General features: G+C 53.7%; 9 protein-coding genes, 4 long non-coding RNA genes and 3 pseudogenes across 36 annotated transcripts, besides 57 other annotated features; 8 read left to right on the forward strand and 8 right to left on the reverse strand.

The window, feature by feature from the left end:
• The first annotated feature begins 4,620 nt into the window (after positions 1 to 4,620).
• On the forward strand, positions 4,621 to 29,573 carry LOC124904628 (uncharacterized). Its single transcript, XR_007067118.1, has 2 exons — positions 4,621 to 4,710; positions 27,405 to 29,573. It is a non-coding gene; the product is annotated as an uncharacterized LOC124904628 (long non-coding RNA).
• On the reverse strand, positions 20,739 to 22,450 carry EXOSC3P2 (exosome component 3 pseudogene 2; annotated as a pseudogene).
• Positions 23,637 to 23,686: an enhancer, noted in NCBI's record as "active region_13901". NCBI's record gives its function as "activates an Ori minimal core promoter by ATAC-STARR-seq in GM12878 lymphoblastoid cells {active_cell/tissue: GM12878}" and the evidence as "EXISTENCE:reporter gene assay evidence [ECO:0000049][PMID:35858748]".
• Positions 27,405 to 27,644: an enhancer, noted in NCBI's record as "active region_13902". NCBI's record gives its function as "activates an Ori minimal core promoter by ATAC-STARR-seq in GM12878 lymphoblastoid cells {active_cell/tissue: GM12878}" and the evidence as "EXISTENCE:reporter gene assay evidence [ECO:0000049][PMID:35858748]".
• Positions 38,097 to 38,336: a silencer, noted in NCBI's record as "silent region_9991". NCBI's record gives its function as "represses an Ori minimal core promoter by ATAC-STARR-seq in GM12878 lymphoblastoid cells {active_cell/tissue: GM12878}" and the evidence as "EXISTENCE:reporter gene assay evidence [ECO:0000049][PMID:35858748]".
• Positions 38,240 to 72,998, forward strand: EVI5L (ecotropic viral integration site 5 like). Of its 2 annotated transcripts, NM_001159944.3 has the most exons (20): positions 38,240 to 38,403; positions 54,518 to 54,701; positions 55,754 to 55,943; positions 56,943 to 57,167; positions 57,278 to 57,352; positions 58,019 to 58,144; positions 59,456 to 59,599; positions 59,703 to 59,792; positions 61,108 to 61,205; positions 61,295 to 61,355; positions 64,037 to 64,090; positions 65,114 to 65,146; positions 66,213 to 66,353; positions 68,583 to 68,711; positions 69,900 to 70,040; positions 70,144 to 70,299; positions 70,410 to 70,556; positions 70,994 to 71,089; positions 71,207 to 71,302; positions 71,446 to 72,998. In NM_001159944.3, the coding sequence occupies exons 2-20, from the start codon at positions 54,565 to 54,567 to the stop codon at positions 71,722 to 71,724; spliced, it is 2,418 nt and encodes an 805-aa protein (NP_001153416.1). In that variant the 5' UTR covers positions 38,240 to 38,403; positions 54,518 to 54,564; the 3' UTR covers positions 71,725 to 72,998. The 2 variants fall into 2 exon arrangements, with proteins under 2 accessions (NP_001153416.1, NP_660288.1); NM_145245.5 differs by lacking the exon at positions 65,114 to 65,146.
• Positions 55,491 to 55,992: an enhancer, noted in NCBI's record as "H3K27ac-H3K4me1 hESC enhancer chr19:7912355-7912856 (GRCh37/hg19 assembly coordinates)". NCBI's record gives its function as "activates a minimal SCP1, AML or CMV promoter by ChIP-STARR-seq in primed H9 embryonic stem cells {active_cell/tissue: H9 hESC(primed)}" and the evidence as "EXISTENCE:reporter gene assay evidence [ECO:0000049][PMID:30033119]".
• Positions 65,339 to 66,124: an enhancer, noted in NCBI's record as "H3K4me1 hESC enhancer chr19:7922203-7922988 (GRCh37/hg19 assembly coordinates)". NCBI's record gives its function as "activates a minimal SCP1, AML or CMV promoter by ChIP-STARR-seq in naive H9 embryonic stem cells {active_cell/tissue: H9 hESC(naive)}" and the evidence as "EXISTENCE:reporter gene assay evidence [ECO:0000049][PMID:30033119]".
• Positions 69,407 to 70,046: an enhancer, noted in NCBI's record as "H3K4me1 hESC enhancer chr19:7926271-7926910 (GRCh37/hg19 assembly coordinates)". NCBI's record gives its function as "activates a minimal SCP1, AML or CMV promoter by ChIP-STARR-seq in naive H9 embryonic stem cells {active_cell/tissue: H9 hESC(naive)}" and the evidence as "EXISTENCE:reporter gene assay evidence [ECO:0000049][PMID:30033119]".
• Positions 70,047 to 70,684: an enhancer, noted in NCBI's record as "H3K4me1 hESC enhancer chr19:7926911-7927548 (GRCh37/hg19 assembly coordinates)". NCBI's record gives its function as "activates a minimal SCP1, AML or CMV promoter by ChIP-STARR-seq in naive H9 embryonic stem cells {active_cell/tissue: H9 hESC(naive)}" and the evidence as "EXISTENCE:reporter gene assay evidence [ECO:0000049][PMID:30033119]".
• Positions 70,047 to 70,776: a biological region, named in NCBI's record as "H3K4me1 hESC enhancer GRCh37_chr19:7926911-7927548".
• Positions 70,507 to 70,776: a silencer, noted in NCBI's record as "silent region_9992". NCBI's record gives its function as "represses an Ori minimal core promoter by ATAC-STARR-seq in GM12878 lymphoblastoid cells {active_cell/tissue: GM12878}" and the evidence as "EXISTENCE:reporter gene assay evidence [ECO:0000049][PMID:35858748]".
• Positions 71,779 to 72,487: an enhancer, noted in NCBI's record as "H3K27ac-H3K4me1 hESC enhancer chr19:7928643-7929351 (GRCh37/hg19 assembly coordinates)". NCBI's record gives its function as "activates a minimal SCP1, AML or CMV promoter by ChIP-STARR-seq in naive H9 embryonic stem cells {active_cell/tissue: H9 hESC(naive)}" and the evidence as "EXISTENCE:reporter gene assay evidence [ECO:0000049][PMID:30033119]".
• Positions 74,485 to 74,779: a silencer, noted in NCBI's record as "tiled region #2174; K562 Repressive non-DNase unmatched - State 7:EnhWF". NCBI's record gives its function as "represses a minimal TATA promoter and a strong SV40 promoter by Sharpr-MPRA in K562 cells {active_cell/tissue: K562}" and the evidence as "EXISTENCE:reporter gene assay evidence [ECO:0000049][PMID:27701403]".
• Positions 76,741 to 82,412, reverse strand: PRR36 (proline rich 36). Of its 2 annotated transcripts, NR_104345.2 has the most exons (7): positions 82,308 to 82,412; positions 81,441 to 81,718; positions 81,219 to 81,321; positions 80,871 to 80,983; positions 80,327 to 80,508; positions 77,737 to 77,939; positions 76,741 to 77,566 (listed from the first exon to the last, which is right to left on the reverse strand). NR_104345.2 is itself a non-coding variant. In NM_001190467.2 (6 exons), exons 2-6 carry the CDS (start codon positions 81,709 to 81,711, stop codon positions 77,055 to 77,057), a joined length of 4,041 nt encoding a protein of 1,346 aa, NP_001177396.1. In that variant the 5' UTR covers positions 81,712 to 81,718; positions 82,308 to 82,412; the 3' UTR covers positions 76,741 to 77,054. The 2 variants fall into 2 exon arrangements, 1 of the variants encoding a protein (NP_001177396.1); NM_001190467.2 differs by having other exon boundaries at positions 77,737 to 80,778.
• Positions 76,864 to 77,625: an enhancer, noted in NCBI's record as "H3K4me1 hESC enhancer chr19:7933728-7934489 (GRCh37/hg19 assembly coordinates)". NCBI's record gives its function as "activates a minimal SCP1, AML or CMV promoter by ChIP-STARR-seq in primed H9 embryonic stem cells {active_cell/tissue: H9 hESC(primed)}" and the evidence as "EXISTENCE:reporter gene assay evidence [ECO:0000049][PMID:30033119]".
• Positions 76,864 to 77,979: a biological region, named in NCBI's record as "H3K4me1 hESC enhancer GRCh37_chr19:7933728-7934489".
• Positions 77,040 to 77,979: a silencer, noted in NCBI's record as "silent region_9993". NCBI's record gives its function as "represses an Ori minimal core promoter by ATAC-STARR-seq in GM12878 lymphoblastoid cells {active_cell/tissue: GM12878}" and the evidence as "EXISTENCE:reporter gene assay evidence [ECO:0000049][PMID:35858748]".
• Positions 78,125 to 78,419: an enhancer, noted in NCBI's record as "tiled region #8899; K562 Activating DNase unmatched - State 4:PromP". NCBI's record gives its function as "activates a minimal TATA promoter and a strong SV40 promoter by Sharpr-MPRA in K562 cells {active_cell/tissue: K562}" and the evidence as "EXISTENCE:reporter gene assay evidence [ECO:0000049][PMID:27701403]".
• Positions 81,614 to 82,130: an enhancer, noted in NCBI's record as "H3K4me1 hESC enhancer chr19:7938477-7938993 (GRCh37/hg19 assembly coordinates)". NCBI's record gives its function as "activates a minimal SCP1, AML or CMV promoter by ChIP-STARR-seq in primed H9 embryonic stem cells {active_cell/tissue: H9 hESC(primed)}" and the evidence as "EXISTENCE:reporter gene assay evidence [ECO:0000049][PMID:30033119]".
• On the reverse strand, positions 86,641 to 88,254 carry LYPLA2P2 (LYPLA2 pseudogene 2; annotated as a pseudogene). The gene has a single exon (NR_033250.1). The product of NR_033250.1 is annotated as an LYPLA2 pseudogene 2 (transcript).
• On the reverse strand, positions 94,999 to 95,118 carry RNA5SP463 (RNA, 5S ribosomal pseudogene 463; annotated as a pseudogene).
• Positions 96,289 to 96,987: an enhancer, noted in NCBI's record as "H3K4me1 hESC enhancer chr19:7953152-7953850 (GRCh37/hg19 assembly coordinates)". NCBI's record gives its function as "activates a minimal SCP1, AML or CMV promoter by ChIP-STARR-seq in primed H9 embryonic stem cells {active_cell/tissue: H9 hESC(primed)}" and the evidence as "EXISTENCE:reporter gene assay evidence [ECO:0000049][PMID:30033119]".
• Positions 96,411 to 96,540: a silencer, noted in NCBI's record as "silent region_9994". NCBI's record gives its function as "represses an Ori minimal core promoter by ATAC-STARR-seq in GM12878 lymphoblastoid cells {active_cell/tissue: GM12878}" and the evidence as "EXISTENCE:reporter gene assay evidence [ECO:0000049][PMID:35858748]".
• Positions 96,532 to 110,038, forward strand: LRRC8E (leucine rich repeat containing 8 VRAC subunit E). Of its 5 annotated transcripts, none has more exons than XM_047439461.1 (4): positions 96,532 to 96,622; positions 101,595 to 101,881; positions 103,621 to 103,763; positions 106,683 to 110,038. In XM_047439461.1, the coding sequence occupies exons 3-4, from the start codon at positions 103,626 to 103,628 to the stop codon at positions 108,933 to 108,935; spliced, it is 2,391 nt and encodes a 796-aa protein (XP_047295417.1). In that variant the 5' UTR covers positions 96,532 to 96,622; positions 101,595 to 101,881; positions 103,621 to 103,625; the 3' UTR covers positions 108,936 to 110,038. The 5 variants fall into 5 exon arrangements, with proteins under 5 accessions (XP_047295417.1, NP_001255213.1, NP_079337.2 ...); NM_001268284.3 differs by having other exon boundaries at positions 101,739 to 101,881; NM_025061.6 differs by lacking the exon at positions 101,595 to 101,881.
• Positions 97,877 to 98,377: an enhancer, noted in NCBI's record as "H3K4me1 hESC enhancer chr19:7954740-7955240 (GRCh37/hg19 assembly coordinates)". NCBI's record gives its function as "activates a minimal SCP1, AML or CMV promoter by ChIP-STARR-seq in primed H9 embryonic stem cells {active_cell/tissue: H9 hESC(primed)}" and the evidence as "EXISTENCE:reporter gene assay evidence [ECO:0000049][PMID:30033119]".
• Positions 110,011 to 111,536, reverse strand: LOC124904630 (uncharacterized). The gene is made up of 2 exons (XR_007067121.1): positions 111,443 to 111,536; positions 110,011 to 110,771 (listed from the first exon to the last, which is right to left on the reverse strand). It is a non-coding gene; the product is annotated as an uncharacterized LOC124904630 (long non-coding RNA).
• Positions 111,176 to 111,753: an enhancer, noted in NCBI's record as "H3K27ac-H3K4me1 hESC enhancer chr19:7968039-7968616 (GRCh37/hg19 assembly coordinates)". NCBI's record gives its function as "activates a minimal SCP1, AML or CMV promoter by ChIP-STARR-seq in naive H9 embryonic stem cells {active_cell/tissue: H9 hESC(naive)}" and the evidence as "EXISTENCE:reporter gene assay evidence [ECO:0000049][PMID:30033119]".
• MAP2K7 (mitogen-activated protein kinase kinase 7) lies at positions 111,899 to 122,500 on the forward strand. Of its 4 annotated transcripts, none has more exons than XM_006722800.3 (12): positions 111,899 to 112,090; positions 113,830 to 113,877; positions 117,777 to 117,918; positions 118,085 to 118,151; positions 118,282 to 118,395; positions 118,475 to 118,594; positions 118,718 to 118,825; positions 119,002 to 119,181; positions 119,272 to 119,352; positions 119,437 to 119,600; positions 120,171 to 120,216; positions 120,319 to 122,500. In XM_006722800.3, the coding sequence occupies exons 1-12, from the start codon at positions 111,967 to 111,969 to the stop codon at positions 120,451 to 120,453; spliced, it is 1,329 nt and encodes a 442-aa protein (XP_006722863.1). In that variant the 5' UTR covers positions 111,899 to 111,966; the 3' UTR covers positions 120,454 to 122,500. The 4 variants fall into 4 exon arrangements, with proteins under 4 accessions (XP_006722863.1, NP_001284484.1, NP_001284485.1 ...); NM_001297555.2 differs by having other exon boundaries at positions 119,458 to 119,600; NM_001297556.2 differs by lacking the exon at positions 113,830 to 113,877.
• Positions 112,111 to 112,460: a silencer, noted in NCBI's record as "silent region_9995". NCBI's record gives its function as "represses an Ori minimal core promoter by ATAC-STARR-seq in GM12878 lymphoblastoid cells {active_cell/tissue: GM12878}" and the evidence as "EXISTENCE:reporter gene assay evidence [ECO:0000049][PMID:35858748]".
• Positions 112,111 to 112,941: a biological region, named in NCBI's record as "H3K27ac-H3K4me1 hESC enhancer GRCh37_chr19:7969265-7969804".
• Positions 112,402 to 112,941: an enhancer, noted in NCBI's record as "H3K27ac-H3K4me1 hESC enhancer chr19:7969265-7969804 (GRCh37/hg19 assembly coordinates)". NCBI's record gives its function as "activates a minimal SCP1, AML or CMV promoter by ChIP-STARR-seq in naive H9 embryonic stem cells {active_cell/tissue: H9 hESC(naive)}" and the evidence as "EXISTENCE:reporter gene assay evidence [ECO:0000049][PMID:30033119]".
• On the forward strand, positions 122,852 to 127,119 carry TGFBR3L (transforming growth factor beta receptor 3 like). Of its 4 annotated transcripts, NM_001419781.1 has the most exons (7): positions 122,852 to 122,945; positions 124,429 to 124,565; positions 124,644 to 124,964; positions 125,495 to 125,621; positions 125,723 to 125,881; positions 126,079 to 126,151; positions 126,939 to 127,119. In NM_001419781.1, the coding sequence occupies exons 1-6, from the start codon at positions 122,879 to 122,881 to the stop codon at positions 126,144 to 126,146; spliced, it is 879 nt and encodes a 292-aa protein (NP_001406710.1). In that variant the 5' UTR covers positions 122,852 to 122,878; the 3' UTR covers positions 126,147 to 126,151; positions 126,939 to 127,119. The 4 variants fall into 4 exon arrangements, with proteins under 4 accessions (NP_001406710.1, NP_001182188.1, XP_011525915.1 ...); NM_001195259.2 differs by having other exon boundaries at positions 122,852 to 124,565; XM_011527613.3 differs by having other exon boundaries at positions 122,852 to 124,964; positions 126,851 to 127,119.
• Positions 123,839 to 124,339: an enhancer, noted in NCBI's record as "H3K4me1 hESC enhancer chr19:7980702-7981202 (GRCh37/hg19 assembly coordinates)". NCBI's record gives its function as "activates a minimal SCP1, AML or CMV promoter by ChIP-STARR-seq in primed H9 embryonic stem cells {active_cell/tissue: H9 hESC(primed)}" and the evidence as "EXISTENCE:reporter gene assay evidence [ECO:0000049][PMID:30033119]".
• Positions 124,754 to 124,803: a silencer, noted in NCBI's record as "silent region_9996". NCBI's record gives its function as "represses an Ori minimal core promoter by ATAC-STARR-seq in GM12878 lymphoblastoid cells {active_cell/tissue: GM12878}" and the evidence as "EXISTENCE:reporter gene assay evidence [ECO:0000049][PMID:35858748]".
• Positions 124,960 to 125,836: an enhancer, noted in NCBI's record as "H3K27ac-H3K4me1 hESC enhancer chr19:7981823-7982699 (GRCh37/hg19 assembly coordinates)". NCBI's record gives its function as "activates a minimal SCP1, AML or CMV promoter by ChIP-STARR-seq in primed H9 embryonic stem cells {active_cell/tissue: H9 hESC(primed)}" and the evidence as "EXISTENCE:reporter gene assay evidence [ECO:0000049][PMID:30033119]".
• Positions 125,708 to 125,807: a silencer, noted in NCBI's record as "silent region_9997". NCBI's record gives its function as "represses an Ori minimal core promoter by ATAC-STARR-seq in GM12878 lymphoblastoid cells {active_cell/tissue: GM12878}" and the evidence as "EXISTENCE:reporter gene assay evidence [ECO:0000049][PMID:35858748]".
• Positions 125,837 to 126,712: an enhancer, noted in NCBI's record as "H3K27ac-H3K4me1 hESC enhancer chr19:7982700-7983575 (GRCh37/hg19 assembly coordinates)". NCBI's record gives its function as "activates a minimal SCP1, AML or CMV promoter by ChIP-STARR-seq in primed H9 embryonic stem cells {active_cell/tissue: H9 hESC(primed)}" and the evidence as "EXISTENCE:reporter gene assay evidence [ECO:0000049][PMID:30033119]".
• Positions 125,868 to 125,957: a silencer, noted in NCBI's record as "silent region_9998". NCBI's record gives its function as "represses an Ori minimal core promoter by ATAC-STARR-seq in GM12878 lymphoblastoid cells {active_cell/tissue: GM12878}" and the evidence as "EXISTENCE:reporter gene assay evidence [ECO:0000049][PMID:35858748]".
• Positions 126,078 to 126,147: a silencer, noted in NCBI's record as "silent region_9999". NCBI's record gives its function as "represses an Ori minimal core promoter by ATAC-STARR-seq in GM12878 lymphoblastoid cells {active_cell/tissue: GM12878}" and the evidence as "EXISTENCE:reporter gene assay evidence [ECO:0000049][PMID:35858748]".
• Positions 127,388 to 127,887: an enhancer, noted in NCBI's record as "H3K4me1 hESC enhancer chr19:7984251-7984750 (GRCh37/hg19 assembly coordinates)". NCBI's record gives its function as "activates a minimal SCP1, AML or CMV promoter by ChIP-STARR-seq in naive H9 embryonic stem cells {active_cell/tissue: H9 hESC(naive)}" and the evidence as "EXISTENCE:reporter gene assay evidence [ECO:0000049][PMID:30033119]".
• Positions 128,360 to 131,272, forward strand: SNAPC2 (small nuclear RNA activating complex polypeptide 2). Of its 2 annotated transcripts, none has more exons than NM_003083.4 (5): positions 128,360 to 128,571; positions 129,445 to 129,564; positions 129,727 to 129,795; positions 130,057 to 130,369; positions 130,467 to 131,272. In NM_003083.4, the coding sequence occupies exons 1-5, from the start codon at positions 128,389 to 128,391 to the stop codon at positions 130,784 to 130,786; spliced, it is 1,005 nt and encodes a 334-aa protein (NP_003074.1). In that variant the 5' UTR covers positions 128,360 to 128,388; the 3' UTR covers positions 130,787 to 131,272. The 2 variants fall into 2 exon arrangements, 1 of the variants encoding a protein (NP_003074.1); NR_030717.2 differs by lacking the exon at positions 128,360 to 128,571 and adding an exon at positions 129,037 to 129,141.
• Positions 128,410 to 128,639: a silencer, noted in NCBI's record as "silent region_10000". NCBI's record gives its function as "represses an Ori minimal core promoter by ATAC-STARR-seq in GM12878 lymphoblastoid cells {active_cell/tissue: GM12878}" and the evidence as "EXISTENCE:reporter gene assay evidence [ECO:0000049][PMID:35858748]".
• Positions 128,720 to 128,919: a silencer, noted in NCBI's record as "silent region_10001". NCBI's record gives its function as "represses an Ori minimal core promoter by ATAC-STARR-seq in GM12878 lymphoblastoid cells {active_cell/tissue: GM12878}" and the evidence as "EXISTENCE:reporter gene assay evidence [ECO:0000049][PMID:35858748]".
• Positions 129,588 to 130,190: an enhancer, noted in NCBI's record as "H3K4me1 hESC enhancer chr19:7986451-7987053 (GRCh37/hg19 assembly coordinates)". NCBI's record gives its function as "activates a minimal SCP1, AML or CMV promoter by ChIP-STARR-seq in naive H9 embryonic stem cells {active_cell/tissue: H9 hESC(naive)}" and the evidence as "EXISTENCE:reporter gene assay evidence [ECO:0000049][PMID:30033119]".
• A 1,240-nt stretch (positions 131,273 to 132,512) lies between the features above and the next one.
• On the reverse strand, positions 132,513 to 134,157 carry CTXN1 (cortexin 1). Its single transcript, NM_206833.4, has 2 exons — positions 133,989 to 134,157; positions 132,513 to 133,580 (listed from the first exon to the last, which is right to left on the reverse strand). Exon 2 carries the CDS (start codon positions 133,558 to 133,560, stop codon positions 133,312 to 133,314), a length of 249 nt encoding a protein of 82 aa, NP_996664.1. The 5' UTR covers positions 133,561 to 133,580; positions 133,989 to 134,157; the 3' UTR covers positions 132,513 to 133,311.
• Positions 133,427 to 134,832, forward strand: LOC124904629 (uncharacterized). The gene is made up of 2 exons (XR_007067120.1): positions 133,427 to 133,858; positions 134,595 to 134,832. It is a non-coding gene; the product is annotated as an uncharacterized LOC124904629 (long non-coding RNA).
• Positions 133,452 to 133,541: a silencer, noted in NCBI's record as "silent region_10002". NCBI's record gives its function as "represses an Ori minimal core promoter by ATAC-STARR-seq in GM12878 lymphoblastoid cells {active_cell/tissue: GM12878}" and the evidence as "EXISTENCE:reporter gene assay evidence [ECO:0000049][PMID:35858748]".
• Positions 134,072 to 134,341: a silencer, noted in NCBI's record as "silent region_10003". NCBI's record gives its function as "represses an Ori minimal core promoter by ATAC-STARR-seq in GM12878 lymphoblastoid cells {active_cell/tissue: GM12878}" and the evidence as "EXISTENCE:reporter gene assay evidence [ECO:0000049][PMID:35858748]".
• Positions 134,740 to 151,688, reverse strand: TIMM44 (translocase of inner mitochondrial membrane 44). Its single transcript, NM_006351.4, has 13 exons — positions 151,629 to 151,688; positions 149,124 to 149,219; positions 146,049 to 146,219; positions 143,087 to 143,167; positions 142,111 to 142,260; positions 141,886 to 142,025; positions 141,507 to 141,592; positions 140,862 to 140,954; positions 140,649 to 140,773; positions 139,160 to 139,210; positions 136,099 to 136,188; positions 135,679 to 135,789; positions 134,740 to 135,328 (listed from the first exon to the last, which is right to left on the reverse strand). Exons 1-13 carry the CDS (start codon positions 151,671 to 151,673, stop codon positions 135,209 to 135,211), a joined length of 1,359 nt encoding a protein of 452 aa, NP_006342.2. The 5' UTR covers positions 151,674 to 151,688; the 3' UTR covers positions 134,740 to 135,208.
• Positions 134,838 to 135,587: an enhancer, noted in NCBI's record as "H3K27ac-H3K4me1 hESC enhancer chr19:7991701-7992450 (GRCh37/hg19 assembly coordinates)". NCBI's record gives its function as "activates a minimal SCP1, AML or CMV promoter by ChIP-STARR-seq in primed H9 embryonic stem cells {active_cell/tissue: H9 hESC(primed)}" and the evidence as "EXISTENCE:reporter gene assay evidence [ECO:0000049][PMID:30033119]".
• Positions 137,366 to 137,660: a silencer, noted in NCBI's record as "tiled region #3551; HepG2 Repressive DNase matched - State 12:CtcfO". NCBI's record gives its function as "represses a minimal TATA promoter and a strong SV40 promoter by Sharpr-MPRA in HepG2 cells {active_cell/tissue: HepG2}" and the evidence as "EXISTENCE:reporter gene assay evidence [ECO:0000049][PMID:27701403]".
• Positions 150,709 to 151,252: an enhancer, noted in NCBI's record as "NANOG-H3K27ac-H3K4me1 hESC enhancer chr19:8007572-8008115 (GRCh37/hg19 assembly coordinates)". NCBI's record gives its function as "activates a minimal SCP1, AML or CMV promoter by ChIP-STARR-seq in naive H9 embryonic stem cells {active_cell/tissue: H9 hESC(naive)}" and the evidence as "EXISTENCE:reporter gene assay evidence [ECO:0000049][PMID:30033119]".
• Positions 151,253 to 151,795: an enhancer, noted in NCBI's record as "NANOG-H3K27ac-H3K4me1 hESC enhancer chr19:8008116-8008658 (GRCh37/hg19 assembly coordinates)". NCBI's record gives its function as "activates a minimal SCP1, AML or CMV promoter by ChIP-STARR-seq in naive H9 embryonic stem cells {active_cell/tissue: H9 hESC(naive)}" and the evidence as "EXISTENCE:reporter gene assay evidence [ECO:0000049][PMID:30033119]".
• Positions 151,422 to 151,791: an enhancer, noted in NCBI's record as "active region_13903". NCBI's record gives its function as "activates an Ori minimal core promoter by ATAC-STARR-seq in GM12878 lymphoblastoid cells {active_cell/tissue: GM12878}" and the evidence as "EXISTENCE:reporter gene assay evidence [ECO:0000049][PMID:35858748]".
• Positions 151,796 to 152,339: an enhancer, noted in NCBI's record as "NANOG-H3K27ac-H3K4me1 hESC enhancer chr19:8008659-8009202 (GRCh37/hg19 assembly coordinates)". NCBI's record gives its function as "activates a minimal SCP1, AML or CMV promoter by ChIP-STARR-seq in naive H9 embryonic stem cells {active_cell/tissue: H9 hESC(naive)}" and the evidence as "EXISTENCE:reporter gene assay evidence [ECO:0000049][PMID:30033119]".
• Positions 151,822 to 151,891: a silencer, noted in NCBI's record as "silent region_10004". NCBI's record gives its function as "represses an Ori minimal core promoter by ATAC-STARR-seq in GM12878 lymphoblastoid cells {active_cell/tissue: GM12878}" and the evidence as "EXISTENCE:reporter gene assay evidence [ECO:0000049][PMID:35858748]".
• Positions 152,340 to 152,882: an enhancer, noted in NCBI's record as "H3K27ac hESC enhancer chr19:8009203-8009745 (GRCh37/hg19 assembly coordinates)". NCBI's record gives its function as "activates a minimal SCP1, AML or CMV promoter by ChIP-STARR-seq in naive H9 embryonic stem cells {active_cell/tissue: H9 hESC(naive)}" and the evidence as "EXISTENCE:reporter gene assay evidence [ECO:0000049][PMID:30033119]".
• ELAVL1 (ELAV like RNA binding protein 1) lies at positions 166,595 to 213,663 on the reverse strand. 3 transcript variants are annotated; one of them, NM_001419.3, is made up of 6 exons: positions 213,517 to 213,663; positions 199,666 to 199,853; positions 189,105 to 189,208; positions 181,747 to 181,900; positions 175,587 to 175,812; positions 166,595 to 171,829 (listed from the first exon to the last, which is right to left on the reverse strand). In NM_001419.3, the coding sequence occupies exons 2-6, from the start codon at positions 199,835 to 199,837 to the stop codon at positions 171,505 to 171,507; spliced, it is 981 nt and encodes a 326-aa protein (NP_001410.2). In that variant the 5' UTR covers positions 199,838 to 199,853; positions 213,517 to 213,663; the 3' UTR covers positions 166,595 to 171,504. The 3 variants fall into 3 exon arrangements, with proteins under 3 accessions (NP_001410.2, XP_047294339.1, XP_047294340.1); XM_047438383.1 differs by lacking the exon at positions 213,517 to 213,663 and adding an exon at positions 210,074 to 210,226; XM_047438384.1 differs by lacking the exons at positions 175,587 to 175,812; positions 213,517 to 213,663 and adding an exon at positions 210,074 to 210,226.
• Positions 173,574 to 173,774: a silencer, noted in NCBI's record as "peak3325 fragment used in MPRA reporter construct". NCBI's record gives its function as "represses an SCP1 promoter by STARR-seq MPRAs in K562 erythroleukemia cells {active_cell/tissue: K562}" and the evidence as "EXISTENCE:reporter gene assay evidence [ECO:0000049][PMID:32103011]".
• Positions 176,710 to 177,322: an enhancer, noted in NCBI's record as "H3K27ac-H3K4me1 hESC enhancer chr19:8033572-8034184 (GRCh37/hg19 assembly coordinates)". NCBI's record gives its function as "activates a minimal SCP1, AML or CMV promoter by ChIP-STARR-seq in primed H9 embryonic stem cells {active_cell/tissue: H9 hESC(primed)}" and the evidence as "EXISTENCE:reporter gene assay evidence [ECO:0000049][PMID:30033119]".
• Positions 177,323 to 177,936: an enhancer, noted in NCBI's record as "NANOG-H3K27ac-H3K4me1 hESC enhancer chr19:8034185-8034798 (GRCh37/hg19 assembly coordinates)". NCBI's record gives its function as "activates a minimal SCP1, AML or CMV promoter by ChIP-STARR-seq in naive H9 embryonic stem cells {active_cell/tissue: H9 hESC(naive)}" and the evidence as "EXISTENCE:reporter gene assay evidence [ECO:0000049][PMID:30033119]".
• Positions 179,158 to 179,267: an enhancer, noted in NCBI's record as "active region_13904". NCBI's record gives its function as "activates an Ori minimal core promoter by ATAC-STARR-seq in GM12878 lymphoblastoid cells {active_cell/tissue: GM12878}" and the evidence as "EXISTENCE:reporter gene assay evidence [ECO:0000049][PMID:35858748]".
• Positions 179,318 to 179,367: an enhancer, noted in NCBI's record as "active region_13905". NCBI's record gives its function as "activates an Ori minimal core promoter by ATAC-STARR-seq in GM12878 lymphoblastoid cells {active_cell/tissue: GM12878}" and the evidence as "EXISTENCE:reporter gene assay evidence [ECO:0000049][PMID:35858748]".
• Positions 185,807 to 186,307: an enhancer, noted in NCBI's record as "H3K4me1 hESC enhancer chr19:8042669-8043169 (GRCh37/hg19 assembly coordinates)". NCBI's record gives its function as "activates a minimal SCP1, AML or CMV promoter by ChIP-STARR-seq in primed H9 embryonic stem cells {active_cell/tissue: H9 hESC(primed)}" and the evidence as "EXISTENCE:reporter gene assay evidence [ECO:0000049][PMID:30033119]".
• Positions 209,742 to 210,353: an enhancer, noted in NCBI's record as "H3K27ac-H3K4me1 hESC enhancer chr19:8066604-8067215 (GRCh37/hg19 assembly coordinates)". NCBI's record gives its function as "activates a minimal SCP1, AML or CMV promoter by ChIP-STARR-seq in primed H9 embryonic stem cells {active_cell/tissue: H9 hESC(primed)}" and the evidence as "EXISTENCE:reporter gene assay evidence [ECO:0000049][PMID:30033119]".
• Positions 209,937 to 209,986: a silencer, noted in NCBI's record as "silent region_10005". NCBI's record gives its function as "represses an Ori minimal core promoter by ATAC-STARR-seq in GM12878 lymphoblastoid cells {active_cell/tissue: GM12878}" and the evidence as "EXISTENCE:reporter gene assay evidence [ECO:0000049][PMID:35858748]".
• Positions 210,354 to 210,964: an enhancer, noted in NCBI's record as "H3K27ac-H3K4me1 hESC enhancer chr19:8067216-8067826 (GRCh37/hg19 assembly coordinates)". NCBI's record gives its function as "activates a minimal SCP1, AML or CMV promoter by ChIP-STARR-seq in primed H9 embryonic stem cells {active_cell/tissue: H9 hESC(primed)}" and the evidence as "EXISTENCE:reporter gene assay evidence [ECO:0000049][PMID:30033119]".
• Positions 213,039 to 213,088: a silencer, noted in NCBI's record as "silent region_10006". NCBI's record gives its function as "represses an Ori minimal core promoter by ATAC-STARR-seq in GM12878 lymphoblastoid cells {active_cell/tissue: GM12878}" and the evidence as "EXISTENCE:reporter gene assay evidence [ECO:0000049][PMID:35858748]".
• Positions 213,119 to 213,318: a silencer, noted in NCBI's record as "silent region_10007". NCBI's record gives its function as "represses an Ori minimal core promoter by ATAC-STARR-seq in GM12878 lymphoblastoid cells {active_cell/tissue: GM12878}" and the evidence as "EXISTENCE:reporter gene assay evidence [ECO:0000049][PMID:35858748]".
• Positions 213,549 to 214,038: a silencer, noted in NCBI's record as "silent region_10008". NCBI's record gives its function as "represses an Ori minimal core promoter by ATAC-STARR-seq in GM12878 lymphoblastoid cells {active_cell/tissue: GM12878}" and the evidence as "EXISTENCE:reporter gene assay evidence [ECO:0000049][PMID:35858748]".
• Positions 213,835 to 224,047, forward strand: LOC105372266 (uncharacterized). 8 transcript variants are annotated; one of them, XR_007067126.1, is made up of 4 exons: positions 213,835 to 213,985; positions 216,315 to 216,452; positions 216,634 to 216,898; positions 223,485 to 224,047. It is a non-coding gene; the product is annotated as an uncharacterized LOC105372266 (long non-coding RNA). The 8 variants fall into 8 exon arrangements; XR_936301.2 differs by having other exon boundaries at positions 213,835 to 213,980; XR_936302.2 differs by having other exon boundaries at positions 213,835 to 213,980; positions 223,564 to 224,047.
• Positions 237,191 to 238,166: an enhancer, noted in NCBI's record as "H3K27ac-H3K4me1 hESC enhancer chr19:8094053-8095028 (GRCh37/hg19 assembly coordinates)". NCBI's record gives its function as "activates a minimal SCP1, AML or CMV promoter by ChIP-STARR-seq in naive H9 embryonic stem cells {active_cell/tissue: H9 hESC(naive)}" and the evidence as "EXISTENCE:reporter gene assay evidence [ECO:0000049][PMID:30033119]".

A 255,075-nucleotide genomic window follows, 5' to 3' on the forward strand; every position in this document is an offset into this window, starting at 1 on the left:
GATCACGAGGTCAGAAGATTGAGACCATCCTGGCTAACACGGTGAAACCCCGTCTCTACTAAAAATACAAAAAATTAGCCAGGTGTGGTGGCGGGTGCCTGTAGTCCCAGCTACTCAGGAGGCTGAGGCAGGAGAATGGCGTGAACTCGGGAGGCGGAGCTTGCAGTGAGCCGAGATTGTGCCACTGCACTCCAGCCGGGGCAACAGAGTGAGACTCTGTCTCCAAAAAAAAAATAAAGATTTTAAAGCTGGTCCAGGGGGCCATTTGCCAGAGTGAAGGCTGCAAAACACCCAGAGCTCTGGTTGCCTGACAATTTATTGAGAACGGTCTTTTGATCTAAGAAGCGGCTGGTATGGGATGAAACGGTGAAGGAGGGGGAGTGTACGTCATTGGAAAGATCTGTAGCAGTAGCAGTTATATGAATTTCCTTTAAGCTAAAAGCATATGTCTAACTACGAAGATAATCTTCAACTTATCAGGCTGCAGCTGGTGGGGACTGGTTTTACAAGGAGCCAGGATGTCTGGTCACATTCCAATGCTTCAAGGGAGTTTTTCAGCCCAGAGCATTCTGTGTAAAGCCGCAGAGCAGGTCATGCTCTCTGGCCAGGGAACTTAATGGCTTGGGGAGATGATTCTCCTCAAGGGCCCCCTACTGTAGGGACCAGCCCCACAGGGTCGGTGGGTTTTTCTCCCAATGTGTGAAGATGAGAGATTGTAAAAATAAAGACACAAGACAAAGAGATAAAAGAAAAGACAGCTGGGCCCAGGGGACCACTACCACCAAGACACGGAGACCGGTAGTGGCCCCAAATGCCAGGCTGTGCTATTATTTATTGGATACAAGACAAGGGGGCAGGGTAAGGAGTGTGAGCCATCTCCAATGATAGGTAATGTCATGCGAGTCACATGTCCACTGGACAGGTGGCCCTTCCCTGTTTGGCAGCCGAGGTGGAGGGAGGGAGAGAGAGAGAGAGAGGAGACAGCTTACGCCATTATTTCTGCATATCGGAGACTTTTAGTACTTTCACTAATTTTGCTACTGCTATCTAGAAGGCAGAGCCAGGTGTATAGGATGGAACATGGAAGCTGACTAGGAGTGTGACCGCTGAAGCACAGCATCACAGGGAGACGGTTAGGCCTCTGGATAACTGCAGGCAAGCCTGACTGATGTCAGACCCTCCACAAGAGGTGGTGGAGTAGAGTCTTCTCTAAACTCCCCTGGGGAAAGGGAGACTCCCTTTCCCGGTCTGCTCAGTAGCAGGTGCTTTTTCCTTGGCACTGACGCTACCAGTAGACCACAGTCTGCTTGGCAACGGGGCATCTTCCCAGATGCTGGCATTACTGCTAGACCAAGGAGCCCTCTGGTAGCCCTGTCTGGGCATAACAGAAGGCTCATGCTCTTGTCTTCTGGTCACTTCTCACCATGTCCCTTCAGCTCCTATCTCTGTATGGCCTGGTTTTTCCTAGGTTATGATTGTAGAGTGAAGATTATTATAATATTGGAATAAAGAGTAATTACTACAAACTAATGATTAGTGATACTTATATACATATCTATGATCTGTATCTAGTATAACTCTTGATATTTTATATATTTTATTACACTGAAACAGCTCGTGCCCTCGGTCTCTTGCCTTGGCACCTGGGTGGCTTGCTGCCCACACCCTACATTTTTCCATAGGTGTCCTACACAGGGACGACTGACTAAACTGGCACCCCATAAACCTTTCCACCAGCACTTGCCCCCTTTTCTTTTTATTAATAACTGCCATTGCTATCATGGCTTGCTCACAGTGTCTGGCTTCTCTCCCAAGGTGTCTTCTTCACCTGTAGACTAAACATAAACAGCATAGACAAACAAAAATTAAAGCAAAGTTTGCAGCAGTTGATCCCCCAATGGTTTTAATCCATTTCAGAGGATTCAGGTCAGAGAACCCATCAATGGTTCCATTAAAGACATCAGCACCAGGTAAGAAAGTTAAGTGGGCTTGAGATGCCTCAAAAACTTGTTCCTTTAATTTTGCTATATCCAGTGTGGGTTCACGCCATTCTCCTGCCTCAGCCTCCCAACTAGCTGGGACTACAGGCGCCCGCCACCACACCTGGCTAATTTTTTGTATTTTTAGTACAGACTGGGTTTCACCATGTTAGCCAGGATGGTCTCAATCTCCTGACCTAGTGATCCGCCCGCCTCGGCCTCCCAAAGTGCTGGGATTACAGGCGTGAGCCACCTTTCCCTCTAAATGGTGTTTAACCTTATCCCAATGAGGCACAGAGGCATTATAAGATTGAGGAGTAATGCAAAAATCAGAAGTATTCCAATCACCCTGCATTTGTATTCTATGCTCCAAGTTCATAATTCGATCCCCCATCCACCGTACTGTTTGACAAAGATCGTTAATTTGATTAGTTAATTTTTGATCAATTTGCGTCTGTGTATTCCAAAGCTTGGAAGAATTCTTTTGCTACTGGTTAACATAATCAGCAGTTTGAACAGAAGAATGTAAAGCAACACCTGCGGCTGCGGCCGTGGCGGTAACAGCAATAATGCCCATGATTATTGCTATAAGAGTAAAAATAAATCTCTTTGTTCTGTTTAACATTCCCTTTAGAATTTCAGTTACTATGTGTATAGAAGGAGAGGCTTCCCAAGGTCTATTAAGGGAAACAGGTATCCCAACTCCCTCTCGGGCTCTGACAAGCAAGATACTGTTATTCTTATCAATTGTAGAATCAATGCAAGTGAAAAGACAACAGTCAAGACATGATAGAGTTTGAGAATCAGGTAGAATATTGATTTGTCCTACTACTAACATAAAAGGAGGTTTAACACAACCCTGTAATGGGGTTGTCCGATTGGAGGTCAAAGCTACAATATATTGAAGTTTTTTACTATGGGTTTATTTTTTTTTTAATTTATTTACTTATTTTTGAGAGAGTCTCGCTCTGTCGCCCAGGCTGGAGTGCAGTGGCGTGATCTCAGCTCACTGCAAGCTCCACCTCCCGGGTTCACGCCATTCTCCTGCCTCAGCCTCCCGAGTAGCTGGGACTACAGGCACCTGCCACCATGCCCGGCTAATTTTTTTTTTTTTTTGTATATTTAGAAGAGATGGGGTTTCACCGTGTCAGCCAGGATGGTCTCGATCTCCTGACCTCGTGATCCGCCCGCCTTGGCCTCCCAAAGTGCTGGGATTACAGGCGTGAGCCACTGCGCCTGGCCGGGTTTATGTTTTATATTCTCCTTTCCAAATCTGTACGGGGTTTGGACCATCATTAATTTCCACAGTTCTGGGTGTTCTGGGCTTACTGTTGGATCAATCATTTTAGGGCGTGGAGGAGCCATACTGCTGCCTTCCCAGAAGATAGGAAAGTCGCCTTTTATTCTGTACTTTTGGGTAGGTGCCTCTTCGGAATAGTCAACTGGGAAGCCGCGCTCTTGACATCCCTTGGGCCGTCCAGTACAATTTACTGCAAATCGCCCCTTAGGGGTCCAGTCAATGACGATTCCATAGGAGTTATTTTCCATCACCACGGCACTATTTGCAATGCAATCTTCCCAGGCCAGCTCCTCAGCTTCCTTAGACCATACTGTCAATTGTTCTGGGCATTTTTTCTTTCTTGGTCTAAATTGATTAGTAAGAATATTAGCTACACGATAGGAATTTCCTGAGGATATGACTTTAGTTTTAGATTGAAAGCTCCTTCCACTAACTATATGAATAGAGGCCTCTGACCCATTATGCGCAGGGACATAAACCATCCAGCTTTGTTTGTCATAATCTAAACATCCTGCTGCAGGCCCCAGACATACAGGAGGAGAGCGATAACCAATGGATGCATTTATTAACATTCCTTCCTCCTCTGGATGAATAGGGCCTTGGTTATCAGTTGGTCCAGGTGTCCAAACACTATCATTAACGTAAACCTCAACCGGGGGTTCCAACCAAGTGACAGGCCTAATTAAAGGCGGGAATGGGCCATATGCCCAACAGGTATAATTTTGTGCTGCTGTAGCCCCATGGAGACTTACCACCATAGCAATTACTGCAATTATAGCCACCATCATGAGTGAATCCCAACTTCTCCCCCTTTTTTGTTTTCTGTGTTAGGGTTTTTTGGTTGCAGGGCGTAGATATATGCAGCCACAGGTTTGTCAGGCGAGGAGGTCACTGCTCTTATTCCAGCTTTGCATCCCAGGATTAGTAAATAACAGAAGACAAACCTGAGTATAATTAGCAACATTTTTTTTTCCAGTCAAAGAGTGACCTGTAGTGTTACTTGGCATCTTAGTTTACTATACAGTATTAATGAGGAACCCCACTGGGGGTATGTTAATTTATTTTAGCTAAGCAGTTATGTTATTAGAAGCTGAGGGGTGGGGGGTTGTTAAAGTAACAGGGAAGAAGAAAGGCGGATTTAAGATATGAGCTTAATAGAGTGTAGTAGGTATAGGTAGTAGGCAAAGTGAGAGAATTAAAAATGAATGAATTATTTGGCTTAGTCTTCGCTTCTTCAGCACAATGTCTGGGGCCTATGTTGTTTGCGGAAGCCGCATTTTTGAGGCTACAGTTCCTGTAGGATCTTTCTTAGGCTGGCTCGAATTTTTTCTTCTTTCCGTCATTTGATGAGGACGTAGTCTTCAGGCTGGTACTGGAAATTCTAGGAGTGGTGCCTGTGCTGAGAGACTTTTTACCATCTTTAAAGAGCAGGTTAGTGTTTTAAGAAAAACTTGTGCTTTATTTTAATGTTTAGTTTATAGAAAAACTGGATGATACCTTTTTAACTTTAGCAAATGTTTACACACAATTTTTTACAATTATCATTTTAAAACTTGCTTAGACCTTCAAAACAAAAATTATACAACCTTTCTTGCACAAATTCCTTTTTATAACATTTTTCATGACTTTCACAGACAATCTTCAACATGCCTTAACTTTCTTCTTTTTTTTTTTTTTCTTTTTGAGACGGAGTCTTGCTCTGTCACCCAGACCGGAGTGCAGTGGCAAGAACTCGGCTCACTGCAAACTCCGCCTCCCGGGTTCACGCCATTCTCCTGCCTCAGCCTCCCGAGTAGCTGGGACTGCAAGCGCCAGCCACCACGCCCAGCTAATTTTGTGTAGTTTTAGTAGAGACGGGGTTTCACCATGTTAGCCAGGATGGTCTCGATCTCCTGACCTTGTGATCCGCCTATCTCGGCCTCCCAAAGTGCTGGGACTACAGGCGTGAGCCACCACACCCAGCCAACATGCCTTAACTTTGTATGTTTTATAACTTTCCTTACTAAAGGTACATTTTTATAACTTTCTTAATATTTCCTTTCCCTTCTTCCTACTTCATTTCTTTCCTTAGTCTTTCTTTTTGCATCTTTTTCTGATTTCTGTCTCTTCTAGTCTCTCTCTTATTTTTTTCTATTTCTCTTTCTAATGTACAATAATTAGATGAGTGTTGGTAACAATGGATATATGTACATATCTTAGTTTCCAAAATTTAGGGATGTGTTTAACATCTGTTTGCCACAACTGATTAGGTTCCAATCCTCTAGGGTTAACACCTGTTTAAGGAGGAAACGTGCCTGTCAGCTGGTAATCTGGGCATTGTAGGATAATTTGTTTAGCCAGTCTCTGGGCTAGTTGAAATTGTTTAGATAAGTTTCTCCAATTTTGGTGGAAAAATTGATGTGATTGGGTGGCTTGGTCAAGCAGTGATGTCATAACCTGAAGGTCTGCTTGATCTTGCCACAAGCCAATGGGCCAGGCAGAGATCTGTGGGCTCAAACGTGTGTAATAAAAATAGGATGTGTACCTTGGTCCGGCAATTGCTGAAGTTGAAGAAAAAGAGGCACACAGAGTGGGCTCCAGAGCGAACTTAAGGCTGTAAAAGTAATTTAATAAATAAACAGAACAGCCTCAGCTCTCCGAATGCTAGTAAATTTAGATCCAGTGATTGGATTACGTGGTCTCCACCAGACTGCCGCTTTTCCATCTTTACCAGACCCATTAGTAAAACCAGTCACAGCTCCCGCCGGGCGCGGTGGCTCATGCAGGTAATCCCAGCACTTTGGGAGGCCGAGGCGGGCGGATAACGAGGTCAGGAGATTGAGAACACGGTGAAACCCCGTCTCTACTAAAAATACAAAAAAATTAGCAGGGCGTGGTGGCAGGCGCCTGTAGTCCCAGCTACTGGGGAGGCTGAGGCAGGAGAATGGCGTGAACCGGGAAGGCGGAGCTTGCAGTGAGCCGAGATAGCGCCACTGCACTCCAGTCTGGGCGACACAGCGAGACTCCGTTTCAAAAAACAAAAACAAAACAAAAAAACCAGTCACAGCTCCTTCCAAAGGGGCATCACGAGTAATTTTCGGAGGAACCCATGTAGTTAATTTTAAGAACTGGAAAGTTTTATTTTTAGGATAATGATTATCAATACATCCAACAAATTCTGCTAAATAAACTTGCCATGTAACTGAATTAATAAATGCCTGTTTAACCTGATTTTTATTTATAGGAACTATAATCTTATTAGGTTCAGTGCCACAAAGTTTAACAACTCGCATACGAGCCTGTCCAATTAAAATTGCCATCTGATCTAAATATACTGTAAGTGTTTTTATGGTATTACGTGGCAAAAAGGACTATTCAACTAAATCATTATTTTGAACAATAATCCCCGTTGGGGAGTGTGAAGTAGGGAAAACAATGAATTGTAAAGGCAAGTCTGGGTCAATCCTACTGACCTGGGCTTGCGGAATTTTTTCTTCAATTACTCTTAACTCTTTCATGGCCTCGGGTGTTAGTTCTCTTTTACTGTGTAAACTGGAGTCTCCCCTCAGTATTGAGAAGAGATTAGACATAGCATAAGTAGGAATTCCTAAGGTGGGCCGAATCCAATTAATATCGCCTAACAATTTTTGAAAATCATTTAAGGTTTATTTGGTTTTTGTTTTTGTTTTTGAGACGGAATCTTGCTCTGTCCCCCAGGCTGGAGGGCAGTGGCTTGATCTCGGCTCACTGCAAGCTCCGCCTCCCGGGTTCACGCCATTCTCCCGCCTCAGCCTCCCGAGTAGCTGGGACTACAGGCGCGCAGCCACCACGCCCGGCTAATTTTTTGTATTTTTAGTAGAGGCGGGGTTTCACTGTGTTAGCCAGGATGGTCTCGATCTCCTGACCTTGTGATCCGCCCGCCTCAGCCTCCCAAAGTGCTGGGATTACAGGCGTGAGCCACTGCCCCCCCGCCCATTTAAGGTTTTTAAAGAAGCTTTTCTAATTTGAACCTTTTGAGGCTTAATGCTCTATCCTGTACTTGCATTCCCAAATACTGAAAAGGAGTGGTTGTTTGAATTTTGTCAGATGCTTTAAGCAATCCAGCGTTTGTAATTGCCTTTTGCAAAGATGAATAACATTGAATAAGTTGGCCTCTATTTTTTGCTGCACACATCTGGAAATTGATCTCTAACAGGCTGGATAGTTCTGCCTACAAAAGTCTGACAAATTGTGAGACTGTTTAACATACCCCGAGGTAAAACCTTCCAATGATATCTGGCTGCAGGTTCTTTATTATTAACTGCAGGGATGGTAAAGCCAAATTTTTCGAAATCTGCCTCTGCTAAAGGAATTGTAAAAAAAAAAAAAAAAAAAAAAAAAAAAAAAAAGCAATCTTTTAAATCTATAATAACAAGCGGCCAGTCTTTAGGGATTATAATGGGGGATGGGAGCCCTGGTTGTAAAGCTCCCATCGGTTGAATTACAGCGTTGACCGCTAGTAAATCGGTCGGCATGCGCCATCTGCCGGACTTTTTCTTAATTACAAATACTGGGGAATTCCAAGGAGAAAAAGTGGGTGTGAAACATGTCCTTTTTCTAGTAATTCTTTAACTATTTCATAAAGCGCCCCCAATTTTTCCTTAGGGATCGGCCACTGTTCGACCCAGACAGGGCGCTGGGTCATCCATTTTTAAGGGAAATTGCTCCTTCCCCGTAATGAACGGCAGGGCGAGCCTGAATTTTAATTAACTGGTGGCTGAGCCTGAATCATCCCTTTACCGTAATTAACGGCAGGTTTTGCAACAATGGGCGCGGCGAACCGCGTCTCAGGCTTCCATGCCCGCAATTCACAAGGCTTAGGCGCGGGTGGCCATTCCGGAGCTTCCCCTGAGGGTGCGGTAGGTTGGACGGTCTCTTTCATATGTGTTTGGTTAGCATATATAACCTCCTGATTCTCCGCCTTTTTTAAACTGGAGCTAGATGGTGCACTCTCCTGACCGTCAAACTCGTCTCCTTCATTTCCAAATGCTGGTTCCTCCTCAGTCTGCAAAGGCTCACGTGCTGTTTTCACTGCCGCCCACACAGACCAAGCGGAGAAAGGAATTTCTTGACCCTCTTTTTGTGCCTGTTTGAAGTCAGCCCTTATTTTTTCCCAGTCTTTCAAATCCATGGAGCTGTGTTCCGGGAACCAAGGAGAATATTGTTCTATTAGCTGAAACAGGGACAGAAGATTTTGGGTGCTCACGTTTAACCACAGTGGCACAATAACTGCCGCACCAAACTCAAATAATTATTATGTCTACTCTCAGCCTGACCCACAATTTCCTGTTGTTACCCTGGAATTCTCCGAGCGCCCCGCTTACCTGCAGAGCTTAAAAGTCTTTTCGTTGGCCGGCGCGGTGGCTCACGCCTGTAATCCCAGCACTTTGGGAGGCCGAGGCGGGCGGATCACGAGGTCAGGAGATCAAGACCATCATAGCTAACATGGTGAAACCCCGTCTCTACTAAAAATACAAAAAGTTAGCCGGGCGTGGAGGCGGGCGCCTGTAGTCCCAGCTACTTGGGAGCTGAGGCAGGAGAAGGGCGTGAACCCGGGAGGCGGAGCTTGCAGTGAGCCGACATCGAGCCACTGCACTCCAGCCTGGGTGACAGAGCGAGACTCCGTCTCAAAAATAAATAAATAAATAAATAAGTAAAAATTAAAAAAAAACTTTTCGTCCTTGGGAGTTCTCCATCTGTCGGTCCTTCATTTTCGACGCTCCTGCATTCCTTCACCCGGTTGTTTTGGAGATACCACGTTGGGCGCCAGATGGTGGGGTCCAGCCTCAACACTACCCGTGGGTACCTGAAGTCCGGTGGCGACAAAGGAATGAGAAAAGACAAGTTAAGATTTTAAAGCAGGCCCAGGGGGCCAGTTGCTAGAGTGAAGGCTGCAAAACGCCCAGAGTTCTGGTTGCCTGACGATTTATTGAGCACAATCTTTTGATCTAAGAAGCAGCTGGGATGAAACGGTGAAGGAGCGGGAGCGTACGTCATTGGAAAGATGTAGAGCAGTGGCGGTTATATGAATTTCCTTTAAGCTAAAAGCATATGTCTAACTGCTAAGACAGTCTTTAACTTATCGGGCTGCAGCTGGTGGGGGCCGGTTTTACAAGGAGCTAGGATGTCTGGTCACGTTCCAACACTTCAAGGGAGTGTGTCAGCCCAGAGCATTCTGTGTAAAGCCGCAGAGCAGGTCATGCCCTCTGGCCTGGGAACTTAATGGCTTGCGGAGATGATTCTCCTAAGGGCCCCCTACAGTTTTCCATAGGTGTCCTACACAGGGGTGACTGACTAAACTGGCACCCCATAAACCTTTCCACCAGCACTTTTGTTTCAGGCTGCTGGCTCTGGTGAGCTCTTCTTTTTTGTTTTGTTTTATTTATTTATTTATTTATTTATTTACTTTATTTTTTTTGAGACACAGTCTCGCTGTCTCCCAGGCTGGAGTGCAGTGGCGTGATCTCAGCTCACTGCAAGCTCCACCTCCCAGGTTCAGGCCATTCTCCTGCCTCAGCCTCCGGAACAGCTGGGACTACAGGTGCCCACCAGCACGCCCAGCTAATTTTTTGTATTTTTAGTAGAGACGGGGTTTCACCATGTTAGCCAGGATGGTCTTGATCTCCTGACCTCGTGATCCACCCGCCTCAGCCTCCCAAAGTGCTGGGATTACAGGTGTGAGCCACCGCGCCTGGCCTCATTTATTTGTTTTTTAGATGGAGTCTCACTCTGTCACCCAGGCTGGAGTGCAGTGGCACAATCTCAGCTCACTGCATCCTCCACCTCCCAGGTTCAAGGGATTCTCGTGCCTCAGCCTCCCTGGTAGCTGGGATTATAGGTGTGTGTCACCATGCCCGGCTAGTTTTGTATTTAAAAATAGGCAGGATTAAAAAGTAGGTGGGGTTGATCCAACCATTATCTACATGATTGAACCCCACCTTCAGCCCCTTCCCCTTCCTGGAGGTCAGGTGGCTAAAAATCCCAACCTTGGTGGTTGGTGTTTCTGGCATGACCAGCCCCCATCCTGAGTCACCTCCTTGGTATAAGCTCAGTTATGGTCCAGGGCCCCCATGAATAATAAAGACGCTTCTTTTTTTTTTTTATTTCCATAGGTTTGGGGGAACATGTATTTGGTTACATGATTAAATTCCTTAGTGGTGATTCATGAGAGTTTGGTGCACCCATCTCCCAAGCAGTATACACTGCACCTAATTTGTAGTATTCTATCCGTCAGCTTTCCACCCTTTCCCCTTGAGCCCCCAAAATCCACTGTGTCATTCTTATGCCTTTGCATCCTCATAGCTTAGCTCCCACTTATGAGTGAGAGTATACAATGTTTGGTTTTCCATTCCTGAGTTCCTTCACTTAGAATAATGGTCTCCAGTCCCATCCAGGTTGCTGCAAATCCCATTAATTCATTCCGTTTCATGGCTGAGTAGTATTCCATTTTATATGTATGCCACAGTTTCTTCACCCATTCGTTGACTGATGGAAATTTAGGTTTGTTCCACGTTTTTGCACTTGCGAATTGTGCTGCTATAAACATGTGTGAACAAGTATCTTTTTTGTATCATGACTTCTTTTCCTCTGGATAGATACCCAGTAGTGGGATTGCTGGCTCAAATGGTAGTTTTACTTTTAGTTCTTTAAGGAATCTCCACGCTGTTTTCCATAGTGGTTGTACTAGTTTACATTCCCACCAGCAGTGTAAAAGTGTTCCCTGTTTGCCACATCCACACCAACATCTATTATTTTTTGAGTCTTTGATTATGGCCATTCTTGCAGGAGTAAGGTGGTATCACATTGTGGTTTTGATTTGCATCTCCCTGATCATTAGTGATGTTGAGCATTTTTCCATATGTTTGTTGGCCATTAAGACACTTCTATTACTTGGAAAATTCCAAGAGTTTAGACGCCCCCTGCCAGGAACCAGAGGTAGTGACTAGACAGATTATTTAGCACACAATATCTTTCTATCTTAAAATCGCAATCATATCTGCAAAGTCTCTTTTTGCCATATAAGGTGACATTCATAGGATCCAGGGATTAGGACTTGGATATCTTTTTTTTTTTTTTTTTTGAGAAGGAGTTTCACTCTTGTTGCCCAGGTTGGAGTGCAATGGCATGATCTCAACTCACTGCAACCTCCACCTCCCAGGTTCAAGTGATTCTCCTGTCTCAGCCTCCTGAGTAGCTGGGATTACAGACATGCACCACCACACCTGGCTAACTTTGTATTTTTAGTAGAGACAGAGTTTCACCATCTTGGTCAGGCCGGTCTCGAACTCCCGACCTCAGGTGATCCGCCCGCCTCAGCCTCCCAAACTGCTGGGATTACACATGTGAGCCACCATGCCTGGCCAGGACTTGGATATCTTTGCAGGCCATCATGCATCCTAGCTCAAAGAGTAACTAGCTGAGAAAGACTCCCAGGTGGGGGATGGAAGTCGAAATGCGTACCTGGTGGCCTAACTGCTTGCTGAGCTGGGTTAAGTGGCAATTTGGAAGATCCACAGACAGATCTAGTCTAACTTACTGATGATCAAGTGGAGATCTCTGACTCACTGAACAGCAACAGAGACGAACTGACAGGATTGACTTCCAGGCTGACTGACAACCTCAACGGCAGAGCCTCTTCCAGGTTGTAGTGACAAATGTACAATGGAAGCACAGGTGGACAGGAGAAGCCCAGGAGTCTCTTCCTGGGGGTGGAGCTGAGTAAGTACCGGCTGTGGCTGGGGCAGAAGGAAGAGGCCCCCAGGTTAAGCTGGAACTTCCCCAGGATCCTGTCCATGGCTCACGCATGCCCTCGAGCCCCTGGTACTCCAGGCTTAGATGCTGGGGCAGCAGGGCTGGAGGGAACCTCAGGGCAGGAGCCCAGAGAGCCAAATAACTGGATTCAAAGGGTCCATCCTCCCTTCACCATTGGCCTCAGGCATACCTGATCAATGCACAGGTCCCAGCTTGCAGTCTCCTGGCTCTAACTGGCTGGTGTTAGAGCAGATCCATAAAGACCCCAAATAAGAGAGTCAGGACCAAATTGTCCTCCCTGGCCCTTGGCCCCAGCCCACCCCCCTGCCCCACTCCCCAACACACAAGAGTCAACCTTCCAGGGAAGAAAGGAATCCCTGGAGCCTATCCCTCATCCTAGAACAGATATTCAGTCAGCTTTTATGGTCCTGGAATATTGGTCTTGCTAGAAAGACTATTCTAAATGCCAACAGCTGGCCGAGTGTGATGGCTCATGCCTGTAATCCCAACACTTTGGAAAGCTAAAGTCAGTGGATCACTTGAGCCCAGGGGCTCAAGCTCAGCCTGGGCAACATAGTGAGACCCTGTCACTATAAAAATAGTTTTTTTTGAGGTGGAGTCTCGCTCTGTCGCCCAGGCTGGAGTGCAATGGCGTGATCTCGGCTTACTGCAACCTCTGCCTCCTGGGTTCAAGCGATTCTCCTGCCTCAGCCTCTTGAGTAGCTGGGATTACAGGCACACCCCACCACACCTGGCTAATTTTTGTATTTTTAGTAGAGACAGGGTTTCACCATGTTGGTCAGGCTGGTTTCGAACTCCTGACCTCAGGTGATCCACCTGTCTCAGCCTCCCAAAGTGCTGGGATTACAGGCATGAGCCACTGTGCCAGGCCTGTTAAATGACTTTTCTAAACTACTTCTGTAAAGTCTATATTCTCTGTCATGGCTACTGAAGTCTTTGCTCAGTTAGCTTCATGGTTAGCTAGTGGTTGGACAGAGATTTCCTTGAATGTCTGGAATCGGAAGTCTGCCAGTCTTTGCCAGGGAGCTCTGTGTACTTATTAGGGACACACCTTCAACATTCACCCAGGAAATTTACAACTGTGCTTTAGCTCTCACTTCCTGCTTACACAGAGCCTCGAAGTCGGCCAGCGGTGTGAGCTTAGGGCTGTCTCAGGTCTTTCCTAAGCATGTGGCCTTCCATATCCCCAGAAATATGTCAGAATTTTTCAAAAGTCCCTCCGAACATCTAATGTCTTCATTTTTCCTTCTAAGATTTTTTTTTTTTTTTTTTTTGAGACGGAGTCTCGCTCTGTGGCTCAGGCTGGAGTGCAGTGGCGCGATCTCGGCTCACTGCCAGCTCCGCCTCCTGGGTTCACACCATTCTCCTGGCTTGGACTACAGGCGCCCGCCACCACACCCGGCTAATTTTTTGTATTTTCAGTAGAGACGGGGTTTCACCGTGTTAGCCAGGATGGTCTCGATCTCCTGACCTCAAGTGATCCTCCCGCCTCGACCTCCCAAAGTGCTGGGATTACAGGCGTGAACCACCGCGCCTGGCGCTTTTCCTTCTAAGATTTTTAGTTAGGCTATTATTTCCCCAACTGTTAAGTATTGCCACAGGCAGCTGCAATGTTAAAACATTTAACAAATAGCCCCTGGGGAGAAATGTTTAGCATCCGGCAAGTTCAAGTGAGGTCAGGTCTTTCAGAGCAGGGTCTTCCAGAGTACCAATAAATAGGTCAATAAATGACTCTTCTTGGCTGGGTGCGGCGGCTCACGCTTGTAATCCCGGCACTTTGGGAGGCCGAGGTGGGTGGATCACTTGAGGTAAGCAGTTTGAGACTAGCCTGGTCAACATGGTGAAACCCTGTCCCTGCTGAAAACACAAAAATGAGTCAGGCATGGTGGCGGGCACCTGTAATCGCAGCTACTCCGGAGGCTGAGGCAGGAGAATCGCTTGAACCCAGGAGAAGGAGGTTGCAGTGAGCCGAGATCACGCCACTGCACTCCAGCCTGGGCGACAGAGCGAGACTCTGTCTCAAACACACACACACACACACACACACACACACACACACACACACACACACACCTCTTCTTGAATGATCCTGAATGAGGTTTTGAAGGAGCCGCACCTCTGTTCTTTTCCGTATGGTATCAAGATTGTGGGCTGTTATTTTTCAAGGCTACCCTCTGAGCTGGAGAGCCAGGAATAAGACTAGAGTGAGTTAAAATTCTACAGAGCTTGCTGTTTTTTTATGTGTTTTTTTTTTTAATTAAATGCTCTGCAAATTACTGTAAGCTTTTGGTTAATTTCCAGAGTTGTGAAAATGTTGATTCTGTCAAATTTTGCCAGTTTTTTTCATTGCTTTTGTAGAAAGGCAAATTTTACTCTGCCATTTTGCTGACGTTCTTTTTTTTCCCCTTCGATGCTTAAATTATCTTTAATTTGGCCAGTGAAAGCTTTTCTCTCTGGCTTCTGGGTCCTTTTGACATATTCCTATTGGTTTTTTGCTGATCGTTTTTTCTTCCTTCCTGGCCTAACTAGATGTTCTAGGCTTTTGTCCCCCCCAACCCTGCCTCAGCCTCCCAAGTAACTAGGACTACAGGAGCACGCCACCACGCCTGGCTAATTTTTAAATTTTTTGTAGAAATGGGTCTTGCTATGTTGCCCAGGCTGCTCTCATTTTTCCAAAAAGCCCTGGGCTAGGTGGAGATTGGCAGTTAGAAATGATCTGGGTGTTAAGTGTGCCCATTGTTACTGGGGTATGTGGCTCCCAGGTCCTCTTAGTAGATAAATGGGAACACACACACACACACACACACACACACACACACACAAACTTATTTCTATATTTATCTTTATATTTTGAAAACCATGAATTCACCTCAGTACCTCCAATTCAATAGGGTTTATTCTTGTTTTTTTTTGTATCTTTTCTTTTTTTTTTTTCTTGAGACCGAGTCTCGCTTTGTCACCTGGGCTGGAGTGCAGTGGCGCAATCTTTGGCAGTCTCAGCTCACTGCAGCCTCAACCTGCTGGGCTTGAGGGATTCTCCTGCCTCAGGCTCCTGAGCAGCTGGGACCACAGGCTCACGGCACCACACCCAGCTAATTTTTTGTCTGTAAAGACAGGGTCTCACTATGTTTCCTGGGCTGGTCTGGAACTCCTGGACTCAAGCGATCCTCCCACCTTGGCCTCCCAACGTGCTGGGATTACAGTGGCCGGGTGCAGCGGCTCACGCCTGTAATCCCAGCACATTGGGAGGCCGAGGCAGGTGGATCACCCGAGGTCAGGAGTTCGAGACCAGCCTGGCCAACATGGCAAAATCCCATCTCTACTAAAAATACAAAAATTAGCCGGGCTTGGTGGCGGGAGCCCGTAATCCCAGCTACTTGGGAGCCTGAGGCAGCAGAATCGCTTGAACCTGGGAGGTGGAGTTTGCAGTGAGCCGAGATCTTGCCACTGCACCCAGCCTGGGTGACAGAGCAAGACTCTGTCTCAAAACAAAACAAACAGAAAAACAAAGTGCTGGGATCACAGGCATAAGCCACCACACCTGGCCTCTGCATCTCATGAGCATTTATTTTGTGCTATGTGTTTTTTGGATATGACCTCAAAGAATCCGGTAACACAGCCGCCCTCATTCTCATTTTACCTATGAGCATAGTGGCTCAGAGATGAGTCACCTGCCCACAGCCCATCAGCTGATAAACACTGGAGTTGGGTTTGAAACTGTGAAAGCAATGAGGACCACATCATTTTCACTTCCCTTCGTGGCCCCAACTCAAACCAACCCAAAACCCAAGAAAGAAGATGTGGAGATTGTGTTGCCTTTCATAACTGGGAAGCGCGGGTGAGTGGAGGGGACCAGATTCAGGATCTGCTTTTCTTTCTTTCTTTTTTTTTTTTTTTTTTTTTGAGACGGAGTCTTGCTCTATCGCCCAGTGGAGTGCAGTAGCGCGATCTCGGCTCACTGCAACCTCCACCTCCCGGGTTCACACCATTCTCCTGCCTCAGCCTCCCGAGTAGCTGGGGCTACAGGTGCCTGCCACCACGCCCGGCTGATTTTAGCATCTGCCTTTCTTTATCTGTCTATGATCTGTTTGCTCCAGAATGTAACCTTCTAGACCAAAGGTTGGCAAACATTTGAAAAGGGCCAAATAGTAAATATTTTTGGGCCTCGAGGGCTCTCTGCTGCAACTCTGCTATTCTAGCACAAATGCGTCACATACAATACATAAATGCATGGGCAGAAAACAATTTGTTAGCCGGGCACAGTGGCTCACGTCTGTAATCCCAGCACTTTGGGAGGCCAAAACAGATTAGGGTTTTCCAAGGCTGCAGGAAGGCAGGAATGTGGAGTGACTGCTTAGTAAGTATGGGGGGCTGGGCATGGTGGCTCACGTCTGTAATCCCAGTACCTTGGGAGGCCAGGGGAGGAAGATTACTTGAGGCCAGGAGTCTGAGACCAGCCTAGGCAACATAGCAAGGCCCCATCTCTACAAAACATTTGAAAATTAGCTGACCACGGTGGCACATGCCCACGTCCCCAGCTACTCAGGAGGCAGAGGTGGGAAGATTGCTTGAGCCCAGGAGGCTGAGGCTGCACTCAACCATGATTGTGCCACTGCAGTCACCCTGGGTGACAGAAGAAGACCCTCTCTCAACAAAAACAAAAATAAATAAATAGGCCGGGCGCAGTGGCTCATGCCTGTAATCCCAGCACTTTGGGAGGCCGAGGCGGGTGGATCATGAGGTCAGGAGATCAAGACCTTCCTGGCTAACACGGTGAAACCCCGTCTCTACCAAAAATACAAAAAATTAGCCAGGCATGGTGGCAGGCACCTGTAGTCCCAGCTACTCAGGAGGCTGAGGCAGGAGAATGGCATGAACCCGGGAGGCGGAGCTTGCAGTGAGCCGAGATTGCACCACTGCCCTCCAGCCTGGGCGACAGAGTGAGACTCCGTCTCAAAATAAATAAATAAATAAATAAATAAATAAATAAATAAATAAATAACTATGGGGTGTCCTTTTGGGGAGATGAGAATGTTCTGGAACTAGGTAGTAGGGATGGTTGCACAACATTGTAAATGTACTAAATGTCACTGAATTGTATACTTTAAATGGTATGCTTTAAATGGTAAAGTTTATGTTATGTGTATTTTACTACAATAGAGGAAATGAAGGGAATCCTTCAGGATGAAATGAAAGAACACTAGACAGTAACTCAAATCCATATGAAAGGCCAGGCGTGATGACTCTTGCCTGTAATCCCAGCACTTTGAGAGGCCAAGGCCCACCTGAGGTCAGGAGCTTGAGACCAGCCTGGCTAAACATGATGAAACCCCGTCTCTACCAAAAAATACAAAATTAGCTGGGTGTGGTGTCGTGTGCCTGTAGTCCCAGCTACTTGGGAGGCTGAGGTAGGAGAATCACTTGAACCCCGTTGACGTGAGCTGAGATCACACCACTGCCCTCCAGTCTGGGCGACAAAGTGAGACCCTGTCTCAAAAAAAAAAAAAGTCCACATGAAGAAATAAAGAACCCCTTCCCACCACTGGCATTTTCCGCAACTGCCTCCCATATAAATTCCTCTTGTCCTCAAATTTGGGTCTGCTTAGTGTACTGATTAAGCATGGACTTGTGTCAACTTGCCTAGGTTCGAATCCCAGCCCTACCACTTACAAGCTGTATGACCATGGTCAATTGTTAACCTCTCTGTGTCTCAATTTTCTCCTCTGTAAAGCAGGATAATAACTGTGCTTTTCTTGTAGTGTTATTGTGAAGACTGTTAGTGTCTCCCTCACCCACCCAGTCAAAAAACACCAGAATCACACATGTGGTTGAACAAATGTCTTTGCCTCCCCTCCCCTCCCCTCCCATCCTCTCCCCTCCCCTCTCTTTTCCTTTTTCTTTGAGACGGAGTCTCGCTCTGTTGCCCAGGCTGGAGTGCAGTGGTGCAATCCGGCTCACTGCAACCTCCACCTGCCAGGTTCAAGCAATTCTCCTGCCTCAGCCTCCTGAGTAGCTGGGACTACAGATGCGTGCCACCATGCCCGGCTAGTTTTTGTATTTTTAGTAAAAACAGCGTTTCACCATGTTGGCCAGGCTGGTCTTGAACTCCTGACCTCAAGTGATATGCCTGCCTCGGCCTCCCAAAGTGCTGGAATTACAGGCATGAGCCACCATGCCCAGCCAGTTGAAAAAATTTCAATGTATTACTTGTCACAGCGAAGGAGAATACACACCACGGGTAGCTGTTACTGAAACACCAGTTCAGTCGGCTGCTTGCCACACAGAAAGCCAATCACTGAGACACTAGTATTGCCCATGAAGAAGGCTTTAATTAGGTGCCAACCAAGGAGATGGGAGATCAGTCTCAGATCTATCTCCCTGACTGATTGAAATTAGGAGTTTAGGCTGGACGTGGTGACTTACGCCTGTAATCCCAGCACTTTGAGAGGCCGAGGCAGGCGGATCACCTGAGGTCGGGAGTTCGAGACCAGCCTGACCAACATGGAGAAACCCCATCTCTACTAAGAATACAAAATTAGCCTAGGGGTGGTGGCACATGCCTGTAATCCCAACTACTCAGGAGGCTGAGGCAGGAGAATTGCTTGAACCTGGGAGGCAGAGGTTGCGATGAGCTGATGTCGTGCCATTACACTCCAGCCTGGGCAACAAGAGCGAAACTCCATCTCAAAAATAAATTAGTTAATTAAAAATTAGGGGTTTATATAGCAGGGAAGAAATGTGACAATATGTGAGAAAACAACAGTTAGGTAGGGGTAAGGAAGAGAAGTTGGTCAACAGGAAGCAGATCGTCAATTGGGCAATCATGATGGGTGAGGGGTCTGACATCTCATTGTCCAGGTGTGATCTGCTAAGTTTCAGCTCCTTGATACTATCTGGGAGTCCTGATGGTTCGTTTCCTGGGAAAGGAACTCAGATAAGACAAATGTAACTTTCTCAAGTCAATTCTATGTTTATTGAAAGAAACTATTAATATAAGTTCTATGGGATGATGGGGCTAGTTTCATAACCATGGGGTATCTCAGTAGGAGAGTGTAATAAATGACTTATTATATGATTGGGGCTTGTGTTAAGTTCTTTAGGGGAGGATTCTAGGTTGGATGCTATCAGGAAGAGGGGGTAATCTTATGACTAGGCATTCTAATAAGTCTTTTAATTTAATTTTTTTTTTGAGACAGAGTCTTGCTCTCTTGCCGAGGATGGAGTTCAGTGAGGCAATCTCAGCTCATGGCAACCTCCTCCCCCCAAGTAGCTGGGATTACAGGCTCCTGCCACCACGGCCAGGTAATTTTTTGTATTTTTGTAGAGACAGGGTTTCACCATGTTGGCCAGGCTGGTCTCAAACTCCTGACCTTAAGTGATCCACCCACCTCGGCCTTCTGAAGTGCTGGGATTACACGCATGAGCCACTGAAGAACAAATAAATCTTATATGCAAGGAGTAAAGACTAGACTGAGGCTAAAGCCATGATTGATAAAAGAGAGTGCTATGAGCTGAGTGTTTACCTCTGAAATTCATATGTTGAAATCCTAACCCCTAAGATGATGTTATTAGGAGGTGGTAATTTGGGGTTAGTAATTAGGTCATGAGGTCAGAGCCTTCATTAGTGTCCTCATAAAAGAAACCCTAGAAAGCTTCCTTCACCCTTTCCACCATGTGAGAACACAGCAAGAAGGCACCATCTATGAATCAGGAAGCAGGCTCTCACCAGCCACCAAATGTACCAGCACCTTGATAGCTGGAAGTGCTGGGCAAAGTTCTAGCAATGCTATGATCAGCTGCAGGACCAGACCAGCTCCTAGAACACCATGGTCACCTAGGAAGGCCAGGGCAGCTCCTAACAACACCAAAGCCAGCTGTGAGCTTCAGGCCTGCTCTTGACCACTCTTCTTCTCTCGGGATTAAACTAGCTATGTTATGTAGAGCATGTAGAACAATGTCTGATAAATCTTTTATCGAGACTTGCTCTTTCTAGCCTCCAGAAGTGTGAGCAATAAATTTCTACTGTTTATAATCCACCCAGCCTATGATGTTTTATTAGAGCAGCCCCAACAGACTAAGAGAGAAAGGTTGTTCCAATTAGCCAGAATATAGGAATGTTTGGTTATGTCTGGTTTGGACAGTGCTCACATTTTGTCTGTGTTCAGACATGCTTACAGAGTGATCTCACTTTTGTCTTGCTATGTACACATTTACAGCTACAAACGTTTTTGCTTGATGTTGATGTTCTGTGAAATTGTTTATATTCAAGAGGACAACATCATAACCTAGGTGGAAGTGCTGGGTAAAGTTCTAGCCATGCCATGATCAGCTGGAAGACCAGACCAGCTCCTAGAACACTCTGGCCACCTAGGAAGCCCAGGGCAGCTCCTAGCAACACCAAAGCCAGCTGTGAGCTTCAGGCCTGCTCTTGACCACTCTTCTCCTCTCAGGATTAAACTAGCTATGTTATGTAGAGCATGTAGAACAATGTCTGATAAATCTTTTTTCGAGATGGAGTCTCACTCACTCTATCACCCAGGCTGTTTGCTCACTGCAACCTCTGACTCCTGGGTTCAAGCAATTCTCCTGCCTCAGCCTCCCCAGTAGCTGAGATTACAGGCATGCATCACCATGCCCAGATAGTTTTTGTATTTTTTATTTTTTTAATGTTTTAGCAAACTTTGTTGTACAGAACAAAAAAAAATACATCATGATTCTGCATGATTTTCTCTCCCACAAAAGCATGGGTGAAAACCAGTAACTTACTTATAAAAATATTTTATTTAGGACTCTAATAAGATAATATGTACATTCATACCTTGTCTCCTGAGTATTTAAATGGGGAAAGGTTCACCTGAAAAAAGTTTTCCCCAGGAAACCCATAGTTTCTTGGCTCAACTGACCCATTAAAAAAGTCCACCTAGAGCCAGGTGCGGTGGCTCACACCTGTAATCCCAGCACTTTGGGAGGCCAAGGCGGGCAGATCACGAGGTCAAGAGATTAAGACCATCCTGGCCAACATGGTGAAACCCCGTCTCTACTAAAAATACAAAAATTAGCTGGGCGTGGTGGCATAAACCTGTAGCCCCAGCTAATCAGGAGGCTGAGGCAGAAGAATCGCTTGAACCCAGGAAGTGGAGATTGTAGTGAGCCAAAATCATGCCACTGCACTCCAGCCTGGTGGCAGAGCAAGACTGTCTCAAAAAAAAAAAAAAAAAAAAAAAAAAAAAAAGTCCACCTAGGCGGGGCTCAGTGGCTCATGCCTGTAATCCCAACACTTTGGAAGGCCAAGGCAGGTGGATCACCTGAGGTCAGGAGTTCAAGACCAGCCTGGCCAACATGGTGAAACCCCATTTCTACTAAAAATGCAACATTTAGCCAGGCATGGTGGCACACACCTGTAATCCCAGCTACTCAGGAGGCAGAGACAGGAGAATTGCTTGAACCCGGAGGCAGAGGTTGCAGTGAGCCGAGATCAAACCATTGCACTTCAGCCTGGGCGACAAGAGCAAAACTCTGTCTCAAAAAAAAAAAAAAAAAAAAAAAAAAAAATCCACCTGTATCAACTTTCTGCCAGTCTGGAGAAGATTTGTTTTCTTTGATCTGACATCATGTGTTCACAAGCTTCCAAAATGTTTGCCAAAATTAAAGTTTGATGGATGGTTTTTGTTTTGACCCATATTCTTCCATTCATTCCAAATACTATCTCCAGGGAATAAAGTTTTCCCACTTCCTGTATGATTCCACAACCTGGAGTTAATAGCTTTCTAACTAAGCCCAAAGTCACTTTAAAAAGCAGACCATCAGGGCCAGGCACGGTGGCTCACGCCTGTAATCCCAGCACTTTGGGAGGCAGAGGCACGCAGATCATCTGAGGTCGGGAGTTCGAGACCAGCCTGACCAACATGGAGAAACCCCGTCTCTACTAAAAATACAAAATTAGCTGGGTGCAGTGGCGCATGCCTGTAATCCCAGTTACTCAGGAGGCTGAGGCAAGATAATTGCTTGAATCTGGGAGGCGGAGGTTGCGGTGAGCCAAGATCACACCATTGCACTCCAGCCTGGGCAACAAGAGCAAAACTTCATCTCAAAAAAAAAAAAAAAAAAAAGCAGACCATCCTGTCCAATGACACCCATTCCATTGGCTCGTCCTCAGCTGTCAATACACACCATCTCTAGTTCCATGTCTTTATTAGCAACCACAAAGTGGCCATAGATGAGATCTCCAACCTACACATATGGTCTGTTTCTTTTAGTTGCACCTTCAAACGCCAAGTAAAACAAAGAAGCTGGCTCACTCCCTCCAACATCAGCTCTGAATGTATCTCCAGATTTAGCTGTCACTATGCCAATCACATGGTCTCCTTTCACTCGAACATACTCATTCCCGGGGCTGCAGCACTTCCAACCCGGCGGTGTCTCAGCTTTCCCAGTCCTCGTTCTTGTGTTTTTTAGTAGAGACAGGGTTTCACCATTTTGGCCAGTCTGGTCTCGAACTCCTGACTTCAAGTGGTCTGCCCACCTCAGCCTCCCAAAGTGCTGGGATTACAGGCATGAGCCACCGGGCCCAGCGTGATAAATCTTAAGTGCTGTAATTACTGAGTATCCATCATTCAAATAGGCAATTTATACCTATTACTAGTGCACTGTATTAAAACTCATAGTAACATGGCCAGGCATGGTGGCTCACACCTGTAATCCCAGCACTGTGGGAGGCCAAAACAGGTGGACCCACCTGAGGTCAGGAGTTCAAGGCCATCCTGGTCAACATGGTGAGACCCCGTCTCTACTAAAAATACAAGAATTAGCCAGGCATAGTGGTGCGTGCCTTTAATCCCAGCTACTCTGGAGGCTGAGGCAGGAGAATCACTTGAACCCGAGAGGCAGATGTTGCCGTGAGCTGAGATCACACCACTGCACTCCAGCCTGGGAGACAGAGCGAGACTCCATCTCAATAAATAAACAAATAATAAAAAATAAATAAAACTCACAATAACAGTGTGAGGCAGTGTAGTTGTCTCATTTCACAGCTGAGGAAACTGAGACTCCCAAAAAGTGAGGCTCAAGGTGTCAGCGTTGTATATGGGTTCAGATAGAGTCTTTTGGCACTGGAATTTACTGGATAGTTTCTGCCTGCCCTCTAAATGACTCTCCTCTGTGTCAGGTGCTTCATCTCTCACCCCACTTTTCAGGAAGGGTGTGTCTCCATCCTGTTCCTTATTCTTCTTCCTGGCTTGGAGAGATGTGATTCTGAGGGGCTGCAATGCATGGGGTTATAAAAACCCACAGTCCAGAGAGGGGATGGAGAGAGAAGGGAGTAGAGAGGAGAAGATGGAGGAAGTGTGCGAGCCCAAGGGGCCAGGCAACCCTGGTGAGGCTGCCCCACCCCTTCCGTGGGATGTTGGTAGTGAAACAGAAAAGGTTCCCTTGTCCCCCTTGCAGGGCGTGTGACGGGGGGTGTGGCTCACATCTTCTGTGCCCCGCTGCTCAAACCTCCAGGGGAAGCATGCAGACAGGCAGGTTGTGGGGCTCCAACCCCATGGCAGCGTCTAGGGGTGAATGCTTTACAGCTCATGAGGGCCCCGTGGGAATGTGTTACAGCGTGCTCTTTCAGTTTTGCCGTCCGCAATTGGCTGATGTTCATCAGCTCAGTTAGATGCTCTGCCTTATTGCAAGGACAGACGACTTTCTCTCTCCCAGGGTTCTTGCCTTAGTGAACTGGAAAAATTGGATCCCATGTGATCCAATTGGGTGATCCGATTGGAGGGTGGGTGAAAGTTTTTTTATGGAGTGGTGGTAGCCCTCAGTGAGGTGCTTTTCTGTTTCACTGTCAACATCCCACAGAAGGGGTGGGGCAGCCTCACCAGGGTTGCCTGGCCCCTTGGGCTCACACACTTCCTCCATCTTCTGAACCCATATACAACGCTGGGAGTGGTGGCTGTAGTCCCAGCTACTTGGGAGGCTGAGGTGGGAGGATCACTTGAGCCCAAGAGTTTGAGGCTGCAGTGAGCTATGATCACACCACTGCACTCCAGCCTGGGTGACAAAGTGAGACCTCGGTCTCTACAAAAGGAAAGAAATAAAAGAAAAAGGGCTGTCTAGCAAAGACATGGAATCAACCCATCAATGATAGACTGGATAAAGAAAATGTGGTACATATATACAATGGAGTACTATGCAGCCATAAAAAAGAACAAGATCATGTCCTTTGCAGGGACATGGATAAAGCTGGAGGCCATTATCCTTAGCAAACTGATGCAGGAACAGAAAACCAAATACCGCATGTTCTCACTTATAAGTGGGAGTTAAATGATGAGAACACATGGACACATAACGGGGAACAACACACACTGGGGCCTATTGCAGGGTGGAGAGTGAGGAGGGAGAGGATCAGGAAAAGTAACTAATAATCTGTACATGTCATATGTTCACCTGTATAACAAATCTGCACATCCCACACATATACCCCTGAACTTAAAGTTTAAAAAAAATCACATCATTACTCTTTAAAAAAAAAAAAAGAAAGAAAGAAAGAAAAAGAAAAAGGGTTGTCACTTCTGCCTTCATCTGCTCCCTCTAACCCTCTGATGGCTGCCCCACCTGCCACCACTTTCCTGAAATGACCAAGGAGAGTAACTACCGTTCCTTTGTGAAAGCCAACCAGACTTGTTTCTATCTTGTTTCCACTCATTAATGGGGTGGCCACTCCCTCCCTCCTCCTTGAAACTCCTCTCTCCCAAGACTTCCCTGATGGCCTCACCTCCTGGTTCTCCTCCTGTCTGCCTGACCGCTCCTTCTCCATCTCCTTCATGGGCTCCTCTTCTGCCTGCCCTCAAAATGTCCCTGTCATTTACAAGTCTTTACTATCCAAATTCACTCCTGCTACTGGGAAGGCAAGAAGGAAAGACAGTCACAGCTGGACTGTCTTTCAAGTTTCTCCAGAGCTGGAGCCAGTGAGGTTACACTGGGTAGCAAAGTCAGAGGAAGGAGCCAAGGCAGGAACTAAGTGAGAAACCAACCAAGTTCCAATCAGCCAAGAGTGAAAGTCCAAACTGGTTGTAGAAACTAAATGGCCATGGCTGGGTGCAGCGGCTCATGCCTGTAATCCCAGCACTTTGGGAGGCCAAGGCGAGTGGATCTCTTGAGTTTAGGAGTTTGAGACCAGCCTGGGGAACATGGTGAAACCTCATCTCTACTAAAAATACAAAAATTAGCTAGGCATGGTGGTGCATGCCTGTAGTTCCAGCTACTCAGGAGGCTGAGGTGGAAGGATGGCTTGAGCCTGGGAGGTGGAGGTTGCAGCAAGCTAAGATTGTGCCACTGTACTCCAGCCTGTGTGACACCATGAGGCCCTGTCTCAAAAAAAAAAGAAAAAAGAAAGAAACTAAATGGCCACAAGGTAGGGTATGGAGACAACCAGGGTGAGCCCATAAAACTATCTGGGCCTGGTGCCTTTCTTCTTATTAGATCTCTAATTACCTTCTTTTCAGCTGTTTTCAAATTGCCAAAGCATCCACAAAGTTGCCAGATCTAGTCAGCCTGCAAGCTGACCACAGATGGGCTCCTATAATATCTAATCTGTTCAGGTTTCCTATTTCAGATGATTTGTATCACTCTGTGATTAATTTCCAAATTATTACTATGTTTGTTTCAACTCCGCCTCCCCCCACCCCACACCTAATAGTTATTGATTGCCACAAACAAATTGCCACAAATGGCCCAGCTTAAACAACATACATTTATTATTTTATAGTTTTTATGGGTCAGGAATCTGGGCATGACTTGCCTGGATCCTTTGCCTGGGGTCTCTCATAAGACGGCAATCAAGGAGATGGCCAGGATTAAGGTTTCATCTGAAGGCTCAACTGGGGAAGGATTCACTTCCTAGCTCACTCATGTGACTGTTGGCAGAATCAGTTCCTTTTGTGCTGTTGGGCAAATTATCTCAGTTCCTAGCTGGCTGTTGGCCAGAGGACACCCTCAGCTTATTGCCACATGGGTTTCTCCAACATAGCAACTTGCTTCATCAAAGCCATCAAGGGGAAAAGTCTGCTAGCAAGATAGAAGTCAGAATATTTTGGAATATAATCTCAGAAGTGACAGTTTCTCAATGATGAAGTATTCTATTGGTTAGAAGCAAGATAATCACCAGTAGAGGATCACAGAAGGCCATGAATACTAGGAGGTGGGGACCATTTCAGAAGCTACTTACTACACCCCACCAGCATATAAATATATAAGTCTATTAGAGCAGGAACACTTTGGTTCATGTTAACCATCACTTCTCCAGTGTTTTAATGAGTGAATGGAGGCTGGGCATAGTGGCTCACACCTGTAATCCCAGCACTTTGGGAGGCTGAGGCAGGTGGATCACCTGAGGTCAGGAGTTCAAGACCAGCCTGGGCAACATGGTGAAACCCTGTCTCTATTAAAAATACAAAAATTAGCCAGACATGGTGGCGTGCACCTGTAATCCCAGCTACTCAGGAGGCTGAGACACAAGAATCACTTGAACCTAGGAGGCAGAGGTTGCAGTGAGCTGAGATCATGCCATTACACTCCAGCCTGTGTGACAGAGTGAGACTCTGTCTCAAAAAACAAACTGAAAAAAGAGTGAATGGCATATAGTAGGTGATAAATTAATATTGGTGAAATGAAAGATTCAATGGGGTAAGCTATGTGGTCTTAGAGTGGAATAGCTAGAGATTGCTTCAATTCAACAATTTTTTATTACGTTCAGGAATTCTATTCACAGAATAGTCAAGGAGCAGTGGATGGGTGTAATTGTCATGACAGGTAAAACCAGGGGTGATAAACTGTGGGGTGAACACAGACATAGAAGAGTCACTGGATAAATCTGCTGGCTTGCATCACTGTGTAGGGGTCCTGGATGTGGTCGGCCAATATTAGGCTTAGTGAGTATGCTTGTAGGCATACACCTACAAGGATGTATCAGTTCGCTATTGCTGCATAACAAAATGCTCCCAAAATTAATGGCTTGGGCTAATAATTTATTTGGTACATGATTGTGTGGTTCACCAATTTGGGTCAGATTCAGCTGGAAAGTTCTTCTGGGTATAGCTGGGCTCATTTATGCATCTGTGGTCAGCTGATGGATTGGCTAAATCTGGCTACTCTTGAATGCTTTGGCAACTTGAAAATGTAGCTGAAAATACTTTAACAAAGCTCTTCTTGAGAGGCAAACTCACTATCCCCTCCCCTTGAATCTGAGCAGGCTTGGATTGCTTCAACCAATAGAGTAGAGCAGAAGTGATATTATATAACCTCCAAGGCTAGATCATAACACATCATGCAAGCTTCTGTCTTGTTTGCAGGAAGATTCACTTCCAGAGCCTTGAGACAACATGTAAAAAGTTCAACTACCCTGAGACTGCAGTGATGGAGATGTCATGTGGAGAGACCACATGGAAAGTCCCTGAAGCTACAGGAGGAGAGCGAGAGAGAGAGAGAAAGAGATCGATCCCCCAAGAGACTTCAATCATTTGAGTCATCCCAGCCCAGGAACCAGACATGTGAATGAAGAAGCTACCAGATAATCCCAGCCACCAGATACCAGCTCCCAGCCACTGGAGGCACTCCCCCACTCTTCAAGTCTCCCCACCTTAAGCCCTAGATGTCATGGATCAGAGACAAACCATCCCCACTATGCCCTGTCCAAACTTCAGACCCACAAAAACCATGAGCATATTAAAAATGATTGCTGTTTTATGCCACTGAGTTCTCGGATGGTTTCTTACACAGCAATCGAAAACTGGAACACGGCTGGGTGCAGTGGCTCATGACTGTAATCCCGGCACTTTGGGAGGCTGAGACAGGTGGATCACCTGAGGTCAGGAGTTCAAGACCAGCCTGGCCAACATGGTGAAACCCCATCTCTACTAAAAAAAATACAAAAAATTAGCCAGGCGTGGTGGCGTGAGCCTGTAATCCCAGCTACTTGGGAGGCTGAGGCAGCAGAATTGCTTGAACCCGGGAGGCAGAGATGGCATTGAGCCAAGACCACACCATTGCACTCTAGCCTGGGCAATGAGACAGAAGCTGCATCTCAAAAAAAAAAAAGAAAGAAAGAAAGAAAAAAGAAAAGAAGAAAGGAAACTGGAACAGATAACCTCACTCACAGCTGGAGGTTGGTCGGCTGACAGTTTAGGCCATGAGGGTGACTGAGCCATGTGCCTCTCACCTTTCAGGCTACCTCTGGCTTGTTCACATGATGGTTAAGAGTGGCAAGATCAGTGCAAAATGACAAAGTAGACAGTTCCAAGCCCGCGTTCCCCACAGAAACATCAAAAAACAAGCAGAAACTGTCAGATACAACTTTGTCAGAACTCTGGGAAACAGTCAAAGGTTTACGGTAGTCCAGTGAATGCTGAATCAAGAAGAAAGACAACTTCAAAATGATCAAAAGCTTTTGATATTTCGACTTGCGTTTGCCCCACTTGCCACTGCCCTCCCTTGTGTGACAGCAGTAGTGGGAAGAGGGAAGCCCACACTCCCAGCATGAGACTCTCATTCCTCCTTCCAGAGGGAGCAGAGCAGACTTTATTTGTAGATGATAGTGTATGTCCGCTCTAAGCTGTCTGGGAGCCACCTGAAGGACAAGGTGCTCATCTCTGGTCTTCCTGCCTCGGAACTCAGGCTGGAAAAGTGGTGGCACTGCTCAAAAACACTGCAAGCCAAACTAACAAACCACAGATGTCTGTTCCAAAGATTACAATCAAAACACACAATAGACGGCCTAAGGCTCAGGAGCAAAAGCTGGGGAGAGTTTCCTGGGGAAATTAGAAGCACCTGCATGCATAGGGGGATTTATAAACACAGGGTTATGCCCACAGCAAGATGCATGCTCAGAAAAGACCTGAGAAGACCCTAAGTTATGCTCAGCTGATCCCTAGGCTCAGGGCAAGCTGGGTTAAATGTTGAAAGAGTGCTCCAGCACAGGGCCAATCTGCAAAGACTGAGCGAGGGAAAGATTTTTTGTTTGGTTGGTTTGCTTGCTTTTTTAGCTCCTGGTATTCAAGAAAATCTGTCAAAACACTAGCTGAACACAAGCTAAGGAATAGAGACTTCAGTGACCACATGCGACAAGTAATATAGTCTTTGCAAGAATAGTTTTGGAAAGTCATTAAGCCAAAACTACTACGGTCTTTAACAATAAAACAAACAACAAACCAGCAAACCCTGGGACAGTGGGAGAATCTGACATCCAAATTTATCACATTACAAATATTCAAATGTCCAGTTTTTAACAAGAAAAATCACAAGGTATACAGAGAAAAAGGAAATTATGGCCCATTGAAAGGGGAAAAAAAATAACAAATTGAAAGGAATTATTCCTGAGAAAGTCCAGATCTGAGACTTACTAGACAAAGACTTTAAAATAATTGTCTTAAATATGCTCAAAGAGCTAAGGGAAAACATGGACAAAAATCTAAAGGAAACCAGGAAAACAATGTATGAATAAAATGAGACTATCAATAAAGAAATGGCCAGGCGTGGTGGCTCATGCCTATAATCCCAGCACCTTAGGAGGCTGAGTTGGGTGGATCACTTGAGGTCAGGAGTTCGAGACCAGCCTGGCCAACGTGGGGAAACCTCATCTCTACTGAAAATATAAAAATTAGCTGGTCATTGTGGCAGGCACCTGTAATCCCAGCTACTCAGGAGGCTGAGAGAGGAGAATCACTTGAACACAAGAGGCGGAGGCTGCAGTGAGCTGAGATTGCGCTACTGCACTCCAGCCTGAGTGACAGAGTGAGATCCTGTCTCAAAAAAAAAGAAAAAGAAAAAAAAGTATGAAGGCCAGAAGACAGTGTGATGACATACTTAAATTGCTGAAAGAAAAAAAATCAACCAATAATTCAACATCTTTCAAAACTCTTTCAGGCCAGGCGCATTGGCTCACACCTGCAATCCCAGCACTTTGGGAGGCCAAGGCGGGAGGATGACCTGAGGTCAGGAGTTCGAGACCAACCTGACCAACGTGGAGAAACCCCATCTCTACTAAAAATACAAAAACTAGCTGGGCATGGTGGCACACGCCTGCAATCCCAGCTACTCGAGAGGCTGAGGCAGGAGAATCACTTGAACCCAGGAGGCAAAGGTTGCAGTGAGCCAAGATCGCACCACTAAACTCCAGCCTGAGCATCAAAGTGAGACTCTGTCTCAAAAAAAAAAAAAAAAAAAAAAAAGCAGAGTTTGGCAGAATAATTTTATTTTTTTATTTTTTTTTTTTTGAGACAGAGTTTCCCTCTTTTTGCCCAGGCTGAAGTGCAATGGTGTGATGTCAGCTCACTGCAACCTCCGCCTCCCGGATTCAAGCGATTCTCCTGCCTCAGCCTCACAAGTAGCTGGGATTACAGGCACCTGCCACCATGCCTGGATAATTTTTTGTACTTTTAGTAGAGACGGGGTTTCACCATGTTGGCCAGGATGGTCACGATCTCTTGACCTCGTGATCCACCCACCTCGGCCTCCCAAAGTGCTGGGATTACAGGAATGAGCCACTGCGCGCGGCCTAGATTGGCAGAATAATTTTTTAAAACATGATCTATGTCTTTTTTTTTTTTTTTTTTTCGAGAGGGAGTTTCACTCTTATTGCCCAGGCTGCAGTGCAATGGAGCGATCTCGGTTCACTGTAACCTCTGACTCCTGGGTTCAAGAGATTCTCCTGCCTCAGCCTCCCGAGTACCTGGGATTACAGGCACCCACCACCATGCCCAGCTAAGTTTTTATATTTTTAGTAGAGGCGGGGTTTCATCATGTTGGTCAGGGTGGTCTCGAACTCCTGACCTCAGGTGATCCGCCTGCCTCGGCCTCCCAAAGTGCTGGGATTACAGGCATGAGCCACCACGCCCAGCCTAAACATGATCTATGTCTTGTCTACAAGAGACTCACTTTAGATGCAAAGATACAAACAGATTGAAAGTGAAATGATGAAAAAGATATTTCATGTGGCCGGGATTTATATATAAATTTAAATATATATATATAATTTAAATATATATATAATTTAAATATATATTTAAATTTAATATATATTAAATTTAATATATATTAATTTAAATATATTATATTTATATATATATTAAATTTAATATATATATTTAAATTAGCGAGGCATGATGGTGCACACCTATGGTCCCAGCTACTCGGGAGGCTGAAGTGAGAGGACTGCTTGAGCCCAGGAGGACAAGGCTGCAGTGAGCCATGATTGCATCATGCATTCCAGGCTAGGTAACAGAGCAAGGCTCTGTCTCAAAAAAAAAGAAAGGAAAGAAGGAAGGAAGGAAGGGAGGGAAAGAGAGAAAGAGGGAGGCAGAGAAAGAGAGAGAAAAAGAGAAAGAGAGAGAGAGAAAGAGAAAAAAGGGAAAGGAAGGGGAGGGGAGGGGGATGGAGGGGGAGGGGTGGAGGGAGGGGAGGGGGATGGAGGGGGGAGGGGGGAGGGAGGGGAGGGGATGGAGGGGGAGGGGGAGGGGAGGGAGAAAAGGGAAAGGAAGGGGAGGGGAGGGGAGGAGGGAGGGGAGGGGAGGAGGGAGGGGAGCGGAGGAGGGAGGGGAGGGGAGGAAAAGGGAGAAAAGACAACACACCAAAACTTATGAGATGCAGCAAAAACAGCACTGAGGCTGAGGCAGGAGAATCACTTGAACCCCGGAGGCAGAGGCTGCAGAGAGCCAAGATCGCACCACTGCACTCCAGCCTGGGCAACAAGAGTGAAACTCCATCTGAGAAAAAAAAAAAAAAGAAAGCCTTCCAACAAAGAAAAGCCCACGACCAGATGGTGAATTCTACCAAACATTTAAAGAATTAACACTAATCCTTCTCAAACTCTTCCAAAAAATTGAAGAGAAGGAACACTTCCAAACTCATCCTACGAGGCCAGCATTATCCTGTTACCAAAGCCAGATACAGACACACACACACAAAAAAAAACCCCTACAGATCAATATCCCTGATGAATATTGATGCAAAAATCCTCAACAAAACCGTAGCAAAGGCTGAGCGCGGTGACTCAAGCCTGTAATCCCAGCACTTTGGGAGCCACGTGCAGGATGATTGCCTGAACCCAGGAGTTCCAGACCAGACTGGGCAACACAGCAAGACCCCCATCTCTAAAAATAAAATAAAGGACAGGAGTGATGGCTCACGCCTGTTATCTCAAAACTTTGGGAGGCTGAGGCAGGCAGATCACTTGATGTCAGGAGTTTGAGACCAGCCTCAACAACATGGTGAAACCTCGTCTCTACTAAAAATACAAAACTTAGCCAGGCATGGTGGCACATGCCTGTAATCCAAGCTACTCAAGAGGCTGAGGCAGGAGAATTGCTTGAACCTGGGAGGTGGGGGTTGCAGTGAGCCAAGATCGCCTCACTACACTCCAGCCTGGGAAACAGAGTGAGACTCTGTCTCAAAAAATAAATTAAAAATAAAATTACAAAAAAAAAAAGGAGACTTTTTTTTTCTTTGGATTACAGGCGTGTGCCACCACACACAGCTAATTTTTTGTATTTTTAGTAGAGATGGGGTTTCACCGTGTTAGCCAGGATGGTCTCCATCTCCTGATCTCATGATCCGCCCATCTCAGCCTCCCAAAGTGCTGGAATTATAGGCATGAGCCACCACGTCCGGCCTTTCTCTTTTTTTTTTTTTTTATTAGACAGAGTCTCACTCACCCAGGCTGGAGTGCAGTAGCATGATCATGGCTTGCCAGAGCCTCAAACTCCTGGGCTCATGCAATCCTCCCACCTCAGCCTCCTGAGTAGCTGAGACCACACGTGCACATTCAGAAGACTACTTCAACATAGTAAGGACTGTATATGGGGACCAGGTGCGAAGGCTTACCCCTGTAATCCCAGCACTTTGGGAGGCTGAGGCAGGCAGATCACCTGAGATCAGGAGTTCGAGACTAGCCTGACCAACATGGAGAAACCCCGTCCTACTAAAAATACAAAATTAGCTGGGCGTGGTGGCAGGCGCCTGTAATCCCAGCTACTCAGAAGGCTGAGGCAGGACCCAGGAGGAGAGGTTGCAGTGAGCCGAGATCGTGCCATTGCACTCCAGCCTGGGCAACAAGAGCGAAACTCCGTCTCAAAAAAGAAAGAAAAATAAAAAGCAAAACAGTCTTTAATAAAAACAAAGTCAGGCCGGGCATGGTGTAATCCGCTTGTAATCCCAGCACTTTGGGAGGCTGAGGCTGGCAGATCACCTGAGGTCAGGAGCTCGAGACCAGCCTGGGTAACATGGTGAAACCCTGTCTCTATTAAAAATACAAAAATTTTGCTGGGCACGGTGGCTCACGCCTGTAATCCCAGCATTTTGGGAGGCCGAGGCAGGTGGATCACGCGTTCAAGAGATCGAGACCATCCTGGCCAACATGGTGAAACCCCATCTCTACTAAAAATACAGAAATTAGCTGGGCGTGGTGGTGGCGCACACCTGTAGTCCCAAATACTCGGGAGGCTGAGGCAGGAGAATCACTTGAACCCGGGAGGCGGAGGTTGCAATGAGTGGAGATCATGTCACTGCACTCCAGCCTGGTGACAGAACAAGACTCTGTCTCACAAAAAAAAAAAAAAAAAAATTAGCTGGGTGTGTTGGTGGGCGCCTGTAATCCCAGCTACTCAGGAGGCTGAGGCAGGAGGATCTCCTGAGCCTGGGAGATCGAGGCTGCAGTGAGCTGTAATAGCACCACTGCACTCCAGCCTGGGTGACAAAACGAGACACTTTTTTTTCGAGAAAAAAAAAAGTCTTGGAGAAGATGTGAAGAAACTGGAACTCCCGTTAATCGGTAGGAATGTAAAATGGTGTGGCTACTGCAGAAAACAGGCTGGTGGTTCCTCAAAAAGCTAAACATAGGGCCAGGCATGGTGGCTCATACCTGTAATCCCAGCACTTTGGGAGGACAGGCAGTGGATCACCCGAGGTCAGGAGTTCTAGACCAGCCTGGCCAACATGGTGAAACCCCGTCTCTACTAAAAATACAAAAATTAGCCGGGCATGATGACAGGTGCCTGTAATCCCAGCTACTCAGGGGGCCGAGGCAGGAGAATCGCTTGAACCCAGGAGGCAGAGGTTGCAGTGAGCTGAGATTGTGCCATCACACTCCAGCCTGGGGGACAAGAACGAGACTTCGTCTCAAAAAAAAACCAAAAAGCTAAACATAGAATTATCATATGATCCAGCAATTCCACTTTAGATATCTACCCAAAAGAACTGAAAACAGAAATGCAAACAGATATCTGTGTGTGCCCAGGTTCATAGAGGCATTGTTCACAATAACGAATGGTGGAAACTACTCCACTTATCCATCTACAGATGAATGAATGAACCAAACGTGGTTTATACATATGATAGAATATTATTCAGCTATAAGAAGGAGGGAAATTCTGGCCAGGCGTGGTGGCTCATGCCTGTAATCCCAGCACTTTGGGAGGCCGAGACGGGCGGACCACAAGGTCAGGAGATCGAGACCATCCTGGCTAACACGGTGAAACTCCGTCTCTACTAAAAATAAAAAAAAATTAGCTAGGCGTGGTGGCGGGCGCCTGTAGTCCCAGCTACTCCGGAGGGTGAGGCAGGAGAATGGAGTGAACACGGCAGGCAGAGCTTGCAGTGAACCGAGATCATGCCACTGCACCCAGCATGGGTGACAGAGCGAGACTCCGTCTCAAAAACGAAAACAAACTAAGAAGGAGGGAAATTCTGACATGTGCTACAACATGGATGAAACTTGAAGACAATATGCTCAGTGAAATAAGCCAGGGCCGGGCGTAGTGGCTCACGCCTGTAATCCCAGCTAGTCGGGAGGCTGAGGCAGGAGAGTCGCTTGAACCCAGGAGGAGGAGGTTGCAGAGAGCTGAGATCACGACACTGCACTCCAGCCTGCACAGCAGATTCCATCTCAAAAAGAAAAAAAAAAAAAAGTTAGCCAGGAGCAGTGGCTCACGCCTGTAATCCCAGCACTTTGGGATGCTGAGGTGGGTGGATCACCTGAGGTCGGGAGTTCAAGACCAGCCTGACCAATGTGATGAAACCCCATCTCTACTAAAAATACAAAAATTAGCCAGGTGTGGTGGCATGCGCCTATAATCCCAGCTACTCTGGAGGGTGAGACAGGAGAATCGCTTGAACCCGGGAGGCGGAAGTTGCAGTGAGCCAAGATGCACCATTGCACTCCAGCCTGGGCAACAATAATGAAACTCCATCTCAAAAAAAAAAAAAAAGTTTAACTCAGAAAAAAAAATGATCATAAAATTTGTTATTAATCTGGCTAAACCCTGGCAGAAGAGTCTTTTAATAAACTTCCATGCGCAAAGTTTGATTCCAAAGAAATGACACTCATCCTAAGAAAACTTCACAATGGTAAAATCAACAGTTCATAAAAACTGTATGAAAACAGCCTGATTTGTGCATCAAATGTTTACTGTAAGGAACACCCCGAAAAATGTTCCTGATAAAAATGAATTCTATCAAAAAAAAACTTTGGAAACAGTTTCACTGCACTGTATAGAAAAGGGATCCAGGAATTTGACTGGCTTAATGCGGTGTTTGATGGAAAAGTCTTTTCCAACAGAAATGTGTTGGATTTATTTTTTTCCCACTGCGCTTATAAAAATGGAATCAAAGTGTCCTGGGAATGAAACCATTTTTTGTGTGAAAATGGTAGTGCAAAGAGGGGGTCAAATGTTCTGTTCATTTGCCTTAGGCTTGGTTTTATCCCCCAGACACCAGCTGTTGAGTGTCTCCTAGGCATGGTCCCAGAAAAATAACTGGTCACGACCTCTTCCTAGGGAGGTTCTGGACCCCACCTTGGCCTGAACCTCCGCAGACCACTCTGTCTCCCACATTCCTGCTAGTATTCTAGGACCAGAGACCCCAGGACTTTTCTTTTCTTTCCCTTTCTTTCTTTTCTTTCCTTCCTTCCTTTCTTGCTTGCAGAGTCTCGCGCCGTCACCCAGGCAGGAGCGCAGTGGTATGATCTCTGCTTACCGCAACCTCTGCCTCCCGGGTTCAAGTGATTCCCGAGCTTCAGCCTCCTGAGTAGCTGGGATTATAGGCGTGCGCCACCACACTTGGCTAATTTTTGTTTTTGTTTTTGTTTTTTTTGAGACGGAGCCTCGCTCTGTCGCCAGGCTGGAGTAGAGTGGAGCGATCTCAGCTCATTTTAACCTCCGCCTCCAGGTTCAAGCGATTCTGCTGCCTCAGCCTCCCAAGTAGCTGGGACTACAGGCACCCGCCTCCATGCCCAGCTAATTTTTGTATTTTTAGTAGAGACGGGGTTTCACCATGTTGGCCAGGATGGTCTGGATCTCTTGACCTCGTGATCTGCCCGCCTCGGCCTCCCAAAGTGCTGGGATTACAGGCGTGAGCCACCGCGCCCGGACCCTGGGGAGGTTTATTAACAGTTCCAGAACGTTGGCAGATGCAAAATAGACAGGAAGAGGGAGGGAGAGGCAGAGAGAGCTGGACAGAGGCCGGGACCATACGTGGATGTCAGTCACTGCTTGCAAGGCCACACAGAGTCTCCTACTACAGAGAAGGTTGAGCTCTCAGACCTTAGGAAGTCCTGACGTGCCCCTCCCTGGGTCCAGCCTTCCCTTCCCCATTCTGAACTTAGGACATCTAGCTGGGCGAGGTGGCTCATGCCTGTAATCCCAGCACTTTGGGAGGCTGAAGTGGGAGAACCTGGCACCAGGAGTTTCCGACTAGCCTGAGCAACATACCAAGACCCCAGCCTCTACCAAAAAAATTAGCCGGGCATGGTGTGCACGCACCTGTAGTCCCAGCTACTGGGGAGGTTGAGGCGGGAGGATCATTGGAGTCCAAGAGTTCGAGGCTGCATTGAGCTATGTTCGCATCACTGCACTGCAAACTGGGACACAGAGCGAGACCCTGTCTCTGAAAAATAAATAAATAAAAACACACTTATGACGTCACCCTCTCTGCTATGACAAGGTCCTTCCCTGCCCCACCCCCTCCAGGGCCCATCCCTACATCTTGGGGAGGAAATAAGTCCATTTTGGTCAGTCTTGCCCGCTGTCAGTAACTGTCCCTACGAATTCCTCTCTAGCTTGAAGGATTCTCCACCTCTCCCTTCTCTGTTAAAAGAGTCACGGGCCCATTTTCATTCATTCATTCATCAAATGTTTATAAGCAGTTTCCATGCTGGGGACCTGGAAGAGACCCGACCTAGGCCCTGCATCCCGACTCCCCGAGGATCTATCAGCCTGGGAGGATGGGGAATGGGAGGGCCTATCCCTCCCCACGATCACGGCGCGAACCGAGCTTTGATGGAGAAACACGCGGCTCTGTGAGCTTTAGAGAACACATTTAACCTGGCCTGGAGTAAGACAGGGGACGGGCCTGAATCTTTTATGGGACCCGCCCCCAATATCAACCGCCCCGTCCCCAGCACAGAACTGGGCTCCTAGACGACACGGTGCCATCACGTCCCCAGTGAGTCTTCAGGATTTCTGGCCACGCCCCTTCTCAGACCCAACCCCCGAGCCCCTCCCTTGCTTGACCCCGCCCCATCTCTGGCCTAGGCCACGCCCTCCTCTTAGCCCCACCCCCATTTCATTCAACCCAGGCCTCAAGCCCCACCGCCCAGGACGCCAATGCTCCCACCAATCTCACATACCCATTGGTCAGAGAGTGTCACTTTCCCGCCCTCCTTCAGTAGCATTGGTTCCCTAGGTGTCAATCTTCTTTATGGCGCCCCCAGCAGTTGCCAGGGCCCAGGTTTGAGGGGCAGATAATAATGGACGTCTCGGGGCGTCTCGTTATTGGGCAGAAAGCCCGGCTCTGGGCGGGGCTTAGTGCCAAACGCTTGGCCGCGTCTGCCTGGTGTTCCTCAGGGCCGCAGCCTTTCCTCACGGACACACCCCCACTTTCCTTGCTATTGGTCTTATCAGGTGTTGATCAATAGGATTCCTCATTCCGATACGCAAAACTACCTGTCCTTCACCGCTTCCCTCATTTCAATTCGCTCTCTCCTCAGAGGCGGCAACCTTCTGAACGTAGCCAGGGCCCGCCTCACGGAATGGCCACGGAATGGTCAGACACCCCGTCACTCCTGGCTGGTGGGCGGGGCCAGGGCGCCTGGGGGCGGCGAATTGGCGGATGGGGCCTCGGGGGCGGGGCAGCGGCTCCTGTCAGCGGGTGAAATGGCAGCGGCGGAGCCGGCGGCGGCCGCGGTCCCGGGGGGCGGCTGAGGGGGCCGGGCCGGGGCTGCGGGGCGAACGGCGCGGCTAGGATCCGGCGGCTCAGCCCGGGGCGGCGAGGCTCGGCACGGAGATGGCGGCGCGCTCGGCGCAGGTAGGGCGGCGCGGGCCGGGCCTCCCGGGCGCCTGCTCAGGCCGGCGGCTCCGTGATGCGGCCCGCGGGGAACCGGCAGGACCGCAACTCGGGCCGTCGTGCCCCGGAACCCGCGCTGGGAGCCTCGGCATCCCCAGCCCGGGACCTTCGGAGGACCCTGGCCCCTGCCCACCCTCGTTGCCGATCCCTCCGGACCCCTCCCCAGGAGCTCCTGCAGGATCCCCCTCCCCCACTCCGTCCCCTCCCCATGAGGACCCCGCAGGCCCAGGACCCCCGTCCACCCTTTGCAGTGACCCTCAGGACTCCTCTCCGGGAACCCCCTCAGGGCTCCCCATCCCCCCACTCCGCCGATCAGCCCCTCAGAAGCGCCCCCCAAGCCCAAGAACCCCCGTCCACCTTCTGCCCTGATCTCTCAGGACCCCTCCCTTCTGGACAACACTTGCCACCCCCTCCCCGCACCCCCTCACTTCACGTCCTCCTATCTTGGGCCCAGAACTGCCCCCACCTCTCCCCAAGGAGACCAGCCTCAGGGCCTACCCGCCCCCCATGCTGACCCCACAGGACCCCTCTCTGGCCTCTGTAAGTCGGATTTCCTACCCCTGCCCACAGCCCTCAGCTCAGCCTGCTAGCCCATCTCCCACCCCAGCTGCCACATGCCCAAGGGCACCCCTAAACACCACTCCCCGGCGTCCACCCAGCACACTGTGGTAGCTCCACTGATCCTGCCCCATCTGGATCCTGGCTCCTGGATCCTGAAAAATCCACCCATGCTCAAGACCTCCCGTTGGATATTCTGAACCACCCCACTCCCCATCCAGAGCCACCCATCTTTCTGAAAACCCCAAACACACACACACACACACACACACACACACACACACACACACACACAGTCACTTAGATCCCCCAGCACACACAGAAAAACTTAAGAGCTCCAACATAGACCCCAGGCATATCTGCCCCTGCCCCCACCCACTCAACACTTCTGCACCCCTCCTCAGATCCCACCTGTCCAGGCCCTCCCAGAGTCCCCGACAGCTCCCCCAGCTCAAGCAGAGATTCCAGAGACCATGAGGTGCCTGCCGCACCCCAGGAAGCCAACTTGCCCCTCCACCAAACCAGCGCCCACACTGGAGCCTTGGAGGGTGACAGGGCCCCAGAATCCCCCAGCACCTACCCCTGTGGGAACCTGCCCCAGGCCTCTGCCAAGTTATCCATCCTTCCCTGCTGTGCCCTTTCAAAGGGAAGGACGCTCACTTTCTCTCCTACACTAGTGTCCCGAAGGAACCACTGCCCGCCCCCTGATTTATGCCACCCCCTGGCGGGAAGGGAGAGGATTCACAGCTCCTGGCTTCCGTCCTGAAGTCTGCCCCCAGCCTCCTGACCCCATCACGCCTACTGGCCTCAAATGCCAGAGCCAGCAGGGCGGTCCAGGTTGCTCCTCAGAGCTGGCCCCTGACAGCCCGAGAGTTCTTTCACCCACAACTAGTGTGTTTGGCCAAAACAAAACAGCTTCCTTCTATCTTGGCATTTGAGACCTGGGTCGGGGCCTGCCAGAAGCAGGCAGCTCTTTGTTAAGGAATATTTTCAGAAGGGAAAAATGTGCTGAAGAGGCTCGAGTGGAACATGAATGAGTTGTCTGCTTCGTTTTATTCCCCCTCGGCCGGGATGTGATTGAGCTAGAGGACCCGTGTCCCTGTGTCTTTCCGTCTTTTGTGGCTCTTCCCATCCATCCCGCCGCCCTCCCCACTCCCAGCTCTGGCCTCAGGGTCCAACCTGTAGGTTCCTCTGGGCTTCTGTGGTCAGCGGAGGGTGGTTTGGAAGGGATCGCAGGTGGCTTGGCCCTGGCACAGGGATGAGACAAGACAGGAGAGGAGATGCTGGCGCGACACTGTGGCCAGGACTGCAGGGGGCGAGGAGCCGGGCCGGTCCAGTCCCGCGCAGCCTGGGCACTGTGCGTCTGGGGTCCTTCTGACAACATAACTGTGCTCAGAAACCCTGAGATAAAAGGCCCAGGCTTCCTTGTGGATATTCACTAGCGGATTGTGGACCATCCAGGAAAAAGCTCATTGCGGCTCAGTACCTCAACTTCCCCATCGGAAACTGGGGTGCGGGGAGAGCGGCTAAATTTTTAGAACAGAACTTGGAACTGCAGGAAGGCTAGGGTGTGGCCCTGTGTGTTCCCCCAGTGCCGTGTGGAAGGGGACAGCAAGGTCTCGGAGGGGAGTCCTATGGGCTCCTGTGAATCACTGGCCACCCAGGTCCCTGCGAGGGTCTTAGTTGACACTTCATTGAAAAGTGGCCATCTTCCTAGGGCTGAGCTGTATTGCAGGGAGCCAGCTCGAATCAGAGCTGGAAGAATGGAGATGAGAGATGGTCTGCTGCAGGACTTGTGGTTATACACAGGGTCTTCCCAGGAGGACCACGGGGAACAGGGTGGGCATGAGGGGCTGTCGGATAGCCATGCTGAGGCCCCACATAGATCTCTGATGCCCCACATAGACCTCTGACACCGGGTAGGAAGAGGTTTGTTCTGTCCACTTGCTGAAGGAAGGCGTGGAGGAAAAGACTCCTGAAGGTCACGTGGTATCTCTCACGCACAGGAAACTAAACTCTACAGCCTCCCCAGGGTGGAATTTTGTGCAGAGACAGTGGGGTATGAAGGCTTCCCAGGATGACTGTGAACTCTATAGGAAACCACGAGGAGGACTTGTCAGTGATACGAACGCAGTTTTACCCGAGACTGGGCTCGTGGAGCTGCATCTTTGTTTGAGCTTTGAGGGGGCAGACGGATGAGGAGGAATGTATATTTCAATTTCCTCTTGCAGAATAGAGATGCCAGTTGTTACAGGGAAGCCCTGGGCCTGGAGTCAGATGTTGGGGTGTGAAGGAATGTAAGATGTGTACAATGTGGTCCCTGCTCTGCGTCTAAAGTCCTCTCACTGGCATGCGGCGGCCCCCGCCATGTGCTCAGCACCATGCCAAGCACCATTGACATATTATCTCATTTAATCCTCCCCAAAACTCGGAGGAACCAGGATTGCAGCACGCGCCCTTGCCATCCTGGCCTGAGGCCTGCTGCGGGGAGCATGAGACAGAATTATGTACAGCAGGCTGCAATGGGAGCCCGGAAAAAAAGCCTGATGCATCCCTGGGGTGTTGGGGAAGGCACAGCAGGGATGACGTATGGACCAGGTCACAGGCAGGCGTGGCAGGGAAGGGTGTTCCAGGCAGCAGAAGTGCTTGGACACACGCCCAAGAGGCAGGAGCAAGCGTGGTGCGCTCAGGGAGGCGTGTCCCTGTACTTCCTTTGATAGGCGTCTTACTACAAGCCCTTGTGTCCCCAGTGCCATCTGTACACTTGGCACACATGGTGGGGGGCTCCCCAGCAAAGGGGATCCCTAGTTGGGAGAACTTGGAAAGGCAGCAAAGCCGCCCTTCCCAGGGAAGACTGCAGCACACACATGCTAGCAGCCCGGGCAATAGAAGGAAGGAGGTGAGTTTAGGAGAACTAACTCAGCTCATCAGGGTCAGGGAGAACTAACTCAATTCATCAGGGTTAGGGAAGAGACTTACCCTTTTGAGGGAGATTTGGAAGGCCTCATTGGCATGACTCACCTGCACTTTCATTCATTTCTCAGCATGCCACGATATGCTTGTGAGAGTGTTTGATTGAAATCTGAGGCCCGGCACGGTGGCTCACGCCTGTAATCCCGGCACTTTGGGAGGCCGAGGCGGGTGGATCACCTGAGGTCAGGAGTTCGAGACCAGCCTGGCCAACATGGTGAAACCCCGTCTCTATTAAAAATACAAAAAAATTAGCAGGGTATGGTGGTGCACACCTGTAGCCCCAGCTCACTTGAACCTGGGAGGCAGAGCTTGCAGTGAGCCAAGAACGCGCCACTGCATGCCAGCCTGGGCAACAGAGCGAGACTCCATCTCAAAGAAATAAATACAAATTTTAAAAATTTTTAAAAAAAGAAAAATGAGGGTTTTGCCAGAAGGGAACCTATTATAATAGCCAAAAGTAATCTGGTCAGATGACAAGAAAGAAAATTTTTTTTTAGGTCAGAAAGGATTCTGCAGGTCAGAATGGTTCACTTCTCAGATTTTAGCCAAAGGTGTGTGCTGCTGTTGCTGCTATTGTTATCAATAAAGATTATTCTAGTTTTACTGTGTTTACTCTTTAAACAGGATCACCACAGAAAGGGAGGGCCTGTTGAAGAGGGGAAGTTTATTTATCCCACAAATATGGGATGCCTACTAGACTCTGAAGATCCAATAGTGGGCTAGACAGCCCCAGCCCCTGCCCTAGTAGAACTTTTCATCCAGAAGGGAATAAATATCACAGGTCAGGCTTGTCCTAAGCACATGACAGGTTTAAGCTCATTGATTCCTTCCAACAAAAACTGTGGGGTAGATACTGTCATTAGCCCTGTTTTCAGATAATGAAACTGAGGCAGGCCAGGTGCAGTGGCTCACGCCTATAATCCCAGCACTTTGAGAGGCCGAGTCAGGGAGATAACTTGAGGCCAGGAGTTTGAGACCAACCTGGGCAACATAGTGAGACTCTCTCTCTGCAATAATAATAATAATAATAACAAAATTAGCTGGACATAGTGGCAAGTGTCTGTAGTCCCAGCTACTTGGGAGGCTGAGGCAGGAGAATCACTTGAGCTCAGGAGTTGGAGCCTGCAGTTGGCTATGATTGTACCACTATACTGCAGCCTGGGTGACAAAACAAGACCCTGTCTCTAAAAATAAAATAAAAATAAAAATAAACAAAAAAAATTGAGGCAAAATACATCATACCCAAGGTTACAAAGATAGAAAGTGGTAGAGGAGGCCAGGAGCGGTGGCTCACACCTGTAATCCCAGTACTTTGGGAGGCTGAGGCGGGTGCATCACCTGAGGTCAGGAGTTCGAGACCAGCTTGGTTAACACAGTGAAACCCCGTCTCTACTAAAAATACAAAAATTAGCGAGGTATAATGGCGGGCATCTGTAATCCCAGCTACTCAGGAGGCTGAGGCAGGAGAATTGCTTGAACCCAGGAGGCAAAGGCTGCAGTGAGCCAAGATCGTGCCACTGCACTCCAGCCTGGGTGACAGAGGTAGACTCGGTTTCAAAGAAAAAAGAATAAAAAGAAAAGAAAGAGGTAGAGGAAGGATTTGAACCCAGGCTGCAAGCTCTGAAGTTCTCACCTGGAGCCAAGAGATCTGGGATAACAACCTACATTCCAAGGCCAGGGATATGGAAACTTCCAGAACCATGTGGAGGAGCAGCTAGACTGGGCGCAAGAAGAGATCAGGCAGGGACCTCTGAATTCAAGCCGCTGTTCTTGTTATCCAAGGGGCAGCTCACCTGTCAGTTGTCCGCCCACACCTTGCCAAGGACGAGAGGACCTAAGGTGCTAGGTTGGGCCATTTCCCCAGAGGTCAGAGCCAGCCAAGACAGCAGCAGTCTGTCAGGCTAGACAAATCGGGGTCACATGGCATCTTGGGCTTTAGATTCCGAAATGAGTCTGTGTCCCTGGTAATCATTAGACATGGAGGAATCAGAAATGGGGGGTAGGGCCGGGCGTGGTGGCTCACACCTGTGATCTCGGTACTTTGGGAGGCCGAGGCGGGAGGATCACCTGAGGTTAGGAGTTCAAGACCAACCTGGCCAACATGGCGATACCCTGTCTCTACTAAAAATACAAAAATTAGCCAGATATGGTGGCACGCACCTGTAATCCCAGCTACTCGGGAGGCTGAGGGAGGAGAAGTGCTTGAACCCAGGAGGCGGAGGTTGCAGTGAGCCAAGATCGTGCAACTGCACTCCAGCCTGGGCTACAGAGCAAGACTCTGTCTCAGAAAAGAAAAAAAGAAGGAAATGGGGGGTAGGGGAGTAAGGGAAACAACATGGAAAGGAAACTCGGGGTCTTCATTGCTGTCTCTGAAAATGCCACAGACTGAAAGATGCATCATATGTGCTCGCCCTCTCTCACCGTTGAAAAATAATGACTGTTTTCACTGAGTAACCCCTGCACTTGGGGTTTCACATACGTGTATCATTCCCAAAGTAAAAGAATACAGACAGAGCTGCAGCACAGCGGGTGGATTTAGGGCAAAGGCTATACAGTCAGAAATCCAAGTTCAAATCCTTCTTCCTCCTCAGCCTAGTCAAGGGACTCTCTGTGCCATATGGCACTTGTGTGTTAAAGCCGTCGTTGGCTTTTCTGCTTACACTGTACAGAAATTTCTATTTTTATTTTTTTCATTTTTTTTTTTAGACGGAGTCTCTCACTCTGTCATCCAGGCTGGAGTGCAGTGGCGTAATTTCAGCTCACCGCAACCTCTGCCTCCTGGGTTCAGCCTCAGGAGTAGCTGGGATTATAGCCATGCGCCACTACACCTAGCTAATTTTGTATGTGTGTGTGTATTTTTAATAGAGACAGGGTTTCACCATGTTGGCCAGGCTGGTCTCGAACTCCTGACCTCAAGTGATCTGCCCCCCCTCAGCCTCCCACAGTGCTGGGATTACAGACATGAGCCACCGCACCCAGCCTTTATTATTATTTTTAAAATAGACTTGGGCTGAGGCAGGAGGATCCCCTGTGGCCAGGAGTTCAAGACCAGCCTGGGCAGCAGAGTGAGACCCCTGTCTCAAAAATAAAATAAAATGGCCAGTTGTGGTGGCTCACGCCTGTAATCCCAGCACTTTGGGAGGCTGAGGCGGGCGGATCACCTGAGGTCAGGAGTTCAAAACCAGCCTGGCCAACATGGTGAAACCCCATCTCTACTAAAAATACAGAAATTAGCCGGGCGTGGTGGTGCGCACCTGTAATCCCAGCTACTTGGGAGGCTGAGGCAGGAGAATCACTTGAACCTGGGAGGTGGAGGTTGCAGTGAGCCGAGATCACACCACTGCACTCCAGCCTGGGCAACAGGAGTGAAACTCCTTCTCAAAAAATAAAAAATAAATAAAATAAAATAAGACTATTTTGTAGAACACTTTGAGATTTATGGAACAATTGAGAAGACGATACAGAGTTTCCATATGCCCCATACCCAGTCTCCTCTATAGTTAATGTCTTCCATTCATATGATACATTTGTTGTAGTTAATGGGCCAGTATTGATATATTATTATTAACTAAAGTCCACCTTTCATTCAGATTTCCTTTGTTTTTTCCCAGTAACCTTCTTCCATCCCAGGATCCCACATGACATTTAGTCGTCATGTCTCCCTAACCTCCTCTGGGCTGTGACAGTTTCTCAGACTTTCCTTGCTTTTCGTGACCTTGACGTTTTTGTTTGTTTGGTTTGGTTTGGTTTTTGTTTTTTGTTTTTTGAGATGGAGTTTCGCTCTTGTTGCCCAGGGTGGAGTGCAATTGTGGTGCAGTCTCGGCTCACCACAACCTCTGCCTCCTGGGTTCAAGCGATTCTCCTGCCTCAGCCTCCCAAGTAGCTGGGATTGCAGGCATGTGCCACCACGCCCGGCTAATTTTGTATTTTTAGTAGAGACAGGGTTTCTCCATGTTGGTTAGGCTGGTCTCGAACCCCTGACCTCAGGCGATCTGCCTGCCTCAGCCTCCCGAAGTGCTGGGATTACAGGTGTGAGCCCCCATGCCCGGCCAACCTTGACGGTTTTGAGGAAGGTGGAGTAGGTGTTGTGTAGAATGTCCTCTAATACTGATCTGTCTGGTGTGTTTATTTTTTTTTTGGTTGGTTTTTTTTTGTTTTGTTTTGTTTTGTTTTTTGAGACGGAGTCTCGCTCTGTCACCCAGGCTGGAGTGCAGTCGTGCAATCTCGGCTCACTGCAACTTCCGCCTCCTGGGTTCATGCCATTCCCCTGCCTCAGCCTCCTGAGTAGCTCAGATTACAGGCATGTGCCACCACGCCCAGCAAATTTTTTTGTATCTTTAGTAGAGACAGGGTTTCATCATGTTGGCCAGGCTGGTCTCAAACTCCTGACCTCAAGTGATCCGCCGGCCTTGGCCTCCCAAAGTGCTGGGATTACAGGTGTCAGCCACCATGCCCAGCCACTCTGGTGTTTCTCATGGTTAGACTGGGGTCTTGGGGAGGAAGACCACAGGGGTGAAGGGTCCTTTCTGTCACATCCTATCAAGGGTACGTGTTAGCCACGTAACTTATCACTGTTGATGTTGACCTTGATCACCTGCCTAAGCGACATGGAAAGTTTCATCTTCATTTATTCAACAAACGTTTGTCGAGCATGTACTGAATGCCAGATAGTGCATTAGGGGCTTGGAATAGAGAATTAAGAAGAGAGGCTCTTGTCCTCAAATCGTGCATGACCCTAGGGCAGGCAGGCAGGCAGGTTTAGAAATAATTGCCATAGAATGTGCATTGGGCTTGGGTGTAGGCAGAGGGGTGGATGTTTTCAGGGAGAGAGAGGGGGAAAAGCGAGCCAGGATGCTGGAAGAAGGGAGGTTGACAGAGAAGTTTTCACAGAAAGAATGGCCAAACCGGCCAGGCACAGTCCCAGCACTTTGAGGAGCCGAGGCGGGAAGATTACTTGAACCCAGGAGGTCAAGTCTGCAGTGAACAGTGAGCTATGATCATACCAGTGCACTCCAGCCTGGGAGACAGAGCAAAACCCTGTCTCTAAAAAGAAAAAAAAAAAAATCCTTGGCCAGGCACGGTGGCTCACGCCTGTAATCTCAGAACTTTGGGAGGCCAATGCGGGCAGATCACAAGGTCAGGAGATCAAGACCATCCTGGGTAACACAGTGAAACCCCATCTCTACTAAAAAATACAAAAAATTAGCCAGGCGTGGCGGTGGGTGCCTGTAGTCCCAGCTACTCAGGAGGCTGAGGCAGGAGAATGGCGTGAACCCAGGAGGCGGAGCTTGCAGTGAGCCGAGATCGCGCCACTGCACTCCAGCCTGGGCGACAGAGCAAGACTCCATCCATCTAAAAAAAAAAAATCCAAACCGGGTCTTGGAGAATGCCCTTCCAGTCAGAGGGAACAGAGTATGCACAGACACTGGCAGACATCAGGAGACCCATGTGCCTGGAGGACTGAGTGTGCCAAGCAGGGATGCAGAAAGAGGCGAGGCTGGGAAGGGCATGCACGTCTTGCAAAGACATCTGGGCTCCATCTCACCATTGGGAGCTGCTAAAGGGTCTTAGGCAGGCAATGACGTGGCAAGAGCTGCAGTTCTGTATGGTTCTGGTGGCCCCATGGACAGAGCATCAGAAAGGACAGAAAGTTCAATGGACGTGGCAGGCGCCATCAAGACAGCAGCTTTGGTGGGGCACGGTGGCTCACACCTGTGATCCCAGCACTCTGGGAGGCTGAGGCAGGAGCATCACTTGAAGCCAGGAGTTCAAGAGCAGCCTGGGCAACATAGTGAGACCCCAAGTCTCCAAAATTAGAAAAATTGGCAAGGCATGGTGGCGAATATCTGTGGTCCCAGATACTCAGGAGGCTGAGGTGGGAGGATCACTTGAGGCCAGGATCTCGCACCACTGCACTCCAGCCTGGGAAACAGAGCAAGACCTTGTCTCTAAAAGCAACAACAACAACAAAAAGACAGCAGCTTCCAGCCTGGAGAGCAGAGGCCAGTTGGGAGTGAGGTGTGGGATGTGGGTGGTAGACTTGGCTGAGCTCTAGAACATGAGAAGGGAGGAGGGGAACACCCAGGCCTGGCCAGAGTGGGTGGGTGGAGGTGGCAGGTGGCACCGGGGACCCAGATAGATGCACCCGCAGTAGGACAAGGGGCCTGCTTCTGTCAGGAAAGCATTGAATTTGAAGAGCATCTCCGCATGAGGGGCCAGAAGGGTCTTTCTAAAATGCAAACCTAGGCCACGGGCAGTGGCTCACGCCTGTAATCCCAGCACTTTGAGAGACCCAGACGAGTGAATCACTTGAGGTCAGGAGTTCAAGACGAGCCTGGCCAACATGGCGAAACCCTGTCTCTACTAAAAATACAAAATTAGCCAGGCATGGCGGCACATGCCTATAATCCCAGCTACTCGGGAGGCTGAGGCAGGAGAATTGCTTGAACCCGGGAGGTGGAGGTTGCTGTGAGCCAAGATCATGCCATTGCACTCCAGCCTGGGCAACAAGAGCAAAACTCCATCTCAAAAAAAAAGAATCACCCCAATTAAAGCTTACAGTTTGGTGGCATTTATTCCAACTGTGTTGTGCAACCATCACCACTATCTAATTCTGGAACATTTCTATCACCCCAAAAAGAAACCTACACCCATAAGCAGTTTCTCCCCATTCCTCCCTCCCCCTGGCCCCTGGTGACCACAAATCCACTTTCTGTCTCTATGGATTGCCTATTCTGGACATTCCGTATAAAGGGAGTCACACAGTGTGTGGCCTTTGGTGTCTGGCATCTCTCACTGAGCACCTTGTTTTCAAGGTTCATCCATGCTGTGGCCTGTCTCGGTGCTTCACTCCTTTTCATGGCTAAGTAATATTCCACTGTCTGGGTGGACCATGTTTTGTTGATCCATTCACCCGTTGATGGACATGTGGATTGTTTCTGCTTTTTGGCTGTTGTGAACAATGCTGCTGTGAACAGATGTTTGCCGTTCTCTTGCGTTGAGCCCTACGAGTGGATTTGCCAGGTGGCGTGGTGACAGTGTGTTTAAGTCTTTGAGGAACCGCCTGACTGTTCTCCATCCTACCGTATTGTTTACTGCAAGCATTTATCTCAATCTGTGAAGGAGGGTCTGGGTGATTGTTTCTTGGTCTCTGCCCCGGACACTCCAAGAGGGCACAGGTGATTCCTGCCTCTGCGGGGGAAACACAGAACATGGAATGGTGGGTGGGCTGGGGGCTGATGGAGCTGTTCTGGCAACTTGGGCAACTTTGGCCAGTTCTTGAGAGAAACGAAAAGCTGGTGACATACATTTGGTCATTTAAGCCCCAAGAATGAGATCCCCAAGGGCATCAAGATCAAGGCCAAGGAGGGACCCAGGGAGGAAGAGATGCCACGTGGGAGAATGAGAAGTCCCGGCCAGAGAGGCAGGAAGGAAGCCAGGAGCCCAGTCCTCATCAGCCAGGTGGGAGGGGGCTTAGGGAAGGAGGAAGCATGCGCGGCAGTGCCCCCGAGAGGGAAAGCCAAACGGAAGTCGAAGATGACCAGCATTCCAGCACTTTCCGTCCCCACGCCCCCCACAACCCCCAAACACAGCCCCTTTCCAGTGCTCTGGCCTGGCTCAGCTTCCTAAGCTGTAGGTGGCCCTGTGGAGGTGTGGCTTGAGTGGGTGCTGGCAGGGGCAGGGTCCAGGACCCCCCTTCAGATGGCTGAGGAGCAGTTGAGGGTGAAGCATTGAAATTAAGGACACGGAGAGGCTGGGACCCCAGACCCAGAGGCCAGTGGGTGGGTTGCCAAGGCCTGTGCCCATCCAGCATAGGGAGATGGAGATGGGGCCTCCCCTGCCTCGCTCCCTACCATGTCTCCTGCCTAGACAGTGGCCGGCCCTCAGGTGGCCCTCAGTCAGCACCAGGAAGGAGTGATTGAGCCAGTGAGGGTCATGGCACAGTGGGAGGGGTGCAGGGTCGCCCACAGAATCAGGACAGCAGCCCACCTCCACCCCAAACCTGCTCTGTTCCCAGGGGGTGAGCGCTGCTCGGTGCAGGAAGTGTGTGAGCGCGTGTGTGTAGATGGGTGGGAATGAATGTGTGTGTGCCTGAGTGCGGGTGCAAGAGTGTGTGTCAATGGGTATGTTTTGTGTTGAGAAGTGTGAAAGAGTATGTGTGTATGCCTGAGTGTGTGAATGTATGTCATGTGCATGTGTATGAGGTGTGTACTGTGTGTGTGAATGTGCATGGGTGTGTGTGTTGTGTGTGCATGTATATGTGTGTGTGTGAATATGCATAGGTGTGTGTGCATCAAGTGTGTGCATGTGTACATGTGTATGAATGTGCATGGGTATGTATCCAGTGTGTGCGTGTGTGAGAATGTATGAATGTATGTATCAAGTGTGTGCATGTGTGTGTGAATGTGTATCAAGTGCGTGCATGTGTGTGCATGTCTGTGAGAATGTGAGTGTGTGTGTATCAAGTGTGTGCATGTGTGTGCATGTCTGTGAGAATGTGTGAATGTGTGTGTATCAAGTGTGTGCATGTGTGTGGGGATGTGTGAAAGTGTGTGTATCAAGTGTGTGCATGTCTGTGAATTGGGGTGTATCAAGTGTGTGTATGTGTGTGAATTGTGTGTGTGCATGTATCAAGCATGTGTGAATGTGCATGGGTGTGTATCAAGTGTGTGCGTGTGTGAAAATATGTGAATGTGGGTGTTTATGTATCAAGTGTGTGCATGGATGTGTGTGCAAATTGTGTATCAAGTGTGTGGATGTGCACGAGTATGTGTGTATTGTGTGCATGTGTGTGAAGGTACTGGGTGTGTGTGTATATGAGTGTGCGTGCACAAATATGCATAAGCATGTGTATATCGAGTGTGCACATGTGTGTGTGAAGGTATATAGGTGTGTGTATCTGAGTGTGTCCATGTGTATGTGTGAATGTGCATGGGTATGTGTGTATTGAGTGTGTGCATGTGTGTGTGAAGGTACCGGGTGTGCGTGTATCCGAATGTGTGCATATGTGTAAACGTGTGACTATGGATGAGCACGTGTGTTGAGTGTGTGCATGTGTGTATAGGTGTGTGAGCGTGTGTGTGAGAGAATAGGCATGGCTGTGTGTCGAGTATGTGCATGTGTGTGTATAGGTGTGTGAGTGTGTGAGAATAGGCATGGGTGTGTGTGTCATGTGCATGTGTGTGTATAGGTGTGTGAGCGAATAGGCATGGGTGTGTGTGTTGAGTATGTGCATGTGTGTGTATAGGGGTGTGTGTGTGAGAATAAGCATGGGTGTGTGTCGAGTGTGTGCATGTGTGTATAGGTGTGTGTGAGAATAGGCATGGGTGTGTGTGTCATGTGTGCATGTGTGTGAGAGAATAGGCATGGGTGTGTTGAGTGTGCATGTGTGTGTATAGGTGTGTGAGTGTGAGAATAGGCATGGGTGTGTCGAGTGTGTGCATAGGTGTGTGAGTGTGAGAATAGGCATGGGTGTGTCGAGAGTGTGTGTGTATGGGTGTGTGAGTGTGTGTGAGAATAGGCATGGGTGTGTCAAGTGTGCATGTGTATAGGTGTATGAGTGTGTGTGAGAATAGGCATGGGTGTGTCGAGTGTGTGCATGTGTGTATAGGTATGTGAGTGTGAGAATAGGCATGGGTGTGTGTCAAGTGTGTGTGTATAGGTGTGTGTGAATAGGCATGAGGGTGTGTGTCGAGTGTGTGCATGTGTGTGTATAGGTGTATGAGTGTGTGTGTGTGAGAATAGGCATGGGTGTGTGTATCCAAGTGTTTGCATGTGTATGTGTGAGAGTTTGTATGTGAGTGGGGGTGGGTGTGAATGTGTGTACATGCGTGAGGGAGTGGGGTGGCTGTGAAGAGTGTGAGAGTGCATGTGTGTTGTGCGTGCACACACGCTTCAGGAGGATGGTTTCCACTGAGAGAGTCTGGGGATGAGTGGAGAGAAAGTTCCGGTGGGATCAGAAGGTTCCTGCCTCTCAGACTGCAAGTTTCAGCCCTGTGTATTTAATACATTTCACTTCCTGTATGAAATACACACACATTCGTGATAAATAGCTGAACAACCTCTGCTGGTGGACGGCTCCCGGGTTTGGGGGATTTTTAAAATCAGAAACTGAGGCTCGGCTGGGCGCGGTGGCTCACATCTGTAATCCCAGCACTTTGGGAGGCCGAGGCAGATGGATTCCGAGGTCAGGAGTTCGAGACCAGCCTGACCAACATGGTGAAACCCCGTCTCTACTAAAAATACAAAAATTAGCTGGGCGTGGTGGCACGCACCTGTAATCAAGCAGGAGAATCGCGTGAACCCGGGAGGTAGAGGTTGCAGTGAGCCAAGATTACGCCATTGCACTCCAGCCTGGGCAACAGAGCGAGACTCCGTCTCAAAAAAAAAAAAAAAAAAAGAAAGAAAGAAAAGAAACCGAGGCTCGGGCAGAGATTGGGTGGGGCTGATGCCCTGAGCTTGGGTTTCTTTGGTTCTGAAGCTCTCACTGCTCCCCAACTCCATCTGTGGTTCTGAGGCTCCAGCCTCACCTCCACCACCTCCTCCCCATTCTCCCAGCTCTGAAGCTACCCTCCCAGCCCCTCCCTGCCCAGAGAGGTCCTTCTGATCAGCACTTCTTGTCCACAGCCCCCGTCTCTGTCCGGGCAGACTTTGACTCTGTGGGAGGCCCCAAAGTGGCCCCCACTGTCCCTGCCTCGGGAATGATTAACTCCTGATTAGGTGGTGCCCAGCAGCTTGGTCTTTAGGGCAGGTGGCCCTGGCCCACTTGGCAATGAGAGTTCCTTCCACTCCCCAAAATCCAAAACCCTCAGCACCCGGCAGACTAGGGGAACGCTTGAGGGCCCAAGGTAGAACCAGTAGCCTTGGGGAGCCACAGAGGCCTGGAGAAAGAGGGTTCTGGGTCCCCATACAGTGAAAAAAGAATGGCGCACCTCCCCCAACCCTATTCCAGGAGGACTGGGGTGGCCAGGGTCAAGTCCATCCAACCTGTAGGCCCTCAGGGGTTGGTTGGGGGCTGAGTTTGGGCTGTGGGAAGGTGCCCAGTGACCCAACGGTAGTCAGGCAGGTATAGAGTGGTCTGCTATGGTCCCGCCAATGTCCCCCTGCTGCCTGGGGATCCAGATATCCCCACTCCAAGGACCCAGCGAGGCCCTCTCTGTAGGTGGAGCTGTCAGCCAGGTCAGGTGGGGTCAAGTGGCACACGGCAGACTCCTGCTACAGAGCGTGCCGGGCAGTGGGCGGGCATGAGGAGCCGTGCAAATAAGGAGGCAGGAGGCAGGGTTTCCTTCCTGCCATCAGGACCCTAGGTATCCCCATCTTCTCAGACGCTGGAGGTGAGCCTGGGCTCACCAGGAAGAAGCATGAAGGAACACCATCCCCAGCCGCTGCCTCCACTCCCATAGCCGTCCCTTTCCTCTAGGGCCCCCTGCTAGGGGTCCCCTGGCCATCAGTCCCCACACAGGCCACAGCAGAACCCAGGAGCCCTGGCTCCAGGATGGACAGTGATAGCCGATGTCCGTGGGGCCATCACTGAGTGTCAGGCTCTGTTCTGACCAGGTTATGTGCAGTCATGTGCTCAGTTTCCACAGCCACCCTTGAGGCTAGGTCCTGTATGATCTCAGTGTACGGAGGCTCAGAGACACCAAGTGACTGGCCCAAGGTCACACAGCTGGTTGAGGGGAGCCATGCTTCAGACGCAGATCCATTTGAGCCCAGTACCTTTGTTTTTGACATGGCATTGATCTGCCTCCACCAGGGTGGCAGAAGGCGAGAGGCCAGTGTCCTTGAAGCCCCCAGAAGGGTCGGGCCAGATGACACGGCAAAAAGATAGGAGAGATGTGCCTGGGACTCACCTGGCACGTGGCAGGCCAAGATCTGGATACGGATCGGAGCCCACAGCTCTGGCTCTGTGTCTGCCAGGGCACAGATTCCCAGCACTCTGCCACGTCCCTGGCTTCTCAACCCAAGGGGAGTCGACTCTTCTGGCCATTGGCAGCGCCAGACAATTAACAGTCGAAAGTAATTGCTCTTGGCCGTGCCAGCAGCCCACTTTGGTTGATGAGATGGGGAAGTCAGACACTGATATGGGGCTCCCAGGGCAGGCCGTGGCGGGGACGGGGACAAAGCTATTAGGAAGGGCCAGAAAAGCAGGGGGCTCCTGCACCCCGAGGTCCCAGCAGGGTCCATGGAGCCCCGAGTGACAGGGAGCCTCTGCTCCGGGCCCTGCTCCAGCCTCAGGGGTGTCGAGTTGAGCCTTGGCCTTCATGCCCAGGGACAGCAGGACGGCTCACATCCTGGCAACAGTCCTCCCATCTCCATCCAGACATCCGGCCTGATGACACAGGCAGGGATCCCAATCGCCAGGGTCTCGAACAGAAGGGGCAGCATGGCTGTCAGCTGGGCTGGGGCGCATGGGGATGAGGGGTGCACGGACGGGGGTGGACCAGAGGCAGGAAGCCCAGGGTGAGGAAATGTCCCGAGGGTGGGCAGGCAGGATGGAGTGGGCTCCCACCCAATGCCGACCACGCATGTCTCTGGCCCCCAGACAGAGCTGTGAACCAACCCCGCTCACGGCTAACAAGCCCACCCACCATGGCGAGCCCCACTCTGAGCCCCGACTCCTCATCCCAGGAGGCCCTGTCGGCCCCCACCTGCTCCCCAACCTCTGACTCCGAGAACCTCAGCCCCGATGAGCTGGAGCTGCTGGCCAAGCTCGAAGAGCAGAACCGGTGAGTTGGGGGCTGGGGGATGGGGTGAAATCTTGGGGTGCAGTCTGGGCCCCCACAGGAGTTCCCAGGTGCCCTCACATTCAGAGCCAGGCCCAGTGTGTGCAATGTGACAGCCACCTCCAGATGCTGGATGAGGGACAGACACCTCCTTTCATCCTCCCAACCCTGGCTGAATATATGTGTCCCCACCCTGTTCAGATGAGACTGAAGGTTTGAGAGGTCAAGTGAATCTGTGAATCCGCCGCGGTTAATGGAGCCAGGACTGGAGGAAGAGTCGATTCGGGCCTTCCTGCTTTCTTCCTCTGACCCTACCCCCATTTAAAATGCAGGTTTTAGGCTGGACGTGGTGGCTCACACCACCGAACACTTTGGGAGGCCGAGGCAGACGGATCACTTGAGGTCAGGTGTTTGAGACCAGCCTGGCCAACATGGTGAAATCCTGTCTCTACTAAAAACACAAAAATTAGCTGGGCATGGTGGTGGGTGCCTGTAATCTCAGCTACTTGGGAGCCTGAGGCAGGAGAATCACTTGAACCCGGGAGGCGGACGCTGCAGTGAGCCAAGATCACGCCACTGCACTCCAGTCTGGGCAACAAGAGCAAAACTCCGTCTCAAAAAAAAGGGGGCGCTGAGGGCAGTGGCTCAAGCCTGTAATCCCAGCAGTTTAGGAGGCTGAGGCAGGTGGATCACCTGAGGTCAGGAGTTCGAGACCAGCCCGACCAACATGGTGAAACCCCATATTTACTACAAATATAAAGTTAGCCAGGTGTGGTGGCATGCACCTGTAATCCCAGCTACTCAGGAGGCTGAAGCAGGAGAATTGCTTGAACCAGGAGGCAGAGGTTGCAGTGAGCTGAGATCACACCACTGCACTCCAGCCTGGGCGACAGAGCAAGACTCCATCTCAAAGAAGAAGAAAAAAAAAAGAACAAGAGGGACCTAATCCCTGGTGTCCTCTAAGACCCCCAGGAGGGGGAGGATGGGCTGGGCTCGCCAAGGATCCCTGTCCCCAGGGAGTCACTGGTTCCCCTCTGTCGGCCCTTCCTGCCCAGGCTCCTGGAGGCCGACTCCAAGTCCATGCGCTCCATGAATGGCTCGCGGCGGAACAGTGGCTCCTCGCTAGTGTCCAGCTCCTCGGCCTCCTCCAACCTGAGCCACCTGGAGGAGGACACGTGGATCCTGTGGGGCCGGATCGCCAACGAGTGGGAGGAGTGGCGGCGCAGGAAGGAGAAGCTGCTCAAGGTGGGGGGCGGCCAGGCAGGCAGGGCTGGGCCGACGGCGTGGGCAGGTGGTGCGGTCACTCAGCCACCAGGCAGCGCCAGGGTCTGCGGGGCCCCAGCCTGGGCACAGCGGCAGCAGTGGAGATGTGCAGGCACTTTCAGGGTGTCCTGCCAGAGCACAGGGACAGGAGAGAGTGAGTCAGGGTGGTGCTGGACAGGCCCTGCACCCTCGAGTGCCCATGTGCTTGCTGCCCTGTAGTGCCCATGAAGGATGGGGGTGTGGTGGCTCACGCCTGGAATCTCAGCACTTTGGGCGGCCAAGGTGGGAGGATCGCTTGAGGCCAGGAGTTCGAGGCCAGCCTGGGCAACGTAATGAGACTCCGACTCTATAAAAAGTTTAAAAATTAGCCAGGTAGGCCGGGCGCAGTGGCTCACGCCTGTAATCCCAGTTCGTTGGAAGGTCGAGGCAGGCAGATCACCTAAGGTCAGGAGTTCAAGACCAGCCTGGCCAACATGGCGAAACTCCGACTCTACTAAAAATACAAAAATTAGCTGGGCGTGGTGGCGTGCACCTGTAATCCCAGCTACTTGGGAGGCTGAGGCAGGAGAATCACTTGAACCTGGGAGGCAAGAGGTAGCAGTGAGCCAAGATCACGCCACTGCACTCCGGCGTGGGCAACAGAGTGAGACTCCATCTCAAAAAAAAAAAAAGTTTAAAAATTAGCCAGGCGTGGTGGTGCACAACTGTAGTCCCAGCTACTCAGGAAGCTGAGGCAGGAGGATCGCTTGAGCCCAGGAGTTCAAGGCTGCAGGGAGCTATGATCGCACCACTGCACTCCAGCCTGGGTGACAGAGGGAGACCCTGTCTCTGAAAAAAGGGGGTAAAAAAAGGATTGGGGACCATGAGTTCTGTGCCATGCTTGAGGCCTGGATGAGCCACGCCTGAGGAGCTGGGCTGGGTGGCCACGGGGAGGCTGCGCTGGGACCGAGTCCAGCCCCCGCTTCCCGCTCCCGTGGCCAGGAGCTGATCCGCAAGGGCATCCCCCACCACTTCCGGGCCATCGTGTGGCAGCTTCTGTGCAGCGCCACGGACATGCCCGTCAAGAACCAGTACTCCGAGCTGCTCAAGATGTCCTCGCCGTGCGAGAAGCTGATCCGCAGGGACATCGCCCGCACCTACCCGGAACATGAGTTCTTCAAGGGCCAGGACAGCCTGGGCCAGGAGGTCCTCTTCAACGTCATGAAGGTGAGGCCCAGGGCTCCCCGCTCCCTCGGTCCCAAAGGAAGGAGAAGTTCCCCAGTTCACCGGCTGTGCTGGACGGCGGGACCCTGCTCTCAGGACTTGTTCCCTTCTAGGCATACTCGCTGGTAGACCGGGAGGTGGGCTACTGCCAGGGAAGCGCCTTCATCGTGGGCCTGCTCCTCATGCAGGTAGGTGGCTGGGGGGTGGCTGGGCTCCTGCCAGACAACAGCCCACCCTGGGCTCGGCCCCCAAGAGATGGACAGAAGTGGCGTGTCCTCCACCCAGCGTCTTGCTAGGGGTAGATCCTCCTTCTCCATCCACACCCGTGACCTCTGCCAATCGCCAGGCCAAGGCCCAGTGAGTGGCACCTGTCTGGTTGGGTCCTGTCTGCTGTACCATCCAGGACAGAGACCGGGTTTGGAGGGATAGGCTGTCTCTCTCTGCCACATCTCAGGGTTGGACAGGAACCTCAGGCTGGGGACTTAAGCCATCCAGCGTGGTGTTTATGGGGCTTGGGGGTCTCCTCCAGAGAAATCGGGAGGCTGACAGGGAGAGAGGACGCAGCTGGGACAGGAGGTATCCTAACCAGGGGGATGCTGGCAGTGGCCAGCCCTGGGTTCAGGTCCAGCTCCCCTGTTTCCTGCCGAGTGGCCCTTGGCAGGTGACCTCAGCCTCAGGTCTTCCATCAGTAAAACAGCTTGTGAGGACACAGGGACCAACAGTGTGTCATGAGAGTCTAGGGAGCCAGGTACCGACATGGACATGGGCCCCTGTACCCCAGGGCCCTGATGAGCAGCGAGATGCCCCTCCCCGCTGCGCTGCCCTGAGCCCCCCCACCTGCCCGTCCCCCCTAGATGCCTGAGGAGGAGGCCTTCTGTGTGTTCGTGCGGCTGATGCAGGAGTACCGGCTGCGGGAGCTCTTCAAACCCAGCATGGCCGAGCTCGGGCTCTGCATCTATCAGTTCGAGTACATGCTGCAGGTGAGCAGGGCCGCAGGAGAGCAGGGCTGCAGGAGGGCAGGGCCACAGGTGGGCAGGGCCGCAAGGGAGCAGGATCGCAGAAGGGCAGGGCTGGCACCCTAGACCATACCCGGGCACCTCTTGGACTGAAAATTCCAAGCCTGTGAAATCACACCTGGACGTTCCAACTCCAAAAGGCACTCCTCTTTCCATGCAGCACTGCCCTGAAGGATGCTTGGAGGAACAGGAGAGCCACCACTGAAGGGGGGCTCCCAGGGCTGCTGAGGCAGAGGGGTGGGGCAGGCTCACATCGGACACAGCCACAGCCACCTCCCTGTCTGCTCCAGAGTGTGGTGGAAGGAGGGAGTGTTGTCTGCCTGCCTGATTACTGGAGAGCCGCAGACGTCTGTTTATAAATAGCAGCCCCCGCAGGGCCTGCTCCCGGCTGGCAGGCAGAGCCGCCAAGGCCGTTTGCGAACATACACACACCCGCATGCATACACACACACGCAGACACACACACACACACCGGCCCGCCTCAGCTGCCATGGCAGGTGGGGCTGTGCAGTCATCCCTGGATGTGACAGCCCCACTCCCTGGGCCTGGATCATGGACGGTGCTGTAGCCTTAGGGGGCCTGGTAGTGCCACAAGCAGGAGGCCTGGGCTGCAGAGAAGGCACCACCCCACCTCAGGCTGGGTAGCAGAGCCCTCCCACAGCCAAGCTTGCAAACTCAGGGCGCAGAGAGCCCCTGGCGCTGGGAGGAAGCCCGGGATCCTAACGCCTTCTCCGGCCTCAGTTTCCCCAGCCGTCTGCCACTTTCTGGCTGTCTAGAGTTCAGGCCAATCCAACACAGCTTGCACAAAGCTTTATGCTGGGGTCCAAGGGAGGTACAGTGGCTGGCAGGTCACGTAACAAGGTGGGGGGGGGGCTCCCCCCAGGGCCAGAGGCTGCCACTTGCCCATGCTCCACCTCTGGGTCTCAGGGTGTCTGTGGGGAGTGACCCAACTCCCCCAGCCTCAGACACACCCTCTCAGGCTGTCGTGAGGACCCCATGAGCTGCCACGGGCGCATCACCTACCCAGGGTGGGCCCCCAACACAGGCGGCTACAGATCTTGCCATCCCTGCCTGTCCCCCACCCCGTGCTACTCAAAGCTCGGGGGTGCTTCGGCCTCCCTCAGACAGAGTGCTGAGGGAGCACCAGGAAGGGAGCCTCAGGCTGCCCAGCGCAGGTCCAGGAAGGCTCCCTGGAGGCGGGGACACTGAGGCCCAGCACCCCCCGGTGGGAGGGCGTCCCCCTCACTGTGCCCACCCGGCCTCCCACCCCTGCAGGAGCAGCTCCCAGACCTCAACACCCACTTCCGTTCCCAAAGCTTCCACACATCCATGTATGCCTCGTCCTGGTTCCTCACACTGTTCCTGACCACCTTCCCACTCCCCGTCGCCACCCGGGTCTTTGACATCTTCATGTATGAGGTGAGGACCGATGGTGCCTGGGGAGGGAAGAGAGCCCCTTGGGGGTGGTTGGAACAGGAGCCTCCCTGCCCTCCACCTCCCACTGCCTTTGCCGCCTTTGCAGGGGCTGGAGATCGTGTTCCGAGTGGGCCTCGCCCTGCTGCAGGTGAACCAGGCAGAGCTGATGCAGCTGGACATGGAGGGGATGTCCCAGGTGGGCCGGGAGGGCCAGGGCCGGTGGGGCTGCCCCCAATCAGGGGCTTCGAGTCACAGGATGCCCTCACAAGTGACAGAGAGGGCCCGGCTTCGAGGGTGGAAGGTGGTGTGCCTGACATCCCTGATCTGTTCCCATCCACTCTGTTCCCCTGAGGTCTCCCTAAGGGACCAGAGGACCCCCTAGGCTCTGCCAGACACAGTCAGGGGCCAGCAGCCTGGCCGCAGGGAGACAGGAGGCCCAGGCTGAGCCCTGGGAGCCCCACTGCCCACCTCCTGCCCCCAACCCCGCAGATGCCCCAAAGCCTGATGGCAGATCATGACTGACTGACCATGAGGGCATCCCCACCCTGCCGCCCAGCCTGGTGAGGGCACAGGAGGGAGTTTGGGGGTCTAGGCAACCTCACGCCTTGCCCCGCCCCAGCCCGGCCTGCCTGGAGGCCCTGCTGCTGGCCAGCCTGCCTCCCACCGCTACTTCTCTGCTGTGCGGGCCCCTGCCCCCTCCCCGCGTCCTCCAGCTGGTGCTTCAGGGAAGAATGCACAAAGGCCACGGTTGTGTCCGTGAACATGGGCAGGCATTGTCCACAGCTACCAGAGGGGGCCAGCTGGGCCGGGTGCAGGAGCTGTGTCCCCCCTGGGCTTACCTTAACCCTTTGCACAGGCCCGAGGCCCCCGGCATACCCATCCTCCTTCCCCCACGAAGGTCCCCTCTGTCAGACCCCCCGACCCTCAGCCTTCACTCCCAGGAGAGCCTCCTTGGCCTGCTTTTCTTTTTTTCTTTTACCTTTTTCTTTTTTTTTTTAAGTCGGAGTTGCTCTGTGGCCCAGGCTGGAGTACAGTGGTGCAGTCCTAGCTCACTGCAGCCTCCACCTCCTGGGCTGAAGCGATCCTCCCGCCTCAGCCTCCTGAGTAGCTGGAACCAGAGGTGTACATCACCATGTCCAGCTAATTTTTTTTTTTCAGAAATGGGGTCTCACTATGTTGCCCACACTGGTCTCAAACTCCTGGGCTCAAGCTATTTATTTCTCCCACCTCAGGCTTTTAAATCATTGGGATTATATGAATGAGCCACCACATCCAGCATCTGCCAGCTTTTCTTCTGGAAACTAAGGCTTTGGCTGCAGGCAGTCCCCCATTCCCTCCCCTCACGCTCAGTCTTTCCATTGCTCCACAAACACTGAGGACACGGCGTTGAGGACATGGCGACACCCCGGGCAGACCCGTTCCTGCCCCCCTCCAGGGCAACAGGGCTCGGGCGGCCCCCGGTGGTCAGGGCCTGCATGTTGGTGACCAGGTGACCGGCTGTGTCCCCACAGTACTTCCAGAGAGTGATCCCCCACCAGTTCGACAGCTGCCCGGACAAGCTGGTCCTCAAAGCCTACCAGGTCAAGTACAACCCCAAGAAGATGAAGAGGTCGGTGCCTGCTGGGCAACCAGGGTACTGGTAAGAAGGGGGGACCCCCGAGGGCATGACAGTAACCACGGGGCCCTCCCGATCTGCAGGCTGGAGAAGGAGTACGCAGCCATGAAGAGCAAGGAGATGGAGGAGCAGATCGAGATCAAAGTGAGTCCAGGGGCCCAGGGGCGGGGACAGGGATGGGAGGCCTTTGGGGGCTGCCCTCCGTACTCTAAAGATCGGCCGCTAGGGGGCGGGCCTTCCCAGCGCACAGGCGGACCCGGCGGTCCTTGGCGGACAGGCCTCCGCCCACCTGCGCCGTCCTTCACCTGTTAGGCCAGCTGTGAGCGCCTCCCCCGCCTGACGCCGCGGTAACCAAGACAGTCAAGGTCCCTGCCCCGCTGGGCCGCCCAGCGTCATGGGGAAGCAATCAATAAACCACTGAACTAGAGTGCGGACTCTAAATGCTCTGGACAAGGATGTGCACGCGGTGGGCAAGGCTGACTTGGGCAGAGGCTCCGGGCCCAGGGTGTCGAGGGCTAAAGGCCCAGGGCAGCAGCGTGCCTTGGGGGCTGGAGGAATTCCAAGAAGGTTGCAGTGGAGGACCCCGCAAGGGGACCGCCCTCTGGGGAAAGATGGAGCACGCAGGGCCCAGACACCAGGGTGTGTAGGGCAGGGTGTGGGCACTCACCCGGGGCCCCTGGTTCCTGGGGCAACTGGCCCACCAGCCCTGCCAGGTCAGGGGGTTTCCTGAGTGTGCAAAGCTTCTCTCTCCTTCCTTGCGCATTCTTCCCTTTACACGTGATTTTAGTTATTTACTCAACAAGCATTTATTGCCGGGCGCGATGGCTCATGCATGTAATCCCAGCACTTTGGGAGGCGGAGGCAGGTGGATCACTTGAGGTCAGGAGTTCGAGACCAGCCTGGCTAATGCAGTGAAACCCCGTCTCTATTAAAAATACAAAAATTAGCTGGGTGTGGTAGCACACACCTGTAATCCTGGCTACTCGGGAGGCTGAGGCAGGAAAATCACTTGAACCCGGGAGGCGGAGGTTACAGTGAGGCAAGATTGTACCGTTGCACTCCAGCCTGGGCGACAGAGTGAGACTGTGTCTCAAAAAAAAAAAAAAAAGAAAAGAAAAGAAAAAAAACATTTATTGAGCACCTGCTGTGTGCCAAAGTCACAGCTGAGACTGAGGGCGCACCAGTGATAGGAAGGGACACAGACACAAACCCAACACAGCCTGGCTCCATGCTCTTCAGGGGCAGAGCCGCACAGTGGCTAACACTGGAGTCCAACAGACAAGGATTCAATTCCAGCTCCAGCGGCACAGTGGCTCACACCTGTAATCCCAACACTTTGAGAGGCTGAGGTGGGAGGGTGGCTTGAGGCCAGGAGTTGGAGACCAGTCTGGGCAACATAGCAATACCCCGTCTTTACAAAAATATAGAAATAAATACAAAAGGTGTGCCCAGCTCCTGCAAGGATGGCTGTGCTTGGTGCTGTGATGGGTTGAAGCCAGAGAGATGATAGGGAAACCCAGGGGCCAGGGATCAGGGCTCCAGATTGCTATGAGGACCAGAGACCTGAAATAGCTCTGACCCAGCTGAACTGAGGGACTAGGGCAATGCCCTGCCCCACTCTGACTCAGTTTCCCCACATGACATGCATCAATGACTGTCAAGTCTGCGGTTCTGTCTGACTGCATTTGCTTCCTGGGAATGTTCTAGGTGTTTCCATCACCTTTTCTCCCCAGAAGAAACCCAGGAAATATTCTGTGTGACCTGCAGTGTGGCAGGGCCCTCACTCACCTGCCAATCCAAACAATTTCTGTACCACCTTAGTATCAAGCAAGGGGGCACAGGTACAGTCGAGATTCAACTCGTTTGCAAACCTCACCTGCTCCCCAGAGTGTCCTGGGGGAACCTAAAGTGCAAATATCTTTTTCTTTTTTTTTTTTTTTTTTTGGAGATGGAGTCTTGCTCTGTCACCCAGGCTGCAGTGCAGTGAGGTGATCTCGGCTTACTGCAACCCCTGCTCCCGGGTTCAAGTGATTCTCCTGCCTCAGCCTCCCCTGTAGCTGGGATTACAGGCATGCACCACCACGCCTGGCTAATCTTTGTGTTTTTAGTAGAGGCTGGTCTCGAACTCCTGACCTCAGGTGATTTGCCTGCCTCGGCCTCCCAAAGTGCTGGGATTACAGGCGTGAGCCACTACACCTGGCCTAAAACCGCAAATATCTAGCCAAAATCCATCAGCACAGAATGGAAGGCAGGAGCAAGGGAGACGTCTTCGAAACCCCAGCCAGGGAACAGAGAAAACCACTGGGGACAGGTTGCTCTCAGCAGGTCATGGGAATGTAGTTGTCGAGAAAGGATGCATGATCAGCACGCTGGACCCAGACTCAAAGAGGAGCCTGCCCCCGGAATTGAACCCGGGTGCTTGGGGCAAAGCAGCGAGGGGTGGGTGGTGGCTGCTCGACAGCTGCTTCCCCCACTGATTCCCGCACAACCCTTGGCAGACTGACCCACGTGTGGGAAGGAGTCTTCTGAGGGGGCGTGGGTACTGACTGGCCCCCAAACACACACACAGCCACGAAGGCACTGACGTTATTTTTACTGAACCCAGGTTTGTTTTAAAACTTTATTTTTTTGTAATCAAGCCAGTCTGAACAGGAATTGGCCCTGTTTTCTGAAATCGCTGACCCAGAACGTAAGATGCTGGCTGTGCCCTGCCCGGAAAAGTGGCCTGGCCCTAAGGGGACTGACCCCGGCAGTGGGTAAATGAGGGGTGCATGTAGACAGGCGTGGGGGGCGGGCTATGACGTGATCTCCCCCCACCCCCATAGAGACTTCGGACGGAGAACCGGCTCCTGAAACAGCGGATTGAAACCCTAGAGAAGGTGAGGGGCGTGGCCACTGTGAGGACATGGTCGCCATGGGGTGTGACCCACCATGCGGGGCATGGCCGCTAACCTGGGGTGGACTCCTCCAAGTCTTCTCCTCTCTGGAGGACTAAGCAGCCCTACCTTCCTGCCCCAGGACCCGACCTGAACCCGATTTGGAGTGCCCTGCAACTGGGGGCGACTCGTATGGTGATTAATCCTGGAGTGGGGGCGAGTTACAACCCAGTGGCCTGCAGCCACGGGAATCCATTTGTGTTCTGTGCCCTCCCCGGCTGCACAGACGGGGAGGGGTGAGGAGGAGGGAGAACTGCCACTTTGATGGACGAGCCCCGTAATTGGGCCACAAGCCACCCCACCCTGTAATTTGGAAGTCTTGCCCTCAAAAGAAAGGAAAGGAAACCCAGTGGAGGAGAAGCGTGGCGCCATGGTGGGGAGCCACAGCCCGGACTCTGCTCCCCAACATGCTAAAGATGGGGGTGGAATTGGGGGCTCACTGAGCCCCAGCCCCGGGAGCCCCCAATTCCTGCTCCTCACTCGTCCTCACTTGACCCTCCACTGGCCACAGGAAGTGGGTTGGCAGCCGGATTTGGTTGCCCTCACCCCAAAGCCTTGTTCTGCCTTAAAATTACAACGCACCCCCTCCTCTCCCACTCTCCAGGAGGTCCGCACGAAGCCAAAAGTCCCCCTGCCCCCCACAGTTTTTCCAGCCAGCAGCGGCCCGGCTGACCCTGGAGGGTGGGACAGTGGGTTTCCCAGCCCTGCGGCCTCCCCCACAGCCGCGGGCACCCCCGACCTCCCCGCTCACACCGAACCCCTCTCCAGGACGGAGCTGGCTCTAGCTTTGGTCTTCCTCCGGGTCCTCTCCTGCTGGTTCTCTGGTCTTCCCTCCTCTCTCCCCCGCTTCTAGAGATAGTCCACTGCGTTAGTGACAAGTGGTTCTTGTCTGTCTCCCCTCTCCTGTCCCCGCGCCTTCCGCTCTGCCTCCTCCCCCTGTCGCTGGGAACCCCCTTCGCCGGGTAGGAGAGCGCTGCTCTGGCTGATAGGTTAATCCAGGTACTGTAGCTTTTTATCCCCTCTCCGGATTCCTTCCTGGCCCCTTCCCTGCACCCTGCACATGACAGCCAGTAACCGCCTCTTCCCTGCCATTCTGCGGGCAGGCCTGGCGCCATGCATGGAGCAGCTGGGGACCGCTTCTGGGGGACACAGAGGCTTCCCGGGGGGGCGGGGCATGTGAAGTGGGGAGAAGGGTGTGTGTGGAGGGGCTGTGAGTGCGTTTGGGTGTGAATGTCCACATGCATGTACAGAAAGCTTCCTCCGGGCGACACAGGGTGGGGACCCAGGAGGGCTGGGGAACCTAAAACCATATTCACATAAGGCCCTGGTGTGTGCAGTGCTGCGGTCACACACACACACAACACATGCACACACACACACGCACACACACGCCCGGCCCTCACGCTGCTGCTCTCTGCTCCTACCTGCAATGCCTGCTACCACCTTCTCTAGCTCACCTGCTCCTGCTGCCACCTCATCTTGAATGGCTTTATCTGGAAGCTGCCACCCGCCACCTGGTGGCTTTGAGCCTGGAATGGGGGGCCCAAGTTGGGTAGGGGACAAAGATGAGGTGGGGGAAAAAAGGGGGTCTTAGCTCCAGGCAGGTGGAGGCCCCAGAGCCCAGGACTAGAGAAGATGCCGCTGGGAGAGGTGAATGCCCTGGGGAGCCCAGCCCTCTCCTGCCGGGGCCTCAGCTGTCCCCAGATCCTCACCCTCACCGGCAGAGTCTGGCATGAATAGGCACAGGTGGCCTCGCTGTGCCCCTGGATAAGGATCCCAACTGGGGCAGAGACTGAGAGCCAGAGTGGGGAAGGAGATGGAGCTTTCCAAGCCCAGGGCTAGCTCTGTTCCTCCCGGGCTCCTCCAGGTGTCCTATTCCTGCCTGTCACCCACCCACGTCCCCAGGCCCAGTGGGACGCTCATCCCAGGCTCTGAGTACGGGAGGCCCCCACCTCACTTCCCCCCACCTCCACTCTCTGGGCCTCCCCCTGTGGCGGGAGGCAGGGCCTTGGGTGGGAGCCGAGGGTCACGGCCTCCCCCTGCCCCCTGTCCTCGCTGTTCTCAGGGGCAAGTGACACGGGCGCAGGAGGCGGAGGAGAACTACGTCATCAAGCGGGAGCTGGCGGTGGTGCGGCAGCAGTGCAGCTCGGCGGCCGAGGACCTGCAGAAGGCACAGAGCACCATCCGGCAGCTACAGGAGCAGCAGGTAGGGGCGGGTGTGCGGGGCTGCTGGGCGGGGCCATGACCCGCGCCCCCGCCCCCGCCCAACGGTTTTCTTTCAGGGCTCATAATCTGCCCCGCCTCAGCACCTGGCCCTCCTGTTCCTTTCTGGGGTAAGGGGAACCCAGAGACAAGCGCAGATTCTCCCCCAGCAGCTCCACATTCTGAGACATCCTGATATCCATTTCTTGCCACCTCATAGTGTGTCTGCAGTATCTGACTTCCCAACCCCCAGCCTCAGCACGGAGGCCTCTGAAGACCGGGCTGTCCCTGCAGGGTTTCCTCTGTGTCACAGGCAGCAGACAGGGCTGTGACTCCTTACGGAGGCTCTTGCCTGTCCCCAGGGTCTGAAGGATTGTTAGGTGTCCCTGGGGGGCCAGCCATGGAGAATGGGAGCAGGGCAGTCCGGGACTGTTTGGGGAGCTCTGAGCCAGCAGGGTGGGGCTGAGGGGGCACCTTGAGTGTCTTGAGGGCCATGAACTTTGGGTCCCATGATGGGCAGGCCCATGAGTGGGGCCCCACCCCAAGATTTTCTTCTCCTGAAAGCTTTTAGAACTTAACTGCGACCTGGTGCAGTGGCTCACGCCTTAATCTCAGCACTTTGGGAGGCTGAGGCAGGTGGATCACCTGAGGTTAGGAGTTCGAGACCAGCCTGGCCAACATGATGAAGCCCCATCTCTAATAAAAATACAAAAATAAGCTGGGTATGGTGGTGCGCACCTGTAGTCCCAGCTACTCAGGAGGCTGAGGCAGGAGAATCACTTGAACCCGGGAGGTGGAGGTTGCAGTGAGCCAAGATGGCACCACCGCACTCCAGCCTGGGTGACAGAGCAAGACTCCATCTCAAAAAAAAAAAAAAAAAAAACTTAACTGCAGCTGCACTCAGCAGTTGGCCTTCCTGATCGCAGGGACCCCCAGTGGCTGCAGTCCTAAGCCCTGCAGGCCACAGGGACACATGCCCTGGAGGGGCCGGGAGCGACGCTGTAGGTCCCGCTGCCATCCTGGCCTGACCCAGCAGGGCCTGGCAGTGGGGTGTAGGTTGGAGAAACCATGGAGTGCTTGAGAAAGAAGAGCCATCCAATACAGAGGTGCCCCCTCCGCCCCCAGGCCCAGAGACTGTGGCTCAAGCCTTGGCCCAGGGATTCTAGCGGATCCACTGCTCCTGGGGAGAAGGAGAGCTTCACTGTTTCTCACTTGTCCCCATGAACCACATCCGTATGATGCTGGCGTTGTGGCCCTCAGAGTCTGTGAGCACTCTTGTCCCACCTTGCTCTGAGGCAGCATGGACATTAGGGAAACTGAGGCTGGGCTCATCCCACCCACTGCATGAGGCCGCCTTTCAGGCTCGTTAGAGAGACTCCACCAGCCACCCCTGAGCTCCAACCTTGGGGGGATGCAGAGATCGGGGAGGCCCAAGGCCACCTCCTCAGGCCCAAAGGGAGGCCACTGCAGGCAAGATGAGGTGGCCCAGAGGAGCCACATGGGGCCTGGAGGCCATCTGGGCCGAGGCAGAGCCACCGTCACACGTGGATCTCAGAGACCCACAGGAAGAGGATGGTGGCTGGGAGGGCTGAGGCAGTCCCCCAGAGAACTGTCCTGCCAGGCCACAAGGTCAGTGAGAGGGAGCCCGGCTCCCACCCCAGGGACCAGGTGTCCTTTTTCAGGTCCAGGTGGCAGTGTCCATCACTCCAGGGGCCCCCACTGGGGAACTTCTGAGAAGCCAGGGCATGGAGCAAGAGGGTGATACCCACAAACTCTTTCCTCATCCTTCCCTGATTTGAAATGGAGGGTGGGATGCAGAGGAGAGAGGTGGAAAGACAGGTGCACAGCCCCAGGCCTCTCCCCCACCCCCTGCCTCGCCCACCATGTGGCTGGAACGGTGACCACCCAGCAAGAACCCATCTCCCACCCTCACCAGTGATCCCGGAAAACCAGTCACTGGGGTCCCGCGGGGCATCCGAAGGCCAAGGCAAGTCACCTTTCAGAATGTCCCCTCTGTGCAGCCTTTCCAGGAAGGAAGCTGGACCGGGCCAGCTGCATGGATGCCAGGACCTCTAGGCCCTGAGCATCAGGGGGTCCAGCCCAGGACACCCCAAGCCTGGGCCCCTCTCCCTGCTGAAGGGCTCTGGGGAGGCGGGGAGAAGCCAGCAGGCATGGAGGCTGCCCATCCCCCAGCCATGGCCTGGGGCCCCACGCAGCTCTCTGCCTCCCCCAGGAGAACCCCCGCCTCACAGAAGACTTCGTGTCCCACCTGGAGACCGAGCTGGAGCAGTCGAGGCTGCGGGAGACGGAGACACTGGGGGCCCTTCGGGAGATGCAGGACAAGGTTCTCGACATGGAAAAGGTGCAATGGGGAGGCAGACGGGCAGGTGTCGGGGGGACCCTGGGGCACAGGAGGGGTCCTGGATAAGCTTTGGGAGTGACCCCAGGTCAGAATCCCCCACCCCCATGCACACACAACCATACATATGCACACACACAGCACAACCCCACGCGGGGCATGCCCACGCTCCTGTATGAGGCAAACTCCAGCAGCGTGGCAGCTTCTATGAGCTTCCCGGATACCTGCATCCCACCTGTGTGTGTTTCCCCCAGTACTGGGTTCCAGGAAGGAAGGGAGGAGAGAGGGGGATGGGGGAGGGGGACAGGAAGGAGAGAAAGGAAGGCCCAGGCCCATTGTGGCTGCCTCCCTACACATTCCCATGCAGACACCATCCCAGGGCTTCTGGGTTCCTCCCCAACTGCTCTCTGACTTGGCATCGACTCCACTCTCCCACGGAGCTCCCAGAGGAAGGAAAGCACCCAGGGACCCATTCACACATTCAGCAGGAGCCATTCCCCACCCCCTCGAGCCTGCACTATTTTGGGAGTCCTCCCAAATGGAGGACTGAGAGGCCATCTGCTTCCAGGCCCTCATCACCAGCCAAGAGCTGGGCTCCGCTCCCGCCTCCCTCCACTTCATAGGGAAGTGTGCCTCCAGGACATGCTGCTAGATCTGTCCCAGCCCTAGACCCAAACACGGGTCAGTGCGGACCTCATCCAGAAAGCTGGATTTGGGTCCTGGAGCACAAATCCTCCATCAATGAGCCCTGGGACACCAGGACAGGGCCAAGGCTGGCACTCAGCCTGTTCCCAGGGAGAGGGACTGCCTGGCCTGGTGTGGCCTGGCCTGGGGGCCAGAGGGCAGACAGGGTGTTTCTGCTGGGGCAGGTCCTCCACCTGATCATGTCCCTGAGGGGATGGATCTCAGACCTCGGGGAGTCAGTGTGTGCAGCGCGGCGTTTATGGGGGTTGCCCTAGGACACCCTGTGAGAGTAGGTGCTGTTACTACACCCATTTTATAGCTGAGGAACTCCAACCGGGTTCCACAGGCGAGTCCGCTCCCCGTGGGCCTTGTCAAGGGGGTCGCCCTCCCCCATCTGAGCCGCCCAAGGCAGAGCTCAGGAGGAAACGTGGCTGGGGGCGTTTGTCCTGCAGGAAGGGCCATGCGGCTGCGCTGCTCCCCCAGGCCCTGACCCCACTCTTCCCGCAGAGGAACAGCTCGCTGCCCGACGAGAACAATGTGGCGCAGCTGCAGGAGGAGCTGAAGGCGCTCAAGGTGCGGGAAGGCCAGGCGGTGGCCTCGACGCGAGAGCTTAAACTGCAGCTGCAGGAGCTCTCGGACACCTGGCAGGTGAGGGCCGGGTGGGCGCCGGCGGGCAGAGCGCCCCCTAGGGCCATCCCCTCGGGGTTCTTGGGCGGAGGCTGACCGCCGGCTTCTCGGCTTCACCCCCCAGGCCCATCTGGCCCGCGGCGGCCGCTGGAAGGAGTCCCCACGGAAGCTGGTCGTGGGCGAGCTGCAGGACGAGCTGATGAGCGTGCGTCTGCGCGAGGCCCAGGCCCTGGCCGAGGGCCGCGAGCTGCGGCAGCGCGTGGTGGAACTTGAGACGCAGGTGGACTCGGGGGGCCTGCTCGTTGGGGAAGGGGCGTGGTGTCCGTGGCCAGCCCCTGAGTTAGGCCCTGACCGCCGCCGTCCTCCGTCCTCCCTTCCTCCCTATCCCAGGACCACATCCACCGCAACCTTCTGAACCGCGTGGAGGCGGAGCGCGCGGCGCTGCAGGAGAAGCTGCAGTACCTGGCTGCACAGAACAAGGGGCTGCAGACGCAGCTCAGCGAAAGCCGCCGCAAGCAGGCCGAGGCCGAGTGCAAGGTGCAGACCCCCGCGGCCCCGCCCTGCCCGTGGCACCGCCCCCGGACGCGCCCCTACATGAGGCCCCGCCCCCAATCCGCCTCTGCCGGCGTCCTGCCTCCCGATCTGCCCCTGCCCGCGGTCCTCCCGCCCCCGCCCGCGGCCCCGCCTCCTGACCTGCTCCTGCCCGCGACCCCGCCTCCTGATCCGGCCCCGCCTCCTGACCACCCCCCCCCGCGGTCCCGCCTCCTGATCCGCCCCCGCCCGCGGCCACGCCTCCTGACCCGCCCCCGCCCGCACCTCCCTTGCCCGCGGTCCCGCCCCTGCCCGCGGTCCTGCCTCCTGACCCGCCTCCGCCCGCGGCCCCGCCTCCTCATTCGCCCCTGCCCGCGGTCCCGCCCCCTGATGCGCCGCGCCCCCTGACCCGCCCTCCTTTCCCCCCAATCCCCCGACCCCAGAGCAAGGAGGAGGTGATGGCTGTGCGACTGCGGGAGGCGGACAGCATGGCTGCGGTGGCCGAGATGCGGCAGCGCATTGCCGAGCTGGAGATCCAGGTGATCGGCGGGGCCGGGGTCGGGGGGCGGGGGCGGGGGCAGGGCCCGGGGCAGGAGCGGGGCCGGACCCCAGGCCCAGCATGGCACTGGCCCCGCGTGACCTGGCGCACCCCGCAGAGGGAGGAAGGCCGCATCCAGGGCCAGCTGAACCACTCGGACTCATCGCAGTACATCCGCGAGCTCAAGGACCAGATCGAGGAGCTGAAGGCCGAGGTGAGCCGGCGCGGGGATGCCGGGGACAGGCCTGGGTGTCGTCGGCCTGGGACGAGCCGAGCGCAGGTGCCTTGCGGAGGATGCGGCTGGGAGGGCGGGGCAGAAGGCCGGTCCACGCCTGCAGCGCCGGTCCCCCGCCCCAGGTGCGGCTGCTGAAGGGCCCGCCGCCCTTCGAGGACCCGCTGGCTTTCGATGGGCTGAGCCTGGCGCGGCACTTGGACGAGGACTCGCTGCCGTCGTCGGACGAGGAGCTACTTGGCGTAGGCGTGGGCGCTGCCCTGCAGGACGCATTGTACCCTCTGTCCCCGCGCGATGCGCGCTTCTTCCGCCGTCTGGAGCGGCCGGCCAAGGACAGCGAGGGCAGCTCAGACAGCGACGCCGATGAGCTGGCCGCGCCCTACAGCCAGGGTCTGGACAACTGAGGCCATGCCCAGCGCGCCCGGAGTCAGGAGGCCGCAGCCGCGGGGGGCGCCCGGGCAGTCCGCGTTCTGCTCCCCACCTGCCGCACTTGACAAACTACGCGCCCTCTGTGGCTCGGCCACCCCTAAAGCGAGGCCCGGCGAGGCAGCGCAGAGGGTAGGGTCCGACCTGGGCTCCTCAGGGCCCCGGGGCAGGCTCTCTATCCCCAGCAGTGTTTACCCATCTTGGTCTGTACCCCTCCGGGCCCTCTGGCGTTCCAGGGGTGCCTGGAGGGGCTGACTGCTCTCTTAACAGGAGGGCAGAGGGCAGGGGACAGACGACCCAGAGGTCCCAGCACTGAATGAGCAGGCAGCTCCCACCTCCTGGCAGGCTTCCTTCTGGGACAGGGGCGACATTGCTGGGAAGTGCTCAGGAGGTAGCCGAGGCCTGAGGAAGGAGAGCGCCAGCTCTGGGCTGGACATCAGCACCCCACAACACTCCTCGGGATGAAGTGACCCTTGACTAGCCCCTGGCCATCTCTAGGGGAGTCAGGCCGCTGGGGACAGATGGCCAGGCCGGCCTCTCCTGCCTGGCGCAGGCACCGTGGCCCCTGCAGCGGAAACCAAAGTCCCCCTACTATGTGCGGGGCGCCTGGGGACTGAGTGGCTAACGGGAAGCCTCCCTGCTTCTCTGGGGCCAGAGCAGCTTCCAGGAAGTGAAGAGACCCCTCTCCCCAGTGCCCCACATCTTTCTCTGGGAGACACTCGCGCCCCCTATCCTGGCCAGTGATGGAGGGGTATCTCTACAGGGGTCCTCGGTCTCCATCTACTTCCCTTTCTTCATGTGTTTCCAGCCCCACCCTCAGCCAGAGCCAGGCCCCCAGGCAGGAGCTTCCCAGCGAGCGGCCTCCCCTCACTTCCTCCTGGTGGTCCCGTTGTCTCTGCTGAATCAGAGCTGAGAACGGTGCCAAAATCCAACGATGCCCCCCAGGCCCCTTCCTCCCTTCCCCCGGCCCCCCGGGCCTCATGACCCTGGGGGCTGCCCCCCTCGGTGCTCCCGGAGCCTCCAGTAGAGTAGCGTCACAAGCAATCTCCCTGGCGCTTCCTGGGTGGGGACCCCTGCTCCGTCCCCGCTTCCTAGCTGCCCACTTTTCAGTGTTACGAAGCCTGGGGACCGGGGCAGGCACCCACGGGGCTCTCCACACGCCCCCTACACTGCCCGCCACCATTTTGCACACTGCCTGTTCACATGTCGCCCAGGCGGGAAAAATGGAAAATAAAGTGTATTTACACAGTCACGGACTGGCCTGCGGGCTGGGAGGAGAATCACAAGCAGCGGTGGGTGCCCAGCCCAGGGACCAAAAACCGTGCTGAGGGAAGGTGGGGCTGTCCTTGCCCTTAGGAGCTCCCCACAGTCTCATAGAATGGGGGTGGGAGAGGATAGAAGGGCATTCAGTTTGGGGGCAGGGCATGATTTCCCACCTGGGTGAATCAACTTGGGCCTCCCCTGAAGGAGAGAGGCATGCCGAATCGCTGGGCTTCAGGAAGCACAGGACCCGGTTGCATTCATTCTGCTCACGCCTCCAGGGGTAATGTGGGGTACTCTGCCCTGTGCCTGGCTCTGAGGGGGTCTCCAGTGGAGCAGAGGAGACAGGCACTGGGCAGGGGGAAGCCTGCACTAATGTGGTAGGTGCTCAATAGACAAATGTGCAGGGAGATCAGGGAAGGCTTCCTGGGGGAGGTGGTGTCAGGGCCTCTTCGAGGGGTAAAAGCATAAAGATCAGACCAACAGGAGGCATACCATACCTAGGAAGGAAGAACAGGAAAGCCTGGGCGTGGTCAGACTAAGAAGGGACTGCTTACGTCAGGTGAGGGAGTTTGGGCTTTGAACTGGGGGCCATTGGGAGCCCATGGAGGGCTTAGGTAAGAGAGCCCCATCAGATGGACCACAGAGTCTGTGAGGGGGCCAGTGCAGGGAGGACAGTGAGTAGGGGGCAGAAATAGTCCTTTGTGGGGTTCCCCACAGAGCTGAGGCAGAGTCCCAGCTGCTGGGTGGCGGTGGGTGGCGGGGTGGAGGACAGAGCCAGGAGTGGCAAAGCAAAGCTTCCTAGAGGAACTCAAGGCAGTCGACTCACTGAAACGTCCATCTCCTGGGTTCCAGTGATTCCCCTGCCTCAGCCTCGAGAGTAGCTGAAACTGTAGGCACCTACGACCGTGCCTGGCTAATTTGTTTCGTTTTGTTTTTTGAGAGGGAGTCTCACTCTGTCACCCAGGCTGGAGTGCAGTGGCACGATCTCGGCTAACTGCAACCTCTGCCTGCTGGTTTCAAGTGATTCTCCTGCCTCAGCCTCCTGAGTAGCTGGGACTACCGGCGCCTGCCACCACATCTGGCTAATTTTTTTTTTTTTAGACGGAGTTTCACTCTTGTTGCCCAGGCTGGAGTGCGATGGTGCGATTTTGGCTCACTGCAACCTCTGCCTCCCAGGTTCAAGCAATTCTCCTGCTTCACCCTCCCAAGTAGCTGGGATTACAGACATGTGCCACCACACCTGGCTAATTTTGTATTATTTTTAGTAAAGATGGGGTTTCACCATGTTGGCCAGGATAGTTTTGAACCCCTGACCTCAGGTGATCCACCCGCCTCCCAAAGTGCTGGGATTACAGGCATGAGCCACTGTGCCCGGCCCAATTTTTGTATTTTTTTTTTTAAGTAGAGACTGGGTTTCACCATATTGGCCAGGCTGGTCTCAAACTCCTGACCTCAGGTGATCTGCCCTCCTCGGCCTCCCAAAGTGCTGGGATTACAGGCGGGAGACACGGTGCGCAGCCCCTAGAGGCAGAAACATAATTGGGTTCAGGCAGATGCTAGCCAGGACCTGCCCTCTGCACCCAGTGTGGGTCCACAAAGTGCTCCCTACCCCCATGCCTCACAGCCAAGCAAAGGACATGACACTGCTTGTGTACTGAGACAGCCAAGTCCCATGTACTGTCGTATCACATGCCACAGCTCTCCTGGCCACACATGGTGCAGATGTAACCCTGGGGACCCTCACAGTCACTGTCCGTGCCTCCTGCTTCCATGGTAATTCCACCCCCGCTGGCTGCCCAGGTCAGGGCAGGACCGCAGAGGAATTGTCTGAGGTTCTGCCCTGTCCTTCCCGGCAGCTGGCCTTGAGCCCCAGCTCCCCAGCATGTCAGGAGTCGGCCTTGGGCTTGTCCCAGAGTCTGGAAACAAAGACACCCAGGTCCCCAACCCCACCAGGGCCCAGCTTGAGAGGACACCTCTATGGTTTGCCACAAAACTCTGACCGAAGGACTGTGCTGGCGTCCTCCTCCTCCACCTCCCAGGGGTGCAGGTGGCAGTGCCCCTCCAGGCCAGAGCCCATTTCTCCTCAGACCCCAGGCTAGGAGGTGCCTTGTCTGGGATGGGGACAGGCAGGACTTGCTGGTCTGTGACTGACAGGAACCTGGTCACAGGATGGTGTGAGGGTACTGGGTCCAGGGGCAGAGGCAGGGCTGAGGGCCCAAGGCCAGATCCTACTCTGTCTTCTTACCCACTTGGGGATGTCACCATCATTCTTGGTGCCATGCAGGAGACCCGGGGGAGGAAAGGCCTAGCAGGGGAGCTCTCTGCAGGGGCACTGGGAACAGGGAGAGACTGGCTAGGGTTTGAGAGGCTCCAGAGCTGGGGGTTAGGGTTAGGGTTCATTGGGGGAGGAAGGGCAGGAAACTCTGATTGGAGGGGGCCTGTGAAGATGTTTGGGAATCTGATAAGGACGCCTGAGGAAGGGGTTAGGGCAAGGATGCCATGGGGGTGGGATGCACCAAGTGGCACTTGTGTAAGGACACTTGGAGACAGGGTGCAGTGTGAGGACTCCCCCATCTCCCACCTAGACCTGGGAGAGGCCACTTCTTCCTGCAATCCCCTACCAGGGCAGTTGGCCCGGGACCCTGCACCAGCCGAAGGGCCATGGGAAGGGGTCCCCCATCCTTGCCTCAGTGCCCTCCAATCTTCCCACCTGTTCCCCAGGAGTGCTAGTTCCCCGCATCGAGTTTGAAAAGTGTGTCAGGCCAGGCGCGGTGGCTCACGCCTGTAATCCCAGGACTTTGGGAGGCTGAGGGCAGATCACCTGAGGTCAGGAGTTCAAGACTAGCCTAGCCAACATGGTGAAACCGTGTCTCTACTAAAAATACAAAAATTAGCCGGGTGTGGTGGCGCGCACCTGTAATCCCAGCTACTCGAAAGACTGAGGCAGGAGAATTGCTTGAACCCGGGAGGCAGAGGTTGCAGTGAGCCGAGATAGCACTATTGCACTCCAGCCTGTGCAAAGAGAGCAAAATTCTGTCTCAAAATAATAAAAAAACAGGCCAGGCGCGGTGGCTTATGCCTGTAATCCCAGCGCTTTGGGAGGCCAAGGGGGTTAGATTACGAGGTCAAGAGATCCAGACCACCCTGGCCAACATGGTGAAACCCTGTCTCTACTAAAAATACAAAAATTAGTTGGGCGTGGTGGCATGTGCCTGTAGTCCCAACTACTTGGGAGGCTGAGGCAGGAGAATCGCTTGAACCCGGGAGGTGAAGGTTGCAGTGAGCCGAGATCGCGCCATTGCACTCCAGCCTGGCGACAAAGGGAGACTCCGTCAAAAAAAAAAAAAAAAAAAAAAAAAGAATTAGAATAGAATAGAAAAGGGTTCCAGTCGCTCCTTCACCTCGGCCACGCACTGACTCATCCACTCGGGCGCACAGCCCCTGCCAGGCCCCTCCTGCACCGAACGTTTCCACCAGAAGTCGGATACCAAGAAGCCCAAGTTCACACACGTGGATGGGTGCGCGGCACCAGATGGCCGGGACTCGGCATGGCCCCGCCCTAGCCCCACCTGGCCTGCCCCTTCTCTCCCAGAAGAGGAAAACCGCACTTTATCCAGAGCTCCAACCGGTTCGAGCACAGCCGCCAGCAAGGCCTTATCTGGCCTGGCCCCCCGCGCCGCTCAGCCTGCTGGAGGCCCCCAGCCCCAGTCCTCTCTGTGACAGCGAAGGTGTGCAAGTCCCAGTGTCCCAGTTTTATTGCAAACTCAGGCTGTGCGGGGTGGGCAATACACTGCACACGGGGCGGGACTCGGGGAAACGGGGCGTGTCCTAGGCCAAAGGGGCGGAGCTCGAGGGGCGGGCCTAGGTCAAAGCTGTGGGTAGGTCCCGAGCCTCCGAGGCCAAAGGCTCAGGCTCTAGGGAGCTAAGACTAATCCACCCAGCGGGGCTCCAGGGCAGTGGAGGCGGGGTCTAAAACAAACGGCGTACCCGGAGGGGCGGATCCTAAGGCAGGGGTGGGGTGTAGCAGGCGGGGCTGTGGTCTGGCTCAGTGGAAGGTCTCCACCTCCACCACGGTCCAGTCACCCTGCGGGGAGGCCACGTCGTCCGGAGAGAAGCTGGTGACCGAGGTGATGCTGGCACGGGACTCGTCCAGGGGAGACAGTAGTTCGGCCCAGCGGCCGAGTTCGGCGTCGCTGAGTGCAGCCCGGGCGCCCCCTGTGACGCCACCACCCTCCGCACCTCCTGGGCCCCCGCCGCTGCCGCCCGCGGCACCCTCGGCAGCCGCCAGCAGCAGCGTCCGGCTCAGCAGGTGCTGCACGACGCTCGCCTGCAGCGCCCCCAGTGGCAGCTCGCCCAGGCGCGCCTGCTTCGGGCTCCGCGAGGACGCCCCGGCCCCGGCCCCAGCCGCCGCCTTCCCACCGCTCGTGCCGGGACTGGGCCCCGGATCCAGTGCGCCAGGGGCGGGGGTCGCCGACTCGGGCCCTTCAGTCTCGTAGATGGTGCACAGACCGTCAGCAGAGCCCGGTCCGGTAGCGGGAGGCCACGGCAGGGGCGCACCTGCGGGGAGAGACGCCAGGTGGGCCGTGGGGGTGATAAGCCCCGCCCCTGCCTCAAGGTCCCGCCTCCTTGTCTAAGCTCCGCCCCGGACCCAGCTGTCCCGCCCCTGAGCTGCGAAGCCTCGCCTCCGACCCCGCCCACAGCCAGGCCGGGTCTGGGGTGCCCCTTACCTGGGGCTCCGCGGAAAGCCAGCGGCGGAGCGGGGCCTCGACTCCAGGCAGCCGGGTGGCAAGCGGCGAGCTCTGCGTCGGGGGGCGGGGAGGCTGCGGCACCGCCCTCGGGCCCGCTGTCGTAGCCACGCAGCTCCTCTGGCGTGCTCGTGGCGCTGCTGCTGTGGCCGGCCAGGTCTGGGCCGCTCAGCGTGCTGGACGGGCTGCGCGAGGGCGGCGGCGGCGGGCCGGGGGCCAACGCCAGGGTCAGCCGTGGGCCCGAGACGGAGGTATCCGGACCCGGGGTCGGGGGGCGGCGTGGGGCCTGCAGGGTGGGTGAGGCAGGGGGAGAGGGAGGGACCTGCAGAAGGGGCGCTGCCAGAACAGGTGGGGCCTGTGGAGGAGGCGTGGCCAAAGGAGACATTGGGAGTGAGGCAGAGGGTGAGAAAGGGGCCTGCCCAGGGAATGAGGCAGGCGGAGAGGGAAGGGCCTGCAGAGGAGGTGTGGCCAGAGCAGGTGGGGCCTGTGGAGGGGGCTTAGCCAAAGGAGACATTGGGAGTGAGGCAGGGGGAGAGGGCGGGACCTGCAGAGGAGGAGCGGCAAGAAGGGGTGGGACCCGTGGAGGGGGCGTGGCCGAAGGAGACATTGGGGGAGAGGCAGGGGGAGAGGGTGGGACCTGCAGAGGAGGCGCAGCGAGAGGGGGTGGGGCCTGTGGAGGGGGCGTGGCTGAAGGAGACATTGGGGGAGAGGCAGGGGGAGAGGGTGGGACCTGCAGAGGAGGTGCGGCTAGAGAGGGTGGGGCCTGTGAAGGGGGCGTGGCCGAAGGAGACACTGGGGGTGAGGCAGGGGGAGAGAAAGGGGCCTGCACTGGGGGTGAGGGAGGGGGAGAGAAAGGGGCCTGCAGAAGGTGCACTGCCAGAGCATTTGGGGCCTGTGGAGAGGGTGTGGCCAAAGGAGACAGAGGGGGTGAGGCAGGGGGAGAGGGAGGGGCCTGCAGAGGAGGCAAGGCCAGGGCAGGTGGGGCCTGTGGAGGGGGCGTGGCCAAAGGAGACAGAGGGGGAGAGGGCAGGCCCTGCAAAGGGGGTGAGGCCAGAGCAGGTGGGGCCTGTGGAGGAGGCGTGGCTATGGAAGAGGGCGTCTCCGGAGGGGGCGTGGTCAATGGCGAAGGTGGTGCTTGCAGAGGGCATGGGGCTGGACAAGGTGGAGTCTCCAGATGGGGTGTGGTCAGGGGAGCAGAAGCTGTCTGCAGAGGAGGCGGGGCTAGAGAAGGTAGGTTCTCCAGAGGGGGTGTGGTCAGGGGAGCAGAAGCTGTCTGCAGAGGAGGCGGGGCTAGAGAAGGTAGGTTCTCCAGAGGGGGTGTGGTCAGGGAAGCAGGAGGTGTCTGCAGAGAGGGTGGGGCTAGGGAAGATTGGGTCTCCAGAGGGGGCATGATCAGGGAAGAGAGAGGTGCCTGAGGAGAGTGGGAGGCCAGAGAAGATAGCGCCTGCAGAGGGTGTATGGTCAGGGGTGAGCTTAGGGGTGAGACAGCAGGAGAGAGAGAAGTCTGCAGAGGGGGTGAGGCAGGAAGGGAAAGAGGGGCCTGCAGAGGGGGTGAATCAGGGGGAGTAGAGGCCGGCCGAGAAGGTGAGATCAAAGAAGCTTGGGTTTGCCTAGGGGACATTGTCAGGAAAGAATGTGTGGCCTGCAGAGTGGGTGAGCCCAAAGAAGTTGTGGCCTGCAGAGAGGACAAAGCCAGAGGAGAGGGAGGTGCCTGCAGAGACGGTGAGGTCAGAGAATGTGGGACCTGTATTGGGGGAATGGTCTGGAGAGAGGGCGGGGCCTGCATAGGGGGCGTAGTCATAGAAGGTGGGGCCTGTGGGTGGGGCGGAGCCTGCAGAGGCGGTGAGGCCAAAAGAGAGGGAGAAACTAGAGGAGGATCCTGCAGAGAGACTGTGGTCAAAGGAGAGGGAGAGGCCTGCAGAGGCAATGTGGCCAGAAGAGGAGAGTCCTGCAGAGGAAGAGTGGCCAGAGTGTGGGGCGTGGCCTGGAGAGAGGGCGGAGACGGGGAAGGACTGGCCTGCGGAGGGGGCGTGGTCAGAGCAGAAAGGCCTGGCTGAGGGAGTGCGGCCAGGGGAAAAGCCGAATTCCCCAGAGATGTTGCCGGAGAAACAGGGCCTTGTAGAGGAGACATGGCTGACAGAGGAGGTGTGGCCAAGGGAGAGAGGAGAGTCGGAAGAGAGGGCAACGCTGGATTAGCTTGGGTGGGGGGCATACTCTGCAGAGGGGATGAAACTGATGGAGAGACTGAAGCCACAAAAGCGGCTGTGGCCAGGGAAGAGACGCCTGCTTCTGGAAAGGACATAATCAGCTGTGTGGGTGGAACTTGCGAGGGGGGCGTGGCTGGTGGAGAGGGGAGGGTCTGCAGAGAAGGTGGAGCAGAGGGAGAAGGAGGGGCTAGAGGAAGGGGCGTGGCCAACTGACAGGTAAGGCTCGACGAGTGGGGCGTGGCCGGCAGGGTGGGCGGGGCCTGACTTTGGAGAGCGGCTGGCGGAGGGGGCGTTACCGGTGGAGAGGGAGGGAGCGTGGCTGGCAGGGGAGTGGCTGCATTGTCGGGAGGCGGTACGGGTCTTGCCTTGGTACCCGATGGAGAGGGTGTGGCCAAAGGAGAGGAAGAAAGCGGTCCTAGTGCTGGGGCTGCGTCCTTCCTTGGGGGTGTGACCTGAGGGGGTCGCAGAGCCTGCAGTCCTTTCGGCTTGGGCTGCGAGGGATGCGCAGGAGCCCTGGGTGTTCCGCGGGCTGAGGGCCCAGAACGGGCTGGGGAGGAGAGAGGGGTGGCGCTGGAGCTCAGGGAGCGCGAGGCCGGCCTCTGGAGACCCCCACCGGCGCTGGGCCGCCTCCTGGCAGCCGGGCTTGGCTCGGTGGTACTGTGCTCCGAGGCGCTGCTCACTGATTTCCGGGGGCCCTCTGTCGGGGGCCGTGGCCGGGCACTCGGAGCTGGCCGGGGGAGCCCCACCTCGGTGCCCGCAGCCCGGGACCGACGGGCCATGGCCGGGGACGGGGTTCCTGGGGTAGGCCCGGAAGTGTCTGGAGAAAAAGTAGAAGGCCAAGGGTCACCGATACCTCTGAGGCGGCTCCCCTTGCTGCCCAGGAACCCCACTCTTCTCCAGGTCACGTACCTCTCCGTGCCCCAGCGCTGAGGGCACTCCTTTTGGGAGCCTCTGTAGCTTTTCCTCTGGCCACAGTTTCCTCCGCTGAGATCCGGAGTCCCTTCTGGCCAAGAGGGCCTGGCCTGGAGACAGAAGGGGCCACGCTCAGGCCTAGGTCTTTGTTTGGCTTCCCAAGTCTCTATTTTCCCATCTGTGAAATGGGCATGTGCCCTCTCTGAGGACCAATAATGGCTTTCACCCAATTTGTGCCCAGTGACCTGCAAGTGCTCCCGCGCCCCAACTCGTGTAAAATAAAAGGTTCCAGACTCTGTGACGCTAACCCTGGCTTAGGAGACTGGGGGAGAGGGAGCAGGTTACCTGGTGGTCCCGCTGGCACGCCCTGGGCTAGAAACAGGGCCTGGGCTGGTGTTCTTGGCAGGAGGAGCTCTCTCCCCTCTCCCAGAGGCTGGGGGCCTGGAGGCTGCGGGGAGAAGGCCGAGTCACAGGTGCCCCGGAGAGGTGGCAGTGGAGGTGAGACTGGACAGGTATTGGAAGGGGGAGGGAAGATGGGGGCGGAGCTGAGGAAGGAGGCTGGGGTACCAGGGTTTCGGGAACTTGTCCCAGCACTCCGCGTTGGTCCCGCTCGGGGAGCAGACTCGGGAATAGTGGCCCCGCCGATGCCCCCCGCTCGCTCTGCCAGAGGCTTTCGCCCCACTGCTCCCGCAGCTCCCAGAACTCGGAGGGCTGCGGGAGTTACTGGGGGAGGGGGTCGAGGAGAGCCTGGGGGCCTGGGGGTCAGAAGTCCAGGAGCGCGAGCAGCCGGCGTCCGCGCGGCGGCCCCTGCCTTCGCCTTGTCTCTCTTGTTGTCCATCTTGCACCTGAAGAGACAAACCGGTCCGCATCCCAGGTTCTGGACAGCTACGCCGCCTCCAGAGACCTGGACCCTGCTACCTCACTGCCCTTTCGCAGCATCGCCACCCATGGACACTCAAACCTCGGCCTCGGCTTCCATCCGCTCGGCTCCCACGCACCTACACCCACTCGCCAGCCCCACTGCTCCTCGCTGTCCCCAAGTCCCACCCCCCACCGCTTTTCCCTAAAGCGAAGAGGCCCTGCCCGCCCCAGCCCACCGCCTCCCCCGCCTCGGCTCCAATTCAGGACCGATCTCCACGCCCCTGCCCCTTGCCCCTTCAGGGACTCAGACCGCCAGCCTCGAGAGCGGGGGACTGCCACGGGCTCAGGATGTCGCATCCCTCCAGACCCGGAGCGCACGCCCGGGTCTCCCCGCCAGCCCCCATCGGCCTCCCCTGGCCTCCCCGAGGGATGCCTGCACCTGCCGGGAGGCAGAGCGGCCCCGCTGCCCGCGAACGGGCTCCGGGAGACAAAGAGCCGCGTCCCGGGCCCGACCCCTCCCCCAGCCGGGCCTGGCCCGCGCCCAGCCTCTCCACCTGCTCGCGTCGCGCTCACCTCCGCCTCCGGCCTCCGGCCGCTCCTCACAGAGTCGCCTGGGGTGGGGCCCGGGCCGGAGCGACGCGGTGGCCGCCAGCGGCGAGGAGGCGAGGGGAGGGGGCTGCGGGCTGCGGCGCCGGGGGAGCCGAGCCGGTCCCGCCCCTCGGCCGCGGGCGGGAGAGCCGGGGGCGCGCGCTCGATCCGGACCCGGGAGCGCGGCCGGCGGAAGCGCGCCGAGGGGGATGGGGGAGAAGCGCGCTTTGGAGAGAAGGGTGGCTTCTCTGCGGTCCGGGGGAAGCCTGTTTCCCCAGCTGCGCCTGAGGAACCCAGATAGTCAACGGTTGGGACTGGGGGAGCAAATCCCTGGGGTCCTCCACTGTCCTTCCCAACACATACACCTGCCCCGACCCCCACCACAACCACCTGGCACCAAGGACCGCCTGGACGCGGATAGGCTGGGCCCTGGCAACCAGGAGGCGGGACCACCGCGCCTCTGGCCCACACACCAATCCGGCCGCTCGGTGGCCCTGGCACTATCCAGTCCTTCGCGTCTGCGAAAGCTAGGCCGCCCAGGGTCTCTGGGGGGCAGCCGCCCTCCGCCCCACACCCGAAGGTGTTCCCCAGACGCCAGGAAACCCCTTATCTGGTTGGGGGGTCGAGGGACTGCTAAGAGAATGCTGCCCTGGGAATTTCAGGATGCAAGGTAGACCCCAGATTTTGGGGAAGATAAAGAAAGGAATAGGAGGGAGAGCGACAGGAGACACAGTATATTCTGTGAGAGGTGACCCAGCCGTCTGCAGGGTAGAGCACGCCCACCCTCCACACCCTCCCAGCTAACGGGATGTCAAGTCAGCCCAGACTTCCTGGCAGAGCTGGGCTTCCGGGGGACAAGGTTCTGTCGACCTAGCAGGTGTCAAAACAAGTGCATAAGGCCGGGCGCGGTGGCTCACACCTGTAATCCCACTGCTTTGGGAGGCTGAGGCGGGCGGATCACTTGAGCTCAGGAGTTCGAGACCAGTCTGGCCAACATGGCGAAACCCTGTCTCTACCAAAAAATACAAAAATTAGCCGGGCATGCTGGCGAGCACCTGTAATCCCAGCTACTCGAGAGGCTGAGGCAGGAGAATCGCTTGAACCCGGGAGGCGGAGGTTACAGTGAGCCGAGATTGCGCCACTGCACTTCAGCCTGGGCGACAGAGTGAGACTCTGTCTCAAAAACAAAAACAAACAAAAAAACAAAAACACAAGTTCATGAAGGACGCAGAAGATCCTTTACAAGGGTCCCAGCCCAGCCGGAGCGAGTGGGAGGTGTCCTGTTGCTGACTTCAGCCAGGGCAGGGGCCTCGGTGGAGAGCGGTGCTCCAGGACTGTGGCATGAAGAGGGTGGGAGCCTGAGGGTGGAAATGGCCATTCCTCAGCTCCCTCTCCTTATAAGAAGAGTCTGGGCCGGGCATGGTGGCTCAGGCCTGTAATCCCAGTACTTTGGGAGGCCGAGGTGGGCGGATCACAAAGTCAGGAGATCGAGACCATCCTGGCTAACACGGTGAAACCTTGTCTCTACTAAAAATACAAAAAATTAAACGGGCGTGGTGGTGGGCGCCTGTAGTCCCAGCTACTCGGGAGGCTGAGTATGGCCTGAGTATGGCTGAGAATGGCGTGAACCCAGGAGGCAGAGCTTGCAGTGAGCCGAAATCGTGCCACTGTATTCCAGCCTGGGCGACAGTGCAAGACTCTGTCACACATGCACAAAAAAAGAGTCTGGCCTTGTCACCTCTGTCGGCCAAGTCCCCTCCTCATATGGCCTCCATGAGCTTTCCGCCTGGATGTCGCATCCCTCCAGACTTACAGCCACTTTTTACCCCATTCCAGGAAACCAGCGCCCTGTGCCCCACTGCTAACCCCATCGCAAGCTCATATGCACAGTTCACTCCCTCCTGGAAATCAGGGGGCCTCCATGCACAGGAAACAGATAATGCAACTTGGCATCGGGTGAACTGGGGTTGGGGGGTAGGGACGTTGCGCCCATTTGAGGTTGCAGAAATGGAAGGCAGAGAAAAATGACAGAGCTGAATGCCATGCTTTGACCTCCAGATTGGATCATCCTAGGCCTTATCTTCTCCCTCAGTCTAGCAATGATCACCCGTGTGAACCCCTTGTGGCATGACACCAGCCTGGTTCCCTGTCTACCCACCCACACCCAGTGCCTCCTTCCAAATCACATCCACCAACACAGATCCCTGCCCTCCTATTTATTTATTTTTGAGACAGGATCTCACTCTGTCACCCAGGCTGAAGTGCAGTGGCACGATCATCACAGCTTCACAGCTCACTGCAGCCTCGACCTCCCAGGCTCCAGTGATCCTCCCACCTCAGCCTCCCAAGTAGCTGGGACTATCAGCCGAGGCGGGTGGATAATTTGAAGACAAGAGTTCAAGACCAGCCTAGTCAACAGGGTGAAACTCTGTCTCTACTAAAAATACAAAAAAATTAGCTGGGTGTGGTGCCTATAGTCCCAGCTACTTGGAAGGCTGAGGCGCGAGAATCGCTTGAACCCAGGAGGCGGAAGTTGCAGTGAGCCGAGATCATGCCACTGCACTCCAGCCTGGGTGACAGAGAGACTCCATCTCAAAATAATAAAAAATAAAAAATAAAAATAAAAAACAAAACCCAGATCACTTGAGGTCAGGAGTTCGAGACCAGCCTGGCCAACATGGTGAAACCTCATCTCTACTAAAAATACACAAATTAGCCGGGCATGGTGGCCATGCACCTGTAATCCCAACTACTCGGGAGGCTGAGGTAGGAGAATCGCTTGAACCTGGGAGGCAGAGGGTGCAGTGAGCCGAGATCACGCCATTGCATTCCAGCCTGGGCGACAGAGCAAGACTCCATCTCAAAAAAACAAACAAAAACAAAAACAACAACAAAAAAACAAGTAGCTGGGACTAAAGCCTACCCCACCATATCAGGCTAATTTTTAAATTTTTTGTAGAAACAGAGTCTCGCTGTTACCCAGGCTGGTCTTGAACTCCTGGGCTCAAGTGATTCTCCCACCTCAGCCTCCAAAACTGCTGGGATTACAGGCAGGAGCCACCTCACTCAGCTTCACCTGCCTTCTGACTATGATGCAAGGGTTCCTCCAGGGTACACAAAACCCACCCTGTAATTAATTGGGATCTGGACTCTGCCCTCTTATAAAAACACTCCCAAAACCTCCATCAACAAGAGGGATGAGTAACATGAATCAAAGTGTCCCCTACAATGGAATGAAACTTGGCAACAGAAAGGAACAGACTATGCTACTCTCAAAACAGGGACTAATCTCAAAAGCACACCGAACAAAAGAAGCTACAAAAAACACGCACTGTATGATTCCATTTATAGAACATTCCAGAAAATGCGACTAATCTGTAGTTACAGACAGCACATCAGTGGTTGCTTGGAACAGGTGGGGGAGGGACATTGAATGAACTGCCCAGCGTAGCCACTCTTAGGCATGTGACTCTCAGGTGAGGGCCAGGCGACTGTAGTCCCAGCTACTGGGGAGGCTAAGACAGGAGGATCCCCTTGAGGCCGGGAGTTTGAGGCCAGCTAGGGAAATATAAGGAGACCCCGTCTCTAAAAGAAAAATAAATAAATCACAAATATATATGTATATGTGTGTGTGTATATATATACATATATACATATATATACATATATACATATATACGTATATACGCATATATACATATATACATATATACGTATATACGCATATATACATATATACATATATACGTATATACGCATATATACATATATACATATATACGTATATACGCATATATACATATATACATATATACGTGTATACGCATATATACATATATACATATATACGTGTATACGCATATATACATATATACGTGTATACGCATATATACATATATATACATATATACATATATATATATATTTTTTTTTTGAGACAGAGTCTCACTCTGTCACCCAGGCTGGAGTGCAATGGCGTGATCTTGGCCCTAATTTTTAATTAATTAATTTATTTTTGAGGCGGAGTTTCACTCTTGTTGCCCAGGCTGGAGTGCAATGGTGCGATATCAGCTCACCGCAACCTCTGCCTCCCAGGTTCAAGCGATTCTCCTGCCTCAGCCTCCTGAGTAGCTGGGATTACAGGCATGCGCCACCATGCCCGGCTAATTTTGTAGTTTTAGTAGGGATGGGGTTTCTCCATGTTGGTCAGGATGGTCTCGAACTCCTGACTTCAGGTGATCCACCCACCTCGGCCTCCCAAAGTGCTGGGATTACAGGCGTGAGCCACTGCACCTGGGCATATATATATATATATATATTTTTTTTTTTTTTTGAGGAAGCAATTTCTTTAATTTTATCAGAATCCAGGACACAACAAGAAAAGCACCCAAAAACCACATGGAGACAGAAGATGAGACACAACTCCTCCCCCACCCCTTCCCTGCTCTAGAGTGGGGACAAAGTCAGAGTGAGACAGCTTGGGGGAGACCTGAACCTCAGTCCAGCCCTACAGGCTCCAGGCCTGCAGGGAAGGAGGGTAATGGGGAGGCAGGGCCCAGCCCCCCAGTTTGGGGAAACAGCTGAGGGAAGGCCCCCCTCAAAAGGCTCCACCTCCTCACCAGCACTCCTGCCCAGGGACAGGGAGCCCACAGCAGCAAGGGGACCTCAGGGCCATGGCCACCTTCATGACTGAGAAGTAGCTGAGTGGAGGCAGGAGACACACGATTATCTGGGCAGAATCAGTTAGAGCAGGGGCCTGGAAGGGCCCCATGGGCCAAACCCTGAGGTCACAGGAGGGGCCCCAAAGCGGGGCTAGTGAGTGAGGTCCTGAGTGAGTGGGTCAGCAGCTGGGCCCCTTTCTCTAGCTTCCTGTAGCCCCTCCAATACTGCTGCCAGGGAGGCCTGCCTCCAGGGAAATGGGATAAGAAAGCAGCCTGCCCCTGCTGCAGACAGAGCCAGGTGGCTGAGGCCAGGAAGGAAAGCCCGGCCAGGCCTTGCCACCTGCCCCAGAGGCCTGTGGGAAAAGGACAGGCCAGGAAGGGTGGGGACAGGGGCTCGACTGGCTCAGATCCAAGATGGTGCCACGCTTGCTTGCTGAGTCCCCCATGAGCTGGGGCACCGCACTGGGGCCAGCGACTAGTTAGACAGAAGGCAGCAACTTCTCCAAGAAATTCCTTCACAGCTGCCATCTCCTGAGGACAGCAGCTGTGCATGACACCCGAGTATGTCTTGAACTGGACCCTGGCAGGTGTGACAACAGCCGTCAGGGTCCCAAACCGTACGGGCACCATGGGGTCCAGCTCCCCATGGCACTGGAGGATGGTCAGGCCCTTGCCACTGCCTTTAGCTGCCTGGGGGAAGGCCCGGTGCAGAGGCAGCCAGCAGCTCGATGCTACGATACCAGCCAGCGGGTGGGGGCAGGTGAGGGCCGTGTAGAGGGACAGGGCCCCGCCCTGTGAAAAGCCTCCCAGGACGATTCGATTGGCAGGGATCCCGTTCTTCATTTCATGCTCAATCAAGGCCTTGATGTTCTCTGCTGCCTTCTTGATGCCAGCCTCGTCCTCTGGGGCATCTGGACTCAGCCCCATCAGGTCAAATCAGGAAGGTGTCACCATCTTCATGTTGAGAGTCACAGGGATCCTAGGCACATGGGGACAGATGGAATTGACGTGAGGGAGCCGGACGGTGGAGAGGGCGTCAGCCCAGCTGTGCCCTGTGTCTCCAAGTCCATATAAAAAACTAACCGCGGCTGTTTCCCGCTCAGCTCCAGACACCGCGGCAGCATCAGTGAGAGGGGCGTAGACGTGGTGTTACCACACATACACCACATGGCTCCACGGCGGGAGCCTCCACTCCCTGGGGCTTCCGAGGCCGCTTGGGCGATTCTCCTCTTTCTCCCGCAGACACACACTCTTCCCCCTCGGCCACCCCCACTCCATATATATATATGTATATATAAATATATTATATATATAAATATAAAAAAATATATAAATATATTATATATAAATATAAAATATACATATAAATATATTATCTATAAATATAATATATATAAATATATTATCTATAAATATAAAATATATATAAATATATTATCTATAAATATAAAATATATATAAATATATTTATATATATATAATATATTATATATATATAATATATTATATATATATAAATATATTATATATATAAATATAAAATATATATAAATATATTATATATATAAATATAAAATATATATAAATATATTATATATAAATATAAAATATATATAAATATATTATATATAAATATAAAATATATATAAATATATTATATATAAATATAAAATATATATAAATATATATAAATATAAAATATATATAAATATACATATATTTTTTTTTTGAGACTGAGTCTCGCTCTATCACCCAGTCTGGAGTGCAGTGGCGCGATCTCGGCTCACTGCAAGCTGCTTCCCAGGTTCACGCCATTCTCCTGCCTCAGCCTCCTGAGTAGCTGGGACTACAGGCGCCCGCCACCATGCCCGGCTAATTTTTTGTATTTTTAGTAGAGATGGGGTTTCACCGTTTTAGCCAGGATGGTCTCGATCTCCTGACCTTGTGACCCACCCACCTCAGCCTCCCAAAGTGCTGGGATTACAGGCGTGAGCCACCGCGCCCAGCTATATATATATTTTAAACAGTGAGGGGCTGTTTTGTTTTGTTTTGTTTTTTGGTTTTGTTTGTTCGTTTGTTTGTTTGGATGGAGTCCTGCTCTGTTGCCCAGGCTGGAGTGCAGTGGTTTGATCTCAGCTCACTGCAACCTCCACCTCCTGGGTTCAAGTGATTCTCCTGCCTCAGCCTCCTGAGTAGCTGGGATTACAGGTGCCCACCATCACGCCCGGCTAATTTTTTGTATTTTTAGTAGAGACAAGTTTTCACCCTGTTGGCCAGGCTGGTCTTGAACTCCTGACCTCACGTAATCCACCCGCCTCAGCCTCCCAAAGTGTTGGTATTACAGGCGTGAGCCACCGCGCCCAGCCCCTAATTTTGTATTTTTAGTAGAGACGGGGTTTCGCCATGTTGGCCAGGCTGGTCTTGAACTCCTGGCCTCAAGTGATCCACCCACCTTGACCTCCCAAAGTGCTGGGATTACAGGCGTGAGCCACTGCAGCCCAGCCAATACATACTTTTTTAAAGCTAGTAAATTTTTGGGTAATTTGTTACAAAGTAATAGCTAACTCACATTCCAAAATCTTAGAAGCTGGATAGTAAATAACAAGTACTGAGGGGCGATGTGGAGAAATTGGAACACAGGTGTCCTGTTGATGGGAATGTAAACTGGTACAGCTAAACCCAGTGCAGTAGCTCATGCTTGTAATCCCAGCACTTAGGGAGGCTGAGGCAGGCCGATCACTTGAGCTCAGGAGTTCAAGACCAGCCTGGCCAACATGACAAAACCCCGTCTCTACTAAAAATAGAAAAATTAGCTAGGCGTGGTGGTGCATGCCTGTAATCCCAGCTACTTGGGAGGCTGAGGCAGGAGAATCACTTGAACCCGGGAGGCGGAGGTTGCAATGAGCCGAGATCACACCACTGCACTCCAGCCAGGGCGACAGAGTAAGATTCCATCTCAAAAAAAAAAAAAAGAAAGAAAGAAAAGAAAGAAATATTTGTACCCTCGTGTTCATAGCAGTAGTATTCGCAAGAACCAAAAGGTGGAAGCAACCCCCAAGTGTCCACCAGCAGAGGGGTAAATAGATAAAATGTGGTTCATCCATGCAATGGAATATTATGCAGCCCTGAAAAGGCAGAAAATTCTGATGCATGCTGTGACATCGATGAACCATGAGGACATCATGCTCAGGGGAATAAGCCAGACACAAAAGGACAAATCCTGTGTGATTCCACTTGTAGGAGGTCCCTAGAGGAGTCAGATTCATGGGAGACAGAAAGTAGAATGGTGGGTGCCAGCAGCTATGGGAGGGAGGTGGGGAGTTAGTGTTTCATGGGGACAGAGTTTCAATTTGAGAAGATGAGAAAGTTCGGGAGATGGATGTTGGTGATGGTTGTACAACCATGTGAATATGCTTAATGCCACGGAGGTGCACACTTAGAAATGGTTACAATGGCTGGGCACAGTGGCTCATGCGTGTAATCCCAGCACTTTGGGAGGCTAAGGCCAGAGGATCGTCCGAGACCAGAAGTTCAGGACCAGCCTGGGCAATATATCAAGACCCCGTCTCTACAAAAAAAAAAAAAAAATCTAAAAAATAGCTGGGTGCGGTGGCACACACCTGTAGTCCCAGCTACTTGGGAGGCTGAAGTGGGGAGGATCACCTGAGCCCAAGGGTTCGAGGCTACAGTGAGCTATGATGAAACCATTGCACACCAGTCTGGGTGACAGAGCAAGACCTCATCTCCAAAATTAAAAAAAAATTAAACTGGCCAATTTTATATTATATTGGACCAAAATTTAAATTTTTTTCTTTTTTCCTTTTAATTTCAGGAGAAACCTTAAAAGCCAATTGAAAAAATATGTCTTCTTTCTTAGAGACGATGCCTCACTCTGTTGCTCAGGAAGGAGTACAATGGTGCAATAGTAGCTCACTGTAGCCTCAACTTCCTGGGCTTAAGCATTTCTCCCACCTCAGTCTCCCAAATAGCTGGAACCACAGGCATGCGCCACTGTGCCCGGCTACTTTTTTTTTTTTTTTTTTTTTTGTAGAGACGGGGTCTCAGGTCTCACTGTTGCCCAGGCTGGTCTCAAACCCCTGGGCTCAAGCGATCCTCCTGCCTCAGCCTCCCAAAGTGCTGGGATTACACGCATGAGCCACCGTGACTGACCCATATTTTTTTTAAGCTAGATATTATCATGTGGAAAGACTCACACAGTAGCAATGGGAATGTAAAGTGGGCAGCCTTTCTGATAAATAATTGGAAAGGATTGAGTATTGGTGTGCTATGACTCAGCCATCCCACTCAGCATCTATACCTGCAGCAGGTGCATCTATACCTGCGGCAGGTGCATCTATACCTGCGGCAGGTGCATCTATATCTACAGCAGGTACCATACCACCCTGTCTATATCCCTGAGCACTCACAGTCCCTGTGGGCAGGGAACTCAGAAGTGCCAGAGAGTTAACACCTCTCCACCTCCCTTCTCTGGAGCAACCCTTAGGCAGGGACAGACAGGAGCTGGTGGAGAAATACTTCAATTTCCTCGACCCTGTAATCCCAGCTACTCAGGAGGCTGAGGCAGGAGAATGGCTTGAACCCGGGAGGCGGAGGTTGCAGTGAGCTAACACCACTGCACTCCAGCCTGGGCAACAGAGCTAGACTCTGTCTCAAAAAATAAAATAAAAAAGATGCTAGGCCGGGCGCGGTGGCTCACACCTGTAATCCCAGCACTTTGGGAGGCCGAGGCAGGCGGATCACCTGAGGTCAGGAGTTTGAGACCAGCCCGGCCAACATGGCAAAACCCCATCTCTACTAAAAATACAAAAATTAGCCAGGTGTGGTGGCACGTGCCTGTAATCCCAGCTACTCAGCAGGCTGGGAGACTCACTTGAACCCAGTGAGGTTGCAGTGAGCTGAGATTGCACCACTGCACTTCAGCCTGGGAGACAGAGTGAGACTCCATCTCTCAAAAAAAAAAAAAAAAAAGCTTATTTCAGCATGTGGTTGCAAACATCCCCAGGGCACAGATCCCAAGAAACCTCTCAGAAGACAGGAAGTAGGCCAGGCATGGTGCCTCATGCCTGTAACCCCAGCACTTTGGGAGGCCAAGACGGTAGGATCTGCTTGGGCCCAGGAGTTTCAGACCAGCCTGGGCAACATAGTAAGACTCTGTCTCTATAAAATAAATAAATAAATAAATAAATAAATAATTCAGCAGATGTGGTGGTGCATGCCTGTGGACCTAGCTACTTGGGAGGGAGGGTGAGGCAGGAGGATCACCTGAGCCCAGGAGTTCAAGGCTGCAGTGAGCTAGGATCATGCCACTGCATGCCAGCCTGGGCAACAGAGGGAGAAAAAAAAGAAGAATGAAGAAGGAGGAGGAGGAAAGGAGAAGGAGAAGAAGGAGGAGGAGAACAGAAAGTGGAGGAGGAGAAGGAGGGGAAAGAGGGAGGAGGAGGAGGGGCAAAGAAAAAGGAAAGGAAAGAAAGAAAAGAAAGGAAGGAAGGAAGGAAGGAGAGAGGAGGGGGAGGAGGAGGGGGAGGAGAAGGAAGGCAAGGAGGAGGAGAGGGAGGAGGAGGGGGAGGGGGAGGAGGGGGAGGAGGAAGATGGGAGGGGGAGGGGGAGGAGAGGGAGGAGGAAGATGGGGAGGGGGAGGGGAGGAAGGGGGAGGAGAGGGAGGAGGAAGATGGGGAGGGGGAGAGGAGGAGGGGGGAGGAGAGGGAGGAGGAAGATGGGGAGGGGGAGGGGAGGAGGGGGAGGGGGAGGGGGAGGAGGAGGAGGAGAAGGCGAAGGCGAAGGCCTAGTGCAGTGACTCACACCTGTAATCACAACACTTTGGGAGGCTGAGGCAGGAGTTCAACACCAGCCTGGCCAGCATGGCAAAACCCTGTCTCTACTAAAAATACAAAAATTAGCCAGGCACAGTGGTGGGCGCCTGTAATCCCAGCCACTCTGGAGGCTGAGTTAGGAAAATTGCTTGAACCCAGGAGGCGAAGGTTGCAGTGAGCCCAGATCGTGCCATTGCACTGCAGCCTGGGCAAGGACTCCATCTCAAAAAAATAAAGAAAGAAAAAGAAGGCCAGGTGCGATGGCTCACGCCTGTAATCCCAGCACTTTGGGAGGCCGAGACAGGCAGATCACCTGAGGTCGGGAGTTCGAGACCAGCCTGACCAACGTGGAGAAACTCCATCTCTACCAAAAATACAAAATTAGCCGAGTGGTGGCGCATGCCTGTAATCCCAGCTACTCGGGAGGCTGAGGCTGGGAATTGCTTGAACCCCGGAGGCGGAGGTTGCGGTGAGCAGCGATCACGCCATTGCACTCCGGCCTGGGCAACAACAGCAAAACTCCATGAAACAAAGAAGGAAAGAAAGAAGAAAGGAAGGAAGGAAAGAAGGAAGGAAGGAAGGAAGGAAGACAGGAAGAGTCACTCCAAAGGAGAGACAACCTTTCTCACAGGTCCCTTCCTCAAAGCGGTCTTCAAGGAACCCCTTGTCCCTTGCTACCGCTTCACCTTGCTTTGTTATATATACAACATTTGTCACAAACTGGCATTACCTTGTTCTTCCGTTTGTCTTTTGTTTTGTTTTGTTTTTAAAAGCCAGGTTCTGAGCTGCCACCCAGGCTGGAGTGCAGTGGTGCAATCATGGCTCACTGTAGCCTCCAACTCCCAGGCTCAAGTGATCCTCCTGTCTCAGCCTCTCAAGTAGCTGGGACCACAGGTGCACACCATCACACCCAGCTCATTTTTATTTACTTATTTATTTATTTTTGAGACGGAGTCTCACTCTGTTGCCCAGGCTGGAGTGCAGTGGTGCAATCTCGGCTCACCACAACCTCCGCCTCCTGGGTTCAATCGATTCTCCTCCCTCAGCCTCCCGAGTAGCTGGGATTACAGGTGCGTGCCACTACGCCTGACTAATTCTTCTATCATTTTTATTTATTTTTTGTAGAGATGGGATCTCACTATGTTGCTCAGGCTGATCTCAGACTCCTGGGCTCAAGCGATCCACCCACCTTGGTCAGCCTCCTAAACTGCTGGGATTTAAGGCGTGAGCCACCCCACCTGGTCTCCTTTATTAGTTTACTTAGTGTATCTCTCCCACCCACTAGGACAGAAGCTCTCAGAGAGTAGAGAGCCTTGCTGGTCTTGTCCTGCAAGGAAGCTGCAGATGCCGACAGACAACAGGTGCTCTTAAAGCTCTACTAAATCCAAAAGGAAGTTTTGTCTTTGGACTCCCTGTGGCGGTGCCCAGAAGGTCCCTGACTTACAAGTTTCCAACCCTAGAGGTTTCCAGTCGCAGGCCCAGACCTGGTCAATGTCAGGGCTTTTTTTTTTTTCTTTTTTCTTTTGAGACGGAGTTTTGCTCTTGTTGCCCAGGCTGGAGGGCAGTGGCACGATCTCGGCTCACGGCAACATCCGCCTCCTGGGTTCAAGCGATTCTCCTGCCTCAGCCTCCCAAGTAGCTGGGATTACAGGCTTGTGCCACCACACCCAGCTAATGTTTTGTATTTTTAGTAGAGATGGGGTTTCACCATGTTGGCCAGGCTGGACTCGAACTCCTGACCTCAGGTGAATCACCCGAGTCGGCCTCCCAAAGTGCTGAGATTCTAGGCATGAGCCACCGCGCCCGGCCAAGTCAAGGCTTCTTTTACCCTGTCAGGGAGAACTCTCCGTCTCCCATCCTAAGTCCAGGTAGGAACATTTCCATGGATGGTTTGGTTTTGTTTTGTTTTGTTTTGAGATGGAATCCTGTTCTGTCGCCCAGGCTGGAGTGGGGTGGTGCAATCTCAGTTCACTGTAACCTCCACCTCCCAGGCTCAAGCGATTCTCTTGTCTCAGCCTCCCAAGTAGCACAAGCCACCACACCCAGCTAATTTTTGTATTTTTAGTAGAGACAGGGTTTCACCATGTTGGCCAGGCTGGTCTCAAACGCCTGACCTCAGGTGATCCACCCTCCTCAGCCTCCGAAAGTGCTAGATTACAGGTGTAAGCCACTGTGACCAGCCCAAGCCTACAGCACCCGGTATTCCTAGGTGGTCTCCCATCCAAGTACTAACCAGGTCCGACACTGCTTAGCTTGCGAGGTGAGACGAGGATCAGATGCTTTTAGGGTGGTATGGCCATAGATACATCCAAGGTTTTTCTTTTCTTTTCTTTTTTTATCTTTTTTTTTTTTTTTTTTTTTGAGATGGAGTCTCACTCTTCGCCCAGGCTGGAGTGCAGTGGCGCAATCTCGGCTCACTGCAAGCTCTGCCTCCTGGGTTCACGCCATTCTCCTGCCTCAGCCTCCTGAGTAGCTGGGACTACAGGCGCCCGCCACCACGCCCTGCTAATTTTTTTGTATTTTTGTAGAGACTGTGTTTCACTGTGTTAGCCACGATGGTCTCGATCTCCTGACCTCGTGATCCACCCGCCTCAGCCTCCCAAAGAGCTGGGATTACAGGCGTGAGCCACTGCACCCGGCCTCCAAGGTTTTTCAGACGGAGAACAGATCAAGGTCCACCTCCACAGATTTGCTCATCTAAGACCCAGCTCAGGCCTCCCAAGTGGGGCGGCCAGGGTGGGGGTGGGGAGGCAGAGAAGCTGGGCCCCCCAGGACTTCGGAGCTGCTTGTGCCCCACTCCCCACCTGGAGGGCAGACCACAGTGTTGGGCAGGGACAGACAGGAGGGCATCCCCACTCTACTCAACTTCCGTTGGTTCAGCCCAGTTCCCGCCCATGGCCAGAGCTTGAAGGGAGAAGCCGTCCCCTCCCCGTCCTCTCCTCCCGCAACTCCACTCCCAGCACCTGAAAACTGCAGTCACCTGTGCCTTGGCTGGGCTTTAAGGCCAGGTGACTGGGCCTTGCGGGGTTAGAAGGAGCCCTTCCGCACTTCCTCTTTTTCTTTTTTTTCTTTTGGAGACAGGGTCCTTCTTGGTGGCCCAGGCTGGAGTGCAGTGGCATGATCGTAGCTCGCTGCAGCCTCTCAACTTCCCAGATTCAGGTGATCCTTCCACCTCGGCCTCCAGAGTAGCTGGGACTACAGGCACACACCACCACACCTGGCTAATTTTTAAAATTTTGTTTTTGTAGGTTTTAAAATTTTTTGTAGAGATGTGGTCCCACTATATTGCTCAGGCTGGTTTCAAACTCCTAGGCCCAAGGTATCCTCCTGCCTCGGCCTCCCAAAGTGTTGGATTACAGGCGTGAGTCACAGAGCCCGGCCTCCACATTTTCTCGACAGGGTCCGTAAGACCTGGTTCCCAGAAAGGTGGCCGTAGAATGGCTTTGGGAGTTCAGCGTCCCCAGCTCCCTCAGTTTCCCCAGCTGCCAGGGTCCAGCCAGACTGCAAAGTTGCAAAGTTCTAAGACCCCTGCATCTCCCGCCAGCCCCGAGCCCACCAGGGCAAAGCAGCCTAAGACGGCTGTCTTCCCCCAACCCTGCTGATCGCGCGGCGCCTGGAGTAGGGTCGACCTGGGCGCGCCTGCGGCGAGGCGGGGCCGAGTCGTCCGGGGGCGGGGCGGGGCGGCTCCGGGTCTCCTGTCCCCGCCTGCCCTGACTCACCCTCGCGGCCCGCCCGGGAACTCTGCGGGAGTCGCGGCAGCTCCGCTCCCAGAGACCCAGGAGTTGGGCCCAGCGTCCCTCCCGGAACGGTGAGTAGGTGGCTCTTTGCCTCTGGACACCCCACGAGGTGGCAGGGTGGGGGTCGGGCTGGGAGTCCCCGGGTCTGGACAAGGGGCAGAGCCGCTCCAGGTGCGCCGGCCCTGTGGCCGGGGCAGGCCGTCCCGACACACCAGGAGCTGGGGTGGGGGTGCCGGCCGGTGCAAAGGGAAACCTGGCCCACGAGGTGCCCGTCCTGGGAGCCAGGCAGACGCGGCCAAGTCTCAGAGTGAAGATAAACAGGCTGAAGATAAACTTGACTTTGGGGGTCTCAACCACTTTCCCCTCCCCTTGGCATCTGGGAAGACATTGACAACTCATCCCCGGGAGACTCTCAGAGCTCCAGAACCTACCACTTGGGGTGGGTTCAACCAAGCCTGACCTCTGGTGCTCTTGAACTTACACATGTCCCAGATCTTCAAGTCTGCTGGCAGAGGCGGCTTGGAAAACCACTCGGCTGGGAATCCGCAGGCCTGGGGCCTGACCCAGGACGGGCTACAAAGATGCCACCCTCCCCCACCCTAGACCCTCAGTTTCTCCCTTGCATAAATGGTTGAGGCTCAGCCGGACACCGTGCCTTACGTCTATAATCCCAGCACTTTGGGAGGCCGAGGTGGGCAGGTCACCTGAGGTCAGGTGTTTGAGACCAGCCTGGCTAACACGGTGAAACCCCATCTCTACTAAAAATACAAAAATTAGTGGCGTGTCCCTGTAGTCCCAGCTACTGGGGAGGCTGAGGCTTGAGTACTGCTCGGACCCAAGAGGTGGAGGTTGCAGTGAGTTGAGATTGGGCCACTGCACTCCAGCCTGGGCAACAGAGCGACACTCCATCTCAAAAAAAAAAAAAGATTGAGGCCAGGCACAGTGGCTCACACCTGTAATCCCAGCACTTTGGGAGGCTGAGGTGGGAGGATTGCTTGGACTCAGAAGTTCAAGACCAGCCTGGGCAACATAGCGAGACTCCATCTCTACAAAAAATCTAAAAGTTGGCTGGGCATGGTAGCACGCACCTGTGGTCCCAGCTACTGGGGAGGCTGAGGCAGGAGGATCACTTGAGCCCAGGAGTTCGAGACTACTATGAGCTATGATCGTGCCACTGAACTCCAGCCTGGGTGACAGAGCAAGACTCTATCTCTCTCTCTCTCTCTTTTTTTTTTTTTCAAGATAGAGTCTTGCTCTGTTGCCAGGCCGGAGCGCAGTGGCACGATCTTGGCTCACGGCAACCTCCACCTCCCAGGTTCAAGCGATTCTCCTGCCTCAGCCTCCTGAGTAGCTGGGACTACAAGCATGTGGCACCATACCCAGCTAATCTTTGTATTTTTAGAGATGGGGTTTCATCATGTTGGCCAGGATGGTCTTGATCTCTTGACCTCGTGATCCACCTGCCTCAACCTCTCAAAGTGCTGGGATTACAGGCGTGATCCACTGTGTCCGTCAGGACTCTATGTCTAAAAAAAAAAAAAGGTTGGGCCTTGTTTTCTACAAAACCCCTCTTAGGGCTGAAAACTGCTGGATGTTTCTTGCTTCTTCCCTGCCTCTTAGCATGGGCTGTGGGTGTGGAGGGTCTCACTCTCCCACCCTTCCCCCAGCAGGAACTCATCACCACATTTTTTGGAGGCAAGTGGCTTGAGGAGGACCTGGGAGGGAGGAGGGGTGAGGCATGGGTGGATGGAGCCAGGGCTGGTGGGAGCCACATGGTCTCAGGCTGGAAAGCCTTCCAGCCTGGCCTGCCACAATGCAACACCGCTCTTAGGTGCTTTTGGCAAAGATGCTGTGGTTTTTTTGTTGTTGTTTGTTTTTTGAGATAGAGTCTTGCTCTGTTGCCCAGGCTGGATTGCAGTGGCGCAATCACGGCTCACTGCAACTTCCACCTCCTGGGTTCAAGAGATTCTCCTGCTTCAGCCGGGCACGGTGGCGCACGCCTGTAATCCCAGCTCTTTGGGAGGCCGAGGCAGGCAGATCATGAGATCAGGAGATTGAGACCATCCTGGCTAATACAGTGAAACCCCGTCTCTACTAAAATTACAAAAAATTAGCCGGGCGAGGTGGCGGGCGCCTGTAGTCCCAGCTACTCGGGAGGCTGAAGCAGGAGAATGGTGTGAACCCGGGAGGCGGAGCTTGCAGTGAGCCGAGATCACACCACTGCACTCCAGCCTGGGCGACAGAGTGAGACTCTGTCTCAAAAAAAAAAGAGATTCTCCTGCTTCAGCTTCCCCATTAGCTGGGATTATAGGTGCCCACCACCACTCCAGCTAATTTTGTATTTTTAGTAGACATGGGGTTTTACCATGTTGGGCTAGCCTGGTCTCAAACTCCTGACCTCAAATGATCTGCCTACCTTGGCCTCCCAAAGTGTTGGGATTACAGGCGTGAGCCACCGTGCCTGGCAAGATGCTGCATTTTAATTAGAGGCTGTCTCCCAAGAGGGAACAGAGCAGTTGCAATCCTACAGGCAGGACCTGGAGGTTGGATGGGTCAGGCTTCGAATGCCGCTTGGAACTGTAGAAGCTTGAGCAAGTTATTTCTCTCCCCTGAGTCTGGAAAGCAAAGTCTCCGACATCCACGCTGCCTGGGTTGGGATAAAATGAGGCATTCAGTGTCTGGTGGAGAAAGCTGAGCGTATACGTCCCATCGTTTTATTTTCCCTGGCTCTGCCCCAATTCTTCGAGCCCCTGTTCCTGGACCTTCCCACCAGCCCTGCTCAGACAAAGTGGGGGCCTATTTTATGTCTGTGGAAATTTAATGGCAGGTTTGTGAGGATCAAGTTTGAGTCATGGAGACAGATAATGATAGCCCCTGTGGCTGCCCCCCGGTCCCCTGAGTGTTGCTGCCTTCTTGTCTGCGATTGTGCACCTGGGATGGCTATTGGTGGAGCTTACACCAGGGTGGCAAGGACAGGAAGTTGGTCCCTGCTCGGGTGTGTGTGTGTGTGTGTGTGTTTGTGTGTGTGTGTGTGTGTTGTGTGATTTCTTCTGCAGCCTCCAGAGTCAGGAGTTTTTGTTTTGTTTTGTTTTTTTGAGACGGAGTCTCGCTCTGTCGCCCAGGCTGGAGTGCAGTGGCGAGATCTTGGCTCACTGCAGCTTCTGTCTCCCGAGTTTAAGCAATTCTCCTGCCTCACTCTCCTGAGTAGCTGGGATTACAGGCATCCACCACCATGCCTGGCTAATTGTTTTTGTATTTTTAGTAGAGACGAGGTTTCACCATGTTGGCCAGGCTGGTCTGGAACTCCTGACCTCAAATTATCCGCCTACCTTGGCCTCCCAAAGTGCTGGGATTACAGGCGAGAGCCACCGCGCCCGGCCCCAGTCAGTAGTGTTTTGCTTGCTGTGTTTGAGATAGGGTCTTGCCCAGGCTGGTTCATGGCTCACTGCAGCCTCTAACTCCTGGGTTCAAGCAATCCTCCCACCTCAGTCTTCCAAGTAGCTGGGACTACAGGCATGCACCACCACACCTGGCAAGATTTTAGATTTTTTTTTTTTTTTTGAGACGGAGTCTCGCTCTGTCGCCCAGGCTGGAGTACAGTTGTGCAATCTTGGCTCACTGCAGGCTCTGCCTCCCAGGTTCACGCCATTCTCCTGCCTCAGCCTCCCAAGTAGCTGGGACTACAGGCGTCTGCCACTATGCCCGGCTAATTTTTTGTATTTTTAGTAGAGACGGGGTTTCGCCGCATTAGCCAGGATGGTCTCAATCTCCTGACCTCGTGATCCACCCACCTCGGCCTCCCAAAGTGCTGGGATTACAGGCGTGAGCCACCGCACCCGGCCCAAATTTTTAGATTTTTTTGTAGAAATGGGGTCTGACTATGTTGTCCTGGCTGCTCAAACTCCTGGGCTCAAGCAATCCTCCTGCCTCAGCCTCCCAAAGTGCTGGAATTACAGGCCTGAGCCACTGCACCCAGCCTGGGGTCAGCATTCTTAGGTAAAGCAACTGAGCAGTGTCCCTGCAGGATCCTTGGAGGACTCAATGGATGGCCGGAACCAAAACAGGACGTGAGGGTCCCTGGTGCTGGGTCCCTCCGAAGCTCAGTGTGTGTACTTGGACTTTATACCCTCGTGCACAAATATGCATGACCCAAAATGACCCCAAGCGTCCATTTTGGTGGGTGCAATGTACATATTCTTCCCCTGGGGACAGTTGAGCTATCCTGGTATGTTTCTACCAGATTACATACTGGTGACCCAGGCAGACTGGGATATTTGTAGTCGGGTTTCTTTTCTCTTCTCTTCTCTTTTTTAGAGACAGGGTCTTGCTCTGTCGCCCAGGCTGGAATGCAGTAGTGCAATCTTGGCTGACTGCAACCTCCGCCTCCCGGGTTCAAGGGGTTTTCGTGCCTCAGCCTCCCGAGTAACCGGGACTACAGGCACCCTCCACCATGACTGGCTGTTTTGTATTTTTATTTTTATTTTGTTTTAGTTTTGAGACAGAGTCTTGCACTATTGTCTGGGCTAGAGTGCAGTGGCGCAATCTCAGCTCACTGCAACCTCTGCCTCCCAGGTTCAAGCGATCCTCCTGCCTCAGCCTCCCTAGTAGCTGGGATTACAGGCACCTGCCACCACGCCCAGCTAATTTTTTGTATTTTTAGTAGAGACGGGGTTTCATCACGTTGGCCAGGCTGGTCCCTAACTCCTGACCTTGTGATTTGCCTGCCTCGGCCTCCCAAAGTGCTGGGATTACAGGCGTGAGCCACCGCACCTGGCTAATTTTTGTATTTTTAATAGAGACGGAGTTTCACCATGTTGGCCAGGCTGGTCTCGAACTCCTAACCTCAAGTGATCTGCCCACCTCGGCCTCCCAAAGTATACTTGGCTTTTTGCTTAGGGCAGGGAGTGTGAATGAGCATGAGGGCCAGGCCATGGTGCGAAGGACCCTGTGCTCTGGGCACCCCCTTGCATGGATCTGGGTCTGGGTGAGTCACTGCCTGAGTCAGGGAACCCATGACTTTTTTTTTTTTTTTTCCCGAGACAGAGTCTCGCTCCGTCTCCCAGGCTAGATTGCAGTGGCACGATCTCAGCTCACCACAACCTCCGCTTCCCGGGTTCAAGCGATTCTCCTGCCTAGCTGGGACTACAGGTTCATGCCACCATGCCCGGCTAATTTTTGTATTTTTAGAAGAGACGGGGTTTCACCATGCTGGCCAGGCTGGTTTCGAACTCCTGACCTTGTGATCCGCCTGCCTTGGCCTCCCAAAGTGCTGGGATTACAGACGTGAGCCACTGCGCCTGGCCCAACCTATGACATTTTACACTTGCATGGTGAGTCCCCGTGTGGGCAGGCTGTACCCACACCCTTGCCTGCCTATCTGATTCCCCAGACTGAAGTGGGGGCCTCTGAGGGGGTAAAAGGATGTGGTCTTTCGGGACTGCTTGGCCTTTAGCTTGGTGGGTGGAGCCTGTATCCTACCTTGTTTTAACCCAGGAGTCACCCCAAAATATGGGGGGGACACAAACTGAAAAGGGAGGCTCAGACATGTCAGAACCATTGGCTGAGTCGTGGGTCAGGGGACCAGGGTTTCCCTAGATTCTTCCTGGGGAGATGGATGGGGAGCCAGAGATAACTCCCTGATGGGCAGATGCCCTCCTTCTTGGCCCAACTCCTGTCCCGTTACAGATTATCTTTGTCTTTTGTTTTGTTTGTTTGAGATGGAGTCTCACTCTGTCACCCAGGCTGGAGTGCAGTGGCACGGTCTCACTTCACTGCCACCTCTGCCTCCCCGGATCAAGACCCTCCCACCTCAGCCTCCAGAGTAGCTAGGATTACAGGTGTGTGTCACCACACCTGGTTAATTTTTTGTGTATTTTTAGTAGACTCTGGGTTTCACCATGTTGGCCTCACTGGTCTCGAACTCCTAACCTCAAGTGATCCACCTGCCTCAGCTTCCCATAGTGCTGGGATTACAGGCATGAGCCACCGCGCCCAGCCCCAGTTACAGATTATCTATCTGGACAAGGACAGGAGGCTCCCAGGAGTGGGGGAACTTGGATGTTGGCAGAAGTGGGCTGGTCTAAGGTTCCCCACCTTCCTTGTTCCACCTCCAGCCTCTGGGGAAGTAGGTACCTGCCTGGGAGAGTGACATCTCAGCTCATGCCCCACGCCCCAGTGTGATTTGTGGCTGGCCTGTCTGTATCTGTAATAGTGATAGCTTGGTCTAAAAGGAGACCCTGGGAACAGACAGAGTGGGCCGGCCAGGAGCCTGACAGCACAGCCCTAGCCTGGTCGCAGATGTCACCTGACAACTTTCCATTTGCAAATCCTCCTTCCTCCTCGGACATCCGGACACCCCATTGCCCCCTCTCAGAGCCCAGGTCTCTGGTTTCTGCCTGTGATTCTGGGCTGTAGCCCCTTTAGAAACTCAGGTGTCCTGGTCACCTCCTACCCCCAGGGCTGACTAGCCTTCAGCTTGGCAGTCCCTGCCCCTGGGGCCCTAGTAACCAGAGCCAGGCTCCAGCCGGCTTTTCCGGTTAGAGGTTGGAGGTGGTGCCCAGAGTGCCCCTGGAGGGGGTGGAGGGGCCTACGCCCCGGAAGTCCTGAGCCTTGGAACGCTTTCAGGCCTGGTGGCGGTGGGAGCCGGGGCTGGCCCAGACGCTGAGTGTCTGCAGTCAGGGAGCATCGAGGCAGATGTTTTCAGGCCTTGGTGTCAGGGGTGGGAGAGGGATGCCTCGTTTTGGGGAGGGGGCCACCCGAGGAGGCTGGAGGGCGGCGGCCCTGTGGACTATCCCTCATGTGCTCTTCGAGGTCAGACAAGTCAGATCAGGTGCAGGGGTGCCCAGAGGGGAACAGTGGCCGCTTGGTTCTGGGCAGGTGGTGACGTCTGCATGGAGGGTGACTAAGGCCAGGCTAAGAGGGAAGTGGGGGCACACACTTTGGTGGTTTGGACAAGTTTGGGCAGGGAGGGTCACAGGCCTGCCTGTGTCCGGCTCCTCGGAGGACCCCCTGCAGAGCCTCCCATCCTGAGGGTCTCTCTCTACACCCCCCGTCTCGTCCCGTCCCACAGGCAGCATGATCCCAGTGGCCGAGTTCAAGCAGTTCACGGAACAGCAGCCTGCGTTCAAGGTGCTCAAACCCTGGTGGGACGTGCTGGCCGAGTACCTCACCGTGGCCATGCTCATGATTGGGGTCTTTGGCTGCACCCTCCAGGTGAGGCCCTCCCCTGGCAAGGGGGTGTGACCAGAGGGGCGGGGCAGGTGTCTGGGGAAGTCGGGAAGCCTTCTCATCACCCAAGAAAGAGAGGAAACTGAAGACAGAGCCCCACTCAAAGGCCAATCCAGACCCCTTATCTTCCTTACCTCCATAGCCAGGAGCACCGGAGTCCCCACATTGCTATGCCATTCCATATCTTTTTTTCTTTTTTGAGACGGAGTCTCACTCTGTCACCCAGGCTAGAGTACAGTGGCATGATCTCAGCTCCCTGCAACATCTGCCTCCCGGGTACAAGCGGTTCTCCTGCCTCAGCCTCCTGAGTAGCTGGGATTACAGGCGCCCACCACCACGCCTGGCTAATTTTGGTAGTTTTTTAGTAGAGATGGGGTTTCACCATGTTAGCCAGGCTGGTCTCGAACTCCTGACCTCAAGTGACCTGCCTGCCTGGGCCTCCCAAAGTGTTGGGATTACAGGCCTGAGGCACTGCACCTGACCCTTTCTTTTTTTTTCTTTTTTTTTTTTTTCTTTTTGGCTAAAAAGAGACAGGGGCCGGGCATGGTGGCTCACACCTGTAATCCCAGCACTTTGGGAGGCCAAGGTGGGAGTATCACTTAAGGCCAGAAGTTTGAGACCAGCCTGGCCAACACGGTGAAAACCCGTCCTTACTAAAGACACAAATATTAGCCAGGCATGGTGGTGGACACCTGTAATCCCAGCTACTTGGAAGGCTGAGGCAGGAAAATTGCTTGAACCTGGGAGGTGGAGGTTGCAGTGAGCCGAGATCATGCCACTGCACTCCAGCCTGGGTGACAGAACGAGACTCCATCTTAAAAAAAATAAAATAAAATAATTGAAAATTAAAATAAAGAAACACGGTCTCATTCTGTCATCCAGGTTGGAGTGCAGTGGCATGATCACAGCTCACTGCAGCCTTGAACTCCTGGACTCAAGTGATCTTCCCGCCTCAGCCTCCAGAGTAGCTGGGATTACAGGCACACACCACCACGTCCAGCTAATTTTTAAATTTCTTGTTGACACAGGGGTCTTGCTATGTTGCCCAGGCTTGTCTCGGACTCCGGGCCTCAAGCCATCCTCCCACCTCGGCCTCCCAAAGTGCTGGGATTACAGGTGTGAGCCACTGTGTCCAGCCCCATATTTTCACAATGCTCAGTTTTATCCCTAGAATCTGGAAAGGACTGCAGTTGCTATATGAGTTTGTTACTTCTGTTGTAACAAAGTAGCAGGGATTGAGTGGCTTAAATAACCAGAAATGTTTCCTCTTCTGGGTCTGGTTCTGGAGGCCAGAAGTCTGAGATCAAGGCGTCAGTTGTCAGTGAGGGAGAATCTTCCAAGCTTCCCTCCTAGATTTTTGCAGCTCCAAGAGTTCCTTGGCTTGTAGATGACATTCTCCCAGTATTTTTCTTTTTCTTTTTCTTTTTTTTTTAGACAGAGTCTCCCTCTGTCGCCCAGGCTGGCATGCAGTGGTGCGATCTCGGCTCACTGCAACCTCCGCCTCCCGGGTTCCAACAATTCTCCTGGCTTAGCCTCCCAAGTAGCTGGGATTACAGGCGTGTGCCACCACGCCCGGCTAATATTTTTTTGTATTTTTAGTAGAGACGTGGTTTCAGTATGTTGGCCAGGCTGGTCTTGAACTCCTGACCTCGTGATCAGGATCAGCCTGCCTCTGTCTCCCAAAGTGCTGGGATTACAGGCATGAGCCACTGCGCCTGGTCGAGACAGTTTTTTTTTTTTTTTTTTAAGCAAGCTCTGTCACCTAGGCTGGAGTGCAGTGGCGCAATAATAGCTCACTGTAACCTTGTACTCCTGGCCTCAAGCAATCCTCCTCTACCACCCCCGCTTGGCCCCCCCTCCCACTGCCTCCCAAATCACTGGGATTACAAGCCTGAGCCACCGCACCCAGCCTCTCCCTGTATCCTCACGTCATCTTCTGTCTTTGTGTCTGTCTCTGTGTCTATGTTTCCCCTTTCTCTAAGGCGCAGTCATACTGGGCCCACCCTACTGGCTTTGTCTTGACTACCTCTGCAAAGACCCTATTACCAAACAGGAGCCGCCTGACCCAGCTCAAATAATACCACATTCTAAGGATTCGGAGTTGGGACTTCAACATCTTTTGTGGGGACACGATTCAACCCAGCTCCTTTTCTCAGACAAAGACCAGTGCTTTGTCAGTTGTGGTGGCTCATTCCTGTAATCCCAGCACTTTGGGAAGCTGAGGCAGGGGATCACTTGAGGCCAGGAGTTCGAGAGCAGCCTGGCCAACATGGTGAAACCCCATCTCTACTAAAAATACAAAAATTAGCTAGGCGTGGTAGTGCGTGCTTGTAGCCCCGGCTACTCAGCAGGCTGAGGCAGGAGAATTGCTTGAACCAGGAGGGGAAGGTTGCAATGAGCCAAGATTGCACCACTGCACACAGCCTGACAGAGCGAGACTCTTGTCTCAAAAAAAAAAACCAAAAAAAAAAAAAACAGTGCTTAGAGGTTTAGCAAAACTCTTCCAAAATCACAGCTGGCTGGCAACAGTCAGAGATGGGGGGTGCGGGGGGTCTCCCACCTTCAGCCTGCTTTTTCCCCATCCCCCTCATTTTCTCTCTTTTTTAAATTAATTTATTTTTGAGACAGAGGCTCACTCTGTCACCCAGGCTGGAGTACAATGGCGCGATCTCGGCTCACTGCAACCTCCATCTTCCGGGTTCAAGCGATTCTCCTGCCTCAGCCTCCCGAGTAGCTGGGATTACAGGTGCCCACCACCATGCCCGGCTAATTTTGTATTTTTAGTAGAGACAGGGTTTCACCACGTTGGCCAGGCTGGTCTCGAACTCCTGACCTAAAGTGATCCACTCGCCTTGGCCTCCCAAAGTGCTAGGATTACAGCCCTCATTCTCTTTTGCTCCTCAGGTGACACAGGACAAGATCATCTGTCTACCCAATCATGAGCTCCAGGAGAACTTATCAGAGGCCCCGTGCCAGCAATTGCTGCCTCGGGGGATCCCTGAGCAGATTGGGGCCCTGCAGGAGGTTAAAGGCCTTAAGAACAATTTGGACCTGCAGCAATACAGCTTTATTAACCAGCTGTGTTATGAGACGGCCCTGCACTGGTATGCCAAGTACTTCCCTTACCTCGTGGTCATTCACACACTCATCTTCATGGTCTGCACCAGTTTCTGGTTCAAGTTCCCTGGCACCAGCTCCAAGATTGAACACTTCATCTCCATCCTGGGCAAGTGTTTCGACTCTCCATGGACCACCAGGGCCCTATCCGAGGTCTCCGGGGAGAACCAGAAGGGCCCAGCAGCCACCGAACGGGCTGCGGCCACCATAGTGGCCATGGCAGGGACCGGGCCGGGGAAGGCAGGGGAGGGTGAGAAGGAGAAAGTGCTGGCGGAACCGGAGAAGGTGGTGACCGAGCCTCCAGTTGTCACCCTGTTGGACAAGAAGGAGGGTGAGCAAGCCAAAGCCCTGTTTGAGAAGGTGAAGAAGTTCCGCATGCACGTGGAAGAGGGCGACATCCTGTACACCATGTACATCCGACAGACGGTGCTGAAAGTGTGTAAGTTCCTGGCCATCCTGGTCTACAACCTGGTCTATGTGGAGAAGATCAGTTTCCTGGTGGCCTGTAGGGTGGAGACGTCAGAGGTCACGGGCTACGCCAGCTTCTGCTGCAACCACACCAAGGCCCACCTCTTCTCCAAGCTGGCCTTCTGTTACATCTCCTTTGTGTGCATCTACGGACTTACCTGCATCTACACGCTCTACTGGCTCTTCCACCGGCCCCTCAAGGAGTACTCCTTCCGTTCCGTGCGGGAGGAGACTGGCATGGGGGACATTCCTGACGTCAAGAATGACTTCGCCTTCATGCTGCACCTCATCGATCAGTACGACTCCCTCTACTCCAAGCGCTTCGCCGTCTTCCTGTCCGAGGTCAGCGAAAGCCGTCTAAAGCAGCTCAATCTCAACCACGAGTGGACGCCCGAGAAGCTTCGACAGAAGCTGCAGCGCAATGCCGCGGGCCGGCTGGAGCTGGCCCTCTGCATGCTGCCGGGTCTGCCCGACACCGTCTTTGAGCTCAGTGAGGTGGAGTCACTCAGGCTGGAGGCCATCTGCGATATCACCTTCCCCCCGGGGCTGTCACAGCTGGTGCACTTGCAGGAGCTCAGCTTGCTCCACTCGCCCGCCAGGCTACCCTTCTCCTTGCAGGTCTTCCTGCGGGACCACCTGAAGGTGATGCGCGTCAAATGCGAGGAGCTCCGCGAGGTGCCGCTTTGGGTGTTTGGGCTGCGGGGCTTGGAGGAGCTGCACCTGGAGGGGCTTTTCCCCCAGGAGCTAGCTCGGGCAGCCACCCTGGAGAGCCTCCGGGAGCTGAAGCAGCTCAAGGTGTTGTCCCTCCGGAGCAACGCCGGGAAGGTGCCAGCCAGTGTGACCGACGTTGCTGGCCACCTGCAGAGGCTCAGCCTGCACAACGATGGGGCCCGTCTGGTTGCCCTGAACAGCCTCAAGAAGCTGGCGGCATTGCGGGAGCTGGAGCTGGTGGCCTGCGGGCTGGAGCGCATCCCCCATGCAGTGTTCAGCCTGGGTGCGCTGCAGGAACTTGACCTCAAGGACAACCACCTGCGCTCCATCGAGGAAATCCTCAGCTTCCAGCACTGCCGGAAGCTGGTCACGCTCAGGCTGTGGCACAACCAGATCGCCTACGTCCCTGAGCACGTGCGGAAGCTCAGGAGCCTGGAGCAGCTCTACCTCAGCTACAACAAGCTGGAGACCCTGCCCTCCCAGCTCGGCCTGTGCTCAGGCCTCCGTCTGCTGGATGTGTCCCACAATGGGCTACACTCCCTGCCACCCGAGGTGGGCCTCCTGCAGAACCTACAGCACCTGGCCCTCTCCTACAATGCCCTGGAGGCCCTGCCCGAAGAGCTCTTCTTCTGCCGCAAGCTGCGGACGTTGCTTCTGGGCGACAACCAGCTGAGCCAGCTCTCGCCCCACGTGGGTGCCCTCAGAGCCCTCAGCCGCCTGGAGCTCAAAGGCAACCGCTTAGAGGCGCTGCCAGAAGAACTTGGCAACTGTGGGGGGCTCAAGAAGGCGGGGCTCCTGGTGGAAGACACGCTTTACCAGGGTCTGCCGGCAGAAGTGCGGGACAAGATGGAGGAGGAATGAAGCTGGGGTGGGGCCGTTTTAGGTAGAGCCTTAAAAATGCTTCTGCCCTGGAATCTCAACCATTGTCTTCCAAGATAGGAAGCCAAGTGGGTCCAGGCCAGGAGATGGGGGGGGCGGGGGCAGCTGTGTCATCTTTCTGGGGCCCAGGAGGATCTGGGCTGGTTTGTCTGGGGAGACAGACAGGATGTTGTGGAGCTGGGGTGGAACCTGGTATGGAGGGATTAACTCAGTCATGGCATTCTCCGACCAAAACCACACCTGTGTCTCTGGCAGGCTGGCTGGCCTTGCTCCCATCCCTAGAACTGCTGCCTCTCCCTGGATATTCCAGCTCAATTAGTGCCACATATGGGGGAAACGACACATCCCAGTGGGATTTCCAACACTCCCCCTCCCCATGCAACAAAGCAACTTACTTCTGGAGTTCTCTCCCAAGGAGAGGACACAGACACAGTTGTTTGCTGTGTTATATGTTAGCTCCGAACAATGGTTCTCATTTGGCTAAGCATCAAAATCACCTAGGGAGTCGGTGCAAAACAAAATATCCCAGTCCCCTCCCCTGAAACACTGACTCAGGAGGTTTGGTTGGGGGCCAGGAGTCTGTTCCTAAATATTCCAGGTAGTTCTGGTGCAGGTAAGTGGCCCTGAGACAGTATGTTGGGAAATGCTGACGTAAAGGTATCAGGGCCGGGCGCTGTGGCTCATGACTATAATCCCAGCTGTTTGAGAGGCCAATGCAGGAGGATGGTTGAGCTCAGGAGTTCGAGATCAGCCTGGGTAACATAGCGAGACCCCACCTCTGCCAAAAAAAAAAAAAATAGGGTATCCAAATATCTAGATTCTGATCCCTTTTGAGGTCCTAGACCCTTTGAGAAACTGATGAAGCCAGGCACCTCCTTCCTCAGGAAAATGCTGGTGTACAAATACACACAAAGCTCTTCAGGCAGCTGATAGATTTCCCCCAGAGAGCTATTCAAGGACTTCCTAAGGTGGGTGGACTGCAGGGTTAGGACACCTGCTATAGAGGTGACATTTTTCCAAGGACAAGCAGGGACTTTGGTCTTGACTGTTCTCTGGGTGCTTAATAAATAATACTAATTATGCAAGTTCTAGTTTTGATCTCTTATGTGCACTCCTGTCATTGTCTAACACCGTCCATTAGGGCCAGACATAGTGGCTCATGCTTGTAATCCCAGCGCTTTGGGAGGCTCAGGTGGGAGGATCGCTTGAGCTCAAGAGCTTGAGACCAAACTGGGCAACATAGTGAGATCTCATCTCTACAAAAACATACAAAAAAAAGTTGGCCAGGTGTGCTGATGTGTGCCTGAGGTCCCAGCTACTAGGCAAGCAGAGGCAGGAGGATTGCTTGAGCCCAGGACCCAGGAGGTTGAGGCTGCAGTGAGCTGTGATCACACCACTCCACTCCAGCCTGAGCAACAGAACAAGACCCTGTTTTTCTTTCTTTTTTTTTTTTTTGAGACGGAGTCTGGCTCTGTCACCCAGGCTGGAGTGCAGTGGCGCAATCTTGGCTCACTGCAACCTCCGCCTCCTGGGTTCAAGCAATTCTCTGCCTCAGCCTCCCAAGTAGCTGGAATTACAGGCGCCTGCCACCATGCCCGGCTAATTTTCGTATTTCTAGTAGACACGGGGTTTCACCATCTTGGCCAGGCTGGTCCTCTCCTGACTTCGTGATCCATCCGCCTCGGCCTCCCAAAGTGCTGGGATTACAGGCGTGAACCACCATGCCCGTAACCTTTTATTTCATGTGACCAAGTAACACCCGTGTGCCAGAATCAAGGATGAGTCTCATGTTCTCAGAGCAGAGGCACAGAAGGCTGCCTGGAAGACGGAAAGGTAAAGACCTCAGCTATAACTCTACACTTGTGTGTGCTCCACCCACAAATCGTCACCAGAGGAGTTCCGACAAGCCGGTAACTCTCATCCCAAAGTGTTCCCTCGTTGGACCAGAAGCTGGAAGGGCACTTGGCAGAGTCTGCCTGGCCCTGGCCACCTCCCGGGTGTCCGCAAAATCAGAACTTCCTTCTCGCATCTAAGAGCAGAGGGAAGCCGCTCTTGGGGGGATCCCTGGGTTCCAGATGGGACATTTCCCCAGCACCCGTCGGACCACTTAAAGGAGTGGTTTAGGCTGCCGGGGGCCCAAGCACTGGCACCTAACCCCAGCGCCCCTCCTCAGATAGGAATTCTCCACGTCCAGGCGCTGGGCTCACGTTCCGGGTGCGAGAGAGATAAGGGGGGTGTCTTGAGGTTCTATGTGGGTCTGGCCAACAACTCTGGCCTTGACCTTGGCCCCGTCGCCGAGGGCAGGGGTCACACCGCTGGGTTCCCATGGCCGTCCCCTCCCCCCTGGCTTCGGCCAACTCTGAGCCTGCTGGGGCTGGCAAGAAGGGAAAGGGCTCTCGACGGAGCCTAATTACGGTGAGGAGGCGGCACCCCGCTGCCAGCAGGAGGCTAGGAGGTAATTAAGCACAAGAGGAATCCTAATAAAGCACCATCAGTGAGGAAGGCATTCCGAAGGGACGCCCAAGCCGACCGTGAAAAGCGAGGAGGCTGAGGCTGCACCGCCGTGGAGACCAGGGATCGACTGCCGCTTTGGGAACGAGGTTCCAGGAATGCGCATGCGCAAAAGCCACGCGGGCGAACACGGCTTCGCCTCGCTAAGCATGCGCGCCGTTTTCCCCGCCCACCGTCCTCAGAAGAATGGTGTTTCCTCGCAGCGCCTCTCTCAGGAGCGATCGGGAATTGGCGCATGCGCACTACGGTGGTGGTGGCGACGAAGGCGGGGGTTGCACGTTGCCTGCCTCGAGCTCTAGGTGGCGTCATCCTTCGGGCTGAGCCGAAGCACGCACGCGCGGAGGTTCGCACGCGGAGAAGGGCGGGTGCGCGCCGCGGGCATGCGCGGTGCGGGGCGAGACGGCGGCTCGACGGGGTCATCCGGGCGCAGGCGCAGTGCGGTGTTTGTCTGCCGGACTGACGGGCGGCCGGGCGGTGCGCGGCGGCGGTGGCGGCGGGGAAGATGGCGGCGTCCTCCCTGGAACAGAAGCTGTCCCGCCTGGAAGCAAAGCTGAAGCAGGAGAACCGGGAGGCCCGGCGGAGGATCGACCTCAACCTGGATATCAGCCCCCAGCGGCCCAGGCCCAGTAAGCACGGCGGCGTGGGGGAGGGGGCGGGCGGGCGGGGCGGGGCGCGCGCCGCGGGAGGCCCCGCCCCCACCACAAGGCCCCGCCCCCGCTTCCGGGGCGCTCGCTCTCCTCTCCGCCCCCCCCGCTGCGGGCTCGCGGGGCGAGGGTCACGGTGACCCGGGGGGCGTGGAGCCGGCGAGCTCCGGGGGGTTCGCACCCTCAGGGCTTGGGAGCCCAGTTCCCGGACCCAGGCGAGGCCCCCAGCTGATGACCCGCCCCCATCGCCGTGATCCTCTGGGTCGGGCTTCCCCGACTCCACGCGACAGTGACCACATCCAGGTCGCCCCGAAAACACAGACACGTCCCTGTTGACCTGATGCTACCACTCTCGTCATCTCAGGGACTGTCTGGCGCCCCCCTCCCCCGGCCTGGGGGCTTGTCAGCCCCGTGCAGCGACGATCTACGCACACGCGCACGCCTGGCTCGGGGACACCTGAGGTTACTTGACCACATAGAGCCCCTCCCCATCTCTTCTGACCCGAGGATTCTCCCTCTCGCTCTCCCTGTGACCGTGTCTGAGGTGGGGGGACGGGAGGGGGTCCCTTCTCCCCCTCTTGGCGACAGTGACCATGGCATTGGGCTCAGCAGACCCCCTCCCACATACACCAGGCCCCGCAAATCCCTGTGACCAGTTTCACTGCCACCATCTTGGTGAGCGTGTGGTGTCTGACCTCCAGAAATGCACATCGACCCCCAGCCAGCCCGGTGACTTTGTCACCTGTGTTCAAGTGATGGCTCCCCTTCCCTTCACACCCACACCCACCTGACCTGGGGACACCTGGGGCCAGTGTGACTCTAGGCCTGCTCCCGCCGCGCCCCAGCATACATCCACCTGCTTTCTGATCAGTCCCACCACCTCGGTACCTACCTCCCTGACACCTTGTCATCCTAGATCAGTACCTCTCGCTTCACACACACCTGGCCTGGGAACACTGACCATATCTAGTCTCCCGGCTTTTTCCCCAAGATCCTGGTCTCTAAATCCTCTGGGCTGGAGGAAATTAGATTTTCAAACCCTGTGAACACCACCCCTGACCCATGATCCTTTTTGTGTCTTTCTTGACCCAGTAAAATTCTCTCTTGTCTCCTCTGATGTGACCTTCGTAGTTTATTTAGTTCTCTCTATGGAGTCATTATGGCAGGCGAGAAAGGTACCCCCGTATCTGGGCACCCCACCCATTCCCTGGTCACCCAGCCTGACCTTCACAGCCTGACACCCTCCTGTCCCTCCCTCTCCTGACCTGAGTCAGCGTGGGTTCCTCCTTGGGGAGTCTCTTGGGGGTCCAGAGAAATCATGGAGGTGGGGATTCTGGTGCAGGACACTGCCTGAGACAAGAAGCCCAGCCAAGACACGGGTCCCTGCTAGCCCCTGGGGGCCGCCCTCCCTGGCCCCTGAGTGGATGAGACAGGGTTGAGTCCAGGATCCCGGGTGCCTTCAGGGGTGGCCGTTCCCATGCAGAGCTAGGAGGCCGGTGGCAGGCAGGCCCCCGAGGAGTCCCCTCCAGGCGTCTCTGTCTGTGTCAACTCCATCCCATCCTCCCCGCCCTCCCCATCTCTGTCGGTTCCTAGCCATCTCTGCAGTTCGGTGCCTCCCCCTCCTCCTCGTTTATGATTTGATTTCTTTTCTTTTGGACGAATCAGTCGTTTCTGTTGTGATTTATCGTGGTGTTGTTTTTTTCTTCCTTTTCCCCATCCAGTTATTGTGATCACTCTAAGCCCTGCTCCTGCCCCGTCCCAACGAGCAGGTACCAGCCTTTTTATCATCGCTGCTTGGACATCTGCACCATTGACCTAACCGCTGCCCCGGCCGCAGAATGGCGTCCCCCAGCCCCCATGCTCTGTGTGTGTCCCCATGTCCCTTCCCCTCACTCTCACTTTCTCTCTCACTCCACTCAAGCAGCGGTCAGCCCAGCCCAGCCTCCTCTGCGTCCTCCCTCCTCCTCCCCCTCCCTTACTCCCAGCTCCACTTTGGACTCCCTGGAGGAGGAGGTGGGCTCCCCCACTGAATGGGAGTCTGTGGCCTCCGGGGGTGGGGGGGGTGCACGCCTGTGTGTGTGTAACTGAGAGAACGAGAAAGTTGGGCCTGGTGGGTGGGTGGCCTGTGCCTATGGATCTCTCTCAACAACTAGGTGAACACATAGCACCCCCCGGGTTCCATACCAGCCCTGGGCGCCAGGGACACAGCAGTGAATAGAACAGATGGAGCCCCTCTCCTCTGTAGCGGGGGGCTGCAATAGGGGGGCCCACTGGACAAGGAGCACATTCCCACCAGAGAGAACATTCTAGCTGGGTGAGCGGCCCTGCAGGGGGCCAGCCTGGGGGAACCTCTGGAGACGGTGGGAATTGAACAAAGCCTCTGGGGAGGCCAGGCACGGTGGCTCACACCTGTGATCCCAACACTCGGGGAGGTTGAGGCTACAGGGAGCCATGATCACACCACTGCACCCCAGCCTGGGTGACAGCGAGATCCTGTCTCAAAAATTTAAAAACTGGGCCAGGCGCAGTGGCTCATGCCTGTAATTTCAGTACTTTGGGAGGCCAAGGAGGGTGGATCACTTGAGGTCAGGAGTTCGAGACCAGCCTGGCCAACATGGTGAAACCCTGTCTGCATTAAAAATACTAGAGATTAGGCCAGGCACAGTGACTCACACCTGTAATTCCAGCACTTTGGGAGACCGAGGCGGGTGGCTCACCTGAGGTCGGGAGTTCGAGACCACCCTGACCAACATAGAGAAACCCCGTCTCCACTAAAAATACAAAATTAGCCGGGCATGGTGGCACATACCTGTAATCCCAGCTACTCGGGAGGCTGTAATCCTAGCTACTCGGGAGGCTGAGGCAGGAGAACCGCTTGAACCCGGGAGGCGGAGATTGCAGTGAGCTGAGATCGCACCATTGCACTTCAGCCTGGGCAACAAGAGCAAAACTCCATCTCAAAAAAAAAAAAAACATAAAAGATTAGGTGGAGGTTGCAGTGAGCTGAGATCGCGCCACTGCATTCCAGCCTGGGCAACAGAGCAAGACTCCGTCTCAAAAAAAAAAAAAATTTAAAAAGCGTCTTGAAGGAGTTGGGGGGGGAGAGAAGACAGGGCCGCCAGGGCTCTGAGCGCAGCGCCAGCCTGTGTGGGGCATGCAGGCTGTGCCCCACGCCTGTGTTGGGAGAGAGAGTAGATGGGGTGCCTGGCCCTGTGAGTGGTTGTGAGTATGTGTGTCCGAGGGCAAGGGGGACTCTGTCCCGGCTGCATGGGTGTTAGGTCCACGGCATGCCCCGGGTGTGTGTTGTGCGTGCGTGCACTTGCACGGCATGTGCGTGCATGTTGACATGGCAGCCGGTGCACCTGTGGCTCCTGTCGGCAGACACGTGCCCTCCAGCCTCTCGCTCTCTCTCATCCGTTCTCTTTCTCATCCTCACCCTCTTGCTCTCACTCCACCCTCCTGAGCTGCCATGTGGCCATCACCACCTCTGTGGCCTCTGTTCTCAGGGCCTTTGTGTACCTCCTTCCCCCAGTGCCTACCTGAACCCTCCCTTCCATCCCCCCATGCTCCAGTCTGTGGTCCGGCAGCCTCCTCCCCAGGCTCCGGGGCCACCCTCGGAAGGCCTGGTGGGCTCTGTCAGGGAAGGGGCCCACAGGACTCCTCGAGGGCTGTGGTCGTCAACCGCTGAGTGCAGGGTGTGAGCGGGACTCGGATACTCTCTGAGGGCGGGAACTAGGCAGTGTCTCAAGAGATGCCAGGTGCACAGGGGTTGGGGGCTGGGTTGGGGGGAGCACAGGCCCTCGGGAGCCAGAAGGGGACTGGGGCTGTGGCTCAGGCCATGGACAGAGCAGAGGCGCAGGGACCTGAAGAAGCAGAGGGAGAAGCCTGGCCAACATAGCGAGACCCCATCTCTACTCAAAAGACAAAAATTAGCTGGGTGTGGTGGCGTGTACCTATAATCCCAGCTACTCAGGAGGCTGAGGCAGGAGAATCACTTGAACCTGGGAGGGGGATGTTGCAGTGAGTTGAGATCACGCCACTGCACTCCAGCCTGGGTGACAGAGCGAGAACCTATCTCAAAAAAAAAAAAAAACAGTGGGAGGTGACGTGGTGCTGCAGAGGCGGCAGTGGCCAGGACAGCGGGAGGGGCACGGGAGGTGAGGCCTCTAGGCCAGTCATGAACGCTGGGCCTGGCTGTGTCCCAAGGTCCCCAGAGCCCTTCCCCTGCTCCTGCCTGGTCCTCCAGGAGGGGAGCTAGGGGGCACAGCTCCTGCAGGGGCTGGCAGGACCAGATAGGGGCAATGCTGGGCCTCCTGCATTGGGACTGAGGCGTCTTCCTGCCCCTCCTACTGGCTGAGATCAGGGTCCTGGGCACACGGGAGGGACGGGGTTTAGCTGCCAGCATGGAGCGGGTTTGTCTGTTCATATTAGTCCCTGGGCACCAGTCACCAGGAGCCTGCAGAACTGTGGGGAGAAAAGGTGGACGAGGCAGGAGGAAAAGAGGGGAGAGGGGCTTGTTGGCTGAGGGCTTTGGAGAGCGGCAGGCCCCAGCTCCTGTGGGAGGGGCACCTTGGTAGGTGTGTGTAGCCGTTGTCAGGGCCTCTAGGATGTGACGTGTCAGGATTGGCTCCTCTGGAGGCCACGTTAGCATCCCGGCCTCTGTTCCTGCACCCTGTTGCCAGCCCAGCCAGGGAGACCCTAGCTCCTCCGGGAAGCTGCCCTCCTGTCCCAGGCCCCTCTCTGGCCTGTCTCTGCAGCGCCTCCTCTGGGCACCTGGGCCCTAGTCTTGGTTCCTGTCTGTCTGTCTGTCTCCTGCCCTCCCACCCCTAATGCCGCCTGCCCACCCCAGGGTGCCTGCTGCCTGCCCGCCGCCTGCCCACCCGCTGTAGCATGCCCGAGCTGCCCGCATGCAGGCTGCTGGATGAGCCAACCCCCGCCTGGCCCAGCATTGGCCCCACCTGGTCCCGCCAGCCCCTGCAGGAGCTGTGCCCCCGAGCTCTCCTCCCAGAGGATGCAGGCCCCCTGAGGTCCTGTCCTGCCCCCATGGGCCCCAGCTCTGCAGGCCAGGCCAGGAGGCCCTCATGTCAGCCCACTGGCCCGAGGGGGGCCCTCCCTGACCCCGGAACAGAAGATAGGGCAAGGCAGCCTGAAGCCTGGGTCTCGTGCCCGCTGCCTCCCCAGCGTGGCCCTGCTCGCTCTTGTCTGGGAGCCAACTTCAGTGCTACCAGCAGAGCCACAGCCTGGGCCAGCCCTGGCAGGCACTCCGCCCTGGCCTATCCATCCTGTGGGTGCTGTGGCCCTGGGCCTGCTTCCTGGGCAGAAGTGGGAGGAAGTGCACACACCTGTCAGGGAGGCCCCCTGGCCGAGGGACACCTCAGGTCCCCATCTCGTTTCTCCGTCAGCGTAGACTTGGGGCTCCCTCTCCCCTGCTAGCCTCCTCCATCTCTTTCCAGGTCAGGGGATGAGACAAGGGACCCTGAGAACAGTCTGGGGTGGGAGGGAGACCCCAGCTCCTCCAGCCCAGCAGGGCAGGGGGCTGTGCCAGCCTAGCTCGGGAAACCCAGGAGGGGAAGGTGAGGGTCCCGACCCCTCCCTGGAGTGCCAGATGTGGAGCTGACACCAGCTGGGCGCTGACCCCCCTCCCTGCCACTGGTTCTCACCCCCCTAGCCCTGCAGCTCCCGCTGGCCAACGATGGGGGCAGCCGCTCGCCATCCTCAGAGAGCTCCCCGCAGCACCCCACGCCCCCCGCCCGGCCCCGCCACATGCTGGGGCTCCCGTCAACCCTGTTCACACCCCGCAGCATGGAGAGGTGAGCCAGGGGCCCAGCAGGGTTGGGTGGGAAGCAGCATTGAGGGGCCACCGTGCCAGCCCTGGGAGGAGGGTGGTTAAACCGGTGGGAACCCCGGTATGGGGGACTGGGGTGGCCAACCTAAGGTCAGGACCCACCTCCACCGGCACCTGCTCCATGTCCCCAGCATTGAGATTGACCAGAAGCTGCAGGAGATCATGAAGCAGACGGGCTACCTGACCATCGGGGGCCAGGTACCACCTTCACTGTGGCGGGGAGAGGGAGGAGGCCCAGCCAGGCTGGACCCATCCTGGGAGCGCCAGTGGGGGGCAGGGGGCGGTGGCAGAGGCCCCAGGGACCCTCCAACCCTCCCTCTCCTCCCAGCGCTACCAGGCAGAAATCAACGACCTGGAGAACTTGGGCGAGATGGGCAGCGGCACCTGCGGCCAGGTGTGGAAGATGCGCTTCCGGAAGACCGGCCACGTCATTGCCGTTAAGGTGAGCCTTGGCGGCTACCCCGGCTGCGCCCCACACCCCAGGCCGGTGCTGAGGCTCCCTCCTGTCCCTGCCTGTGCAGCAAATGCGGCGCTCCGGGAACAAGGAGGAGAACAAGCGCATCCTCATGGACCTGGATGTGGTGCTGAAGAGCCACGACTGCCCCTACATCGTGCAGTGCTTTGGGACGTTCATCACCAACGTGAGTACCTGGCCGCGCCCTGCAGCGTCTCCTCCTCCCTCACCCCTGCCCCTTCCTAGGGAGCAGAGCCTCTGGGGGGTGGGCCGGAAGACACAGCTCCCCCGGGTGCCCCTCTCCCTGCAGACGGACGTCTTCATCGCCATGGAGCTCATGGGCACCTGCGCTGAGAAGCTCAAGAAGCGGATGCAGGGCCCCATCCCCGAGCGCATTCTGGGCAAGATGACAGTGGCGGTGAGTGACCAGGCGGGGCTTGCACTGGGCAGGATGACAGAGGCGGTGAGTGACCAGGCGGGGCGTGCACTGGGCAAGATGACAGTGGCGGTGAGTGGCCAGGTGGGGCGTGCACCGGGCAGGTGGCCTTGGGTCTGTGCCCCCTGCCACATGCACCCCCCTCTGCGTGCCTGCAGATTGTGAAGGCGCTGTACTACCTGAAGGAGAAGCACGGTGTCATCCACCGCGACGTCAAGCCCTCCAACATCCTGCTGGACGAGCGGGGCCAGATCAAGCTCTGCGACTTCGGCATCAGCGGCCGCCTGGTGGACTCCAAAGCCAAGACGCGGAGCGCCGGCTGTGCCGCCTACATGGCAGTGAGTGGGGGCCCCCCAGCGGGGGAGGGGGTGGGGGCTGGGAGGCCGGCCCCAGCCTTGGAGATACGTCTTCTCCTCCCCCCCCTGCAGCCCGAGCGCATTGACCCCCCAGACCCCACCAAGCCGGACTATGACATCCGGGCCGACGTATGGAGCCTGGGCATCTCGTTGGTGAGTTGGGGCCCTCCCCTGTTCTCCAGCCAGGAGTGAGGGCTTCTGGGGGACTCGGAGGGAGGAGAACATAAACCTGTCCAGCCCTGCCCGTCTCCCTCCCAGGTGGAGCTGGCAACAGGACAGTTTCCCTACAAGAACTGCAAGACGGACTTTGAGGTCCTCACCAAAGTCCTACAGGAAGAGCCCCCGCTTCTGCCCGGACACATGGGCTTCTCGGGGGACTTCCAGTCCTTCGTCAAAGACTGGTGAGAACCTCCCTCCACTTGGGAGGTCAGGGACAGCCCGCTGCTCTGGGCAGCTGGGGAGGCAATGGCAGGAGGGGAATGGAGGCCGCACCCTGGGATGGGCGGATGCGACTGTGGGCGGGCTCCTGGCTGGCGGCTGCCACAGGAGCTGGAGCTGGTGCCCAGGGAGCCATGAGCTGGGTTTGGACCTAGCCTGAGGGGACAGCCAGCCCTGTGGCATTTGGCGGGGTGGCTGTTGGAGATTGTGAGCACGCTTCTGCAACAAGCACAGCTACAAGTTCAGGAGGGCCATGTTCGATTCTCTCAGGGGAGCCCCACCCACCTTTCTGGGGGACCTCAGCCAGCTCTGGCCCCCCAAGCCAGGCCCTTGCCACCTGGCCCTAGGCCAGGAGGCTCCGGGACTCACAGTTGCTCCCCGCTGTCAGCCGGGGTCCTGAGGACATCCACAGCTCCTTCCCCCACACACATCTTGGGGACCCCTGGCCCCTTGGGGAGGGCCTGAGCACAGGGGTGGGGCCGGCATCCCCTCCTCCCTCGTTCTCACATCTGTCTTCCCTTCTCTTGCTCTAGCCTTACTAAAGATCACAGGAAGAGACCAAAGTATAATAAGCTACTTGTGAGTACCTGAGCCCTCCCAGTCCCCGTCCTGTCCCTGCGGAGGCGCGAGGCCAGGAGGGAAGACCGTCTCCTCCTAAGCCCCACCCCCTCGGGCCCACAGGAACACAGCTTCATCAAGCGCTACGAGACGCTGGAGGTGGACGTGGCGTCCTGGTTCAAGGATGTCATGGCGAAGACTGAGTCACCGCGGACTAGCGGCGTCCTGAGCCAGCCCCACCTGCCCTTCTTCAGGTAGCTGCTTGGCGGCGGCCAGCCCCACAGGGGGCCAGGGGCATGGCCACAGGCCCCCCTCCCCACTTGGCCACCCAGCTGCCTGCCAGGGGAGACCTGGGACCTGGACGGCCACCTAGGACTGAGGACAGAGAGTGGGGGGTGCCCACCCACCCCCCCCGCCCCGGGCCTACCAAGCCCCCGCCCTTCCCACCCCGGGGTCAGCCGGCCGTGTGCGTCCCCCGACAGACACTGTGAACGGAAGACAGCAGGCCGCGATCAGAGTCGCTGTTCATTCAGCCGCAGCCTCTGGGCCGGGGCGGCCCCCAGGGGCCAGGAGAGAGCCCTGGAGTCCCGCAGCCACCATGCACGCTCCCAGCGTGCTGTGTCCTTCGCCACTCCCACGCGCCCGTTCCTCTTCCGTCGCCCTCTGTCCCCTGCTCTACCTCTCTGTCCTTGTCTGGCTCTCCCGTCACCCTCCCTGCCTCTGTCTCTCTTCTGGCCTGAGCCTGGGCCCAGCCACCTCCTGACGGGTCCCCTGGGTCTGCATAGGTCTCCCATGGCGCAATGAGTCAGTGGCCCCCAGCCAGGCAGTGTGGGCATTGCCACTGCGGCTGGACGGGGCTGCGCGCTCGCGCTCTCTCTCTCTCTCTCTCTCTCTCTTTGATCTCAGGGGGTCCTTTTTGGAGTTTATTGTATTTTATTGTACTTGGTGGGGTGTTTGGGGTGGGGGCGGAGGAGAGCTTGTTCTCGTGGGGTTGTCGGTACCTTCAGAAACTTTTACCAAAGTCACGATTAGCTGCTTGTGGTGGGGCCCCAACCGCCCTCGGGCACTGGGGAGCTGGGCTGGGGCTGCTGCTCTGGGGTCTCCGGGGGCCACAGCTTGGGGTGAGTTGAAGACCTCAGGGGATGTGGAGGGGTCTGCGGGGCCCTGGCCGCACAGGATGGCCTTCAGGGAAGGTGGTCTTGGGGCATGGTGCAGAGCAGGTGACCGGAGGGAATCGGTGACGGAGCGGGGCCAAGGGAGGGGTCCGGAGGGAGTCAGGGATGGAGGGCAGAGGGAGTGGATGTGGGGGTTTGAGGACGTGTGACAAGCTCCAGCAGGGGTGGGGGCCGGGCTGAGGGTGGGGGTGCGAGGTGGTCACTCCCATCGTGCCCCTGGCCGTCCCTCCACTCACCCACACCTGGCCCAGTCCACGTTGAGGTCCAGGACTGGGAAGGACCGGGTGAGTGCACCGGGGACCCAGGCCAGGTGCCCCCCGGAGCCTGCTGGGGTGGCCAGAGCAGGAGGGGGTGTGTTTCCTTTTTGTGGGTGTTGCATGCAAATCAAGTGGACAAGAAAAAATAACAAAACAAAAAACAAGAAAAAAAAAACACAAAACCCCGTAAAATCACAAAGAAAATCCAACACCAAAGGCGCAGAAGCCGGCTGGCCGTGGTGGGGGCAGCGTAGGCGTAGCATCCCTCTCCTCTCACTTAGCCTGTTGACTCTTGTTATTATCATGATATTCACAAAACGCCGCATGTTTAAAAAGTCATAGATGTCATCTTCTCTCTGCCCCCAGGGAGGAAAGCCACCTTCTCTTGCCCCTTGGCCCCTTTGTCAGGGGCCAGGGGTCTGCCGGGTGGGGGTGCCAACAGGCCTGGCCCTTTCCTCCCCTGCATCCAGCCATGGGGGCCTCTGCGATTGCCGGAAGGTTGCATGGCTGGTCCCAGGGCCAGCACAGGCCCGAGGCCGGGCTGCCTGGTTTTATTTTTATTTAACTTTATTTTCTGTTTTATGAGTGTGTGTCCGCCCACCCCCACCCCCTTCAGTGTTAAGTGGGGAGCCCTGGGGGAGTCTCTCCTGCCTCCCAGCCTCTCCCAAGACCTCCCCCCTCGTCACCAGCCATCCCTCTGGACCAGGCAGAGGGCGGACCGGGTGGGCAGGGGCCTGAGGGTGGCTCGGGCCAGCCCACCAGCCAATGGACCCCTCCTCAGGCCGCCAGTGTCGCCCTGCCCCTTTTTAAAACAAAATGCCCTCGTTTGTAAACCCTTAGACGCTTGAGAATAAACCCCTTCCTTTTCTTCCACCGAGTCTGTGGTGTGTCATGGGCCTGGCAGGGCGAGGTGGGAAGGGGGTGGTTGCGGGGGGAGGTTTCTGCATTGAGGGGAGACTGAGGCAGGTTTGGGAGCTAGACGGGAGGTGTTTGTAGTGACTTGCCGATGGGTATCAAGCAGCTGGTGTAAGGGACCCCCTGCCCCCAGTGGCCACAGGTCGGGCAGCAGAGGATCCCTTAATCCCCTCAGGCCTTGGGCATTGGCTCTGGTGTCAGCCCCTCAGTCTGCCACCCCCGCTCCCTGCCTCCCTCCTTGCCAAGGACAGGGCCGCCTGCCCACGTGCGGGACCTGGGTGCAGCCCAGCTGGTGTCTGCTCTGGCCCCAAACACTCCGACCTCAGCTGGTCCAGCATGCTGGGCACCGTGCTGCTGCTGGCCCTGCTCCCAGGGATCACCACCTTACCCAGCGGGCCACCTGGTATGTATGGGCAGGGAGGTGACGGGTCTGTCATGCTTCTATCCCTGTTTCACCCTCTTTATTTTTTTTGAGATGGAGTCTTGCTCTGCCACGCAGGCTGGAGTGCAGTGGCGCAATCTCCACTCACCGCAACCTCCGCCTCCCCGGTTCAAGTGATTCTCCTGCCTCAGCCTCCTGAGTAGCTGGGACTACAGGCACGCACCACCACGCCTGGCTAATTGTTGTATTTTTAGTAGAGACAGCGTTTCCCCATGTTGGCCAGGCTGGTCTCGAACTCCTGACCTCAGGCGATCCGCCCGCCTCGAACTTTTCAAAGTGCTGGGATTACAGGTGTGAGCCACCGCGCCCCACCGATGTCACTCTCTTTCAACTAGACCTTTGGTGGTGGTCCTCATGGGGGTGGGGACAGGGCAGGGGAGTGGGGTGGGGTCTCTGTCCCCCATCCCAAGGGTGGCTCACATCCCCACTTCGGCAAAGCTCCCTGCAGCCACGGAGAGGGCCAGAGTTGTGGGAGGGGGCCAGTCTACCCAGGTGCTCTTCAGAAGTGGGTGTGGTGTGCGGATGGACAAGGGGGCTCATGCCTGTAATCCCAGCACTTAAGAGAGGCTGAGGTGAGAGGATCGCTTGAAGCCAGGAGTTCCAGACCAGCCTGGGCAACATAGACCCCGTATGGCCGTGGTAGCGAGTGGCTGTGGTCATAGCTACTCGAGAGGCTGAAGCAGGAGGATGGCTGGAGCCCAGGAGGTGGAGGCTGCAGTGAGCTGTATTCGCACCACTGCACTCCAGCCTGGGCGACAGAGGGAGACCCTGTCTCAGAAAACAAGAAAAATGGATGTGCAGGCAATCTTTCGTATTTGGAGATTAGCCGTTTTACCAGGACCCCGCTCAGCACCTGAAGGCAGACATCAGCGTGTGTTTAGGGGCACGAAGAGGGGAGGGGTCCCATGGCTGCCTCAGCCTGGACAAGTGGAAGCGTCTCAGATCTTGGTGGCCTGGCTGGGCTTTGGCTGTGCCCAGGAGAGCCTCTTGGGAGGGTATCCTCTTCACTTCCCTTCCTCGTTGGTGACAGCACCTATCTCCCCTTAGAAAGGGGAGCCGCCTGTCCTGCTGCGTCCCCAAGAGCAGCCCTGGGGAAGGTGGGGGAGCTCTGACTTCACCCAGCCGGACCCCACCATCGGGTGCTCCTCACCGCTTCTCTTCCGCCCCAGGGAGGGCTTCGCCAGCTTCGGAGGCTTCTCTAGGGGCGCATGGCTCTGCAACCGGCTCAGTTGCTGGGCTGTGCGAGTCCCAGGGGTCGCCAGGGGGCACATCACCGTCAGGGGGGAAAGTGGCGCGGAGCCCATCATGGGTGAATCGGCCGCCGCAACCGCATCCCTTTTCCAAAGGCGGCGGCGGGGGCGAGGTGGTCGGGTCACTTTTCCCGGAGGCCTAAAGGGCAGCGCGCGTTTTCTCTCCTTTGGGCCGCCCTTCCCCGCCCCGCCAGCTCCCCCGTTCCCCGCGGCGCCCGGCCCCTGGCTGCGCAGACCCCTCTTCAGCCTGAAGCTGTCCGACACAGAGGACGTCTTTCCTCGCCGCGCGGGGCCGCTCGAGGTCCCGGCCGACAGCCGCGTGTTCGTGCAGGTGGGGACCCCGGGGACACCAGGGGCGGATGGGGGCCGGTGGGGACGGGCGATCCCTGATGGCGCCTCCGTCCCCCAGGCGGCCTTGGCCCGTCCCTCCCCGCGCTGGGGCCTGGCCCTGCACCGCTGCTCAGTGACGCCGTCCTCACGCCCGGCCCCGGGGCCCGCCCTGGCTCTGCTGCGTGAGGGCTGCCCCGCCGACACCTCTGTCGCCTTCCCGCCACCGCCGCCGCCGAGCCCGGGTGCCGCCCGCCCCGCGCGTTTCAGCTTCCGCCTGCGCCCGGTCTTCAACGCCTCGGTGCAGTTCCTGCACTGCCAGCTGAGCCGCTGCCGCCGCCTCCGGGGAGTCCGCCGGGCGCCTGCGCCTCTGACGCCGCCGCCGCCGCCGCCGCCATCGCGGGTGCGCGGGCGCAGAGCCTGGAATCCGGGCGCTGGGGCCCTTCGGGGGCTGGGCACGGGCGACTCTGGCAGTGGAAAGAGGATACTCTCGGGGTCTGAGGATCTGGGGGTTGGGGGAGGTGGGGCGCAAGGGTCCATCTCTGCCGACAGAGTTTCTCCGGGGACAGTGTGGACACTGGGTTCCCCCATGGACAGCTCTGGAATCCTTCAGGGCTGGGGGTTGGATGCAGAAGGCCACTAAGGGGACACATTTCTGGGAACCTGGTGCTGGGCCTCACATGCTAGGTGCTGGGAGACGCGGACCATGCGATCTTGTGGGGCTGGGATTTGGGGTCCTTAGGGGCTGGGCGGCTAGCCACTTGTATGCGTAGGGGCTGGGCTCAGGGCACCCTAAGGGGCCGGATTTCCAGGGGTCCCATCTTGGCTGTGGTGGAGAGCTGGACTCAGGTCTCTCTTGGGGGCCCTGGGGACCAGAGCCACGATCCCGGTGCCCTGATGTCCCCGTCTCTTCCCCACCTTCCTCTCCCCCAGTGTCTGCCTCAGGACGAGGCGTGCGCCGACACTGGCAGTGGCAGCGCCGAGGGCCTGGCTGCTGACGGCCCCCACCTGCACACGCTGACGCAGCCTATCGTGGTCACCGTGCCGCGGCCGCCCCCCAGTGAGCACGCAGTCCTCCTCCGCATGGGGCCGTGGGGCGGCAGAGCGGGTGGGAAGGACGCCTGGGAGCTGGACCCAGTCTCAGCGTGGCACTTCCCACAGGGCCGCCCAAGAGTGTCCCCGGCCGTGCAGTGCGCCCTGAGCCTCCCGCGCCGGCCCCCGCGGCCCTGGAACCCGCGCCGGTGGTGGCGCTGGTGTTGGCAGCCTTCGTGCTGGGCGCCGCGCTGGCCGCCGGGCTGGGTCTCGTCTGTGCGCACTCAGGTACCGACGACCTCCGCCAAGCCGGGCCCCCAGTCTAATCCCGCGCGTCGGGACCCGGGGCGGCCGCGATCCCGCCTGCGGGGCCTGATCAACCCTAGCTAGGCCTGCCTCCGCGATGCCCGCAGCAGCCCCCAGGGGCCGCCCTTAGCCTGGCGTGGCGCGCAGCAGCCCTTCTGCAGCTCGCCTCTCCCTTCCAGCGCCCCACGCCCCTGGCCCGCCCGCGAGAGCCTCGCCCAGCGGTCCCCAGCCCAGGAGGTCCCAGTGAGGAAGGTAGGTATGGAGGTGGAGGGAGCTGGGTGAGGTAGGAGATCTGACAGTGACGCTTCCTAGCGCTTAGTTCGTGCCAGGCACTGTGGTTTTTTTGTTTGTTTGTTTGTTTGTTTGTTTGTTTTTTGAGACGGAGTTTCGCTCTTGTTGCCCAGGCGGGAGTGCAATGGCGCGATCTCGGCTCACCGCAACCTCTGCCTCCCGGGTTCAAGCGATTCTCCTACCTCAGCCTCCTGAGTAGCTGGGATTACAGGCATGCGCCACCACACCCGGCTAATTTTGTATTTTTAGTAGAGACGGGGTTTCTCCATGTTGGTCAGGCTGGTCTCGCACACCCGACCTCAGGTGATCCTACCGCTTCGGTCTCCCAAAGTGCTGAGATTACAGGCGTGAGCCACTGCGCCCAGCCTCCAGGCACTGTTGTAAATGTTTTACGCCTATGAACTAACTTAATCCCCTTAACCTCTAGGCGGACACTATTATAATCCCCATTTTAGAGACGAGAATGATGAGGCATTCTCTGAATTAAGTAACTTGTCAAAAGTCACAATACTGGGTGGAGCTTGGATTCGAACTCAGGCAGTGGGTCACCCGCGGCAGGCGCGGGCTTTGGGTCGAGCCAGGGGCATTAGGTGAGGAGAGGCACTAGGCGAGGAGAACTCAGCATTCGGACCCGGCTCCCACTCTCACCCCGGCATGCAGACCGATGGAAGAGGCTAGTGGTCTGCTGGGAAGGGAGGTGGCCCGCGTAGCGTCCCCTCCCTCGCTGAGCCTCAGCCACCCCTCCCAGGGATGGTGCGCCCCCAACATGGTCCGGAGATACACCCAGCTACCAATTCGGGACCAGGACCAACAGGACCGGACCCGCCTCCCTGGACCTCGGACCTGATGAGGCCACGACCCCTGCGCTTCTCTCCTCCCCCTGTCCCTCCCACCTGTGCTCAAAATAAACCTCTGGACTGACCGGCTAAGTTCTGGTGCAGTCAGTGAGCGCGCAACGTGCGGGGTGGGGGATAGGTGGGGAGGCTTGGGGAGAAAGCTGGGAGCAGGACTTGGGGGGTATTCCTGAGAAATCGTGACTTACAGGGGTGGAGCCTGGGGACGGGGCCCATATGCCCATATACCCGTGTGCACTCCCAGGCCATGGGAGACTGTAGGGCGTTTTGTCTCAAACAGAAAGCGACACCCGGCCGGGCGCGGTGGCTCCCGCCTGTAATCCCAGCACATTGGGAGGCCGAGGTGGGTGGATCACTTGAGGTCAGGAGTTCCAGACCAGCGTGGCCGACATGGTGAAACCCCGTCCCTACTAAAAAAAGTAACAAAAAAAGAATTAGCAGGGCGTAGTGGCGCGTGCTTATAATCCCAGCTGCTGGGGAGGCTGAGGCAGGAGAATCGCTTGAACCCAGGAGGCAGAGGTTGCAGTGAGCCGAGATCGCGCCATTGCACTGCAGCCTGGGCAACAAGAGCAAAAATCTGTCTAAAAAAAAAAAAAAAGCGGCACCCAACCCCACAAGCGTAAGTTTAAAATAAACCTTCCCCCTCCCTCCTCTCCTTACCCGGACACCTGCCCATCTGCCTCCTGCGATCTTTCTCAAGCCAGGCCTTCTCCGCTCTCCATTACCCCCGCCCGGACCCTGCCCTAGCTCCGCTTCGACCTTCTGCCTCTGCTCCAGTTCCCTCCTGGTCTGGACTTCGCCCTCCTCTTAGATTGTCAGTCTAGTCTAGAGCTCCTTAAATCCCTCCTGCCCGAGCTCCACTCTACCTTACACAGACAAGAGTGGGACTATCAGCCCCAGTCTACAGAGGAGGAAACTGAGGCTCGGCAAGGCTAAATCACTTGCCCAAAGTCCCCAGGCCTGTCTGACCCCAGAGCCCAGGCTCTTGACCGACTGGATCTTCGGACTTGACCTTTCGGCCAGAACCCACCCCTCTGCGAGAAGCAAAGCACACAGTAGTAGCTTCATGAGTTAGTCCAGCAACAGAGGGAGGGCATGGGATCCAAGGTGTCGTCTCCACTTCATGAATGAGATAAAGTGCAGGCTGAGGGTCTCCTTCGCCCCGCCCCAGTTCCGGTGCCGATCTCCCCTTCACTTCCATTGGGGCGGTTCCCCGGGCCTCCAAACGCGAAGCCACGCCCCCACGCGCGTCCGCCTCCGCGCGGTTCTTTCTGACCTCGGCGGCCCCCGTAGCTCCGCCCATCGGAGAAGCGACCTTACAGCGCCTGCCTCTTTCTGAGCGGCATGAAGCCACCTCCCAGGCGGCGAGCGGCCCCGGCGCGCTATCTGGGCGAGGTGACCGGTCCCGCGACCTGGAGCGCTCGCGAGAAGCGGCAGCTAGTGCGACTCCTGCAGGCGCGGCAGGGCCAGCCGGAGCCGGACGCCACCGAGCTGGCCCGGGAGCTGCGGGGCCGGAGCGAGGCTGAGGTGAGATGCGGTTCTCGGGACCGGAGCCAGGCTGGAGGCGGGGCTGGGGTGGGGCGGAGAGTGGGCGGGGCTGCGGCAGGAGCCAGCGGGGCGGGGCCAGGAATGTAAGCGAGCGGGGGCGTGGCGTGGGGCTGAGTGGCGGGGCGTTAGTGGGTGAGCCTGGGCGGGGTGAGGGGCGGGGCGTGGACGGGAAGAGAAGACCTAGGGGCGGGGCGAGCTTGGGAGCTAGACGTGGGCGGGGCATAAGTGAAGCGGAGGGGCGGGGCGATGCCGGGGGCGGGGCGTGCGTGCCGCTGAGGTTTGGAGAGTGGGTGGGTGAGTTTGAGGGGCAGGACGAGCCTGGGGGCGGGGCGTGGGCGGGTTAATAGCAAGACTTAAGGGCGGGGCCGTTTTGGGAGTAAGGCGTGGGAGGGGCGTGGGCGGGATGAGGGCAAGCTTTAAAGGCGGGGCGAGCCTCGGGGTAATGCGTGGGTGAGGCGAGGGCTAAACGGGCGGAATGAACTGGGAGTAAGATGCTGCCGAGTCCGGGCGAAAAGCAACGCATGCTGTTGGACAGGATACGAGCTTGAAGTGAGAGGGAATAGAGAAGAGGGGACGAAGAAGGGAGTTGAACGGGGTAGTAGTCAGCATAGGGTTGGGCCCTGGCTGCGTGAAGGAGCCGGAACTGGCCTGGGCCTTACAACTTCCTTAGGTAGCTGGTCACGCTCTGGGTGGGGTAGGGGCCTTGGCAGTCACTGGGACTCCTAACACCGGGCCAGCAGGAGACTAAGGCGCAGTAGCGGGGCCCAGAGCATACAAGGGATTGGGCTTTGGCTTCTCTGCTGCAGCCCTGAGCTCATAGAAGCCTCATTCCGCCGCCTCTTTCCTTTCTAGATCCGGGTCTTCCTCCAGCAGCTCAAGGGCCGCGTAGCCCGGGAGGCCATTCAGAAAGTGCATCCGGGTGGCCTTCAGGGACCAAGGCGCCGGGAGGCACAGCCCCCAGCCCCCATAGAGGTGAGGCAGATGAACAGGGTGAGGCTGTCCAGGGCAGGTCCCTGGTGGGTAGGTGGGAGTTGCGGGGGATAACCTGATTAGGGGATCCCCAGGAGGAGCAGGGCTTGGGGGGCCATTGCAGGCTGATCCCTGGGCTGACCCTGTACCTCTGGCTTCACTCAGGTCTGGACGGATCTGGCTGAGAAGATAACAGGGCCACTGGAAGAAGCCCTGGCAGTGGCTTTCTCGCAGGTACCGCCATTCCCCCAGGCAGGTCAGGGTGTCCCAGAGGACAGGGTCACATGGGCCAAATCATGTGAACCTGGGTCCTGGGCCCTTTTGCCAGCTCTGTGGACTCCGTCAGTCACTGGACACCTCGAGCCTCAGTGTCCCTGGCTCTGAGGCCATCTCTTGTCTGAGGAGCATCTTAGGGTGGCAGGGAGGATGGGGGAATGTGTAGACGGTGAGAAGACTTCCCAGCTCCTCTTCCTCCCTGATTGTTCTGCCTGCCAGGTGCTCACCATCGCGGCCACGGAACCGGTCACCCTCCTGCACTCCAAGCCCCCCAAGCCCACGCAGGCCCGTGGAAAGCCTTTGCTCCTGAGCGCCCCTGGAGGACAGGAAGACCCCGCCCCTGAAATACCTAGCTCTGCCCCTGCTGCACCTAGCTCCGCACCCAGGACTCCTGACCCTGCCCCTGAGAAACCTTCTGAGTCGTCGGCTGGTCCCTCCACTGAAGAAGACTTTGCTGTGGACTTTGAGAAGATCTACAAGTACTTGTCCTCTGTCTCCCGAAGTGGCCGCAGCCCCGAGCTCTCAGCAGCTGGTGAGAAGGGTGAGGGAGGGGGCAGGAGCAGAGGGATCAAGGGTCCCTGGCAGCAGGCAGGGGTGTCCCCTTACCCCTCTCCTCCATCCATCACTAGAGTCCGCTGTGGTCCTCGACCTGCTCATGTCACTTCCAGAGGAGCTGCCACTCCTGCCCTGCACAGCCCTGGTTGAGCATATGACGGAGACGTACCTACGCCTGACAGCCCCCCAGCCCATTCCCGCTGGAGGGAGCCTGGGGCCTGCAGCAGAAGGGGATGGGGCTGGCTCCAAGGCACCAGAGGAGACCCCCCCAGCCACCGAGAAGGCCGAGCACAGCGAACTGAAATCGCCTTGGCAAGCAGCTGGGATCTGTCCCCTGAACCCGTTCCTGGTGCCCCTGGAGCTTCTGGGTCGGGCAGCCACCCCTGCCAGGTGAGGGGCATGGCGGGCAGGAGGCCACACCAGGCCCCCCGCCCTGCCCCTCGGTTCTGCTCGGCTGGCCCTGGCTCTTTCTGAGGATCCCGTCATGGGGGAAGGTCCTTGAGATGATGCTCAGCTGTGGGGCGGGCCTCTAAGATGCCCCATACTTTGGGGGTCTCAGAAATGGAACCCCCGTTGTACAGGGGTTGGGTGGGGGTTGCAGGACTCCACTCACAAGCCTCCTGATGTCAAGGACAGGCGGACAGGGCTGGCCTCCCCCAGTCCCCAAGCCCCACTGTGCCTTGTTGTCTGCTGGGGGGCCATAGCTGGCACTGCCCACCGTAAAGGCCCTCGCACATTTTCCCCCTTCCTGTACACCTCGGGGCCAGCATCCTCACCTTCTTCAACTGACCAGTCGTGGTTACTCCCTGCTGCCAGGTCCTTCCCCTTCCCGGGGGTATTCTGTGACCATGAATAAAGTTATCATTCTCTTTCTCTTTCACCTGTGACTTAAAGATGGAAGTGGGGGCCCTGAAGTGTCAGAGCTTGGGGGTCACAGGGCTGGGGGTGTGTGCCAGGGAGGAGAGCTGCCACCTGACTGGTGTGATGAGGCCTGGGGTGAGGAGCCCCTTGGTGACTGTGAAGCTGACAAGTGTGGATGGGGAGAGCCGGCAGGGCACCTTGGGGACAGGCGTCAGGGATGGGTTTCAGAGTAGGGCAAAATCACATCGCACAGGTGGAGGGGAGAAGGCAGCAGAGAGTGGGGGTGACCCGGTGGAAGGAGTTGAGCCCCAGGCTGGGCGGTTAGAGGAAGATAGATAGGGGTGGGCTGCCCCGAGTGGCAGGAGGCTAGTGGGAGTGGAGTGTCCCCTGGGGTGGCTTTGGGACCTCAAGGATCCCTAGAAGGCGGGGAGGGAGGGGTACTGGAGTCAGGGCTGACCCCAAACCCCTGGGGGTGCTGGGACCCCGCTTGAGGCCCCCTCCATCAGCTTCACCTGCCCTGTGGGTGTGGACCGAGGGTCGGGTCCTAGAGAGGGAAGCAGATGTCCTCCCACGGCACCGCGTCCCACGCCCAGCTAGTAATCCAAGTCGGTAAATTCTCCGTTCTCGGAGCCTGTGCATTCACCCAGCCTGCCTTTTATAGAAACGCTCATTCCTCCCCCCACACACTGCACACGGCTCCCCTGGGGTGCACATCTCTTGGGAGGGCCTTGGAGCACAGCCAGCCCACTCCGTCCGTGGTCACCGCCCCACCGCACCAGACCCACAAACGCTGCCAATGGTGGTGGGCAGGGGGAGGAGGCTTAGGCTGCAGGTACGGTCGGTCGTCGGAGCCTCCCTCCAGGGCTGGCAGAGGGTGCGCCTCCCAGTTCCCCACAGGGCTGAGTCTCTCTCACCACCCCCGGCGCCTCCCCAGATCAACAGAATTGTGTGTGGAGGGGAGGCAGCTGGGGGTTACACATCAGCCCCCCCCCCCAAAGCCGGTGAAAGGTGCTTGTGATCTTGGTGTCTTTGCAGCCCTGGGAAGCTTTAAAAACATGCAAAAGCCAGACCTGGGTTCCACTTCCAGCCCTACCAGACTCTAGCCATGTGACTGTGGGCAAGTCAGTCACTGGAGCTGCCTGGCCCTCGGTCTCCTGGCCTGTAGAATAGGGATGCTAACAGGGCCTGGCTCATTCTCACGATCCCGAAGAGGAGACAGGCTATAAACAGGAGGTGCCAACTCAGCACGCTACTTGGCATGCAGTAAGCGCTCAATAATAGCTTTTATTATCATGTTCGGCTCAGAGGCAGGGAGGAGTGGAACGGCATGGGAGGGCTGCGGGAGGCACGGCAGGGGGGTCAGGGGCAAGTGGCAGGAGGGCGGATGGGGGGCAGCGGTGGGCACCGGGGCAGGGCGCGCTGACCTGTCCTGGGGCCCGGGTTGGGGGCAGAAATGAGCCTGCCCACGCTGTCCCGCCACGGCAGGCGCCACGCATCCTCGACACAGCCGCCATGGCAGGCCTTCGGGCTCCGTCTCCGGGACAGGCGGTGCAGGGCAAATTGGTATGCAGCGTCCGCCCCGTGGGCCCGGGAGAGCCTGCCCCGCAGGGACCAGAGCCCAAGGACGGGCTCAACACTCAGTCAAGGTGGGGTTGACGACGGCCAGACAACAGGGGAGGGAGGAGGGACAAGGGGGTCCCCACTTCCAGGGACGCACAATAGCAGAGCCACTTACACGCTGGGGAGGGGGCGGTGCGGGGGTCCTCCTCCCGCCCGGGATTCAGAGTCGGGGGTGGGGGCCAGCCGGGCGGGTGAGATGCGCAGAGAGGAAGGGACAGGGCGGATAAAGGCACGAGGTGGGGCTCCGGCCAGGCCAGGAAGGGACATGGGAGGGGTCTCGAGGGGGAGGGGCTGGGCTTCTCCCAACTCCCTCCCCCTCTCCCCCGGGCTGGGGGCTCCGGGGCGGGATCCTGAGCGCAGTCCTGGCCCCGCGGCGCCCCCCGCCGGGCCGGCCCTCTGAGACCCCGGCGCAGGGCCGGCTAGGGGGCGCCGCGCCCCTCACACCAACGCGTAGTCGAACTGCCCGCGCTCGAGCGCCTCCTTGTGGTCGGTCCAGGACGAGGCGGGCATGCGGCTGTAGGGGTCGAGCAGGATGCGCACGCAGCGCACCATCAACAGCACCAGCACCACGAGCAGGCAGAGCACGAAGGCGAACACCGTGCGCTGCTCCGCGTCCAGGCCCGCGCCCACCGGGGGCCCCGTCGACGGCGGCAGGGGCTCCGGCGACAGCGTCCACGTCGCGCTCATGGCTCACATCGCCGCGCGCCCTGCGGAGGAGGGGACCCGCCCCGGGCGCCGGGGATGAGGCTGCGCCCTCCCTCCCGCGCCTCCTCCGCTTCGCCCCCTCCTGCCGCCGCCGCCGCCGCCTCCCTTAACGTGCCCGACCCCATCCCCCGCCCGCGCCTCGGTCCCCGGGCTACGCCCATGCCCGGCCCGCCGGATCGCCGCCACCACCACGCGGGGACCCAACTCTGGCCGTGCGCGCAGGTGGGGGCGCTGAGAGCCGGGAAACGGAGCCGCGCCCGGCCTGGGCCGCACACAACAGGTGCGAAAGCGCGGCCGCGGCCCGGGCGCGCGGCGTGGGGACGGTCCCCGCGGCCCCTGCCCCCGCTCCCTTTGTTCTCGGCGGCCTGGGACCCCCTCCCCCACCGCCCCCGCCCCGGCGCGCCCCTCACCCTGGCTTCGACCCGGACGGGGACCGACCGCCCGGCGGCCGCGCTCTCTCAGGGACCCGCGCCGGCTGCGCGTTCGGCCTCTCCCCGGCGGCGGCGGCGGCGGCCCGGGCTCCGGCTCAGCCCACCCCACCCGCCCCTGGAGCGGCGGAGACCGAGGCAGGCAAGCAGCGCGCGAGCCGGGCCGCCGCGGCTGTTCCTATGGCGACGGGGGCGGGGCCGCCGCGGGGGGCGGGGCTGCAGGGGGCGGAGGCTGCGCAGGGAGCGGCGCGCGAGCCAGCGACCCCGCCCGGGCCTGCGGGAGGACGGAACCCCAGCCCCGAGGACCCGCGAGCACCCACGACCTCGCCGGGGAGTGGGCAGCTGCCACTCCCACCTCCCCTGGCACTTCGGGCCCCCCAGCCTGCCCTGTGCCTGCATTCTCCTCCGCGATAGACCCCACTCGAGACTCCCTGTTTGTGGGGGGACCTCAGTGGCCCTAAAACACTCATATGGGCACTCAAGCTCCCCCGGCCCTGGGGACCTCAATTCTCAGAGAGCTCAGGCAGGTCACTGGGATGAGTAAGTCCCCCTAGTTTTGTCTGTCACTGGCCTCGTCTTCCAACTCAGGGTCCAGCCCTGGGCAAGGCGTCCACCCACTGCGGCTGCAGTTCCTCACTCGACCTTGACCGCCTCCCACAGCAGCCGCCTGCTCCCACCCCCACCATCGCCTCGGCCACTCCCGCGCCAGAGAAGACACTTCAGACTCCGTAGCTGCTCTTCTGCAATTCGGTGTTTTATTCTTTCCAAATCTCAGGCTTATGCACAAGATGGAAGAGCACTGTTAAAATTAAAAAATGGACCTAAAGTGGCTTGGCTGACGTGGCTAGCGGGCCACTGAGCCGCGGGTCCCGGGTCCCACCCTGCTGTGGGGGGAGTCCCTGGGCCCTGGGGCCTCTTGGCACTGTGTGACCTGTGTGCACCCCAGGTGACCAGGCGCCGGGACCCCTGCAGGGCAGAGCAACAGGGCAGGGGTTGGCCCTGCGGGGGAGTGTCTCCAGCTGCCGCGCACCCGCAACAGCCCGTTGTCCCCTCCCGGGCCAGCTGGTCTTGCAGCCGTCCTGGCAGAGCTGGGGGCAGAGCCCGCAGTCTTGTTCCCAGAGGTCTGGAGTTGCCGCAGGTGGTGTTGCGGTGCCTCTGTGCCTGATGACCCAGGCCGGGGCTACCTGGCTCCGGCACCACACTCAGAGAATCTGCTCGGTGCTGGAGGCCGAGATGTCCAGGAGCCGCCAGGCCGCGTAGGGGTTGAGCTCGTCCTGGTCTCGGCAGAGCGCCCACACGTACAGCATCCGCAGCACCTTGTCCTGCAGGGTGGGGTGGGAAGGGCACTGTTGAGAGGGTTGAGGTGACCCAGGCAGCTCTGGGGGGGGGCCAGGCTCTGTGGGGCAGGAGCCACCGGCAACTTCCCCAGGGGCTGGGAGCAGAGGCCAGCACAATTGCCTAGACTCAGGAACCACTCAGCCTTGGTAAAAACAGACAGGTCTGCTGGTCTCCGACCTCCCTCAACCCCAAACTCTGGCCCAGAGGTTTCTCCACATCCCCACCCAGTCCCAGAGCTTCAGGGCTCTGAGCTGGGGTCTCTGCCAGGTGGCCACACACAGATCTTGGGGACAGGCGGTGTCATGTGCCTGCCCCATCCCACTCCCTCACTCACCGGGTCACCCTCCACCACCTCGCCTTTGGGGTTCCTGACCACCATCACCAGCTGTGCCTGGAAGGTGATGATCAGCACCGGCCCCTGCTCCATCATCTTGCCCATGGCCAGCTGCAGAGGGGCCGAGAGGGGGGATGTGCCTCAGAGGACAGCCCGGCTGCTCCCCTGGAGGTGAAACCCCTGCGCCTAGGCCCTGCTAGGAGAAGGCTCCAGCACCAGGCCCAGCACCGGTCCCTCCCCGTGGGCCTTGCCTCTCAGGCCAGGACCAGGCCTCCCTCGAGACCCTCCCCTTGGACAAGCCCAAGACCTCTTGGATCAGCCCATGGCCCCCAGCCCCTGGCAAGGCCACCTCCTGGGCCTTGTCTGGGCCATAGTTCCCACCCCCGATGGTGGCCCGGGCCCCCACTGCGAGGTGCTTACGTCGACGTTGTCAATGTCTAGGATGCGAGAATGGAACTGGAGACCCAGTGCCTTGGCCTGCTGGATGGGGTGGGCCAGCTGGCTGTAAGTCTGCAATGAGAGGCCGACACGCCTGCGTGATGCCACCCAGGGTGGGCACCACGCCACACAGAGCTGCTGCCCACACACCCTGGCGCCCAGGTGCCCTGCCGCCAGCCAGCAATGGCAGAGGCCAAGAACCCAGGTCCAAGTGGGGAGGCAGGTGCCACCCACTTACTGGCCCAGATCACACGCTTCCCACTCCTGGGAACAACACTCTATCCAGATGACCCAATGAAAACAGGATTAATCAGCAAAGTGGGTGATTCTCTTGGAACAAAATCCCAAATCTACTCCCAGGGCTAAGCTGGCGGCCCCTTGGCTGATCTTTAATACTTCCATATTCGCCGCACTCTGAATCTTGGCCTGAGATCAAACGCCTCTTCTAGGATCTGTCCTCAGCCTGAGGCTGCCTCTGTCACTGACCAGCCCCCAGTGTCACCCTCAACCCCCTGCGCCTGTGCCAGGCACAGGAAGCAGCCCCCGAGACACGTTTTCGCTGGAGGTTTCTCTGGGCTTGGCATGAAACCATGAGAGAAAAGATGTTCTGATAGCATCTACTTTTTATGGAAATGACTGATCCGCGGAGGGGAGAGAAAAAAAAAACAGAGCCAATCCTACTTGTTCGGTTTCTTAAAGGTGACATTTTAAAAACACTTCTGTGGACGTGGCTGGAACTTCAGCTGTGTTTCCAGGGCACCAGCAGCTCCCTGGCAAAGCGAGTCAGCTGTGGCGTAATGGTCCCAAGGTAAAAACAAAACAAAAAACCAAAAAAAAAAAAAAAAAAAAAAAAATCCACATCGAAACTCATAAATGCCTGCTGGATTAGTCACCATGCAGGGGAGTATTTAAAAAGAAAATCTGACATCTTCTCCTCTGCTTTTTCCAAGTTGTTTATGAGCTGGGTGCAGAATAGAATTAGCCAAGAACGATTCTGGATCGCTTAATACGAAGAAGCCAGGGGAAAGAAACACACAGGTCGGGGAGCGAATAGGGTGAGATGAGGTGGCCTGAGGAGATGAGAGCTGGGAGCCCCACAGGGATGGACTCGGGCAGGGACAGGGAGGCTGCCAGGGATGGGGCAGACAGCTAGACCAGACCCCAGGTACGCGGTGCTGCTGGTGGCCCCCGAACCCCAAGCTTTGACTCTGAGAAGCAGCTGAGGCCTCATCAGGACACAGCTCCTTCCTGGTGTGGGAAGACTATCGATGTTTTGTTTGGATCTATGTTTCAGGATCATGTCGTGAGGACAGCTAGAGGCTCCCAGGGCCTGGGGAGGGGCACCCACTGCCGCAACCCCATCCGTGCCCCATAGGTGGCGGCCCCGGGTCACCGATGAAAGCTCCCCCAACTCTTCCAGGGGCTGTTTGGTTACCAGGGTTACCTCTGTGGGTTCCCTCTGGCCCGGGGCCAGCACTGCCCTGGTTTCTGTGATCACACTTCATTCTCACGACCCGTGGGAGGTGAGCACAGGGACTCTGCTCTGGCCTGGGAAGTGGGATGGGTGACACCTTCAAACCCCACTTGACTCCCAGCCCCCCCCCAGTCATGTGGGAGACCCACACTGTCCCTGACCCCCGGCCCCAGCCTGCACCCCAGGCCACTGCAGCCACCTGAAATAGGGCAGTCGGCCCCCAGACACCTCATTTTACTTCATGGCTGCAACCACCTCTCCTGGGACTCTCCTTCCCTAAATTATTATTTCTTTTTTTTTAAGACAGTCTCGCTCTGTTGCCCAGGCTGGAGTGCAGTGGTGCAATCTCGGCTCACTGCAGCCTCCGCCTCCTGGGTTCTAGCGATTCTCCTGCCTCAGCCTCCCGAGTAGCTGGGATTACAGGCGCCCACCACCAGGCCTGGCTAATTTTTGTATTTTTAGTAGAGACAGGGTTTCACCATGTTGGCCAGACTGGTCTCGAACTCCTGACCTCAGGTGATCCGCCCGCCTCAGCCTCCCAAGGTGCTGGGATGACAGGCGTTAGCCACCGTGCCCGACCTATTTCCTTAGTGACAGTGTCTTGATCTGTCACCCAGGCTGGAGTGCTGTGCTGCGATGACTCACTGCAGCCTTGACCTCGTGAGCTCAAGTGATCCTCCCACCTCAGCCTCCCTAATAGCTGGGACAACAGGTGCCTGCCTCCATGCTTGGCTCTTTTTTTTTTTTTTTTTTTTTTGGAGACAGAATCTTGCTCTGTTGCCCAGGCTGAAGTGCAGTGGCGCGACCTCAGCTCACTGTAACCTCCACCTCCCGGATTTAAGCAATTCTACTGCCTCAGCCTCCCCAGTAGCTGGGATTACAGACATGCACCAGCATGCCTGGCTAACTTTTTATTTTAGTAGAGATGGGGTTTCACCATGTTGCCCAGGCTGGTCTCGAACTCTTGAGCTCAGGCAATCGCCTGCCTTGGCATCCCAAAGTGCTGGGATTACAGGCATGAGCCACCGCACCCTGCCACTTGGCTCATTTTAAATGTTTTTGTAGAGACGGGATCTTGCTATGTTTCCCAGGCTAGTCTTGAATGCTTGGGCTCAAGCAATCTCCCGCCTTGGGCTGCTGGGATTGAAAGCATAGGCCACCGTGCCCAGACCTAACCAAAATTATTTTAAGATTGGAGGGAAAAAAAAGGCCCAGTAAAATTGGCAGCTTTGTGATCTCTCACAGGCCCAGGGGACACCCCCAACCAGCCATCTCTTAGACACCAGCCCAGAGAAGGATTCTCCCTAACAAAGTTTACAGTCTGGGAGCAAAGGACTGGCGGGTGACCCGGTGTCCAGCCTGAGAGCCCAGATGTGTCACATGCTGAGGAATGGAAAGGGGCAGGGGGGGATGTCAGGCTCTCGGAGGGTGAGACGTGAGGATTCCCCCACCGGGAGCCCAGGTCCTGCCTGTTGGGAGCTACCCCAACGGAGCCACCGAAGTGGAACTTCTCCATGGTGATTTTTTAGGCCTTAAAAAAAAAAAAAGAAAAAGAAAGGAAGTACTCACAGCTTCATAGCACCAGTCTTTGAGAATGTCAAGCTCTCCAGAAATCATGGCCTAAAAAGGAAGGGAAAATAAGCACCAGAACGAGAGTGGGCTTTTCAGGCAGCAGGCGAGGTCCTGGGAACATTCTCCAGTGGTGCGGGGTGGGGAGTTTCCTCAGACACCCCCGGCTGCCACCTGTGGGGCGCGGGTGGAGCTGTGGCACTGGGTGTCCCCCCCAGGCCCGTCCCTGCTGGTGTCAGTGCCTGGCTCTGGCCTAGGCACAGGCGGAGGGCGGCCTGCGGGCGACCACCCAGGAGGCACCCCACAGGGGGACCCCCCTGGAACCTGGTGGAGGAAGAGAAAGGTGGCTGGGGACCCAGCTTTCAGCCTGGTCAGGAATCCAAGCCAGGGAGATGAGGACCCAACTCCGGCTCCCGCAGTGAGCCCATGTCCTCTGTCCCCCCAGGGGACCACATTTCGGACTGCAAGGCCCACCATGGGACCGGCTGCCTCCTAACTGCTGGGGGCAGCGAGAGGGAGGGGTGGGCTGCAGGGGGCGTGCCTGGGCTGGGAGCTGCTTCCACAGGATCCTGGAGCCTGGGCCGGATCCGATGAGGGGGAGGGAGGTGCCTGGAGCGGGGAGAAGAGCGGGAAGGAGCCGGATGCTGGTGGTGAAAGCTGTGAGCGGCAGGGGGCGGGTGGCCAGAACACTTGGCACCCATCACCCATCCCGGAAGGCACTGCGGTGCTCAGGCTGCTGTTTTGGGGCATGGCGCCCATCCGCACCACCTCCCAGCCCTGCCCGAAGTGGCGGGAAGGATACGGGAAACTGGAGGAGGAAGAGGACGTTGGGCGGAGGCCGGCGGGGCCAAGGATGGAGAGTCCCATGAAGGGCCTTCCAGAGGCCTGGCCCGACTGGGCCGAAGGTGTCCAGGCTCCTCCTGCATCCTGGGGGCTGCAGAGAGGCAGAGGCAGCAGGGAAGACAAGAGGCCACCAACCTCAGGGAGAGGCTTATAGGGGGCAGGCTGCAGCATGACCTTGAGCAAGATACCCTCATCTATAAGCCCAACAAGGGTCTGGTTGCCAGGGACAGCACCGTGAGGGAACCTCACGGCTGCAGCTCTGGGTCAGACGTGGCCTGGGGCCAGCTCTGATGTCTGAAGACAGACGCCCACTTCTCCCAAGGGGTGAGGGGCTCCAGGCACCTGAGACAATCCCTAGCCTCCAGCAGCTGCTCCCAGCAACCTCAAAGGAACAACAGCCTCAGGCAGGAGGAGTGAGGGAAACAGACCTGGAGGTACCGGAGGTGCCGGTAAGGCCCAGGAAGGGCTTCGGGCACAGCTCATGGGGCAGCTGCAGCCGGGCAGGAGCCCGTGTGCAACCAGCCTCCTCAGAAAACAGCCTCGGCAGCAGAGTTCCCTGGCAGCACCCAGGGTGCCGGCTGCGGCGGGGGAGGTGGTGGAGCCAGGACCTGCCGCCTGGGAGGGGTCCTGGGGGTGTGGCACCCACCTCCAGGACATTGGGGATGATGTCGTTCTCGCACTGTTTCAGAAACCGGTCCTTGTCAAAGGCCGGGTCCACCCGGAGGATCTCCGTGAGCACCTCCGACATCTCTGTCTTGGAGAACAGGCCCCCTGCAGGGAGCAGAGCCGGGAGTTCGGGGGGAAGGCCGGGGACCCCGCCCCACCACCAGCCTGCGAGGTCCAGGGATGACTCACTCACCCAGCAAGTCGGTGACCTTGTCCGTAAGGGCCCGGGATGCCCGGATGAACGCGTTGTCGCTTTCGTCATACTTCATCTTCATCTCGAAGAACCCTGTGGAAGATGGGGTAGGTGCTGGAGAAGGGGCCCCTTCCAGAAACACAACCCTCCCTCACAGCTTCTAGAGGCTCCCTGTGACCCCTGCGGGATCCACCCTGACACGGGTGGGGTCAGGGAGGGGACGGCTGTGGACCTGCATCCTCATCTGTGCTTGGGGACCGCTGCCTGCCCACCTACCTGGCCAGGCGCAGAGGCCCCTCAGCTGCGGCCCTAATGGGGCTGTGTAAGTTATGGGCCGCCACCCCACTGGCTGTTGCTTTCACTACAAAGGAAACACAGGCCTCTAGCAGTCCTCACAGGACAAGGGACAGGGGCCTGCGGCTCGTTTCGGGGCCCTGACTGTGCTTATGAGGGAGCACCTGGCTTCTGGCGGCAGAATCTACAGCCCCACCATCATGTGACCGCAAAGAAGTGACCGGCCCACTCTGACCCCGATCTCCTCCTCTGCAAAACGGGGCTGTCTTGTGCCCAATGCAGGGGGATCACCTTGCGGTCCACCAACTGCCCGGGACACAGTCACCTGCCCTCCAAGACACCTTCACTCACGGTTAAACACCACGTTGTTCTCCTTGAAGTCCTTCCACTGCTGGTACCACTTGGAGTCCTTGTGCAGCACGACCCCCAGGGCCTCCCTGGGGAAGAGGGTGGGCCCTGGGGTGAGCGGCGGCGCCAGGGCCACCCTGTGCCCTCCTGCGGCTGCAGGCAGGGGGCAGTACAGGACAGCAGGCAGCTGAGACCTCAAACCTAGGGGCTCTGAGGACCCCGCCCTCACCTCTCACCCTCAAATTCGAGGGAGCCGGGAACCTTGGGCAGAAGGCAAACTCAAGAAACGGACTCAGGAGGGAACCATTGGTGGGCTCCCGAAATGGACAGCAGTGAAAGCTGCCCAAAATGGGGGCAGCGAGGGCCACGGGCTGGTACCTACTCGTTTGGCTCAAACACTTTCTCCTCCTTGAACTTATCTCCCGCAAACTCCGTTCTCTTCCGGAGTCGCTGGGGCCTCCGGTAGGGCCCGGTCTGTCCCAGGACGCTGTCGTCAATTTCCTTCTTCACGGACTCCACCCCCTGCGAGGGAGGCACAGCGGGGCTGGGGTGGGTGTCTGGGTTCGGCCGCCCCAGGCTGCATGCCCTAGCCCAGGACTGGGCTCACCTGGGAGAGGGCTCTGAAGGCCGCTGTCCTGCCCAGCTTCTCCCCGCCTTTGGATACCGACTCGGCCGACTGCTTGGCCGTCTTGGCTGCTTCCTCCACGCCCTCCTTGATTTTCCGGCCGAGATCACTTTTACTGACTTCGTGAAGGCTCTACTGAGACAGACACAGAGAGGGGGCGTTGGCACCGGCCCTGGCGGCCGGGGGGCGGGGCAGGAGGAATGAATTCCTGCCGGAGAGAAGGGCGGATCTGGTTCCCCGAGGCCGGCAGAGGCCTTCTGTGCTCCTGTGGTACGCGGCACCCCCAGAGCCATGAGCACAACGGCACCCCCAGAGCCACGAGCACACCGCCACCCCCAGAGCCACGAGCACACCGGCACCCCCAGAGCCATGAGCACACCGGCACCCCCAGAGCCATGAGCACACCGCCACGGCTTCCGGGATGCTGGCCCTGGGCTCTGGGTGAGACGCTGGGTCTGCTGGCCCCTTTCCAAAATGGGCAGGAGTCCTCTGGAGACCCGGGAACTGCCTGGCAGCAAGGATTCCCAAGGAGGGGACCCCGGGGAAAGAACGGCGGTGAGGGCGCCCCATGCTGCGCAAAGCTGGACAGAACAGACAACCGAGGAGAGCCGCAGCACCCCAGGAATCCTGCCTCCCGCCTCTACCCTCGGGAGGGGGTGGAAGCGGCCCCTCTCCTCCTATTTTTAGGCAGGAAAAACATTTTCATGTTCTCCTCGAGTCCTGGCTAGCAGCACTTACTGCTGCCGACTCCCTGGGTCAACGGTCATGCAAGGTTGCCAGTCTGACCTCACCCTGCATGTGCCGGGAACTCCTGAAACCTTCCCGAGGGTGGCAGCACGCCCCATGCCACCCACTGCTGCCAAGCCACCCCCACCCAGGAGCCGACTCTTCCTCCAGCCTCCAGCGGCCAGGGGACTTTGATGGCCCCAGCGGCTCCAGGCGGGCGTGGAACTGTTACCTCCTTCACGGTGCCCGTCAGCTCCCCAAGCTTCTTCCGTAGCACCTCGCTCGTCCGCACGGTTTCTGACTCGATGGTTTTCTAGGTAAAGAGCGCTGTGTCCTTTTTTTTTTTTTTTTTTTTGAGACAATGTCTCCGTTGCCGAGGCTGGAGTACAGTGGCACGCTCTCGGCTCACTGCAACTTCCTCCTGCCAGATTCAAGCGATTTTCCTGCCCCAGCCTCCCGAGTAGCTGGGACTACAGGGCCCACCACCATGCCTGGCTAATTTTTGTATTTTCAGTAGAGACAGGGTTTTACCACGTTGGCCAGGCTGGTCTCAAACTTCTGACCTCAAGTGATCCACCCGCCTCGGCCTCCCAAAGTGCTGGGATTATAGGTGTGAGCCACTGTGCCTGGCCAACCGTTGTGTCTTTAAGTCTGTATGTTCTGACACGGCAGTGACATTTCTCTTACAGCCAAAGGTCCAAGAAGCATCTTCTCCGCAGCCCCTCCCTCCCCGCACCTGCCAGCATGTGCTGCCTCCAGGGCCCCCGGCTGCCCACATGGCTTGGATTGAGGGTCTCAGCAGCGGTGAGCTCCTTGCTCAGAAGGCCGGCAGACTCGGGTCCCCGCTTGGCAGCTACCTCCTGAGAACAGGAGGCCCAGCCTTCACCTTTCACCGGGTGGTAGGAGGTGGCCTTGCCTGTCATCACTGTGCCCCTCATCCAGCCTCCAGCCACCACAGCTTGGTCTTATGTCTCCCGCTCCATCCATCCCACTCCAAACTCAGCCTGCTATGTCTTCAGATGACCCCTGCATTAATGATAAAGAGGGGCTGGGCATGTGAGCTGTAGTCCCAGCTCTTTGGGAAGCTGAGATGGGAGGATCGCTTGAGCCCAGAGAGTTCGAGACCAGCACAGGCAACATGGCGAGACCCTGTCTCTAGAAATATAAAAAAATTAGCCAGGCGTGGTATCCCATGCCTTTAGTCACAGCTACTCAGGAGGCTGAGGTGGGAGAATCACCTGAACATGGGAAGGTCAAAACTGCAGTGAGCTGTGATCACACCACTGCACTCCAGCCAGGGTGACAGAGCAAGACCCTGTCTCAAAAAACCAAACTAGGCTGGGCACGGTGGCTCATGCCTGTAATCCCAGCACTCTGGGAGGCCAAGGCGGATGGATCACCTGAGGTCAGGAGTTCAACACCAGCCTGGCCAAAGTGATGAAACCCCGTCTCCACTAAAAATACAAAAATTAGCCTGGCGTGGTGGTGGGCGCCTATAATTCCAGCTATTTGGAAGGCTGAGGCAGGAGAATCGCTTGAACCCAGGGAGGCGGAGGTTGCAGTGAGCCGAGATCGCACCATTGCACTCCAGCCTGGCTGACAGAGCAAGACTCCATCTCAAAGGAGAAAAACAAAAAACGAACAAACAAAAAAACACAAATGAAACCAAACCAAACCAAAATGCAAGGGACCCGTGGCAGGTGCCTGCATCTCTGAGGCTCAGCTGCTCATTGGTAAAATGGGGACACTGTAACTGCCTCGCAGGGCCCTTACAAATAAAGGAATGCAGAGCCATTCCCAGAAGCCAGGGCTTGGCAGCTGCTCAAGAAGAGAAGTGACAATTAATAATGACAGGCTGGGAGCAGTGGCTCACACCTGTAATCCCAGCACTTTGGGAAGCTGAGACGGGCAGATCACTTGAGGCCAGGAGTTTGAGACCAGCCTGGCCAACATGGTGAAACCCCGTCTCTATAAAAAGATATATAGGGCTGGGCGCACTGGCTCACACCTGTAATCTCAGCACTTTGGAAGGCCAAGGCAGGTGGATCATTTGAGGTCAGGAGTTCAAGGCCAGCCTGGCCAACATGGTGAAACCCTGTCTTTACTAAAAATACAAAAATTAGCTGGGCAGTAGTGGTGTGTGTCTGTAATCCCAGCTACTCGGGAGGCTGAGGCAGGAGAATCGCTTGAGCCTAGGAGGCAGAGGTTGTGTTGAGCCAAAATCGTACCACTGCACTCCAGCCTGGGCAATGGAGTAAGACTCTGCTTCAAAAAACAACAACAACAACAACAACAAATCAGCTGGGTGTGGTGGCGGGCGCCTGTAATCCCAGCTATCCGGGAGGCTGAGGCAGGAGAATCAGGAGCTGGAGGTTGCAGTGAGCCAAGGTCACGCCACTGCACTCCAGCCTGGATGACAGAGCAAGACTCCATCTCATAAAATAAAATAAAATAAAATAAAATACCAGCACCATCACCCAGTTTCCACCAGGCTCCACTCAGAGGGCTACAGCTGGGAGCTCTCAGGAGCGCTGCATCCCATAGCTGGTGTGCATGCGTTGCCTGGGGGCCTGTGAAGATGCGGGCGCTGGCCTGGCAGTTTGGGAGGGTGTGAGCCTCTGCACTGCTCATCCACTCCCAGGAGGAGCCACTGCTGCTGGTCTGGGGACCACGCTTCAAGCTGCACAGAACGCTGCATGGTCTCATGGCAGAACCCAGAGGCCTGGAGACCCGCACCTGTCCCCTGGCTCCCTCTCATTAGTGCATCAGAGCAGTGACCTCACTTCCTCACGAGCCACCCTGCCCCCAACCGTCCAGCCCTGAGCTCCTCTGGCTGTCCCTGGCCTGGAGAAACCCTGGCCCTGGAAACAAACATGTCAACCAAGAAAGGTAAGAAGCAAAGGGGCCCAACGCGGTGGCTCACGCCTGTAATCCCAGCACTTTGGAAGGCTGAGGCGGGCGGATCACTTGAGGTCAGGAGTTCGAGACCAGCCTGGCCAACATGGTGAAACCTCTTCACTACTAAAAATACAAAAATTAGCTGGGCGTGGTGGTGCGCGCCTGTAAGCCCAGCTACTCAGGAGGCTGAGGCAGGGGAATCACTTGAACCTGGGAGGTGGAGGTTGCAGTGAGCCGAGATCGCACCACTACTCTCCAGCCTGGGTGAGGGAAAAAAAAGCAGCAAAGAAACTCACGTATTTCCTTCTGGCCTCCTGGAGCACGTCTGATTCTTCTAGCCTTCTGGCCTCGTCACGGAATTTTTTTATACTTTCTTTCATTTCTTTGTTTTTGGCTAATTCTTGTTTGACATTATCTAGCAAGCCGGACAGAAAGCCTTTTCTGTTTCCAGAAGAATATGATTTGGACTAGAAAGAATGTACAAGAAAAAAAATTTAAAGAACATAGTAGAACATAGAATGAAATGCCCCACAGAGGGACTCAGGGATTTTTTTAAATGTTCTCTTTTCGGTTGATATACATTTAATGATGATTAGCTATCTCTTTTATAATAATCATAAAAAACAAAGAAACAGCAGGTGATAAAAGTGTGGTATATCCAGACAACAGAATATTATTCAGTGCTGAAAAAAAAATGAGCTCTCAGCCACTTTAGGAGGCTGAGGAGGGAGGATTGCTTGAGGTCATGAGTTTTAAGACCAACCTGGGCAACACAGCACCCTATTTAAAAAACAGGCTGGGCGCGGTGGTTCACGCCTGTAATCCCAGTACTTTGGGAGGCTGAGGCGGGCAGATCACCTGAGGTCAGGAGTTCGAGACCAGCCTGGCCAAAATGGTGAAACCTCATCTCTACTAAAAATGCAAAAGTTAGCTGCGCATGGTGGTGTGTGCCTTTAGTCCCAGCTCCTCAGAAGGCTGAGGCACAAGAATTGCTTGAACCCAGGAGGAAGAGGCTGCAGTGAGCCAAGATTATGCCACAGCACTCCAGTCTGGGTGACAGAGCGAGACTCCATCTCAAATAAAATAAAATAAAATAATTTAAAAAACAAGCAAGAAATATGCTCTCAAGCTGTGAAAAGACACAGAGGAACCTTAAATGTATATTGCACTAAGTGAAAGAAGCCAATCTGAAAAGGCTACATACTGTCTGATTCCAACTATAGACCGTTCTGGAAAAGGCAAAACTAAGGGGACAGTAAAAGATCAGTGGTTGCCAGGGGTTTGGTAGGAAGAGGGTGAGATGAGTAGGGGGGAACACAGAAAAATGTTAGGGCAGTGAAACTACTCTTATGATACTGTAATCACAGAGAATGTACACCACCAAGAGGGAACCGGAAGGTAAACCATGCATTTATTAATAATAATGTATCAACATCCTGTCAATTGTGACAGATGCTCCACACTAATGCAGGACGTGAAGAATAGAAAACTGTGTGCCAGATGGGAGAGGAGGGGCATGGCAACTCTTTGGACATTCTGTTGGATTTTTCTGTAAACCTAAAACTGCTCAAAAGATAAAGCCTTGTGAAAGCAAAACAAGGCCGGGCGCAGTGGCTCCTGCCTGTAATCTCAGCACTTTGGGAGGCCAAGGTGGGTGGATCACTTGAGGTCAGGAGTTCCAGACCAGCCTGACCAACATAGTGAAACCCCCGTCTCTACTAAAAATACAAAAATTAGCTGGGCGTGGTGGTGGGTGCCTGTAATGCCAGCTACTCAGGAGGCTGAGGCAGGAGAATCACTTGAACCCAGGAGCCGGAGGTTGCAGTGAGCCAAGATTGTGCCACTGCACTCCAGCCTGGGTGATGGAATGAGACTCCATCTCAAAAAAAAAAAAAAAAAAGCAGGCTGGACACAGTGGCTCATATCTGTAATCCTAGCACTTTGGGAGACCGAGGTGGGCGGATCACTTGAGGCCAGGAGTCCGAGACAAGCCTGGCCAACATGGTGAAACCTTGTCTCTACTAAAAATACAAAAATTAGCCAGGTGTGGCGGCGCCTGCCTGTAGTCCCAGCTACTGAGGCAGAGGCAGGAGAACTGCTTGAACTCGGGAGGTGGAGGTTGCAGTGAGCGGTATCTCGCCCCTGCACTCCAGCCTGGGCGACAGAGTGAGACTCTGTTTCAAAAAAACAACAGAGAAACAGTTTAATGAATGATCATACAATAATCCAATCAGGCGGAAGGGGCCGCCTGTGGTCAACTTTTCCACAGCTGTGTTGGGTATACCAGCTCCAGGTGGGATCCCCCTCCCTGGCTCCTGTCAAGCTACAAGAGAAAGCTGCATCCAGCCTGGTGCTCAGGCCCCGTGGAGTCACACACCTGTGGTCCCAGCTACTCAGAAGGCTGAGGTGGGAGGATCGCTTAAGCCCAGGAGTTCAAGGCTGCAGTGAGCCGTGATAGTGCCACTGCACCCCAGCCTGGGCCACAGAGTGAGACCCTATCTTAAAAAAAAAAAAAAGCCCAGTGCTGCTCCCCAGGACAGGTGGCCAGGCCTCCTGTCAGCAGGCTGCAGTCCCATTCAGATGCCACCCTGGCCAGCCTTTCTCCAGGGGAAACCCAGGTTCTAAGTAAAATCATCCAGGACCACACAACCTTATCGCAGCCCTACCAGAGACTCTTGGGCTACAAACCATGGGAGTGAGTGTGTGGCGGGGGACTAGACAAGAAAGGGAAAGAGTCACAGGTCCTGTCCCACACCCACGATGGCCCCAGGACAGGACTGGAGAGGTAGGTAGCTGCCTCCAAGGAGGCAGCTGAGCTGAGGCTCTGGGCGCAGAGAGAGAGGGAGACAGAATGTACGCGCTGCCCGAATGTACAGGTCTGGGGAAGGGAGTCAGGTTTTGGGCTTCTGTCCTCACGATGCTGAGACACCAACAGAAGCACAGTTGAAGAGGAATGACCAGGAGAAACTGAGGTCTGGTTGTGACAAGGTGACTCTGTACCAATGATCAAAGGGCTATCTTCTAGAAAAGGAAACAGCTATGCTTGGTGAGGTACCCACGGGCAGAGGTCACAGGGAAGTAGAATTCAGTTCAATACAGGGGTCTCTTCCAAGCATTAGAGCCAACATAAAGGGCTATTCTGACAGCACCTTATCCCCTTACGACATCAAGCAAGAGGCAGGTCAAGTGTTTCTGGGACCGAGAAGGCCAGGCACACTGGGATCTGTCATTCTGAAAGCCCCGGACACAGAAGGCCCACCACCGAGATGGTACGAGCCACCTCTACAGCCCCACCCCTCCCTCCTGCCAATGGGATCTGAATTTTCGGGCCTCCCCTGTGTCTGCTGGCCCGAGCATCCTGAGTCACTCACCAGTGGCAGCTCTCCGCCCGGCCGGCGCATCTGATAGGTCGACCCATGGGGTAGGTTGTGGCTGGAAAGAAATTGGATTCCACTGCCGAGGCATCTCTAATTGGGGGGAGAGAAGAGAAAGATCCATTCTAACAAGAGGTTGACTGAGAAGTAAGCAGACCACACACAAAACAGCAGGGTCACCTGCAACTCACTGGCCATTTTTTTTTTTTTTTTGAGACGGAGTCTCAGGCTAGAGTGCAGTGCTGCGATCTCAGCTCCCTGCAACCTATGCCTCCTGGGTTCAAGCGATTCTCCTGCCTCAGTCTCCCGAGTAGCTGGAATTACAGGTATGCGCCATCACATCCGGCTAATATTTGTATTTTTAGGAGAGAAGCGGTTTTGCCATGTTGGCCAGGCTGGTCTCGAACTCCTGACCTCAGGTGATCCACCCCTCCCCCGGTTTTCCAAAGTGCTGGGATTACAGGCATGAGCCACTGCACCTGGCCTCACTGGCCAATTTGTATCTTATGCCTGATGCATGCCGGGCACTCTGTAATCTTCCCAAAGTCTGAGAAGCAAGCAGAAGCTGGTGGAAAGAGAAAATGCTGTGTCTGTACCTCCAGGGCCTACATCTATCCTCGTGCCCCTGAAACTGGGGGAAAACGGACAGGTCCCAGGAAATGCCAACCCATGGGGGGAAGAAGGCTAAATGTACAATTTAATCCCTTAGTCTGAAAGTAGGCACTCTAAGCTTCTATGCTAGTGGCAAGCAGTCTTCTCTTGCGAGCCCACCCCATTTCTGCCAGCCTCCAAAGATGAGAGAACTGGATTTTTCAGACACAAACATCGATAATGTGTTGCCCCAGGGACAACTCTGGAATAAACCTACAATGTCCTCCTCAAGGGTTGAGCTATAAACAGAGTAATTTAGGGGAGTCGCTCTGGGCAAAGACTGGGCTGATCTCATGTAAAAGGCACTTGCTGGCTGGGCGCGGTGGCTCACGCCAGTAATCCCAACACGTTGGGAGGCTGAGGTGGGAGGATCACCCGGTCAGGAGTTCGAGATCAGCCTGGCCAACATGGTGAAATCCCGTCTCTACCAAAAATACAAAAATTAGCCGGGCGTGGTGGCACACACCTGTAGTCCCACACACCTGTAGTATTGCTTAAACCCGGGAGGTGGAGGGTGCAGTGAGCCGAGATCTTGCCTTAAGTTCTGTGCAGGCACTGAGCTGGTGGCTCATGCCTGTAATCCCGATACTTTGGGAGGCTGAGGCGGAAGGATCGTTTGAGCTCAGGAGTTTGAGACCAGCCTGGGCAACATAGCTAGACCCTGCCTCCATAAAAAATTGGGGGAAAAAAAAAAAGCTCTGTGCAGGTCCTGTTCAGCTCGGCACCCTGTCACCCAGCACAGAACCTGGCGTGTTGATGTCAAAAGACCAGGTACAACTTCTCCACCATTTCCACATTTCCTGGGCCGTTTTTCTCTCTGTTCTCTGCCTCCTACCTCTGAGAACCCTATGCAACATCCCAAACTTACACAGGTGCCTACTATCTCCTGTATTTACTTGAGGATAACTTTTTTTTTTTTTTTTGAGACGGAGTCTCCCTCTGTTGCCCAGGCTGGAGTAAAGTGGCAGGATCTCGGCTCACTGCAATCTCCGCCTGCCGGGTTCAAGTGATTCTCCTGCCTCAGCCTCCCAAGTAGTTGGGATTACAGGAGCGCGCCACCATGCCCGGCTAATTTTTTTGTATTTTTAGTACAGATGGGGTTTTAGTAGAGATGGGATTTCACCATGTGGGCCAGTGGATCTCGAACTCCTGACCTCAGGTGATCCACCTGAGGCTGAGGCAGGAGAATCGCTTGAACCCGGAGGCAGAAGGAGGCAGAAGTTGCAGTGAGCCGAGATCGCGCCATTGCACTCCAGACTGGGCGACAAGAGCGAAACTCTGTCTCAAAAAAAAAAAAAAAAGAGAAAAAAGAAAAAACGAAGAGCACGAGCAATATGAAGTACTACTTTCTGAGTGCGCCTTACACGTCTTGACTGCCACTGCCCTGTGGACCCAAGAGCCTGCTAGGGCGCGAACCACCTCTCGCACATCCACAATGAACGTTAGAAGAAACGAGACAAGAAATGCTCTCGGTAGAGAACTTGGCATTTAACCGCGAGCTGTGAATTTCACGTTTTTTTGCCTTCCCCTCTACTTTTTTCCACGGGACGCCGCCGCCCCGGCTACCATTCTCTCTCCTGTATACGTGGAGTCTGATCAGAGGGCGAAGGGTGATCAGCTCCCTCCCAGGTCCCGCGCATCGCCGCCCCCTGCCCGGTAAGCTCGGTCCCCGCCCTCAGGCCACGCTCTGTGCCCCCTGTCCTGGCCTCTGCTACCCAAAGATCTAACCCCAAGCTTTCTAAGGAGCCCAAGCAAGGGTCGCGAAGGCCAAGGGTCTGAGAAGAAAGCCTTGGTGGCCGAAGGCCCAGAAGACCCCTAAGCTCGCCCTGCCAGCGCCGCACCGCCGCTCACCCGTGGACAGCGGCACCAGCCACTCCGCAGGGCCGCCGCCGCCATGTTGGAGAATCGTGTGACCTTCTCGCGGCGCGGCCCGGTTGCGTCATCCGCCGCTTCGGCCTAGAGCCGCGCAAGCCTGAGAAAAGCCGCTCCAGGAGCGGGGTTTCGGGTAGGGAGAGCCCTCCGATTGGGTCCGTCATAGGGCGGGGCATTAAAAGGGTAGGGAATGCCTAGAGAGCTTGACCTCTGATAGGGCAGTGTTTTGGAAGGACGGGGCCCGTGACTGGATGTGGCCCGGGGGAGGGCACTCCTGGGAGGGTCAGATCTGTGATTGGGCGCGACTACGAGGGGGCGGAGCCCAGGGGCGTGTATTCCGTCACTTGCGGTGATTCGGCTACAGAACGCGCCGGGCGCTGGTGGCAGGTGGTACAGGCACGTGGATCCACCGACCACAAGGACGGATTCGATTGGATTCTGATTGACCGGCGGACCAGCTCCAGAGTAATTGTCTATGGCTGCCCCTGCAATGACTGATTGATTGACAATGGCTGAGAGACCAGCAAGTGAGTCGCTCCGAGAAAGCGAAGGAGCCCACTCTTGTGCGGCGCTTTGGGAAGACGCCTGTTGGTTTTGACCCCGAATAAGAAGAGGAAGCTGAGAGCGGGCTGACTGTGGTCCAGTCCTACTTCGATTCAGTGTGAACTGACACTCTGATCTGAAGACGCTCAGGCCTTTGTCATTTCAGCACCCCAGATGCTATTTTCCATTCGAAGAATGCCGCCACCAGGTGGCGGTATTTTAACATGGCCATGCAATCCGGGTATGAGGAGGAGGGTTGGTCCCCTGGGAGAGCTAATGTATGTTGCTGTTGCTGTTTGTCTTATTGGATCCTTTTTTTTTTTTATAGAGCCAGAGGCTTGCTCTGTCACCCAGGCTAGAGTGCAGTGTCGTAATCTAGCTCACTGCAGCCTCCAATTCCCAAGCTCAAGCGATCCTCCTGCCTCAGCCTCTGAGTCACTGGGATTACAGGCGTGAGCTACCGCACCCGGTCTTTTTGCATTACTAACCTGTGATATGGGTTTATGGGACTTCATTATTTCAAAGGGAGGCAGCTTGGCCCCGGAGAGCATGCATTCCTGGCTTCTGCGATGGATAGACTTGTGTTCTCCATCTCAGGAGCTCCCCCTCAAGGTGGGGGTAAGAGATGAGGGCTTCCACTCTGGCTTTGTTCGAGATGTCTTGATGCCAAGAGGAGCAAACTAGTTAAGCGGTTGGTGTACACAGGTGTGTTGCTAAGAATAAGGTCTGGGCTAGAAATATGGATTCTTAGTTGTGGTTGAAAGTACGGAGTTTGGCCGGGCGCGGTGGCTCATGCCTATAATCCCAGCACTTTGGGACACTGAGGCGGGAGGATCTCTCCAGCCCAAGAGTTTGAGACCAGCCTGGGCAACATAGTGAAGACCTCTTCTTTACAACAAATACAAAACATTAGCTTGGCGTGGTAGCATGTGCTTGTAGTCCCAGCTACTCAGGAGGCTGAGATGGGAGGATCGTTGAGGCCCGGGAAGTTAAGGCTGTAGTGAGCCGTGATCGTGCCACTACACTACACTACACTACACTACACTACCTGGGCAACAGAGAGAGACCTTGTGTCAAAAAAAAAGAAGAAGAAAGAAAGAGAGAGAGAGAAAGGAAAGAAAGAAAACTACAGCATTGGACACTCAGAGGCAGTGTGTCATATAAGCATGTCAAAGACCCAAAGATAAAGTGGAGATAGAAGACTCCTTTAAGCCAGGATCCGTGGCTCAGTCCTATTATCCCAGCAACTCAGGAGCCTGAGGCAGGAGCATCATTTGAGCCCAGGAGTTACAGACCAGTCTGGGCAACATAACGAGACCCTATCTCTACAAAAATAAAAAAATAAGCCAAGCATGGTGTCTCTCGCCTGGAATTCCAGCTACTTAGGAGGCTGAGGTGGGAGGATCTCTTGAGCCCATTAGTTAGAGGCTGCAGTGAGCTATGATCACCCACTGCACTCCACCCTGGGTGACAGCATGAGACCTCCATCTCTTTTTTTGTTGTTTTGAGACAGAGTCTCACTCTGTCGCCCAGGCTGGAGTGCAGTGGCACGATCTTGGCTCACTGCAAGCTCCGCCTCCCAGGTTCACACCATTCTCCTGCCTTAGCCTCCCGAGTAGCTGGGACTACATGTGCCTGCCACCACACCCAGCTAATTTTTTGTATTTTTAGTAGAGACAGGGTTTCACCATGTTAGCCAGGATGGACTCGATTTCCTGACCTCGTGATCCGCTTGCCTCGGCCTCCCAAAGTGCTGGGATTACAGGCGTGAGCCACCACACCCGGCCTTTTTTTTTTTGAGATGGAGTTTTACTCTTGTTGCGCAGGCTGGAGTGCAATGGCGCGATCTTGGCTCACCGCAGCCTCTGCTTCCCAGGTTCAAGTGATTCTCCTGCCTCAGCCTCCCAAGTAGCTGGGATTACAGGCATGTGCCACCACACCCAGCTAATTTTGTGTTCTTAGTAGAGACGGGGTTTCTCCATATTGGTCAGGCTGGTCTCGAACTCCTGAACCTCAGGTGATCCTCCCACCTCAGCCTCCCAAAATGCTGGGATTACAGGCATGAGCCACCATGCCCCCTCGAGACCTCCATCTCTAAAAAACAATTTTTTGTTGTTGTCGTTGTTTTGAGACTGAGTCTCAGTCTGTCACCCAGGCTGGAGTGCAGTGGCGTGATCTCGGCTCACTGCAAGCTCCACCTCCCAGGTTCATGGCATTCTCCTGCCTCAGCCTCCCGAGTAGCTGGGACTACAGGCGCCCGCCACCATACCCGGATAATTTTTGTATTTTTAGTAGAGACGGGGTTTCACCATCTTGGCCGTGCTAGTCTCGAGTCCTGACCTCGTGATCCACCTGCCTTGGCCTCCCAAATTGCTGGGATTACAGGCGTGTGCCACTGCGCTCAGCACTGTGGGAGGCCGAGATGGGCAAATCATGAGGTCAGGGGATCAAGACCATCCTGGCTAACATGGTGAACCCCCATCTCTACTAAAAATACAAAAAATTAGCCGGGCGTGGTGGCAAGTGCCTGTAGTCCCAACTACTTGGGAAGCTGAGGCAGGAGAATCGCTTGGACCCAAGAGGTGGAGGTTACAGTGAGCTGAGATCACACCACTGCACTCCAGCCTGGGCGACAGAGCAAGACTCCATCAAAAAAAAAAAAAAAAAGGAAGACAATCTGGAGGAACTTGGAGAAGGCAGATGGAAACAGCAGAGGCGAGTGCTGCACAGTTCAGGCAAGGCAAGGACAGAAATGTAGCCACCGCCATTGCATTTTGCAATATGGAGGTCATTGGTGAGATAAGCAAGAGGGGTTTTGGGTGAGTGGTGGGCCTGGGAGCCAGATTTCAGTGAGTGGAGATGGTTTTACAGAGGCATGCTGGGGCCAGCTTGCACTGACTCGCAAGAGCCAGCCGGCACATCTTCAAGAATTCAAAGCCTCTTGTTAAACATGGCCAATATGTAAACAATTAATTGTATAAACTTAAGATCAAATAGATTATATTAGAACAAAAGTAATAATGCAAAATTCATCACTTCCTAATTATGCTGCTACATGTTACTACTATCTGTGCTCTTGAGGGTTTTTGTTTTTGTTTTGAGACAGTCTCACTCTATCGCCCAGATAGGAGTGCAGTGGCACCAGCACGGCTCACTGTAGCCTCGACCTTCCAGGCTCAAGTGATCCTCCCACCTCAGCCTCCCGAGTAGCTGGGACTACAGACATGCACCATCACGCCCAGCTGATTTTTGTATTTTTTTGTAGAGACAGGGTCTCTCTACGTTGCACGGGCTGATCTCGAACTCCTGGGCTCAAGCGATCCTCCCACCTTGACCTCCCAAAGTGCTGGGATGACCAGCACAAGCCACAGAGCCTGGCTACTTTTTAAAATTTTTTGTAGAGACAGGCTGGGTGCAGTGGCTCACACCTATAATCCCAGCACTTTGGGAGGCCGAGGTGGGTGGATCACTTTAGGCCAGGAGTTTGAGACCAGCCCAGCCAATATGGTGAAACCCCGTCTCTATTAAAAATACAAAAATTAGCCAGATGTGGTGGTGCATGCCTGTAATCCCAGCTACTCAGAAGGGAGGCTGAGGCAGCAGAATTGCTTGAACCTGGGAGGCAGAGGTTGCAGTGAGCCAAGATTGCACCACTGCATTCTAGCCTGAGTGACACAGCGAGACTCTGTCTCAAATAAGTAAATAAATAATCTTTTTGTAGAGACAGAGTCTTGCTATGTTGCCTAGGCTGGTCTCAAACCCCTGGGCTCACTCGATCCTCCCACCTCGGCCTCCCAAAGTGCTGGGGTTACAGGCATGAGCCACTGCACCTGGCTTATCTTGGGGTTATTTACATATATGATGTCTGCGTGCTGGAAATACTATATTATGTGAGTCACTGCATTGTGTACCAGTTCTGTTTGATGATGCCATCTTTGTAGCTTGAAATCACCTACAAGCAGATCAGCCACAAGTGGTGGGAGTATTTACACCACAGGAATTGGCAGACATTCCAAGTCAGGAGCTCTTTGGTTGGTTTGTTTCTCTGGTGAGCCAGTTATTAAACATTTCACCAGCACAGCGGTGGTTGAGAATACTGGGACACAGAACACAGACTCTTCCCAGGAATATTCACTGTGCACAGAAGGTGAAATGATGGCAGCTGGAAGAACATATGGGAAGGAGCGAGAGTGCTTTGTTTTCCCCAACTTTTTATTTTGCAAAATTTCAAAGCTACAAAAAAAAAATTGCAAGAATAGTATACGAGGCTGGGCACGGTGGCTCACACCTGTAATCTCTGCACTTTGGGAGGCCGAGATGGGCGGATCATCTGTGGTCAGGAGTTCGAGACCAGTCTAGCCAACATGGTGAAACTGCGTCTCTACAAACAAAACAAAACAAAACAAAAAAACAAAAACAAAAATTAGCCGGGCATGGTGGCGCACGTCTGTAACCCAGCCACTCGGGAGGCTGAGGCAGAAGACTCACTTGAGCCCAGGAGGTGGAGGTTGCAGTGACCCAGGATCCTGCCACTGCTCTCCAGCCTGGGTGACAGAGTGAGACTCCATCTCAAAAAAATTTTAAAAATATTGGCTAGGCGCAGTGGCTCACGCCTGTAATCCCAGCACTTTGGGAGGCCGAGGCGGGCGGATCACGAGGTCAGGAGATCAAGACCATCCTGGCTAACACGGTGAAACCCCATCTCTACTAAAAATACAAAAATTAGCCAGGCATGGTGGCAGGCGCCTGTGGTCCCAGCTACTCGGGAGGCTGAGGCAGGAGAATGGCGTGAACCCGGGAGGCAGAGCTTGCAGTGAGCCAAGATCGCGCCACTGCACTCCAGCCTGGGCAACAGAGCAAGACTCTGTCTCAGAAAAAAAAAAAAAAAAAGATCAAATGTTTAGCCAACCAAAATTAGTTTAAATTATACAACCCGACCCCAGCCAATAAAAAAGGGTACAAAAACAAAACTTGCATCAAAAATAAAGGCTCTCGTGCCCCTTTGTTCAAGTATACTCATAACAACTGGCCAAAAAAACACCCCCCTGCACAAAAATAAATTACTTTGCTAAAAATTCTTCGTTCAAGTGTTCAATTTCCTTAAAATTTTAAGCGTTATTCCTAACAGTTTGCACTCCTATGAGAATCTAATGCCGCTGCTGATCTTACAGGAGGCTCCAGTGATGGGGAGCGGCTGTAAATACAGATGAAGCTTTGCTGCCTGCCTGCTCACTGCCTGCCTGCTCACCTCCTGCTCTGCGGCCCAGTTCCTAACAGGCCACAGACAGGTACCAGTCTATGGCCCAGATGATGCAGACCCCTGTCTTAAACAAAAACAAAAAACCAAAGCACACTTAATGTGAGATCTACTCTCTTAGCAAAATTTTTGTTTTTGTTGTCGTTGACACGGAGCCTCATTCTGTTGCCCAGGCTGGAGTGCAGTGGCGCGATCTCGGCTTACTGCAACCTCCTTCTCCCGGGTTCCAGCGATTCTCCTGCCTCAGCCTCCCGAGTAACTGGGATTATAGGCAACCACCACCACGCCTGGCTAATTTTTGTATTTTTAGTAGAGATGGGGTTTCCCCATGTTGGTCAGGCTGGTCTTGAACTCCTGACCTTGGGTGATCCACCCACCTCGGCCTCCCAAAGTGCTGGGGTTACAGGCGTGAGCCACCGTGCCCGGCTACTGTGATGTGATTATTATACATCGTATGCCTGTATCAACATATGTCCTGTAGACCATAAGTATATACACCTACTACGTACCCACTAAAATTAAAAATAGGCAGGGCACGGTGGCTCACACCTGTAATCCCAGTACTTTGGGAGGATTGCTTGAACCCAGGAGTTCGAGAATAGCCTGGGCAACACAGTGAAACTCCGTCTCTACAAAAAAAAAACACAAAAAAATTAGCCAGGTGTGGTAGAGAGTGGCTGTTGGTCCCAGCTACTCAGGAGGCTGAGGTGGGAGGATTGCTTGAGCCCAGGAGTGAGAGGCTGCAGTGATTGCACCACTGCACTCCAGGTAACTAAAGTACAATGGGGCCGGGTGTGGTGGCCCTTGCCTGTAATCCCAGCACTTTGGGAGGCTAAGGTGGGTGGATCGCTTGACGTCAGGAGTTCAAGGCCAGCCTGGCCAACATGGTTAAAACGTGTCTCTACTAAAAATACAAAAATTAGCCGGGTGTGGTGGCGGGTGTCCGTAGTCCCAGCTACTCGGGAGGCTGAGTCAGGAGAATCACTTGAACCTGGAAAGCGGAGGTTGCAGTAAGCTTAGATCGCACCACTGCACTCCAGCCTCAGCAACAGAGAGAGACTCCGTCTCAAAAAACAAAAATAGAGGCCAGGCACAGTGGCTCACGCCTGTAATCCCAGCACGTTGGGAGGCTGAGGCGGGTGGATCAAGAGGTCAGGAGATCAAGACCATCGTGGCTAACACGGTGAAACCCCGTCTTTACTAAAAACACAAAAAATTAGCTGGGCGTAGTGGCGGGCACCTGTAGTCCCAGCTACTCGGGAGGCTGAGGCAGGAGAATGGCATGAACCCGGGAGGCGGAGCTTGCAGTGAGCCAAGATCGCACCACTGCACTCCAGCCTGGGTAACAGAGTGAGACTCTGTCTCAAATAAAAATAAATAAGTAAAATAAAAGTATAAATAAATAAATAAATACATTACAATGAGGTTATTAGGGTATGAGCCCTAATCCAGAAAAACCGGTGTCCTTATAAGAAGCAGAGATTGGGCCGGGTGCGGTGGCTCACGTCTGCAATCCCAGCACTTTGGGAGGCTGAGGCGGGCGTATCACTGAGGTTGGGAGTTCGAGACCAGCCTGAGCAACACGGAGAAACCCTGTCTCTACTAAAAATACAAAATTAGCTGGGCGTGGTGGCTCACGCCTGTAATCCCAGCTACTCAGGAGTCTGAGGCAGGAGAATTGCTTGAACTCAGGAGGCGGAGGTTGCAGTGAGCTGAGATCGTGCCATTGCACTCCAGCCTGGGTAACAAGAGGAAAACTCCATCTCAAAAACAAACAAAACAAACAAATGAACAAACGAAGCAGAGATCAGCCGGGTGCGGTGGCTCAAACTTGTAATCCCAGCACTTTGGGAGGCTGAGGTGGGCGGATCACAAGGTCAGGAGTACAAGACCAGCCTGGCCAACATAGTGAAACCCCATCTCTACTAAAAGTACAAAAATTAGCCGGGCGTGGTGGCGGGCGCCTGTAGTCCCAGCTATTCTGGAGGCTGAGGCAGGAGAATCACTTGAACCTGGGATATGTAGGTTGCAGTGAGCCAAGATCACGCCACTGCACTCCAGCTCGGGTGACAGAGTGAGACTTTGTCCCCTCTGCAAAAAAGGAAGTGGAGATTAGGACACAGATACACACAGAGGGATGACTGTGGGAAGACACGAGAAGACGGCCATCTGCAAGCCAAGGAGAGAGGCCTCAGAAGAAAGAGACCCTGCTGTCACCTTGATCTCAAACTTCCAGCCTCCAGGACTGTGAGGCAATGCATTTCTACTACTTAAGCCACGCGGTCTGGGTGCTCTGTTACCTGCAGGCCGAGCAAACCAATGCAGGTGCCCCTCAGCCTCTTCCCTCTGGCTCCCAGCCCCCACCCACTCGCATTGGCTGTTGCGTGCAGGCCTCTGCCATCTGTCTGCCTTCTGTCTGGCTTCCTTTCCACTTCTGTACCTTCTACCCAGCGGACTCCTCCATCTCCGGTTCTCCTTCTCGAGGTATAATTATAGCTGCTGGCACTAGTGCCTGTCTCCTCTGTGCCAAAGTGTGTTCCTGGCCATCAGAGGCCGTATCTTATTAACACCAACCCGGTAACCCTGGGAGGCAGGAGCTATCATTAGCTCTCTTATACCAAAGCGATGCAGCACCCAAGGCTTCCAGAGAGGAAGGGGGATGCCCAGGGCCACGCAGCTAGCATGTAAAAGATAATCTGTCACCTGGGCATGGTGGCACATGCCTGTGGTCCCAGCTACTCAGGAAGCTGAAGTGGGAGGAGTGATTGAGCCCAGGCGTTCGAGGCTACAGTGGGCTGTGATTGCACCATCGCACTCCAGCCTAGGCGACAGAGGGAGACCCTGTCTCAAAAATTAAAATAGAAGCCCGGCACGGTGGCTCACGCCTGTAATCCCAGCACTTTGGGAGGCCGAGGCAGGTGGATCACGAGGTCAGGAGTTCAAGAGCAGCCTGGCCAAGATGGTGAAACCCCGTCTCTACTAAAAATACAAAAATTAGCTGGGCGTGGTGGTGGGTGCCTGTAGTCCCAGCTCCTCAGGAGGCTGAGGCAGAGAATTGCTTGAACCCAGGTGGCGGAGGTTGCAGTGAGCCGAGTTTGTGACACTGCATTCCAGCCTGGGCAACAGAGTGAGACTGCGTGTCAAAAAAAAAAAAAAAAAAAAGAATTAAAATACAGTAATAAAATAAAATAAATAGCAGGGTGTGGTGGCATATACCTGTAGTCCCACGTACTCAGGAGGCTGAGGTAGGAGGATCGCTTGAGCCCGGGAAGTCAAGGCTGCAGTGAGCTATGATGCTGTCCACTCTAGCCTGGGTGACACAGTGTGAGACACTGTCTCTAAAAAAATTCAAAACGGGCTGTGGCCAAGGCATCATTTCCTCCTGCCTGGATTCCCGACTTTCCGGAGGCCCTTAGCCCTACCGGGGCAGTTCGGGCATCTCTCCTGAGAGGTCCCAGGTCCATTACAGGCTATTTCCACGGTCTCGACATCCCCAGCTCTTTGACGCTGGCCACTGGCCGGCCACGGGCTGTGGGTTGGGGGATCCGTGGCTTTCGCTGAGGACCCGCAGGCCTGTCTCCATGAGGCTTGACTTGATAGAAACTGGCACTGGGGCCTGTCCTGTCATACCTCCCCTTGTCAACTGCCCCTTCCTAGGTGCACCCTTCCCCCAATCTCTTATCCTAGGTTCTGTCAACTGGAAAGGAGCCTGATTCAGTGGCCTTGCCCAGGCCTGCTTCCTCTCCTCCCACCATGCGCTGGCTCTCTCAGCTGCAATTTCCTCTCCTTACCCATGCCCCACTCACTCCACGGGCCCTCGGCCAGCTGCCATTCCATTCCTCCTACCTCTCCTCCTCCACCTCCTCCTCCCTCTCCTTCTCCTCCTCCCCCTTCTCTCTCTCCTCCTCCTCTTCCTCCCTCTCCTCCTCCTCTCTCCTATTCTTCCTCCCTCACCTCCTTCCCCCTCCTCCTCCCCCTCCTCTCCTCCTCCTCCTCCCCCTCCTCCCCCTCCTCTCCTCCTCCTCCTTCTCCTCCTCTTCCTCCCTCTCCTCCTTCCCCCTCCTCCTCCCCCTCCCCCTCCTCTCCTCCTTCTCCCCCTCCTTCCTCTCATCCCCCTCCTCCCTCTCCTCCTTCCCCCTCCTCCTCCTTCTCTCCTCCCCCTCCCCTCTCCTTCCTCTCCTCCCCCTCCTCCCCATCCTCCTCTTCCTCTTCCTCCACCATCCCCCAGCATTAACATCCCTCACTGTAAGAAAACCAAACAGACAAAATGCCATCCTTGCAATGAAGGTGAAAGGCCACGGTCTACAAGAAGTCCTAAGATGAACTGAAAAATTCTGAGCGGAGACTCGATTGCATCAGGTATTTGGGAGAGAATTCCCCAGCCAGGCCTTCAGCAGCTACCGGGAGGGACCCTGGGGGGAGGAGGCTGCCCTGGAGGCGGAGGGAGTGCAGGGGAGGTTGGCAGGTGCTCAAGGGCCCCCGGCTTGGGTTAATGCTTTCTGTTGCCATTTTGAAATTCTTTTTCTTTTTTTGAGACGGAATTTTGCTCTGTCACCCAGGCTGGAGTGCAGTGGTGCGATCTTGGCTCATTGCAACCTCTGCCTCTCAGGTTCAAGTGATTCTCCTGCCTCAGCCTCTCGAGTAGCTGGGATTACAGGCGCACGCCACCAGCCTCCCAAGTAGCTGGGATTACAGGCGCACACCACCACGCCCAGCTAAATCTTTGTATTTTTAGTAGAGACCAGGTTTCACCATGTTGGCCAGGCTGGTCTTGAACTCCTGACCTCATGATCCACCTGCCTTGGCCTCCCAAAGTGCTGGGATTACAGGCGTGAGCCACCACGCCCAGTAACAATTTTGAAATTCTTAGTCATCTTCGACCAACAGGCCCTGCACATTTTTCCTTTCCTTTTTTTTCTTTTCTAGCTGATTGCAGCCTCGAACTCCTGGGCTCAAGTGATCCTGTTACCTCAGCCTCCCAAGTAGCTGGGAATACAGGTGCATGTCACCACTCCCGGCCTTTTTTTTTTTCTTTGAGAGAGAGTCTTGTTCTTGTTGCCCAGGCTGGAATGCAATGGCGTGAACTCGACTCACTGCAACCTCTGCCTCCCGAGTTCAAGCGATTCTCCTGCCTCAGCCTCCCAGGTAGCTGGGGTTTCAGGCGCCCGCCACCACGCTCGGCTAATTTTTGTATTTTTAGTAGAGACGGGGTTTCACTATGTTGGCCAGGCTGGTCTTGAACTCCTGACCTCAGGTGATCTGCCCATCTCAGCCTCCCAAAGTGCTGGGATTACAGGCGTGAGCCACTGTGCCTGGCTTTTTTTTTTTTTTTTTTTTAATAGCGTCTTGCTCTGTCACCCAGGCTGGAGTGCAGTGACATGATCTGGGCTCACTGCACCCTCCACCTCCCAGGTTTAAGCGATTCTCCTGCCTCAGCCTCCCAAGTAGCTGGGACTACAGGCACACACCACCACGCCCAGCTAATTTTTGTATTTTTAGTAGAGACAGGGTTTCACCATGTTGGGCAGGCTGGTCTCGAACTCCTGACCTCGGGTGATCTGCCCACCTCAGCCTCCCAAAGTGCTGGGATTACAGGTGTGAACCATTGTGCCCGGCCTCATTTTTACATTTTTTATAGAGATAGGCTCTCATGATGTTGCCCAGGCTGGTTTTGAACTCCTGAGCTCAGGCGATCCTCCCTCCTCATACCAGTTCTCAGGACAGGTTGCTGAGAACTCCTCAGGCTCTGAGGACACTGAGGTGGGAGGGAAACCGCGCTCTCCCTGCCCCTTGCCCCCCAGCGAAAACACTCTCATGTCAGAACTCGGCTATTACTAAACACAAACAGTGGTTCTCCGGACAACGCAGGTGTCTAGGTTTCTCCTTCTCTTCCAGAAATCCTTTTAAATTGTGCTAAGAAATTACTGAGGTTGAAAGACACACACAAAGCCCAGGGAAAAAAGGATGCAGGCCTCAGACCCTTGACCTTGAAGGGAGCAATGGAAATAGCCCCCCCCCAGAGGCGGGGGTCCAGAGGGGACTGGTGGAACTCGAACGTCCCCCACAACACACAGGGCCCTGGCTTGGGGCTGGGCCTCTCGGGCTCTGAATTCTGGGGTGAGGCGGGGATCGGGAGCCGTCTCTTCTCCTTGGAGGAGCTCGGGGGGTGGATTTCCTTGCTTGGTTGGGGGTGGCCGCAAGGCCTGTGGTGAGAGCATGGGGGGTGTCCAGGCCCCCTGGTGTCTGATCCTGAGCCCCTGAGCCCTGTCTACCCCTGCAGGTCATGCAGGCAGTACTCAGCCTCCTACCCACCCTCAACTTTCCATCCATGTCTAAACCCTGAAACAGATAGTTCAGAGGCACAAAACTAAGGGGGCGGCCGAAAGCCAGGATGCTCTACGCCAAACTAAGAAAATAATCACCAGCACAGCGTGTTTTCCAATCCGCCAAGTTCTGCTGTGTCATCTGTGAAATAGGTGCATGAACGGTAAAGTACTGTGTAACGCAAAAAGCTAACATTCACTATTGGGTCCTTCCTGTTCCAACGTCACTCCCTTAAGGGCCCTGCCCCTGCTGCCCAGAGCGTCCAGGCATTCAGCACCCCTACTGTGTGGGGCAGGCGTGCCCGGTCTGTTCTCCCTGCTGCCCAGTGGGTGGGCCCTTCTGGGTGGAGTAGAACATGTTTAAGCCCTTAACCTGGGACCAGCGCTCCCTCGTCCACAGGGCTGCTGTGGGACGTCAAGATGGTTTCCTGGCCAGGTGAGGTGGGTGGCTCACACCTGTGATCCCAGCACTTTGGGAGGCCGAGGTGGGACAATCACCTGAGATCAGGAGTTCGGGACCAGCCTGGCCAATATGGTGAACCCCATCTCTACTAAAAAGACAAACAATTAGCCGGGCGTGGTGGTGTGCGCTTGTAATCCCAGCTACTCGGGAGGCTGAGGCAGGAGAATTGCTTGAACTGGGGAGGTGGAGGTTGCAGTGAGTTGAGATCGCGCCACTGAAGTCCAGCCTGGGCGACAGGGCAAGACTCCATCTCAAAAAAAAAAAAAAAAAAAAAAAAAGGCTTCCTGAAGTTGTTGTGGCAGAGGATCAGGGACAGCAGAGGGTGAGATTCGCTGCGCTCCCCCCCACCCCAATAAAAACACTCTCATGTCACAGCTTGGCTCTCGTATGACTAAACACAAACCGTGGTTCTCCAGACAACGCAGGCATCTGTTTCTCCTTCTCTTCCAGAAATCCTTTTAAATTGTGCTAAGAAATTACTGAGGTTGAAACACACACACGCAAAACCCAAGGACAAAAGGATGCATGCCTCAGACCCTTGACCTTGAAGGGAGCAATGAAACTAGTCCCCATAGAGGCAGGGGTCTGGAGAGGTCTGGTGGAACGCAAGTGTTGCCTGCCATGCACAGGCGCCTCACTGGGCCTCTTGGGCTCTGAATTCTGGGGTGAGGCAGGGATGGAAGCCATCCCTGGAGCAGAGGTGGAGATGGGGGCTGTCAGGTTTCATTAAGGTTCGTCCCACACAGGGGACTCTTCTAAACTTCTTGCTTCTCACGGTGAGTCTGACACTGGCGTCACCAGGGAGAAATACAGGTTCTCAGGCCAGGCGCCGTGGCTCACGCCTGTACTCCCAGCACTTTGGGAGGCTGAGGAGGGCAGATCACCTGAGGTCAGGAGTTTGAGGCCAGCCTGGCCAACATGGTGAAACCCCGTCTCTACTAAAAATACAAAAATTAGCCAGGTGGCGTGGGCCTGTAATCCCAGTTGCTCGGGTGGCTGAAGCAGAATTGCTTGAGCCCAGAAGGTGGAGGTTGTAGTGAGCCGAGATCGCGGCAGTGCACTCCAGCCTGGGCAACAGAGCGAGACTCTGTCAAGAAAGAAAAGAAAGAAAGAGAGAGAGAGAGAAAGAGAGAAAGAGAGAAAGAGAGAAAGAAAGAAAGAAAGAAAGAAAGAAAGAAGGAAGGAAGGAAGGAAGGAAGGAAGGAAGGAAGGAAGGAAGAAAGGAAAGAAAGAAAGAAAGAAATGCAGATTCCCAGGCCCACACCAGACCTGCAGAAGACGAATCTGCTTTGAAATGATGCTCCCCCATGGGAGGCAGATGCATTCTTAAGTTTGGGAGGCGCAGACGCCCGGACCCTTTCTCCTGGGTTCACAGGTGGGGCGGTCAGGAGATCCATTAGCCTGAGCCAGTGGAGCTGCCCAGAGGCCGCAGGAGCCCCAGCTGTCGGCCCCTGGGGTCTGAACACCTGGGGGATGGCCCCGAGCGCTGTCAGGGCTCTGGCTGGAGCACAGCCCTGGCCCTTTGGCCCCAGGTGGTGTCAGACAACATGGGTTTTTCCTGGAAGCCGAGGGATCATTTAGTCACGTCTGGAAGAGAAGGTGATGAACACAGACCCACAAGACACACAAGCAATAGAGAAACTAGCAACTTGAAAACGGGCTCCGTAAATGCTTTCCGAGAGACCGGGCTGCGGGCCCATGTTAGCTCAGCTCTCTGGGTGCTGGGCGCGACCATCCAGTCCTTGGCTGATTCTTGGTAGCAACTGTCACCATCCCTACTTGATCTCATTTTCCTGAGGATCTGGAGGGGGTGGGCAGCGTGGACCCATTTCACAGAGGGTAGAGCGGAGACTCAAGAGAGCCAGGGACTTTCCCCTGGGTGGCACGCTGGGGAGTGGTGTCAGAGCCAGGATTTGAACCTGGACTCTCTGACCTTGAGACCCCTAACCATTCCCATCCCAAAGGAGACAAAGGAGATCAGTCTCACGGAGGGGACACTGAGGATGGCCCCAGGGCTCGGGAGTGACTATGGTTCCACATACAGACGAGGGAAGAGGCAGGATCCCCGGGTCACTGTTGGGGGAGCACTGGTGTGGGAAGCAGATGGAGGGGGGCCATACCCAGGGGCCACTCGGTGGGCCCACTGACCTGTGAACCTGGAGAAGAGGGGCATCTGGGTGGGAGCTGAAGGGCCGTGGGTCAGCCAGCACAGGGCACACCCGAACTGGGTGTCCCCTCGTGGGCTCCCGGGACCTGGCACAGGCTTACCTCGGAGGGAAGAGGTCCCCATCCCCTGGCACTCTATTACTGGGCTGTGGGCTGCTCACAAGTCATACACCATCACCCCTACACCAGCACATCGCAATGATCCCACTTCATTTATTACCAAAATATCACAGAATTCCAGTCATAGTTAACATACAGCGTTTAACACGAACCTGATACCTGTAGAAAGAACTGAGTATCGGGACAATTGAGTCGTTGGAACTGTAAGCCACGCCCCAAACCGCATCACTCCGTACTTCAAAAATACGATTTTTTGAGAGCTTTGGAAACTGAATTAAAATGTCTACACAGCTATGAACAATTGTTTAATAAAACTTTTTCATGTTTCCATTACATGTAAATATATCAATTTGGCATCTCTATAAAAACTCTGAAAATGGTGCAAAAGTTTCATTCTCTTTGAGAAAGCCATTGACAAAAAATATTCACACTTCACTAAAATTTTGAAAAATGGTCTTCTTTCAAAGCTTCTTTATTAATCTGAAGTCTTCTGGGTTATCAAAATCTAGGTTTGCTTTTTCCTCCTAAAACACTAAAGAACATTTATTCACAAGGATTAAAAAAAAAAAATAAAAAGGCAATGGGCTGATGGAAAACTGATAAGGGCTTTTCTTTTTTTTTTTCTGAAAATAATTTAAAAAGCTTAAAAGTTACATAGGCATCTTCAAAAGAACACAATGGGATTCATTTTATTGTTGACTTTTGGACACCAGTGTCAGACTTTATTGAAAACAAACCCATGTAAAAACAAAGTTAAAATGAAAAATGGCACCTGAAAAATAAATTATTTTATATAAAACAAATCAATAACTTAAAACACACTAATATACAAAAGGTCTAACCATCTACTGTACAACATGGGAATCGGTTAAGAGAGCCTCCCCTCCCCCAAAGCAAGTCACTGTAAACGGAACATCACATGGTCATGGTCAAAGAGGTGGCCCCAAACCAACGGAAAAGGCTTCTCTTCTGGTGGAAGAAAAATCCAGTCCTGTCAAAGTCTCCGTTAGCCTAACTTAGGTACTGGCGGTGACTTACAAGTGAGAAAAAAAAAATTTGTTTTTTTAAATGGCCAAGAAAGAAACCTGAACGATGTCACTGAAAGGTTGTAGAAAAATAGGATCCAGCCATTAGAGGTCAGGGGAAATCAAAAAGGTTTGGAAATGTGAACCCTGCCTGGGATCCGAGATTCAGATTCTACTGCCATCATTACACGCCAATTGCCAATGCCACTTAAAAGAAAGCACTTGTGACTTCAGGGCTGTCTTGCGAAGTTTGGGGACAGGAACCCCTGACCCCCAGAGTCAGCTAAACCCCAGGGGTCTCTGCTAAGGAGCTGCCTCAGGTCCTAGTAGGTGAGGTAGGTCTGGGGAAGATGGGAGGGGATTGAGGTGGAGGGTGGGGTGGAGGGACAGGATAGAGGCCTCCTGTCAGCTGAATTCTTATTCTCTTTCATCCAACACAGGAAGGCTGCGAAAAGCACATGGAAATAAAAGGGGGCTGAATCGGATGTGAAATGTAACAGCTGAGTGATGTCAATTTCGATTTTTCAAGTCCGATGCCGGACTGGGTAAGTCATGTCTTTTCAATGCCTGGTGGACAAATGGCCTTCATTTGGAAGCAAACCGGGTCAAGGAATTGCCACTAACCGTCTTCGGGTGCTTCTATTTCTCTGATCCAGCAGGGACCCCTGGGCTGCCGGCTCCAAAGGGCCGGTCTTGGCTCCCAACAGCAGCACGGTTCAGTCCCTGGAGGCTGGGTCTCCAGGACTAAGGCCAAGCGCAGACTCTCAGAGGTTAAGGCAGCTGCCCTTGGCCAGGAAAAGGCTCACCTTCCAGGAGAAGGTGGCGGAACCCACCCAGCACCACCTGCGGGCGGGCCCCCGAGGAAGCCCATGAATTTCAGGATATTCACGCAGGATGGTGGCCGGGGAGGGGACTCAGCACCCGGGAGGGAATCAGTCACAGAGCTGCGACTAGAGGCACAGCCAGCACAGAAAACTGCGGCTTGGCAAATTACACTGAAAACGAAATAATGGCAGAGCCAAGGGGGAACAAGGGAGAATTCATCAGGAAGCAGGTTCACAAATTCGGAGCTGCCTGGGGTCTAACTACCAGAGGAAGTTACACACGGGTCAAAAGGGAATTCAATCAAAGCCTCTTTGGTATTTCCCAAACCAGATTTTTGATAAATGAACATTATCTACTCTGAACGCTTTTTCATCGAAATTCCCAAATAAAAGCAGAGCACTCATTTTTGCTAAATAGAAATACAACTGATCTATGTAAAATTTTTTAAGAAATGGTTTCTTTTGGGTTGAGCCTTTTTTAAGAAAAGGGATCTCCCCTTTGCAAACAGGCCTTGATAAGATGTAATGAACTTTGAGGACACAGGGCCAGCAACTAGAACCTTGATGGAACAGAGATTGCTTTTCAGGAGTGACAGTTGTTAAGCTAAATCCTTCCACAAGCTTGCAAGCTAAGACTCCCAAATAAAGGCTTTGGAATTTTTTAGCTAGAAGGCTGTTCAAACAGCGGAGACCACATACAATGAGAATGTTCCTGAACTGAGAAACTTCAGGGAACTTTCAAAGGCTCATATACTTCACAGTTTCTTCTCACCTGTCCCAGCATCAGAATAATTGATAGGATTCAGATAAAAGGGGGCGAGGAAAGAAGCTGAGGTGCTACAAGCCCGTCATCATTTTCACAGTTGAAGCTTAAGACAGAGTTCTCTGTTGAATGCTAGCTATGGGCATGTGTGGGAGTGAGACTCCAGGGGGAGTTTCAGAAGCGGGAATCCCGCCTTCCATCAGAAGGGTGTTGGCTCCCACCTTCCATCAGAAGGGTGTTGGCTCCCACCTTCCATCAGAAGGGTGTTGGCTCCCACCTTCCATCAGAAGGGTGTTGGCTCCCACCTTCCATCAGAAGGGTGTTGGCTCCCACCTTCCATCAGAAGATGCTGGCCCAGGGAAACCTGAAAGGCTTCTTTTTCCAGGAAAGCATTCTGGTCCCAGGATGCAGACTGCTCTCGGGCAACAGAGCAGGGACCCTCTTTTGTGTCGAATCCGGGCAATGGGCCTCGGTTTTGGCTTTTCCTGAGGATCTGGGATTCTGTGGGAGAAAGGAGGTCCTCTCTGGCACCAGGCCGACTTTTATGAGACACAGCCTGGGTACGGATGGCAACATCATCAATTTGCAAGGATCGCGCACACAGCCCCTCAGTAAAAGATCAGGGAAAGGGGAGGGGATGGGCATCCTCAATTGTCCAGGGGCCTCTCGAGACGCTGACCTGCTCTGGGGACGGTGGTGCCTGCCTATTGCTCAATTTCACACTTCAATAAATAAATACATAAATAGGTATAAATAAACAGATAAATACAGCCATCATCTCATGAGAGCAATAACTAAAAAACAGCCTACGGTCACGTTTTAGTCTCACGTCAAGGTTAAAAACTGCTGGTACTAAGTTATCCTGTTTGTGATTCTCTCTGTAAACTAGTTATTTATAAACGCCAGATCCCAGTCCTGAGGAGTTTTGGGTGATCTGGCCCTGCCTATTTCACAGGCTTTCTCTTTCACCCTTCCTCCGGGCTCCTGGTTTAAAAGCCACCAGCCTGTAACTGCACATTCTTGCGTCACAGATTCAGAAATGCTTTTGCTTGAGGCAAGGATTGGTTTCTTAAGATCTTACGACTCCTCCCTGAATGCTGGGCCACCTGCACCTTCCCTAGCCAAAAAGAAAGAAAAGGTAAAATAAAAAACAAAACAAAATTCGAGCAAAACAAAATCAAATTTAATGGTCTTAAATGCAAAAGTAAAAACAAACAAAAAACACAAAAAAGCAAAAGAAAATTAACAGAACAGAACAACCCAAAATGTCAAGGCAGTTATGAAGAGAACTTTGAGGGTTAATCTTTAAAACTACAAATCAAAGGTTTTGGTTAATAGATAACTGGCAAGAAGTAAGTACTTTTCTGCTGAGTGTTCATACAAAAGCAAAATTCCAAAACAAAATCCGACTAAAATAGAAAAAGGTCTAAGCGCTCACGAGAAGGGATGCGAGAAATACAATGCTCAAATGTTTCTGTGTTATTAAAATACAGAGCCATTTTACGCCTCCAAGCTATGTTAAATGCTCTGGAAAACGGGAGAAATTATCGTGAACAACAGTATCCAATGTGTGGGGCGCTGTGCATGCAATGTGTGGACAGAAACTCGGGATGTCAGAGTAGCAACACATCTTCAGGCGTGCCTGGAGCTTAGATCTGACTCTGGAATATACTGGAGTTTCCCTGAAACTCTTTGGTCCATTCCCATTGGTGCCTGGGCTTACGAAACACGTTTGTGTCCTTCTCTGGAGGGCCCGCCCAGCATGCAGCCCGTGGCCCCCGGCCCCAGTGGTGGCCCACGCTGGACGGGCCCGCCGCCATTCCCAGGACCACTCGGCAGAGCCCGGGACTGAGTGAGCAGGAGGTGGCAACGGGACCTGCCTGGAAAAGGAACTTCCTGTCAACCAAAGCATACATCGCTTACAATGTTGAAGCGGTTGAGAAAACGCACACTCAGCATCTGTCTAACATCTTTAGATTAAAAACTAAAACTAAAAGGTGATTTTTTTGCTACCCAGTCTGTGGAGACATTGAATGAAACGCGTGTTAGACAGTCTTAGAGGTTAAAGCATGCTTCAGGTTCACCACCATCCAGAGGGACTGGTTAGTCAATGCAGTTCTACTTAGATTTCTGTTTAATATATATCTTAAAGGAAATAACTTACGAAACTTAAGATTGGTCTAACATTGTGGGATTTCAAACATTTGAACATGTCGGTTGCATCCCAGAGTATAAAAACCTTCTCACTTCTCATTCAGACAAAGACAAACACTTGTGAAAATTGGCGCAAAATGAGTTGTACACTAACAAGAAAAGTTTCAACTCCTTCACTCTTAATTATCTATTCCGTACAAAAAAAAGCATGAGCGAGTTATTTGTGGGACTTGTTGGTTTTGAAGGAAACCTGTAAGATTTTGTCCCCCAGGCGGTAGCCGTTCAGGCTGGCTATGGCCATCGCGGCTTCTTCATAGTTTGTCATGGTCACAAAGCCAAACCCTTTGCACTTGTTGGTGTTGAAGTCGCGGATCACTTTCACATTGGTGACGGCACCAAACGGCCCAAACATCTGCCAGAGGATCCCCTCGTCGGCATCCTGCCCCAGGTTGTAGATGAAAATGCACCAGCCGGAGGAGGCGTTTCCTGGCACGTTGACGCCAGAGAGCCCGCTCATGTGATCGACGCCCATGGGGGAGAACCTGGCAGACAGAGAGCAAGCGTCAGGCCACGGTCAGCGCAGGCGGCCTGGGGATGGGGCAAGGCCTGGACGCATGCTGACCATGGCCGCTGGGCCCCATCCCGCTCTGCGCAGCCACGAGGTGCTCACGGTTGAGACACCTGCATGGGTCAAAACCCTGGGAGGAATTAAATACAGTAGTGGAGGGGCGGGACCCTGTTCTGTAGGGAGCTGACTCTGAGGGGCTGGTTGGTGCCCTCCACTCCTCCCACTGTGTATGTCGGGGTTTCTGTTTAGGGGTTCCTGCGGTTCCCCACATTTTAGATGATGGGCGCTTCTCCTGGTCCTCCGTTGAAGGTAGAAATGCTCTGCAGGCCTCTGACAGCCTCAGTTCTCCCTGGAGGAAACTCTCCTCGTACTGTGGGGTACGTGCAGGGGCTGAACTCCTTTTTCCAAATTTTGCACCTTCCCCTTATCATGACCCGCCCCCAAGCGTTGACAGCCCAGTGGTCTCTGGTTAGAGCACGCCTTTGCCAGGGCCACTTGTAGGGCACAAGAATTCCTTCCCAAGCACCAGGCAACCAACCCTCTGTGGCTAGAGCTCAACATCCCCTGAGGGTCAGGGGCCAAACCACTGAGGACTGAGAACTCAAGGGACAGGGAAGGGCCCTGGGACACCAGCAACGGCAGGCTCACCAAACTTGACCACACACGTGGGGCTCTTTCCACAGTGATACTTTTATTTACATAAAAAATAAGCCTTTCTGGGCCAGGCATGGTGGCTCAAGCACGGAATCCCAGGACTTTGAGAGGCCAAGGTGGGAGGATCACTTGAGGCCAGGAGTTTGAGACCAGCCTGGGCAACACAGAGAGACCCCATCTCTAGGAAAAAAACAAAAACCTCAGAAAACAAAAACTAAACTAAACTAAAATAAAATAAAGCCTTCTGAAAATGTACAGATGCTGTAATAAGGATTAAGGTATATGACAAAACAGTTCCTAAAGCTATGTTTCCCTCTGGAACTTTCTCACATTAAAAAAGTAAAGGTCTGAGGGTCAGTTTGGGAATATCTGAGTAGCATACATTTGTGAAGCCGGCATCTGTGAAGCTGCGTGATGCATGCAGAGAAGCATTACCTGCTCCAAAATAAAACTGGGCTTCAGGCTATGGCCCTATCAGCCAAGCGCAGCCCTGCAGGCCCCAGCCGGGGTAAACGAGTGCCTTCAAGCGCTGTTAAACAGATTCACCCTCTCGACAGACACGAGAGGACACCAGCTGCCATGGGGCAGCTCACTAGCCCAACGGTGATTTTCTTTATTTTTGAGAGAGGGTCTCACTATGTTGTCCAGTATGGTCTCAAACTCTTAGGCTCAAGTGATCCTCCTGCCTCCTGAGCAGCTGGACCACAGGTGTGTGCCACCATGCTGGCTAATTTTTACATTTTTTGTAAAACCATTTTCAGGATGGAAAGACTAAGAAGAAAGGGTCTATGTTGTCCAGGCTGGTCTCAAATTCCTGGGCTCAAGTGATCCTCCTGCTTTGGCCTCCCAAAGCGTTGGGATTACAGGCGTGAGTCAATGCGCCCGGCCTTCTTAGGAATTACTCTTGTTGGTAGTTTTTCTCCTGCTGATTTCTCTGGTCTTGACAGTCATAAATCTTCTCCTCTCTTCCTCCAACCCAATTCTTTTCCATCCCTTATCTCTGGGCTTTTCTGGACGTGATAGGGACTGACTGCAAACTCACTGCAGTCTGGGTCTTTCTTCCTCCTCTTCTCTCAGCCTCCTGAGCGAATCTTTCCCTCCAGACTCTCCCGCCCTCCCCACTTCCTTCCATCACTTTGTCTTAGTGGTTGCCCTGCCACTCACTTTTCCTGCTCGACCAGAAATGTCCACTTCTCCGGTTTCCCCTTTCTTTTCTTGTCCTCATTACTGGGACCAGAGTCCCATGTCTCCTCCAACCTTCCCTGTTTTCCTTCCAGGCTAAGGAGCAGTTCACCCAACCCCACCGCCCATATAGCCCGCCCCATCAAGAGCAGGACCGACTGTATGATGGGATTTCTAGAGCTGGATTTTAAAATTCAGCTCCATTCCGTCCAGAGAAGCTTCCCCAGCCTTGTCTTCAAGCCAGAAACCTCAAGGAAGGCAGGCCAGCTTTGGAATTTGAGCCAGGCTGAGAATGCTGGGTAACTCAGCCATGAGAATAACACCTCTCACAGCAGCATGTGTGGCACTGGGCAGCGCCCACCCAGCTTCACTGTTAAAACAACGATGGGGCCGGGCTCACGCCTATAATCCCAGTACGTTGGGAGGCTGAGGTAGGAGGATCACTTGAGGCTAGGAGTTTAAGACCAGCCTGGGCAACACAGTGAGACCCCATCTCAACAAAAAATAAAAACATTAAAAATTAAAAAAAAAAGGGAAATCTATCCTTGTCATACCTGAGATAAGCCCTCGATGCCACTCCTTGAGGTTTTGACAAAAACAAAACAGCCCTGACACTGAGACCTCTGCTGTTTCTGAGGCGACAGCACACCACATCCTGGAGTCCAAGGCCCTGACTCTCATCGCCTCTATCCCACTTCATCCTGGCAGCCAGAACCATTTTCAGGATGGAAAGACTAAGGAATCCGGGAAAACTCCTCCCCTCTAGGACAGGGCTTATAAACAGAATGCATACATACAACATTCACCAATACAAATGACTCCACGAGGCAGGTGTTTGAAAAAGGTTTGCCTTAGGGCTGCTGATCAAATGTCTAAGAATGCTGGAAGATCTACTCTCACCCGAGTATACCTAAGGCAGCATCTTTTCTCCCACAGATATGAGACGTTCATTATTCATTTATTTTTTAGAGAAAGGGTCTCACTCTATCACCCAGGCTGCAGTGCAGTGGTGCAATCATAGTTCACTGCAGCCTCCACCTCCTGGGTTCAAGCGATCCTCCCACCATGGCCTCCTGAGTAGCTGGGACTAAAGGCCAGCATCACCATGCCCAGTTTTTTTCATTACTTTTTGTAGGAACAGGGGTCTCACTTTGTTGCCCAGGCTGCTCAAACTCGGGGCTTCAAGTAATCCTCCTAACTCGGCCTCCTGAGAGCTGAGATTACAGGTGTGTGCTCCCCCACACTGGGCATGAAACCATCTTTAAAGCTCGCGGCTCCGTTCTGCTGTTACTAGGAACTGCGTGCTGAAGCTCTAAGTGCTCACGCTCACAGCAACTGGTGGGGACTGGTGCTGTCTTTTTTTTTTTTTTAATAAAAACAAAAAAAGACAGGTTCTGGCCCTGTGGCCCAGGCTGGAGTGCAGTGGTATGATCACAACTCACTGCAGCCTCAACCTCCTGGGCTCAAGCAATCCTCCCACCTCAGCTTCCTGAGTTGCTGCAACTACAGGAGCGCACCGCCATGCCTGGCCAGCTTTGTATTTTTTGTAGAGATGGGGTCTCGCAATATTGCCCAGGTTGGTCTTGAACTCCTGGGCTCAATCGATCTTCCTCTCTCAGCCACCCAAGGTGCTAGGATTACAGGGATAAGTCACTGTGTCCAGCCTGGAGTCACTGTTTTGATTCCCATGAAAGACAACGCCCAATCGGAAGTAAACGGCTTTCCTACAGACACCTTTCTGATGGAGGTTGTGGTGTGGAGCTGCAGAATGATTCTGAAACGCGCTCTCTGACGGGATCAGTCTATCATCCCCGTGGTTTCTATTCTGTGGCTGTGCCGTCGCCTGCCAGCGGGGCTAAGTATGGCTTTCAGGAGCGCGCACCCTCCCGACCCACCTGAATCTCTGCGCCTGGTGGTGAACGGGGCCTCCGAACCGTCGCGCTGGCGAGTGGTACAGCTGCGAGAGGAGTGCCACGTTTTTGTTCTGGTTGGGGTTGGCTGCAAACTTCACTGTGATGGGCTCAGAGGAACCTGGGGGTTTATGACCATTGAAACTGGTAATTGCCTCTTCTGCCTCCGACCGTTTGTCAAACCGGATAAACGCAACCCCTCTGGACAAACCTTTTCAACAAATCAACAAAAACGGAGTTAGGGGGAAAAACGCTAGGACTTTCAAAACTGAAAAGCAAAAGTCAGGTCAGTCTACTGTGGGCCAGGCTAGAAGTCTGGTTAAGGAAATAAACAAAAATTAAACCTAAAAGTGAAAACAAATGGATGGAGTAAAGAAAACCAATGACTAACAGAAGATTAAAGCTTCAGACTTTCTTCCCGGCTGAAGCCATGACTCCACAGTGTTGGCGCCCAAAGATATTTTGGTGACAGACATCCCCAATAGACACCCAGGCCTCTTATTTGGAAGAAAGCAACATTAGGAAACAGCACATCCACCGTCACTATTTAGCTGCCAGGTGTCCGCCACAGAGTGGGTGCGTGGGTGTGGTGTGTGGTTGGTGGGTAACAGGGTTGGAGTGGGGACTGCGTCTGAGAGATCCTCCCTGGGCTCAGGGGCCACTCTCCTGGCTGCTGTCTCTGGGCCCGCTGTGACAGCAGGCCTCGTGGCCGAGCCTGCTGCAAAGGTGCCCAGCTCAGCCTGCATGCCTTCTCCTTCATGCCAGGAGGGAGTAGGGTCCTGTGGCCACCCCCTGCCAGCTCCATGCTGCTGCTGTCACCTCACTCCTGTCTTGGGATACTCCACTCTAAGGTCCTACACCCCTCCCGTGGGCCCCAAATTGCCATCAGAATCAAATGAGGCCAGAACACTGCCCAGGCTCATACAGCAGAGCTGAACCTATCCACAGGCTCGCCAGGCAGGCCTGGGGTCCCTGTATGGGAAGGGCCAGGGCCCCAGCAGCCAAGCCCAGAGGGCATCTTCTCTTGCCACCTCAACTGAGCCACCCAAGGGCCAGTCCCGGGTTCCCGGCTAAACCCAATCCCTGGACGGAGCAGTGTGAGACCTGAGGACCGTCCTGCTATGGGGGACATTGGTCAGCTGGGCATGGGTGTGAGATGCTGAGCAAGGCGGGTGGAAGGAGAGCATGGCTGTCCTGCACCCCTGCCTGTCCATACACTAGGCCCGGGAGGGAAACATGAGTAGCCCGTCCCTTGAGGAACCTGGGAAGCGGGCTGGAAACTGGATGAGGGGGATGGGGATGAGGGCACACTGAGCAGCGCACTAGCTCCTTCTCTGGGGGCAAGGACATGATGGAGTCAGGGGAAGGCCCAGGGGTGGGAGAGGTGACAGCTGAGAGGCCAGTCTGAGAGTGACATCACTAGGCGGGAGTCACGGGTGTGTCCCAGTGGGAGAGGCCGTCACAGACAGCCCAACCCAAACACCCTGGTTCTCAAGACTTTTAGTCAAGCCAGGCCAAGGCTCATGCCTGTGGTCTCAACTACTCCAGAGGCTGAGGCAAGAGAATCGCCTGAGGCCAGGAGTTCAAGACCAGCCTGGACAACACAGTAAGATCTCACCTCTTAAGGAAAAAGAAAGACTTCCAGTCAAAGGGTGTCTTAAGTCAGGTTTCTTCTCCAGGCAAAGGCCTCTGGTGCATGGTAACAAACAACGACCAAAGCCAGGCAGCCCGGGGCCTTGGGTGACCTGTCCAGCGGGCACCCAACTGTCCCCATGTCCTGTCTCCACGCCTCACACGGCACCTTACTCCACCACTTCCCAGAGGGTCCCGCCAGCTGCCCCCACAATCGCGACACTGCAGGCCCCCCGTGAGCACAGAGACAGCAGCTTTAGTAAGGTCAGACCTAGCGCTACGCACACGTGCCAGGAATATTCTGGGGCTCAAGCTCATTTCTGAGCTGCTGCTCAGAAGGAACACCTGAAAACACAACCCTGACAGATGCTGTTTTCTTTGAGTCTCTCACGACACGAATGACAGCTTAGTCAGTCTTGGAAACCTAAATGAAAATCGAACTTTAGGCAAATACGACTGAGAGCTGACGCTGGCCGGCTCGTAGGGAAGCTGGCTCCAAGCAGATGGCTTCATTCTGTTTCTAAAGACCCTGCGGCCCAGCGGAGAGAAGGCACGTGTGCAAGTGTGGCTTCCTCGTCTGGGGTTGTAGAGTGGCTTTCAAATGCAAACTGCCTGAGTGAAAGGAAGAAAGCTCTAGTAAGGGGGGCAGGAGGGATGCTGTTTAGCAGAGGGGGATATCAATTCACTCAATTATTTAATGGATGTATACTTTCTGAAGATGGCTCTGCATTTTTTGTTTTTTTCTTCCCCTAGTGTTTTTTATTTTTAATTTTTTTTTTAAGATGGAGTCTCGCTCTGTCGCCCAGGCTGGAGTACAATGGCACGATCTCAGCTCACTGCAACCTCCACCTCCCCGGTTCAAGTGATTCTCCTGCTTCAGCCTCCCGAGTAGGTGGGACTCCAGGCGCCTGCCACCATGCCTGGCTAATTTTTATTTTATTTTACTTTATTTATTTATTTAGAGATGGAGTTTCGCTCTTTTTGCCCAGGCTGGAGTGCAATGGTGCAATCTCGGCTCACTGCAACCTCCGCCTCCCAGGTTCAAACGATACTCCTGCCTCAGCCTCCCCAGTAGCTGGGATTACAGGTGCCTGCCACCATGCCTGGCTAAGTTTTTGTATTTTTAGTGGAGACGGGGTTTCACCATGTTGGCCAGGATGGTCTCGACCTCTCGACCTCGTGATCCGCCCACCTTGGCCTCCCAAAGTGCTGGGATTACAGGCATAAGCCACCGTGCCCGGCCTATTTTTAGTACAGATGGGGTTTGCCATGTTGGCCAGGCAGGTCTCGAACTGCTGACCTCAGGTGATCCACCCACCTTGGCCTCCCAAAATGCTGGGATTACAGGCGTGAGCCACGGCCCCCGGCCCCCTTGTGTTTTTTAGAATTTAACAGCAGAGTCCAAGAAACGGCATAATCTCCAGATGAATACACTATAAAGTTCACAATTAAGGTGGATATAGAAGCGAAGGAATACAAAAAATTAAGCTCTGTCAGCTCAGGGTGGGATTTTTTTTCTCTTTTTTTAAAAAAAGAGTTGGGGGTCTCGCTATGTTGGCCAGGCTGTTCTGAACTCCTGGGCTCAAGCAATCCTCCCACCTTGGCCTCCCAAAGTATTAGGATTACAGGCGTGAGCCACCGCGCCCGGCCATCCTCATCTATTTAACACTAAAAAGCCCGTCACAGGAAGGCAAACTCCACACAGGCTGGCCTGCCACACACACTCTGTCTCCAGCAGAGGGAGCTACAGCCCTGGGATGGGAGCCTCACCTTCCCACCAATTCTGCATCCTGGGGTGGGAAGCAGAGCCGGGAGACCCTCCTGGCTCCCTTCTCTCTGCCTCCCTCACTGCTCTGCAAAGATGACAAAGGTTCCTTAGGCCACCTTGAGGTTCACAGCCGACCCTGGGGGCGCAATACTAAGGTGCCCCCAACACCCTGGGAGACACTATCTTGCAGAGGGAAAGGAAGCAATGCCCCCAGCAGCTGTGTGCAGAGGTGAGTTCCCCCTGCCTGTGGCCCGTGTGTGCCTGAGAGACTAGGGAAGGCCCCAAGAGAGTTGGGTGGCTGGAGGCATGTTCTCAGGCATTGGGGGCTCCAAGTGGAGCACAGGCTTCCCTCATCAGGGCCATACTGGACACAGACAGGCCGAGGCAGAGCAGTGCATGTGGGGTCTAGAGGAGGAGGGGAGTGGACTGTGGGCCAGTGAGGTTGGTTCCCCCGGCCCTGGGCCCTGCACAGCCAGCTCAGATGCCCCAGTGCAGAATGGGGGGCAATAAACCCACACACTGGCCCACTGACAGGATCATTCGCTCAGCTGGCACTTAAGTGAGAGGACTTCAGGGACCACAGGAGACTCTTCTGGTGCAGACCAGGGGAGTTTACACCGAGTAACTGGCATCCCCCGACCCTCTCCCCAGAGCAAAGGCAGAATGGCGGCGGCCGTGCGAGTGAGCCCTGTCCTTCGGCACTGCCCGGTGCCAGGGCGCGAGTCTGTGCTAGGCTACAGGAAGCTCCCAGGGCCCCCATGAAGTGCAAAGGGGCCCTTCCCCTCCTCGGGCCCCAGCGGGAACGAAGGCCGGCAGCGGCAGGGCCAGTGCATGCCAGGTGGGGTTCCTACAGCCGGAAAGGAGGAGGAAGAGAGACTGATAAGGCCGCCCACCCCAAAGCACGCAGCTCAGGGGACGCAGGACAATGTGCATGCCCCTCTAGCCTGCAGGCCAGGAAGGCCCCACCTGTGTGCACATGAAAGGCGAGGCTCTGGGCTGCTGGGGGAGTGCTGCTGTTCTCTCAAAAAGAGGTCACCTCAGAGCATGACTTTCTGTGGCCCAACTACTCGGTGTTATTTCAACATCACAGCCAAGGTGCGGCACACACAGTCTGTGTGGGAAGAATATGAAAACCACCCATACAACGCATGGGCCTCACTAGGCTCAGGGAGTGGATTCTTCCCTGCTGGTTAGTTAGCAGACTCCTGCTCCTGCCCCAAACAGAGCTGAGCGATCCTAAATCCCCTCAGGGTGGCCCGAGCTCCCTGTCCCCCAGGCGGGGCCACGTGCAGGGCTTGGCAAAGGATGTGGTGGGGCACTAGTTCCTAGCCTAGTGCGGCAGGCGGGCCAGGCAGTAGGGCCGGAGCACAGCCGTGGGCGTGCACATGTCCCCTGCTCATCTCTGCCTGACGGCATCACACAAAGCCCAGAGCCCACATCCAGTGCCAAGACGGACTGGGAGGGCCAGCAAAGTGGCCAGGATTGCCTGCCCATTAGAGGAATTCGCTGCCATGTGCTCTGTGCACTTTAGATGTGCTCCCCAGAGAGGGGCATCCGAATTCTGGGGATTTGGGCCATCAGACTACTGCACCCCAAATGCCTGCAACGAAAGCCACAGTGGACAAATGTGCAGCAGCCTTTTTTTTTCTTTTTCTTTTTTTTTAAGAAACAGGGTCTTGCTCTGTTGCCCAGGCTGAAGTGTAGTGGCGCGATCACGGCTCACCACAGCTGTGAACTCCTGGGCTCAAGCAATCCTCCCACCTCAGTCTCCTGAGCAGCTGTGATGACATGCCCGCGCCACCGCACCTGGCTGCAGTATCCTTTTTTTTTTTTTTTTTTTTTTTTTTTTTGAGATGAAATCCCGCTCTGCTGCCCAGGCTGGAGTTCAGTGGCGCAATCTCGGCTTGCTGCAATCTCCGCCTCCTGGGGTCCAGGCGATTCTCCTGCCTCAGCCTCCCGAGTAGCTGGGATTACAGGCGCCTGCCACCACACCTGGCTAATTTTTGTATTTTTAGTAGAGATGGGGCTTCACCATGTTGGCCAGGCTGGTCTCAAACTCCTGACCTCAGGTGATCCGTCCACCTCGGCCTCCCAAAGTGCTGGGATTACAGGCGTGAGCCACCACACCCGGCCTGCAGTGTCCTTTTCACCCCATTCATGGGCAAGGCCAGCACATTTGGGTGCCTGAGGGAAGGTGCTAGAATCTCTTGGCGTTTTCACTGTACATGAAATGCTGGCCTAATCCCCAGCTTTTTTTTTTTTTTTTTTTAAGACGGAGTCTCGCTCTGTCACCCACGCTGGAGTGCAGTGGCAAGACCTCGGCTCACTGCAACCTCCGCTTCCCGGGTTCATGCCATTCTCCTGTCTCAGCCTCCCGAGTAGCTGGGACTACAGGCGCCCGCCACCATGCCCAGCTAATTTTTTGTATTTTTAGTAGAGACAGGGTTTCACCATGTTGGTCAGGCTGGTCTCCATCTCCTGACCTCGTGATCCACCCACCTTGGCCTCCCAAAGTGCTGGGATTACAGGCGTGAGCCACCACGCCCAGATATCCCCAGCTTCTTTTAATGCCATCTTACCTCCTCAGCCTCCTCAAACCAAAGCCAACGTCTTCTCATTTTGGTGCTGTCCTCGTTTGCGGAATAACTAATGACATTTAAAATCAAACGGTGATCTGCCTTCCCTAGAAAACCCAGCCCCCACCTAGAGAACACCCTCCCCACGCGTCTGGGGCCCCTCTGGTACCTGTAGTCTGATCCACGAGGACCCGCGAGTTGATGATCCGCCCAAACCGAGAGAACATGTCTTCTACGTCCTTCTGGGTCATGGTCCGCGGGAGCCCGCTGATGTACAAGTTGGCGTCTTTGATCACCTCTGAGCTCGGGCGAGCATACGACACCTTGGGAACACAACCACTTTCCGAGATTAGTACAGGCACGTGGCCAAAGCATTGAGGAGGGTGTTGAATGCTGGGTTAGGAAAAGCCAACACTGTGTGTTAGAAATCATGCAGGGAACGATTATCATCACTGACGCTCACCGCCTGCAGCCGCATGGTGGCAAGCTCACTGAGGGATGGGCCGTGAGCCAGGATGCCTGGCAGTGCTTCCTCACTGGGTGCTCACCATCCTCAAGGAGGCAGGCGTGACTCCTATGTCACAAAGCCCAGCAACTGAGGGCCCGCAGCTTGTGTGTGGCTACCTCTCTGATGTGCTGGACAGTGAGCCGGTGCCAGAGAGGTCCTGGTGCCTGAAAGCAGCCCGTGCTGCAGCGGGCAAGCAAGCTGGGAGCTACTGGGAACACAGGAGACTCCCCTGCCAAAGAGCAAGCTCGCCACAGAAGCCCTGACAGGGGCTGTGAGTTCTGGGAGGACCCCGAGTTTGTACTCAAATCCACTCAAGTGTTCAATATTAAACGACTCAATGCCTTTTGGATTTATATTTTGCAAAATCAAAGAAAACTGAAGAGAACCTTCTGGGTGCTTTGACAAAATGGTACATTCATCATTCGTGTGGAGAGGGTGGTGAGGGGAGCCCGGAGGCCAATGCAAGACAAGGTCTTCGGTGCTTTCTCAGGTTGGCGCTGACGGCCGTGCAGACCCCATGGGCCCAGAAGGAAGAAAAGGACCACAGTGGAACCCCTCTGCCTGTGAAGGGGCAGCCTGGCAGGACTCACAGCCTCGTCAGGAGGCTGGGATATGGAGGAGGGAGCAGGAGATGTGTTCCCGAGAAGGGTGGGGACTTGAACCTGTGCGAAAGGAAGTTCATTCCCTTTGAGTGAGGGGCACAGAACTGATGAGCCAAGGTAACTGAGACCAGAACGCAGGGAGAAGCCGCCACTCAGGAGTCACTGGGCAGAATCTGCGTGCTGAGAACACACACACAGCATCCTCTGAGAAGCTCCTATCATGTTCCAGAGAAGGAACAACAGACATTGCCCCTGCTCATAGGGCAGTGGGCGGCCCAGCAGGGGAACAGGACAGCCCCACGAGGAGAGGAGTGTGGGGCTGGAGGCCAGCTCTGCCTGGTAGCGGTGGGAATCGAGGGAGCATGTCACTACGGAGCCCATGAGGTCTCTGGGGAAGCCGTGCTGCTCCCAGGCCCGGGGCACCTCCATCAGCCTGTGGACAGGAGCTCTGGGGACACTTGCTCACCCCATGATGTGGGTCAGGGGCTGCCAGTGCTGTCCCCAGAGAAAAAGAGGCTGCCTTGGCCCCCAGCCTCCCCTAGTGTCCGGGCTTGCCCTGGCTCCCTGCAGACCTGTCTGGACTGGGGCAGTATTTGGGGGCCTGCCAAACCATGACCCTGGCGCCAGTGGAGCGGAGCTGAGGCTGGCACTGACTGGACCTACTGCCGTCCCTGGATGAAGCCCCAGAGGAGAAGTGCCCTAGAGCCAAATGCTGGGGAAAGCTCTGATGCCTCCCAAGGACAGGTGTCTCCAAGGACCATGGGAACTCTGCTTTCCTCTTCTCTCTGGACACTGTCATGTTCAGTCAGGCTAGAATCAGAACAGCTGGCGCACAGCAGGCGTGCACTGACCTGGGGCTCCCCGGCCCCTCGGCCAGAACCCTCTTTCCTAAGCTCCCAACATCGCTTGCTCTTTGGCCTCAATCAGGTCTTTTTCTGGCTGCCCATTCTCAAGAATTCATCCAGTGAGGGGTTCAATCGTGTTCCCCCCACCCCACAATCCAAATTCATATGCCGAAGTCCTAACCCCTTGGGACCTCAAAACGTGACCTGATTTGGATACAGTCATTGCGGATGTAATCAGTTAAGACGAGGTCACACTGGTATAGGGTGATCTCTAATCAAATGTGACTGATGTCCTTATAAAAGAGGGAAATTTAGGCCAGGTGTGGTGGCGCAGGCCAGTAATCCCACTGTTTTGGAGGCTGAGTGGGAGGATCGCTTGAACCCAAGAGTTCAGCCTGGGCAACATGGCAAGACCCCATCTCTACAAAAAAAATTAGCTGGTCGTGGTGGGGCATACCTCTATTCCCAGCTACTCGGGAGGCTGAGGTAGGAGGATCACCTGAGCTCAGGAGTTTGAGGCTGCAGTGAGCCGTGATCACATCACTGCAGTCCAGCCTGGGTGACTGAGTGAGGTCCTGTCTTTAAAAAAAAAAAAAAAGTATTTTTTTTTGGCTGGGCGCAGTGGCTCATGCCTATAATCCCAGCACTTTGGGAGGCCGAGGCGGGTGGATCACGAGGTCAGGAGATCGAGACCATCCTGGCTAACATGGTGAAACCCCATCTCTACTAAAAATACAAAAAATTAGCCAGGCATGGTGGCAGGCGCCTGTAGTCCCAGCTACTCGGGAGGCTGAGGCAGGAGAATGGCGTGAACCCAGGAGGCGGAGCTTGCAGTGAGCCGAGATCGCGCCACTGCACTCCAGCCTGAGTGACAGAGCAAGACTCCATCTCAAAAAAAAAAAAAGTATTTTTTTTGAAAACATAAATTCAATTTAGAAAGGCGGGAAATGTGGATACAGGCACTCTCACAGGGAGAAGTCTGTGTGAAGATGGAGGCAGACACTGGGGTGATGCTTCTCTAAAGCAAGCAGTGCCAGAGACCACCAGCCTCCACCAGAAGCTGTGAGAGAGGCCTGTGACAGATCCCTTCCCAGTGCCTTCAAGAGAAACCAACCCTGCTGACACCTTGGTCTCGGGCTTCCAGCCTCCAGAACTGTGAGTTGATACCCTTCTTCTGTTGAAGCAACCTGGCCTGTGGGGCTTTGTCATGGCAGCTGAGCAAACTCCTGACCACTCAGCTTGCCACAGATCCCTCCACTGGCATCAACGCCCAGTTCCTCCTGTCCCTATTTAGTTCTTGACTGCGTTGATCATGACCTGACACGCTACATTTTTTTTTTTTTTTTTTAGTTTTTTTTGTAGAGACAGGGTCTTGCTATGTTGCTCAGGTTAGACTTGAACTCCTGGGCTCAAGTGATCCTCCTGCCCCAGCCTCCCAAATGCCCTGGATTACAGGCATGCACCACCCTGCCTGGCATCTATTTTACTTATTTAACTTTTAACTTTGCAAACAGACTCTGTGAGGGCCAGACTTGTGTGTCTCCTGCCATATCCAAAGCACTCAGAGCAGCCTCAGGTGAACGGCAGGCATCTGGGGACCGCTGCTGCGTGAGTGGAGTGCGCAGTAGCCACTGCTGTGAAGAACGCCTGCCTATCTGCACTGCAGTCCCCGGCGCCGGCTTCTGTGGGTGACAGGAGTTCTGCTGTTCTGGTTCCTGAGGCTTGGATCTCACAATGTGCTGGGGAAGCCTCCAGGTGACAATGTTAAGTGCCTGTAGCCACATACAGCACCCGGTTTCACACCCTGGCTTTGCCCCTCCATCCCTCCGTGACCTTGGCAGAGCTGTTTCACTACTCGAAACATCAGCTTCTTCAACCCGAATCTGGGGACCATTTTTTATGGGGCTGTGGAGAGGGCACGTGAGATACAGGATGGAAGGTCTGGCCCCGTCAGCCTTTGATAAGCACTGGCTGTGTGTGGCACACAGGGACCCAGCAGTGATGAAGAGCTGCACACAGAGACTGTGCAGCATCCCAGCAGGGACACTGAGCTGCATCTGGGACATGCTCAGCCTGTCGCCTCCATGCAGGACCACTCCCACTGTGGCTGCCTGGGCTGCTACTATGGGAAAAAGATAGATAGGGATGAGGAGACAGGACTCCTCCTTCTCCACTCTGCCACCAAGGGAATGACATCAGGACCAAAGAGGACAGAGCGGACGGGGTGAAGGCAAGGCACGTCTGCGCTCTCTGTGCAGGGCTGGGGCCTCAGAGCCCAGGATGAGCACAAGGCTCCAGGAGGCCCTGCCTGCAAGGGAGGAGCGGGGCAGAGGCTTGGGGCCAGCCTGCAGTTCCCATGATGTGCCTGGCCACTGGGTCTCCTCTAGGATGCGGCCCTTGCCTTGTGCCCCTGCAGGTCCTGCTGCTCAGAATACCCTCATCTCCACCCTGGTCTGGCTAACTCCCTCTCCTCCTCCAGATCTCAACTCTGGCTTTCTTGAGGGAGCCTCCTCTGGCACTGGCCACTATTATAGGCTCCTAAGCCCACCCTGGGACCACCTTACAGAGAATGGTGGGCACAACTGGGCTCCCCGAGGATGGACCATGGGCCAGTGACCCCCAGCACCTGGCAGAGGGCTTGGCCCTAGCCCGTATTGTCATAAAGGATTTGTCTGGTCTCTGTCCCAGATTCCTAGGAGGAAGCTTGTAAAACTCCTGGAATTTCTGTCTTTGTTACCATAAGGCCTTGGATCCCACTTGAGTTTGTGCTAAGTGATGGCTCAGGATGGGCTCCGACACCAGAAAGACCAAGCATGTGACTAGACGGCTGGGGCTGTGAGCTGGGCGATACCGGCCTGACCTCCAGGGTGGGGGAGGGGAAAGGGGTGCTGGGGATGGAGTTCGATCACATGGCCAAAGAGTCAATCGGTCATGCATTCGTAATGAGCCCAGTAAACACGGCAGACACCAAAGCTCCACGGAGCCTCCTGGCAGGTGCACAGGTCACATGCAGGGAGGACTAGGCACCTGATCCCACCAGGTGCAGACATGTGAGCTCTGTGCTTGGGACCCTCCCTGTGTGGCTCTTCATTTGGCAGGCCCTGAGTTGCAACCTTTATAAACAAACTGTCATCAGAAGTGTGAGTTCCAGGAGTCATTCTAGTGAGTCATGCACCCTGAAGGGGTGGCGGGAACCCTGAATTTGTAGCCAGCTGGTCAAAAGTGCAGGGGCCTGGGGTCCCCCAAAGGGTGACTGGCATCTGAGGTGAGGGCGGTCTTGTTGGGGACCGTGGCCTTAAATGTGCTGGGGCTGTGCTAACTCTGGGTGACTGGTGTCAGAATAGAACTGCAGGACACCAGGTGGCATCAGACCAAGATGCAATAAAATCCAGGATCAGTTGAACGCACAACTCCATCCAGGCCCTTATCACACTGCACAGATCAGTCACCTTTAAACTGGGGATGGCAGGGGATCCGAAGTCCCTCAGTATCAACGTATCTGGCCCAGCACCACACTGGCCAGGGGCTCAGTAAAGGTTTGCGGAATGAACACACTTGGAGCACAGAGGACCCCAGGGCTGCGCCGGGGGAACTGCTAGAGGAGCCAGGCCCAGGGAGCCTCGGGGAGACCTGGGGAGAAATTACTTAGGGCTGTCACGTCCCCATGAGGCTGGCCTGTTTCTGCAGAACTAGGACAGTGGTGTGAAGCCACTGAGAAGCAGACTCTGCCGGCAGAGGGCAGGGCCGCCGAAGGTGAGGCAGGCTTCTGCATGCATGGCCGGGATGACAGGGAGGGACACCTGCCCAGGCCTGGGCCCCTGGGGTCCCGTGAGGCTCTGGCTCCAAACTCAGGCAGCCACTCCAGCCTTTCCCACCAACATCAATCCTAGAGAGGCAAGACAGTCCTGTTTACACACTGGGCACCCGGCTCCTGCATCTGAGTAAACGGAACAGCTGTGCAGGAATAATCAAGCGTTCTGCTCCACACCTCAGCCTGGCTGCCTCAGAAACAAGAACCTTCACACATTTTCTAAATAGGGGAGAGAATTCCTAGATGGGGAGTCCAGGGCCAAGGATAAGCCACCTGGGGCTGGAGGCGAGGAAGGGCTGCCCCTGCTCAGGTGGAATCCCATGGCGCTTGGCTGCCCTCACCAGCCCCCACCGGGGAAGGTGCCTCTGAGGACCTGCACTGGACACGAGGAGGCAGGAGTGGCGCGCCTGCCCTCAGGGAGCCCACTGCACACCACGTCCATGCGGCATGGGGCAGGTCTGGGAGAGCTGCTGCTGAGCCAGGGTTTGGCCACTGAGTAACCAAGATCATGGGGCAGTCTGAAGGCAGGGACAGAGGCCAGCTGTTGGCTGAAGGTGCTGTCACTGTCAGGTCACAGAACCCCTCTTGGTGGGCAGGCAAAAATCCAGGCTCCCAGGCCCACCCTGCAGTGACTCAGGAGGCCCCCCTGTGACCATGGAATCTATATGTTACAGCTCCCCAGGAGGCCCTAATAATTGGCAGGTCCAAGAGGGACCCTTCAGGGTGCCTGATGTGACTCAGGGAGCACCTTTCTCTGGGGCAGGGGAATCTAGCAGATCTAAAGGCTCACACAGGACCACCTCATTCCAAATGGCCTTGGAGCAAGAGAGGGGATTCTGGCCGGGAAGCCCTTACGTCTGTGGGTATCTTGTGAAGGCGGGCACTGAGGGCGGGTGGGTGCAGTGGCTGCTGCAGGAAGCCCAGTTGCAGGGGCCTGCCTGGGGCACGGGAGGCTCAGGGAAGGCTCAGCAGTACCCAGGACTGACAGGAGACCAGGGAGCAAAGGTCGGAAAGACACGAGGCTTGATACAGGTGGCAGGAGCTGCCCACGAACCCAGGAGCCAGAAGGCAGACACGTGGGGACGGGGGTAAGTGGGGCTCGGGGTTGACAGCCCCAGTGCACGAGAGCGCGGGTCAGATGATGAGGACAGAGGAAATCCATCTGTGTGACCTGGAGGACCTGCAACTCATCCCAGGAAGCCACTATGGCCCTGCTGGAGGTGCTGCCCCTGGGCTGCTGCACAGTTGGCTTCCTCAAGTCACCTGCCGCTGTGAAGCCTCCACACACGGCAACTGCCGGTCACACATGGCTATCCTCTGTCTTGTTTACTGTCTGCACCCCCGACCCACGGGGGCACTGAATTTGTCTGTTTTGGTCACTGTGGGGCACACAGTAGGTGCTGAGTGAGGTGCTGGGTGAGGGAAGGGTTACAACTGGCCCCAAGGAGCGCAGAGGGAGCACTGGGCAGGCTGGGGGTGGATGGAGCTGTCCAGGGATGGGAACACAGAGAGCCAGGCAGGAGAGACGACAGGGGAGGCCTGGGAGCTGACGCAACCTGGGGGCACCCTGGGCGGGGAGTGGGTCCTGAGACACTCATGTAAGGCCTGGGTCAGATACACCTGACCAGGGTATCTGATGGGAGCCCCCGAGGAGCGGCTGTGCTCATAGTCCCTTGGAGAGTGACTGTGAGGCTGGGCGGGGCTCAGCACAGACCTGTGCCCAGGGCAGGAATGGATGCGGTGGTGATCAGATCCCTTTACCTTAATGGTTTTTGACTGGAGCCTCAAGCCGTTCAGCGTGTTGATCGCTCTCTCTGCATCCTTCGCGGTCACGTAGTTCACAAAGCCATAGCCCAAGCTGTGTCCTGTGCAAGAGAACATGAAGACATTGGTAAGCCAACCGTCTGCGAGTGAGGGACAGGGAGGTCGGGAAGCACTATATCTGCCTGGCCTTTGGGAAATGGGATTACAGGTGCTAGCAAACTTTATTTTCTTTGGCAAACACGTACATTTTCTGCAATGAACACAGGTTCCTTTTTTTTTTTTTTTTTAAAGAGATAGGATCTTGCTCTGTCACCCAGGGTGGAGTCCAGCGCTGTGATCACAGCTCACCGCCACCTCAAATTCTTGGGCTCAAGACAGCCTCCCACCTCAGCCTCCAGAGTATCTGGGACTACAGGCCCGCTCCAGCAGGCCCAAGCTAATTGTTAAAATTATTTTTAGAGATGGGGTCTCACTATGTCACCCAGGCTGGTCTAAAACTTCTGGGCTCAAGCAATCCTCCCACCTCGGCCCCACCTCGACCTCCCAAAGTGTTGGGATTACAGATGTGAGCCACTGAGCCTGGCCAAGAGGTTTTACTTTTGTAATTAAAATAACCCCAAAAGTTATTTACAAAGGAGTATTTTTTAAAAATACTGTGCTACGGACAGCATCTTTCTGAAAGACCAGTCCCGTGGGTGCCGGCCGCTCTGTGGGGCCTGGGTGGTGAGGATGAGGAAGGCCACGGCAGTGGACAGGCTGGTGGGACCCCAGTTTGTGTCACTGCTGTTTCTCTGCCACTTCCTTGTCCAGAGCAGGAGGGCCTGCTGGCACCACCCACCACCAGTTCCATTTACCTTTCCAAGCCTGAGACCAGCCCGACCCCGCTGTGGGGCAGAAGAGTCCAGGGAGAGGCCAGGGGCTGAGAATCCCCAGCCCTGCCAGACAGTGGGGGAGAACCAGGTTCACAGGCAGATGTCCCTGTACCCCCTTTGTGAAACACTCAGCACAGGTACAAGTGAACACCCACTCACTGGATACCATGGGAGGGACTCGGGAGGGCAAGGGCAGGACCAGAGGGGACAGCCTCTGGGGTCAGGGTTCAGAAGGAGCTTCACAGGACATTTGGCCAAATGCTCTCACTAAAGGGGAAGTGAGGAGGCACAGGGAAGAGCGCAATCCCCGTCTCCCGCAGCTTATCCATGCACTTGCAAGGCTGCTGAACATCTGCTGTGGGCCTGAGCCTCACCCAGCACTGCTCCATTCCCCCAGCCGGCAGAGCGCGACAACGAGCAGGTCACCGAACAGGAGGTGGCCTGGAGCCCCACTGAGGCAGAGATCCTCCTGGCAGCTGGGCCAGGGACATCCAGATCCATCTCACCGACAGCAAGATTACAAATCCAGCAGAGAGCCTAACCCAGGTTTGCCACTTTCTTTTTAAAATGAATTTTATTTTTCAGAACAGTTTTAGGTTTACAGAAAAATTACAAGGATAATACCAAGTTCCCATATGGCCCCCTCCCAGTTTCCCCTATGGGTACCACCGCAAGTGAGTATGAAATGCTGGTGACGATGAATGTTCCCATTACCTCTAGTCCACGCCCCAGCCGCTTCCTTAGTCTTTCCCTCATGTTCTTTCCTGCCCCAGGACCTCATCCAGGATCCCACGTGACATTTAGCAGTCACATCCCCTCAGGCTCCTCTCGACTATGACAGTTTCTTGTTTCTCGTGACTGTGACGGTTTTGAGGACTGGTCGGACATCCCGTAGACTCTCGATTGGGTTTGCTGGAGTCTGTCACAGCTGGAGCGCCCTTCTCGTCACACGATGTCAAGGGCACAGGCCGTCAACGTGACTTATGGCTGCTGGTGCTGACCGTGATCACTGGGCCGAGGCAGTCAGTTTGCCAGGTTTCTTGGCTGTAAAGTGACTCCCACCCCTTTCCACACTGCCCTCCGCGGAAGGAAGTCAGGACGCCCAGCCCACACTTAAGGCATGGCCCTGACGTAGCAGCTATAGAAATGACGTGCAGTTAGTTCTGCATGGGGCGCTCTCTTTCCTAAAGAACAAAACCAAAATCAGATCCTCTAGACTCGTATTTCTAATAAAACTCCTCAGGGCTAAGAGACTCAGCTCTGGGGCCCTGGACAAAGTGAGAACCCAGAGCACCAAGACCGTAGGACCAGGCCCGTGTGGAGCGAATTGGGATCGCAGCTTGGAGAACAAGCAACGGAGCAGTGCAGCCAGGTCAGGACTGCCAGGGCCTCTGCAAGTGCTCCAGATGGCAGTGTGAAACTGGCAGGTGTCCCTGCACCCCCTTTGTGACACACTCAGCACACGTACAAGCGAATACCCACTCACTGGACACCACGGGAGGGACTCGGGATGGCAAGGGCAGGACCAGAGGGGACAGCCTCTGGGGTCAGGGATTCCTGTGATATGGATTCTTGACCACGACGCCAGCCTGGCTGGGTTTTTTTCACTCCTGAACACCTGCTCTCGAAGTGCTCAGCGCCTTCTGCATCCGGGCCCCATCTTTCTGCTCCATAAACAAGCCTGGACCACCTGCCTCCTTGGCTGCGGCGCCTCAGGCAGCCTAAGTGCTGCTTGAGAAAGTCACACACTGATAGGGACTCGAGCACCAATGCCCGTTCCTGTGTCCTCAGCCACAGCCGGTTCCTCTCAACACAGAAACATGGTCCCTGCTTGGACCAAGTCCCTGCTTCCTCATCTCCCAGGTGCTGGGTGATCCTGACTGGTCCCCTAGGATGGTCACTGCCCTGGGGACCGTTTCAGGATGTGTCCCCTGAGCTTTCGGCAGCTCAGGGTAGGGCCTACCCTCTTGGGACACCCCTCCTCCAGGATGTGGAAACCACACCAGGTTTCCGTCTCCCTGGCTGTCCCTCCTCAGGCTCCTCACTCCCTGTCCATTCCATGGAGACCCATGGGCCCTGAGGACCCACCTTTGGCCCTTGTCTCTGCCACATGCTCTTCCTCACCACACATGCCCACACCTGCCAACATCACCGAGGGAGTCGCACACCCCTGGGCTGCCCGTCACCTTCCATGGTCAAGCTCTTCTCTGTCCTCAAGGAGCTGACGCATTAACTGAGCACCTACTATGTGTCAGGCCCTGTGCTTGGCTGGGAGTTAGTGATGCATGACAGAGGACGGTCGCTGCCATCATGAAAGCCATCACATCCCTGGGGGCAAGTCAGACAACATGGTGGTGAGAAACTGACAAGCATTAAGACAGGGGTCAGGAGGGCCCGTCGCAGAGGAGATATTTTAAACCTCTGCGTGGCTGACGTGAGCATTCCAGACAGAAGAGCAGGTGCCAAGTCTCCGAGGCAGAGACAATGCCAGTGTATTCCCAGAAAGTAGAGGTGGCCCGTGTGGCAAGGGCCTAGGAAGTGGCCACTGGCAGCAGGGCAGAGCCAGTGTGGAGCCAGCGGGCTGGTGATCTAATCCAGATGGGAGATGCAGGCTATGTGCACAGGCCAGGGCAGTAGAGGAATGCCCCACCCAGAGGACAGGTAGTGGGGGCAGGCCCCTGATCTCCCTACAGGCTGAGCCTTGTGAGTCAAGGCCTGGCTTCATCCCCAGAATCTGCTCTCCTCTCTGTGGTAGGTGCCTGGAGGCAGCAGGAAGGCAGGCAGGTGAGGGATGAAGGTGCCCTGGTTTCCACCCGCTGGGTGAGGCCATCACTGGAAGGGCTTTGTCCAGCACCTGACCACCCACCTCCACCTTTGCCTCCAATAGAAACAAATCTGGACAGCTTTCTAAGCCACCACTGACTGCCCAGGCGACACCCCCAACCAATGAAGTCAGAAAAGGAGGAGGTGGGGGGGTTGCCAGTTGGCCTCAGTGGTTTTAAGTCAGGGTCTCAGTCTGTTGCCAAGACTCGGCTCACTGCAACCTCTGCCTCCTAGGCTCAGGCGATGCTCCCACCTCAGCCCCCCAAGTAGCTGGGACTAGAGGGGCACGCCACCATGCCCAGCTAATTTTTTAATTTTTTGTAGAGATGGGGTTTCGCCATGTTGCCCAGGTTGGTCTCAAACTCCTGAGCTCAAGCGATCCTCCCACCTTGGCCTCCCAAAGTGCTGGGATTATAGGCGTGCGCCACCGCGCCCAGCCTCCTCAGTGGTTTTTAAAGCTCCCTAGTGATTCCAGTGCATGAGGGGCATGGGGCTTCCCATGGTTATGCAGAGGAGAGGAGGCCTCCAGAGGAGAAGTGCAAACGGGCCCCCAAGTTACTGTTTCTCCAGGCAGGGTCCACAAGCCACCTGCACCAGGGGCATCTGGAGTTCAAGGCAACAACTTGGCTCCCTAGATACCCCTACCCCATCCCGGGACCCAGGATGTCAGGCAGGTGTGGGAATCCACATCCCCAAACTCCTTACAGATGCTCCTCCTGCCCACCAGTGGCAGAGCTTGCCAAAGCCCCTGCCTGGAGATGGGAGATCAGCCCTGAGACAGGAGGCCTGAGGGTTTGCGAGGGAGCAGGAGGACAGGGAGCCAAGCTCAGAGGGGCCTGGCTCCTGCACAGGCCGTGGTGGGCCTGCCTGGTGTCAGTGCTCGGGGGGCAAACGGGGCCCCTGGGATGGGAGATGGGATGGAGAGGGTGTGGGTGGGAGATACGGGGAAGCAGGAAGGAGACTGGCAGGGAGGAATGCAGGATGCAGAACCCGGGAGTGAAATGCAGGGCTGTCCCAGAGGCCAGTGCATGCCCGGCTCTCACTTCCCTCAACTGGAGGAAGAGCCTCCTCACCCTTTCTGGCCACAAGGCAGGGTCTGAGAGTCACATTTCCCCAAGTATCCTGATGCTGCTGCTGGCCCAGGGACTGTACCCTGAAAGCTGCTGCCTGGAGAAGACAAAGCTGCCTCTGCGGGGAGCACCATGGTTGCCTTACTGGGCACCCATACACCGCCCACACTGGGCAAACACTGGCCAGTGCTCTCGAACTTCCAAACACATTTCTCCCTCTCTTTGGATGAGGGTTAAGACTGGAGAGCTGCTTCCTTGTCTTATGCTGCCAGACACAATGCTTCCATCCCTCCATGCTTCTTGCAGCTGGAAGCGCCCTGACCTGACACGGGGTGCAGGGCTGAGGGGGCGAGTGCCCTGTGGGTGAAGCCCTCCTCTGCACCGTGAGGGCAGGTCCCGTGAGTTCTCTCTTTAAAGGCTCAAGGGAAGACCTCACTGAGAGACAGAGACTGGAGGTGGAGACTGAATTAATTCAGCAATAAATAAGAAACAGCAAAGGTCTGCAAAAGAAAAGAAACAGGCGAAGGACAAGAAGGGTATTTTACAAAAGTAGTACAAACAACCACTAAATAGAAACAGTGATGAACTTCACTCGAAATAGGAATCACCCTGATCGGATGTCGCTCGTCCCTCACAGGGTGGCAAAGGTGAGAAATCCTGCCAAGGCTAGCGGATAGCAGGGCTGGACAGAAGGAAGGGTGAACTAAGCGTCCCCTAGAGAGCGAGTTAGCGACAGGGACCAAGAGCCTTTAAAAGGTGCGCTCTCCCATCTGCCGCTTCACCGGCAGGAAGACTTTCTATGGAAATAACCAGTGAGCAAAGATTTGTGCCAGGACATTTATGTCAGCAGGGCTTTCAAATATCAACAAATGGGAAGCAGAATACTATGCGACCGATGATGATGGGATCGCGAGATGTTCAGCGAAGTGGAAAAATGTCCAGATACAGGAAGGGAAGTTTATCCACAGCCTGAGAGAAGAGCCCATTCTGTAGAAGTACGTGGCTGCTTATGGCCATGAATACGTAAAGAAAATCATTTGGAGGGACATGTGCCCAAAAGCTAACAGCGGTATGATTGTGGGTGATTTTTTGTTTGTTTGTTTCTGCTTGGCTCATGCTTAAGTTTTTTTTTCTGTGAGGAGCAAACATGACTCATATTAAGAAAAAAGCCATCAGGCTGGGAAAGTCCGGAAGGACATTCCTGCAGAGGGAACAGTGTTCAGAGAATCACAAGCGCCCAAGAGTAGAGCCTGACCGGGGGGTGCCGGGGGGGGGGGAGGGTGCAGCAAGTGGGGAGAGGGGGCAGGCGCCCAGGGGTGTCCCTACCCTCTTGGGACACCCCCTCCTCCGGGATGTGGTTAAAGCCTTGGGCAGCGGTGTGGGCTTTAACCCGACCAGAGATATACAGCAAGACAGAAGCCGTGAATGGGGCTGCAGCCTGGTGGCTCCGGCATGACAGGTCATCCATGAGGGTAGAGGGCTGACTCCTTCTGATCCCCCGAGGGACATATGGGGCCACTGTGGAGAGACCAGACACTGGGGCAGGGCTGCCCAGGAAGGCAGCGGGCAGGACCACCGGGCGCTGCAGTGGCCTCCTTAGCTGGTGTTTGTGGGTGGAACAGCCAACAACCAACCAACGCCATATCCCCAACATAGGGACCAGGGCCAGGCCAGCCAGAAACATTCCGAGTCTTGAGAGCAGCACATGGGGCAGTCCCTTCCTCCCAGCCATCATCACGCCCCTCCTTCCTCCCGCCACCAGTGCCCAGCCCATGGCTGGCACTCAACCAGTATTTGCTGAATGATGATCTGCACTCTCCCCCATCCCCAGCACCACTCATTCATTCATTCCTTCCTTCACTCTGCAAACACCGACTGGCTATGTCTAGGGCTACGGAGATTAACAAAGCTCCTCCCTCCAGGAGAGATACTCATGTGCTGGACCAGAAAGCTCCAGCTCAGTGCCAGGTGGAAACCCCACAGTGCAGGTCGGCCCAGGTGCCATAGGAACCCACAGCGGAGCATCTGACACTTGGGCCAAGGGAGGCCTCCTTAAGCAAACACGACCAGGACCTGAACGGTTTGAGGAGGGGAGTGACAGGGTCACATGCGGGCTGTCAAACAGGCCCCTCTGCTGCAGTGAGGACAGTGGTCTTCAGGGAGCATAGGAGGCCAGTTAAGAGGCCAAAACGACAGTGCAGGCCACCAGCAGTGGTGTCCTGGGCTAGAATGGTGGCTGAGGAGAGAGGGGAAAGGGATGGACTGAAGCAACACCCAGGAGGATGAGAGCCAAGGACACGCCTAGATTTCTGAGCAGAGCTACCAAGTGGATGGTGGTGCCATCGGCTAAGGTGGGGACAACTGGAAACGAGTGGCTGGCTTTAGGGAGAGTCAGGTCAGTTAGGAATATACTGAATTTAAGGGGCCGAGGGCTTCTGGAGCTCAGGACAGCCTTCTGGTCAAAAAGGAGGTGGCAGACAGAGGGCAGCTGGGAGCCATGAGGTGACTCTGCCCACCGTGAGTGTCAGCTTTGGAAGAAGAGGAGAATGACATAACCCTCTGAGCATAACCCTCTGGCATAACCGGCTGAGTCAAAGGCTGGGGAAAGGCGCTAAAGACAGATGGGGCATGGCCTCAGGGGCAGTTAGACAGGTGGGAGGAGGAGGTGCTCCTGAAAGCCAATGGGAGAGGATGCTTCTGGAAGGAGGTGGAGACAGGGAACAGGACAGTATGTGGGTGGGAGGCCAACACACACAGCAGTGGCTCTCGCTAGGGGAGACTCTGCCTCCCAGGGGACATGCGGCAATGTCAGGACATTTTTGGGTTTCACCACTGGGATGTCACTACTGGGACCACGTGGGTGGAGGCCAGGGATGCTGCTCAACACCCTGCAGTGTCCAGTGCGGCGTCCAGCCCTGACATCAGGAGCCACAGATGTGGAGGAACTCCGAGCTAGAGGAAGCTGGAAGTCTGGAAGGAATTCCTTTCAAGACACTCGAAGCCCAGGAAAAGTGGGCACTTGGAGAGCCTGAGGCTCTTGGGAAGCCGGGAAGGGAAGGGAAGGGAGGATCGGGGCTGGAGAGCTGGAGACGCTATTAGTTCCACTGCGAAGCGGGAGGTGGTCATCAGCTGAGGGTGAAGGGGGTGGTCAGAGGACCGAGGAGGGTAAACACGGGGAAATGGCTGCTGTGGGGCTCGGAGACACCCGTGTTGTGAGCTGAGCTAGGCCAGGGATCAGATTCGCCGGGGTGCCTGCCTGGCCGGGTGAGAGGCTGTCTTGGGAGGCTGGGAGAAAGCCGTTGGCTGGGGAGAGGGGTGGTGAGACCTAGCGCCGTGCCCCGGGCCCTGCCAGCGAAGAGGTTTGCCCACACTGGCGGCAGGCTGAGCAAAGCCAGGTTGCAGCATGTTCTCCGTAAAGCTCCAGTCACTTGAAGGGCTGCTAACAAGAGGCTGGGCCAAGATGAAAGCCCAGGCCCAGCCACTCCACAACTCCTGGTGCGCCAGTTACTAACTACTGTCCAAAGATAAGACAGGGCTCACCTCCGAACTGAAATAATTTCCAAATTACACTTTTGCAGCCTTCACTGATTCTCAAAACCAGTTCTCTCCAGACTGAGCCAAATCTAGGTGTTCCTTTAGCATAGCTCACATTCCTGTGAAAACCACAAGGGAACAGACAAAGAAGTCAGGTTGCAGGAGAATAACTGCAAATTCCATGGGAATGCTTGCAATATCTCTGGTGCTCAGGAATATCAAGGAAAATTCCCTTCCACCAGAAAGAGGAAAAAGGTGAGAATTGTTAGTGGCACAGGAGAATTTTAAAACCCTTCTCTTATTTAGGATGGTCTCCTGGAGCAGGAGAGAGATGCTGGCTTCTAGAACATTCTAACACTGCTCAAGTTTGTATACTGTGTAAAATCCCCATTGAGAAGGCGTTTATTAAATCAGACTCTTGGAGTTGGAAGGAGAGAAGGCTTTCTTATTCAGTGCCTGCATCTGAAGAGCTAATTCCCTGTAGAGCGGCCAGACAGGCTCTTTGGGAGTCATGTGGGGGTCAGGTGTCTTAAGGTTACTGGGGAAATGTTGAAGATAAAGTGCAATGATGGGTACATCAGGTTCAACACATCACTCTATGTTCATGTATGCCTGAAATGTTTCATAATAGAAACTTTTGTTAACTTTTTATTTTTGAGACAGAGTCTCACTCTGTTGCCCACACTGGAGTGCAGTGGCACAATCTCAGCTCATTGCAACCTCCGCCTCCCAGGTTCAAGTGATTCTCCTGCCTCGGCCTCTTGAGTAGCTGGGATTATAGGCGTGCGCCACCACGCCTGGCTAATTTTTGAATTTTAGTATAGACAGGGTTTCACCATGTTGGCCAGGCTGGTCTCGAACTCCTGACCTCAGGTGATCTGCCTGCCTTGACCTCCCAAAGTGCTGGGATTATAGGCATGAGCCACCGTGCCCAGCATTCAACTTTTAAATTAGTTTTTTTTTTTTTTGAGACAAGGTCTCACTATGTTGCCCAGGCTAAAGTGTAGAAGACACTTTAGTACCAAGTGGTACTTGGTAAGGTGCAATCTCAGCTCACTGCAACCTCAACCCCCGAGACTCAAGCAATTCTCCTGCCTCAGCGCCCCCAAATAGCCAGGACCACAGATGCGGGCCACCACGCCCAGCTAAGTTTTTGTATTTTTCGTAAAGATGGGGTTTCACCATGTTGCCCAGGCTGGTCTTGAACTTCTGAGCAAGTGATCCTCCCACCTCGACCTCCCAAAGTGCTGGGATTATAGGTGTGAGCCACTGTGCCCAGCCTGAAGTGAGTTTTCAGTATAGGGAATCACAGTCCCCAAATCCAGGGTGGCAGACAGAGCCCCGAGAGGACTGGCCGCTCCTTGGCTTCCTAAAGCAGGGCGGAGACAGAAAGGAAGGCAGGGGGGTAGGGGTGGGTAGAGGGAAGAGGAGGAAGAGGGGCCATTGGGAGAGGAGGAGGAGGAGAGCTCCGCACATGGTCTGTCCGTAATTCTCTCCCGAGTCCTTGAAGCCATGCTCTCAGAATGGAGGCCACTCTGTAAGGAAGGCCTTCACAAGTGCCAGGACCTCTGCAAACACCTACGAGGTAGGGACCACCAGGATGTAGAAGCCACAATCTCCACATTCCGGATGGGGACACAAAGGCTTAGAAGTCCCACTGTGAGGGAGTGGAACAGCAGGGCTTTTAGCTGCCAGGCTCCTGCCCCTCTGAGAGTTCAAGCTCAGCATGGTGCAGAAGTTCAAGTTGATGGTGTTGACAGTAGACAGAGCAGCCCAAACATAACGAAGGGCTGTCCACAAGGTCCTCGGTGTTCTGCTGACCTGGGCCTGACCAAGAGTGGGGGCCTGGACAGACAGGGGCAGGCCTACCTGCACCTGCCCTGGACAGTACACTCGCCAGGGTCCCTTCCACACGTGGGACCCAATCAATCTGCCCAGGCCAAGCCAGGTCAGGCTGTGGTTCTCCAGCCCCTTCCAGCTCTCAGAATGCCCTGTCTCTGGTTCCTTCCTCTCCTCCCACTGTCTTATTTTGTACATGCTCTCTGTCTTACAATGAATTTTTCCTCTTTTGGGAACTTATGTCCGATCTTATACAAGAGCAATGGACAGAGTTTGAAATAAAAATGAAACTTCACAGCCATCGTTTCAAGGCTGTAGTTATCCTGCACTGAGGAATGCCACAGAGTCACAGGCAAAGGAGACAGTGCCCAAAGGATGGCCACCAATACCCGGTTTACTAAAACGCCTCCATTTCTTTACCTGCTACTTTATCCCGAATAAGTTTTGCAGATTCAACTTCACCAATGCTGCTGAACAGGCTTCGTAACTCATCCTGGGTCATGTTCTGAGGGAGGTAGTTGACGATCAAATTCGTTCTCCCGATGTCACCCCTGCAGTCTTCGGCCATGTGGTCTTCATAACCATTAGACATTGTATTTTTCAAAAATCTGCCAAGAGAAAAAGAGCAAGTAAATTCAAAATGTTCATATTGCAGTATATGAAGGCAAAACTAGTAACTGCATTTGCACTTAGAGATTTTCTTTCTTTCTTTTTTTTTTTTTTTGTTTTGTTTTTGAGACAGAGTCTCACTCTGTCACCCAGGCTGGAGTGCAGTGGCACAATCTCGGCTTACTGCAACCTCTGCGTCCCAGGTTCAAGTGATTCTCCTACCTCAGCCTCCTGAGTAGCTGGGATTACAGGCGTCTGCCACCATGCCCAGCTAATTTTTGTATTTTTAGTAGAGACGGGGTTTCGTCGTGTTGGCCAGGCTGGTCTCAAACTCCTGAACTCAGGTGATCCACCTGCCTCGGCCTCCCAAAGTGCTGGGATTAGAGGCATGAGCCACAGCACCTGGCCCTGCACTTAGAGATTCTTTTCTATGCTGCATGTTAACTTACAGCCACACAAAAATCTGCACATGGATGTTTACAGCGGCTTCACTCATAATTGCCAAAACCTGGAAGCAACCAGGATCTCCTCCAATGGGTGAATGAATGAACAGACTCCATTCATGTGGTTCAGCTGCACAGGGGCATATTTTTTGATGATAAAAAGAAATGAGCTATTAAGCTAGGAAAGACATTTAAAGGAACTTTAAATGTATACTGTTAAGTGATACACTGTATGATTCCAACTCTATGACCTTCTGGAAGAGGCACACTACAGAGAAAAAGATCAATGGTTGCCAGCGATGCAGGTCGGCGTGGGGGGGACAACAAATAGTGGAACACGGGATTGTCAGGGTTTTAGGGCAGTGAAACTATTTTGCATGATATATAGTGGTGGATGTGACAATACATGTTTGTCAAAACCCACAGAATGAACAATATACAGAGTGAACTCTAATCTGAATTACGTGCTTTAGTTACTAATAATGTGTCAATATTGATTCACCAAGAATAACAGAGGTACCATGTGAATGTGAGATGCTAATAATGGGTGTGGCGGCGCCATCACAGCTCACAGCAGCCAAGGCTCCTGGGAGATCCTCAAGCGATCCTCACACCTCAGCCTCCTGAGTAGCTGGGAACGCAGGCATGTGCCACCACGCCCGGCTGATTTTTAAAACTTTTTGTAGAGATGGTATCTTGCCCAGGTTAATTTTGAACTCCTGGCCTCAAGTAATCCTTCCATCTCACCCTCCCAAAGTGCTAGGATTACGGGCATGAGCCACTGTGTCCGGCTTCTTTCTATTTAAAAAAAATTTTATTCAGTCAATACTTCATTGTAATGCTACAGAACGAGTGTTCTCCACAATTTTTCTGTAAACCTAAAACTGCTCTAAAAAATAGTCTATGGACACAAAACAGAACAACTCCAAGTTCACTAAGAGGGCTTCGGAGAGACCTACAAACAATTCCAGCACCACAATTTAAGATCCTGTAAAAAAGCCTTTGGGTTGTCTCTCGAGAGAATTCCAGATTTCCGATTGCTTTCTCCCCATGTCCAGAGCCTGTGGGGTGTACCTGAACCCCACCCCTGGACACCCTGCTGCTGAGGGGGCAGGTAGGCAATGGTCCTCTGCACCTGTTTATTCCCAAAGACACAGTGAGTGAGCTGGAAAGAGGTGAGGGTTTCTCTACCAGTCAGAGGAACTTGGTCTTCACAGTTTGCAGGCTTTGAAATGTCTTTCTCAGTTGCTGAAGTCTTTCCTTTCAGTGATAAACATCAGAGCCAGTGATGACTTTGGAGAAGAGTCCAGATCAATGCGGCCAAGTATGCCGAGCCCGCCCTGCTGAAAGTGCGCCGCACACTGGGCTCACTTCTCAGAGGCCCCTCATCCCTGCCTCTAAACACACAGGTAGTCATCCCTGTGGATGGCCACCCGCCTGGAGGTCTCGGTGAGAGCCCATCCCTTTCCCCAGATCCCTGTTGCTCAATTCTGTTATGTTTGAACACCCAGTGCCCACGGTCATGCGCCTTTGGCCTTCTTTAAAAATAGCCTTGCCAGCAGTTACATAAAAATCTGAACACACCTCTCATGTGGAGATTTCCTACCTACTCCCTGAATCAACGCCGAGGGAAGAATTAGGTCTGGTTTCTTTCTTCCTGGTAGAAACATCCAGGTCTTCCCTACCCTCCTACTAGTCTCAGACAATGTGGAAAATCAGTACAATTTCCTAACATTTCTTTTATTTGAGGATGTCCTATGCTCCCTGCTCTTTAAAAAGTAGGTTAGCATCAAAAGCCATAGAAAAAAAGACTGAAAAGTGAGACTCCATGAAATTAAAAACCTCTGTACAGCAAAAGGCATCACAGACCTAGACGAAGAGGAGTAGCCTAGAGAAAAGATTCACTGCATATTCTATTATTTAGACCTGTGGTTTTCACACTGGGCCATTCTGCCCCCAAGGGGACACAGGGCAATGTCTGGAGACATTTTTGGTTACTGTGACTTGGTCAGGGCCAGGGGTCGGGGGAGGGGGTGCTACTGACACCTGGTGGGTAGAAGTCAGAGAGCTGTAAAGCATCCTTCAGGGCACAGGACGGCCCCACAACCAAGAATTATCTAACCCCAAATGTCAGTACTGCCGAGGTTGGGAAAACTTGATTCGGAACATCTACAAATTGGTAAGGGATAAAAGAAGAGACGTAACCAAGAGGGAAGTAGGCAAAGGATGTGAGCAGCAATTTATAAAGGCCTTAAATTCAAATGGCTCGTAAGTCCAGAAAAAGACACTGAACTTCATCTTCGTGAACAATGAGGAAAATGCAAAAGAAAACCAGATGCTATTTTCTGCCAGTCACATGGAATAAAATCCAGCGCAAGATCACCTGCTACTGATCTGAGTATGAGATGGTAGAACCTTCTGACTCACAACTGCAGGATCTTTCTACAGAAATAATCACGCAAGTGCAGGAGTTCAAGACCAGTCTGGACAACAACGTGAGACCCTGACTCTCAACAAAAAATAAAATAATTTAGTGGGCATGGTGACCCATGCCTATAGTTTCAGCTACTCGGGAGACAAAGGCAGGGAGGATCGCTTGAGCCCAGGAGATCAAGGCTGCATGAGCCATGATGGCGCCACTGCACTCCAGCCTGGGCAACAGAGTAAGACTCTGTCTCAAAACAAAACAAAACAAAAAGTGCAAGGAAGGCACTACCTCATGGTTCATAAGAGTATAAAACTGGATAGAATTCTAAATATTCGTTAATGGGAAATGGCTAAATTTCAACTTTCAGTAGCAGCTCGGGACCTATAGACTTTAATCATGAGAAACTCCACGTGTCTGTTACACCATCTGTGGCCACGAGATTTTAGAATAGATCACTGGCTCAAAAACAAACAAACAGACAAAAACATTTGCTGGAAGCTGATCCAAACAGACCACAAGGGTTAACACTGAAGAATTAAAATGCACATTGAAGCTTGCTCAAAATGTAATTCAAGCATTTCCCTTCTTTCTTTCTCTTTTTTCCTTTACCTTTCCTTCTCCTCGCCCTTTCTCTAAGAGTTAGGCATCTACTTTGCTTTTTCCCTCATTCTGCTTTCATGGACGGTGAGATGGACAATGGCTGTCCCAGGCTTACTGTCCACAGTGTGGTATCCTCTAGGTCTGGGAAAAGTGGACCTCCTGAAACACACATCATGGCCTGTGGTACAAATCTGGCCCATTGCCTGTTGTTATAAATAAAGTTTTATTGGAATACAGCTTGTCTCATTTGTTTATGTATTGTCTGTCTATAGATAGTTTTGTACTACAATAACACAGTTAAGTAGTAGCAACCGTATGGCCAAAAAAGCTGAGAATATTTACCATCTGGCTCTTCACACAAAAAAAATCTGCCGACCTCTGTTTTAAAATGTAAAAACATAAAATTTCTTGGAGAAAAATCTTTGTGGCATTGGGCTGGGGAAAGATTTCTCAGACACAACACCAAAAGCCCACTTCGTTAAAAAAAAAAAAAAATGGATAAACTGGATATCATCAAAATTTGAAACTTTTGCTCTGTGAAAGATACTGCTAGGAGAATTAAAATCCACCAACTGGAGTAAACATTTGCAAAAGGGACTTGTAGTCAGAACACTTTTTTTTTTTTTTGAGTCAAAGTCTCACTCCACTGCCCAGGCTGAAGTGCAATGCCATAATCATAGCTCACTGCAGCCACAAACTCTTGGGTTCAAGCAATCCTCCTGCCTCAGCCTTCTGGCTAATTTTTTATTTTTTGTCGAGATAGGGTCTCACTATGTTGCCCACGCTGGTCTTGAATTCCTGGTGTCAAGTGATCCTCCCATCTTGGCCTCTCAAAGTATTAGAATTATAGGCGTAAGCCACCTCACCCAACCCAGAACCCTTTTTTTTTTTTTTTTGAAATGGAGTCTTGCTCTGTCACCCAGGCTGGAGTGCAGTGGCATGATCTCCGCTCACTGCAAGCTCCACCTCCCGGGTTCATGCCATTCTCCTGCCTCAGCCTCCCAAGTAGCTGGGACTACAGGCGCCCGCCACCATGCCCAGCTAATTTTTTGTATTTTTAGTAGAGACGGGGTTTCACCGTGTTAGCCAGGATGGTCTCCATCTCCTGACCTCGTGATCTGCCCATCTGCCCACCTCGGCCTCCCAAAGTGCTGGGATTACAGGCGTGAGCCACCACGCCTGGCCCAGAACACTTTTTTTTAAGCTCTCAAAACAGAAGCAGGCTAGTGTGCTGGCTCATGCCTGGAATTCCAGCACTTTGGGAGGCCGAGGTGGGTGGATCACCTGAGGTCAGGAGTTTGAGACCAGTCCGGCCAACATGGTGAAACCCCATCTCTACAAAAATACAACAAAAAAAAAATTAGCAAGGCGTGGTGGTGGGCATCTGTAATCTCAGTTACTGGGGAGGCTGAGGCAGGAGAATCGCTTGAACCTGGGAGGCAGAGGTTGCAATGAGCCGAGATGGCGCCACTGTACTCCAAACTGGGCGATAGGGCCAGACTCCATCTCCAAAAACCAAAAACAACATAATGAGCAAACAACCTGGTTTCAAAAATGGCAAAAGATTTGAACAGATACTATACCAAAGAATATATATGGATGGCAGACAGGCACATGAAAAGATGCTCAACATCATTAGTCAAATTAAAACCACATCGAGACACCGCTACCCACTTATTAGAATGGCTAAAGCAAAATAAAACAAAAAACAACCAACAGCAACAAAACAGACAATGTCAAGTGCTGGCAGGGATGTGGAGAAGCCAGAATATTCATGCACTGCTGGTGGGAATGCAAAAATGTGAAATGTGACAGCCACTTTGGAAAACAGATTGGCAGTTTCTTATGGTGAAATATACACTTAGCATGGGATCCAGCAATCCTACTCCTAGTATTAAGGCAATAGAAAGGAAAATCTATATTCACACAAAAATCTGTATATAAATGTGCAGAGCGGCATTATTCATAATCATCCAAAACTACAACAACCCAAATATTCTTCAAGCCATTCATGGATAAACTGGGATACACCATACAACAGAATACCACCTGGCAATAAAAGGTATCACCAATTCATGCTACTTGTGTGAATCTCAAACACATCTTGCCACATCATTTCTGTGCCTTCCTGGAAAAGGCAAAACCATAGGGATGGATCTGTGGTCGCTGGGGTTAGGGAGTGAGGGGAAAAGTCGATTACACAGGGACAGGAGGAGGGAGTATTTCTGTTTGTGGGAGAGCGAACTTTCCAATCTTTATTATGGTGGTAATCAAACAACTTTATCCGTTTGTCAAAACTCAGAGAACTCTACTCGAAAAAATGAATTTTCCTACATGCAAATTTAAAAATAAATTGTCTGAGTGTGGCGACTCATGCCTTTAATCCCAGCGCTTTCAGAGGCCAAGGTGGGAGGACTGCTTAAGCCTGGAGTTCAAGACCAGCCTGGGCAGCACAGAGAGATGCCATCATTACAAAAAAAAAAAAAATTAAAAATTACCCAGGAATGGTGATGCACACCTGTATGCAATCCCAGCTAATCGGGGGGCTCAGCTGGGAGGATCACTAGAGCCTGGGAGGTCAATACTGCAGTTAGCTATGATTGTGCCACTGCAGTCCAGCGTGGGCGACAGAGTGAGATCCTGCCTCAAAAACAACAACAAAACCACAATAAAAATAAATTTTAAAAGGTTTAAAAAGAGAACTTCTGCTTTGCGGCCCTGTTCCTCCTGACACTCTGAGTCAAGGCTGAGCAGCCCCTGCAGGTCAAGTTCTTGGTCAACTAGTAACACGGGAGAAACCAACAACCTGCCCTGCAAAGCAGTTTCATGACGTTTCTGGGCCCCCACCCCACTCTCTGGAGGCCCTTCCCTTGACCTTCTCCAAATCTGCATCATCAATCCTGGGCCAAATCAGCTTCTATCCCACAAGCTCCAACCACAACTGGGCCTTGTCACCACTCAATTATCACTGACTCCCAAGTCGTAGCCACTTCTGTCTCTCGAGGTGCAAGGCCTGCACTGTCCTGCAATCAAGATGCTCACCCCTCTGGTATTCCCTGTCAGTGGTCACCACCCATTGAGGCTCGGCGGTCACACGATGATGCTCACGGTCAGGCATGCCATTAATAAGTGGCAGGGCCAGGCCTCAAGTTGTCATGACAATGCAACTGTCAAACTGGCAAGGCCCTTCACAATCGGACCCAGGTGGTTCTCCAGCCTCAGTCGCCACCCTCCCTTCCCGCTCACTCCAGCTTCTTGCCAATATGCTACAGGCCTCTGCTTTGGCTGTTCCCTCTGCAGGGCACTAGTGTCCTCTCCTTCACTTCCCAGCTCATTTTTTAAAATTAGTATTTTTTTTTAAAGAGATGGGGGTCTCTCTTTGTTGCCCAGGCTGGTCTTGAACTCCCAAGCTCAAGTGATCCTCCTACTTTGGCCTCCCAAAGTGCTGGAATTGCAGGTGTGAGCCACCATGCCTGGCCTCCCAGCTCACTTCTATTTTTACTTATTTTTCTTTTGAGAAAGGGTCTTGCTCTGCTGCCAAACTAGAGTGCAGTGGCATAATCACGGCTCACTGCAGCCTCAAACTGCCTCAGTTTCCCAAGTAGCTGGGACTACTGGTGTGTGCCACCATACCTGGCTGATTTTTAAATTTTTTTAGAGACAGGGGTCTCATTTTGTTGCCCATGCTGGCTTCAAGTCATCCTCCCACCTGGGCCTCCCAAAGTGCTGGGATTATAGGTGAGAGCCACTACACCAGGCTGGCTCATCTTTAAAAAGCTACCTTCCTGGCCTGGCGTGGTGGCTTATGCCTGTAATCCCAGCAATGTGGGAGGCCGAGGTAGGCGGATCACCTGAGGTCAGGAGTTTGAGACCAGCATGGCCAACATAGTGAAACCCTGTCTATACTGAAAATACAAAAATTAGCTGGGCGTGATGGTGCATGCCTGTAGTACCAGCTACTCAGGAGGCTGAGACAGCAGACTCACTTGAACGCGGGAGGCAGAGGTTGCAGTGAGTCAAAATCACGCCACTGCACTCCAGCCTGGGCAACAGAGTGAGACTGTCTCAAAAAAATAAAAAATAAAAGGCCACCTTCCCCCAGGACAACAGGTTACTTACTCTAGTTCTCAGTGCCTCCATGCCATTGCTGTAAACCTTTGTTACTGTCCCAACCACTCCTATCATTATTTGCCTTACACTCAATGACCAATGTCAGTGGTGAGAACCTTGAGGGCCCAGGTTATACCATTGCCATCTAAGAGTCCCCAGGCAAAGCCAGGGTGTGTCACACAGCAGTACAGGAGGCTGCTGGCTCTCAGACCAGGCTGGAGTGCAGAGGCATGATCACGGCTCACTGCAGCCCCGGCCTCCTAGGCTCAGGTGATCCTCCCACCTAAGCCTCCCAAGTACCTAGGACTGCAGGTGCGTGTCACTACGTAGTCCTACTAAGTCCTCTATGTAGTTCTGTCTAAGCTTTTTTATGTTTTGCAGAGAGGGGGGTCTTGCTTTGTCACCCAGGCTGGAGTGCAGTGGTGCGATCTTGGCTCACTGCAACCTCCGCCTCCTAGGTTCAAGTGATTCTCCGGCTTCAGCCTCCCGAGTAGCTGAGATTACAGGCACCTGCCACCACGCCCGGCTAATTTTTGTATTTTTAGTAGAGACAGGGTTTCACTACGTTGGCCAGGCTGCTCTGGCACTCCTGACCTCAGGTGATCCACCCGCCTTGGCCTCCCAAAGTGCTGGGATTACAAGCATGAGCCACCACGCTTGGCCGCTTTTTTATGTTTTGTAGAGGCGGGGGCGGGGGGGTGTCTCGCCATGTTGTTCAGGCTGGTCTTTAACTCCTGACGTCAAGTGATCCTCCTACCTCAGCCTCCCAAGCACTGGGCTTAGAGGTGAGAGTCACCGTCGGTGCCTGGCCTCTGGGAGAAGTCTTGTTTGGATGATCTCTGAAGGTTTTTGACTCCAATGCACTATTTTAAACAATCCTGGTTGTCTATGTGACATCAGTGATGTTGTTCACATCCGTCGATCATCTAGCGCATATCCAGGGGAGAGAGATGTGTGTGTCTTTATGTGTGACAGAAAAAGAGTGAAGCAGTGAGGCTGCTTTCCACCAGGCAAGCATGAGAATCACTTTCATTGCACCATGACGGAGCAGGTATTCTAAACCACTTGAGCCAGAGCAAAACTAGAACAGTCAAATCTATCTTCAGGCTCAATCTTGACACTTCACACATCATCTGACAGGGCTTGGACCCAATAATGTTTAAGGTCCTTTCCAGATGCAACATTCTGAGTCTTCCAGGTAAAAAAGGCTTAGGTCATTCAGGAAATGCTCTGCTGCCAGAAAAAACCCAAAGCACCACCTGACCCAGTTATAAATGCCATGCAAGGCAAGGTCTCAGGTGGACATGGCACCAGCTTCTTCCAAGCCCCTGCCCATGGCCCACAGAAGGGCAGGATGCCTGGCTGGAGCAGCTCCAGCTAAGTGACAATTCCCTTTCAGCCAGGCTGAGAAGCCCGGGGCAGGAGCAGGTCAGGTGTGGCTGGCCTGTGGCCCAGTCCAGGCACCCCACAGCCCTGCTAAGGGCTCTGGCTTCTTTCTGGCTGGTCAAGGCCAAAGGCCACTGCAGGGATCTCACACAGAAGTGCAAAGCAACAGGGCATGGCAGGAAAAAACCCTGAGCTCTGGAGCCTGGCAGGCCCGAGCTGGGCACTAAGTCTCCTGCTCATCAGCTGAACTACTGTGCAGAAGTCGCTCCCCTTCCCAGAGCTTCAGCTTCCTCCACTGGGGATGTCACCCCTTGCTCCACAGTGCCTGGTACAGTGAGTACCTGTCTCTAGTCCCACTTCATGAACAAAATCAAGGCGAATGTATGTCTCCCCAACCTCCCTGTCTGCAGCTACAAACACCTTCATCTCCTCTCCTCCTGTCCTTGCCCTCTCTTCAAACCGCCTCCGCCCCCTGAATTACTTCATTTGGTGGCATAGCCCCACCTGTCCCCCAAGCCACCTCTCTCTAGCCCTTGGACCTAATCAAGCACCATGTCCTGCCAGTTTGACATGTGAGATCTCTCACCGTCCTGCCACCTCTCTGCCACCATCCCTATTCAGATTCCTGTCACCTCCTGCTAGACCGACTCCTAAGTGGGATTGCAAACTCAGTGTCTCTAAACCCAGCTTCATCTTCTTCCTCCTAGTCACTCCCCTTCCTTGAGTCTGCCTGTTTCTGTTCATGGTGACATGAGTCTGGCCATCGAGCTGTTCAGGATTGTTCCCTCTCCTGTGATTCCTTCCCCTGACATAAACGTCTCACTCTTAAAAAAAATTTTTTTTTTTTTTAGAGATGGGATCTCGCTATGTTGCCCAGGCTGGTCTTGAACTCCTGGCCTTGAGCAATCTTCCACCTTGGCCTCCCAAGCTGTTGGGGTTACAGGTGTGAGCCACTACACCCAGCCACAGATGTCTGTTTGACAGGTACCTGGATCCAGTCGCTTCTGAGTAGTCTGCCAATCTTTCCTTTCCCTGGCACAGACAAAATATCAACCACGTGCCAGGCACAGAGCAAAGCATCAGGCATACAAAATATAGAAGCAGTCCCAGTCCTGACCCTCAAGCGGTTCAGCCATTACGGGGCCACCTCAGTACTGCAACAGCCTGTGACTGGTTTCTCCTTGTCTCCCCCCAGCCTCTCCACCAGGGTGAGCAGTGAACTAAAACTGCTCAGTAGCCACCCCTGGCCTACCTGCAGGGTAACAGCCAAGCCCTCTGCCCAGTGGACACCTGAGCACTCCTGCCACCACTACCCATCTCAGCCTTCTTGTCCCTAAAGAACCCACGTGGTTCTTTGAACACACGATGTTCTCTGAACACTGCGATGTTCCCACCTCCGGGCTTGGCTGTATCCTAAAAAGCCCCACCCTATTGTCTTTGCCTGGTTAGCTCCTCCCCACCGCTACTGCCTCCTCTCCTCCAGGAAGCATTCTGGGCTCTCCTGTGCCCACCCAGGTCCCTTTTCTGGGCTTCCACATCAGCCAGGGCATAATTCTCACAGCACTCATCAGAGTGGGCTGAGATGACCTACACACATCATGCACACTCTCCAGAGCCTAGCGGGGGCCCAGGACACAGCAGCGGAGCAGGGAGAGTCGTTCAGAGGAGGGAGCGAGCCTCACTTCCCTCCCACAGGCTGGCTTCCGTTGGTCTTCCCCTGACCCACAGCTCGGGTCGGCCGCACCGCCTCGCTACTGCCACCTAGGGGCGCCAGCCGGGCGCTGCGCTTCTCTCGCCATTCAGCCTTGAATTCGATTCAATAAACTGAATGGGATGGGAACACTAAGGAGGGAACAGTTGATTCCGGTGCGGGTGGAGGAAGAGTGGCAGTCAGACGAGGCTTCAAACGGCCAGTGAGCTCTGGGCTGAGCCATGGAGCATAAGCAAAGGATCTCCAGGTGGAAGAGATCTGTCTCCAGGTGGAGGCTGCAACAGGCAGGGAGGGTTAGAGTTTGGGGTCTACGTGCAGGGGCGGGGAGGGTTAGGGTGTGAAGGAACTGGCACTCCAAACTAAGGGCTTCTAGCTTTATCTTTTAAGCCACCAGAGAGGTCAAGAAAACGTGTCTTTTTTCTGCACAAAGATTTTAAATCAGAAGGGATACAATTAGATGTGCATTTACAGAACAGAACTCCTGCTGGAGTGTGGAAAGAGGGAAGAGATGGGAAGCGGAGAGTGAGAGAGGCAAGAAATTTTCATAAAGTTTTTTCATAATTCTCTCATTTCTTTTACTTGAAATAGCACCATGGGCTGGGCGCGGTGGCTCACACCTGTAATCCCAGGACTTTAGGAGGCCAAGGCGGGTGGATCACCTGAGGTCAGGAGTTCGAGACCAGCCTGCTCAACAAGGCGAAATCCCACCTCTACTAAAAATGCAAAAAATTAGCTGGACGTGGTGGCGGCTGCCTGTAATCCCAGCTACTTGGGAGGCTGAGGTTGCAGTGAGCTGAGATGGCACAACTGCACTCCAGCCTGGGCAACAAGGGTGAAACTGTCTCAAAAAAAAAAAAAAAAAAAGAAAAAGAAAAAAAAAAAAAAAGAAATAGCACCATGGTCCGGGCGCGGTGGCTCACGCCTGTAATCCCAGCACTTTGGGAGGCCGAGGCGGGCGGATCACAAGGTCAGGAGATCGAGACCATCCTGGCTAACACGGTGAAACCCCGTCTCTACTAAAAGTACAAAAAATTAGTCGGGCGTGGTAGCCGGCGCCTGTAGTCCCAGCTACTCGGGAGGCTGAGGCAGAAGAATGGCGTGAACCCGGGAGGCGGAGCTTGCAGTGAGCCGAGATCGCACCACTGCACTCCAGCCTGGGCGGCAGAGTGAGACTCCGTCTCAAAAAAAAAAAAAAAAAAGAAATAGCACCATGATCTCAGACTCAACACATCCAGACTGAAACTCTGTCTGCTCAAAACCAATGCATCAACATAAACAGTATTATTTCCTTCCACATTTGAGACGTTCGTGTATCTCAACCTCTTTGTGGGCCTCGAAGTTGCAGAATTTGATAATAGATCCCAGCACAGAACTTTGCACACAGAAAATATTCGATGACAACTGGAGTGCCCTGGAGCCTTGTGATTATAGGAGCAGTACAATCGAGTGGTTAAGAGTAAGGGTTTTGAATCAGAGGGCCCGAGTTCAAACCCTGGCGCAGCCACTTTAGTGCATGAGACTGGTCACATCAAGTGACCCATCTAAGCCTCAGTTTCTTCATCTCTAAAATGGAAATTAATGGAAATTATAACATCACCTGCCTCAAGGACTGCAGACAAACGTCCACAAAGTGTCAAGCACATAGTAAATCCTCAATAAATACTGGTGGCTATGTACAACATCATTTATTCAGTGCCTACCAGGCACAGACCACGCACAACGCAACGGGATTTCCACCCTCTTCAATTTGCACCACACTTTTGTCCTTCCCATTTTATAGATAAGAAAACTAAGGCTCAACAGAGTCAAGCTTGTTCGAGGTCTTGGGAGCATCTCCCAGGGCATTAGAACTTTTGGAGGAAGAGCATTTAGTTCAGTAATGGTTCTCACCTGTGCGTGTGAGAGTGGAAGAGACCCCTCCCCCGCAACCCGAGCCATCTGGCAATGTTTGGAGATACTTTTGATCCTCACGACTTGGAGCATGGGGATACTGCTGGCATCTAGTGGGTAGAGGCCAGGAATACGGCTCAACTTCCTACATTGCACAGGGAAGCCCCCACTACCACCACAACCAAAAACTATCTGACCCCAAACATCAGTAGGGCCAACGTCGAGAAACCCTGCTCTAGACAGATCATTCTCCTCATCTTCCCATTTCTGGCCATCCGGATCTTAGATGAACACTTTCTAGCAAGGGGGCTCAGTCCCACCACGGGAAGCCCATGCAGAAGTTGTGCAGAAGTTCTTCTCCACCTGCCCTGCACACAGTAGGGACCAAAACCCATTTTAACAAGCCCCGCAGCCCAGAGCACCGGAAAAGGAAGGAAGGGCATCCATCCCCCATTGTTCAACTGTGTGCAGCTTGTGTTTCCAACAGGCACACACACATATTTTACAAATCCTAACGTCCCACGCCCCACAAACAGCTTTGTTAGAGATGGCGCTCAAAAAAAGATGCAGTTTAGATTTTTTTTTTCCCCCAGGACTCCCGTGTATCTACTGAAGGGTTTGCACACTTCTCAAAGGACCTCGCACCGGCCGCGGTGCTCTGACAACGACCACAAAAGAATCTGTGGGATTTCCCGGGGGAGCAAGCCCGTGGGCCGTGACCTCTGCGCGCTCAAAGCGTTCCCGGCGCTCCCCCGTAGCTGGCCCCACTCTCCCGCCCCCGGAGCCCGGGCTTCCAAGGCGACCGGGGCCCCCGGCCGTGCAGCCCGGCCCCCCGGCGCATGCCCACGCCGTATCCCCCTCGCCCGTCCCTCGAGGCGCCAGAGGAATCCGGCCCCGGGGCCTGTAGCCGGCGCCCACACCGGCCCGCCCCGACCCGCCCGCCGCGGCCCCAGCGCGCGTCCCCTCCCCCGGTCCGGCGCGGCCTGGGCCTCGGCCGGTGCAGGCCCGCGGGCGCCCCGCGGCCAGGCCAGGCGAGCTCAGGCCTGCCGCGGCCTACCCCGTCGGGCGCCGCCGAAGGCCCCCCACCGCCTCACCTGGATGCGGGCGGGCGGGCCCGGGGCTGCTCCGGGGCGGGCGGGAGGCGGCGGCGGCGCGGCGCTAACGGCTCCGCTCGGCCTCGGTAGCGGTGGCGGCGGTGGCGGCGACGGCGACGGCGGCAGCGGCTCCTCCTCAGCGCGCACGACCCGCTCCGGCCCGCGGCCCGGACACGCCCCCCCCGCGCGCGAGCCCATTGGCCGACGTCCGCCACGGCGCGCTGCTCATTGGCCGGCGTAGCTGTCGCGGCGCTCCGGGGCGCGCGGGAGAGGCGGGACTTCCGGTCGGCGCCGCCTGCGAAGTGCTCCGCGGCCGGCGGAGACGCGGGCAGCCAGCGATGGCCGCGGAGGGGGCGAACTGGGTTCCGGCCCTCGGAGGCTGACGGAAGGCGGTGGCTGAGGAGCGGCGCCTCTGGTTGAGCGCTCGCCGTGTGTCCCGCACCTGTCTGTCCTGCCGCCGCCCGGTAAGGTAGGAAAGGTCAGCGCGCCGGGGTTACGGGTACAGAACCTGGGTTCGAATCCCGGCCCCGACGTTTCCGCACTACGTGCCGTTGGGCAGGAGCTGACGTCACCTTGCCGGGCCTCAGTTTCCTTCTCTGGTGCGCTGAGGAGGCGGGGCATGGAACGTGGTCAGCGCTTCATCGGTGCTGGCTCTTTGAGCAAGCCAGTTCCCGAAGGCTCAGCATCTCATTCATTCATTAAAATGTCATTGAGCGCCTACTGTGTGTCAATCACTGTATGGGCAGTGAGCAGAAAAAAAATACCTGGTCTTATTGGGCTAACATTCTAAACCAGCGCTGGCCTAGAATGCCCTAGTAGAAATACATGCAAGCTACATGTTTAATTTTTTTTTATGTAAAGATGGGCTCTGGTTCTGTTGCCCAGGCTGGTCTCGAACTCCTGGACTCAAGCGATTCTCCTGCCTCCGCCTCCCAAAGAGCTGGGATTACAGGCATGCCTGCACTCTGCCTAATTTTTTCTTTTTTTTTTTTATGATCTGAAAATAATAGTCTTTTTATTTTTATTTATTTATTTATTTATTTGAGACGGAGACTCGCTCTGTCGCCAGGCTGGAGTGCAGTGGCGTGATCTCCGCTCACTGCAACCTCCGCTTCCCAGGTTCAAGCGATTCTCCTGCCTCAGCCTCCTAAGTAGTTGGGCCTACAGGCGCTGCGCCACCACAACCAGCTAATTTTTGTATTTTTAGTAGAGACGGGGTTTCACCGTGTTGGCCATGATGATCTGTATCTCTTGACCTCGTGATCTGCCCGCCTCAGCCTCCCAAAGTGCTGGGATTACAGGCTTGAGCCACTGCGCCTGGCCTACAATTTTGTTTTTCTTTTTTTTTTTTTTTTTTTGAGACAGGATCTCACTCTGTCACCCAATTTGGAGTGCGGTGGTATGATCACAGCTAACTGCAGCCTCAACTTCCCCAGCTCAGGCAATCAATCCTCCGGCTTCAGATTCCTGAGTAGCTTAGACTACAGGATGTGCCACTATGCCTGGCTAATGTTTTATTTTTTTGTAGCGATGAGGTCTTGCTGTATTGCCTAGGCTGGTCTCAAACTTCTAGACTTAAGTGATCCTCCTGCTTTGGCCTCCCAAAGTGTTGGGATTACAGGCGGGAGCCACGGTGCCCAGCCTGTTTCTTTTTTTAATCATATTTTCTTAGAAGTTTTTTTTTTTTTTTTTTTTTTTTTTGGAGACAGGGTCTCACTCTGCTGTGCAGGCTGGAATGCAGTGGTGTGATCTCAGCTCACTGCAACCTCTGCCTCCCTATTCAAGTGATTCTCGTGCCTCAGCCTCCCAAGTAGCTGGGATCACAGGCGTGCAACATCACACCCAGCTAATTCTTGTGGTTTTAGTAGAGATGGGGTTTTGCCATGTTGGCCAGGCTGGTCTCAAACTCCTGGCCTCAAGTGATCCACCCACCTCGGCCTCCCAAAGTGCTGGGATTACAGGCATGAGCCACCACCCGGCCTAGGAAAGCTTTTTAGAGATTGGGTCTCACTGTGTTGCCCAGGCTGGAGTGCAGTGGCTGTTCACAGGTGCAATCATCCCACAGGTTTAACTCCTGACCTCAAGCAGTCCTTCTGCCTCAGGCTCCCAAGTAGCTGGGATTATAGGCACGTGCCACCACACCTAGCTCAATTAAATGTTAAATTTAACATTTAATTGTTAAATTTTATAGTAGCCAGCATTCTGGGTCATCACGGTGCAATAGAAGTATAAACAAAGCAGGCCAGGCACAGTAGGTCACGCCTGTAATCCCAGCACTTTGGGAGGCCGAGGCGGGCAGATCACCAGGTCAGTAGTTCGAGACCAGCCTGGCCAACATGTTGAAACCCCAGTCTCTACTAAAAATACAAAAATTAGCTGGACGTGGTGGCAGGAGCCTGTAATCCCAGCTACTCGGGAGGCTGAGGCAGGAGAATCGCTTGAAACTGGAAAGTGGAGGTTGCAGTGAGCCGAGATCCCGCCACTGCACTCCAGCCTAGGTGAAAGAGGGAAATTACATCTCAAAAAAACAGTATAAGCAAGCCACAGATTTGTCAGCGAGGTATGTAATTTAAATTGGTACATTGTTAGCCATGTTTAAAAATAAGTAAAAAGAAACGGGTGATGTTAGTTGTAATGTGTTTTATTTAACTCAGTAGGTTGAATATGTTATTATTTAAACATGTAGTCAATATTTTAAAATACAGGATGTTTTGCATCTGTTATCTTTCCAAAATAGAAGATACTTTGTGTCCTTTTTCTTTCCTGCATGCTTTTTTTTTCTTATTTTTTTGAGACAGAGTCTCACTCTGTTGCCAAGGCTGGAGTGCAGTGGCGGGATCTCGGCTAACTGCAACCTCCCCATCCCGGGTTCAAGCGATTCTCCTGCCTCAGCCTCCCGAGTAGCTGCGATTACAGACATTTGCCACCATGCCCGGGTAATTTTTTGTGTTTTTAGTAGAGACAGAGTTTCACCATGTTGCCCAGGCTGGCCTCGAACTCCTTACCTTAAGTGATCCACCCGCCCTGGCCTCCCATAGTGCTGGGATTACAGGCGTGAGCCACCGCGCCTGGCCCCTGCCTGCTTTTGAAATCTAGTATGTATCTTATACTCCACAGCACAGCACAGCACCGCACATCTCCAGTCGGACTGGCTACATTTCAAGGGCTCAACCATCACGCGTTACCAGTGGCTACTGCATCAGACTGTGCAGTGCTAGATGGGGAGTCAGAAGAGAAACCAAGTGATTTCCATGTCAAGTGGTGAACAGGCTAAGAAGAAAAGTAAATTGGGGAAAGAGCATGGGGAATGTGGGGGTTGCTGTTTGAAAGAGGATGGTTGGGAAGGCTGAAGAGCTGTCATTCGCAGAGGGACCCAAAAGAGGTGAGAGCACTGAACAAATAGTTACATTCTTCATTGTCTGCCGCAGTGCTGTCCAGAAGAGCTTCCCACGATAATGGGCATGTTCCATATCAGCACCGTCCAATTCAGTAGCCCCTGGCTCCATGGGGTTTTCTCTCTTTGTTTTTTTCTGTTTGTTTTTTTTTTTAAGACAGAGTCTCACTCTTTTGCCAAGGCTGGAGTGCAGTGGTGTGATCTTAGCTCACAGCAACCTCTGCCTCCTGGGTTTAAGCGATTCTTCTGCCTCAGCCTCCTGAGTAGCTGGAACTACAGGCATGCACCACCACGCCTGGCTAATGTTTATATATATATTTTTTGCTTTGTTTTGTTTTGTTTTGAGATGGAGTCTTGTTCTGTCGTCCAGGCTGGAGTGCAGTGGTGTGATCTCGGCTCACTGCGAGCTCCATCTCCCTGGTTCACGCCATTCTCCTGCCTCAGCCTCCCGAGTAGCTGGGAATACAGGCGCCCACCACCACACCCGGCTAATTTTTTCATGTATTTTTAGTAGAGACGGGGTTTCACTGTGTTAGCCAAGATGGTCTCTATCTCCTGACCTCGTGATCTGCCTGCCTTGGCCTCCCAAAGTGCTGGGATTACAGGCGTGAGCTGCAGCGTCCGACCTATATTTATATTTTTATTTATTATTATTATTATTATTATTATTATTATTATTATTATTATTATTATTTTGAGATGAAATATTGCACTGTCGCCCAGGCTGGAGTGCAGTGGTTTGATCTCGGCTCACTGCAACCTCCGCCTCCTGGGTTCAAGTGATTCTTGTGCCTCAGCCTCCCAAGTAGCTGGGACCGCCTGCTACCACACCTGGCTAATTTTTTTGTATTTTTAGTGGAAACAGGATTTCATCATGTTGACCAGGTCAGTATTGAACTCCCAACTTCAGGTGATCCACCAACCTCGGCCTCCCAAAGTGCTGGGCTTACAGGCATGAGCTGTTGCACCTGGCCTCCATGTGTGTTTTGTAGGGTTTTTTTTTTTTTTTTGCACTTGGCACATGGTTGGTACCATTAAAGAACTGACTTTCTGGCCAGACAACGGTGGCTCATGCCTGTAATCTCCAGCACTTTGGGAAGCCAAAGTGGGAGGATAACTTGAGGCCAGGAGTTCAAGACCAGCCTGGGCAACATAGCAAGCCCCCATCTCTACCAAAAATAAAAAAATAAGCCAGGTGATATGGTGTGGGCCTTTAGTCTCAGCTGCTTGAAAGGCTGAGTTGAGAGGATTCCTCAAGCCCAGGAGTTCGAGACTGCATTGAGTTGTGATCATGCCACAACATTTCAGCCTGGGCAACAGAGCAAAACCCCATGTCAAAAAAAAAAAAAAAAACTGAGCGTAAGTTTTTAATTAATTCAAATTTAAATAACCATATAGGGCTAGTCGCTCCTATAGTGGACAGCATAGGGTTGGTATAGTGTTGACAAGTCCTCTGAATTAAGTGGGTCCTTCATGGCAAATGCTTTATGGACATCCTCCTGTGAAATCCTAGAAATAGGCCAGGTGTGGTGGCTCACGCTTATAATCCCAGCACTTTGGGAAGCCGAGGCGGGCAGATCACGAGGTCAGCAGTTCAAGACAAGCCTAGCCAACATAGAGAAACCCCATCTCTACTAAAAATAGAAAAATTAGCCAGGCATGGTAGTGGGCGCCTGTAATCCCAGCTACTCGGGAGGCTAAGGCAGGAGAATCGCTTGAACCTGGGAGGTGGAGGTTGCAGTGAAACGAGATCACGCCACTGCACTCCAACCTGGGCAACAAAAGCCAAACTCCATATCAAAAAAAAAAAAAAAAGGGAAAAGGAAACGTTTTAAACTGAGATTGGGGTGATGGGCAACAGAGTGAGACTCTGTCTCAAAAAAAAAAAGACCTTATTTTTTAGAAAAATTTAGACCCAGCACAGTGGTTCACACCTGTAATCCCAGCACTTTGGGAGGCTGAGGCAGCAGGATCTCTTGAGGCCGGGAGTTTGAGACCAACCCAGGTAATATAGCAAGACCCCCATCTCTAGTAAAAATTTAAAAAATTTGCTGGGTGTGGTGGCACACACCTGTGCTCCCAGCTACTGGGGAGGCTGAGGTGGGAGGATTGGTTAAGCCTGGGAGGTCAAGGCTACAGTGAGCTGTGATTGCACCACTGCCCTCTATTCTGGGTGACAGAGTGTGACCCTATCTCAAAAAAAAAAAAAAAAAAAAAGAAAAAAGAAAAATTTTAGATTTACAGAAATACTTCCAAAGTAGTAGTAGAGAGTTACCAGGCCTGGTGCAGTGGCAGGTACTTATAATCCCAGCTACTTGGGAGGCTAAAGTGGGAGGATCTCTGAGCCCAGGAGTTGCAGACCAGCCTGGGCAACATAGCCAGACCCTGTCCTTTTTTTTTTTTTTTTTCTTTTTTTTTTGAGACCGACTCTCACTCTATCGCCCAGGCTGGAGTGCAGTGGTGTGATCTTGGCTCACTCCTATCTGCGTCTTCTGGGTTCAAGCGATTCTCCTGCCTCAGCCTCCCGAGTAGCTGGGATTACATGCGCCCACCACCATACCCAGCTAATTTTTGTATTTTTAATAGAGATGGGTTTTCACTGTGTTGGCCAGGTTGGTCTCCAACTCCTGACCTCAGGTGATTCACCTGCCTTGGCCTCCCAGAGTGCTGGGATTACAGGCGTGAGCCACCAGACCCTGTGTTAAAAACAAACAAAAAAACAGAGTTACCATTATTCTCTATTAGTAACATATTTTAGTTACAAATGAGTAACATATTGGTAACAAATTAATAATGATAATTTGTTGCAGTTAATGGACCAATACTGATACTTTGCTATTAACTGAAGGTCAGAGTTTATTTAGTCTTCCTTTGTGTTGCCCTAGTATCTTTTTTCTCTCCCAGGATCCCACCCAGGAGACTATCTCACTTTTTTTTTTTTTGAGACAGAGTCTCGCTCTGTCACCCAGGCTGGAGCGCAGTGGCGCGATCTCGGCTTACTGCAGCCTTCACCTCCTGGGTTCAAGTGATCCTCCCGTTTCAGCCTCCTAAGTAGCTCGGACTTCAGGCACCTGCCATCATGCGTGGCTAATTTTTGTATTTTTAGTAGAGACGGGGTTTCGCCATGTTGGCCAGGCTGGTCTTGAACTCCTGACCTCAAGTGATCCACCTGCTCGGCCTCCCAATGTGCTGGGATTACAGGCATGAGCCACTGCGCCTGGCCAGTCCATCTCACTTTTAGTTCTCTTATCTCATTAGGCTCTTCTTGGCTATGACAGATTCTCAGATTTCCCTAGTTTTTGATGATCTTGACAGTTTTGAGGAGTGCCGGTCAGGTATTTTGGTAAGAGTGTCCCTCTTTTGGAATTTATCTGGAGTTTTTCTCATAAGATACACGTTTTTGGCAGCAAGATCAAGGTAATAAAGTATCAATTTAATCACACCATATCAAGGATACATCCTATCAAATTTATTATTTATTTATTTAAAGAGACAGGGTCCCGGCCGGGCACTGTGGCTTACGCCTCTAATCCTAGCCCTTTGGGAGACAGAGGCAGGTGGATCACTTGAGGTCAGGAGTTCGAGACCAGCCTGGCCAACATGGTGAAACCCTATCTCTACTAAAAAAGTATAAAAATTAGCTGGATGTGGTGGTACACACCTGTAGTCCCAGCTGCTCTGGAGGCTGACGCATGAGAATTGCTTGAACCTGGGAGGCGGAGGTTGCAGTGAGCCAAGATTGTGCCACTACACTCCAGCGTGGGGATTACAGGTGTGCACCACCATGCCTAGCTAATTTTGTATTTTTCAGTAGTGACGGGGTTTCACCATGTTGGCCAGGCTGGTGTTGAACTCCTGACCTCAGGTGATCCACCCGTCTTGTTCTCCCAAAGTGCTGGGATTAGAGGCATGAGCCACCGTGCCCAGTCCTTTTTTTTTTTTTTTTTTTTTTTTTTTTTTTTAATACTGTGGAAGGAAGTCACTATGCGTAGCCCACACCTAAGTTGTGGAAGGTTATACTCTATTTATTTAAGGGTAGACTGTCTACATAAATTTTTTTTAATTTTAGAGACAGAGTCTTGCTGTGTTGCCCAGGCTGGAGTGCAGTGGTGTGATCATGGCTCACTGCAGCCTCAACTTCCTAGGCTCAAGAGATCCTTCCACCTCAGCCTCTCTAGTAGCTGGGACTACAGGTGCACGTGATCACATCTGGCTACTTTTTGTATTTTTTTGTAGAGCTGGGATCTCACTATGTTGTTCAGGCTAGTCTGGAACTCCTGGCCTCAAGCACTCCTCCTGCCTTGGCCTCCCAAAGTTCTAGGGTTATGATTTGCATCGCTACATCTGGCCCTACATAAATTATTATTATTTTTTAAGCTTGTCCACAGCTGAAACATAAGTTTTCTAGAATCCTTCCACGTGGGAGATTTATCTCGCTCTCCCCCACTTACTAGGTCATTGAATTATATCAGGATGGAATGCTGGATATTTATTTATTTATTTATTTTACTCTGGAGATGGAGTTTTGCCCTTGTTGCCCAGGCTGGAGTACAATGGCATGATCTCGGCTCACCACAACCTCCACCTCCTGGGTTCAAGCGATTCTCCTGCCTCAGCCTCCCAAGTAGCTGGGATTACAGGCATGTGCCACCATGCCCGGCTAATTTGGTATTTTTAGTAGAGATGGGATTTCTCCATGTTGGTCAGGCTGGTCTCGAACTCCCGACCTCAGATGATCCGCCTGCCTTGGCCTCCCAAGGCAGTGATTACCGGGATTACCGGCATGAGCCACTGTACCTGGCCTGGATGTTTATTTTATGCTTTGTGTTATAACCCAATACTACTGTATTTTGTCGGTCAAATTGTTCCAGCTTTGGCCGTCTACCACTCTTTAATTTGGCTCCTGTGGCCCTTTGACATATCCCCATCAATGTGTTTTTCAGTGGTTTTTTTGTTTGTTCGTTTTATTCGAAGCAGTTCCTTAAACTTTGTGGCAACACAAAATGCTGCAGGCCTATCTTGTGTATTTCTGCCCTTCGTCCTAGAAGCAGCCATGTCTCCAAGGGGGCCCTGGTTCCTTTTAGTAGAGAATGATATTGAAAACCAGGATCTGGGGTACTGGAAGTGCTCATTGCTACTGGAATGTTGTTTCTTTAGATCTTTAGATCACCAATAGCTTTTTTGTTTGTTTTTTTGAGACGGAGTCTCGCATTCTCGCCTAGCCTGGAGGGCAGTGGCGCGATCTTGGCTCACTGCAAGCTCTGCCTCCCGGGTTCACGGCATTCTCCTGCCTCAGCCTCCCGAGTAGTTGGGACTACAGGCGCCCGCCACCACGCCTGGTTAATTGTTTTGTATTTTTAGTAGAGACGGGGTTTCACCATGTTAGCCAGGATGGTCTCGATCTCCTGACCTTGTGATCCACCCGCCTCGGCCTCCCGAAGTGCTGGGATTACAGGCGTGAGCCACTGTGCCTGGCCTTTTTTTTTTTTTTTTTTTTTAAGACAGGGTCTCACTATGTTGTCCAGGCTGGAATGCAGTGGTGCCATCTTGGCTCACTGCAGCCTCAACCTCCTGGGCTCAAGCCATCCTCCCACCTCAACGTCCCAAGTAGCTGGGACTGCAGGTGTGTGCCACTGTGCCCACCTAAATTTTTGTATTTTTTGTAGAGACAGGGTTTTACCATGTTGCCCAGCCTGGTCTCTAACTCCTGAGCTCAACTGATCCACTCACCTTGGTCTCCTGAAGTGCTGGGATTACAGGCGTGAGCCACCAAACCCAGCATCAATAGCTCTTTTCTTTTCTTTTTCTTTTTTTTTTTTGTTTTTGTGAAAGGGTCTGCACTCACCAGCAGTGTGACCTTGGGCGAGTCATTTAATCTCTCTGAGTTTTAGCTTCCTCATCTCTAAAATGGGGGTGGGCCAGATGTGGTGGCTCATACCTGTACTCCCAGCACTTTGGGAGGCTGAAGTGGGCAGATCATTTGAGGCTAAGAGTTCAAGACCAGCCTGGCCAATATGGTAAAACCCCATCTCTACTAAAAATACAAAAATTAGCCAGGCATGGTGGTACACACCTGTAATCCCAGCTATTCTGGAGGCTGAGGCAGGAGAATCACTTGAACCTGAGAGGGAGAGGTTGCAGTAAGCCGAGATGGCGCCACTGCACTCCAGTCTGGGCAACAGAGTGAGACTCTGTTTCCAATAAATAAAAATAAAATAAGGCCGGTGTGGTGGCTCACGCCTGTAATCCCAGCACATTGGAGGCAAAGGCAGGCAGATCATCTGAGGTTGGGAGTTCGAGACCAGCCTGACCAACATGGAGAAACCCTGTCTCTACTAAAAATACAAAATTAGCTGGGCGTGGTGGCGGGTGCCTGTAATCCCAGCTCCTCGGGAGGCTGAGGCTGGAGAATTGCTTGAACCCAGGAGGCAGAGGTTGCGGTGAGCCGAGGTCGCACCATTACACTCCAGCCTGGGAGACAAGAGTGAAACTCCGTCTCAAAAAATAAAATAAATAAAATGGGGGTGATCACAGTACAGGTGATCCTTGAACAACCTGGGTCTGAACTGCACAGGTCCACTTACAGCTGGATTTACTTCCACCTCTGCCACCTGTGAGACAGCGAGACCAACCCCTCCTCCTCCTCTTCCTAGCCTACTCCGAGTGAAGATGATGAAGATGAAGACCGTTATGATCCACTTCCACTTAATGAAAGATGAATATATTTTCTCTTCCTAATGATTTTTTTTTTTTTTTTTTTGGAGACAGAGTCTCGCTGCATCCCCCAGGCTGGAGTACAGTGGTATGATCTTGGCTCACTGCAACCTCTGCCTCCTAGGTTCAAGTGATTCTCCTGCCTCAGTCTCCCGAGTAGCTGGGATTACAGGCGCCCACCACCATGCCCGGCTAATTTTTGTATTTTTAGTAGAGATGGGGTTTCACTATGTTGGCCAGGCTGGTCTCAAACTCCTGACCTCAGGTGATCTGCCTGACTTGGCCTCCCAAAGTGCTGGGATTACAGGCATGAGCCACCTTGCCTGGCCTCTTCCTAATGATTTTTTAAAGTACATCTTGTTTTCTCTGTCTTACTTTATCATAAAAATATATGATACAAATAAAATACAGAATATGTGTTAATGGACTGTGTATGTTATGAGTAAGCCTTCCAGTCGACAGTGGGCTATTATTGGTGGTTAAGTTTTGGGGGAGTGTGTGTTCAAGGGTCAACCGCACTTCCTGAGGGCACTGTGAGAACTAAGTTAAATAACCCACTTTTACAATCTTTGGAACCGGGGGCAGGTGGCTGGGGCTCACACCTGTAATTACAGCACTTTGGGAGGCTGAGGCAGGAAGATCCCTTGAGGCCAAGAGTTTGAGACCAGCCTGGGCAACAAAGCAAGACTCTGTCTCTACAAAAATTTTTAAAACTTAACCAGGCAGCTGGGCGCGGTGGCTCACGCCTGTAATCCCAGCACTTCGGGAGGCCGAGGCGGGAGGATCACAAGGTCAGGAGATCGAGACCATCCTGGCTAACATGGTGAAACCCCGTCTCTACTAAAAATACAAAAAATTAGCCGGGCATGGCAGCATGCGCCGGTAGTCCCAGCTGCTGGGGAGGCTGAGGCAGGAGAATGGTGTGAACCCGGGAGGCGGAGCTTGCAGTGAGCCGAGATCGTGCCACTGTACTCCAGCCTGGGCGACAGAGCGAGACTCCATCTCAAAAAAAAAAAAAACTTAACCAGGCGTGCTGGCATGTGCCTGTTGTCCAGCTAGTCAGGTGGCTGAGGTGGGAGGATCCCTTGAGCTCAGAAGTTTGAGGTTGCCATGAGCCGTGATCGTGCCACTGCACTCCAGCCTGGGTGACAGCAAGACCCTGTCTCTAAAAAAAATTTTCTAAAAAAACAAAACCCAGGTCTGCTTGGTCTCAAAGATCTTTATTTGCCTGCTCTGATTGTGAGATAGGAAGTTCTTATCTGATTTTGCCCTTTTATTTATTTATTTTTTTTTGAGATGGAGTCTGTCTCTGTCATCCAGGCTAGAGTGCAGTGGCACAATCTTGGCTCACTGCAACCTCCGCTGATAGCAGATTACACTTTTATTTTTAGTTTTTTATGAGATGGAGTTTTGCTTTTGTCGCCCAGGCTGGAGTGCAATGGCAAGATCTCGGCTTACTGCAACCTCCGCCTCCCGGGTTCAAGCAATTCTTCTGCCTCAGGCTCCCAAGTAGCTGGGATTACAGGTGCGCACCACCATGCTCAGCTAATTTTTTTGTATTTTTAGTAGAGACAGGGTTTTGCCATGTTGGCCAGGCTAGTCTCGAACTCCTGACCTCAAGTGATCCACCCGCCTTGGCCTCCCAAAGTGCTGGGATTACAGGCATGAGCCACCACATCTGGCTCTGTTTTGCTTTTTTTTTTTTTTTAAATGAGAAGCATAGTCTTGATCCTGGGGAGTAGGAATCGGCCACGGTAGTTCGGGGTACTCTTGCTGTCCCTCTCAGTCCCTGTCTGTTCCTTCAGCACAAGCTATTGTGAGTCCAGGAGGTCAGGAGACAGAGAAGCTGACTGAGCCCAAGTCCCTGTTCTAGAGGACATCACTGCCCTGAGGCAACGATGGACACGTGGACACATAAATCCACCCAACGTGACAAGGGACGGGCACAGATCGGCCTCCCATGGAGGGCAGTGTTGGGGCCACATTAATCCATGAGGAAGGGTCGGCTAGGCAGAGAAGAGAGGTGGGGAGTTCCAGACAGAGGGACCGACAGGAGTAACGGCACAAATTTGTCAGGGAGGATCATTCAGGGAGCAGGGGTGCCGGTTCGGAGGGGAGATCACAGTGAGGTGGCACTGGCCTTGAGGAGCCCTGGAAAGTCGGGCAGAGAAGATCTGATGTGATCCCATAGCCCACGTAGTCAGCCCACAACAGCCCGATTCAGCCCATGCCTGTTTTCCGGCGGCCCGTGAGCCAAGAATGATTTTTCCACAGTTGGAAAAATAACAGTAGCGTTTTGTGACATGTGAAAATTACATGAAATGCAAGTTTCAGCGTCCATAAAGTTTGACAGTAACACAGCCACGCCTCTCCTTTGTGTGTGGCCAGGGGACGCTCTTGAGCTGTCATAGAGGCGGAAGTGGTGCACAGGACGCGCTTCATGGATGTGCACACTGCCTCACACGGGGCCCTGCCCTTCCACTGTCCCTGTTCTGAAGTTCTTTATGATTGAAGGGCCCCAGGTTTTTATTTTGCATCAGACCATGCACATTATGTCATGTAGGGTACACAGCAACAGAGACCGTGTGCCCTAGAAAGCCCCGAGTATTTGCTGTGAAGCCCTTTTCAGAAAACACTGGTGGATCCCCCGCAGAGACTTCCATGTCCTGATACCCTGGAACCCATGAATATGGTACCTCACACGGCAGGCTTAAGGGTCTTTTTTTTTTTCTTTAAGAGATAGGGTCTTGCTCTGTCACCCAGGCTGGAGTGCAGTGGCACGATCACAGTTCACTACAGCCTCAAAACTTTTAGTCTCAAGTGATCCGCCTGGCTTAGCCTCCTGAGTAGCTGGGGCTACAGACATAATGCCCAGCTAATTAAAAAAAAAAAAAAATAGAGATGGGGTCTCACTATGTTGCCCAAGCTGGTTTTATTGAACTCCTGGCCTCAAGTGATACTCCCAACTCAGCCTCCCAGTGTTGGGATTACAGGCATGAGCCACCGTGCCCAACCTGGTTGAAGATTTTGAGATGGGCCAGGCATGGTGGCTCATGCCTATAATCCCAGCACTTTGGGAGGCTGAGGCGGGCGGATCATCTGAGGCCAGGAGTTTGAGACCAGCCTGGCCAACATGGTGAAACCCTGTCTCTACTAAAAATACAAAAATTGGCCAGGTGTGGTGGCACACGCCTGTAGTCCCAGCTACTTGGGAGGCTGAGGTTGCCGTGAGCCAAGGTCGCACCACTGCACTTCAGCCTGGGCAACAGAGTAAGACTCCATCTCAAAAAAAAAAAAAAAAAAAAGAGATGGGAGATCATTCTGGATGATGTGGGTGACCCAATGGCATCACAGGGTCCTTATAAGAGGGAGGCAGGATGGTCAGAATCAGAGATTGGAAGAGGCTGCACTGCTGGCTTGAAGGTGGAGGAAAGGGCCACAAGCCAAGGAATTCAGGCGGCCTCTAGACGTTGGAAAATGCAGGGAAATGGATTCTCCCTTGGAGCCTCTAGAAGGAACCAGCCCTGCGCACACCTTGATTTTAGAACCTAGTAAGAACTAATTTCAGACTTCTGACCCCAGGATTGTAAGATAATAAAAATGTGCTGCTTTGGGCTGGATGCGGTGGCTTATATATGTAATTCCAGCATTTTTGGGAGGCTGAGGTGGACAGATTGCTTGAGCTCAGGAGTTTGAGACTAGCCTGGGCAATGGTGAAACCCCATCTGTACAAAAAATAAAATTAGCTGGGCGTGGTGGCATGTGCCTCTAGTCTTAGCTACTTGGGAGACTAAGGTGGGAAGATCAACTGAGCCCAGAAGGCTGAGGCTGCAGTGAGCCATGATCGCACCACAGCATTCCAGCCTGGGCGACAGAGTGAGGCCCTGTCTAAAATTAAAATAAATAGCTGGGCACGGTGGCTGACGCCTGTAATCCTAGCACTTTGGGAGGCTGAGGCGGGCAGATCACGAGGTCAGGAGATCAAGACCATCCTGGCTAACACAGTGAAACCCCGTCTCTACTAAAAATACAAAAAATTAGCGGGGCGTGGTGGTGGGCGCCTGTAGTCCCAGCTACTCAGGCTGAGGCAGGAGAATGGCGTGAACCCGGGAGGTGGAGCTTGCAGTGAGCCGAGATTGCGCCACTGCACTGCAGCCTGGGCAACAGAGCGAGACTCCCATCTCAAAAACAAAAAAAAACCACCACCACCACCAACAACAACAAAATTAAAATAAATAAAATAAAATAGTTGTTTTAAGTCACCAGGGTTGTGGTTATTTGTTACAGTAGCCGCAAGGAACTAAAAGGGGGTGGGCATTGAAAATTTATTGGCCGGGCGCGGTGGATCACGCCTGTAATCCCAGCACTTTGGGAGGCTGAGGTGGGCAGATCACTTGAGGTCAGGAGTTCAAGACCAGCCTGGCCAACATGGTGAAACCCCATCTCTACTAAAAATACAAAAATTAGCCGGGCTTGGTGGCGGGCGCCTGTAATTCCAGCTACTCTCAGGAGGCTGAGGCAGGAGAATCGCTTGAACCCGGGAAGTGGAGGTTGCAGTGAGCTGAGACCATGCCACTGCATTCCAACCTGGGCAACAAGAGTGAAACTCCATCTCAAACAATATATATAAAAATACAAATACAAGTACAAAAATTAGCCGGGCATGGTGGCACATGCCTGTAATCCCAGCTACTTGGGAGGCTGAGGCAGGAGAAAGGCAGGAGAATCGCTTGGACCCAGGAGTCGGAGGTTGCTGTGAGGTGAGATCGTGCCACTGCACTCCAGCTTGGGCGACAGAGTGAGATCTGTCTTGAACAAACAAACAAACAAACAAAGAATTTATCTTTTAACTGAAAGAGTTTAAAACTGAGAGACTTACGTGAGTCTCTCTCTCTTTTTTTTTTTTTTTGAGACGGAGTTTCGCACTTGTTGCCTAGGCTGGAGTGCAATGGCGTGATCTTGGCTCACCGCAACCTCTGCCTCTTGGGTTCAAGCAATTTTCCTCCTGCCTCAGCCTCCCGAGTAGCTGGGATTACAGGCATGTGCCACCATGCGGGGCTAATTTTGTATTTTTATTAGAGGTGGGGTTTCTCTATGTTGATCAGGCTGGTCTCGAACTCCCAACCTCAGGTGGTCTACCCACCTCGGCTTCCCAAAGTGCTGGGATTACAGGCGTGAGCCATGGTGCCCGGCCGTCTCTGTCTCTTAATTTCTCTCTTTCTTTCCTTTCTTTCTGTCTCCCTTCCTTCCTTCCTTTCTTTTCTTTTCCCTCCTTCCCTCCTTTCTTTCTCTTTCTCTCTCCTTCCTTCCTTCCTTCCTTTTTTCCTTCTTTCCGCGGGAACCTGGGGCAAGTAGAAGATACAACATGAGAAGGGGGAGGCCTCCAGGGAGGCCATCTAGACAACTGAAAGAGAGACGGCAAAGTGGACTGGTGGCCGGAGGAGTGCTGGAGGGTTCTGGAGAGAAGGAGGCTGATTCCAGATGTTTAAGATGTGGGGTCAGCAGGACCCTGGGTGACCAGTGAAATGTGGAGAAGGTGGCAGCCAGGTCAATTAGAGACAGATGTGGGGGAAAGCCATTCTCTCTCAGAATTCTGGAGGGTTCCATATATGGGATGGAGTTATTCTGGGGACATCATAAGAAATGGGTGTGCCTGTCAGGCGAGCAGTTCACTTGTCAGCCCCCACACAGAGCTGAAGCATCATAGCCCACCCCAGTTCACTGCCCACTCTGAAAACAGAAGCCGGGCAAGCTCCAAAAAGCCGGAAGAACCTTCTAGAAGCCCTGTGTTCTTCTGAGGCCCAACTTCAATCTGATGCCATCTCAAGCGCCAGTGAGATCGGTCATAGAAGATTAGAGGCTTTATTTTTTCTCAGGCAGTTGAGTTTATTTTCAGGTTAGCAGCAGTTTGGAGTTCGCTTCCTGGATGAGGTCAGAGTTGGAGGGGCAGGTGGCCACAGTGTGCTGTGTGCAGAGTCCTTGCAGCCACGACACTTTGGCCGTTCTACCTTGTGCACAGTTCTGTCTCAAAGAGACTGGCCCCAAAGCAGGCACAGAAATACCAGGCTTACTTACTTACTTACTTTATTTATTTGTTTATTTTTGAGATGGAGTCTCACTCTGTCGCCAGGCTGGAGTGATCTCGGCTCACTGTAACCTCCGCATCCTGGGTTCAAGCGATTCTCGTGCCTCAGCCTCCTGAGTAGCTGGGATTACAGGCACGTGCCACCACACCCAGCTAATTTTAGTGTTTTTAGTAGAGATGGGGGTTTCACCCTGTTGGCCAGGATGGTCTTGATCTCCTGACCTCATGATCCGCCTGCCTCGGCCTCCCAAAGTGCTGGGATTATAGGCGTGAGCCACCGCGCCTGGCCTATTTATTTATTTAAGACAGGGTCTTGCTCTGTCACCCAGGCTGGAGTGCAGTGGCATGATCTCTGCCCACGGCAACCTCTGCGTCCCAGATTCAAGCGATTCTCTTGCTTCAGCCTCCTGAGTGGTTGAGATTACAGGTACCCGCCACCATGCCCGGCTAATTTTTTTGTATTTTTAGTAGAGACGGGGTTTCACCATGTTGGGCAGTCTGGTCGCGAACTCCTGATCTCAAATGATCGGCCCGCCTCAGCCTCCTAAAGTGCTGGAATTACAGGTGTGAGCCACCGTGCCTGGCCACCAGGCTTAACTTTAGGAATTACTTCACTTTCCCCAGCCGCAGTTCGTTTATTTGTACAAGGCAGGCAGTACCGGTGCCACCACCTCGAGAGCCTGTTTAAAGCAGGCACCGAGCAGGGCACTTAACGCACCTTCTTGGTGGCTGTCCAGTAAACAACGTGGGGGTCAGCGACCCAGAGGGCAGCACAGACCTCTCCACCGCTTGTCACAGAATTGCAGCCTCTCTAACACCACGCACAAGATAACACGGGTCACTGGCCTCAGCCAGCTCGGGACGTTTTCCAGAGTTCACTTTCTGGATCCTACCTATAACCCTTCCATTCCTCTCTCTTTCTCTCTCTCTTTCTTTCTTTCTTTCTTTCTCTCTCTCTTTTTCTCTTTTTTTTTTTTTTTTTTTTTTTTTTTTTGGAGATAGAGTGTCGCTCTGTCGCCCAGGTTAGAGTACAGTGGCGTGATCCCGGCTCACTGCAAGCTTCGCCTCCCGGGTTCACGCCATTCTCCTGCCTCACCCCCCAAGTAGCTGGGACTACAGGCACCCACCACCACGCCCAGCTAATTTTTTGTATTTTTTAGTAGAGACGGGGTTTCGCTGTGTTAGCCAGGATGGTCTCGATCTCCTGACCTTGTGATCCACCTGCCTCGGCCTCCCAAAGTGCTGGGATTACAGGCGTGAGCCACCGCGCCTGGCCTCTTTTCTTTTTCTCTCTCTCTCTTTCTTTCCTGCTTTCTCTTTCTTTCTCCCTTCCTTCCTTCCTTCCATCCCTCTTTCCCTCTCTCTCTCTTTCTTTCTTCGATGGAGTCTCATTCTGTCACCCAGGCTGGAGTGCAGTGGTGCAATCTCGGCTCACTGCAACCTCCGCCTCCTGGGTTCAAGTGATCCTCCCGCCTCAGCCTTCCGAGTAGCTGGGACTACATGTGCGTGTCACCACGCCCAGCTAACTTTTGTATTTTAGTAGAGATGGGATATCTCCGTGTTGGCCATGCTGGTCTCAAACCCCTGACCTCAAGTGATCTACCTGTCTCGGCCTCCGAAAGTGCTGAGATTACAGGTGTGAGCCACTATGCCCGGTCTCCAGAATATTTTCATCGCCCCAGAAAGAAACCCTGTACCCATTACCTGTCACTCCCCATCCCTGGAACCCACTGGTCTACTTCCTGACTCCACGGATTTTTTTACTCCGGATACTTCATATAAATGGAATCTTATCCAGTGCATTATTTTGTGTCTGGCTTCTTTCACTGAGCATGTTTTTAAGGTTCACGTGCTATTGTAGAAGGAGTTAGTACTTCATTCCTTTTCAGGGTTGAATGTAATTTCATCCTATGCCGGAGGCTGAGTCAGGAGTGTTACTTGAAGCCAGGAGTTCCCTTAGGCAACATAGCAAGACTCTAACTTTAAAACATCTTTGAAAAATTAAGTCCGGGCTGGGTGGTTCATGCCTGTAATCCCAGCATTTTGGGGGGCCAATGCAGGCAGATCACCTGAGGTCAGGAGCTTGAGACCAGCCTGGCCAACATGGTGAAAGCCCATCTCTACTAAAAATGCAAAAATTAGCCAGGCGTGATGGCGGGAGCCTGTAATCCCAGCTACTGAGGAGGCTGAGGCAGGAGAATTGCTTGAACCTGGGAGGCAGAGGTTGCAGTGAGCCAAGATTGCACCACTGCACTCCAGCCTAGGCGACAGAGCAAAATTCCATATCAAAAAATAAAAATAAAATAAAAATTAGCTGGGGGTTGGCAGGGTGCAGTGTCTCACCCCTGTAATCTTAGCATGTTGGGAGGCCAAGGAGGGCTGATCACCTGAGAATTGCTTGAACTCAGGAGGCGGAGGTTGCAGCGAGTGTAATGGTGCGAGCTTGGCTCACTGCAACCTCTGCCTCGTTGGTTCAAGCGATTCTCCTGCCTCAGCCTCCCTGAGTAGCTGGGACTACAGGTGCCCGCCATCACACCCAGCTAATTTTTTTTTGTATTTTTAGTAGAGACAAGGTTTCACCATGTTGGCCAGACTGGTCTTGAACTCTTGACCTCAGGTGATCCTCCCGCCTTGGCTTCCTAAAGTGCTGAGATTACAGGCATGAGCCACCATGCCTGGCCTTTTTTCTTTTCTCTATTTTTGAGATGGAGTCTCACTCTATCGCCAGGCTGGAGTGATCTTGGCTCACTGCAATCTCCAGGGTTCAATTGCCTCCAGGGTTTGAGCAATTCTCCTGCCTCAGCCTCCTGAGTAGCTGGGATTACAGGCATGCACCACCACACCAGTCTAATTTTTGTGGTTTTTATTTTTATTTATTTATTTTTTGAGATAGAGTTTCTCTCTTGTTGCCCAGGCTGGAGTGCCTCGATCTCAGCTCACTGCAACCTCCACCTCCTGGGTTCAAGAGATTCTCCTCCCTCAGCCTCCCGAGTAGCTGGAATTATAGGCGTCCACCACCATGCCCAGCTAATTTTTTGTGTTTTTCGTAGAGAGGGTTTCACCATGTTCGCCAGGCTGGTCTCAAACTCCTGACCTCAGGTGATCCACCCGCCTCAGCTTCCCAGAGTGCTGGAATTACAGGCATGAGCCACCACGCCTGGCCTAATTTTTGTATTTTTAGTAGAGATGGGGTTTCACCATGTTGGCCAGGCTGGTCTTGAACTCCTGACCTCAGGTGATCTGCCTGACTTGGCCTCCCAAAGTGCTGGGATTATAGGCGTGAGCCACCATGACTGGACTTCTTCCTATTTTTTTTTTTGTTTTGTTTTTTGAGACCGAGTCTCGCTGTGTCGCCCAGGTTGGAGTGCAGTGGCGCGATCTCGGCTTACTGCAAGCTCCACCTCCCGGGTTCATGCCATTCTCCGCCTCAGCCTCCCAAGTAGCTGGGAATACAGGCACCCGCCACTGCGCCCGTCTAATTTGTTGTATTTTTTTAGTAGAGATGGGGTTTCACCGTGTTAACCAGGATGGTCTCAATCTCCTGACCTCGTGATCCGCCTGCCTTGGCCTCCCAAATGCTGGGATTACAGGCGCGAGCCACCGCGCCCGGCCCCTTCTTCCTATTCTTTCAAAGCCACCAGTTGCCCTCCTATGATAACCCATTATCTATTAACCCATGGATCTGTTAACCCAGGAATGGATTAATCAGTTCATGAGGGCAGAATTCTCATGACCCAGTCACCCCTTAAAGGCCCCACCTCTGTCAACACGGCCACATCAAGGATTAAGTTTCAACGTGAGTTTTGGAGGAAACGAACATTGAAACTGTGGCACCAGGTGTTATCAGTCTATTAAGAGCTCATGCAAATTGATAAGCACCAAAGGTGCAAAGATCAGAAACAGACAATTCCCAGGAGGATAAGCGGGGGGTCTAGGAGCCTAAGAGTGGATGTATTGGGCATCAAGGGAGGGCCTGTTGGCCAGGGTTGGTCACAGCAAGGATCATTCCAATGCTGCCGGGACCCCAACACTTGCTTTCTGGCCAGGCGCGGTAGCTCACGCCTGTAATCCCAGCACTTTGGGAGGCCGAGGTGGGTGGGTCACGAGGTTAGGAAATCAAGACCATCCTGGCTAACATGGTGAAACCCTGTCTCTACTAAATGTACAAAAAATTAGCCGGGCGTGATGGCGGGCGCCAGCTACTTGGGAGGCTGAGGCAGGAGAATGGTGTAAACCCGGGAGATGGAGATTGCAGTGAGCAGAGATCATGCGACTGCACTCCAGCCTGGGTCACAGAGTGAGACTCCGTCTCAAAAAACAAACAAACAAACAAAAAACACTTGCTTTCCAAAGGGGTGGCTGCCACTTCAATTGGAAAGACCCTTTGGACAATGCACACCCAGCATATAAGAGGGTTCATAGGCCAGGCGTGGTGGCTCACACCTGTAATCCCAGCACTTTGGGAGGCTGAGGCAGGAGGAGAATTGCTTCAGTCTGGGAGTTCAAGACCAGCCGGGGCAACATAGCAAGATCCTGTCTCTATGGATAAAAAAAAAAAAGGTCGGGCCCAGTGGCTCACACCTGTAATCCCAGCACTTTGGGAGGCTGAGACAGGCAGATCACCTGAGGTTGGGAGTTCAAGCTCAGTAGCTCTCTAAAAATACAGATCACCTGAGGTCAGGAGTTCGAGCTCAGTAGCTCTGTAAAAATACAGTAATTAGCCGGGCATGGTGGTGCACGCCTGTAATCCTGGCTACTGGAGAGGCTGAGGCATGAGAATCACTTGAACCTGGGAGGCGGAGGTTGCAGTGAGCCAATTGCGCCATTGCGCTCCAGCCTGGACAACAGAACGAGACTCCATCTCAAAAAAAAAAAAAAAAAAAAAAAAGAGGGTTCGTAGTCTGAGCTTGTGATTATACCACTGAAAATTACCCCAAGCCACTTGTGGAAGGGCTGCCTGCAGAAGGACGTGTCTTAGGCTCTTTAATAAGTTACCTTCTGGTTGGAAACTACCTAAACGCCCAGCACGCAGGCTGGCCCGGTAAATCACGCACCCATAGGAGTTATGGTCAGGAGGCCTGTGACTCTGTAGAGTGGTAGTGGCTCCCGGGCCCTGGGCCAAGCGCTGTACTGATGCCCTCAAATCCTCATGGTAACAGCCTGTTCAGTTCTGTTCACCCCATTTTACAGCAAGGGGCTGCTCTGGGGGCAGGGAGGAGCCCAGCTGGGTGGGAGATCGTGGGTTCATGGTGGCATCTGTGGGTACTCCATCCAATCAAGGGTCTGAGGCTTAAGAAGCTTAAATTTGGGGGAGATAGGGACATTCTCAATGGTGCAGTTAAAGCAGTGGCTTCAGATTCTGGTGGGAGAGGAAGGAACTGAGGCTGGGGAAAGGGATGTATTGGTCTTTTCTTTGGAAACAGTCTTGCTCTGTCGCCTAGGCTGGGCTGGAGTGTAATGGCACGATCTCGGCTCACTGCAACCTCCGCTTCCCAGGTTCAAGCGATTCTCATGCCTCAGCCTCCTGAGTAGCTGGGATTACAGGCATGTGTCAGCACGCCCAGCTACTTTTTGTATTTTTAGTAGAGACAGGGTTTTGCCATGTTGCCCGGGCTGGTCTTGAACTCTTGGGCAACAGTGATCCGCCCGCCTCAGCCTCCCAAAGTGCTGAGATTACAGGCATGAGCCATCGCCCAGTCTCACTGGTCTTTCATCTTTGTTCCATCCTCATTCCCATTCAGCACCTGATGTACTTCTCTCTTACTGGGGTGCACCCCAGGGGACGCATGACTGTGCTACAGCCCACGGGGTTTCAGCAGGGTGCGCAGAGGACCTCAGGTGGCCCTTGTTACCCACACTCATTCCTTGCCAGGTCTTCCACAGGTCAAGGAGCCAGGATTCTGGGGTTTGGACACCCCATTCTCTGGCGGATGGGGCTGGCCTGGAGCCTGGGTGGGAGTACCGGGTTTCATACATCGGGGGCTCAGGCTTGGGGAGGGGTCACATGGAAGTCACCTGGCTGGCCAGAGCAGTTGCAGCCACAGCAGGTAGAAGGCAGGAGCCAGGACTGGGTGGGCCTGCGTGGGAGGGACGGCCAAACCCTGAAACTAGCCTCCACCCTCCAGGGTACAGGGGCTTCCCTGGACACACACTGGCCTTCCTCGTCCTCCTCTTTATACCATTGCACCCAGGTTTGTTTGTCTGTTTTTAGTGACAGAGGCTTGCTGTGTCACCCAGGATGGAGTGCAGTGGCACATTCTCAGCTCACTGCAACCTCTGCCTCCCAGATTCAAGCAATTCTCCTGCCTCAGTCTCCTGAGTAGCTGGGATTATAGGCATGTGCCACCGCATCCGGCTAATTTTTGATTTTTTTTTTTTTTTTTTTTTTTTTTTTTTTTAGTGGAGACGGGGATTCATTATGTTGGCCAGGCTGGTCTTGAACTCCTGACCTCCAGTGATCCACCTGCCTCGGCCTCCCAAAGTGCTGGGATTACAGACATGAGCCACTGCACCCAGCCCCTGGGGTTTTATTTACCCAGATCCCCACTGCCTTTCCTTCCTGTGGCTGACATCTCCCTACACTGTCCCCCAGAAACACAGCTGTTTTGCCCTCAACCACAGCTCCTGCATCCAGTGCAGGGCCTGGCTCTTGACTGAGACATCAGCAAATGTGAGCCCTGCTCTCCTGGGTCAATGCAGGCTCCTTCAGGAAGGAGGCGGGGATCTGTCCCCCTTGGCATCCCCAGTGCCCAGCATGGGGGGCCTGGCACCCATGAGGCAGCCAAGGCTTTCAGACCAAATGAACAAGCAGTGAGCCCTGCCTTCGAGGGCCCGTCTTGAGGACACCAGGTGGGTTTATGACATCCCAGTGGACATGAGGCCCCCAGGGACCAGTTCCTCTCCGGCATTGGCACCAGGGCCCCTGCCCCACTGGATCAGACCTCCCAAGCTTGGGGTCCCTTTTCCAGTAGGCAAGAGAGGCACCCGACTCCTGCTTCAGCCCAAGGAGAACCTGCCGACTCCAAGGGGTGGCCATTGAGGGGATCAGTGACGTAAGTCCTTCAGAGGCAGCAGGGACAAGGAGCTGTAGGGAAAACAGGGCAGGCCTGGGGTTGGGGGGTGTGGGGTGCTGACAAGGTGCAGACCCACCACCCCAACCAAGCCCCTCCTCCGCAGATCCATCACCTCTGCCCCGTGCCCCATGAATGAACCAGCTCATTCCCCGGCCCAGTGACCAGCACAGGCTCCAGACGTTTCCCTCGGACATTGTCTGCCTGACCACCTCTTCCAGCACAGTGAGGGGCCTGGGATCTGGAGGCCAGAGTGGGCCAGGCCTAGGGGTGGGGGGAAAAACGTCACTATTCTTAGATCCCTCGTCCTCCAGGGCCCAGGCCAGGCGGAGCAGTCACATTCCAGAGGTAGAAACCATCAGCCCACACAAATGCTTGTGTTCCCTGAGGAGGCCAAGGGTCACCAGGAACTAAAATCAGCTTTTCCCAAGAAAGGCGGGAGACAGGGTGGGGGGCGGGGGGCAGGGTTAGAAAGGCCAAAGGTCACCCAATAAACCCTTCCAGCTGCCCCTGGTGGAAAGCCCCTCTGAGTCCGGAGGGATGAGGACAGAGGGATTCTCGCCCTCTAAGCTACTCTGCGGGCTGGCTGATTCTTCCTGGTAGGGGGCGGTCCTGTGCAGTCTAGATTATTTAGCAGCTCTCTGGCAGCCCACCGCCCCCCCAGCCTCCCAGTGGTGACAGCCAAATCTCTCTCCAGGCACGGGCCAGGTGTCCCCTGGGGAAAAATCGACCCCAGATGAGAACTGTACTTTCCCAAACAGAGCTTCCAGGTGGCGTCTGGGGTAGATATTTAGGATCCTGCTGTTCTATGGACTCTGTTCTCTCAGCCTGGAATCCTCTTCCCGCATAGCACAATCCCCCACCAGCCCTGCAATCTTCCAGAACTAAACCCACACATCACCTCCCTCAGGAAGTGTCCTGTGGGCCCCCCATCTTATGATTTTGGCCCCCACGGATGCTGTGGTAGGTAAAATAAAGCCCCTTTGGCCAGATATGGTGGCTTACACCTGTAATCCCAACATTTTGGGACGCCGAGGAGGGAGGATCACTTGAGCCTAGGAGTTAGAGACCAGCCTGGACAACATAGCAAGACACAGTCTCTACAAAAAAAAATAAAAAAATTAGCTGGGGCTGGGCGCGGTGGCTCACGCCTGTAATCCCAGCACTTTGGGAGGCCAAGGCGAGCGGATCACAAGGTCAAGAGATCGAGACCATCCTGGCCAAGATGGTGAAACCCTGTCTCTACTAAAAATACAAAAATTAGCTGGGCGTGTTGGCACGTGCCTGTAATCTCAGCTACTCTGGAGGCTGAGCGAGGAGAATTGCTTGAACCCGGGAGGTGGAAGTTGCAGTGAACCGAGATCGCACCACTGCACTCCAGACTGGCGACAGAGAAAGACTCCGTCTCAAAAAAAAAAAAAAAAAAATTAGCTGGGGCCGGGTGCAGTGGCTCATGCCTATAATCCCAGCACTTTGGGAGGCCGAGGCGGATGGATCCCTTGATGCCAGGAGTTTGAGACCAGCCTGGCAAACAAGGTGAAACCCTGACTCTACTAAAAATACAAAAATTAGCCGGGCGTGGTGACACATGCCAGTAGTCCCAGTTCTACTTGAGAGGCTGAGGCAGGAGAATTGCTTCAACTCAGTGGGGGCAGAGGTTGCAGTGAGCTGAGATTGAGCCATTGCACTCCAGCCTTGGCTACAGAGCAAGACCCTGTCTCAAAAAAAAAAAAAAAAAAAAAATGCTGGTCTTGGTGGCTCACGCCTGTAATCCCAGCACTTTGGGAGGCTGAGGCGGGCAGATCACCTGAGGTTGGGAGTTCGAGACCAGCCTGCCCAACATGAAGAAACCCTGTTGCTACTAAAAAATCAAAATTAGCTGGGCGTGGTGGAGCATGCCTGTAATCCCAGCTACTCAGGAGGCTGAGGCAGGAGAATTGCTTGAACTCGAGGGGCAGAGGTTGCAGTGAGATGAGATGGAGCCACTGCACTCCACCCTTGGCTATAGAGTGAGACTCTGTCTCAGAAAAAAAAAAATGAGGAGGCAGGAGGGTCACAGTCAGAAAGAGACTGGAAGAGGCTGCGCTGCTGGCCGTGAAGGTGGAGGAAGGGGCCCCAAGATGAGAGCTGTAGGTACCTCTAGAAGCTGGGAAAGGCTGAAAATGGAGCCTCCAGGAGGAACCAGCCTCATCAACACCTTAATTTTAGGACATCTGACCTCCAGTGCTGTAAAATCATAAATCTGGGTTGCTTTAAGCTGCTCTGTTTCTGGTCATTTGTTTCAGCAGCCACGAGAGACTCATACCAGCCTCTTCTCTGCAGCCCCGAGTCAGCCCTGGAGAGCTGCCGGGCAGTCGGCCTGGCATTTGCCTTTCCTGGCATGAGCTTTGTAACCCGGCAGAGCTGCTGGCCGTGGCAAGCATCTCCTAGGAGATGGGAGAACTCAATGGAAAAAGGTTTCAGAGTCAGGGCTTGGGTGGACCACATTCCTTCAAGCTTTATACCATAGAGAGCTTTGTTAGGGAGGTGGAGAAGCAGACAAAGTGACTCGTGTTCTCTCCAATTTATTTATTTATTTAATTTATTTATTTTCAGACGGACTCTCTCTCTGTTGTCCAGGCTGGAGTACAGTGGCTTGATCTTGGCTCACTGCAACCTCTGCCTCGTGAGTTCAAGTGATTCTCCTGCCTCGGCCTCCCAAGTAGCTGGAATTACAGACATGCACTACCACACCCAGCTAGTTTTTTGGTATTTTTAGTGGAGACAGAGTCTCACCATGTTGGCCAGGCTGGTCTCCAACTCCTGACCTCAAGTAATCCGCCTGCCTTGGCCTCCCAAAGTGCTGGGATTACAGGCGTGAGCCACCATGCCCAGCCCAAATAATTGTTTTAAAAGGCCAGGCTGGTGGCTCATATCTGGAATCCCAGCACTTTGGGAGGCTGTGGTAGGAAGATCACTTGAGCCCAGGAGCCCGGGATTCCCAGGCTGTAGTGAGCTATGATCGGGCCACTGCACTCCAGTCTGGACGACAGAGCCTACCCCCATCCCTGCCCCCCGAAAAAGTTATTCCTATAAAGACCCAAGGGCCCAATCTTTGTTTCATGGTACCTTTGTTCTTTATTTCTTACTACTTATTCATTTTTAAATATTCTGAATAGTCAAAGTCAAGATGTAGCTGACTTTGAAATGCTTCCCTGCCAGGTGCAATGACTCACACCTGTAATCCCAGCATTTTGGGAGGCTGAGGCAGGAGAATTGCTTTAGCTCAGGAGTTCAAGACCAGCCTGGGCAACATAGCGAGATCCCTGTCTCTACAAAAAAATGACAAAGTTAGCTGGGCATGATGGTGCACACCTGTAATCCCAGCTACTTGGGAGGTTGAAGTGAGAGGGATCACTGGACCCCAGGAGTTTGAGACTGCAGTGAGCCATGATCACACCACTGCACTCCACCCTGGGTAACAGAGTGAGACCCTGTCTCAATCAATCAATGAATCAACATTTTAAATATGAAACATTTTCCACATTCTTCAACATGTCCTAGGGCAGTCCTTGTTCCCTTTCCCTAGGACAGCTCATTTTTGAATTTTAGAAGCAATGCTAAAGGGAAAATGTGTCTGTGTGTTTTTTTTTTTTGTTGTTGTTGTTGTTTGTTTTTGTTTTTTTTGAGACAGAATCTCACTCTGTTGCCCAGGCTGGAGTGCAGCGGCATGATCTTGGCTCACTGCAACCTCCACCTCCTGGGTTCAAGCCATCCTCCTGCCTCAGCCTCCCTAGTAGGTGGGACTACAGGCATGCGCCACCATGCCTGGCTAATTTTTGTATTTTAAGTAGAGATGGGGTTTCACCATGTTGGCCAGGCTGGTCTTGGACTCTTGATCTCGTGATCTGCCCGCCTCAGCCTCCCAAAGTGCTGGGATTACAGGCGTGAGCCACTGAGCCCGGCCGGGAAAATGTGTTTTAAGTTTCAGTTAGGCCAGGTGCAGTGGCTCACGCCTGTAATCCCAGCATGTTGGGAGGCCTGTAAGAAATAAAGAGGAAAGAAACACAAAAGTTGGCTTGCCAGTCAACACAGGTTTATTTTAGAGAAAACAAACCTGAGAGGAGTATTCCAGGCAAGTTGAGTCAGAGGCAAACTCTCTTACAGACTAAGAGGTTTTTTTGTTTTTGGGTTGTTTGTTTGTTTCTTGTTTTTGTTTTGAGACAGAGTTTCGCTCTTGTTGCCCAGGCTGGAGTGCAATGACGTGATCTCGGCTCACTGCGACCTCTGCCTCCCAGGTTCAAGCTATTCTCCTGCCTCAGCCTCCTGAGTAGCTGGGATTACAGGCATGTGCCACCATGCCCGGCTAATTTTTGTATTTTTTAGTAGAGACGGGGTTTCACCATGTTGGCCAGGCTGGTCTCGAACCTCGTGATCTGCCCACCTCAGTCTCCCAAAATACTGGGATTACAGGCATGAGCCACCGAGCTCAGCCCAGACTAAGAGTTTTAAGGATTCAGGGTGGGAGAGTTTATCAGAGGCTTGGACTGCTTCTGTGTCTCTTTGTTGTGCTTATCTGGGAGGGAGAGTTGCGTGTCTGTCCCCATACATCTTCTTGCAGCTGCAGGCATACCCGCCCCCCAAAAACCCCCACCGGGAGTCTGCCTTTGGCTTCCCTGTTTCAGTGCACCTGAAGGGAAAGGAATGTGCTTATTAAGTAAGGCCCCACTGTTTTACTGGGGCCCATTGTATGAGGGTGAAGTTTGGCAATTACCCAACAGACTTTCCCCCTATTTCCCTCTGTGCCCGAGCTGTCTTATCTGTGTTTTACTGCCTGCTCTTTCTGGCTGCTTGTAGTTAGAAGATAAGTGATATCCTTGAAATGTAAGAGGCTAGAGAGGGAGCTGGAACTTAAAGTGGTGGGGTTTGTCCAAGATGACAGTGCTTCTGCTCTGTCATTCCAGACCCTATAGTTGTAAAAGGACAAGGGGCGACGTGTTCTTTCTGGCTACTTCCTGCTGTTGTGGGGTGGAGGGGAGACACGGAGAGTTTTTTGGTCTTGGATTGCCTGCAGGAGCAATATTGTGTGTAGATGTTTTGGTAGTTGTCTACGAAATGGCCATAAAGGGTAAAAACATTAGTCCTAGGCTTTTCAGCAGCGTTTTTTTTTTTTTTTTTCTTTTGAGACGGAGTCTCGCTCTGTCGCCTAGGCTGGTGTGCAGTGGCGCGATCTCAGCTCATTGCAAGCTCCACCTCCCAGGTTCATGCCATTCTCCTGCCCCAGCCTCCCAAGTAGCTGGGACTACAGGCACGCGCCACCACGCCCGGCTAATTTTTTGTATTTTTAGCAGAGACGGGGCTTCACTGTCTTAGCCAGGATGGTCTTGATCTCCTGATCTCGTGATCCGTCTGCCTCGGCCTCCCAAAGTGTTGGAATTACAGGCGTGAGCCACTGCGCCTGGCCTTCAGCAGCGTTTCTTATTAGGCCTAATTGGTTGAGACAGAATCAACATTTTTTTCCCAATGACAGGCAGAGGCGCATGTTTGGGAAGACCCATGTGTTATTTGTTTGTTAGCAACTGTTATTCCTGGTATGAGGATAATAACTAAGCCAAATGCTACGGTAATTGAGACTCTGTGTCCGATATTCCACCCTGAGGGTACTACAGTATATAGTCCTTCTGCAAATAGTAGACTAAAGCAATTCCCATGAGGGTGGCATAGTAAATAATTTCCATTAAAAAGGTTTTAATATTTGGCTTAAAAGGAGATGTAGAAATGACAAAAAGTATTTGGTGAGGTAGGGGTGAGACTGAAATGAGTAATTTCCACTTAGTTACTTATCTTTTTTTTTTTTTTTTTTTTGAGATGGAGTCTTGCTCTATCGCTCAGGCTAGAGTGCAGTGGCGTGATCTCAGCTCACTGCAACCTCCGCTTCCCGGGTTCAAGCAATTCTCCTGTCTCAGCCTCCCGAGTAGTTGGGATTATAGGTGTCCATATAGGTGTTCTATTTTTAGTAGCAACGGGGTTTTACCTTGTTGGTCTCAGGCTGGTCTCAAACTCCTGACCTCAGGTGATCCACCCACCTCAGCCTCCCAAAGTGCTGGGATTACAGGTGTGAGCCACCTTGCCCAGCCACTTATCTTTTATGATTTTCAGGTTAAGATTTGTTATTTTTTTTTACATTGATAGGACCTTTCTCTAGGCTGTTAGGGGTTGCTTTCTCCACTCTTTAGGCTTTGAGTGTAATGTATCCAGGAGTTGATTTCTGTAACACATATAATTTAAACTGTAGAAAATAATAAAAATTGAAAAACATTAGGCAAGACTAGAATTTAACAACAGGTGTGCTATAGTTTCTGAAACATAATTTTCACTCTTCAGTTTCCCATTTTTATTAAAAGATAAATCATGGTAGGACTGGTTTGCTTTATTATATTTGGCTTAATTATTTGCATAGAGTGCAGCAAGAATAATTATTTGCTACATAGGCCTTTTTTTTCTCTTTTTTTCTTTTTCTCGAGACAGAGTCTTGCTCTGTCACCCAGGCTGGAGTGCAATGGTATAATCTCAGCTCACTGCAACCTCCGCCTGCTGGGTTCAAGCATTTCTCCTTCCTCACCCTCCTGAGTATCAGGGATTACAGGTGCCAGCCACCAAGCCTGCTAATTTTTTGTATTTTTAGTAGAGATGGGGTTTCACCATGTTGGCCAGGCTGGCCTTGAACTACTGACCTTGTGATCTGCCTGCCTTGGCCTCCCAAAGTGCTGGGATTACAGGCATGAGCCACCACACCTAGCCGCTACACAGGCCTTTTAAATCAGCTTTGATGGAACTTTGTTATATAGAAGGAATTTGAGATAAGACTTGTTTAAGCCAAGCCCAGCCATGGATTTGTAACATGAAATACCTATGAGTTGGGTGAATTCCTCTCCTCTTGAGGTTTTAAGATAACTTGGGGTTCCTGGCCTGTCAGAAAATGACCTTCTTTACTTACCACAGATCAGAAACCCTGTACAGGAACTGTATACACAAAATATAAGGCCAGTTTCCAAGGGCTTTATTGACTCCATAAGTCACTCAAGGTTAGGAGTTCGAGACCAGCCTGGCCAACGTGGCGAAACCCCGTCTCTATTAAAATACAAAAATTAGCCAGGTGTGGTGGCATGCGCCTGTAATCCCAGCTACTTGGGAGGCTGAGGCAGGACAATCCCTTGGATCCAGGAGGAAGAGGTTGCGGTGAGCTGAGATCGCACCACTGCACTCCAGCCTGTGTGGCAGAAGGAGACTCCGTCTCAAAAAAAAAAAAAAAATTAGCTGGGCATGGTGGCGGGTGCTTGTGAATTGCTTGAATCCAGGAGGCAGAGGTTGCAGTGAGCTGAGATCGTGCCACTGCACTCCACCCTGGGCAACAGAGGGAGACTCTGTCTCAAAAAAACAAACAAAAGAAAGGAAATTCACAGTCAAATGGACACCTACCCTATGCAGCACCCTTAACCCTTTCAGTAGCAGCTAAAATAGGAAGATCAGGCTGTGTTGCCTTGGCGTCCCCTGGCCTCCGCTATCAGCCCGGGGGTCCACCATGCCTCTTCCTGATGCCAGAGATAAGGAGGGCTGGGGGCACCACCTTGAACAAACAGCCTCACGTCAGAGGTGATGGAAAGAAGGCTGTGATACAGACACTCATGGGGCCGTGTTTCTGCAGCTGAAAGAGTGAGAGCTGTAAGGAGCGGGGGCTAAGGCTGTTCAGCTTAAATTGGGAGCCAGTGCAGGGGTTTAGGACCAGGAGGCGAGAGAGGGGACAATGAGGCAGGATGGGATGGGGGAGCTGGATTTCTTTGGCATGGGGGAAACTTGAGAGCAATCCTGGCATTTATCCATCTGTTGCCAGAGGGAGCAGCTGTGGAACCAGGGAAGGGAAAACAACAGGTGGTCATGGAAGAGAGAGGGTGATGTATGAATCGTGGTTTTAATTTTCTGTGCTTATGATACTTTAGATCTAGGGCTTTGAAGACCAGGAGAGGGACGGACGGTCCCTTCTGGGGCTGGCCAGTTCCTAGAGATAGAAACACTTCCCTCCAAGTGTGCCTTTTCTATTCTGTTCTGTTCTGTTCCCTTTCCTTTTCTTTTCTTTTCCTTTTCCTTTTCTTTTCTTTTCCTTTTCCTTCCTTCCTTTCCTTTATTTCCTCCTTCCTTCCTTCCCTCCCTCCCTTCCTCCCTCCTTCCTTCCTTTCTTCCTTCTTCTTGGCTTTCTTTCTTCTTTCTTTCTTTTTTTGGCTCTGTCACCCAGTCGCCCAAGCTGGAGTGCAGTGGTGCCATCTCAGCTCACTGCAACCTCTACCTCCCGGGTTCAACAATTCTCCTGCCTCAGCCTCCCAAGTAGCTGGGACAACAGGCGCACACCACCACACCTGGCTAATTTTTGTATATTTTTTAGCACAGATGGGGTTTCACCATATAGGCCAGGCTGCTCTCAAACTCCTGACCTCAAGTGATCTGCTTGCCTCAGCCTCCAAAAGTGCTGGGATTACAGGCGTGAGCCACTGTGCCCAGCTTCTTCTTTCTCTTTTCTCTTTTCTTTCTTTCTCTCTCCCTTCCTTCCTTCCTTTCTCTCTCTTTCCTTCCTTCCTTCTTTCTCTTTCTCTCTCTCTCTCTTTCCTTCCTTCCTTCCTTCCTTTCTTTCTTTCTTCCTCTTTCCTTCTTTTTTGAGACAGAGTCTTGTTCTGTAGCCCAGGCTGTAGTGCAGTGGTGCAATCACAGCTCACTGCAGCCTCAACTTTCCAGGCTCAAGCAATCCTTCTGCCTCAGCCTCCCTAGTAGCTGGGACTGCAGATGTGTACAACTATGCCCTGCTCATTTTTTTTTTAAAGATGGGGTTCTGCTATGTTGCTCAGGCTGGTCTTGAACTCCTAGGCTCAGGTGATCCTCCTACTTCAACCTCCCAAGTAGCTGGGATCACAGATGTGTGCCACCACACCTGGCTAATTTTTAAATTTTTTGTAGAGACAAAGTCTCACTGTGTTGCCCAGGCTGGTCTCAAACTCCTGGGTTCAAGTGACCCTTCCACCTCGGCTTCCCAAAGTGCTGGGATTACAGGTGGCAGCCACCGTGCCTGGCTGGGAAGCATTTCAAAGTCGGCTACATCTTGACTTCTACTATTCAAAATATCAACAATAAATAAAAAATAAGGAACAGGCCGGGAGCAGTGGCTCATGCCTGTAATCCCAGCACTTTGGGAGGCCGAGGCGGGTGGACCACCTGAGGCTAGGAGTTCAAGACCAGCCTGGCCAACATGGTGGTTCACTCTCCAAGCTCTCCAAGCTGGTGACCTTGGGAGCTATATGTTAAAGATGGCAGAGCCAGAAGACGGAAGGGACCTGTGTTCTGGAAACAGCCCTCAGAGAAGCCCTACCTGCCAATCAGGAACATTCATCATGGACTTTACATGACTGTGGTGGATGGTATCATTTGTTCACAATTGCCTTTGTTTAAATGTATGTGTCCCTCCAAAATTCATACATTGGAACTAAAAACCCAAGGTGTTAGTATTAGAAGGTACAGCCTTTGGAACATGATTAGGTCATGAGAACTCTGCCCTCATGAATGGGATTAATCTCATTAGAAAAGGCTGGGTGAGGTGGCTCATGCCTGAAATCCCAGCACTTTGGGAGGCTGAGGAGGGAAGGATTGCTTGAAGCCAGAAGTCTGAGAGCAGCCTGGGAAACACAGCAAGTCCCCATCTTTGCAAAAAACAAAAAAGTTAGCTGGGTGTGGTGGCATGCTCCTGTAGTCCTAGCTCCTTGGGAGGCTGAGGACTTGATGATTGCATGAGCCCAGGAGTCAAGGTTACATTGAACTATGATCACACCCCTGCACTCCAGCCTGGGCAACATAGCAAGACCCTGTCTCTAAAAAAAGCAAGAGAGGGGGGTTGAAGGGGAGCAGGTAGGTCCTTTTTACCTTTCTGCTGTGTGAGGGTGCAGCAAGAAGGCTCCACCTTGGGAGGAGAGAATGAGCCCTCACCCAGGTACTGAATCCTCCAGTAACTCCATCTTGGACTTCCCAGCCTCTAGAACTGTAAGCAATAAACTTCTATTATTGACAGATTACCTGGCCTCAGGCATTTTGTTATATCAGCACAAAGAGACTAAGACAACACATCTTCCTCTCTTCCTCCCCTGATCACTGCTCCCTGTGGGTGGGGTGCACTCCCCATTCTCCAGCTTAGGGTGTGGCCATATGACTTGTTTTGGCCAATGGAACCTGCATGGAAGTGACCCTCATCAGATCGGAGACAAAGGCTGAGGAAGCATCACGTGGTCCCGCCACTCTGCTTGCATGTCACCTTGCCATGAAACAAATATGGGCCCTGATGGGTCACCTGAGGTCAGGAGTTCGAGACCAGCCTGCTTACCATGGTAAAACTCTGTCTCTACTAAAAATACAAAAAAATTAGCTGGGCACGGTGGCGGATGCCTGTAATCCCAGCTACTTGGGGGGCTGGGAAAGAATGAAACTCCATCTCAAAAACAAAAAAACAAATATGGGCCCTGAAGCCTCTGAATGAAAAGTCACATGGAACAGATGCAAATCCAACTCACAGCCTGGAGCAAGTTCCAGTGGGGCTACAGGTGACCCCCAGACCCACAAAGGGAAAATCATTGCTTTTTATTTATTTATTTATTTATTTATTTATTTATTTACTTATTTATTTATTTATTTTTTGAGACAGACTCTGCTCTGTTGCCCAGGCTGGAGTACAGTAGCATGATCTCAGCTCACTGCAAACTCTGCCTCCGGGTTCAAGCGATTATCCTGCCTTAGCCTCCTGAGTAGCTGGGACTACAGGTATGCACCACCACGGCCCAGCTAATTTTTGTATTTTTGGTAGAGATGGGGTTTCACCATGTTGGCCAGGCTGGTCTCAAACTCCTGACCTCAGGTGATCTGCCCACCTCGGCCTCCCAAAGTGCTGTAATCCACCATGGCCAGGCTTATTTTATTTTTTTAAAACAAAGCCAAACAAAACAAAAAAAACACTTGGGGCCAGGTATGGTGGCTCACGTCTATACTCCCAGCATTTTGGGAGGCCAAGGCGGATGGATCACTTGAGGTCAGGAAAAATGTCTCTCCTAAAAATACAAAAATTAGCCAGGTGTGGTGGTGGGCGCCTGTAATCCCAGCTACTCAGGAGGCTGAGGCAGGGGAATCACTTGAACCAGGGAAGTGGAGGTTGCAGTGAGCTGAGATTACACCACTGCACTCCAGCCTGGGTGACAGAGTGAGACTCTGTCTCAAAAAAGTAACAACAATACTTGGCTTGGCTACCCTGATCAAATCACAAATTCCTCATGTGTAGAATGGGAATAAGTATATTGTTTACCTTAATGTGTCACTGTAAGCATCTATTGCAACAATGCACATGAAATTAGCCCAGAACAAGGGAGGCACACAAGTAAGTGTGGGGTGTAGGGGGAAGTGGGAAAGCTGGGGGAAAGGGGGGCCTGACAAGAGTTTTTTTTAATTTTATTTTTATTTTTATTTTTATTTTATTTTTTTGAGACAGAATTTTTCTCTTGTCACCCAGATTGGAGTGCAATGGCACAATCTTGGCTCACTGCAACCTCCGCCTCCTGGGTTCAAGTGATTCTTCTGCCTCAGCCTCCTGAGTAGCTGGGATTACAGGCACAAACCACCATGCATGCTAATATTTTTGTATTTTTAGTAGAGATGGGGTTTCGCTTTTTTTTTTTTTTTTTTTTTTTTTGAGACAGAGTCTTGCTCTGTAGTCCTGTTGCTCTGTCGCCCAGGCTGGAGTGCAGTAGCACGATCTCGGCTCACTGCAACCTCTGCCTCCCAGGTTCAAGCGATTCTCCTGCCTCAGCCTCCTGAATAGCTGAGATTACAGGCACGTACCACCACGACCATCTAATTTTTGTATTTTTTGTAGAGACGGGGTTTCACCATGTTGATCAGGCTGGTCTCAAACTCCTGACCTCATGATCTACCCACCTCGGCCTCCCAAAGTGCTGGGATTACAGGTATGAGCCACTGTGCCTGGCCTGGGTTTCGCTTTTTTTTTTTTTTTTGTATTTTTAGTAGAGATGGGGTTTCGCTATATTGGCCAGGGTGGTCTCGAACTCCTGACCTCAAGTGATCCACCCGCCTCGGTCTCCCAAAGTTCTGGGATTACAGGCATAAGCCACTGCACCCAGCCAGGACTGAGAAGAGTTTATAGGCCTGTGAAGGGCTGGACAAGCTGAGAGCTCCCTTGGGCACTTGGGGGCCTGCAGCAAGGAGGCTTGGTCCACTCTCAAGTCTGAGGTGCTTGCTCAGCCTCTATTGGTGGGGAAGGGGAACATCACAGGCAAAGGGATGACTGAAGTACATCCCTTCCATGAGGTTTGATGGCCTTGAAGTGGAGGCACGTACACAATAAGATTTCAGGGGCAGACAGAGATGAATAGGGCAGTCCCGGCCAGGCAGGTGACTCACGCCTATAATCCCAGCACTCTGGGAGGCCGAGGCGGGTGGATCACATGGTCAGGACTTGAGACCAGCATGGCCAAGATGGTGAAACCCCATCTCTACTAAAAATACAAAAATTAGCCAGGCGTGGTGGCAGGCACCTGTAATCCCAGCTGCTCGGGAGGCTGAGGCAGAAAACTGCTTGAACCCGGGAGGTGGAGGTTGCAGTGAGTTGAGATCATGCCACTGCACTCCAGCCTGGTCAAAAGAGTGAGACTCCGTCTCAAAAAAAAAAAAAAAAGAAAGAATAGGGCGGTCCCAACATGTGGCCCAGGGTGACAGGGTGTCAGAGCTCGAAGCTGAATACATAATCCCAGCCATGCTGGCTGCCTGGAGATGGGCAGAGGGAGGGCTTGCCAGGCAGAGTGCGCTACTAGGGCAAAGGCTCAGCAGGAGACAAGCGGAGGTGGGAGCCCTGGGGGAACAGCAGGTGCCGTGAGAGAAGAGGCAGGAAAGAGGAACCGTGGTGACCCAATCTTCCTCCCCAGCCTCCTCTCCAGCACCTCGCCCCCAGGACTGAGTGGGCAACTGGCAGATCTGAATCCACGTGCTTAGAACAACCAGGAGAGGCCAGAGAAGGTGGCTCATGCTAGTAATCCCAGCACTGTGGGAGGCTAAAGTGGGCAGATGGTCTGAGCCCAGGAGTTGGAGGCTCCAGCAAGCTGTGATAACACCAGCACTCCAGCCTGGGCGATAGAGTGAGACCCTGTCTCTAAAAACAAAAAATTGGCCAGGCCACGGTGGCTCACGCCTGTAATCCCAGCACTTTGGGAGGCCGAGGCGGGCGGATCACAAGGTCAGGAGATCGAGACCATCCTGGCTAACACGGTGAAACCCCGTCTCTACTAAAAATACAAAAAATTAGCTGGGCATGGTGGCGGGTGCCTGTAGTCCCAGCTACTTGGGAGGCTGAGGCAGGAGAATATCATGAACCTGGGAGGCGGAGCTTGCAGTGAGCCGAGATCACACCACTGCACTCCAGCCTGGGTGACAGAGCAAGACTCTGTCTCAAAAAAAAAGAAAAAAAAAGAAAAAGAAAAAGAAAATATTGGCCAGGCACGGCGGCTCATGCCTGTAATCCCAGCACTTTAGGAGGCTGAGGCAGGTGGATCACTTGAGGTCAGGAGTTTCAGACCAGCCTGGCCAACATGGTGAAACCCCATCTCTACCAAAAATGCAAAAATTAGCCAGGTGTGGTGGTGCGCACCTGTAATCCCAGCTACTCAGGAGGCTGAGGCAGGAGAATCACTTGAACCCGGGAGGCAGAGGTTGCAGTGAGCCAAGATCCTGCCACTGCACTCCAGCCTGGGCAACAGAGCAAGAATCTGTCTTAAAAAGGGCCAGGCACGGTGGCTCACGCCTGTAATCCCAGCACTTTGAGAGGCCGAGGTGGGCAGATCACGAGGTCAGGAGATCGAGACCATCCTGGCTAACACGGTGAAACCCCGTCTCTACTAAAAATACAAAAAGAAATTAGCCGTGCGTGGTGGCGGGCGCCTGTAGTCCCAGCTACTTGGGAGACTGAGGCAGGAGAATGGCGTGAACCCGGGAGGCAGAGCTTGCAGTGAGCGGAGATTGTGCCACTGCACTCCAGCCTGGGCAACAGAGTGAGACTCCATCTCAAAAAAAAAAAAAAAAAAAAACAGAAAAAGAACCACAGGAAGACGGGTTGGAGGAGCAGAGGTGAAAGCGCAGACAGATTCCCTAATCCTATAGGCACTGACAGCCTCCTGGGTTCCCTTTGTATGCATGGCCGGCCTACTGGACTGCCAGGGTTCCCACATTTGAGAAGTAGGTAGCAGTGGGAGGGAGGTTTGTCTGATTCTCCAGGGAGCTAAGGAGGCGGCTCAGATCGCCCCCGTCATTCCAGAAAGAGAGACCTAATTCTAGGATCTGCCCACCTTCACCCAGTGGGTCCAGCATGCCACTTTCTTTTTTTATTTTTAATTAATTATTTTTTGAGACTGAGTCTCGCTCTGTCACCCAGCCTGCAGTGCAGCACGCAGCGCAATCTTGGCTCACTGCAACCTCCACCTCCCGGGTTCAAGTGATTCTCCTGCCTCAGCCTCCCGAGTAGCTAGGATTACAGGCACCCGTCACCATGCCTGGTTAATTTTTGTATTTTTGGTAGGGACAGGGGTTTCACCATGTTGGTCAGGCTGGTCTCGAACTCTTGACCTCAAATGATCCACCCGCCTCGGCCTCCCAAAGTGCTGGGATTACAGGTGTGAGCCACTGCGCCCCATCCTGTTTTTATTTTTTTCAGAGGCAGAGTCTAACTGTCGCCCAGGCTGGAGTGCTGTGGTGCAATCATAGCCCACTGCAACCTTGAACTCCTAAGCTCGAGCAGTCCTCTTGCCTCAGCCTCCCGAATAGCTGTGACAACAGGTCCACACTACCATGCCCTACCATGCCTGGGCTGTTGAATCTCCCTGCCCTCACCTCACCCTCTGCGGCATCTTCCAGATGACCTTGGCAGAGCTCAGATGCAGACCTGACCACAACCCTCCCCTGACTAAATACATCTATTCAGGGTGGGTGCGGTGGCTCATGCCTGTAATCCCAGCACTTTGGGAGGCCAAGGCGGGCGGATCACCTGAGGTCAGGAGTTCGAGACCAGCCTGGCCAACATGGTGAAACCCCGTCTCTACTAAAATTACAAAAATTAGCTCTGCGTGATGGCACGGGTCTGTAATCCCAGCTACTCGGGAGGCTGAGGCAGGAGAATTGCTTGAACCCAAGAGGCAGAGGTTGCAGCGAGCCGAGATCACGCCACTGCACTCCAGCCTGGGCCGCAGGACTCTGTCTCAAAAATAAAAATAAAAATAAATAAATCTTTTCGGCAGCTTCTTCTTGGCCTCTGGATGAAGGTCACCCTTCTGGGCTTGGCACGTGAGGCTCCAAATAGCTTCTCCCTGCCTACCTCATCTTCCGCTATCCACCCCCGCACCTCCTGCCCCAGATACTCTGCACTTGGCAGTTCCCTCTAGCGTCCTGCCCTGCTGGTCTCTGACTAACACGAGGTTGTCCTTCAGGTCACCATTCAGCTGCAGGTCCCCCTGGAGACAGGTGGGATGCCCTTCACATCCCCACAGCCTGATGCAGATGTTCCTCCAGGAATGTCTGATCAGGAGACATGGCAGCCTAAGGCAGAGCAAGGTGGCTCAGGCCTGTAATCCCAGCACTTTGGGAGGCCAAGGCGGGATGATCCCTTGAGCCCAGGAGTTCAAGACCAGCCTGGGCCACATAAGGAGACCCTGTTTCTACAAAAAGTTACAAAATTAGTCGGGCATGATGGCATGTGCCTGTAGTCCCAGCTACTTGTGGGGCTGAGGCAGGGGGATCGCTTGAATCCAGAGGTCAAGACTACAGAGAGCTGTGATCATACCACCGCACTCCAGCCTGGGCAACAGGAACATTATCTCGGCCAGGCACAGTGGTTCATGCCTGTAATCCCAGCACTTTGGGAGGCCAAGGTAGGCGGATCGCTTGAGGTCAGGAGTTCGAACCAGCCTGGCCAACATGGTGAGACCCCATCTCTACTAAAAATACAAAAATTAGCCGGGTGTGGTGGTGCGTGCCTGTAATCCCAGCTACTGGGGAGGCTGAGGCAGGAGAATTGCTTGAGCCTGGGAGGCGAAGGTTGCAGTGAGCCAAGATCGCACCACTGCACTCCAGCCTTGGCAACAGAGTGAGACTCTGTTTCAAAAAACAAACAAACAAACAAACCAAAAAACAAAAAAAAACCCAAAACCAAAAACAAATCAGAGACATTATCTTGAAAAAAAAATCCTCCTATTAGCTGTGAGGGCCACTTGGAGAGTGGTATTATCTGCCTTCTGTCTCCAGCTCTCTGCACATCACTGGGCACCTGTTTTTACTTACTTAATTAATTTGTTTAGAGACAAGCGACTTAGTCAAGTTACTTGGTCAAGCAATGTAACCTCTCTCAGCCTCGGTTGATTGTTCTTTCCCTATAAAGTAGGAATGAATTTTAACCTAATAAGGTTCTTGTTACCTCAAGCCACTCTCTTTAAAGGCATCCACTAGCTGGGCGTGGTGGTACATGCCTGTAATACTTAGGAGGCTGAAGTGGGAGAATCACTTGAGCCCAGGAGGTGGAGGTTGCAGTGAGCCGAGATCGCACCACTGCACTCCAGCCAGGGTGACACAGTGAGACCCTGTCTCAAAAAAAAAAAAAAAAAAAAAAAAAAAAAACGGCATCCAGCCCATCCCTAGTCTCTTCCAATCACACCAGCATTGGTGACAGTGATCCTCATCTGAAAATTGTTTTTAAATTTTTTTTAAATTAAAATTTGTTTTTCCTTGTCAGCAGAAAGTCACATCTGAATGTCTTGCTTCATTACTTGCTGCTTCTCTTGTCTGCAATGCTACTAGGCACTGAGCACGTGGGACTGACTCCTTCACTGCTTGTCCCCAGCACCCAGCTCAGTGCTGGGCACATAGAGGGTGCTCAATAAGTGTTTATTGAATGAATAACAAATGGTCCCACATAGATGTTCCATGAGGCATCTGTGACATCAACATCATCATTTTTTTTTTTTTTTGAGATGAGTTCTTACTCTGTTGCCCAGGCTGGAAGGCAGTGGTGCAATCATAGCTCACTGCAGCCTTGAACTCCTGGGATCAAGCAATCCTCCTGCCCCAGTCTCCTGAGTAACTGGGACTATAGATGCCGGTCACTTTGCCTGGCTATTTAAAAAAAAAAAATTTTTTTTTTTTTTTGTAGAAATGGGGGTCTTACTATGTTGCCCAGGCTGGTTTCGAACTCCTGGGCTCAAGTGATCCTCTTGCCTTGGCCTCTCAAAGTGTTGGGATTATAGGTGTGAGCCACCACGCCCAGCCAGCGATCATCATCTTTGATAGTTGCAATGTGTCGGCTTGCTCACTGCTGTCACCCTGGGGCACCCTGGGGCCCCGCATGTGGCTGGAACATAAGGGATACTCAGAAAACAGATGTGGAAAGGGTGAGTAGAGCTCAGCACGTTCAAAGAGGGACTCAGGACCCTATGGGACCCTCTCCCCAAGGCCTGCCACCCTCTCTCTCCATGCAACCCCTCCTCTAGCCCAAGGCAGCAGGGCCAGGATCAGGCAGTCACTCTTCCCAGCTGTCTGGCCCCCGCACATCCTGCAGGGGCAGGACAAGTACAAGGATGAAAGCCAAGGTCATGAGCTCGGTAATACCAGTAGTCTGAATCCCTCTGGAGAACCACGGCCCCTGCCCAGGCCACTGCTACAGCTGTCCCCTGGAAGACAGAGGCCTCAGGTTAGCCTGGGGTGGGGATCCCCTCAGAACTGACTTTCCAGGAGCCAGCAGAGCCAGCTACATCAGGGACTTAGGGTTCAGGTTAGAGTTAACCAAATTCTCGAACATCAGGCCAAGGGCTTGCAAGACATCCTGGAAAAACCCTTCTTCCTTCCTCCTCCTTCTCCTCCTCCTCCCCATCCTCCTCCTCCCCCTCCTCCTCCTTCTCTTCCCACTCCTCCTTCTCCTCCCCCCCCTTCTCCTCCCCCTCCTCCTTCTCCTCCCCCTCCTCCTTCTCCCCCTCCTCCTCTTCCCCCTCCTCCTTCTCCTCCCCATCCTCCTTCTCCTCCTCCTTCTCCTCCTCCTTCTCCTCCTCCTCCTCCTCCTCCTCTTCCTCCTCCTCTTCCTCCTCCTCCTCCTCCTTCTCCTCCTCCGGTTGCTGGGCAACCACTATGCATCTGGACCAAAGCAAGAGGCAGCTGGTTTAAAGACACACATAGACTGAAAGTGAAGGGAGGCAAAA

Source organism: Homo sapiens, chromosome 19, assembly GCF_000001405.40.
Source record: "Homo sapiens chromosome 19, GRCh38.p14 Primary Assembly".
NCBI classification, from domain to species: Eukaryota; Metazoa; Chordata; class Mammalia; order Primates; family Hominidae; genus Homo; species Homo sapiens.

Coding starts and splice junctions, on each gene's coding strand:
- EVI5L (NM_001159944.3), top strand. CDS start 54,565: ATGGCGAGCCCCACTCTGAGCCCCGACTCCTCATCCCAGGAGGCCCTG. Junction 59,793..61,107: donor ACATGGAGGGGATGTCCCAG/GTGGGCCGGGAG, acceptor GTGTCCCCACAG/TACTTCCAGAGAGTGATCCC. Junction 70,557..70,993: donor AGGCCGAGGCCGAGTGCAAG/GTGCAGACCCCC, acceptor CCCCGACCCCAG/AGCAAGGAGGAGGTGATGGC.
- PRR36 (NM_001190467.2), bottom strand. CDS start 81,711: ATGGACAACAAGAGAGACAAGGCGAAGGCAGGGGCCGCCGCGCGGACG. Junction 81,322..81,440: donor GACAAGTTCCCGAAACCCTG/GTACCCCAGCCT, acceptor TTCTCCCCGCAG/CCTCCAGGCCCCCAGCCTCT. Junction 80,779..80,870: donor CAGCGCTGGGGCACGGAGAG/GTACGTGACCTG, acceptor CTTTTTCTCCAG/ACACTTCCGGGCCTACCCCA.
- LRRC8E (XM_047439461.1), top strand. CDS start 103,626: ATGATCCCAGTGGCCGAGTTCAAGCAGTTCACGGAACAGCAGCCTGCG. Junction 103,764..106,682: donor TCTTTGGCTGCACCCTCCAG/GTGAGGCCCTCC, acceptor TTTGCTCCTCAG/GTGACACAGGACAAGATCAT.
- MAP2K7 (XM_006722800.3), top strand. CDS start 111,967: ATGGCGGCGTCCTCCCTGGAACAGAAGCTGTCCCGCCTGGAAGCAAAG. Junction 117,919..118,084: donor ACACCCCGCAGCATGGAGAG/GTGAGCCAGGGG, acceptor CCATGTCCCCAG/CATTGAGATTGACCAGAAGC. Junction 118,396..118,474: donor GCCACGTCATTGCCGTTAAG/GTGAGCCTTGGC, acceptor CTGCCTGTGCAG/CAAATGCGGCGCTCCGGGAA.
- TGFBR3L (XM_011527610.3), top strand. CDS start 124,290: ATGGGTGAATCGGCCGCCGCAACCGCATCCCTTTTCCAAAGGCGGCGG. Junction 124,965..125,494: donor CGCCGCCGCCGCCATCGCGG/GTGCGCGGGCGC, acceptor CCTCTCCCCCAG/TGTCTGCCTCAGGACGAGGC. Junction 126,152..126,938: donor AGGAGGTCCCAGTGAGGAAG/GTAGGTATGGAG, acceptor CACCCCTCCCAG/GGATGGTGCGCCCCCAACAT.
- SNAPC2 (NM_003083.4), top strand. CDS start 128,389: ATGAAGCCACCTCCCAGGCGGCGAGCGGCCCCGGCGCGCTATCTGGGC. Junction 128,572..129,444: donor GGGGCCGGAGCGAGGCTGAG/GTGAGATGCGGT, acceptor TTTCCTTTCTAG/ATCCGGGTCTTCCTCCAGCA. Junction 130,370..130,466: donor CCCCGAGCTCTCAGCAGCTG/GTGAGAAGGGTG, acceptor ATCCATCACTAG/AGTCCGCTGTGGTCCTCGAC.
- CTXN1 (NM_206833.4), bottom strand. CDS start 133,560: ATGAGCGCGACGTGGACGCTGTCGCCGGAGCCCCTGCCGCCGTCGACG.
- TIMM44 (NM_006351.4), bottom strand. CDS start 151,673: ATGGCGGCGGCGGCCCTGCGGAGTGGCTGGTGCCGCTGTCCACGG. Junction 146,220..149,123: donor CGGGCGGAGAGCTGCCACTG/GTGAGTGACTCA, acceptor CATTCTTTCTAG/TCCAAATCATATTCTTCTGG. Junction 135,329..135,678: donor AGGTGGTGGAGGGTGACCCG/GTGAGTGAGGGA, acceptor CCCACCCTGCAG/GACAAGGTGCTGCGGATGCT.
- ELAVL1 (XM_047438383.1), bottom strand. CDS start 210,138: ATGGGTAGTGGTGGCAGGAGTGCTCAGGTGTCCACTGGGCAGAGGGCT. Junction 189,209..199,665: donor TATTCGGGATAAAGTAGCAG/GTAAAGAAATGG, acceptor TCTCTTGCACAG/GACACAGCTTGGGCTATGGC. Junction 171,830..175,586: donor CACCAGGCGCAGAGATTCAG/GTGGGTCGGGAG, acceptor TCTGTCTGCCAG/GTTCTCCCCCATGGGCGTCG.